General features: G+C 38.8%; 9 protein-coding genes and 2 long non-coding RNA genes across 12 annotated transcripts; 4 read left to right on the top strand and 7 right to left on the bottom strand.

Moving 5' to 3' along the window:
- Positions 1-30,351: 30,351 nt before the first annotated feature.
- LOC125237573 (facilitated trehalose transporter Tret1-like) lies at positions 30,352-73,644 on the bottom strand. Of its 2 annotated transcripts, XM_048144702.1 has the most exons (3): positions 73,532-73,644; positions 61,056-61,188; positions 30,352-31,796 (listed from the first exon to the last, which is right to left on the bottom strand). In XM_048144702.1, exons 1-3 carry the CDS (start codon positions 73,568-73,570, stop codon positions 30,532-30,534), a joined length of 1,437 nt encoding a protein of 478 aa, XP_048000659.1. In that variant the 5' UTR covers positions 73,571-73,644; the 3' UTR covers positions 30,352-30,531. The 2 variants fall into 2 exon arrangements, with proteins under 2 accessions (XP_048000659.1, XP_048000660.1); XM_048144703.1 differs by lacking the exon at positions 61,056-61,188 and having other exon boundaries at positions 73,532-73,635.
- On the top strand, positions 44,788-47,168 carry LOC125237572 (cytochrome P450 6B2-like). The gene is made up of 2 exons (XM_048144701.1): positions 44,788-46,171; positions 46,592-47,168. The coding sequence occupies exons 1-2, from the start codon at positions 44,803-44,805 to the stop codon at positions 46,810-46,812; spliced, it is 1,590 nt and encodes a 529-aa protein (XP_048000658.1). The 5' UTR covers positions 44,788-44,802; the 3' UTR covers positions 46,813-47,168.
- A 5,917-nt stretch (positions 73,645-79,561) lies between the features above and the next one.
- Positions 79,562-81,630, bottom strand: LOC125237513 (facilitated trehalose transporter Tret1-like). Its single transcript, XM_048144635.1, has 3 exons — positions 81,176-81,630; positions 80,628-81,093; positions 79,562-80,470 (listed from the first exon to the last, which is right to left on the bottom strand). Exons 1-3 carry the CDS (start codon positions 81,628-81,630, stop codon positions 80,117-80,119), a joined length of 1,275 nt encoding a protein of 424 aa, XP_048000592.1. The 3' UTR covers positions 79,562-80,116.
- LOC125237514 lies at positions 81,553-84,213 on the bottom strand. The gene is made up of 3 exons (XM_048144636.1): positions 83,693-84,213; positions 82,138-82,273; positions 81,553-81,685 (listed from the first exon to the last, which is right to left on the bottom strand). Exons 1-3 carry the CDS (start codon positions 83,726-83,728, stop codon positions 81,657-81,659), a joined length of 201 nt encoding a protein of 66 aa, XP_048000593.1. The 5' UTR covers positions 83,729-84,213; the 3' UTR covers positions 81,553-81,656.
- Positions 84,214-85,834: 1,621 nt separating this feature from the next.
- On the bottom strand, positions 85,835-110,676 carry LOC125237512 (facilitated trehalose transporter Tret1-like). Its single transcript, XM_048144634.1, has 3 exons — positions 110,531-110,676; positions 89,612-89,747; positions 85,835-87,340 (listed from the first exon to the last, which is right to left on the bottom strand). Exons 1-3 carry the CDS (start codon positions 110,567-110,569, stop codon positions 86,010-86,012), a joined length of 1,506 nt encoding a protein of 501 aa, XP_048000591.1. The 5' UTR covers positions 110,570-110,676; the 3' UTR covers positions 85,835-86,009.
- Positions 110,677-140,635: 29,959 nt separating this feature from the next.
- On the top strand, positions 140,636-165,387 carry LOC125237526 (facilitated trehalose transporter Tret1-like). Its single transcript, XM_048144649.1, has 3 exons — positions 140,636-140,835; positions 163,755-163,890; positions 164,301-165,387. The coding sequence occupies exons 1-3, from the start codon at positions 140,812-140,814 to the stop codon at positions 165,242-165,244; spliced, it is 1,104 nt and encodes a 367-aa protein (XP_048000606.1). The 5' UTR covers positions 140,636-140,811; the 3' UTR covers positions 165,245-165,387.
- On the bottom strand, positions 153,304-154,165 carry LOC125237528. Its single transcript, XR_007178340.1, has 3 exons — positions 154,143-154,165; positions 153,812-153,942; positions 153,304-153,369 (listed from the first exon to the last, which is right to left on the bottom strand). It is a non-coding gene; the product is annotated as an uncharacterized LOC125237528 (long non-coding RNA).
- A 9,376-nt stretch (positions 165,388-174,763) lies between the features above and the next one.
- LOC125237554 (collagen alpha-2(IV) chain-like) lies at positions 174,764-179,999 on the bottom strand. The gene is made up of 3 exons (XM_048144684.1): positions 179,771-179,999; positions 176,323-177,113; positions 174,764-175,241 (listed from the first exon to the last, which is right to left on the bottom strand). The coding sequence occupies exons 1-3, from the start codon at positions 179,841-179,843 to the stop codon at positions 175,011-175,013; spliced, it is 1,095 nt and encodes a 364-aa protein (XP_048000641.1). The 5' UTR covers positions 179,844-179,999; the 3' UTR covers positions 174,764-175,010.
- A 1,887-nt stretch (positions 180,000-181,886) lies between these two features.
- LOC125237311 (lysine-specific demethylase phf2-like) lies at positions 181,887-259,222 on the bottom strand. Its single transcript, XM_048144300.1, has 24 exons — positions 259,125-259,222; positions 251,317-251,402; positions 249,006-249,188; positions 248,059-248,171; positions 247,462-247,598; positions 246,376-246,571; positions 245,253-245,348; positions 244,289-244,434; positions 243,129-243,255; positions 242,337-242,456; positions 241,076-241,198; positions 239,118-239,319; positions 237,725-237,875; positions 236,083-236,306; positions 234,547-234,680; positions 195,856-195,957; positions 194,791-194,956; positions 193,826-193,937; positions 191,960-192,070; positions 191,519-191,625; positions 190,180-190,285; positions 187,316-187,481; positions 186,874-186,949; positions 181,887-186,462 (listed from the first exon to the last, which is right to left on the bottom strand). The coding sequence occupies exons 1-24, from the start codon at positions 259,163-259,165 to the stop codon at positions 186,383-186,385; spliced, it is 3,105 nt and encodes a 1,034-aa protein (XP_048000257.1). The 5' UTR covers positions 259,166-259,222; the 3' UTR covers positions 181,887-186,382.
- On the top strand, positions 203,196-205,859 carry LOC125237575. Its single transcript, XR_007178349.1, has 4 exons — positions 203,196-203,782; positions 204,465-204,905; positions 205,286-205,544; positions 205,686-205,859. It is a non-coding gene; the product is annotated as an uncharacterized LOC125237575 (long non-coding RNA).
- LOC125237574 lies at positions 206,218-208,179 on the top strand. Its single transcript, XM_048144704.1, has 3 exons — positions 206,218-206,406; positions 206,494-206,615; positions 207,721-208,179. Exons 1-3 carry the CDS (start codon positions 206,310-206,312, stop codon positions 208,006-208,008), a joined length of 507 nt encoding a protein of 168 aa, XP_048000661.1. The 5' UTR covers positions 206,218-206,309; the 3' UTR covers positions 208,009-208,179.
- Positions 259,223-260,603: the final 1,381 nt, after the last annotated feature.

Here is a 260,603-nt window from a genome sequence, read left to right as displayed (position 1 = left end):
TACCCGCGGCTTCGCCCGCGTAATAAAAGTATTCATTAAGATTTTCATTATCCTTAGGTTTCTCTGTAGGTATATTTATCTGCGATTATTTCGATTGCACATAATACTTTTGCTTGCAATGATTGTAGAAATATTACACATCGACCACAGCGTAGGTAATTCTATATACGCTGGGAAAACCTTTATAAACATCCCACATAGCCCGTATTTCGACACTATGATCGGTGGGTAAAAAGTACTTTTTTCTATTATCCCTTACAATTTTTTACATTTTGCTTATACTTATCGCAAACGTAATCTTCAAGCAAGCAAACAACGATCGTCTTAGAGCACATTGATTGTAAGAGACCGCCGACCGATTATCCGTATCCCTCTAACGATACCCATATTATCCGTATCCGTATCCGTATCCCTATCCCTATCGCTATCGCTATCGCTAACGCTAACGCTATCGCTATCGCTATCGCTATCGCTATCCCTATCGCTATCCCTATCCCTATCGCTATCCCTATCCCTATCGCTATCCCTATCCCTATCCCTATCCCTATCCCTATCCCTATCCTTATCCCTTATCAAGATGTTTAATGATATAACACTTTAAGTTCTCGCGCTTTGTACACATATTTAAAGTCACATACAGGTCGAACGCGATTAATTAACATTATTTTTACCTTTTTCCCAACGTTTAGGCCAGGTTGCACTGGCCGTGGTCGCGGAAGACTGACGTCCCAGCAAAATGTCACCAGAGATGTAAACAACACAAAACTACCCGATATTAATTTATATAAATGTTCGGGGTAGACAAATAAATATAATCTACCCGCTTTTAGTTAATGTTTATTTCCCACCATGTTTATTTTAAAGGTAAAAATAATGTTAATTAATCGCGTTCGACCTGTATGTGACTTTAAATATATGTTTAATGATTTCTTATCAAGTGCTAAAATATAAAGTTTCATGGTTTTATCTTTTAAAATTAAGAAATCCCATACAAACTTTCAACCTCGTTTTCAACCCCTTCATCCCTTTTTTTCGAAATAAAAAGTAGCCTATGTTCTGTCTCAGGGTCTAAAGATTGTCTGTTCCAAATTTCATCAAAATCGGCTGCGTGGTTTAAGCGGGAAAGCGTAACAGACAGACAGACAGACAGACAGACAGACAGACAGACAGACAGACAGACAGACAGAGTTACTTTCGCATTTATAATATTAGTATGGATTATAAAATTTTTATTGCGCGCATTTAGTGATAATTTTACATTTTTTTAATATCTGGGAGTTAATTTTATTATGATCTCACATTGGCTGAAAAAAATGTATAGTATAATTATTTATAACATTATGTGATAGGATTAGCGTGAGAATACCAATGGTGTGCCAATGGTATTTTGTTATGTCGCCTCTCGATCCATACTAATATTATAAATGGGAAAGTGTGTGTGTCTGTTTGTTTGTCCGTGTTTCACGGCCAAACGGAGCGACGAATTGACGTGATTTTTTAAGTGGATATAGTTGAAGGGATGGAGATTGCCATAGGCTACTTTTTGTCTCTTTATAACGCGAGCGAAGCCGCGGGCAAAAGCTAGTTCTATATATTTTATAACAGTTAATGTATATTATCACATCTCCTTCTGTTTTCATAATTTACTTAGTATCGATATATTTCCCAATTTTCCCATCTCTAAAAGCTTGGTCCGTCAAAGTGTTCTTACTTTTCTTCGTAGTAGTATCGATATATGCCCCATCTCTAGAGACTGTCCGTCTTGCGCAAGTGTACTTTCGCCACAGCTGAGCCGGCACCGTGTCAGGTATCACATATATGTCAAACCTAGACTGTCCGACCGTTACTTACCTCTTCAAATACTGCAGTCATCAGCAATAATATCGTATAAAAAAAAATTGAAAAAAATCTCCGACTTATGTAGTGGACCGATTTCCATCAAACATGGCTGAGAACAGTAAGAACACTACTGACTAACTCAGCTCACAAAGAAAAAAAAAACTAAATCGCGTTCACACTTAAAAATGTTTGTCATTGTTTTGTTCCCTTGAAATATTGTCTTATTTTAAATTGTGTACTTTTTTGCAACTTTTTATCCTATTTGTGACGTGTGTGTGCTTTCCGTGTTTTCACTCGCAATGGCCCCGACGGAAGATCAGCGTTGGCCCTCCCAGGCTAACACCATGCTGAGTCGGGACCATTTCGTGGCAATTATTATGTATGTACCTATATTTTTTTTTTGTGTTTTCACTTGTCACGAATAAATGATTTCTATTTCTATTTCTAAATCTAAACGGTTTATCCGTTCGGGAGCTACGGTGCCACAGACAGACACACACAGAGACAGACACGTCAAACTTATAACATCTGGAGCTGTAGAAATCGGAGAAGAGTTTTCTTTTAAAATTTTTTTTTTTTAATTAAATAGCTTCAGTCCATCATTGGGACTATTTCGCCAGTGTCAAGGTGATATGAGCTAATATTAATTAATGATTTTGGTACGGTAAGCTAGATTATAGCTAGATTTTACAAGAGCACGTGGACTACCGGCCGTTGACGACATGAAACTAAAAGAGTGCTAAACAAAGGGTTGAAAGCGTTGACATTGCAGTGAGAGCCCCTTAATTCTTCATCGGGAAGAAAGGGGGTGGTGAAATTCTTAACCCGTCACCACACAGGCAACAACATTACAACATTAGTTTACTGCATACCTAATAAGCTATCGATATTACACTTTAAACAACATTAATGAGCGAAAGAAAAAGAAATTATGACACGAGACCGCTAAGATGGCGCTCGAATCGGAAGTCCGAGTTTTCTTTTAAAATATTAGTTTTGGAGTCATGCCCTCATGACGTCTTTCCCTTTAGTATTCATTTTCATTCTCTCATTAAAAGAATGAATGACATAACCGAAATCTTCTAGGTAGCACCAGTTAGCAACAAAATGGGAAATACCTGTTGCCATAAAACAGGTGTTCAAAACCGGTTTGTAACTTAAACTTACGTATGCCCCATAAATTAACAATTGACATGACTTTGTTTGCAAAGCTCTAGTTATAAGAAGGTAAGTAAAGGTTTTTAAGAAAGTCGGACTTCAGCAATTCTTTTTTTTTTGCCACTTTTATGAAGTGTGATATTTTTGAAAAAAAAATGCTATTTCTACTCAGAATTACTAGCTTTTTCAATCCTAGTAGTCAAAAAAATGTTCCCATACGATTTTTTCTTATTTTGTTACCATTTCCGTACATGTTGTATGGGGTAACAAAAGAGGACAGTAACAAAATTGTATAGAAATTCTGGGACACTTTTTGTCTCCCAGTGAGATTGAAGGTCGTGATTCTGATTACAATTGACCTAAAATTACCTAAAACAATATTTTTTTTTTATTGGCAAAAAAAAAGAAATGCTCATTTAGAGTCACACATTGGTGGACGACATTCGAAAAACTGCGGGGCACTTCTGGATGAGATTAGCCCAGGACCGGGATGTGGCGTACACGAAGGGAGGCCTATGCTCAGCAGTGGGCGATTAATGGCTGAAATGATGATGATGATGACAGTCACACAAAGTTTTCATTTTAACACTTACACATAAGTACGTATACATATTTAACAGTGGTCGGCAGAGCAATGAAAACCGTCTCAATTTAAGTTTAACGGATTAATCGGACTTTTCAGTACAAAAAGTTGTTTTTAGAGGATACAGTGGATGGTTTCAAGCAAAATCAGTTCAAGAAATCATGTACCTATAATTTCTGAATTTAGTAAGCAAAATAAAATTATCCTATTAAGATCATTTCATTATGATATTTAATTATTTAGATTCCCGAAGGTTATCACTTTTGGTAAAATTTTAGAGTGAAAAGTTTTAGTCGCATCATCTTTCACTGGGTTATGTTGTCCTTATCGCACTGTTTCAATATCCTCCTTGCGTTATCCCGGCATTTGCCACAGCTCATGGGAGCCTGGGGTTCGCTTTGATAACTAATCCCAAGATTTGGCGTAGACACTATAGTTTTACGAAAGCGCCTGCCATCCTGGGTGGCTAGCCGAATGGCACAATCGCTCACGAAACGCTCACGAAACGAAGCGCTAGTAGATATCTATCTCTATCGCGCTTGCGTATTGGCGCGACAGAGCCAGCGGCGTATCGCTTTCGTTTGGCGTCGGAGAAATGCCATTCGGCTACGGGGCCTGACCTTCCAACCCGAAGGGTAACTAGCCCTTATTGGGATTAGCCCGGTTTCCTCACGCGACCGCGACTTTCACCGAAAAGCGACTGGAAAGTCAAATGACATTTCGCACATAAGTTCCGAAAAACTCATTGGTACGAGCCGGGGCTCCCCGCGACCTCCGGATTGAAAGTCGGATGCTAGACTGCTCGTACCGCTAGGCCACCAACGCTTAGCGTTATCGCACTATATACTATTATAAAATTTTACGTTTATATATACAATATCTGACAGCGTCAGCGTCAGGTCTGTCAGCGTGCCATGGAGCGTAGCGTAGTATACTCGGCGTGAAGTTGACCGATCGCATCAGAAACACTGTATTTACTACGCTCCAAAACACGGATAACTGACGTAGCTGAAACAGCCGCCAAGCTTAAGTGGGACTGGGCAGGGCATGTTTGTCGTATGCCGGATGACTTGTGGGCTAAAACAACAACCAATTGGGTCCCACCAAATCGAACCCGGGGTCGCGGCAAACCTCGACGTCGTTGGCGAGATAACCTTGACGCTTTTGATGAGAACTGGTGGGAAACGGGTCAGGACCGGGATACGTGGAAAGGGAAGAGGGAGGCCTTTGCCCAGCAGTGGGACACTCTAGGCTCATATAAATAAATATAAATAAATAATACACAATATATTGGTACATAATAGAAAACAAAACTCCGGAAGCTTCGGCCATGCTTCGTCCCGGTCTTAAATAATCCAGTAATCCTCGTTTTTTTAACCCCCGACGCAAAAACGACGGTATGTTATAAGTTTGACGTGTCTGTCTGTCTGTTTGTCTGTCTGTCTGTCTGTTTGTCTGTCTGTGTGTGTGTCTGTCTATGGCATCGTAGCTCCCGAACGGATGAACCGATTTCGATTTAGTTTCTTTTTGTTTGAAAGCTGAGTTAGTTGGGAGTGTTCTTAGCCATTTTTCATGAAAATCGGTCCACTATGTCGCGGTCGGGGTTTTTTTCAAAATTTTAATCTTCAACAATCTGATGTTTATCATTAATTCATTGCTAAACTTTTTTATCAACCACCTGGCAGGTGGAAAATATTTGTTGTTATTTTTCATCAAAAAATACTAAATATCCAATTAATTGATAAGATAAATGCAATCTTTGATATTTTTATTAGATAACGTAGAAAACTAAGTGACGTACGTATTAGGGACTATCTCATAAAGTGCCAAGCTAGCAGAATGACATTTCTGCGACACGCTAGACGCCGACAGAAATGCAGTCTAGCTCTGTCGCGCCAATACGCAGGAGCGATAGAGATAAATAACTACGAAAGATATAGATATTATCGTGAGCGTCTGTGCATTCTACGCATACTGACAATGAGGAGGCACACTGACATTTTATTCCGCCAGGCGGCGCCTCGCAACGCAAGTGTCTAGGCATGTCACTGTCATTCATATGTGTGTGAGAGAAAATACATATTATCTTCTTGCTCTCACGTATGGACTAATAGGGTGGCGCCATCTGTCATAACCTTTGAGTGTGCCTCCTCATTGTCGCCCGACAGCAAAGAGGATCGAGTATTATAGAGAGTTACTGTCGAAGTAAAATGTCTAATCACAGTGCATAGACTGCCATCTCTTGGCACAGGCTTGAAACTTTTGAACCTCAGTTTTGACAATTTAGCCCATATTCTTAGCTTGATATGTTTTAAAATGTCAAATATTAATATTAGCGCCATCTAGCTGAGCGTACCTACCCCAAAGGTGTAACGCCATGTAGGCCACCGTACCTTTTTCTCTAGGACTTTGAGGTACGTTATTTTCTTAGATTGTATCCGTCTATACAGAGTTACATATGTCTTTGGTAATGTTTAGGTACTGTCAGTTGCATAAGTGCACGGAGAAATTATTAATGAATTCATTGATAAATTCGCCATGTACTTTTCAGCTGATATTACATATGTTATAATTACAAAATAAAAAATCTAATGAAATAAAAAGACGGTTGAAAGTTTGCATAGTGACTTTTAAGGTCATATGTATATAAGGAACAACTTTTACTACGGGATCAATGTTGAAATCACAAAATAGTTATTTGTTATACAAGGGGGCAAAGTTGTATTTTAAAGCCGAGTATGGAATTGAAAAACGAGCAAGTGAAAGGATTCTATAGTTGAACCACGTGCGAAGCGAGTGGTTCGAGAATAGAATCCTGAACTTGCGAGTTTTTTAACACACGAGAAGTAAAATACATTTGCACCCGAGTGTAACACAAAACTTTTCCCCTCACTATAGCGAGGAAACTACAACGCAAAAAATGCGTTTATCACTGCTTCCAGTAGTTCCATAGGTGGTAAATCATCTTTATTACAAGATTCACCTACTTTTATCAATTTTAAAGCAGTTAGATCAATTTTAGGAGGAGGTAGGGCATAGCGAATGATATTCCGCTTTGTGTGGTAGGGCACAGCACAGCGGATATCATCTCGCTCGAATCTAGAGCAGAGCCCAACTGGGGTAGTACCTCCGCCTTACAGAAAACCGCAGCCAAATAGCACTAGACCCTACTCATAGTGTTGTGTTCCTGCCGGTGAGTAAGGCTGCCAGAGCTCAACGAGGGTGCGGTGTGCTGATGACGGGGAGACTTACGGAACTAACTTGTTCCGTCTATTGTCCTTTGAGGCGTCGGCAACCCGAACCCTCCTTAGAATTTGTACACTCCTTTTCTGCGTATTTAACACAGCAAAATGGAGTGTACAAGTTTCTAATGGGGTGGCAACGCGCATGTGACACTCTTTGAGTTGCAGGCGTCCATAGGTTACGGTGACTGCTTTCCATCAGGCGGGCCGTACGCTTGTTTGCCACCGGCGTAGTATAGAAAAAAAAAGTTAATTTGACTTTCTTCATGGTAAAATTACTTTACCCACTAGTGGATAAAATGCGTTTTTACCCGCTGGTATTAAAGGACAAAACACGTGTTTCCGGGCTAGTGAGGGGAAAAAAATCTTTCGCTGTTTCATAAATTTCGACTGTCATGATGCCGCTCATTTCTATGGAACAGCTATTTTATGTTCTAAATAAACTAAAAAAAAAAAAAAATTCGCGATTTCAGCATTGGTCCCAAAATGAAAGTTGTTCATTGTGACCTCAAAAGTCACTATGCAAAGTTATAACGGTCCTTTTCATTTCTTCCTGTATACAAAAAATTGCCGATTTTTTTTTCGATTTCGGTGTTGGTCCCATAGTTTAAGTTGCTCAGTAATCTCAGTATCACATATTCCTACAGGATGACTTATCCCAGATTTTCAGTGGCTGGTGTAACATTTAGAACATCACAAAATATATACGTAACATTACTTATAATATTAGATTGCAATTACATAAGAACCGCTTCAGGCACACTGCAACTCAAGTGCCAATTGTTTTAAATTTTTAAATATTTTTTCCCCTCACTAGCTCGGAAACACGTGTTTTGTCCTTTAATACCAGCGGGTAAAAACGCATTTGATCTACTAGTGGGTAAAGTAATTTGACCTTGAATAAAGTCAAATTAACAGCTTTAAAATTGATAAAAGTAGGTGAATCTAGTAATAAAGATGATTTACCACCTGTGGAACTACTGTAAGCAGTGATAAACGCATTTTTTGCGTTGTAGTTTCCTCGCTATAGTGAGGGGAAAAGTTTTGTGTTACACTCGGGTGCAAATGTATTTTACTTCTCGTGTGTTAAAAAACTCGCAAGTTCAGGATTCTATTCTCGAACCACGAGCGTAGCGAGTGGTTCAACTGTAGAATCCTTTCACTTGCTAGTTTTTCAATTCCACACTCGGCGTTAAAATACCAAAGTTGTATAACAAATAACTATTAGGCACTTTTTTTTATTTTATTTATTTGGTTCAACAACAACTGTTTACACTGGCTTATAAAAATATCTTATACTTTTAAACGATCAATTCTTGTATATTTATTTATTTATTTATTTATATACACCGACGATCTCGGAAACCGCTCTAACGATTTCGCTGAAATTTGTTATGTGGGGGTTTTCGGGGGTGAAAAGTCGATCTAACTTGTCCTTAGGTCCCGGAAAACGCGAATTTTCGAGTTTTCATGAGTTTTTCTTCGCGCGCCATCTCGTGTGGAGTAGTTGCATTATTAAGACAGAATTCTTTCGCTCGATGTAGGTACTATTTATTGCAAAAACTAGATGGCGACACAGGTCAAGGCCCCGTATACGAAGCAACAAACATTGAGTAACTTATGAATCGCGGGCGAGGTGTAATAATTTTTTCAAGTCATTTCATATTACTGAAAAAAATACTTACCACGAATAGAAAATTACACAAATTTTTTTAATGACATTTTTGTGGCGGAAGCGCGCCATCTCGTGTGGAGTAGTTGTATTGTTAAGACTGAGAATTCTTTCGATCGATGTAGGTACTACTTATTATCAAACTAGATGGCGACACAGGTCAAGGATACGAAACAACAAACATTGACTAACTTATGATTCGCGGATGACAAAACTTGCGTATTCAGTAAGTGCTTTAATTATTATTACGAATTTTAAGCTTCTTCCGTTATCTCAGTAGTATTTTTAAAATTAAATACTTCAAACAGAAGTGCATTCTAGAATTATCCGGAAATAATAGGCACATACCGCCATCTGTTAATTGTAATCCGTACTAGCAAGTACTGTTATTTTAGAACTATGAACAAGTAAAAACGAGCAATTCTTGTATATTCCTTTATTTATTTATATAGACGTTCGCGGAAACCGCTCTAACGATTTCGCTGAAATTTGTTATGTGGGGGTTTTTGGGGGTGAAAAATCGATCTAGCGAAGCCTTATCGCCATCTCGTGTGGAGTAGTTGTATTGTTAAGAGAGAATTCTCGGGTGGCGAAATTAACGACCATATGCGCTTAGCTCAGCGATGAGGTCGATCTAATAATGTTCACAGACAGATCGCATGTGTCAGGGTTTCGAATTTCGGCCAGAAATTAAGTTTTTTTTTTTTTTTTTACAACAGTTTTTTTTTATATAAGGACGTGATATAATAAAATAGAACCGAGCGAAGCTCGGTCACCCAGATATTAGGAAGTTATAAAAGCAAATGGTTTACAGACTAACAAATAAAAAATATGGACATCCTTATACACAGACTGACTGAGTCCCACAGTAAACTCAAGTAGGCTTGTGTTGTGGGTTCTTGGACAACAGATGGCGTGCATATCCCCAAACAAATTGCAATTGTTTGCAATCTTCTAAATATATATATAAAAGAAGAAACTGACTGACTGACTGACATATCAACGCAGAGCCAAAACGATAGTTCTAGAGATTCCAAATTTGGCAAGTAAGTTCCTTAAAAGGTGTAGAGGAGCACTTAGAAAGGATTTATCAAAATTCACCTCCTAAGGGGTGAAATGGGGGTAAAATAGATTACTACGCGGGCGAAGCCACGGGACAAGGCTATCTGACTTTATATGCCGTAACATACGTGCAAAAAATCTCGCACTTATAATAAACTTCTAATATTTAAGCAGGATGTTATTATAGTTAATAACTATTACGACTTCATAAAAACTTGACCTTCAATCAATCTAATTTAAGCGAGCAAGTTCAAGGAAGTGAAAATTACTTCTTATTTAATTTACTTTCATCACTGCACCTTGACTTTATTCATTTTAAACTTCAGGTTCAAGGCTTTACTGATCGGTCGAAGAGAGGAGAGGAAATATCAGAGTTCACTCTAAGACCAAATTAAATTATTTCATAGGAAATATTTTAATTTGTGTTTTTTAGTAGACACACTACTATTATTTAACTATAAACTGATATAAATGTCATATACAAAGAAAAAATGACCAAGGCCTCCAAGTGTCCGATGCTGGATTCGAACCAGCGTACTCCGTTATAGCCACGGATGCCTCAAACCCATGATCCGGTTATGACATTAATGAATGTGATCATCGCGAAAGCCATAAAATTTTATTACGCAGATGCAGGTGTGCATATTTTTAAACTCAAACCACTCGGCCAACCGGTCACGGCGGCAAGAGTCGAAATTTTCAAGTATATGACACAATTACCGAAGGCTTGGTCATTTTTTCTTTGTATATGACATTTATTTCAGTTTATAATATCAGAGTTATTCAGAGCACGGCGTAAATAGTGATGTAATAATTATGTTCTGAGTTAAGTGTGCAATTTTATTTTTTCTTCAAAAAAAATATAGGTCTTTCTTACATAAATTGACTCAGACAACGATATACATAATATACAAAATTTGTTACAAATACTTATTAGACATACATAAAGAACGTCCATGATTCAGGAACAAATACCTATCTATGCTCATCACACAAATAAATGCCCTTACCGGGATTCGAACCCAGGACCGCGGCTCAGCAGGCAGGGTCACAACAAAGCAAAACCGGTCGTTACTAAATACTTAAAACTATTTGTATAACTTAAATTTATTTGTATAACGTACAACAACATAGTAAAAACACTTACAAATAAAAAAATGACGTAAGTCCTCGCTGCTGTTAGGTACAAGGTGCCCAGAAGGCTGGCCTAAAATGTCAACGGAATGGTGGCCGCTAACAAATGTAAGAAGTGCCTGGCATCCGTTGGCTCGTTGGGTCGACAACATCCGAAAAACTGCGGGTCACAACTGGATGAGATTAGCCCAGGACCGGGAGAAGTGGCGTACTAGAAGAGAGGCCTATGCTCAGCAGTGGGCGATAAAGGGCTGATATGATGATGATGATGATGATGATTGCCCTGCTGGATAGCAATGCTGATCCGCTTGCTGAAAGCTTGTGGTTAACATTCATGAAGTATTTTTTTTGAAATAAAATTCTACAACATCTTGACAACATCTGAATTTCAACACTATTGAAATCGGCCAAGTGGGTGTTGGACCACGCATATTGCGGGGGGGGGGGTCCTTACATGAAGATTTATAACCCTTGCTTATATATATATGCCTCTAATGTAAAATTTTATTTGCAATTACGAGAGACTGAAACTTAACACATCGATTTGTGTCGATGACAAACCTATGACTAAGTATTTAGGATATCAGCACCTCCTTTAAAGGAATAGTGTATTTTTTAAGTAAACAATCCAATGCAACATGTGATAATTTACAGCAACTTCTGGTTATGGACATTTTCCTCATGTCGCGTTTTGGCACTGGTTCCACCGCGAGCTAGTAAGCTATGAGCTATCGGCTATGAAAACGAACAAAAGATAAGCACTCCCGTGCAAATAAAAGAGACACGGCAATATTAATATTTAATATCTCACCGCTGGGCGGGCTTTACACGGGGGTGATTATATTTTGTTCGTTTTTATATTCGTTTTTATAGCCGATATGCCCGATAGCTCATAGTTTACTATGTAGCTCGCGATGAGACCAATGCCTTAAAGAGAACTCAAGAGAAGTAAATGGACTGATAACTTATGGAATAATACAGAACCCAACAGATAATGAATTTTTTTAGCCAAGTCTCCAAAACGTTCCACTTGCAGCGCTGTTCAAGTCCCACAAAAACATAGGCTGTTGTAATGAAAATGAAATGCGCTCGCGCACCCGTCTCGACTTTGACCTAATTCCGGCTTTTATCGTTCTGTTTGTCTCCCAATATAAATCCAGACGGCAGACTGATTAAATACTAGACATAGACATGTCATGACATTGTCACAATGACGTCAGTCCTTCTGGTACACGTCATTTTATAGCAGCATTTTATACAGAGTGGGGCCTGTAACAAAAGCAAAAAATTAAACTGTAAGCTATTCTCCTTATACTGATCAACATTTGTTCAGCGACTTTTAAAAATAACTTGTATTTTGATTTTTATTACCGTTGAAAGTTTTTTCTAAGAGGTAATGTATTGCGAATTCTGTTAAGTCTAAAGTGTGACAGACAACGTCAATGACAACAATCATGGCATACATTGAAGCTAATATTTATTTTGTATGAAAAATAAAAAAATTAAAGACTTCATAATTTTTAAAAGTCACTGATCAAATGTTGGTCAGTTTAAGGAGTATAGCCTACAGTTTAATTTTTTGCTTTTGTTACAGGCCCCACCCTGTAGATTGTAATTGTCACGCCGATGAAGTTATACAGTGTATTTCAATGAACGTAATCTGACGTAATACAAAATAAGTGATTCCGGCTCTATTAACGACGAAGCATATACGTAATTAAATAGGTATTACTAATTTTCTAACAGAATAAATAAATCCAATTCTTGAAGTGCGGTCACTCATTGTGACGTCATGGCATAACGTCAGTTGTCAGTTGTAGCCTTTTGTTTTGATTATGGTATGCTAAATCGATGGTCCAAGATTTCAATCCCGGTAAGAGTAATATCTGTAAGGTGTCTCCTCTCCCTTCCCCCATTTTTCGTCCAAACTTTTAAAGGCCATTATAGTTATATGTACTTAAAACGTTGTACAAGACACGGTGTAGGAATAATTTGCAACTAATCAACGCGTGATTGTCGCTAGATGTCACTATAACTTGCCTATACAAATAACGCACATTTCCTGATGTATGGATTTACAACTCTTCCCTTACTTTTATTAACAAAAACACACAGAAAATACAACAAAAAACCACAGACATCATAAATACAATTTAAACTTAACCTAAAATTAAAACTAAATATAAAATACTTCCAACACGGGGCACAATACGGGGCAGAGGACGACCAAAGAAGAGATGGCGGGACGACCTCGAATTGCAGAGACTGGCAAACATCAAACCGTGAGGACTGGAGAAAGGAAATACCCAGCAGTGGGACACCATATAGGCTATAAAAAAAAAATACTTCCCCTAATTCATCTCCCCCTGGCATGGTCGCCAGGACACTCGCAGCGTTTCCTCTCTGCACCGCCAGACTCAGCCTCTGTGCCAAGAAAGCGCCCGCTCGTTGGTCCCCTGAGACGCCTACAAGCCTGACCGACACCTCCTTAACGAACTTCTTGGTGTCGCTCGACCACGGACCGAAAGTCTCCATTGCAAGCGCCGCAAACTCGTACTCATTTGACAGAAACGCGTATTTGCGGCGCTTGAACATTTGAGCCTGATCCGCGGCAGTCCCAGGCTTCCGAGCCGACCCTTCCACGTGGGACGGTGCCAACGTATCTACGCAAGTAGCGTCCCACGCCAAAGGGCGACACAGAGTATGGACTCTGGACCATGGGGTACAAGAGTACAACCATCAGGTCTCTTACCGTCAGCCGCGCAAAGACCCGACGGCTCCAACGTCGCGGGGAGCGAGGCAGTGCTCAGGGCTCGGCGGATCAAATCTACTCAGGGTGGCATGCCTATAGAGTCGGCCAGCACTCATCCTGCAGTGCAAGCTGTGCCGCCCCAGAATGTCTACAGGCTGGACGCAACGGCTGCAACTGTGAGCCTCGCAAATTCGCAGACCCAGGCGAAGGCAAACAGCAATTCGTAGGGCCGATGGATCCAGAGTGGACCCTAAATTCCGAGATGGGAGAACGTGCAGCCAGTATCCCGACTCTTTTTCCGACACCGCCAAGAGCCTGGCTCGTTCGAGTTGGTTTGGGCAGTTCTGTATGAGAGATTGGTGGTTCCTCTCAACATTGAAAACATTATTATTATTATTATTTATTTATTCATAATAAACAATTACACTTATGCTGTACAATTAATGCGCCAAACGGGAATAACCAGTTTGTTGGCGCTGCGCTCAGTTCTAACTTTAATCCTTACTGGTTGATAGGTAACTGTTTACATGTTGTGTCTTATGTGAATACTATTGTTAGTAGAGATAAAGCATGCAACTATGTTAGGACAATATTTTGAACTAAAGTGTTTATAGCTACTAATACCTATTAGTTACATATTTCGCTTAAAGTTATTAATTTATTAACTAACTGGTTGATAGGTAACTGTTTACATGTTGTGTCTTATGTGAATACTATTGTTAGTAGAGATAAAGCATGCAACTATGTTAGGACAATATTTTGAACTAAAGTGTTTATAGCTACTAATACCTATTAGTTACATATTTCGCTTAAGGTTATTAATTTATTAACGTTTAAGACTTTTAAGGTACATTTCCAACATTTGGTCTTTTAATTTCCTTTTAAAGGCTGCTTTGGTACTATTTTCGTCTACAGGTAAAGATCGTATACTATTATATATCCGAGGAATGATATAGTGTAATGTTCTTTCTCCATAATAATTACAACTCTGAGGTTCGAGGTATTGAGATCGGTTATCATCTCTCAACGGCCTATTGTTTATACGCTTAGGTATCTTATGGTCGTTGCATCCGTGTTGATCCACGGCCATAAGATACCTAAACTTCTCTTGTACTGGGAGGACCCGACACGCCCCATATAGCTGGTCATAGTCACCTTTACATTTACTCTTTTCTTTTTTACTTACAAGCATTTTCAAAAACCGCACCTGCAACGATTTAATTTTGCTAATATAGGTTGGAAAGGTCCTCCCGTATACGGTCAGACCATATGTTATTAAAGATTCTACTAATGCATGATACACAACAAATAACGTTTTTTTGCAGACTATGCTTTGAAGATGGTAGAATTTTCCTAACATTATTCTAAGTTTATTACATATATAGTCAATGTGATATTTCCAGCTGAAGTTGTCATCTACCGTTAGGCCAAGATATTTATATTCACGTACTGATTCTAATAAGGCACAAGTGCATATTATTTTATCATTATGGAGGCAGTTATAGGTATGACCAACAATTGATATTTGTGACCCTTTCTTTGGCATATACGGTGAGCAGACGTGCATCACTTTTGTTTTGCTTACGTTTAAGATAATGCCGTTGTCGTGTGACCACATTAGGATATTATCAAAATCAGTTTGGATTTTTCTCTCGACTTCCTCTAGGTCCCTATCTGCATATACCAAGCATGTATCGTCAGCGTACATAAATGTTTGGCAGTACTGTATAACGTTACTAAGGCTGTTGACATGCATGATGTATCCCACCGGGCCATATACTGACCCGGTAGGAACACCTGACGTCACGCGCGTCTGCTCACCGTATACCCCGTTTACAGCAGTCTGCAGCTAGAGATGGGCGGCGGGAAAATACCCGGGGTAGATATCGGGTATTTACCGGGTATTTACCCAATCTACCCGATATTTACCTTTTCTACCCTAATGGGTGGGTATAAATAAATATTGTAATAAAATGGGTCATAAATTGAATTTAATCGTGAAAAAATGTTTTCTTGGTATTGTATAATGTATTTATATTTTATTAATATAGTTCTATAAACATATATCGAAGTATTTGTATTGAATAAGGAATTTGTTAAATATCATTGACATGCTTGTGTGTTAGTTACCTCCTCCTCCTAAACGGCTGAACCGACGGGGATGAAATTTTGTGTGCTTATTATAGTTCCTCTCAAGTAACAATTTCTGGTCCTATAGTGGTCGAGGACACCAAATTAAATCACACTAAATGGTCCTATAAATAGTCTATATTGGTACTGTAGAGCCGATTTGGCGCAATTATGCAGCCATTTAGTGATATAATAGGCCTATGCAGTATCATCCGTGACGTTTAAGGTCTATAATGGTGATGTAATGATGATTTGTGCTAATTTGTTGACATAGAGGACACAGTAACGCTATTATAGTACCTATCAATTTTTGCTATAGTAGCATTTGAGATTCCGTTATACAGGTTATTTTGTTCTATAATAGCAGTTGCCGTCCCTTTTAATGCGAAATTTCTAAAATAATTTAATGTGTGTAATATTTAACAAAAACTGTTCTAAACGAGGAACTTAACGAAAAGTGGCGTGTGAACTTGTGAAGTTTAGTGTCAATTAACATAATTTGGATTTCATATACTTCCATCATTAGAACCATCATCATCATCATTACTGCAAAAAGGTATGCGATGGAAATTTTACCGTTAAAAGAATATTAGTTTAATGGAGTATTTTAAATACGCCCTCGATTTATACATGTTTTGAATAAAATAAATAAATATAATTCAATACAATAAAATTATTGGCACCATAGTTTCTACTATGGATCCAAGAAGTAAAACATACCTACGCTTTTATAGTTCGACTATATCACTTATCATACGCATTCACTGCCATAAGCCCGCCATCGTGGATTCAATTAGGGTTGCATGAGAATTTAACTATGATCCAGTTTAACTTATAAGTTCTTTATATAGAAAACAATACTTGTTTTCAATATTTTACTATAGAAAGATCTTTTAAACAGTATTAATAAATGTTGTTTCCTTTTTAGTATGACAAATCTAAACTACAATTGGTCGCTATGTGTATTTTTAAAGTTAATTTCTAGAAAAACACTGTACGGAACCAGATACCGCATCTTTGGCCTGATTTCATAATTACGATGTATAAACACCATAAAGCAGCCTTTTAAGGTCAAAATTGTCATTTAAAAGTAATCGTTTTCTACTCTTATATATCTGATTTGGTTTATAAAACATATAGTAAACTCAGCTATAACGCTATTGTATTTTAAAAGAGATACCGAAACCATTATTCAACAGGTGTGTGATATTTAAAGAGTCATTGTGGCGTATACGGCGATGAGATATAAAAGGCATTAGAAAACGACTATAACCTTTTCAAAGCTATATAAACGTATCCTGAAAACTTCATTATATAGCAAAATAGCTCTATAATGGTATTCATATCACTACTATACAGTGTTAAATACTATAGCAGTGTTTACAAAGCCACTATATCCAAAAATAGTGGTATAGTTAGGTTTTAAATCTGTTAAAACACAACTACTAAAAATACTATAAGCGGCTTGTTGGTAACCTTAATAGCGCAAATTGATAGCATAACAGTGATTCCTAACACTATTATACAATAATATTGTTCTTATTTGATCCTGTTATAGACCAGGCCTATAGCGGCTCTATAAAATGGTGATATAAAAGTTTACATCACTTCCTAATAACACCTTTTAGCTGTATAACACAACAACTATAGCGGCTTGTCGGGAACCTTAATAGCGCAAATTGATTGCATAACAGTGATTTCTATCACCATTATACACTAATATTGTTCTATAATAGTCATATTTGATCCTGTTATAGACCAGGCCTATAGCGGCTCTATAAAATGGTGATATAAACGTTTACATCACTTCCTAATAACACCTTTTAGCTGTATAACGCAACAACTATAGCGGCTTGTCGGGAACCTTAATAGCGCAAATTGATTGCATAGCAGTAATTCCTAACACTATTATACAATAATATAGACCTATAGTAGTCATATTTGATCCTGTTATAGACCAGGCCTATAGCGGCTCTATAAAATGGTAATATAAACGTTTACATCACTTCCTAATAACACCTTTTAGCGGTACAAGCTTATAGAGCTAAAAGGTGTTACTGGAGGCTTTTATACGACAGGCGGTCACGCCGAAAACCTTTATACGACATCTATAGTAGCTTTTAGCGTCGAAAACCAAAATTATAGCACTAAAATGTTACTTGCTGTTTGTTTGGTAAAGCCTACTATCTAGCCGAAGTCCAGTATCTAGCCGAAGTCACATAGAAGGCATTATTACAGTCCGAATTCAAAGAGCAAGTGTTAATTAAAATCACACATGGACGTGGCGCTTGTTTAGCTAAGTACAAACTAAAGTATAAGTATCCCATAAATAAAAATAAAAAAAAGTAACTGACCGGTCAAGTGACTTATTGCACCCTTTCAATACGGATGCACCTACCTGGCGTTTTGCAAAGCTGTGACCTCATTGGCTAATGAATTTGAATTTGTCTGTCCACCGTGTTTTAAGTTAAGTAAGTTATTTGAATACTTAGTGGGCCTAAAACATCTGGGGAATACAACTTTTTAATATACGCTGCATCCCATTTGAGGCAGACTACAAGTTGTGCTGGCTCAGCGGCGGAGTCCGCGGCAAAGTCTAAGCACACAAAGTACTCCGCGTTGGAAACCGCTTATGACTTTGTGCCGGTGGCAATTGAGACAGCGGGGCCTTGGGGTTCAGAGGCTCACTCCTTTTTCAGGGAATTAGGGCGTCGTTTGCGGGAGAGGGGCTGCGATCCTCGTTCTGGGTCGTATCTGGTCCAACAGGTCTCCATTGCAGTTCAGCGGGGAAATGCGGCGGGTATAATGGGGACGTTTGAGCCAGGTACGATCCAGGGAGGGTTATTTTAGATTTAGGTGTATGTTGTGTTCCTTTTTATATATATATATATGTTAATAACCTACTTGACATGACATAGATACTATATTTGACGAAGCCTGTGCTGTGGATTTTTGTTTGTACTTATTATTTACTGCTTATTTATAAAAAAAAAACTTTTTAATTGAATGTGGTAAATTACACATGATATATGGAATATTTGGAATCTCTGTTAATATTTTAATATTAGTTAGTCAAATATATATATTTATTTTACTAGAAAAATATATTTCAGTCATGTAAATTAAGAATAATCTTTAATTTCATAGATTATTTTTTATACCCGCTCATTTGGGTAGATACGGGTAAATACCGGGTAGATTGGGTAGATATGGGTATTTTCCCGGTATTTACCCGTCAGCGCCCATCTCTGTCTGCAGCGTTCTATCACTTAGATAATTTTAAAAAAAATGATTCACTGGCCCTCGGATTCCACATTCAGACATAGACATTAATAAGAGATTATGGTCTAAGGTGTCAAATGCCTTTTTAAAGTCAATAAATAGCATACCTACATACATTCGGTTATCTAGATATCCATTCACAGTATCTGTAAAACGGGTCAATGCCGTTTTCGTGCTTCGCCCGGGCCTAAATCCATGCTGTGCGTCTGAAATAATGTCATTTGCTTCTAAAAAAGTACTTATCTGTCTGACTATTATTTTCTCTACAATCTTATTGATTACGGACAAGATGGCTATAGGCCGGTAGTTTGTATAGTCAAGGTGGCTGCCTTGTTTATAAATTATGTTAACATCCCATGCTGATACTTTAACTTTTTTAACATTGGCTTTGACTTGTCACTCGCCACCTGCTCGACGGTATGGTCTGCTCCCCAAGCTGCCCTTCCCCTACTTATTCCTGTATGATATATAAAATTTACGTAAGCATCCTATGTCCTTTAACTTAAAAGGAACTACTTAAAAGCATAAAAAGTTTGTAAACAATCACGTAATGTTTACTAACAAAACTGCCGTAACTTTTTTTACAACGGTCACGCCAAATAATGCACGTAATAAAATTATCAATTCCTTCCTAGTTTTTTTTTTTACTCGTATCTATAAAAAGCTTTACTAAGTATCTAAACGAAGAATTACATTTAAACGAAGATTAGAACACAGTATAATAAAGAGTAGGGTAAACTCGCCTCATTCGGTGACACGCCTAATTCGGTGATGCAAGCTTTGTAGCACTATTCTGAAAGACGATTTTGGTTATTTCACCGAATGAGGCAAGTTTACCCTAGTATCGTACAGTATGGCCACTGCCGCTCCCCACTGAAAGTGCCGCCCACCCGATTACCTCACAGTTACAGCCTGTCAAAAACGCGACCAGTCGACCTGTCATATCTCACTCATACAAGCATAGTACGCGTTCACCTACACGAGCTTAGACTGTGTGCGTAGGAGCGCGTTTTTTAGACTTAATGTTAACTATTAAACGAATTTAATCAAATAACCATTTTTTTATAAAAGTAACATTTACGTCGGTGGTATAATCAACTATTTACTGTTGGCCCGCCCTCCACGATGTAAATCGGATTCTCAATAAACGTTTGTAACTGAATGTTAATGGACGTTATTTAAACACGTTGCAACCCTCAAACGTTATTGTGTTATTTGTTCATCTGCGAAAAAAAAACCAGGGTACTCGGTTTTTTTTCGTTTTTTTTTCATAATTCTGAAAAAAAACATTTGATTTTTTTTCTATTTACAACCCTAGCGCCACCCCATTAGAAACGTATATTCCCTTTTGCTGTGTTGAGTACACAGCAAAAAGGAGTGTACAAGTTATAAGGAGGGTTCGGGTTGCCGACGATTCAAAGGACAATAGACGGAACGAGTTAGTTCCGTTAGTCCTCCCGTCATCAGTACACCACACCCTCGTTGAGCTCTGGCAGCCTTACTCACCGGCAGGAACACAACACTATGAGTAGGGTCTAGTGCTATTTGGCTACGGTCTTCTGTAAGGCGGAGGTACTACCCGTTGGGCTCTTCTCTAGATTCGAGCGAGACGATATTCGCTGTGCTGTGCCCTACCACACAAAGCGGAATATCATTCGCTATGCCCTACCTCCTAATGCCATTGTCTAAGGTGTGACTGGAGGCTGAGCTCAGAGTATGCTATTTAGTCTTCAAATCACACTATAGTTAGGCTAAGATGGCAGCTTACAATTTGGGTAACTATATACTTATTTGCCACTGACACAAAGCGTCACGTACGAAAGAAAAGGCAACAACTTCCTTGTATTATTGGCTTCCTCCCGTTTACTTTGCGAGGTCAAAATTTTTTTTATATATCAGTGGGAAAGAAGCATACGACCTCTTTGATGGTAAGCAGTCACTCTAACCTACGGATGCAAACAACGCCGCACTTTTGTTAAGCTCTCTGACAATCTTCGTGGGAGTAGTTTTGCTAACGTCATTTTGCTTCAGTGTCTTACTGTGTCTGACGACTGTAACCCGGATTTTTTTTTATGAAATAGGCTGCAAACGAGCAGATGAGCCGCCTGATGGGAGCAGTCATCGCCGCCCAAATTGTTGTAAACAAAAATTATTACTCAGTAAATGTGTGACACTAAATGCTATACCTAGAACTGAAACTAAAACTGGATCTGGCAAATGTTGCAATCATGAGATAGGCTTTCAAGTATTCATTTTATGGTTACTAACTTTTGAATAGAAAGGTTTTAAATTAAGATTTTAACTGTAAAAAGAAACAAACCAAAAGGTAAAATCAAAAAACCGGCCAAGAGCGTGTCGGGCCACGCTCAGTGTAGGGTTCCGTAGTTTTCCGTGTTTTTCTCAAAAACTACTGAACCTATCAAGTTCAAAACAATTTTCCTAGAAAGTCTTTGTAAAGTTCTACTTTTGTGATTTTTTTCATATTTTTTAAACCTATGGTTCAAAAGTTAGAGGGGGGGGACGCACTTTTTTTTCCTTTAGGAGCGATTATTTCCGAAAATATAAATATTATCAAAAAACGATCTTAATAAACCCGTATTCATTTTTAAATACCTATCCAACAATATATCACACGTTGGGGTTGGAATGAAAAAAAATATCAGCCCCCACTTTACATGTAGGGGGGGTACCCTAATAAAACATTTTTTTCCATTTTTTATTTTTGCACTTTGTTGGCGTGATTTATATACATACTGGTACCAAATTTCAGCTTTCTAGTGCTAACGGTTACTGAGATTATCCGCGGACGGACGGACGGACGGACGGACGGACGGACGGACGGACGGACAGACAGACATGGCGAAACTATAAGGGTTCCTAGTTGACTACGGAACCCTAAAAACCAACACAATAGGTACCTGCTATCGCTGAAGTCCCCGAAGAACCACTCCGTTCCCGGCTCCGGATTCATTAGTGAAGTATGAACATTCTCCTCCCCTACAATAGAAATAGAATAATAAGAACCACGTTTATAAGCTAAAGAATTTCCCTACTCCTTCTAAGATTGAACTACGGTAAGACTTACCGAAAAATACTTCAGCAGACCAGCATTAAAATTATTAGGTCTCGGCACAACCACCGAAACGCCAACGCATATCAGCAACAGCTGTAGTGCCGGTAGTCTGAGGACCTATTGCTCCTGTCCTCGATGTTGGAACTATGCATTTCCAAAACACCAAATTAAAAATTTTCCTTATTATGCATCTATAAACTTCCTCGAGATGCATATGCCAATAAACATCATTATTATCTTATAAAATTAATTTCTGCACATATTTAGTAAGAAAGTGCCTTTTCTTCACGTCCAGAATTTTCCATCTCCATTCATTTGCTCTTTTTCTATCCAAATTAAAATTCCCCACCATAGAGGTAACTAGCCAAAAAGTCCTGAATAAACTAGATGAACAAAACCTTTATGCTGAAACTATAAAATAGACTGAAAGTATAGGAATGTAATTTTATTAATTTAACTAGAACATATTATTTATTTATTAGAAAAAATAAAATCATAATAGTACAAAAATACATACCACGTTAGTAACACTGATACTCACTAGGTGTCGCTACGTGACACAAGAACATAAGCAACATCAGGGGGGTCAATTATGCGTTGCCGACCTTTGAGAACACTAAATAGGTACCTGCTTCTTGAAGAACCCCATGTCATAGCGCAAGGGAAACACCTGAGAAGGTCATTCCACAAATTGCACGTTCTGGGCAAAAACGAGCGGGAGGCCCGTTTGTGCTTGGTTTGCCACGTGTCGAGAAAGTGAGGATGAACTTTGGCATTTTTAAGGACCCGATACCATGCCTCTCTGCGTCTATCGATACTCGTTGCAAACCTATTTTTCGCACTTGTATCTTAATCTGTATCTTACAAAGCCGTTAGCAAATATCAGTGTCAAACCGGTGGTAGGACTACTGTTTACTCGCGACGAGGTCAAGGGCCGGCACGCGCCAGTGACGTCACGTTGCGTCATAATTGTGTTCAATCTATTTGTTTATGTTTATTACAGAACATCAGTGATGTAATAAGCTAATTGTCTACGAGTAAGTAGTTCTTTGATTGGTCCATCTCGACTAGTTTAATCATAGCACGCCTAACGAAGACATTTAACTGTCCGTCGGCGGAAATAATTCGTGTATAGGCGAATTTTGGCATAGTTGTAGGGAATGGTGTTCTAATCCACATACTCAAAGTACTGATGGGTAGGGGAGGAGCTAACGGGTGGAGGGGGGTGTAAAGGTCCCTTTTTTTAGTTTTTCGCGAATAACTCTTAAACTGTGGCACATAGCAAAAAATGTTCCGAAACACAAGTAATCTACATAAAATTCTCTACAAAAAAGTCTTATACACTTTTTATCTGGGACCAATCGTTCATGAGATATGGAAGGGAAAAGATGGACAATAAAGGAATAAACTCATTTGTTTATGAACTATACGTTTATTCTTATAGAGACGCGGTAGCGTGTCAAGCCAGGTTCAAGTAACAAAAGTAGCAAGCAGCACCGTGTGTAATATTACACGAACCGTTTGGAGCCACATTTGACCCCCTTCTAACTCAAAAACTATTTCACATAAACGTGTTATAATGCAACGTAAAAAGAAACCAACGCGCGTAGTAAAAGTATGAGCTATAAGCGCTCCTCAATAAGCCCGGTACTAGCAGCCCGCCTTAGTGCGTTTTCACATTATCCGATCCGATATCGGATGTCGGAAGGATTTCAAGGACAAACATCCAAGACGGCGCCTTAAATGTACGGGATATCGGTCCTACTTCCGATATCGGATCGGATAATGTGAAAACGCACTTACCCCGCGCGCGCGCGCAGCCCTTTATAAGCCACCGCGCGGCCGGCGCTCGCTCATCCCAGTCGTCCTCAAAACGTCGACGTAAGACCGCCCCACAAGGATGGGGTGCGACCAGATACAACCCTCACAGCGCCCAGCGCGGAAGGGGCTACTCACACCCCAGCAGGGGTGTTGAACGACATTACAGCAGCGCTCGCTCAGTTTGTCTCGCGCAGCGATCCGATCACATTGTAGCTGACTTGACGAGCAAAGCATCACGACCGCCCGGTATTGCTTTGATGGGGTAAATTCATAAATAAAATTCCTAACTATCTTCCGTCTCTACTTCGATGGGAGCTCCGTTAGTGCATGCTCCCGAGCATACACCACAGACACTGGAGTAGGCAATTCCTGCTTTTCAGCAGCCGCATCGCACCCCACACCCAGTCTTGCATCGGCAAAATATAGTTTTGAGAATGGAGTCAGGTGCCACTGGGTCGTTGGTTGTCACTGGCTTTAATATGCCATCGCCTCTTCTAGTTCATCCCCATTCAGTAGGTGGTAAATAAATTGTACGTTAAATACAAAAATATTTGTACGCCTTTTTTTTCGGATTCAATAAGTAAAATTTTCCTAAAATAGAGGTAAGTTTAGCACGTGTATTCATTATTCAAGCAGGCGTACAAATATTTTAGTATTTAACGTACAATTTATTTACCACCTACTGAATGGGGATGAACTAGAAGAGGCGATGGCATATTAAAGCCAGTGACAACCAACGACCCAGTGGCACCTGACTCCATTCTCAAAACTATATTTTTCCGATGCAAGACTGGGTGTGGGGTGCGATGCGGCTGCCGAAAAGCAGGAATTGCCTGCTCCAGTGTCTGTGGTGTATGCTCGGGAGCATGCACTAACGGAGCTCCCATCGAAGTAGAGACGGAAGATAGTTAGGAATTTTATTTATGAATTTATCCCATCAAAGCAATACCGGGCGGTCGTGATGCTTTGCTCGTCAAGTCAGCTACAATGTGATCGGATCGCTGCGCGAGACAAACTGAGCGAGCGCTGCTGTAATGTCGTTCAACACCCCTGCTGGGGTGTGAGTAGCCCCTTCCGCGCTGGGCGCTGTGAGGGCTGTATCTGGTCGCGCCCCATCCTTGTGGGGCGGTCTTACGTCGACGTTTTGAGGACGACTGGGATGAGCGAGCGCCGGCCGCGCGGTGGCTTATAAAGGCTGCGCGCGCGCGCGGGGTAAGTGCGTTTTCACATTATCCGATCCCATATCGGAAGTAGGACCGATATCCCGTACATTTAAGGCGCCGTCTTGGATTTTTGTCTTTGAAATCCTTCCGACATCCGATATCGGATCGGATAATGTGAAAACGCACTAAGGCGGGCTGCTAGTACCGGGCTTATTGAGGAGCGCTTATAGCTCATACTTTTACTACGCGCGTTGGTTTCTTTTTACGTTGCATTATAACACGTTTATGTGAAATAGTTTTTGAGTTAGAAGGGGGTCAAATGTGGCTCCAAGCGGTTCGTGTAATATTACACACGGTGCTGCTTGCTACTTTTGTTACTTGAACCTGGCTTGACACGCTACCGCGTCTCTATAAGAATAAACGTATTGTTCTTAACCCATTAACGGCTGAATTTTTTTCATGTCGCCGATTTTGATAATTTTTAAATATATTACTATATTTCTCTCCAGGATCAGAGACCGAAAGTTAAAATTTAAATCGGACCAATAGTTTTGGAGAAAAATACTGATGCCATATGGCACCTCTAGCCTTGTACCGTGTCAACAATTACAAGTTGTTATTTTTTAAATATTTATGTAACTTGTAAGTTTTACGTACATTAAGGATAAAGGCCTAAATCGTACTGGCAACTACGTTATCTGGATTGTTTTTTACACTATTATAAGACCCATCTAGGAGGTACACCCTCAGCGCATGGTACCAGAAAATGACTGATTGTTTAGGTAGATTCCAGACATAGCCAACTGCTTTATATTGATCTCACTAATTTTGTTCTAAACCGTTTGTGAAACAGTCTGAATATATCTGTATATTATTAGTAACCACTAAGTGACCAAAATCTTCATCACAATGTAGCATTGACATCCTAATTGTTCTATAATGGCTAAAAACGAGGTATATGAAGCTCCGGTGTAAGGTTATACTATATGAAGCTTTTAATTAAATTGATACCGGTATTGAGATTTCTTAGCTGTAAAAAGCATCATCCTACCACGCCATCATCCTATCTTAATCTCAACCAGTGTTGTTAGAAATTAATTTATAACCAAGTGGGTTAAACCTTGATATACTGTATGGGAAAGAGGACCAACATAGATGTTATAACTCAAAACCTTACTTTTCTTGAAGCAATTTCACTAGATATGTTGAAATAGGACAATAATAGTCTAAAACTAATCAAAACGCTAAAACATAAGAGGAATTAAAACATAATACACGTAATATTATATCATTTGAAAAGACAACATACTCGGCTACTGATGCCGTACGGCATCGGCAAATTTTGCCGTGCTATACACGGAAAGTGAAATTAAAATTTAATAGTTTTTGAGTACCATCGGATCAATAATATATACCAAAATAGAATAAAATGCATTTAATTTATACTTTACTAGAAATAAAACCATTTTTGACCATTTTCCTCAGACCGAACATGAAGAATTTGCCCATTTTTAGATACTATATTTTTGGGTACTCGAAATTAGTAGATATAATCCAAATTGCTACAATATATGTGGTTATAGTGATAACTGGTACCCTTAGGTATCTAATTCATCAAAAATCTGTTTAGTTTTTCTATAATTGTAACCTTAGACAGCGAAATACTAAGCACAGGAAAAGCGATGCCGTATGGCACCGCTAGCCGTTAATGGGTTAAACAAATGAGTTTATTCCTTTATTGTCCATCTTTTCCCTTCCATATCTCTTGAACGATTGGTCCCAGATAAAAAGTGTATAAGACTTTTTTGTAGAGAATTTTATGAAGATTACTTGTGTTTCAGAACATTTTTTGCTATGTGCCACAGTTTAAGAGTTATTCGCGAAAAACTAAAAAAAGGGACCTTTACACCCCCCTCCACCCGTTAGCTCCTCCCCTACCCATCAGTACTTTGAGTATGTGGATAAGAACACCATTCCCTACAACTATGCCAAAATTCGCCTATACACGAATTATTTCCCGCGAGATAGGCTTCATTGAGTGTGCTATCATACGTCTTGTAGCTTTCGATTATACTTGTAGATGGCGTTGTGTCACTTTTGACATAGATTTATGGCTCGGAAGTGACACTTAATGCCAATCTACAAATAATCAATGGCAAAAAGGCTTTTTTTGTGACATCTGTGTAATGGCCCCTGTACACACATGGCCAACAGCTCCACCAACCCTTTGTGAAAGCCCTTGGCCAAGATTAGAGCCGCTGTTTACACATTGGCGAACCAATCACTTGGCATTGGCTCTTCATGAAAGATGGACGTGGAATGGAAAAATCTAGGAAATTCTAGATCATAGACATTGACAGAAAAATTTGATTAAAAAATAATAACCCCGTAGTAAAATTAAATTATTTGAAATATTAACAATTTTTTTAATATTATGATAAGAACATTTATCTTTTTTAGGAAATACATTAAACATTTGCAAGGTTATTTTATTTCCTAAAATCTACACTATTATTGACATAGATAAACTTATTATTTTCGTAAATATTTCACTACCGTCCTCTCTGACGGCTGACGACCAACTGAATGAAGCGCCAATGTGTAAACGCAGTTGGCCATTGGCGCCAAGATCCTTTGATGTGTGGACAAAAAACCGACACGAATCGGTTGGCCGGCAAGCGCTAGCGCCAACTGCCAACTTACGGCCAAGTAGCCCTCTACACACATGGCCAAGGGGGTTGGTGGAGCTGTTGGCCATGTGTGTACAGCGGCCTTAAGGCCTAAGTGCACGGTTATATTGGGCGTGCAGCGGAGCGGGGCGTCCGGCGTGCATGTCACACAATAAAAGAATAGAATAGAATAGAATAGAATAGAATAGAATAGAATAGAATAGAATAGAGTGTCCTGACTCGACGCTTCGTAGGTTGCATGCACGCTCGCCCGCCATTTTTGCACTGTAAAGGCTTCGAATTTCCTCTTCTCCGAACTTGTATTGTAATGTACATACATCGGGGTTTTCGGAGCGGGAATGATTTGAGATAGAGTAAAGATAAACAGATATGTTAGTCTAAGAAAATATCATATTATACCTAATGAATAATTACCTCTCTGCGAGTTGTATACAATCTGTGACAAAGTTTTATTTTAATTTCCGTAAAAGTCTTATAACTTTTAAGCAGAGATCGGACGGATTTGCGACATTCTTAGTGACTTACGTCATTTTAATGACTTTTAGTATGAGATGACGCACAAAAATCCGATCTCTGCTTATAAGATAACAATAAAAATAACTTTAATTAATTACCTGCTGTAAATTTAATAGTTGACACGATTTTCAGAATAAACTATGAAGCATTTTCTTATTTATAAATGAATAGACTTAACTGAAGAGGTTGATAATGAATGGCCATTATAAAATATGTACCTATATGTATAATTCATCTTTATTTGTTTTTCAATCAATTATTCATTCGGTAGAAACCTGCTAGAGTACGATCTGTTTTTAAGTAAATACCTACTCTTTGGCTAATGTCAAACGTTCCCGCTCCGAAAACCCCGATGCATGGACTAATGTACTACTGGCCCCCGAGTTTGAATTGTTTGAAAAGTTTGAATAGAATTTACAACACGCCTACAATTTCCGTACGAGCAATATCGTCTGATACTGATACTATTAGTATAGTGTGCGTAGCCAAATGCGTAAACGCTCACGATAATATCTCTTTCGTAGCTATCTATGTCTATCGCTCTTGCGTATTGGCGCGACAGAGCCAGACTACCTTTCGCGGCGTTTCGTTTTTGTTTCGCGTCGCAGAAAAGACATTCGCCGAAATGACAATCGTTGACGCTAGACACCAATCGAAACGCCATATAGAAGAATAGAATAGAAGAATGACTGTTTTCCATCTTTTTTAATCCGCAAAAACGATGAGTTTGACGTGTCTGTCTGTCTGTTTATCTCTCTGTGTGTGTGTGTGTGTGTGTGTATGTCTGTGGAATCGTAGCTCCCGAACGGATGAACCGATTTAGATTTATTTATTCTTTGTTTGAATGCTGAATTAGTCGGGAGTGTTCTTAGCCATGTTTCGTGAAAATCGGTCCACTATGTCACGGTCGGGGTTTTTTTCAAAATCTTAATTTTGTGGTTAGGTCATTTACTTTTTATCGTCCCCATTCTACCATCGGACTCTTAGACGCACGGCCGATCTCCATCCTTACTTGGTGGATATTCCACGAATCCGCACGAAGCGCTTTGCTTCTTCTTTTCTTATGCGCACTGCCAAGGAGTGGAATTCCTTGCCGGCGGCTATATTTCCGAGCTTATATAACCCGGCAACCTTCAAATCAAGAGTGAATAGGTATTTTCTGGGCGAGCTCACTCCATCGTAGGCCACGTCTTTGCCTTTGGCTAGTCTGTGGCCAAGAGTAAGCCCATTTATAATTAAAAAAAATATATATTATTTATTTTGGTATGTGCTGCCAAATACACGACACTAACTTTTTGAAGTTCATTCAAACTTATTAATTCAATTAACAGGTATGAAAAACTATTCATTTCGAATTTAACAGATCAAGACAGCTTCTTTTAAGCCCTAACGACGTATAGAATTTAACTGAAATAAAAGACACGGTGTATATCTATTATAGTTATTTACATTCCTTGATTACACCCGTATTCAACAATGATTCTTTTCGCGACGAAATCTAATTAGTATTCAGTATGACAATTATTATGAGAGCTAATAACTATGGCAGGTCCAACCTTGGCACACTTACCCCGATATTTGACGGGGCATTCCTGTCACGTCGGACAGATGGCTAAGGAAACTAATTTAAAAGCAAGTTTGATATAATATGATATGAATGATAACTTTTCTAGGAAATAAAACAAAGAGATCAAAAACTCTTTTTACTTCACTTATTAGGAATTGGAACTTTCCTCTCTTAGAAGACTTAGAACTTGCTATTCACCGAAGAGAAGTTTCGAAATTTGTGAATTTTCTCATGGAAATGTCTCGGACGTCTCGGTATTGTTTTTCGCACATTAATTGACAATATTTAGGGTTAATTTCTATAACATTGACTTGCTGAGTTGATAATAAACGCCAATGTGTAACTCAAACATCAACATAAGCGATCGTCAAGTGTTAAGAACATTGAGTAATAAATTGTAATCTTAAAGAGAATGTTCAGGTTTCCAGTTATTTATGGAAATTATGAGAATGTTCTACAAGTTATTCATTTCTATTTCAAACATAATTTTCCCTGATAAGTATGTGACTTGTGAAGCAGTATACGTCTGGCATTTGGTCTCTTTGGCGTAATTACTGAGATCCCTCTCTACATTCAGGATTATATTGTAACGCTCAGGTATCAATTACCTATACAATTTGCTTCATTCAGGATTCAATGTACGCCAGGAATAAATGAAATAAGTACCCAAAATCACTATTATATGTATTTGGCAGTGGAACTAGGTGTACATAGAAGTGTAGAAATATAAAACACCAATCATTGGCTTCCAATTCTTTACAAATCACATTCTAACAATAACTAATATTCACTCCTTAGTAGTGATACAGTGTTTGGAAATAAACAAAAACTTTCTTAATTTCAATATTCATTCCTTATTTAAAATCAGGTCAGCAGTCTGTGCCGACTGGTTTTTGCTAGTTCCTCGGAAACCCTCCTCAATATCCTGAAGAGTCCTATCCTTAGTCTCTGGAAGCATCCACCATGACACCAACAAACTATACCCAATCATCCCAGAATATAACCAGTATGTCCCATGAAGACCCAAACTATTGAAGAAAAACGGATTACACTTTAAAGTAACAAAAAGATTCGATGATAGAAAGAGTACGGATAATGTTCCTGCTAAACCTTTATATTCTAAAGGAAAAACTTCACCTGCTATTATATTTGGTAAAGGTACTGATCCTGTAGCTATAGAAAACATGTGTACATGGATAAGAGCTATACCTATTAGAGGATGATCATAAGGCAAAAGATCTTTAGACTTAAAATAAGTGTAAATACCTATAGTAAGAAATGATAGGAAATTAATACTAATAGTAGAGATAAGCATTGGTCTTCTGCGAAATCTGCGAATGACAAAAACTGCACAGAAGTTGGATAATATTCTTTGAATGTCCATTGAGATTATCATTAATGAAACATCTACTTCTCCTACGATCGTGTGGAATATTTCCTGAGTATATGCTGCCAAGATATTAGCGCCAGACCATTGCCCAATCATATACAAATGCATGACCAAAATCAATGGCTTATAAAACTCCTTTCTTCTAAATACTTTTATATAGTATTGAAGTCTACTTTCAGTCTTTTGCTTTTCATTATTATCTAATTGGTTCAACACGTGCGCTTTGATCATCTTATCCAATTCTCCCTCTTCATCATACCCTCTTAACCAATGAAATGTTTTTCTACATTGATCATATCTTCCTTTAGAAACTAAATAACTTGGAGATTCAGGAGAATGCATCACTATCATTAAATTAACAAACGTTATTACTGCGCATACGAGAGCTATCACTTCCCATGTATAATAAGAACCAAGAGCATGAGTGACTAGAGTTCCGCACGCAATAGCTAAAGATATAGTTGTCAAAAAAGCTCCACGGTTCTTAGGGCTGGTGTATTCGCCGATTAAAACAGAGCATAAGGAAGCGGAGAGTCCCATGGAAAAGCCCTGGAGGAACCGGGCGATGATCAGGGTTGCCACGCTGGTGGCGAAGAGGATGATGATCCAGCCGGTGATCATAAAGCTGACGCTGATGAGGTTGGCAGCCCTACGGCCTAGGCTGTTCATGATGAAGGGAAGAGTCAAAGCCCCGACGACCATGGCGATGCTAATGATGGATGCTGTGAAGTGAAAACATTTATTAAGAAATAAACGTAAAAATTTCATTAAAATTAAGCAGCAAGTACAGAGATAAAATATTCTTAGTTAATATACACTAGCTTAAGTTATAATTTAATTTTAATGTTAACCATAACGATGACAATTCTAGTATACTTATAACAGTTACTAATTAGAGGTAAGAACTAATCAATTCGTGTAAACCAATCTGTTAATTTCACTTATCATTGGATGATAATATCATAGATTGAATTACAACAAATTTATATTTCTGATGAAATAATGCTGGCAACAAAGTTCTCACTATATTGGCACAGATATGTATTTAGATATACATATACTAAATTATATTATTAGGCCTTTAAATCCAGACAGCATCAGTTACTTTGCAGATTAGGTACTGATTTTTCGTCTACAATAGCTCACATTGATGCTGGTTTTGATATACTAATTTCTTTATCAGACAATTTAAACAAAGGTATATCCTAGATTTTGTCTGAAAGTCAGTAGTTATTTGAACTGAATTGGTTTATTTTTGTTCATAGATAAGTATCTTAGTTGATGCGACAGAAAGATATAAAGGTAATCAGGGTTACTGAACAGTCTGTTGTATGTGCAGACACTTTAATCTAATGAGCAATCGAAAAGGTTAATCCCCTTATTATGCCCCACCTGGCGTTGACATAAATTCAAACTTTTGAAATGAAACGTCTAGAACGTGACTTATATTTTGGGGGGTTCTCTCAACTCAAATAGAATTGATCCTCCTAACAAATAGTCTGTCAAACTCAACAGTTTTGTCAAATAAATTGAGTTCATTAAAGGATACAAGCGTTACAAGAAATTTTGTTTAATATCTCCAGTTATAAATAACACGAACTACAGAAAAGAAGCTTATGGACATGTGATGCGGAAGGATGAAAGTCAGGATACGAGAAAGGTAAATTTGCGAATGAATGTGGAGGAAAGAAACGGGAGAAAAAAAATATGATGAAAGGTGGATGGATTGTGTGAGATATGATATGAAACGTCTGATTGAGAGATGTGAAAGAAAAAGACGTGCCAACCCCAACTACCTATTTGGGATAAAGGGCAAGCAAATGATGATACTGATACTCGATCCAAATCAGTAACCCCTACCAACAGATATATAGTTCGTGCTCAACAAACATAAGTACAATTTACACGAAGTCAAAATTAGGTGTACACAAATTTGGAAAGAATATTTAGATGAAATATGTCCCAGAAAAGGTATTTGGTATAAAACAATACAATGATCAGATCTCACTCCTCAGGATTCGTTCCGGACACATTCCAACCAACGAACAAATTCAAGGACACTCTTAAAATAGAACGATCAGATTTGTGATCTCACGGTCCCTCAATTTGAGACTTGATTCGTTCGCGTCCCCGCTTAATACACATTCTAAAACCAACTTGCATTACTTTACAACTTTAATGCGGGTGCCAATAATCGGAGTACCTACCTACATACACTTCGCTCATTATCACTGCTGCGGTGTTGAGTGTCGGTGTTGAGTCTCTGAATTCTTTGTCCCATCTTTGGTTCAGTGATGTCAAAAATAAGAAGAAAAATATTAATGCTCCAAGAAAAAGTAACCATATTAAAAGTTTACGATGAAAAATCACAATTTTTTCTCGTTTAATACGATTTCCCGTATAATACGCTTTTTTGGCTGGGTCCCCTCAGAATAGTTTTAAGCGGGTTCTACTGTACCTAATGGGTTTGACTAATTCACCAAATTGTCCACAATGTGTCTGTATAGAAGATGTCAAGGAATGCGTCGCCCGATGACGCCAGGGCGCTGTGCAAACTTTATTTAAAAGTGTAGTTATTATTATTTAGCATAAGTAGATTTAAACGGAGGTTACATAATCACTGGGAGATAAAACCCCTTTCAAAATTAAATAAAGACTTTAAAAAAATACTTTTCTATACAGCTTGTCTAGTGCAGTTGATTAAGTTTGGGCAACTGACTTTGGAAAACTAATAAATAAGTTATCGAATGGCATGTGGTTGTTGTTATTCATATAATCTCATCATGATTTCCAATCAATATTGGACCAGATTCCCATCAGCAGAAAAGTCAAGTCAACAATCCCAGACAGATAAGGTGTTAATGATGTATTTTATCGGTCAGCCCTCAAAGTTACTAGGTCATATTTTCAATTATTACACAACTGCGAAAAAAAAGTGTTTATTTTAAAAGTAATACGTTGTAGAAGCAAAAACCGGCCAAGAGCATGTCGGGCCACGCTCAGTGTAGGGTTCCGTGGTTTTCCGTATTTTTCTCAAAAACTACTGAACCTATCAAGTTCAAAACAATTTTCCTAGAAAGTATTTATAAAGTTCTACTTTTGTGATTTTTTTCATATTTTTTAAACATATGGCTCAAAAAGAGTTTTGAATGATTCACGGTTATTTTCATTAGACTTATATTGACCGGGATATAGACCGTGATTACCTTTTTGATTTTTGTCGAGCTCCCGATATTTCGACGCAGTTGCATGCATCATGATCACGGAAAACTTCAAATCAAAAAGGTAATCACGGTCTATATCCCGGTCAATATAAGTCTAATATGGCTCAAAAGTTAGAGGGGTGGGACGCACTTTTTTTTCCTTTAGGAACGATTATTTCCGAAAATATTAACATTATCAAAAAACAATCTTAGCAAACCCTTATTTATTTTTCAATACCTATCCAACAATATATCACTCGAAAAAAAATATCAGCTCCCACTTTACATGTAGGGGGGGTACCCTAATAAAACATTTTTTTTTTCATTTTTTTTTTTGCACTTTGTTGGCGTAATTGATATACATATTGGTACCAAATTTCAGCTTTCTAGTGCTTAACGGTTACTGAGATTATCCGCGGACGGACGGACGGACGGACGGACGGACGGACGGACGGACGGACAGACATGGCGAAACTATAAGGGTTCTAGTTGACTACGGAACCCAAAAAAAATGAATGAGTAACCACTAATAGGAGGAAATATATGAATGACTATAATTATTGTAAAAGAGAAGTAATAGGAGGGGAAAAAAGGAATATGAAAGGTGCTCATAAATGGTGCTGATTCGCACTCCTACTACTACTAAAGCTGCATATCAGTTGTAGCGGCTTGGAACAGTTTACCGGATAGTGTTGTTACTGCTCCCCACAGATCAATACAACAAGATGGCCCTTACAGGGCGACTCGCGGTCACCAAGCATACGACAAATCAGGTTTATAAAAGTTTGAACGCGTGCGACACCGATCAGTAGCGCCCAAGTATACGACCCGCTAACAGTGTCCGTGTCCGCTCGGGAAAAAATCTTAAATAATCAATTTTGGTTGCAAACAATGGTCTCTTACAGCATAAAGTGGTGTGGCAAGTCTTTTAACACTTCTACATGTAAAAAAGATGGAATAACATTCCACAGTTAAGTCAATATGGTTGTGCTGAGCGGCGCCGAGGCGCGTCCATCCCTCTTTACCGAGTTAACAATGTGATATGCTATCCCTTTCACGTAAACGACTAGGCATGGGGCCATGTTAGTTTAAAATGTCTGTTGCGGGAACTTCGTACTGCCGTTCGTACCATGTGCTACCATTTTATGAAATATAAAAGAAAGCAGATTTGTAATAGTGAATAATTATTTAGAATCTGTAGAGTCTGTAGTGGTATTTAGTTCATTGATTAGTTTAGAATATTTAGTTGGTTATTTAACTTAGTAAACGTAAGTAAAAATGCACAGTTTAGTTATTAGTTACTAGAATGATTTTTATTGAAATGCTATCACAATTATCATCCTCCTTGCGTTATCCCGGCATCGGCATTCGCCACGGCTCATGGGAGCCTGGGGTCCGCTTTGGAAACTACTACCAAGATTTGGCGTAGGCACTAGTTTTATGAAAGCGACTGCCATCTGACCTTCCAACCCGAATTAAATGAATGCCAGTCAATGATGAGATGACTTGTACTTGAAGCGCCGAACCCAAAATGAATGATGATTTAAAGCTGTCATCCTTCACTGGCAACGTCGTCTACAATATTTTGTTTTCTTAGACTATTTTTCATTTCTATCAACTATATTTATTTTTCCTTCTAGTATCTTTATGTTTACTCCGACTATATTTCTGTTTTCTTCGGCTATCTTTCAATTTTTGTCGTCTTTCCTTTCTGCGGTGCTTATTTCCGTGCATGCTCCTTGTTCCATTTTTTGAACTATACTTTTAGTTTCCGCAGTTACTTGCAGTGTCCTAACAGTTACAAAGCTTCTATTACTTAGGTACCTATTACAAATAGATATGGGTAAAGTAGGTAGGTGACCAAGACGGAAATACATTGAATAGATTAAAGATATATATGACCTATTATAAAATATTTCATAAACATTTTTATTATACTATGCCTCGCATAATTTACTACCTATTACAAATAAATATAGATAAACCTACCTAAGGTAACCAAGACAGCACCACAGTCACATAGACCAAAGATAATTATAATTTATAATCAGATAATTTATGGTATAGTTAGGATTACTAAAATAATTTATTACGGTCTAATTTATTACGGCTAGGTACTTGACCCTTTTTAGGGTTCCGTAGTCAACTAGGAACCCTTATAGTTTCGCCATGTCTGTCTGTCCGTCCGTCCGTCCGCGGATAATCTCAGTAACCGTAAGCACTAGAAAGCTGAAATTTGGTACCAATATGTATATCAATTACGCCAACAAAGTGCAAAAAAAAAATGAAAAAAAAAAATGTTTTATTAGGGTACCCCCCCTACATGTAAAGTGGGAGCTGATATTTTTTTTCATTCCAACCCCAACGTGTGATATATTGTTGGATAGGTATTTAAAAATGAATAAGGGTTTACTAAGATCGTTTTTTGATTATATTAATATTTTCGGAAATAATCGCTCCTAAAGGAAAAAAAAGTGCGTCCCCCCCATCTAACTTTTGAACCATGTGTTTAAAAAAAATGAAAAAAATCACAAAAGTAGAACTTTATAAAAACTTTCTAGGAAAATTGTTTTGAACTTGATAGGTTCAGTAGTTTTTGAGAAAAATACTGAAAACTACGGAACCCTACACTGAGCGTGGCCCACACGCTCTTGGCCGGGTTTTTTAAAATCTATTTTATATCATTTATTACTGTCCAATTAACCGAAAAAACATAGGTACTGTCATATTTTATTACGACTTGAAAACAAATTTAAAGTTTACTTTAACTTAATTAGGCAAAAACATCATTAGCCATGTTAATCTATAGATTGTCTGCGCATGACGTAAATCGAATTGAACTAAAATTTTTCTGACATTTAAGTTATGAGATTTAAGTATGAGAAGTTCATCGTGTCAGTGATTGGCTCGACATTAAGAGGGCTTTCGTGTTAAAAATAGTGAAATCGCAACCGAGCGCTCGATCATACTGTGTGTGGTATCAAATTAAAGGGCTTTGCGAGTAGTTTATAAATATATATCACATTATAGGAGTTTTTCTACTTGGTCTAACAAAATATGAGAAAATGTCCAAAAGTGGTAATAATTGTACCGGTGAAGGCTCGTTTTCAAAAAATTGGCAAAAATCAATAATAGCAATTTATAATCACTAAGGTATAACAGCAATTTAAGTAAACGTTGCAGATTAATTTAGTGCAAAACTTACTTCGATGTGATGTAGATTTTCAATGAAATTGTCACTTAATTTTAGGTAATTTCTGAAAAAATTGAATTCGCCTTAGGCTAGTTTACTCTTTTTCAAAAACTTAAAATAAAAATCTAGTCTGAAATGATTGTGGTACAGGATATACGAATTATAAATTTACCCGTTTTAATATTCAAAATTGTCCAAATTTTACAAATAAGATCGACTGATTCAGCTCTATACGTACGTTTTTCTAAACGTGCATTAGAGAAAAATTCATAATTAATTTAGTGAGTTAGTTTTCAAAAATCCAGTCTTATAAAAATCAAGATAATAAGATGCTCTAACTGGAACTTGAATTAAATAAATCTATTGGATAACGGAAAGTGTAGTATTTCACCGACTAAAACTATCAATTTTACATTCTTTTGACGTTTTTTTTGAAAGCAGCCTTAAGCTAAGTTAGGTTCTATGACGTCACTACACGTCTGACAACGTTTTCGGTGGCCAAAGTTAAAAAAATGTTACACACATTTTTAATCGAAAATACGTAGCCACCATACACTTTTAATACCCAAAATGTATAAAAAATGGTTTCTTATGTCAAATACTACAGGAAACAATCATTTCTTGTGCGAAATTCGAATCATAACTGATAATTATTAGTTTTTCCGGATTTGAAAGTATCATATGACCGTGCAGACCGTAAACCTATGCAAATTATACACGGTTCAGCCGTGTAAATAATGTTTCTTCTTCTCAGCCGTTTCCTCATGGCTGAGGATCGTGACCAGCCCACCTTAGCTGTATTCCACCCCTGGAGCGTCGGCCTTCGACTTTGCCGAGCTTTTTTAGGGTTCCGTAGTCAACTAGGAACCCTTATAGTTTCGCCATGTCTGTCTGTCCGTCCGTCCGTCCGTCCGTCCGTCCGTCCGTCCGTCCGTCCGCGGATAATCTCAGTAACCGTTAGCACAAGAAAGCTGAAATTTGGTACTAATATGTATATCAATCACGCCGACAAAGTGCAAAAATAAAAAGTGGAAAAAAATGTTTTATTAGGGTACCCCCCCTACATGTAAAGTGGGGCCTGAATTTTTTTTTCATTCCTACCCTAACGTGTGATATATTGTTGGATAGGTATTTAAAAATGAATAAGGGTTTGGTAAGATCGTTTTTTGATAATATTTATATTTTCGGAAATAATCGCTCATAAAGGAAAAAAAAGTGCGTCCCTCCCCTCTAACTTTTGAACCATACGTTTAAAAAATATGAAAAAAATCACAAAAGTAGAACTTTATAAAGACTTTCTAGGAAAATTATTTTGAACTTGATAGGTTCAGTAGTTTTTGAGAAAAATACGGAAAACTACGGAATCCTACACTGAGCGTGGCCCGACACGCTCTTGGCCGGTTTTTTATACTACGTCGTTGGAAAATAAGTATACGGGCCACCTGATGGAAAGCGGTCACCGTAACCTATGGACGCCTGCAACTCACGTGCGCGTTTCCGACCCATTAGAAACTTGTACACTCCTTTTTTGAAGAACCCCATAGTGACATTCATCGGGAATAACTCGGCAGGGAGCTCACAGCCGGAGCGTCCGCGGGAGGAAATTCCTCTGAAACCTATATTTTTTGCTTCTCATACAAATACATGCTCTTACCGGGATTCGATCCCAGGATCAACAGCAAAACAGACAGGATCCGCCAGTCCTGACCGGTCGTCATGTATATGACTTATCAGTCAAACACCTTATAGCATCTTTGGTCAGGTCACACACCTGCGTCTATAGATTATTCGATTAGTTACTTGCGTGTCTGTCTGATCACAAAGTATCCTTACCTTTAGAGATATTTTGATCTACATTATTATTTTTGACATTGAAAAGGTTTTTATTCATAAAAAGCTGTTTACCTTTTGTTATCATTGTTACTGTTAGGTTTTTGAGTTCGGATTTTTTCGTATGAGTTGCAACATCTTTTTTTGTCTGAGAACATAGGTTATTTTTGCTAAAAATAATTATGATTATGGAATTTATGGCAAGTAGAGATTTTTTTTTAAATCGGTCTGGAAAATAGATAGATAAATATGTAGAAAGGCTCGACTCGACTAGTTAAGTGAGGATGCCTTTTTAGATGTTCTTGAAGAGCTGGAAGAATAAAGTGAAAATAATCATTTAATATACACGGTGTTTCCGGTATCACTCAAAACCTCAGACACCTCAACTGATTTTTATTTTTTAAACTCATCTAGAGTATTCATCTTTTAATCTGATCGTTACTTTTTTTTTTAATTGAATTTTTAATTTTCTGTACAGCTCTACTTGACTTTTAGCTCTACACTCAATAAAATAATTGCTAACTACCATCATAAACCATAAGACTATTTATTTGTGTACGTTACTGCAACGACATAAGGTTTACCGATAGACAGCTAAGATGTCACTGTAAAACACTTTAAAGCTTGTCACAGTAAACTTCAAATTGGACAGGTAATCGCAGTAAGCAAATAAACTCAATATTCAAAATGACAAGGTTGTAATTAGGTACGAGTTCAATTTGTTATGACTTATGATAAACATTAAGATTGAACTGACAAACAACGTCAAACTAGTAGCGGAAAAAATAATCGTCCAAGTAACCGGCCAGTATTAATACCCCTAAATACTGAAAAAAGGTAAACAACCTCTAGCAATGCGATATACACAATGTTGTATTACGAGTACAATAGAATGGGCACGTAAAAAATAACTAATAATACTAATTTAAATAAAAATATTACCCCCATCAAGATATAGCTCAATCGATTCTACTCTCGATTCTGAACAAAGTGTTTTCAGGTTTTTAGTGTTAAGTGAAACATGTATAACTGCAACAAACATATACCTACATATATATATATATATATATAAGATGTATTTGGCAATAGAACCTCAAACTTACCATATTTAGGTGTAATATTGTATTTTGTTTCTAATTTTAAGTCAAGACATACATACATACATACATATAATCACGCCTGTATCCCATAAAGGGGTAGGCAGAGCACATGAACAACTAAGTTTCAATGCCACTCTTGGCAAAAAGGTGTTGAAAGAAATCCAAATTGTGACATTGCAGTGACAGGTTGCCAGCCTCTCGCCTACGCCACAATTTAACCCATATCCCACAGTCGACTTCTACGACACCCACTTAGTCAAGACCAAAAATAAATACACGCTAAGTTTTAAATAACCTGGACATCCTGGTTCAGTAAAATATAAATTAAAGGAAGTGACGTATTTCATAATCAAATCGCGACGAGCCATCTGCTTAGACGCTTTTCTAATTAATAAATTATTAGTTTAAAAAACACTATAAAACACGCTTTTATAAATGCACGTAAAAGCCAAAAATAAATTATGGATCGTTCAAGTTGTCTCTATTTGTGAGCTGAAGTTTAAAAACTATGTGCTTTTAATTATAATATTTGATTGTAAAAGCGTGGGGCGCTGGAACAGGGAAGACTTTTTGTATAACTTGCTGATAAATCAAATTATGCTATGTTACGCGAAGGAGGTTACACAGATTGACGCGCTAACTGGAGTTGCAGCATGACTAGTAGGTTCTACCTACATTAAACAGTCAAATCAATTAATAGTCAGTGTTCAAAGTAGGTACCAGTTTGTCGAACTCAGACAAAATATGCGCTAGTAGCGAGGAGAGTCGACAGTCACCGACACCTAGAACGCCGCTTTTTTCCGGTAATCAAAGTACAAAAGGGGAAAGTGTCTACAGTGACAGGATGCAGAGTTCTTGTTCGTGGACGAGATATCTTTGGTTCTCTTTGGTAGCCCTTAGGCGGCATATGTAAACGTTATGTTCTTAAACAACTTCATTCGCCAGGAAGTTCGGATTAGTATTTGTTTACAAGAAAGTCTTTCCTGTTCCAGCGCCCCACGCTTTTACAATCAAATATTATAATTAAAAGCACATAGTTTTTAAACTTCAGCTAACAAATAGAGACAACTTGAACGATCCATAATTTATTTTTGGCTTTTACGTGCATTTATAAAAGCGTGTTTTATAGTGTTTTTTAAACTATTAATTTATTTTATACTTTTTAGTCATTAATAATGAAATACTTTTAACATTTATACATAAATTTATTTCAAGTAGGCGGATTCTACATGCCATTTGTGGCTTAACGTGTACTTATTGCTAATTGCTACTTAATAATAACTAGCGGCTACCTTCTCATTACGGTATTATCATAAAAATGTTTATACCTAGTAAGTCTTTGACGACCGGTCTGGCGCAGTCGGTAGTGACCCTGCCTGCTACGCCGCGGTCCCGGGTTCGAATCCCGGTAAGGGCATTTATTAGTGTGATGAGCACAGATATTTGTTCCTGAGTCATGGATGTTTTCTATGTATATAAGTATTTATATATTATATATATCGTTGTCTGAGTACCCACAACACAAGCCTTCTTGAGCTTACCGTGGGCCTCAGTCAATCTGTGTAAGAATGTCCTATAATATTTATTTATTTATTTATTTATTTATTTAGTTATCCGTAAAAGATAGACAATATAGACATGTGCCATCGCGGACTTTTTGAAGACATTAGAGAGACATACTTTCGCCATACATTGTTTTGAAGCTCTCAGCTAGTGGGATTTTGTTTGACTCGATTAGAAAATATTGTCACATTTCAACTAATTCAAACAAAATTAAAGTCTTTCTTTTTTGCCGAGCCCCCCTTTATTTGCTCTTAAGGGTCACAGGAAAACCATTACCCAACTTATTTTAAATACAACGTTGATCTTTCTTTTATGCGGGGGGCTTCGCCCCCCGAGCCCCCATTTGTTTGCTCTTAAAGGTCACAAGAAAACGCTAACCCAACTTATTTTAAATACTACGTTAATCTTTCTTTTATGCGGGGGGGCTTTGCCTCCCGAGGCCCCCTTTGTTTACTCTTAAAGGTCACAAGAAAACGCTAACCCAACTTATTTTAAATACTACGTTGATCTTTCTTTTATGCGGGGGAGCTTCGCCCCCCGTGCCCCCCCCCCCCCTTTCGTTACTCTTAAGGGTCACAAGAAAACCCTAACCCAACTTATTTTAAATACTACGTTGATCTTTCTTTTATGAGGGGGCTTCGCCCCCGAGCCCCCCTTTATTTGCTCTTAAAGGTCACAAGAAAACCTAACCCAACTTATTTTAAATACTACGTTGATCTTATCTTAAATACTTTTGTTTGCTCTTAAAGGTCACAAGAAAACGCTAACCCAACTTATTTTAAATACAACGTTGAACTTTCTTTTATGCGGGGGCTTCACCCCTCGAGCCCCCCTTTGTTTGCTCTTAAAGGTCACAAGAAAACGCTAACCCAACTTATTTTAAATACTACGTTAATCTTTCTTTTATGCGGGGGGCTTCGCCCCCCGAGCCCCCCTTTGTTGGCTCTTAAAGGTCACAAGAAAACGCTACCCAACTTATCTTAAATACTACGTTGATTTTTCTTTCATGCGGGGGGCTTCGCCCCCCGAGCCCCCCTTTGTTTGCTCTGAAAGGTCACAAGAAAACCTAAACCAACTTATTTTAAATACAACGTTGATCTTTCTTTCATGCGGGGGCTTGCCCCCGAGCCCCCTTTGTTTGCTCTTAAACGTCACAAGAAAACGCTAACCCAACTTATTTTAAATACAACGTTGATCTTTATTTTATGTGGGAGGGCTTCGCCCCCGAGCCCCCTTTGTTTGCTCTGAAAGGTCACAAGAAAACGCTAACCAAACTTATTTTAAAAATATCTTCGTTAATCTTTCTTTACTCTTAAGGGGAAAACCCTAAACCGCGAGCCACCCCTTTGTTTGCTCTTAAAGGTCACAAGAAAACGCTAACCCAACTTATCTTAAATACAACGTTGATCTTTCTTTCATGCGGGGGGCTTCGGCCCCCGAGCCCCCCTTTGTTTGCTCTTAAAGGTCACAAAAAACGCTAACCCAACTTATTCTAAATACTACGTTGATCTTTCTTTCATGCGGGGGCTTCGCCCCGAGCCCCCTTTGTTTGCTCTGAAAGGTCACAAGAAAACGCTAACCCAACTTATTTTAAATACTACGTTAATCTTTCTTTTATGCGGGGGCTTGCCCCCGAGCCCCCCTTTTCGTTACTCTTAAGGATCACAAGAAAACCTTAACCCAACTTATTTTAAAAACAACGTTGATCTTTCTTTTATGCGGGGGGCTTCGCCCCCCCCCCTTTGTTTGCTCTGAAAGGTCACAAGAAAACGCTTACATAACTTATTTTAAATACTACGTTGATCTTTCTTTCATGCTTCCCCCCTCGAGCCCCTCCCCCCCTTTTTTCTGTTCTTATCTTCCGACACCATCATCAGGCCTTGAAACCTAATCGTAGTCATAGTTCATTACAAGACATTTCTAAGAAGCCCAAAAACAGCTATGATACGATGTTCCATCATGTAGTTCCAGTTCATATCTTCCGGCTCCATCATCAGACCTTGAAACCTAATCGTAGTCAAAGTTCATTACAAGACTTTACTAAGAAGCCCAAAAACAGCTATGATACGATGTTCCATCATGTAGTTCCAGTTCATATCTTCCGGCTCCATCATCAGACCTTGAAACCTAATTGTAGTCAAAGTTCATTACAAGACTTTCCTAAGAAACCCAAAAACAGCTATGATACGATGTTCCATCATGTAGTTCCAGTTCATATCTTCCGGCTCCATCATCAGACCTTGAAACCTAATCGTAGTCAAAGTTCATTACAAGACTTTTCTAAGAAACCCAAAAACAGCTATGATACGATGTTCCATCATGTAGTTCCAGTTCATATCTTTCGGCTTCATCATCAGACCTTGAAACCTAATTGTAGTCAAAGTTCATTACAAGATTTTTCTAAGAAACCCAAAAACAGCTATGATACGATGTTCCATCATGTAGTTCCAGTTCATATCTTCCGACTCCATCATCAGATCAGCTCAACAGTACCATATTATTGTATTGTCATCGGAACTACATATAGCTGCCAATTTTCATTACGCTACGACTCCTGGAAGATGGTTAAATTAGCTTCTTTAGATTCCATTACATACATAGTTACATACACGACGACCTAATAAAAGCGTGTTAAAAATCCACGATAACCATCTATTATTTATCTAGATTAAATTCACTTTTCTGTATAAATATATTGGGTTTGTACAGGATAGTCTAAATGTGTTGGAATACTTATCAATATTTAGATCGATATCAGTGATTAATGGACTATCCAATATTTATATAAAAGACTAGCCGCTGTTTTAATTTTCATTTATTACTATAAGCTGGAATCATAATGATTTTCTTAATTCTTGGTGCTATCATTACTTTCGTGTACTGGTACAGTACGAGAACCTTCTCCTACTGGAGAAACAGGGGAGTGAAACATGACCCTCCAGTACCAGGACTCGGCAACAATGCGGACCAAGTGTTCGCCAGGAAAAGCATGTCCCAAGTCATCGAAGATGTGTACTGGAGGTACCCCAACGAGAAAGTCGTCGGTTTCTACAGACTGATCCGTCCCGAGCTGGTGATCAGGGATCCTGATGTAATAAAAAGTGTTTTTACGTCCGATTTCCAATATTTCTACGCCAGATCGCACCTTGGATGCGAAAGCGGAGACCAGGTCGAGCCTTTGAGGAGAAACATGTTGGTTGCAGAGGGTGACCTGTGGAAGTTGTTGAGGCAGGGTTGTTCTCCAGCGTTCACAATAGCAAAGCTGAAGGCTATGTTTCCTCTGATCGTGGAGCGAGCTGAAAGGCTGCAGGAGCGGACCCTGGGGCTCGTGGAGTCCGGCGCCGCCATCGACGCGAGAGACCTCATGGATCGCTTCACCATGGACTTCATCGGCGCCTGCGGCCTGGGAATCGACGCCACCGCCCTCAACGATGACAACTCCCCGTTCCGAAAACTTGGAGAACAAATATTTCACATCGGAGCTAGAGAAACCATCATATACATGATAAAAGAACTATTCCCCGGAAAATTCCCGTTCCTTAAATATTTCGGTCAGTGTGAAAAGTATCTACTTCACCTGGTGCGAGAGATTCAGAAAATGAGAAATAATACGCCGTCAGGGAGAAATGATTTTGTAGATATGTTGCTTGAGATGAAAAGGAAGGGGAAAATCGAGGTCGAGTCTATGGAGAGACAGAAACCAGATGGCACACCAGAGCGAGTATCAATGGAATTAGACGATATGCTGATGGCTGCTAATGTGTTCATGTTCTTCGGAGCTGGTTATGAAACCTCTGCTAACTCCACCAGCTTTACTCTGCACGCTCTGGCATATAACCCAGATATACAGAAGAAAGTCCAGCAAGAAATTGACATGGTGCTGGCTAAGAATGAGAACAAACTTAGTTGGGACGCTATAAAAGAGATGCAGTATTTGGAGTGGACTTTCAAGGAGGGTTTGCGTATGCAGCCGCCTGTGGGACATATTGGGAGGACGTGTAAAAAGAAATACACCTTCGAGGAGTTAGGTTTGACCATTGATGAAGGAGTGAGGGTGAGGATATCAGTGCAGGCGTTGCACAACGACCCGTTGTACTGGGACAAACCTGAGGAATTCAGACCAGAAAGGTTCAGCCCGGACGAGTTTAATGAAACAAGAACAAAATACATATATTTGCCTTTTGGCACTGGACCGCGAATCTGTGCTGGTAAGTTAAAAAATATTTTATTACCTATTTTCTCAACTTATTATTTTGGTGTTATACCTAATTTACTTATTTATTTTTGAAGTGTCTTTTTTAATTTTCACATTCGGCGCAGTATTTTCTTGAGTCAATCTTATGATACATATCCTAATTTAATTTATTTCAACTTAAAAATTATTAGCACCTTACGTAAAAAACGAATGATCGCTTAATATTTTAAATATTTATTCGCTAAACTATTAAAAGATAGCATGAACCGGTGTTGAATGCATTATTAATGAAAAATCAAGTACCAAACCCTAGAAAAAAATAATTCGGTTTCAACCACAGGCTTCGTCAGTTTTATCACTTTTTCCTTCGTCAGTTTGGTCCAGAAAATAAAACTTCCTAAACAAGACTCTAACAAAGTTCTTTTTTTTTTAGGCGAACGTCTCGGCATTATGCAGTCCCTGGCTGGCTTGGCAGCCATCTTGTCCAGGTTCACCGTAGAACCAGCTCCTAACTCCACTAGGAAACCTAGAATAGATCCGAAATCCAACCTCACGCAAGGAGTGGTTGGTGGTCTACCGCTCATCTTCAAGGAGAGAAAGAACTTCCAGACTGTGCCGTTGTTGATCGAAGAGTTTCCCGCGCGATCATTATAGTCGATAGATGGCGCTGTACTTATATACTATGTTCTGCGCTTGAATTTTGCCGTTGGCAATGTGTGGAAAGAAGGGAGTGAGTTTTCAGTGTGTGCTATTGTTAATTTGACATGGCTGTGAGATGTATGAGTTAGAGAAAAGTATGGTCCGTTCTAAAAGTCCGTTCTAGTGTGCATGTTTATTAATTTTATAAGGATTGAAGCAGGTATACTGAGATTAACTCACTCGTAGTTAGCGTAAAACCTCATAAAGTTGTACTATATTAATTTTGACAAAAATCAGGGAAAATGTATGGATCTTCTATTTTATTTATAAGTTGTTGAATTAAGAGTATATTAAAATATTTTATGACTAAACCAGTGTTTACATTTTAGAAGTTGTTTTTTTTGGAAATTTTATTGAAATTTTACCCAACTTTTAAGTCTTCAGAATTCAAATTAAACTTCGAAAATCATGTTTTCAGTTTTTAAAAATGTGGATTTGTTTTAACAAAAATATTTAGCGTAGCTCGACGCTCAGTTTCAGAATAACTTGTATAGATAACCTAACCACAAAATTAAAATTTTGAGAAAAACCTCGACGGCGACATATGGACCAATTTTATAAAACATGGCTAAGAACACTCCCGACTAACTCAGCTTTCAAACAAAAAAAACTAAATCGAAATCGGTTCAGAACTTCAGACAGACAGACAAACAGACAGACAGACAGACACGTCAAACTTATAACACCCCGTCGTTTTTGCGTCGGGGTTTAAATATAGAAACTGGTAAACAGATATTTTACACATATACATACATCACGCCTGTATTACCAAAATAAGTAGACAGAGCTCATGAAACTGCTCAGGTTTCAATGCCACTTTGCAATAAATCCTCCTTTTCTCCCGTTGATGTCGTATCCGCCTTTTTAACCCCCGACGCATTACGTCTGTCTGTCTGTTCGTCTGTCTGTCTTTCTGTCTGTCTATCTGTCTGTGTGTGTGTCCGTCTGTGGCATCGTAGCTCCCGAACGGATGAATCAATTTCGATTTCGTTTTTTTTTTGTTTGAAAGCTGAGTTAGTCGGGACTTCGGGAGTGTTCTCAGCCATGTTTCATAAAAAATCGATCCAATATGTCGCGGTCGGGGGCTTCTTCAAAATTTTAATTTTTCTAGATGTTTTTAGATATGTTTTCTAGATTTAGCCGTAGCTATAATTGCCACACCTTCAAATAATGATTGTTTTGAAGAAGATAGTGGTAATTAGATGCGATTGCCGACATGTCGTCAGCTGATAGTATACAAAAAAAATATATTTACTTACGTTGTTTATGCATTACGATGCATTTAGGTACTCTGTTCAATACGAAACAAACTTTGCCATATTTCTTGATAAATAAATAAATAAATATTATAGGACATATATTACCCATTAGTATTGATGTATACAAAAAATTATATAGGGGAAGATTGCGATCATTGGACCACTTAACTTCACTGCTCTATAAGAGTTTATGTCTAAAAATAAAACTAGTTTGATAAGTTTTAATTATTGTCATATATTTAAGTATGAATTACTTTATTCACAATAAAAAAAAGTATAATAAATTTATAGAAAAATCGTGAAAAGGTTTTCATAGGCTGTCGCCTTCATTGGACACAAAGTTGCCATCAACAGACTTAGGAAATGAAGAGCAATGGTCCAATCAAGGAAACTTATAGCAGTCGACAAAATATACAATTTTAATGAAATATTTTCCATTCAAGTTTACACTTGAAAATATACAATACTATTTTCATATTAAAAATAAAATAAAAATAAAAAAGCCATTTATTCATCTTTTTTTTTTTTTACATGTCTTGTGTTCTTGTCTGTTCTTCTTCTGATGAACCCCTCATTGGGTGAAGGCCTTCTCCATCTCTTTCCAGGTGTCCCTAGGGCTAGCGTCATCCACTGTTTCCCTGCTGCCTGGGTTACATCGTCAGCCCATCGTCTGTTTGGGCGATCTTCGTTTTTCATATTATTATGTAAGTACTAGCGCACGGGTCGGGTGAATTATTAAAAATTGTAAAAAAAGAATTGTCATGAGTGGACCGGTCCGATGATAGAACCCACAGGTGGTTCATTTGATAGCAGGTAGCTAGAGGTATCATATCACAAATAAAAATATTATATTGAATAAACAAATCACTATATAGAGAAAACAAATCACTGGAAACTGTTGTTTTACATTTGCTCAATAATAAATGTTTAAGCATTATATTAAGCATACGTTTTTCTGACGATATTGCTGCAATGGCACACACATCTGAGCAGTAAGAAGAATTACTGAATGAAATGAATACAGTGTTTCATGAGTTTGAACTGAAAATAAACATTAAAAAAACTAAAGTAGGTACTTGTAGCTTCAAAACATATTAAAAAACTTGAAAGACAAAGACCAATTATATTAAATGATAGTATTATAGAACAGGTAAAAACATTTTCTCAAACATGGTATGAAATATTGATGTTATGTGCCTTATAATTGGCAGCGAAGTATGACGTTGCAGGTGCGGCTAGGACGATTGATAGATAATGGAATTTCATACAAACATTGCAGGCCAAGGCCGGCAAAGTCTTCTTTTTTAATTTCCAAACACAGATAATTGTGACATAACATCCAGGTATTTAGCCAATTAAAAAAAAACTATAAGGGGCTTTATAGACGTGCCGACTGCAACTGGTACGGGCCCTAGACAATATTTGATTTTGGGTGCGTTTTGATACAAAAAAAAATTTTTTTCGTTCTTTTTTTTAATTTTTTGGTTTTTTTATAGGCGTATACTGGGCATATATTAAAGGGGAACAAAAATTCAATTATTTTTGCGCTACGACGCACCGTTTAGGAGATACAGCCATCCAAAGTTATTATTTTCAGTAGACTTTATTTATTTCATACCATGTTTGAGAAAAGCACTATACATACCTCGGCGGGAAATGGTATTGCCCGCCTCAGACCTATCCTCATATCTATATGTCTTCGGCCGGCAATCCCATTTGTCCCGGCCTCTGTAGTAATGTCTATTAAATACATATTTGGGAAGCATAGTCACTAGTGACTCCAGATGTACACAAGACATTATAGCTAGAATAGCAATGGCGAAAAAAAGCCTTTAACGGAAAGAAGTGCCTATTTTTTTTTTTTTTTTTTATGCTACGTCGGTGGCAAACAAGTATACGGTCCGCCTGATGTAAAGCGGTCACCATAACCTATGGACGCCTGCAACTCAAACAGTGTCACATGCGCGTTGCCACCCCATTAGAAACTTGTACACTCCCTTTTGCTGGCTTTTATTTAAAGCCAAAATATCTAACAATATCCGCAAAAGGCTTATAAAAGTGTACATCTGGAGCATAGCACTATACGAGTATACGGTAGCGAAACGTGGTCAATGACACAGCGTGATAGGATGAGGCTGGAGGCTTTTGAGATGTGGTGCTGGCGTCGAATGGCAAGGATCAGTTGGACTCAAATGAAAACTAACGAAGAGGTTTTAAATATAATAAAAGAAAAAAGAAGTTTGCTGAGAACTATAGATAACAGAAGAGGGAAAATGCTTGGGCACCTGATACGACACGACGAATTCATTAAAAACATACTAGAAGGAAGAATTGAGGCAAGAAGGCAAAGGGGGAGACCAAGGTGAGCGTATATGACCCAAATAAAGGAAAAAATCAACGTTGTGTCGTATCAGGAAGTCAAAAGGAAGGCAGAAGATTATGCGTCAACAGCAACACACACATTCAATTGCAACGTAGAAACTAAATATGATCCACTTCCCGGTTTCCGATTGAGCTGAAATTTTGCACACATGTAAATCACGTGACAATGCAATATTATGGTATCACAGAGCTGATCTGCTGATGGAGCAAAAAGGATGTCATAGGAACTCTGTCATGAAACGTCGTATCCCCATCAAGTGAGAAGTTTTCAGAAACGTCTCGGAGATCAATATAGATGACAGTTGAAAGATAAATACAGTCGGTGATAAAAGCTTGTGCCATAAATTAAATTTTTGCAAAAAACTTATTATTATATCTACACAACGGATTCTGATACAGTGTTTTCAAACAATAGAGTGATCCAAGATGAAGTTTATAAGTAGATATATAGACATGGGAAACCGGGGAGGGTAGCTACCTACCAATTGGATTAGATCCCATGCAATTGATCATCCACATATTACGTCACACCAAATTTCAGGTTTTTGGACCCCCCCCCCCCCCCTATGTCACGCTTTTTTGTATCCCTTTAACAGGGCTTGTCACATTTAGTATGACCCCCCCCTCCCCCTTACACTGTGACGTAATATATGGATGACGCCAAAAACACGTGAGTTGATATGTTAGAAACGACATAAACAAAGATTAAATAATAATCTAATATATAAGGCATAAGAATATAATCTGTAAGGAATTAGGAGCCTGATAATAAATTAACAAGATTTATTGATCCACGTGCCGGAGACGATATCAAGGAGAATGAACCCTGAAGTTTTTTTTTTTTATGAGGAACAGGTAAACCATTTGACCACAATCTCACCTGATGGAAAGTGCCGATGCAGTCTAGGATGAAGCATGTTTACCCAAAAAATGTCTATTCACTCTTGATTTAAAAAGATCCAAATTATAGTGGGTTGGAAATAGACATGCAGGAAGTGAGTTCCACTCCTTAGCCGTTCGCATGATAAAGCTAGATGCAAATCGTTTAGTGCGAATCATTGGCAAGGAAACGACGTAAGGGTGAAATGCAAGTCCGCGCCTAGTCCCGCGTTGACAGAAAGGAGACGGGGGGATTAGATTATGTAAGTCCATCGCACACTCCCCAAAATGTATCCTGTAGAAAACCGATAAGCATGCCACCTTCCTACGATGTACAAGGCTCTGCAGTCTAGAATCAGTTAGTCTCGTATCACCAATAAGCTTCCTAGCATGTTTGTCAATGGAATCTAAAGCGGCCAGCTAATATTTGGCGGACCCATCCCAAAGGTGACTGCAGTACTCCATACAAGATCGGACTTGAGCTATGTAAAGCTGGAGAAGCTGTCCCGGTGAGAAGAACCGCTTGACCCTGGAAAGGATGCCCAATCGACTGGCTGCAGATTTAGCAAGAGATTCTATATACGCCCCAAAGCCCAGGTTAGGCGAGATACTCATGCCAAGTAGCTGAAGGTGGTTAGATATCGGCACAGACACATCCCGGAAAGTCAGAGTCAGGTCAAAAGGACTCCGTTTTGCAGAGAACAGACACGCCTGCGATTTGGTAGCGTTGAATTTGACCAGGTTAGCATCACCCCAATCAGACACCGCGCTGAGTGATGAATTCATACGATCTACCAAAGCTCGTCGACAGGACTGGACCGCTTCTTTATTAGCCCGCGCGCTGGAGAGATATCTGTCCGCTACAGTGCTATCATCGGCATATCCAAAAATACCTGGGACCAACATGTCGTTAATGTGTAGCAGAAATAAGGTAGCGGACAGAACCGAGCCCTGAGGAACGCCAGCATTAAAGATGAGTAGCATGAATCAGAAGGTCACCTGTCGAACGACCCCCGCGGAAGCCATACTGAGAGTCGCTGAGTAGGTCGTTATCTTCTAGGTACTGTAGGAGTCGCTTGTTCAGTACGCGCTCCATAATCTTGTAAAGTATGGAGGTGACTGAGATGGGTCGGTAATTGGCTGGGTCTGACTGAGCGATTACCTTTTTTGGGTATAGGTTGCACGTTTGCAAGCTTCCAGCACGTAGGTACTACACCAGTTTTAAGTGACAGGCGGTACAGGCGTGTTAAAATTGGAGACAACTCGGCTGCACAGTTTCGCAAGACAATACCAGGGATTCCGTCAGGGCCACTGGCTTTATTCACGTCCAGAGTTCGCAGTATTTTGAGAACTTCCTTTTGATGGATATGAACATCACACGTGAATGTATCCGTTTGGGGAAGCACGGGTGGAAGTTTACCGGCAGGGTCTAGTCGTGAATTCTCGGCAAAAAGAGAAGCAAACAGGTTAGCCTTCTCTTCAGACGTAATTTGTGCCAGCGATCCGTCAGATTTGACAAGGGGGGGCAGTGAAGGGCGGCAAAAGTTTCCCTCGACCGCCTTCGCCAGGGACCAAAACGCCTTACTTCCCGGAGGATACGAAGCTAGTTTGGCACCAATACGACGAACATGGTCAAACCTGGCCTTGCGAAGTTGCTTCTTATAGGATTTGGCGGCTTTATTGAAGTCCTTTTTCAGGTCATGAGTGTTCGGTGCCTTACGCTTACGAGCGTTAGCCCATTTTCTGTAAGCAAACTGTTTGGATTTCTCAGCGCGATCACAGTCAGCATTGTACCATGGGCGAGCTTTGTAGCCGGTGGGAACGACAGAGAAGGGAATAAAATACTCCATACCCTGGTGAATAACTTCGGCTATTTCGGAAGCGCAGGACGAACAGTCGTCCGAAGAAAAGCAGGTGGCGCGCCAAGGATACGACGCAAAGAAGTGCCGCATCTCATCCCAATCCGCCATCTTGTATTTCCACACTCGTCTTTCACCGCAAGGGCCCTGATCGTGTGGGGAATAAACGGATACAGCCTTGACCAGACAGTGGTCGGAAGTCCCTAGTGGAACATCAACCACTACAGAGTATTGGTCTGGGTTGGTTGTTAGCAGCAGATCCAAACAATTGGCAATGTGAGACTCAACGTCAGGCACTCTAGTGGCACAGCTAACCAGCTGTGAGAGATCAAACAAGATTGAAAATTTATGTGCCTCTCGCTCAGCGTGGTCAGTCGTTTGGTACGGGAATAGCCACTCTTGGTGGTGCGCGTTAAAATCCCCAACGACCACCAACTCCGCCATAGGGTACCTCTGGCGAGCTTCGTCGGCCGCATCAGTCAGGTAGTTGAACAGCCTTGTTGTCTCAGAGTCTCCGCTATGCGATCGGTATATACATGCGTAGACGATCTGGGCTACGCCGGTATCCACCCAAACCCACAAGACAGAAAAGTTGGATTCCTCAAGATATTTAAGACGCTTAAGGCAGACATCATCGCGAGCAAACACGCACACTCCAGCGCGGGACAGAAATCTGTGCTCCAGAGTGTACCCAAGGTAGTACGTGTTGACTGGACATCTGATTTGCGTTTCGGTGAGAAACAGCAGATGCGGTTTGTCAGTCTCTAGGTGGTGGTGGACTGCGTCGATATTAGAGTGCAGGCCTCGAATATTAGAGAGGTGCACTTTGAATGGGAGGGAGTGCAACCGCTGTTGAAATCTACTTTTCCTTGTTTTGTTACTTGTTATGCATGTTTTGGCAGTTTGAAAGGGAAGAAGAGCGAATAGACTAGGAAATACAAGTTGCGCGAGGTAACTCAGCCATCAAAACAAAAACACAAAATCAAGAGTGCCACACGTAAGTTTCCAGGTCGGAGACTGCGGGGACGCCCGAACCCCCCAGAAATGGCCACCTGGCCCTCCCATCCGGTCGCCAACCGGCAAGGTGGAGCCGTTTCAGGATTTTTCGCTAGTTGGCGTGGCAGCATTTCACGGGTGGCTCTCCCATTACTTGGGCCCCCTACTACTAATATTTATAATATTATTAATAAAATGTCTATGTCTATGTCTATGTCTACCTGCGGTCGGCCAGCGGTGCACCGTGCTTCGGATCCCGCTAGCCTCCAGAACTGGACGCTCGGCGCGGCACACATGACCAGTATTAAAACTGTATAAAGGCCAGAAGCTACTGCTCAGACGCAAAACCTCAGAGGCAATCCACAGACTTCATGACGGAACACGGTTACCCATTATGGCGCCATGGCTTAGTCTGAGGGGTGGTAACCAGCCACGGCGTAATGCCTACCACCCGTAAGATTTGTCACTCGATTAGCACCACCCGGGGGTCACTTGTAGGGATTAGTAATTATAGGGTAAGCTCCTACGGAAGTGAGTGACACAACCCCCGAAAGTGGGGGTAGCAACTAGCAACAAAGACCTGAATCTATTACAAAGGCCGTAGTAGGTTCAATCTGATGATCTATATGAATCTGAGCATACCACAAGGCTCTGCCCTTGGAAATACCCTGTTTCTAATGTTCGTAAACGACCTTCCTACCTCTGTTACCAAAGGCATGACGGTACTGTTTGCTGAGATTGCTAACGCATGTAGCCAACTCCACGAATGGTTCTCGGCAAACGGACTCATTTTAAATGTGAAAAAATCAAACGTGCTGTTGTTTTCAGCCAGTAGTCAGGACCCGTAGCCGAATGGCATTTCTGCGACGTGAAACGAAATCGAAACGCCGCAGAAAGGTAGTCTTAGTCTGGCTCTTTTTTTTAGTATGAATAGGTAGACGTGTTTTCAAGAGCCATTACGAATCGTCTCGCACGCAAGCTTGATGACTTCCAGCCTCCCGAACAAGCCGGTTTCCGAAGAGGCTTTAGTACCGTAGACCACATCCATACGCTTCGTCAGGTCATACAGAAGACCAAAGAATATAACCTGCCCCTCTGTTTAGCATTAGTGGACTACGAGAAAGCCTTCGATTCGATCGAAACCTGGGCTGTACTACAGTCTCTCCAACGGTGCCAAGTAGACTACCGCTATATCGAAGTGCTGAAGTGCTTGTACGAGAGCGCCACTATGTCAGTCCGACTCCAAGACCAGAACTCGAAGCCCATTCCGTTGCAGCAGGGAGTCAGGCAAGGAGATGTCATATCTCCTAAGCTGTTTACTGCTGCACTGGAGGATGTCTTTAAGACTCTGGATTGGAGAAGGCTAGGTGTCAACATAAACGGCCAGTACCTCACTCACCTTCGATTGGCGGACGATATAGTAGTCTTGGCTGAGACCATGGAGGACTTGAGTACGATGCTCGATGACCTCAATAGAGCCTCCATGCGAGTTGGTCTTAGGATAAAGATGGATAAGACGAAAATCATGTCCAATGCCCATGTAGCACCAGTTCCCGCTACAATTGGAGGCTTTACACTCGAAGTTGTAGACGATTATATATACCTAGGACAAGTTATCCAATTAGGTAGGTCCAATTTCGAGAAAGAGGTTAATCATTTTTATATATATAAATGTAAGCGATAACTCCATTATAACCGCGATTCCAGTAGTAACAAATATTAGCGACCACTACGGTGTCCGTATCGCGATTGAGCGCAAGTGCATGTCTCCGTCCCCCGCGCGCACGCGCCGCGCCCGAACCTACACCGCCGCCTCTAGACTCGCCTTCGCCCAAGCCGTAGCCAGCGTAGATTGGAACGAATTGTATAACAACAAAACCACCATTGATGACTTCGCATTCGCAATAATCAACATTATAGTGAATAAAATAGAAATCTGCTTTCCATTTAAAACTAAATCAGTATTTTCTAAAAGCACAACATGGATTACGGATGAAATTTACAATATGAAACGTTTGCTGTTTGACTTAATTCAACTTAAGGACAAGTTTCCCGGCGAAACAGATATCGTGCAAAAAATTACCGACCTTAACAGTAAGTATGACAAACTCACGCGTAACATTAAATCAGACTACTACGCGAACAAAATAAATAATAACGAAAATAAAATTAAAGCCATGTGGAATATAGTCAACATAGAGACAAATAAAATCAAAACCTCTGCGGTTGACTACACTGATATCATCAAAAAATCAGATGGCACGCAATACTCAAGCAAATTAAATCTATTGAATGCCATGAACGAGCAATTCGTATCCGCCGCAACGCAGTGCGGCGCCCCGCCTGCTCAGCCTGCGCACGCCCTCGGCCATCTATTGCGCGCGTGCGCCGCTGCCGATCGCTCACTAAGCTTCAAACACTTCTCACCAGTAGAAGTATACAAAATTATAATAAAGCATATTGCTAATAAACCCACCCAAGATCTGTACGGAATTTCGGTCGAACTCTTGCGACACTCGGCTACTTCTCTTGCACAACCCCTGTCTATGCTGTTCAATGAATGCCTGAGAATTGGTAAGTATCCGAGATCCTTTAAGGAAGTAAAAGTTAGCCCACTGTACAAAGGGAAGGGGAAGCAAGACGATCCAAGTTCATATCGTCCCATATGCATCATTCCAGCGGTGGCAAAGGTTTTCGAGAATGGACTGACTAGCCGTCTAGCCCAGTTCCTTCTGGATAACAATTGCCTATCAGAGCGCCAGTACGCATACAGACCGGGACGATCAACCACAATGATGGCTCGCGAGGTGGTGCGTCGCGTGCTTGAAGCGCGGGAGGGCAAACTTGAGGTCGCAGTACTCTTCTGCGACCTCTCGAAAGCCTTCGACGTGGTTGACCATGGACTACTTACTTCGAAGCTCCATCACTATGGCATTCGAGGACCTGCGCTTTCCCTCATGTTAGACTTCATGGATAAAAGGATGCAGTACGTGTCGGGGCTAAGGGGCACATTAAATTCACAGGGGCTGTCGGCCGCCATCGGCGTCCCACAAGGATCGTCCCTGTCAAATGTGGCGTTCTCCGTCCTAATGAACGACCTGCCTACAGCAATTAGTGGGGCTGAGGTCTATATGTACGCGGACGACGTTGCGGCTATTGTAACCGGTCCGACCATCGATCAACTAGAACACAATCTGAATGTAGTGGCCGGACAGATGTTGAACTGGTTTGAAAAAACGGCCTCATTTTAAACCTAACCAAAACGCATTTCATCCAATTTGATTTGTCTGGCCGCAAGCGCCGTCCGCTTCATGTACGACTCTCTGGCGGTACCATAGAGCAGGTTAAAAGCACCTCCTTTCTGGGTTTCCATATAGATCAGGGCCTAACATGGGAGAGCCATACTGAATCCTTGTGTGGCAAATTGGGAAGAGCTTGTTACGCCCTAAGCAGACTGACGCCAGTCCTCCTCTTCAGGCAGTCCGCAGCTGTTACTTCGCCAGCATACAGTCCATCATTCAGTACGGGCTTGAGTTGTGGGGACGTGCGGCCGATTGGCAACGTGTATTTCGCCTCCAAAAACGAGCTGTAAGAGCAATCTCTCGAGTTCCATGGCGCGAGTCTGCAAAGCCTCTTTTCACAAAGCTGGGGATGATTACGTTGCCGGGTCTCTTGATACTGCAAACTGCCGTATACACGCGAGAGAATCTAGATAAATACCCCAAGAGGGGAGATAAAAGCGACCGCATCACGCGATACGGACACAAACTAGCGGCGGTGCCCCGTAGCCTAGCAAAGACGGCTAAAACTATACACGTTATGGGTCCCGCTGTGTATAACAACTTACCATCGGTAATAACAGATGCACCTACTATGACAATTTTCAAAAACAAACTCAAAACTTGGCTTGTTGAGCAGTCGTTCTACAGCCTTGATGAATTCCTGACTAGTAAATATTAATTATATATAAGCCAATTGTAATAACAATTACTTGTATAGTAGATACGTAAGATGACATGTAATTATATATTATCAATAAATTATGAGTATGAGTATGAGTATATTAAAGGAAAAAATGGAAAAATTTACGCTTCCGGCGGGACTTGAACCCGCACCATTTTTGCAATCCGTGCAATGCTCTTACCAATTGAGCTACGGAAGCCACGCCGGACTTCGCAAATCTTTCCATGCCTTTCCTTTTGTACACACGTCTTGGGGTGACGTCTAGCGCCATCTACCGACAGACTATTACATCTTGTGTAATTTTTCCATTTTTTCCTTTAATATAAAAATGTTAGAATCGTTAGCAGACGTTTCTGCTTAATAAAAATTAAGAGGTTAATCGTCGAATCCGACTCGGTTGGGCAGCGTTCGGGAAGCTACGATACGTCTTTTCGTCCGGTGGAGCCTATTTACTCTACTTACTTTAAAGAGACTTGCTTTAAAGAGACCTGGATTGTACTCATGCGGAAACACAGACTCAGGCAGGGAGGGCATTCCACTCCTTGGCGGTTCGCAAATACGCAAGAGCGATAGAGATAGATAGCCACGAAAGAGATATTATCGTGAGCGTTTTGTGAGCGTTTGCACATTCGGCTACTCACACAGGTTAACATTCCCCAGTCGCGATTTCCGATACCGCGCTGTGACTCGTGCAAGTTCCTTGATAAGATAAGACAAGATACATTTATTGATAAAAATTAACATTTTTTACACGTCAGAATATTGGTTTTGCTATTGATGCCGGGCTAAAGTGGAAAGAGCAGGTAGACAACTTGTGTCAAAGACTGGGCAGTGGGCAGTGCTGTATTCGCATTGCGCAAACTTAAGCCAGTAGTTTCCAGTGATGCATTGCTCCAGATATATTACGCCTATTTTTTTCACTTATGTCCTACGGTATCATTCTGTGGGGCAACTCGACACATTCCGACAGAGTGGTTAAACTGCAAAAGCGAGCCATACGCGTATTAGCAGGTGTAAAATCAACCTTTTCAAGGATTATAACATTATGACGCATTACTCTCTATATGTGTATGAAGTCATAATGTTCACACGCCGCAATATAGACAGTTTTCAAACGGTCAAATAATCCTTGTAGAATGAATTTTGATTATGTTTTACAATCTGACGATCTTTTTGTGAATTTATGTAGAGTAAAGTTAAGTAAAGTTTGCCAAGACATTGTTCCTTTACTATACGGAGCTAATCTAGTCGCGCTCAAAAAAAAAGATGGCGGAATACGACCAATTGCTGTCGGAAACACATTTAGACGCCTTACATCCAAAATTTGCTGCCGCGAATTTCATTCCCGTCTCACAAGTAAATTTAAACCTACCCAGCTGGGCTTTGGGCTTAAAGGAGGTTGTGAAGCGGCAGTTCATGCGACCCGCACATTTATAGAGAGCCAAAATTTTGAAATTCTTGTCAAGGTTGACGTAAGGAACGCATTTAATTCCATAGACCGAGGTATCCTACTGTCCCAAATTGAAAAAGATTTACCAGAGATTCATGGCTACCTTTGGCAATGTTACGGGACCACCTCAAAGCTCATGTATAAAAACAGTGAAATACTTTCTTGTGTGGGATGCCAGCAAGGTGACCCACTAGGGCCCGTAATATTCAGCCTGGCCATCCGCCCCATCATCACTCAGCTCACATCGGACCTAAATTTTTGGTATTTAGACGACGGGACAATAGGTGGTAGTAAGTCTTCTGTATTGGCCGACTTAAAAACTATAATCGACCGTTTCTCAGAAATCGGCCTTTCAATCAACTTCAGCAAATGTGAAATTTTTATTTCAGAAACAATTCCAACCAATACCCGCTCCTCTATAATCAATGACATTAACCAGCTTACACCAAATATCACCTTATTATCCCGCGAAACACTAACACTCTTAGGCGCTCCCATTTTGGTTGAATCTATCCCGCAATCTGTAAATTCCAAAATAGAACAGTTCTTTAAGTGCTCCGACATATTTTTCGAAATCAACCCACACATGGCCCTCTACATTTTGCGATTATGCCTTTTTTCGCCAAAATTTTTGTATATCCTCCGATGCGCCCCAATTTGGAAATTCCCAGTACTTACTGCAAATATCGACCAAATCCTGAAAGACTCCGTTGGTAAAATCCTAAACACAACTTTCACATCTTCCAGTTGGTCTCAAGCTACCCTTCCAATCAAATACGGCGGACTTGGTATCCGGTTGACAGACAGCTTAGCGCTCCCGGCCTTTTTGTCTGCGTGACATCTTAATTTGTTAAATACCATGTTATTTTCAAGGATAAATAAATAAATCTATCTATCTGATGTCACCCTTACGTTGTCGACCTGCCTTTCATTCGCACGAAGAGGTTTGCCTCTTCTTTCCTAATGCTAAGGAATGGAACATGCTCCCCTCATCTGTATTCCCGGACGAATACAATCTGGGTGTATTCAAGTCAAGAGTGAATAGGCTATTACTGAACCAATGAGCTACAACCTCGGCCTTGTCGTCACTTTCCTTCAGGTGCGACTAAGGTCAATCACTGGCCAGTTTATAATAAAAAAAAATCTATCCCTCGACTTTTTTGGTTTCTCAAAAACCAAATACTATTTCAATCCACTAGACTAGACCACCACTGATCATCACTTTTAAGTAAAGTTCAGTCTGATAACATTAAATGTGATTGAGTTTAGTAAAACGTTCCACTTTATCGATCGCTATTAAAGCCGCTTTTCAGGTTATTCATACAAAGATACAAGCAAATCCCGTCTTTATAGCAATCGACTAAGTGCGACGTTTTACTAAATACACTCACAAATAAACTTACAACTTACCAATCCATGAGCCTGAGGCAGTATCAAGAGGAATGAAGCCTGAGGTTCTAAGTTGAGGTAACAGCACAGATGTAAAGCCGACGACGAGGCCGTGGGACATAAGGTTCAATGATACGCCTGACGTCACGAAACACTGAAAAACACAATATGAACCAACAAAGTGTTACGCCGTGTCTTGCGTGGGCGACGGTCGCGCGACCGGCGCGCGACCGTCGCCGTCGCGTCTCATACTTCTATATCGATAAGGTTTGATTTCGTATGCGTCGCATCGCCGTCGCGCGACTGCGCGACCGTCGCCCACGCAAGCCACGGCGTTAGTGTTTTGAACTAATAGCTTGTAATTGGGCCATTTTTTTTCAAAGTTTTTAAGCGATTAATACACAGAATCGCGAGCTCTTTCGATCTTGATAGGAGAAAAAAATGTCCCAAGATTTCCATACATTTTTTCGAACCTTCCATTCCGTTATCGCCATACAAAATGTATGAAAAAATGGTAACGGAATGAGAACACAACTTGGGACACTTTATTTTCTCTAATAAGAATTGAAAGAGCTCGCGATTCTGAGTGGAAACCACATAAACATTTCCAAATCCAAAAAAAGAGGGGTAATGTAATGTAATGTTAGTTTCTTTTTATCCGTAAGCAATTTTCTTGTAAATATGTTTGAATTTCACCGGGGACGACAGGGAATAGTTTATTTGGATAATGTTATGTTTTTATTCTTATTCGTTATTAGGTATTGTTCTGTATTGTAAATAAATAAATAAATTATATAAATTTTCTAAACTAATTAAGGCATCTATTCATATTTAGTGAATATGTTAACATAATCGAAGGCATTTGGGAAGTATTAATTAATTATTATTAATCAAGTTTTGTCTTGATGTTACAAGTTATGATTTTTTGAAAATTTGAAATTTGTTTTTTGGCTCTCCTGAAAAGTAGGTCTTTGTCCCTTACGACATTTGAAATTTCCAGTGCCGATAGGTATGTGTTAATATTGACAAATATTAATATTACTGCCATCTATCGGAGAATGAACCAAAAGTGTCGGTATCTGCAAAGACATATGTAGCTCCGTATAGACGGAAAAAGTCTAAGAAAAAAACGTACCTCAAAACCATAATGAAAAAGGTACGGTGGCCAAGATGGCGTTACACCTTTGGGGAACGCTCGGCTAGATGGCGCTAATAAAAATATTTGACATTTTAACATAAATCAAGCTAAGAATATGGGCCACATTTTCAAAACTGAGGTTCAATTGTTTTCAGCTTGTGTCGAGAGATGGCAATCTATATCTATGCACTGTGATTAGCTGATTACACAATATTTTACTTTGACAGTAATTCTCTATAATACTCAATCCTCTTTGGTATCTGAATGATACAGCGGTTAATCCATACTATCCATCCATCCATTCCATACTATTCCATACTATTCCATACTATTCCATACTATTCCATACTATTCCATACTAATACTTACTTACTTAATATTATAAATGCGAAAGTAACTCTGTCTGTCTGTCTGTCTGTTACGCTTTCCCGCTTAAACCACGCAACCGATTTTGATGAAATTTGGAACAGACAATCTTTAGACCCTGAGACAGAACATAGGCTACTTTTTATTTCGAAAAAAAGGGATGAAGGGGTTGAAAAAGAGGTTGAAAGTTTGTATGGGATTTCTTAATTTTAAATTATAAAACCATGAAACTTTATATTTTAGCACTTGATAAGAAATCATTAAACATATATTTAAAGTCACATACAGGTCGAACGCGATTAATTAACATTATTTTTACCTTTAAAATAAACATGGTGGGAAATAAACATTAACTAAAAGCGGGTAGATTATATTTATTTGTCTACCCCGAACATTTATATAAATTAATATCGGGTAGTTTTGTGTTGTTTACATCTCCGGTGACATTTTGCTGGGACGTCAGTCTTCCGCGACCACGGCCAGTGCAACCTGGCCGAAACGTTGGGAAAAAAGGTAAAAATAATGTTAATTAATCGCGTTCGACCTGTATGTGACTTTAAATATGTGTACAAAGCGCGAGAACTTAAAGTGTTATATCATTAAACATCTTGATAAGGGATAAGGATAGGGATAGGGCTAGGGATAGGGATAGCGATAGGGATAGCGATAGGGATAGCGATAGAGATAGCGATAGGGATAGCGATAGGGATAGCGATAGCGATAGCGTTAGCGATAGCGATAGCGTTAGCGATAGGGATACGGATACGGATACGGATAATATGGGTATCGTTAGAGGGATACGGATAATCGGTCGGCGGTCTCTTACAATCAATGTGCTCTAAGACGATCGTTGTTTGCTTGCTTGAAGATTACGTTTGCGATAAGTATAAGCAAAATGTAAAAAATTGTAAGGGATAATAGAAAAAAGTACTTTTTACCCACCGATCATAGTGTCGAAATACGGGCTATGTGGGATGTTTATAAAGGTTTCCCCAGCGTATATAGAATTACCTACGCTGTGGTCGATGTGTAATATTTCTACAATCATTGCAAGCAAAAGTATTATGTGCAATCGAAATAATCGCAGATAAATATACCTACAGAGAAACCTAAGGATCCAAATGAAAATATTAATGAATACTTTTATTACGCGGGCGAAGCCGCGGGTAAAAGCTAGTTCTCTATAATACTCAATCCTCTTTGGTATCTGAATGATACAGCGGTTAATCCATACTATCCATCCATCCATCCATACTATCCATCCATCCATACTAATATTATAAATGCGAAAGTAACTCTGTCTGTCTGTCTGTCTGTCTGTCTGTTACGCTTTCCCGCTTAAACCACGCAGCCGATTTTGATGAAATTTGGAACAGACAATCTTTAGACCCTGAGACAAAACATAGGCTACTTTTTATTTCGAAAAAAAGGGATGAAGGGGTTGAAAAAGAGGTTGAAAGTTTGTATGGGATTTCTTAATTTTAAAAGATAAAACCATGAAACTTTATATTTTAGCACTTGATAAGAAATCATTAAACATATATTTAAAGTCACATACAGGTCGAACGCGATTAATTAACATTATTTTTACCTTTAAAATAAACATGGTGGGAAATAAACATTAACTAAAAGCGGGTAGATTATATTTATTTGTCTACCCCGAACATTTATATAAATTAATATCGGGTAGTTTTGTGTTGTTTACATCTCCGGTGACATTTTGCTGGGACGTCAGTCTTCCGCGACCACGGCCAGTGCAACCTGGCCGAAACGTTGGGAAAAAAGGTAAAAATAATGTTAATTAATCGCGTTCGACCTGTATGTGACTTTAAATATGTGTACAAAGCGCGAGAACTTAAAGTGTTATATCATTAAACATCTTGATAAGGGATAGGGATAGGGATAGCGATAGGGATAGCGATAGGGATAGCGATAGCGATAGCGATAGCGATAGCGATAGCGATAGCGATAGCGATAGCGATAGGGATAGGGATACGGATACGGATAATATGGGTATCGTTAGAGGGATACGGATAATCGGTCGGCGGTCTCTTACAATCAATGTGCTCTAAGACGATCGTTGTTTGCTTGCTTGAAGATTGATTACGTTTGCGATAAGTATAAGCAAAATGTAAAAAATTGTAAGGGAGAATAGAAAAAAGTACTTTTTACCCACCGATCATAGTGTCGAAATACGGGCTATGTGGGATGTTTATAAAGGTTTCCCCAGCGTATATAGAATTACCTACGCTGTGGTCGATGTGTAATATTTAAGAGCGCTATGACAAAAAAGGCGATATATTGTAAAATGCACAATATTTATCGACAAAATTGTACACTTTACTCATACTAAAAGACAGTGAAAGTACTTGTTTCAGTTAGAACATCTTATTAACTGTCGGTTAAATAAAAAACATATGAAAAAAAAAGCTTTTTCAATTAGTAATGATTGTTTTTCTGATGCTCGTTTAGGAAAAACCGCGTGAAGCACAGAATTCGGAGCTCTTATTATGTACAATTTGATAAGATCACTCTCATAAATGAGGTAAATTTAAGTTCCAAATATCTTGTACTTAAGGCCCATTAAACAATATTTATCATTTAATCCTTTGAAATTGAGAAATTGAAAGTAAAACGAACTCAATTTTGTCTTGAAAATACATCGAAACAAGTGATCATTTCTCCGAAAATCTACATGTTATCGAAGTTATTTTAGTATATAAATAATCTGCACAATGTGCTTAAACTGCTGTTATCCATTTGTCGTTATAATATTTTATCATGATTTTTTGCCAATTTTTTGAAAACTAGCCTTCCTGTCGCTATTTTACCGGCGACGGACGCCTGCGATTTCAGTGCCGCGCCGGAGCTCGAGCAGGTAAGACGTATGTCGCTTTGGTCTCCGAGTTTTCATCGCAAACGTCGAGAATATTTATTGTTGTGTGGGTCGGACGCCTTGTTTCTACACGGGCTATCCTCGCATTGTGTGTGTGTAAACAGCGACCAACGAATTTGATCCTAGATCCGTAAATATTTGCTTTTGTAATACTTTGTTATGTTTGAATGTTAAAGTATTACAACGTTGTGATGATAAAAATGTGAAAATTACAATACGGTCAAGATGATAAGACACATCAAGATGGTACTCGGGATCTGATGATGGAGCCAGAAGGTGGTCACCAGTACCAGTGAACCATGTAAGTAAACGACTTCGTGTTTAGGCTCGTTGGGTTCGTCTCAACAAGACCTTTGACAAGAGGTGGTACTCAGGGTCTGATGATGGAGCCAGATGGTGGTCACCAGTACCAATGAACCATATAACTAAACCCAGAGATGGGGAAATCGTAATCGATTCCGGATTACACGATTACTTGATTTTACTTTGTAATCTGACACTACTGGGTGTCAGATTACTTGTAATGTAATCAAGTGAAACGGTAAATTACCATTACATGTAAAGGAATCACTAATCATCTATACAATCATTACTATTACCAATAACTCGGAATCATAGTCGATTCAAAATAACTGAAATTATTGACTTGATTACTTTCAGATTACGAATATGTAGTACCTCAGATTGCCGACTGTCACTTTGACACAAAAGTCATCATGGGTGTCGTAAAATAGGTTTTAGGGGGTGCTGATTCCAAAATTAATGACCAATGTGGAATCTGACATTGCTGACTGTCACTTTGACACAAAAGTCGTCATGGGTGTCGTAAAATAGGTTTTAGGGGGTGCTGATTCCAAAATTAATGACCAATGTTCAATCTGACATTGCTGACTGTCACTCTGACACAAAAGTCGTCATGGGTGTCGTAAAATAGGTTTTAGGGGTGCTGATTACAAAATGAATGACCAATTTGGAATCTGACAGTGCTGACTGTCACTTTGACACAAAAGTCGTCATGGGTGTCGTAAAATAGGTTTTAGGGGGTGCTGATTCCAAAATTAATGACCAATGTGGAATCTGACATTGCTGACTGTCACTTTGACACAAAAGTCGTCATGGGTGTCGTAAAATAGGTTTTAGGAGGTGCTGATTCCAAAATTAATGACCAATGTTCAATCTGACATTGCTGACTGTCACTCTGACACAAAAGTCGTCATGGGTGTCGTAAAATAGGTTTTAGGGGGTGCTGATTCCAAAATTAATGACCAATTTGGAATCTGACATTGCTGACTGTCACTTTGACACAAAAGTCGTCATGGGTGTCGTAAAATAGGTTTTAGGGGTGCTGATTCCAAAATTAATGACCAATGTGGAATCTGACATTGCTGACTGTCACTTTGACACAAAAGTCGTCATGGGTGTCGTAAAATAGGTTTTAGGGGTGCTGATTCCAAAATTAATGACCAATGTTCAATCTGACATTGCTGACTGTCACTCTGACACAAAAGTCGTCATGGGTGTCGTAAAATAGGTTTTAGGGGGTGCTGATTCCAAAATTAATGACCAATGTTCAATCTGACATTTCTGACTGTCACTTTGACACAAAAGTCGTCATGGGTGTCGTAAAATAGGTTTTAGGGGGTGCTGATTCCAAAATTAGTGACCAATTTGGAATCTGACATTGCTGACTGTCACTTTGACACAAAAGTCGTCATGGGTGTCGTCAAATAGGTATCCGGAGGTGTTTGAAAACTAATGACCAATTTGGAATCTGACACTGTTGACTGTCACTTTGACACAAAAGTGATCATGGGTGTCTTCAAATAGGTTTTCATGGGTACTGATCTCAATATTAATGATCAATTTGGAATCTGACATTGCTGACTGTCACTTTGACATAAAAGTCGTTATGGGTGTCGTCAAATAGGTTTCCAGGGGTACTGTGCAATGTCAGGTTCCAAATCGGTCATAACTTTTTAAATCATTTCATTAATTTTGGAATCAGTACCCCCTAAAAACTATTTGACTACACCCATGATTCCTTTTGTGTCAAAATGACAATTAGCACTGTGAGATTCCAAAATAGTCGTTAATTTTGGAATCAGCACCCCCGGAAACCTTTTTGACGACACCCATGACGACTTTTGTGTCAAAGTGACAGTCAGCAATGTCAAGATTCCAAATCGGTCATTAATTTTCAAATCAGCACCTCCGGAAACCTATTTGACGACACCCATGATGACTTTTGTGTCAAAGTGACAGTCAGCAATGTTAGATTCCACATTAGTCATTATTTTTGGAATCAGCACCCCTAAAACCTATTTTACGACACCCATGATGACTTTTGTGTCAAAGTGGCAGTCAGCAATGTTAGATTCCACATTGGTCATTATTTTTGGAATCAGCACCCCCTAAAACCAATTTTACGACACCCATGACGACTTTTGTGTCAAAGTGACAGTCAGCAATGTCAGATTCCACATTGTTCATTAATTTTGGAATCAGCACCCCCGCAAACCTATTTGACGACACCCATGACGACTTTTGTGTCAAAGTGACAGTCAGCAATGTCAGATTCCACATTGGTCATTAATTTTGGAATCAGCACCCCTAAAACCAATTTTACGACACCCATGACGACTTTTGTGTCAAAGTGACAGTCAGCAATGTCAGATTCCACATTGTTCATTAATTTTGGAATCAGCACCCCCGCAAACCTATTTGACGACACCCATGACGACTTTTGTGTCAAAGTGACAGTCAGCAATGTCAGATTCCACATTGGTCATTAATTTTGGAATCAGCACCCCCTAAAACCTATTTTACGACACCCATGATGACTTTTGTGTCAAAGTGACAGTCAGCAATGTCAGATTCCAAATCGGTCATTAATTTTTAAATCAGCACACCCGAAAACCTATACTCGTGGTATATGCACTTGAAATGTGAAAGTGAAAATGCTAGAATGACATGTAAACCACGAAGTTGTATAGTCATATTGTTCATTGGTATTGGTGACCACCATCTGGCTCCATCATCAGACCCTGAGCACCACCTTGAAGTAATTAGAATTGTATTTGTCTTATTTTATCATCATATTAATATATACTTTACTCTAATACTTATCATATAACAAAAGCAAATATTTGGGATGGGATCTACTTTTATAATTATTACTTTAATTTTTTAAATAAATTTTAACATAATTGATATTATTTCGCGCTATATTCTCGTATTTTCGTACAAAATAATGTTTATTAGAAACCAAAAGTTTATATCGAGATAGTAGATTGTGGTTGTTATCAAAATTCCATAGAAAGGATCAAGATTGTTTTGTCCATTATTGTAGTGCGAGCGAGTGATAAGACGTGCTAGAAAGGGTCGGCATATTGGGCTCGCGCGGCGGGTAAAATACCTAATTTCGCCGACGCCGACGCCGAAATGTTATAACGCTCTTAACCTACCGACCATAGCGTCGAGATACTGGCTATGTGGGTTGTATGAAGTTTCCCCAGTATAAATATTTATATAGGTAAAATACATACATATTCGTACCTACTACCTACGCTGTGGTCGCTGTGTAACAATTCTACAATCATTGCAAGAATTTCTTTTAAAACAATAGTAATATGTGTAAGGTACAGTCAGCCAAAAAAGTGGTTTACCACTTTTTGATCAATAGAGTCGAAAAGTGGGAAACCACTTTCATGGCTGACCGTACAGCAAATAGATCAGTTACAATGGCCCCCCCAGTCGAGAATTGCCCCGCTTTACCTTAATCGAAATAATCGCGGACAGATGTACCTACAAAGAAACCTACGGATCCAAATGAAAATCTTATTTTTTGTAAACGTTTCAATAAGAATACTTTTATTACGCGGGCGAAGCCGCGGGTAAAAGCTAGTTAAATAATAAATAAATAAATAAATAAATATTAAAGGACATTCTTACACAGATTGAATGAGACCCACGGTAAGCTCAAGAAGGCTTGTGTTGTGGGTACTCAGACAACGATATATATAATATGTAAATCTTATATACATAGAAAACATCCATGACTCAGGAACAAATATCTGTGCTTATCACACAAATAAATGCCCTTACCGGGATTCGAACCCGGGACCGCGGCGCAGCAGGCAGGGTCACTACCGACTGCGCCAGACCGGTCGTCAAAATTCATGTTTTAACGAACCTCCTTTGTCATAGCTAAATCTAGGCGCCATAACCACAAATTCTTTTTTCTAACCCTGCAAAAACGACGGACGTGTCTGTGGTCTGTCGTGTCACGTGTGTGTCGTCTGTAGGTGGTTTCAATTTTGTATTTTTGTTTTTTTTTTATGTTTGTTCCAAGATATCTCCGTCGTTCTTTACTAGACCGATTTAAAAAAAAAATTTTTTTGATCGAGTGTATATGCATACAGATTTGTCCCATTTTTATCAGAAGCCAGTTATGATGATGGTATCATGGAGAAATCGAGGGAACTCCTCAATTCTGAAAGGCATACATATATAGTGATTTTGTGTTTTTATAATAACAGCTTACATTTACGTTCAGGACATTGACATTTGGTGCAGTGGAACTTCTGATGATGATCAGAACGGAACTCTTCGAATCTAAACGACACACTATAGTGACTTTCGTATTTTTATAAGAACAGCATGCATTTAAGTTCAGAACAGTGACATTTATTTGTCAGGGGATTTGTTCTCTTTGTTATGCTTACATATTGAGTTTTCAGGTCAAATTTTGTCAAGCTCGATTTCTTATAATCGGATATCGGATTCATGAGAAATTGAGGAAACTCCTCAAACCTTAACGGTATACGTAGGTATATTAATTTGTGTTTCCATCAAATAATCACAGATTTACATTAAAAGCAGTTTAAAAAAATACCTACACATTTCTACATAATCCAACATTCGCAAGTACCTTTCACCAGAACCCCAATTAGGGGCGGTGTTTTTTTTTCTTCTTGAAAATTATATAAAACGTACGTAACAAACTCTCAATAAAAGAATAAATATTTAATAACGTCAAAGTGTCTTAACAAAGTGGTCCTTCGAACCGCTCGGTCGTTTTTGAAACAAAATAGTAAACAACGTTCGCACTTTATATTGTTACTTAACGTCGCGAGTTTTTTTTTAAGGTTCACCGATGTCTGGCTAATAATACTTAGTTAAATGAATAAAATAAATAGCATAGGACATTCTTAAACAGATCTACTACTGATTAAGTTCCACGGAAAAGTTCAATAAGTCTTGTAATGTTGGAACTTGAAGAAAAATATTTAAATACAGTATATATACCTAGAAAGTACCCAAGACTTGAATATATGTGAGTATTAATTCGTTTTAATCCATACCCATAGATAGGTAACCCTATCGCCGGACGCCGCGCACGTGCGGCTCGTTTCTTTGTAAGAATTTTGTAGGTATTTAAAAAGGCGGCATTTCGTGAACATCAAAGCAGTGGGCCTTCTGTACTTGTACTATTATATATTCTGTGCGCTTAGTTACTTTAGTCGTAGACAGCAGCTACTAATATCCACTCATATCTGCATCACGATCATAAAATATAGATATTTTCGGAATAAAAGTACAAACTTATGCTACTCGATATTTGTGCATAAGATAATGCTATTCGAAGTCCTACCGTCGTAATTAAAGCCGCATGTGATATAAACGTAAAAATAAAACCCTTTGAGAGTCGGTCAACGGTATTTAGTACAAAAATTGTACTTATTAAATTCACCTGGATCTAAAAACTAGTTTCCAATGACATCTAGCGATAAGTAGGGGAATCAAGACGTAATAAGTTACCATTGATTAACTCATTTAATGGTTTTATTACGATTCCTGCAAGCGTTTGACCTAAGCTATATTAGTTATATTATACAAAAAATAGCTTATAAAATTAGTACATTACGATACTAGTGCGAAAAAAGGAAGTTCGAAACGAGTGGCGATAAATTAAAACACGACCGAAGGGAGTGTTTTAAATCGACACGAGTTACGAATTTCCTTTTCGCACGTGTATCGTACGACGTTTTTCAGTACAGATGAGCCTCTGAAGTTTCGTCCAGGCATATAATGAACCACTTCTCGCACTAGTGCGTAAAAAAAACAACATCTGTACTGACAATACCTTTCCTATGAAACATAATATGGCATGAATATACACTCTTATTCCGTTGAACAGCAGATAATTTAGAGTATGGCGATTTTTTTGAACTGTAAATTGACTAAAACTCTTTAAAATAATTTATCGTTAGCGTTAATAGCAAAAACAAAGAGCATTATACTTAATGTTTTAAATAAAATATGGTGCTCTTTGTCATATCGCATGTATTAACTACTTAAGTGATCTACTTTATTTTTTTAATATCTCGGTCAATGCAAGTTATCTGAGGTTGATCCCATAAAACGAATTAATACTACAGTTAAGAGCTTTCAAACAAAATATCTCTAATCTTTATATAAATATATAGTCATGGGACACCTCCCATACAAAAGTGCCCATTCTTCCTTTAGACTTATTTTATTAAATTATTCGAGCAGTTTAATTGTCCATGGTAATTAACCAACATTATAATACAAATTAAAATAATAAATATTTACATTTTGCAAATTCTTACGCCATTACGTTTTAATGTCATATAGTTTTATTTATTTTTCATTTTGACGTCTCTGACAGTTTGCCATTTGAAAAGATGACAAACAAAAGGGAAAACAGTCACTAAATTCTAAATTGTAACAATTTGTGCAAGTTTAGTGAACAGTACTGTGACCAATTGTACCTGTTACCAATCGTCCCCATTTGGGTAGCCTCGACTAAACGACGACTATACCGCGACGGGTTCCCTCTATTTGGCATAACTTTAATTGTCCGAAACGATTTTCGCATAACAGACTTCGCATAATCGATTTTCGCCGAATGTTAATTTGGCAGAAAACTTATTTGTCATAATCGAAAATAATACGAATAACACATTGTCCGAAAATAAGTTCGCATAATTCTATTTACGCCGATTGTTTTTATGAATAAAATTAATTCGCATAATTGTATTTGGCATATTTCTTAAAATCAGAATATCCACCCATACTAAATGCTGTTAAGAGAGTCTGTTTGGTTAGGTTAGAACTGCGACCTCAACAAATAAAACATTTTGTCAAGAATTTCGGTTAGGTTAGGTTAGAACTGCAACATTAATATAGTAGTATTACCTATGATAAAAATTCTGCGTAGTAAATTTCCACTAAACCATGTTATGCAGAAATAATTTATGCATAAAAACCATTCGGCGAATAACCTTTATGCATGAAATATATTCGGACAAACAAAAATATGCCTAGACAAATTATGCGTAACTATACTATGCCATAACAGATTATGCGAAAGGTGAATTATGCCAATATAGATTATGCCAAAAAGAATTCTCGATTGTAAAATTATGCCAAAACAAGGGGAACCTACTGCGACTACGAATTGAGACGCAAAATATCCCGATTTGCGTGACCGAAAATGGTTACCAATATGGGGTATTTCTAAGACAAAAGAAAGGGTCATACTGTTTCAAATCAATTCAAATGTAATAAAAAAGTATTCATCTTTCTCTTAGAAGAGAAGGATTGACACTTTAGGTATTGCAAGGAAATTAATACATAATTCAATAAAGTAACTATAGCCCTATAGCCTGTCAACCAAATTTTGGCAGTAGCAATGTACATCAAACTAAAGTATGGTATCCCTATGAATCGAACAAAAACCAGCAATGTACGTCGAACAGCCACAGAATTTTTTTTAAGGGGCTCGTTGGGCCTGCAGCATTGGAATGCCTCCCTAATGAAAAAAAGCGTATGAAACGCGTATATTCATTCTTTACTTCCTTACGAATTAGATAATGTATTAAAAAGGGACGGATATATGCTAGTTATTTCTCTTTTTCGTAGGGTGGAGGTTTCCACAGATACAAATGACACGCGAATTTCCACCGATTTTCAAAACTAGTGTTGCTAGCCCGCGATTTTTAAATTTGCCGCCTTTTTTTAGTGACAAGATTTGGTTGACGGTCTGTAAAATGAAACATCGATACACACCTGCTTGGTAAAATGGGTTATCCATTTCGAAAAACACATTATCACTAAACTAAGATCGTAATCACTAAGAACTCTATAAAATGTGTTTCAATTTGACACTAACGTTGTCTTCAGTAACTGCATGATGTAACTGACACAGACGTGAGTGAAAAGGACAATTTAGATAAGGCTACTCTCACAAATGCTGGGATTACACGGGCTTAGTAGCTAATGCTTAGTGCGTGTGACTAACACTTGTCACATACGTGTAAACACATTGTACAAGTGTTTAGTATTAGTGCAACTACGATTGCAAGTGAATATCAGTCGGTTCTATTTACTAAGCGACAAGTATCTATCGCCCCGGCAAAAAATACTAATACTTGCCGCTTTACATTAGTGTAAACATTACTGATAAGTGAAGTTCAACTACTCCAGTGATTAGTTTACTTCGTTACCATGGCAATATCTTGTAACTAATACTATTTTGAACCCCCGACACAAAAACGACGGGGTGTTATAAGTTTGACGTGTCTGTATGTCTGTCTGTCCGTATGTCTGTCAATCTGTCTGTCTGTTTGTCTGTCTGTGTGTGTGTCTGTCTGTGGCATCGTAGCTCCCGAACGGATGAACCGATTTAGATTTTTTTTATTTTGTCTGAAAGCTGTATTAGTCGGGAGTGTTCTTAGCCATGTTTCATGAAAATCGGTCTACTATGTCGCGGTAGGAGGTTTTTTCAAAATTTAAATTTTGTGGTTATCTAAATACCCATGTGTAAACGGCTACTTGCCACTTGTCACTTTGCTGAGAAGCCCCTAATCGCTAATACTTATGATAAATACTAAGCCCGTGTAAATCTAGCTTTAGACTAAGCCGACAGTCTAGAGCGAGATAGTAGGGCATTCAATTGACGATAACCTCTTTCTTACAAATATATTTTTAAATTATAAATGGGCTTACTCCTAGCCACGGACTAGTGAAAGGCAAAGACGTGGCATACGATGGAGTGAGCTCGCCCAGCCTGCGTATTATGATTCCAATTGTATCACTTATCCACGTGGATAAAGCATCCGTCACGCTTTGGCAAGTATGTCAGTGTGAGAGTGACAGTTGTCTTATCCACGTGGACAAGTGATAAAATTGTAAGCATGATACGCCGGCTGAAGATGTCATTCACCCTTGATTTTTAGATTGCATTAGACCTTCATTAGGTTCATTAGATAAATATTATCGTATATGTGACTGATCTATCTTATCTCTTATTGCGTGCAATTTTATCATAAATTGCGTTGATAAGATAGAAGATGTGATAAATGATAAAATACGTTTAATGATTGCGTGTCCATACAACGCAATCACGAGTAATTTAAGAGAGTTATATTAAAAGGCGCAAATCAATCTACAAAAAAATGTGGTAAAATATGGTCAGCCAGCCCAGCAGAAATGACCCTGTAGTCTTACCGCATAGTTTTACCAGTTGAACCATTGGGAATGTTCTTACCAATAGACTTACTGATTGTAAGACTTTGCTTTTTTGCACGAAACCAGACGCGACAACTGTTTCGACGGAGTCCCGCTGCGGGGGGCTCTTATTTCTAGATCGTTTGCCCTTCGGGCATCTATAGGTATCTAACAAACCTAACCTACCTATTGCCTAGCCCTTACTATCAGTAAGTCTATTGGGAACAAAAATTCCCAGTCGAGCGCGGGGGGGGGGGGGGGTATGGGGGTTATTATAGCTATGTATGTTTATGTTTATCACGCCGCCCTGTTCGTCATTCTATATACAGTGAAACCTGGTTAAGTGGGACCTGGATAAGTGAGAAACCTCTTTAGTTGGGACCCAAGCTGCGGTCCCGACACTTTCGCACCGATTTACCTCTATTAGTGAGATAAAACAGACCTCTATAACTGAGATCAGCCTCTTCGATTTCATAGTCACATTTCCCTCTATTAGTGAGATAGAGTGTGTATTTTACCATTTTTACCTCTGTTACTGAGACTATATTTCAAATGTATATTAACTTACTTAATTGTTTCTTAAGAATTTTATAGGAATTTACCTCTGTACCTGAGATACAGTCAATCTATGACCTCTGTAACTTGGACTTTATTGAAAATCTATTTCCATATTTTTAATAATGCTTAGCCTATCTTTAAATTACGTGATTGATCCTCGTATTCTAGTGAGTTTGAGGGTTTTCTTGGTTATTTTAAGTAATTAAAGCTAAAATCTCGATAAGTAACATAAAAATAAAAAATAAAAATATTTTCATAATATACCTACCTATAAAATTTCTAAGACACCATGACGTCTTATACGAATAAGTCTTAAATTTGATTTAAATGCAAGGTCTATTTAAGTACATTTTCTTTTAAGTAGTATGCAACAAATAATAACTACTACATATATGCATAACACCTTATTTATTTATTTTTTTTTTTTCCTTTTATCACCTCTATAACTGGCATATCCCCTATTCTGGCCTCTATTAGTGATACCCTCTGTAAATGAGCCAAAAATTTTATTATGCCTGTCTAACTGAGACCCTGAATAAGTGGAATACCTCTTTAAGTGAGATAAATTTTGTTGTCCCTTGAAGTCTCACTTATCCAGGTTTCACTGTAGCTGGATTTGGATAGAAAGCAGGCAGATCTTCGTCGATGAAAGCTGCAGTAGAATGCTCTTGCTCTCCAGAGCCTCCAGGCCAAGACCCAGGAGAATGGAAGCAAAAACATTCCTCGGGGAGTTGGGGCCTTGCCTGCAGGAGGGGCCTCGACCCCCGCTCCGGGTCGTTTCTGGCCGGCGCAGAGGTTGATTGTCAGTAAGGCTTGATTTAGACGGCGTGCGAACTCGCATGCGATTTTAGTTACATTGCGGGCTGTGGAGGTTAAATGCATTCAGCACAGCCATCAAATACCGCAATGTAGTAAAACTCGTATGCGAGTTCTCGTACCGTCTAAATGGGCCCTAAGCGTGTATACCTTTCTGTCAGGAGCGATGCGGGGCTAGAGATGGGCGGCGGGAAAATACCCGGGGTAGATATCGGGTATTTACCGGGTATTTACCCAATCTACCCGATATTTACCTTTTCTACCCTAATGGGTGGGTATAAATAAATATTGTAATAAAATGGGTCATAAATTGAATTTAATCGTGAAAAAATGTTTTCTTGGTATTGTATAATATATTTATATTTTATTAATATAGTTCTATAAACATATATCGAAGTATTTGTATTGAATAAGGAATTTGTTAAATATCATTGACATGCTTGTGTGTTTGTTACCTCCTCCTCCTACCCTTGGTACTGTAGAGCCGATTTGGCGCAATTATGCAGCCATTTAGTGATATAATAGGCCTATAGCAGTATCATCCGTGACGTTTAAGGTCTATAATGGTGATGTAATGATGACTATTGTGCTAATTTGTTGACATAGAGGACACAGTAACGCTATTATAGTATCAATGTATGCTATAGTAGCATTTGAGATTCCGTTATACAGGTTATTTTGTTGTATAATAGCAGTTGCCGTCCCTTTTAATGCGAAATTTCTAAAATAATTAATGTGTGTACATACATACATACATACAATCACGCCTGTATCCCATAAAGGGGTAGGCAGAGCACATGAAACTACTTAAGTTTCAGGGCCACTCTTGGCAAATAAGGGGTTAAAAGAAAACCAAACTGTGGCATTGCAGTGACAGGTTGCCAGCCTCTCGCCTACGCCACAATTTAACCCATATCCCATAGTCGCCTTCTACGACACCCACGGGAAGAAAGGGGGTGGTGAAATTCTTAACCCGTCACCACACAGGAGGAATGTGTGTAATATTTAACAAAAACTGTTCTAAACGAGGAACTTAACGAAAAGTGGCGTGTGAACTTGTGAAGTTTAGTGTCAATTAACATAATTTGGATTTCGTATACTTCCATCATTACTGCAAAAAGGTATGCGATGGAAATTTTACCGTTAAAAGAATATTAGTTTAATGGAGTATTTAAATGCGCCCTCGATTTATACCATGTTTTGAATAAAATAAATAAATATAATTTAATACAATAAAATTATTGGCACCATAGTTTCTACTATGGATCCAAGAAGTAAAACATACGCTTTTATAGTTCGACTATATCACTTATCATACGCATTCACTGCCATAAGCCCGCCATCGTGGATTCAATTAGGGTTGCATGAGAATTTAACTATGATCCAGTTTAACTTATAAGTTCTTTATATAGAAAACAATACTTGTTTTCAATGTATAGAAAACTATAGAAAGATCTTTTAAACAGTATTAATAAATGTGGTTTTCTTTTTAGTATGACAAATCTAAACTACAATTGGTCGCTATGTGTATTTTTAAAGTTAATTTCTAGAAAAACACTGTACGGAACGAGATACCGCATCTTTGGCCTGATTTCATAATTACGATGTATAAACACCATAAAGCAGCCTTTTAAGGTCAAAATTGTCATTTAAAAGTAATCGTTTTCTACTCTTATATATCTGATTTGGTTTATAAAACATATAGTAAACTCAGCTATAACGCTATTGTGTTTTAAAAGAGATACCGAAATCATTATTCAACAGGTCTGTGATATTTAAAGAGTCATTGTGGCGTATACGGCGATGAGATATAAAAGGCATTAGAAAACGACTATAACCTTTTCAAAGCTATATAAACGTATCCTGAAAACTTCATTATAAAAATAGCTCTATAATGGTATTCATATCACTACTATACAGTGTTAAATACTATAGCAGTGTTTTCCAAAGCCACTATATCCCAAAATAGTGGTATAGTTAGGTTTTAAATCTGTTAAAACACAACTACTAAAAATACTATAAGCGGCTTGTTGGTAACCTTAATAGCGCAAATTGATTGCATAACAGTGATTTCTAACACCATTATACAGTAATATTGTTCTGTAATAGTCATATTTGATCCTGTTATAGACCAGGCCTATAGCGGCTCTATAAAATGGTGATATAAACGTTTACATCACTTCCTAATAACACCTTTTAGCTGTATAACGCAACAACTATAGCGGCTTGTCGGGAACCTTAGTAGCGCAAATTGATTGCATAGCAGTGATTCCTAACACTATTATACAATAATATAGACCTATAGTAGTCATATTTGATCATAGACCAGGCCTATAGCGGCTCTATAAAATGGTGATATAAACGTTTACATCACTTCCTAATAACACCTTTTAGCGGTACAAGCTTATAGAGCTAAAAGGTGTGACTGGTGGCTTTTATACGACAGGCGGTCACGCCGAAAACCTTTATACGACATCTATAGTAGCTTTTAGCGTCGAAAACCAAAATTATAGCACTAAAATGTTACTTGCTGTTTGTTTGGTAAAGCCTACTATCTAGCCGAAGTCCAGTATCTAGCCGAAGTCACATAGAAGGCATTATTACAGTCCGAATTCAAAGCAAGTGTTAATTAAAATCACACATGGACGTGGCGCTTGTTTAACTAAGTACAAACTAAGTTATAAGTATCCCATAAATAAAAATAAAAAAAAGTAACTGACCGGTCAACTGATTTATTGCACCCTTTCAATACGGATGCAACTACCTGGCGTTTTGCAAAGCTGTGACCTCATTGGCTAATGAATTTGAATTTGTCTGTCCACCGTGTTTAAGTTAAGTAAGTTATTTGAATACTTAGTGGGCCTAAAACATCTGGGGAATACAACTTTTTAATTGAATGTGGTAAATTACACATGATATATGGAATATTTGGAATCTCTGTTAACATTTTAATATTAGTTAGTCAAATATATATATTTATTTTAGTAGAAAAATATATTTCAGTCATGTAAATTAAGAATAATCTTTAATTTCATAGATTATTTTTTATACCCGCTCATTTGGGTAGATACGGGTAAATACCGGGTAGATTGGGTAGATATGGGTATTTTCCCGGTATTTACCCGTCAGCGCCCATCTCTATGCGGGGCGGACTATTTGACTAGGAAGTATGATTATTTGTAAATAAATAAAAAATAATAATACAACATTAAAAATTTTCCATTTTTTTTTGTTACAGTTTATAACATTATAAATACTTATCACAACCTGTTTTATCACAATTACTACCTACTCATTCAGCTTGTTCACTAATAAAGTAAATACAATGGTAAAATACGATGCTGATGAAAACGTAGATAATATTTCGATAATTTAATTTGACCCCCAGTCGAAAAGGTGCACACCTTAGATTCTTAAAAGCTAAATTGTTAATATTTATTAAAAGGTGAATCAATAAACACTCGGAGCGATCTGCTCAATTACTCATGCCCACCGCGCCTACTTATTTTACAGCACAATTTCTACTAACGAAGCTTTGCCTGTCTTCAAACACAAGCTAAATCTAACACTTTAAGTTCTCGCGCTTTGTACACATATTTAAAGTCACATACAGGTCGAACGCGATTAATTAACATTATTTTTACCTTTTTTCCCAACGTTTCGGCCAGGTTGCACTGGCCGTGGTCGCGGCCAGCGCAACCTGGCGGCGTGGTGGTGGGGGGTAAAAATAATGTTAATTAATCGCGTTCGACCTGTATGTCACTTTAGAAGCTAAATCATTGGAGCACTGCACCGCCGATCCGTATTGTGTTTCAAAGACGTCAGCGATAACGTAGACATTAACTCCTCAGGTGACAACGGACGTCCCATAAACTCTTCCTCAATATCCTGAAGAGTCCTATCCTTAGTCTCCGGTAACACCATCCAACACACAACTAGGCAGTACGCAACGACCCCAGCATAAATGCAGTACGCACCTGGTAAACCTATCGTGGCAAAAAGATATGGCAATGTTTTCACTGTCAAAAAAAGATTTATAGACACGAAAAGTACGCTGATCCCACCAGCTAAACTTCTGTATTCTAAAGGAAATAGCTCTCCAGCTATTATGAGAGGTAACGGAACAGGCCCCGTAGCCGAATGGCATTTCTCCGACGCCAAACGAAAGCGATACGCCGCTGGCTCTGTCGCGCCAATACGCAAGCGCGATAGAGATAGATATCTACTAGCGCTTCGTTTCGTGAGCGTTTCGTGAGCGATTGTGCCATTCGGCTAGCCACCCTGTTCCTGTAGCTATTGAAAACATATGAATATGACATAGTATAATACCTATCAGTGGATGGTCAAACGGTAGATAACCATTTATTTTGGCGTAAGTATAACCAGCTATTGTAAGGTAAGCAGAAATGTTGATCAATGTTGTGGTTAGCAACATAGTCCGTCTCCTAATCTTCTTAATTACGTATACAGCGCTAGAGTTTGATATGATCCTCTGCGTTCCAAGACTGATGATGATCAGACCAAATATAGCATTAGGTCCAACGACATTTTCTAAAATCTTTGTTGTATAAGCTGACATGACATTTGCTCCACCCCATTGTCCTAACGTATAAAGATGCATCATTATAAATATTGGTTTATAAAACTGTCTCTTTCGCACAGTCTCATTCAGATACACTAAACCGCTCTTCACTTTCCATGTAAAAGAATCTTTCGCTTCACCATCTTCTTTAGATTCCCTGATTACATTTACATTTACAATTACATTCCCTACATCTATTTCGAATATAACATGAAGTCAGTACAGCATCGCCCCAAAATCCTGGTGAGAGACTTGTGTCTATCATTGAATGTAATTCTTCCTCTTCATCATCACCTCTTAGCCATCTAAAGACTCGTTTACATTCGTCGTATCGTCCTTGATCTGCTAGCCAGCTTGGGGATTCTGGACAATTAATAACTATTAGCAAATTTATAAAAGATATGAAGGCGCATAAAAGCGCTGCTGTTTGCCAACCGAAGTAAGATCCTACAGTGTGGACAGTTAGGACTCCGATAGCAATGGCTAGAGAGAGGGTCATAAGGAAAGCGCCTCTGTTCTTAGGGCTGGTGTATTCTCCTATAAGCACTGGTCCTAGCGTGGCGATCATTCCCATGGAGACTCCTTGGAGGAACCTGGCGAGGAGTAGCCCAGTCACGCTGGTGGCCAGGAGGATACTGAACCAGCCGACTAGCATGGGCAGGATGCTGATGAGATTAGCAAGTTTTCGGCCACTTTTGGCCATGATTGTAGGAACGATGAAGTTTCCGGTTACAAGCGCGAAACCGAGGCAATTGACGCTGTAAATCAAAACATTGAATTGAAAAATAAATGTTGTTGAACTTGATGTGTCGAATTAAATATATGCAATTTGAAAATTATGATATTTTTTGGTCCATTGGCGAGTTGTACAACGAAAAGCAAAATTGACTGTTAACTTTTAAAATAAATTTTTATTCGACGCAATTTAAACTTTTAGGCCTTTGCTATTAAGCTACTGTAAAGAAACCTACTGCAATTGATCAAAAGCAGTGAAAAGAAGTGGTTTCTACGAACTCCTGAGAACTACGCAGTTCAGAGAACAGATACAGTTAATATTACGTGTGGTAGCTGGTCAAGAATTTCACCACCCTTTTTCCTCCCGTGGGTGTCGTAGAAGTCGACTGTCGAATAATTTCAATTGTAGGCGATGGAATAGCAATCTGTCAATGCAGGACTGCAGGTTAATGCATATCATGTATGTAATATCTACCTATCCAAGAACCACTGACGTCATCCACAAATATCGGCGAGTCTAGTCTTTGAAGCTGCGGCAGCAGTACAGCTGTGAAGCCAACTGTCAGTCCATGACCAGCCATGTTTAGGCATACTCCTGACGTCACGAAGCACTGAAAACCATCAAAAAATTAATAGCATTTTCACCAGCAGGCCTATGATGCTACCATAACATAACATAACATACAATCACGCCTGTATCCCATGAAGGGGTAGGCAGAGCATATAAAACTACTCAAGTTTCAATGCCACTCCTGGCAAATAAGGGGTTGATAGAAAACAAAACTGTGACATTGCAGTGACAGGTTGCCAGCCTCTCGCCTACGCCACAATTTACCCCATATCCCACAGTCGCCTTCTACGACACCCACGGGAAGAAAGGGGGTGGTGAAATTCTTAACCCGTCACCACACCTACCAATGCTACCAATTTCATCATTTATCCATAAGACAAAGCATACGTCACGTTTTGGGTACGTAACCGAATGGCACAAACGCTCACGAAACGAAACGGTCGTAGATATCTATCTCTATTGCTCTTGCGTATTGGCGTGACAGAGCCAGACTATCTTTCGCGGCGTTTCGTTTTCGTTTCGCGTCGCAAAAATGCCATTCGGCTACAGCACCTGGCAAGTATGGCAGTGTGAGAATGAGAGATGTCTTATCCACATTGATAAGTGACAGAATTGCAAGCATAATAATGCCATGCTGACCTTATAAAAGATGTTTTTCTCATCACGGAACAATGGTGTTCCAGAGCTTTGGAAGGCGTGCGCATAGCCGAAGCCAAAAGACTTAGTAATGCGTACACACTCTTTAATGATATCTTTAACGCTTTAATGATATATACCTTATACTTTTATACACTTACACTTACACTTTTTTATATACTTTTGACGACCGGTCTGGAGCAGTCGGTAGTGAACCTGCCTGCTACGCCGCGGTCCCGGGTTCGAATCCCGGTAAGGGCATTTATTTGTGTGATGAGCACAGATATTTGTTCCTGAGTCATGGATGTTTTCTATGTATATAAGTATTTATGTATTATATATATCGTTGTCTGAGTACCCACAACACAAGCCTTCTTGAGCTTACCGTGGGCCTCAGTCAATCTGTGTAAGAATGTCCTATAATATTTCTTTATTTATTTATTTACCTAAAGGGTATACAGAGCTAATGCTACCCTTGACCAACCGCCAGGGTTTAATGACTAAAAAGGTAGATAAAGATCTTTCATTATTAAATCGATGACAAATTTTGAGTCATCCAAAGGCAAATAATTTTTGTGATTCATGGTTGTCTTGGATTTTGGACGATGATATTGATAAACAAATATTTGATAGCGTCTGAATGCTCAAGATTCCACTTCATAATGTCTATTTCACTAGTCATCGTGAGGAAACAATTCATAATTTGCGCCAAATAAACTAAGAATAAAAAAGTTTCCGAGTTGCAAGGAGAAAAGTTTTGAAAATATTAGGGTTGGGTAAAAGCCTAGGTTACCCATTTCTTTGAGCCTTTGGGTGTACTTACTTGTCTTTGAAACGGTGAAAACCAAACTTTTGTCATTGTTTTTTATATGATAACATTGGAGCATTCAGTACACCAAACGTCATCACACATATCTCTAACAAAACTTAGAAAACTAGCACTCCTCAATAAACTTTAAACTTTGATCCATGTTTTTTTAAGTAACAACCGTTGGACTTGAAATCCTTTAGTGGACTACTATTAAATTGATTAGATATTTCTTGGTATACGGACATTTTTAGTGCCTTTTATGATATTTTACAACCCTCAATTGTGTTAAGGTAAGATAAACAGTGAAACATCAATAAAAGGATTCCTTGACACGAAAATATGGAGAAATGAATGCATTTCTTTTGTTTTCTTTATATCTTTACTACATATATACATACGTAACTGGATTAAGGTTTACTTACCTTCATATAATTAACTACTTACTTTAATCCAAGCAGCGTATTTTCTTCTTTTGTATCATGTCCAGATGTCGACGTCTAACTGTAGTACTGACCGTATAGTACAAGATTTAAAAAAACGATCTTTATCACTTAGGCCGAAAGTTCACTATCATATTATGTTTATCAACATTACTGTGACATTATTAAATTATTAGATTGAATTGATTGCATGAGATAACCCTGTTTGAATGTTATTGTTTTGATATTTGACTGTGATATTTTAATTAAGTAGTGTAACTATATTATTAATATATTTGTATGCCAATAGGCACGACATAGTGATACTGAAAACAATTATTGAACATCTTGTAACTTACCTATGTTGAACAAATAAATCTTTGAATCTTTGAATCTTTCTTTGAATCTTTGAAAAATAAATAGAACAAAATTAAAAATAAAATTAAACAATTGATTTGGGCGATGACGTCACAGCGTGGCTCCGTTGCGTCGTTTGCCCCGGTGTGGGATTTGGCAGGTTGCCCCGGAACCGCCGAAAAACCACACCTTTCGGCCAGAAGTCTGCGCTCGCGATGGTGTCCTGCAGCGGCCGCGGCACGCGCACAACGAACGAGCTGAAGTGCACGTAGTGACGCGACTGCAGCTGTTGCACCCTCAGCGTGTAGCCAGTCTTCCGACGAACGTAGTCCACCACCTCGTCAGCCATGGCGGAGTAATGCAGGCGAGACACGTAGAGCGCCCTACTCGGTGTGGCAATCCGTAGACCAGAATTCACCGGTTCCGCAGAGCCACACATAGTCTTGCGAGCCGCTCTGCGCCTTGCTCTTCTTTTCCACCAATATGAATCCCTCTTCATCCACATTGGTGCGGGAAGTATTTTCCTTGGCAGGTGCCCGTACTTCACATCCCTTTGTAGTTGGTGCATTGACCCGGCTAGTTGCAGTAGACTGGCCGGCGGTGACGTCAGCGTATGCACGCTGACACCGTGATTTCGACGAAATAGGAGTCGTCCCGCGCGCGCGGAGGGAGCGCGCGCGGGGCGGCGGCACGTGCAGCACTTTTTTACAGCGTCAGCATTCCGTTACACGAGTGTTTAGGTCCATGATCGCCAATCTGAAACAGCTGACCGAGCTGGAGCATAAGCAACATGCATGCACTCGGTAATGTCGCGAGATAACTGGGCTAAAGAACATTTTAAACAAGCTGCGAACGTGCGTTATCCACGTAGCGGAACGATGATATGAACTCCGATCCGGTCTTTGACTCCTTCAGAACTAATGTCCTCGGTGAGGTACATAGGTGCCGGCAAGGGACTCGCACAACACTCTCTTCGCTTCACAGATGTCGTCCACGGAAAACTTGACGCACGCGAAGACATCCGGAAAGTTGTTAACATCGCAACTTCAGCTTGTGAGGAAAACATTTAAGATCTAATGTAGTTAATTGTAAAGATTATAACGAATAAACCATCAAAGATGTCCAGCGACGAAAGATCTAATGTAGTTAATTGTAAAGATTACACGAATAAAAGATGTCCAGCTATATAAGTAATAATAAAGATATATCTAATCTTTACTTCACTTAAGAATACAAGTATGTACAGTTCGGAATAAATTCCGACAAAACAACTTGTCTAACAATTTATTTTCTACACTAACAAATCTACTGAGTGTTCTGATAAATAAATAGGTACCTATGTCAGAATATGAATTAATGATGAGCATTAAACACAATATTCTCTATCAAGTGCTTTATTCCAAAACCACTTTCATAAACTTTCATTCATAACTAATAACATTATTTTCAAACCAACTCAACAATGAACTACCATATATGAGTCCCAGACTTTCTATTACCACAAAAATAAATTACTTACAACTATCACAATAAATACTTAAGCAAAACTAAAATTATATCACAGGTTGGCTACACCGACGGTCAGTTTTGTACATCATCAGGGAATGCAAAGACTGAACCGATTTAACTTCCTCAGGAGACAGTGGTCTGCCTCGGAACTCATCCTCTATATCCTGAAGAGTCCTATCCTTTGTTTCTGGGAGCAAGAACCAAGCCACCACCAAACAGTACGTCACTATACACGCGTACATAACATAAGCTCCATGAATGCCGATGGTCAAGAAGAGAAGAGGCGCAGTCTTGATCGAGAGAAACAAATTTGCTGACAAAAACAAAACACTGATGCCTCCGGCCAAACTCCTAAACTCAAGAGGGAATAATTCTCCAGCGATTATAAAAGGAAGTGGCACTGTTCCTGTAGCTATAGAAAAGATATGGATGTTAATCAAGACAATGCCAATCATAGGGTGGTCGAAAGGCAGCATTCCATGTTGCTTTCCATAAGAATATGCCGCGATCGACAGAAACGCACACACGTTTATCGCAACAGTGACTAATAACATTGTCCTTCTCTTTACTTTCCTTATCACAAAAACAGCACACGTGTTTGAAATGATTCTCTGCACGCCCATTGTGATCACTAGTAAGGGAATATTCGATCCATAACCTACAACGCCCTCAAAAATATCCACAGTGTAAGCCGCCATGATATTAGCGCCTGACCACATCCCCATAGTATAAATGTGCATCATTATGAAAATAGGTTTATAGAACTCTCTTTTTCTAATCGTTATTCTGAAATGCACTACAGCCCTTCTTATTTTTTGGAAGAAGGTTTCTGATGTGCTTACTTCTGCTTTAGATTCTCTAATAATTATGCTACTATCTATCATTCTTTGTAGTTCATCTTCTTCGCCATCTCCTCTGAGCCATCTGAATATTTTTCTGCTTTCATCATATCTCCCTTGATCTGCTAGCCAGCTGGGTGTCTCAGGAGAATAAATAACTATAAGTAAGTCTAAGAATCCTATGGAAGCGCATACTAAAGCGGTTGTTTGCCAGCTAATGAAGGATCCCATAGCATGAACTATTAGGACTCCAGTAGCGATAGTAACAGAGATTGATGCCAAGAAAGGCCCTCTGTTTTTGGGGCTGGTGTATTCGCCGATGATGACAGGTCCGAGAGAGGAGCTCATGCCCATAGAGAGGCCCTGGAGGACCCTCGCAGCGAGGAGGGTGGGGAGGTTGGTGGCGAAGATGATGCAGAACCAGCCAGCGAGCATTGGGGCTATGGAGATGATGTTGGCAGCTCTTCGGCCGTAGTTGGCCATGACGGTCGGGACGATAAAGTTGCCGGCGACAAGCGCGAATCCCAATATTGAAGCTGGAATAAAGATAACCGAGAATCAGATGACATGCCCCAGCAACCATAGAGGAATAAGTAAGGGAAGATTAGAGTTGTAACTCCATATACATCAGTAAATGCCAGTTATTTGTAGGCATAGTTATAGTGACATCTAGCGACAATTACGCGTCAATCACGCGTCAACTAGCGTAATTACTGCTACTCAATATTTTTTTCTCACTTAATGGTCTCACCGGAAGACCAGCGCTGGAAGTCGCCAGCAATATGCTGAGGTGAGGCCATTTCGTGGCACTTTATTTCTATTCTATGTCAGTGTAAAATTGTTTATTATCTGTGTGCTTTCGAATAAAAAATATTCTATTCTATTCAATAGATGTCGTGACGAACGAAGAGTCAAATCCTCACCAATTTGTAGCTAATATTACAATAGTATTAATCAGTATTCTATTTTCAATTCCTTCTGCTTGTAATATAAGCTGTAAACTATTCTAATATTATTTTTTTGGCAGACGAGATACTGTTGTCACCTAGTATAGAGTAGTGGTACTGAGAATTCACGCTATTTGACGCGTGATTGTCGCTAGATGTCTCTATAACTATGCCTATACAAATAACTCGCATTTCCTGATGTATTGAGTTACAACTCTTCCCTTACTTATTCCTCTATGCCAGCAACTACATTTAAGGGCCACTTGCACCAACGAAAATGGAGGGTTAACCCACCATTTTATATGAAATTTGACAGATGACAGCCCACTAACCCTGAGTTAAGTGGTTGGTGCAAGTGGGCCTAAGAATGCTAATAGTAACTTTTTAAGAGGTCGTGAAACCCATGACGTCCGTTTCATAACTTAGCCCGAAAACGGGCAAAAAAGCACAATAAGGATCGCGCTCATGTGGAGACTAATTCTAGTTTTATTTGTGACAGATGTAGTAGGTTATGCCGATCACGAATCGGGTTATATAGCCACAAGCGGCGCTGTCGCTAGATCAGAGACGCTGCTTAAATCCTCTGTAAAGATGTACAAGGCCTGATGATGATGAGTAACTTTTGAAGATGATAATCTTATCAGGATATCGGGTAATATCCATTTAAAATTGTTAGTACTTATAGGTATATTGCTTTATTACGTAAATTGATTTCACATTTCTTATTGTCACGGCATTCAGGAATTAATCGAGGGAAACAAAAAGAAAATTAAAAGTAGGTGACTGCTTCTTTACTAGTTACTATACGAGGCCTTCTTTGGGTAAAGTCACACTCCGAAATTTTGAGCCGTTTCAGATTCTTGTACTGGTATAGCATTGAACATAAACATAAACAACGTATTTTGGGAGGACTTGGCTTAACATAATTATCAGCTGTTAGAGTTTTGAATGATTTACAGTTATTTTCATTAGACTTATATTGACCGGGATATAGACCGTGATTACCTTTTTGATTTTTGTCGAGCTCCCGATATTTCGACGCAGTTGCATGCATCATGATTACCGAAAACAACTGCGGATGCAACTGCGTCGAAATTTTGGGAGCTCGACAAAAATCAAAAAGGTAATCACGGTCTATATCCCGGTCAATATACGTCTAATTATCAGCTGTTGACAAAAGCTCATCATAAAGCATCAATAGAAACAGAGTAGAAATGCCACTATTTTTTTTATCATAGCAACACTTAACTGGCCCCGTCGCCGAATGGCAGTTCTGCGACGCGAAACGCCACCGAAACGCCGCAGAAATGTCTGGCTCTGTCGCGCCAATACGCAAGAGCGACAGAGGTAGATAGCTACGAAAGAGATATTATCCTGAGCGTTTTGTGAGCGTTTGTGCATTCGGCTACGCACACTGTTCTCATTGAAAAGTGTCAATATCTGTCAAAATAGTTGCCACTTGCAAAACGGTCTATATAGACGGTGGCGCCCCCCCTATTATCTTCTATCCTTTTTTGCCAGGCTGTAGTTACAAGCCACTCCACAGCTCTCCACTATTTGTACCCAACGTGTGCTCGGTTTCTTTGATCATCTGAGCAGGACCGCACCAGATAGTCTAGTGAAGCTCACAATTCACGGGACGCATGACAAGGAAGCGAAGAAGTGTAAGCATGGGCACACGTTGGGCAGACAGAATAACGTCTGTGACAAAGACCACTTTGCAGGCCAGCATGTACCGAGCTCAGGATCGAGTGGCGTGGAGACAACTGGTGAAGAGTATCCACATTCGTCACGTCCCTCAGCCATGAGGATACGACAAAGAAGAAGAAGTTACAAGAATAACATTTGAAAGTCGCTCACCTATCCAAGATCCTGATGAAGCGTCAATGGGAATGATGGAGTCTGGTCTCCTCAGCTGTGGGAGCAAGATGGCTGCGAAGCCCACCGTCATGCCCTGGCTTGCCATATTCAAGCATGCTCCAAGGGTCACGAAGCACTGAAATCAAAGGGATTACTATTACAAAGGGTTTCATAGAAAAAGAAGGACGTGTAGTAAGAAGCGCTGGTAGCCTAGCAAGAAGCGCTGGTAGCCTAGCGGTAAGTACCTGCGACTTACCGATGGTCGCGGGTTCGAACCTTGGCTCGCACCAATGAGTTTTTCGGAATTTGATATTTGCCAGTCGCTTTTCAGTGAAGGATAACATCGTACAAGACGAACCGGACTATTTGCACTGATATAAGCGCGGGCGCTCGCCGTGCCCGATCAGTAGCGACCAAGTAACAGACCCGAAAGTAGACGCGTGTTTTTCGAAGTTTTGAGGGTATTTTGATGTATTAAAGATGTCCACCTGTAGTGTGAAATGGTTCGACGAAGTTGCAAATTTAAAAACAGACGTCATTACATTCCACATAAAAGTCGTATTTATAATTTATTCAGAGCCGGCATAGGTCAACTTACATTGGCCAATTACGCGTCAGTAGAGGGACAGTCCCTTTCATCGGGCGCGACTGCCCGTCGTCCTTGAAACGGCCAATCACAGCGCGCTTAACACATTCCCCGCCCGCTCCTCGCACCCCTGGCACTGGTGACTCGTATCGCGATTAAAATATACAAGAATGCTACTCTATAGGAGGTTCTCTGTGATAACATCGTAAGGAAACCGGACTAATTCCAATAAGGTCTAGTTTACCCTTCGGGTTGGAGGGTCAGATGGAAGTCGCTTTCGTAAAAACTAGTGACTACGCCATATATTGGGATTAGTTGTCAAAGCTGACCCCAGGCTCCCATAAGCCGTGGCGAATGCCGGGATAACGCAAAGAGGATGATGAGGATGATGAGAAGGAAGTGTAGTGGTGTGGTGACGGGTTAAGAACTTCATCACTGACGATGACGACCGGACCGGTATAGTCGGTAGTGACCCTGCCTGCTACGCCGCGGTCGCGGGTTCGAATCCCGGTAAGGGTATTTATTTGTGTGATGAGCACAGAGTTCCTGAGTCATGGATATTTTCTATGTATAAGTATTTGTATATTATACATCGTGAATTTTTTTTTCGTTAAATTCGAGACGCGGTTAGGTTCATGATCAGGAACCACCCTGTAGGTATATCGCTTTTTATTAAATTCGAAAAAAAAAATTTTTTCGTTTCCATACATAATAACTGGATTAGTTAGTGTGAGAGGACCTTAATTATAACATTAAAGTCATTGTCAAGTGTTTGACGGCACATGTCAAAACAAATAACATTAGGAAATGGTAAGGGATGCCACAAGTCTTCAGTATTTTTTTTTTAATAATTCGATTACCGTAAGAGTTAAGACGCCAGTTTCTTATAGAAATTCATTGCATTTGAACTAAAGAATCTTCCCTTAAAGTTAACGGAATTCAATAAAAACACGGTGTATATGTCGTTGTCCGAGTAGGTACCCACAACACAAGCCTTCTTGAGCTTACCGTACATATACAGAATCAAGCGCGGATCCAGCTTTATGCCCAGGGGGGGGGGTCACGTGGTAAAGACCCGGGGCCCCTGGGGGGTCACGTGGTCTATTTGTATGGCCAACTTAGGCTCCAGGGGGGTCATGACCCCTATGACCCCCCCCTGGATCCGCGCATGTACAGAATACAAGCAACGATAGCGTAATAGCGTGATATAAAAACGCACAAGTTTTTGATCCTTATTCTTCAATATTTATGTTCATTCAATAATTTTTTGGAAAATTAATTAATTCAAATAATAATTGTAAAATAATCAAAGCTACTTCCACCCAAGCAGGGCCCCCTGTCTTGCCTACAACAAGTAGCAAGATTACATTGTGGCCACGTAACTTTTTGGAGTATTGCTTTTAAAATTTTAACAATTTGTTCGCCTCGGGTCTAATCTTATAAGCTAAATAGAACTCAATTTGTATTTTTCGATTGCGTATAAACTAGCATTACTTACAAATGATGAGCAAGCACGCATACTAAAAAGGACTTTTCTAACTAAACAAGTCACAATAAAATAAGGTATTAATACTATGATGATAATAATACCCTGTAAATAAACCTATTGATTGAAATTGAAATTATTAATAGAGATGTAGATATTACTTTCAATTAAAAGAAATGAAATTCGTTTTGTACGACATCCGGTTATCTTATCTTATCTTAAATCTGCGGGGGCCCTTACGGATACACTTCGACCCATCGGGATCTTTTGTGCAATTACCCCCTACGATCCTAAGATCCTTCAGCTATTCAGGAGCTTCTCGACCATCTCCACGTATCGGATGATGAGGCTCATGGGTAGCTCTTTGAAGTCCTTTGGTGCCAGGTAGCCTGCTCCAAAGTTCTTCATTCTTTGTCTGGCGAGGGCGTGACATTCACACATTAGATGTCTGACTGTCTCTTCCTCTTCGCCACACATGCGACAATCAGTGTTGTCGGCGTGTCCCATCTTGGCCAGAATTCCTTTGACTCCGTAATGGCCTGTGAACACCCCCGTTATAATTTGGAGTTGTCTTTTGCCTAGCTTCCCTAGCTTTTTGCTCCATCCAGAATCTACCTTCTGCATAAAGAGCTTTGAGTGCTTCAGACTCACCAGGGCATCCCACTATTTTTGGTGATTGGCCTTTGTTTGGTCTTTCATAGCCGTTTTAATGGTTCCTTGTGAAAGGCCCACAAAAGGTTCCGGACCTATGAAGTTGCCTTCAGATCCGGCCTTGGCAAGTTCATCAGCATTTTCGTTGCCAATGAAGCCTTCGTGCCCCGGTATCCATACCAGTTGCACCTTGTTTAGCCTTCCAAGCTTGTTAAGAGCTTGGATGCCGTTTAATACCAGTCTAGAGTCAACTCTGGGCGATGTGAAGGCTTTGAGTGCCGCTTGACTGTCGCTGAGTATATAGATATTCTTACCTTGGGTTTGTCTAACTATACTCTCATGTACACAGGCAATTATTGCATATGTCTCGGTTTGGAAGACCGTGGCATAATTGCCCATGCTGATACTATCACTGTAGTCATTTGCATAAATGCCTGCTCCCGTACCAGATGCCATCTTGGACCCATCTGTATACCAAATGATGGTGTTGTCATCAGGGGTGGGTGCCTCTAGACCCTCATTCCATTCGGCTCTGGTGTGGACTTTGGTTTTGAAGTTTTTGTGGAAGATGAATTTGGGTTGCATTTTGTCGCAGCCCATACTCATCAGCCTTCCCATAGAATTGTTGTATTCCATGCTTGTGTGTTTAGTCTTCGGCATGCTATCGCTCCAGAGGCCTGTTAAAGCCAGCCGGTGTAGCGATTTCAGTGCCTCAGACTGTATCACTAGATGTAGCGGCGGGAGATCCAATAGTACCTCCAATGCTGCTGTTGGCGTCGTTCTGAACGCACCCGTTATAGCCATGCATGCTGTCCACGACATCCGGTTAGTACGACGTAATATCAGCGGTCCCTTGAGCGTCGTTGTAACCGGAGTCTACCGTATATTTCAAACTATATTTTTTAAAAGAAAGGTAAAATGGAGATCTTGGTTTTCTTACATCAATTGCTTGTATTACTAGGGGCTCTGGGAGCTGTAGACCTTCGTGACATGCCTAGAAAACGCAACTGACGAATCACATTCAAACCACACAAGCCTTGTTTAGCAATTTCCGCATTTACCAAATTTCCAAAAACTGGATAAAAATGATCTTCATCGTGCAAGTAATACCTGCTACGCCATCATCAACGTCAGAATTCTTAAAGGTAATGGTAATTATTGCGTAGTACGGCCATTTACTAAAAATCTTCAAAACCGGTTAATAACCGGTTAACCGGTTTTGAAGGAAAAGTCTCGGTTATTAACCGGTTTTTTAAGTTAACCGGTTTTTGCATACCCTAGGACAGACAGACAGACGGACAGACAGACAGACAGACAGCCGTCGTTTTTGTGTCGGGGGTTAAAAAGCGTATCCGTATAATCGCAATTCGCACTTACAGAAACTGAAAAATACTTATCTGTTTTATTTCAATAAATATTAATTTGCCACCTAGTAAATATGTCTAAATATCTTAGTAACTTCAAGGTCAAGAGACACAAGTATTACATAAGTCAAGTTTATCGCTGTAACCAAATTTATCGACATTGACGTTTTATCGATATCTTTACAATCACATCATTCATATTAAATGTCTCAAATTTAAATCAAAATATAGGCGATTGTCGATTAGATTTTCTACTGTATACATTTTTATCTACAAGATCATTGGCGTAGCTTTTGCGTCTTAAAAATCTCGTACGCTATAGGCACTGAACTCAAACCCTTTTATGACAATTACTGCATTTAACAAAATTAATAAAAAACTGCGGAGCTATCATGCTAGCATTGCTGGCCCCCTTGTGGATGCTTCGCCTTTCATCCCACATTTTAGTTTTGTTATCAATGTTTGTTTTGTAAGCGTATCGACGCTAGCCCGCGAAGTGGGCTGTCTATTTTCGCTCTTAAGGGTCATAAGAAATAAATAACCCAACTTATTATGAATACTACGCTTTTTTCGCCCCGAAATTCCCCATTTTGGTTTTGTTTTGTAAGCGTGTCGACAATAGTCCGCGACGTGGGCTGCCTATTTGTGGTCTTAAGGGTCGCAAGAAAATCCTAACCTAACTTATTTGAAATAGGTACGTTGGTCTACCTTTTTGGCGGGGGGCTCGGTGGGGGAAGCCCCCATCAACTTTAGTTTTGTAAGCGTGTCAACGCTAGCCCGGGAAGCAGGCTGCCTATTTTCGCTCTTAAGGGTCACAAAAAAGACCCTGACCTAATTTAGTTTAGACACTTCATTGGTCATACTATTTTGCGGGGGCTTTCGCCCCGAGCCCCCCCCCCCTTACTTATAGTCTTAAGGGTCGCAAGAAAATCCTAAGCTAACTTATTTAAAATAGGTACTGAGTTAGTTTATCTTTGGCGGGGGGCTTCGCCCCCCGAGCCCCCCTCGTTTTTGCTCTTAAGTGTCACAAAAAAACCCTAACCCAACTTATTTCAAATACTACTCTGATGTTTCTTTTTACGGGGGGCTTCGCCCCCGAGCCCCCTGTATTTGCTTTTAAGGGTCACAGGAAAACCCTAACCCGACATATTTTAAATACTACGTTGATCTTTCTTTTATGCGGGGGGCTTCGCCCCCCGAATCCCCCTCGTTTTTGCTCTTAAGGGTCACAAAAAAACCCTAGCCCAACTTATTTCAAATACTACTTTGATCTTTCTTTATTACGGGGGGCTTCGCCCCCCGAGCCCCCCTTTCTTTGCTGCTAAGGGTCACAAGAATACCCTAACCCAACTTATTTTAAATACTACGTTTATCTTTATTTCTTGCGGGGGGCTTGGCCCCCCGAGCCCCCCTGTATTTGCTCTTAGGGGTCACAGGAAAACCCTAACTCGACATATTTTAAATACTACGTTGATCTTTTTTCTATGCGGGGGGCTTCGCCCCCCGAACCCCCCTCGTTTTTGCTCTTAATGGTCACAAAAAAACCCTAACCCAACTTATTTCAAATATTACTTTTATCTTTCTTTTAACGGGGGGCTTTGCCCCCCGAGCCCCCCTTTATTTGCTGTTAAGGGACACAAAAAAACCCCAACCTAACTTATTTTAAACACTACGTAGATCTTTCTTTTTTTCGGGGGGCTTCGCCTTAAGAAACCCAAAAATAGGTATGATACGATGTTCCATAACGTAGTTCCAGTTCATATCTTCCGGCTTCCGGCTATCATCAGACCTTGAAACCTATTACGTCGTCAAAGTTCGTATCGTAGGTGTTTTTGGGTTTCTTAGAAAAGTCTTGTAATAAACTTCATCATGTAGTTCCAGTTCATATATTCCGGCTCCATCATCAGACCTTGAAGCCTAATCGTGGTCAAAGTTCATTACAAGACTTTTCTAAGAAACCCAAAAACAGCTATGATACGATGTTCCATCAAGTAGTTCCAGTTCATACATATCTTCCTGTTCCATCATCAGACCTTGAAACCTAATCGTAGTCAAAGTTCATTACAAGACTTTTCTAAGAAACCCAAAAACAGCTATGATACTATGTTCCATCATGTAGTTCCAGTTCATATCTTCCGGCTCCATCATCAGATCAGTTCAACTGTACCATATTATTGTGTTGTCATCAGAACTACATACATCTGTCAATTTTCATTACGCTACGACTCCTGAAAGATGGTTAAATTAGCTGCCTTAGATTCCTTTACATAGTACATACACGACGACCTAATAAAAGCATGTTAAAAACGCTAGCTTAGCGTGTGTGAAAAATGTTTGTTTGCACCAACGACGTTTGATAAATGTAAAATAACTAAATCTTATAGACATCCCGCATTTTAGGCATTCGTACTGAGAAAGGATGGGCAATTTCTGATATCCTCGCAATATTTTAATGCGAATTGAGACTCATGATTCTTTGTGAACAGTAATAAGCATTTATTTCAGTAGTAACAATAACGCCATCTAGGATTTGAGGATTGATACATATCAGGTCATAATAAGTTGTATTAAGTAAAGACTATCAAAATGTCAAAACTGAGGTTCTAAATGTTTTAGTCGACTGTCGAGAGATGGCAGTCAATGACTTGACTGAAAGAATTTTATTGTATTTTCTAGAGCTCAAATAAATCAATTTATTTACTCAAAAATATATTTCTTTAATACATTTGGTTTATTCCCTTACTTTTTGAAGACGTTTACTCATGTCAAAAATGATTCAACTCAAATAGTATGAAATTCAGGCGAACACATGAAAAAACATACATTAACCTAACCGGAACTTAAAGGGGATCCGTCTTTTTCCTCTAGCTTAAAGATATGATATTAAAATTCAAAAACAAAAATACAAAAATCAAAACCATACAAAATGATATGGCGCCCAGGAAATTGGAACTCGGAATCTCGTGACTGCAAAGCAAAAGATTTACTACTGCGCCATAGGCCATAGCGAATCATACGTAGGCTGGCGAAATTATAATACTTATTCTAAAGAATAAATTTACATATTTATATACCGTCTAAAGTCGTGTTCCAAAAGGTCTGAATTTTTGAAAAAGGACTCTATTTACATGTATATAAAAGACAAAACTTTTTTGATATCAATTAGGCTATTAGTTAAGGCGCGAGGCAGCATGACTTTGTCATTTTGAGCAATTTCCAAAATCTGGGACGACAAAAAAATTTTATTGGCTCATAGAATCTGGTCACAAAATTTCACGCGAATCAGTTCAAAATTGCGACCTGTAGAGCGAGACATCCGGACATACAAAAGCAAATTTTTCGAGATAAAACGTAGACCTTGCTATCGCTGCGGTCAATTAAGGGCCAGTTGCATCAACCACATTTGACAGACACATCATCGTCACTCAGCAGACTTCTATGGAACTTCTCATTGGTGCAACCGGTCCTAAGAGTTTTGTTTGCTATAAAAAATGACTGAAATAAACAGTTAAATTTTTTTTTTTTTTTAACACGCTTTTATTAGGTCGTCGTGTATGTAACTATGTATGTAATGGAATCTAAGGAAGCTAATTTAACCATCTTCCAGGAGTCGTAGCGTAATGAAAATTGGCAGCTATATGTAGTTCCGATGACAATACAATAATATGGTACTGTTGAGCTGATCTGATGATGGAGTCGGAAGATATGAACTGGAACTACATGATGGAACATCGTATCATAGCCGTTTTTGGGTTTCTTAGAAAAGTCTTGTAATGAACTTTGACTACAATTAGGTTTCAAGGTCTGATGATGAAGCCGAAAGATATGAACTGGAACTACATGATGGAACATCGTATCATAGCTGTTTTTGGGTTTCTTAGAAAAGTCTTGTAATGAACTTTGACTACGATTAGGTTTCAAGGTCTGATGATGGAGCCGGAAGATATGAACTGGAACTACATGATGGAACATCGTATCATAGCTGTTTTTGGGCTTCTTAGGAAAGTCTTGTAATGAACTTTGACTACAATTAGGTTTCAAGGTCTGATGATGGAGCCGGAAGATATGAACTGGAACTACATGATGGAACATCGTATCATAGCTGTTTTTGGGCTTCTTAGAAAAGTCTTGTAATGAACTTTGACTACGATTAGGTTTCAAGGTCTTATGATGGAGCCGGAAGATATGAACTGGAACTACATGATGGAACATCGTATCATAGCTGTGTTTGGGCTTCTTAGAAAAGTCTTGTAATGAACTTTGACTACGATTAGGTTTCAAGGTCTGATGATGGAGCCGGAAGATATGAACTGGAACTACATGATGGAACATCGTATCATAGATGTTTTTGGGCTTCTTAGAAAAGTTTTGTAATGAACTATGACTACGATTAGGTTTCAAGGCCTGATGATGGTGCCGGAAGATAAGAACAGAAAAAAGAAAAAGGGGGGCTCGAGGGGGAAGCATGAAAGAAAGATCAACGTAGTATTTAAAATAAGTTGGGTTAGCGTTTTCTTGTGACCTTTAAGAGCAAACAAAAGGGGGCTCGGGGGCGAAGCCCCGCATAAAAGAAAGATAAACGTTGTATTTAAAATAAGTTGGGTTAGGGTTTTCTTGTTACCCTTACGAGTAACAAAAAGGGGGGCTCGGGGGGCGAAGCCCCCCGCATAAAAGAATGATTAACGTAGTATTTAAAATAAGTTGGGTTAGCGTTTTCTTGTGACCTTTCAGAGCAAACAAAGGGGGGCTCGGGGGGCGAAGCCCCCCGCATGAAAGAAAGATCAACGTAGTATTTAGAATAAGTTGGGTTAGCGTTTTCTTGTGACCTTTAAGAGCAAACAAAGGGGGCTCGGGGGCGAAGCCCCCGCATAAAAGAAAGATAAACGTTGTATTTAAAATAAGTTGGGTTAGGGTTTTCTTGTTACCCTTAAGAGCAACGAAAAGGGGGCTCGGGGGCGAAGCCCCCGCATAAAAGAAAGATTAACGTAGTATTTAAAATAAGTTGGGTTAGCGTTTTCTTGCGACCTTTCAGAGCAAAGGGGGGCTCGGGGGCGAAGCCCCCCGCTTAAAAGAAAGATAAACGTTGTTTTTAAAATAAGTTAGGTTAGGGTTTTCTTGATACCCTTAAGAGTAACGAAAAGGGGGCTCGGGGGCGAAGCCCCCGCATAAAAGAAAGATTAACGTAGTATTTAAAATAAGTTGGGTTAGCGTTTTCTTGTGACCTTTCAGAGCAAACAAAGGGGGGCTCGGGGGGCGAAGCCCCCCGCATAAAAGAAAGATCAACGTTGTATTTAAAATAAGTTGGGTTAAGGTTTTCTTGTGATCCTTAAGAGTAAAGAAAAGGGGGGCTCGGGGGCGAAGCCCCCGCATGAAAGAAAGGTCAACGTAGTATTTAGAATAAGTTGGGTTAGCGTTTTCTTGTGACCTTTAAGAGCAAACAAAAGTATTTAAGATAAGTTGGGTTAGCGTTTTCTTGTGACTTTAAGAGCAAACAAGGGGGGCTCGGGGGCGAAGCCCCCGCATAAAAGAAAGATAAACGTTGTATTTAAAATAAGTTGGGTTAGGGTTTTCTTGTTACCCTTAAGAGTAACGAAAAGGGGGCTCGGGGGCGAAGCCCCCCGCATAAAAGAAAGATTAACGTAGTATTTAAAATAAGTTGGGTTAGCGTTTTCTTGTGACCTTTAAGAGCAAACAAAGGGGGGCTCGGGGGGCGAAGCCCCCCGCATAAAAGAAAGATCAACGTTGTATTTAAAATAAGTTGGGTTAGCGTTTTCTTGTGACCTTTAAGAGCAAACAAAGGGGGCTCGGGGGCGAAGCCCCCCGCACGAAAGAAAGATCAACTTTGTATTTAAAATAAGTTGATTTAGGGTTTTCTTGTGACCTTTCAGAGTAAACAAAGGGGGGCTCGGGGGCGAAGCCCCCGCATGAAAGAAAGATCAACGTTGTATTTAAAATAAGTTGGGTTAAGGTTTTCTTGTGATCCTTAAGAGTAAAGAAAAGGGGGCTCGGGGGCGAAGCCCCCGCATGAAAGAAAGATCAACGTAGTATTTAAAATAAGTTGGGTTAGCGTTTTCTTGTGACCTTTCAGAGCAAACAAAGGGGGCTCGGGGGCGAAGCCCCCGCATAAAAGAAAGATCAACGTTGTATTTAAAATAAGTTGGGTTAAGGTTTTCTTGTGATCCTTAAGAGTAAAGAAAAGGGGGCTCGGGGGCGAAGCCCCCGCATGAAAGAAAGATCAACGCAGTATTTAGAATAAGTTGGGTTAGCGTTTTCTTGTGACCTTAAGAGCAAACAAAGGGGGAGCAAGCCCCCCGCACGAAAAAAGATCAACTTTGTATTTAAAATAAGTTGGGTTAGGTTTTCTTGTGACCTTTAAGAGCAAACAAAGGGGGGCTCGGGGGCGAAGCCCCCGCATAAAAGAAAGATCAACGTTGTATTTAAAATAAGTTGGGTTAGGGTTTTCTTGTGACCCTTAAGAGTAACGAAAAGGGGGCTCGGGGGCGAAGCCCCCGCATAAAAGAAAGATCAACGTAGTATTTAAAATAAGTTGGGTTAGCGTTTTCTTGTGACCTTTAAGAGCAAACAAAGGGGGGCTCGGGGGGCGAAGCCCCCCGCATAAAAGAAAGATCAACGTTGTATTTAAAATAAGTTGGGTTAGCGTTTTCTTGTGACCTTTAAGAGCAAACAAAGGGGGGCTCGGGGGGCAAAGCCCCCCGCACGAAAGAAAGATCAACTTTGTATTTAAAATAAGTTGATTTAGGGTTTTCTTGTGACCTTTCAGAGCAAACAAAGGGGGCTCGGGGGCGAAGCCCCCGCATAAAAGAAAGATCAACGCAGTATTTAGAATAAGTTGGGTTAGCGTTTTCTTGTGACCTTTAAGAGCAAACAAAGGGGGCTCGGGGGCGAAGCCCCCGCATGAAAGAAAGATTAACGTAGTATTTAAGATAAGTTGGGTTAGCGTTTTCTTGTGACCTTTAAGAGCAAACAAAGGGGGCTCGGGGGCGAAGCACGAAAGAAAGATCAACTTTGTATTTAAAATAAGTTGATTTAGGGTTTTCTTGTGACCTTTCAGAGTAAACAAAGGGGGGCTCGGGGGCGAAGCCCCCGCATAAAAGAAAGATCAACGTTGTATTTAAAATAAGTTGGGTTAGGTTTTCTTGTGACCCTTAAGAGTAACGAAAAGGGGGCTCGGGGGCGAAGCCCCCGCATGAAAGAAAGATCAACGTAGTATTTAAAATAAGTTGGGTTAGCGTTTTCTTGTGACCTTTCAGAGCAAACAAAGGGGGGCTCGGGGGGCGAAGCCCCCCGCATAAAAGAAAGATCAACGTTGTATTTAAAATAAGTTGGGTTAAGGTTTTCTTGTGATCCTTAAGAGTAAAGAAAAGGGGGGCTCGGGGGGCGAAGCCCCCGCATGAAAGAAAGATCAGAGGTATTTAGAATAAGTTGGGTTAGCGTTTTCTTGTGACCTTTAAGAGCAAACAAAAGTATTTAAGATAAGTTGGGTTAGCGTTTTCTTGTGACCTTTAAGAGCAAACAAAGGGGGGCTCGGGGGGCGAAGCCCCCCGCATAAAAGAAAGATAAACGTTGTATTTAAAATAAGTTGGGTTAGGGTTTTCTTGTTACCCTTAAGAGTAACGAAAAGGGGGCTCGGGGGCGAAGCCCCCGCATAAAAGAAAGATTAACGTAGTATTTAAAATAAGTTGGGTTAGCGTTTTCTTGTGACCTTTAAGAGCAAACAAAGGGGGGCTCGGGGGGCGAAGCCCCCCGCATAAAAGAAAGATCAACGTTGTATTTAAAATAAGTTGGGTTAGCGTTTTCTTGTGACCTTTAAGAGCAAACAAAGGGGGGCTCGGGGGGCGAAGCCCCCGCATGAAAGAAAGATCAACTTTGTATTTAAAATAAGTTGATTTAGGGTTTTCTTGTGACCTTTCAGAGCAAAGAAAAGGGGGGCTCGGGGGCGAAGCCCCCGCATGAAAGAAAGATCAACGCAGTATTTAAATAAGTTGGGTTAGCGTTTTCTTGTGACCTTTAAGAGCAAACAAAGGGGGGCTCGGGGGGCGAAGCCCCCCGCATGAAAGAAAGATTAACGTAGTATTTAAGATAAGTTGGGTTAGCGTTTTCTTGTGACCTTTAAGAGCAAACAAAGGGGGGCTCGGGGGGCGAAGCCCCCGCATAAAAGAAAGATAAACGTTGTATTTAAAATAAGTTGGTTTAGGGTTTTCTTGTGATCCTTAAGAGTAACGAAAAGGGGGGCTCGGGGGGCGAAGCCCCCCGCATAAAAGAAAGATCAACGTAGTATTTAAAATAAGTTGGGTTAGCGTCTTCTTGTGACCTTTAAGAGCAAACAAAGGGGGGCTCGTGGGGCGAAGCCCCCCGCATGAAAGAAAGATCAACGTTGTATTTAAAATAAGTTGGGTAATGGTTTTCCTGTGACCCTTAAGAGCAAATAAAGGGGGGCTCGGCAAAAAAGAAATACTTAAATTTTGTTTGAATTAGTTGAAATGTGACAATATTTTCTAATCGAGTCAAACAAAATCCCACTAGCTGAGAGCTTCAAAACAATGTATGGCGAAAGTATGTCCCTCTAATGTCTTCAAAAAGTCCGCGATGGCACATGTCTATATTGTCTATCTTTTACGGATAACTTACTAGGTATAAACATTTTTATGATAATACCGTAATAAGAAGGTAGCCGCTAGTTATTATTAAGTAGCAATTAGCAATAAGTACACGTTAAGCCACAAATGGCATGTAGAATCCGCCTACTTGAAATAAATTTATGTATAAATGTTAAAAGTATTTCATTATTAATGACTAAAAAGTATAAAATAAATTAATAGTTTAAAAAACACTATAAAACACGCTTTTATAAATGCACGTAAAAGCCAAAAATAAATTATGGATCGTTCAAGTTGTCTCTATTTGTTAGCTGAAGTTTAAAAACTATGTGCTTTTAATTATAATATTTGATTGTAAAAGCGTGGGGCGCTGGAACAGGAAAGACTTTCTTGTAAACAAATACTAATCCGAACTTCCTGGCGAATGAAGTTGCATAAGAACATAACGTTTACATATGCCGCCTAAGGGTTACCAAAGAGAACCAAAGATATCTCGTCCACGAACAAGAACTCTGCATCCTGTCACTGTAGACACTTTCCCCTTTTGTACTTTGATTACCGGAAAAAAGCGGCGTTCTAAGTGTCGGTGACTGTCGACTCTCCTCGCTACTAGCGCATATTTTGTCTGAGTTCGACAAACTGGTACCTACTTTGAACACTGACTTTTAATTGATTTGACTGTTTAATGTAGAACCTACTAGTCATCCTGCAACTCCAGTTAGCGCGTCAATCTGTGTAACCTCCTTCCCGTAACATAGCATAATTTGATTTATCAGCAAGTTATACAAAAAGTCTTTCCTGTTCCAGCGCCCCACGCTTTTACAATCAAATATTATAATTAAAAGCACATAGTTTTTAAACTTCAGCTAACAAATAGAGACAACTTGAACGATCCATAATTTATTTTTAGCTTTTACGTGCATTTATAAAAGCGTGTTTTATAGTGTTTTTTAAAAACTATTAATTTCGAACTCAGCGACGACGTAGCGCCAACGATGTCCGCGGCTTCGCTCGCGTTAGAAAGAGACAAAAAGTAGCCTATGTCACTCGGCATCCCTTCAACTATCTCCACTTAAAAAAATCACGACAATTCGTCGCTCCGTTTTGCCGTAAAGGACGGACAAACAAACAGACACACACAAGTTTCCCATTTAGAATATTAGCACAGTATAAAGAATACTCAGTAGTTAATCTCCGGCAGGTCGATGCGTGTGTCTCTACTGCGCAAGGTCACGCAGGGTTGAACAAAATTACTATAAAGTTAATCAATCAACTTCGTACAAAGTAAGTTGTTATCTAATAGGTACTCTTAGGTAACTGTAAGTATTAGTATAACAATACCACACCAGTCAATATTGAATACACAAAAAAATATTGTTCATAGTATATTAGTCTCATACGCGCAATACTAGATTGTGTAACAAGGGAGCAAAATTAGATATTTACGGGGAGGGCTTTTTACATTACATCACGGATGTGGTAATTTATATGTTATAATTAGATATTATTTAAAACAAAAACGCACTTTCTACCACGTACCATTCAAGTAGGTACGTGTTTTTTTCTTAAATACTGACGAAATAGTATTTTCATAAAATGACTGAATAGATGGTTCCACAATATTTAAGTTGGTCCCAAACTTTCGATATCTACCTAAATAAAAAACAAGTATTTGGTTGCAATGTAATTAATGTCGTTACAGGTAAATCCTTATTGATTTTAATGCGCCATTATAGCTTTAAATCTCACTTTTACCTAACACTACAAATATATAAGTATAACAACCACTTACTTTTCTGGAAGTCTAGGAATTGTGAATAATGTTATATCCGGATTTTTAGAACTGTTCTCCATACATCCATAAACACTACAGTAACGAAATGTCCTCGGCACTGACGTCATTTTCACACACACGTCAACACAGCGCGCAAACGCGGCCCCGACTGTCCAACCCAATTCATCCCTTTCGCATGTTTTCGCTGCATGCGAGGGTAGTTTTTCGACACACCGCGCGGCGTGAAGTTTGTAAGAAGAGTTATTACTGCTTTATACTGTGATATTAGTATGGATGGATAGTATGGTGTAGGCACTTTGGCTAGGCCGTCGTTCTAAAATGTACGAATAATATCAGGGTCAGTAATTGTTCGGTTTATGTATCGAGAAAAAAAATCGTATTTAATTCTCGCTCCACAACTTTTCTCTTATTCCATTATGCCAACAATACTTTTATTAAACTACCAAGTTGCCACTGAGAATATAGTTACATAAAATGGTGTATGTGCTACATGCTTTAAACGTTTTTTTTCTGCTCATTTTATTATTGCCTGATTAAAAACATGATAAGTACAATATTCTCTTATACAAAATTAAAATTTATTTTTCTCTCCTTCATTTTTTTTTATTCTGCTTCATGTAAATTACGAAAATTGCCTATTATGTAAAAGTACGTATTTCAGCATAAATACTGTTCGTGTTAAATACATACCTACACCGCATAGTTGAAGCATAGTTGTTAATGAGGTTCAGAAAAGGGGACGGACTGAAAATCAGCGTTGCGCCGTCAATTTGTAATAAAATGGCTGCGCAGCATAACATGCTGAGCCCGTTCCTTTTGACATGCATGCTAATTGTTTATTTTATTTTTTATTATTTTTGTGTAAATGTTAAATTTTTATTTGTGTGGCAATAAATGTTTTCTTATTCTTATTCAAAAAATATATACATACCAAGGACGATACATACCGGGACTGACAAAGCCCATACAAAAAAGTGTACCCCTGAAATGTATGGGCCTTTTACGGATATAACTAGATGGCGCTGTTTCGCAGCCCGGAAGTGGCAAAAATCATACATTTTCTAAATATTTCTGCGTGTTTTTATTTTATAAGAATAAATGACATATATCATGGTATCACGTCAGTACATATTTTGAAAAAGGTTATAAAAGAAAGTTATAAAAAAAAAGATTATAAAATAAATAAATATAGGGGGACACCTTACACAGATCAACCTAGCCCCAAACTAAGCAAAGCTTGTACTATGGGTGCTAGGCGACGATATACATACTTATATAGATAAATAATATTCATTTATTTATAAACAACATAAAAATAATATAATAAACACTTAAATTAAAACTTACATTAAAACTTATAAATAAAATATTTGGCCCAGGTCTTGCTCGTTGGGTAAGGTGCCCAGAAGGCTGGCCGCATTGCCCCGCTGGATAGAAATGCTGATCCGCTGAGCAAGGTATTGACCAGCCCTCTGGTCACCAGAAGCGTCTATAAGGCGCTTAGATAGCTCCTTGTAGAGGCAACGCGCACTTGGCCCCCACGGCCCCATGGTTTCGACCCCAAACGCCGCAAATATGTAACTACTGCCGAGGGTGACATACTTGCGACGCTTGAGGTCTTCAGCCAATGGTGCAGCCGCCCCAGCACCAACTTTGGTGCCTGGAACATGGGACGGCGCCAGGGTATCTACACAAGTAGCATCCCAGACAAGCGGCCGACCCATACTCCAAGGCACCAGCGTCATTCCGTCAGGCCTCTTGCCGTCAACCCTGGCCAGTCCATTGGGTTCGAGGACGGCCGGCACTTTTGCACTAACAAGGGCCCTCCGGATGACATCGTTGAGGCTGGCGTGGCGAGGAATTCTCCCAGCACTTCGGTTGCATGAAAGGCCGTGGTGGCCAAGATTATCCACCATAACTACACATTAGATAAATACACATACCTACACAGAAAACATCCACGACTGAGGAACATGGGTTACATTTGTTACACATACTTACTATGTCATATTGTCACGTGCTTCCACAATTTGATATCAGTTACAATTAATTGTCATATATTCATGACATCACCACGGGTTTAATCGATAACCTATTCTTACTTCTAAAGCAACAAAGGTCAAAATGGGAGTCAAAGTCTGACGCTCGCCTCGCCTCTAAGTAATTATTATTTTTTATATAGGATTTACAGTCTCCATACTAAGAATCGTACGTCATTTTTTTAGCGCCACCTATTAAGTACTATCATAACTACACTGATAATGCCTAATTTTTTTTTTTAATGATTGACGTGATATTATGATATTAAAATAAAGAAGCATGTCATTTGTTCTTATAAAAAATAACACGCAAAAATATTTCGGAAAAATATGATTTTGGCCACTTTCTGCGAACAGCGGCATCTAGTTTTAAGCCTAAAAGGCCCATACATTTCAGGGGTACGCTTTGCTGTATGGGATTTGTCAGTCCCTTATTATATGATCCTTGGTAATATGTTGTAATGCCACTTCAAATTATATTTAACTATGTGGATCATCAAGAAACTTGCTATTTTTACACTGATTTCAGTGCATTTGCTCATGTTTGGATTTATCATACCTATTTAAAAAAATAAAGGTCAAAGTAGGTAAATTTTGAAATTTAAAAATACTCTACACACAGTACACACACTTCGAGACATTTGTAAATTAGTATTTTTTTTTTTTTAATTTACAAATCTTATCTTGTTTTTTAATCAGTTTTTTTTTGTTTTAACTTTCCTTATACGTACCTAAACTGATTTTCTATAAAATTTAGCTTACCACAATTATTAAACATAATATGTGTTAAATACCACCTGTTACCTATTATTATTTTTATTTATTTTAAGTTTATTTTTAACTATTATACTTAGTTAATATCTTTAAGCCTGCGCACTGACGTGCGCTTGGATAATTTAGTTTTTGTATGGTTATTTTTGATTATTTGGTTATTAAATTTAATAAAAGAAGTAACTGACTGACTGACTGACATATCAACGCACAGCCGAAACCGCTGGTCCTAGTCCAGAGATTTCAAATTTGGCACGTAGGTGTAGAGGAGTACTAAGAAAGGATTTTTCAAAATTCACCTTGTGGCTCGTAAGGAGGTGAAATGGGGATCCGAAGTTTGTATGGTTAAACAAGATTAGATTAGTACGCGGGCGATGCCGTGGGAAAAAGCTAATATTGTATATTTTATCTTTTTACTGACGTTTCGGCCAAGCTGCACTGGCCGTGGTCACGGAAACCTTGAAACGATCTGTAAGTGGCGCTAAACAAATTACAAACAAATACAGTTTGACATTTTTACGGTAATTAGCAGTTCTCAAAAATTTGAAAAAACATCAAGGAAAAACTTAAATTTGTTTTTATTTTTCCTATTTTTTTACCAACATTTTTTTGATTAATTAAGATTTTAGTAAGTTTTGTTTCGTCATTAAGATTCTCTAGTATCTATATTTTCTTAATAACAATTATCCTGTACCTCTCTTACGAAAGTCGACTTATATTATACTAAATGTTAGTAACAAAATAGGATCACTTAAAATTTGCTCACGTGGATGTACAGTCAAATATAAAAATATGGGTGTACACATCTTACTCAAAAATAGGTATGTCCCATAGCACCTATGTAATAAGAGCGTAGTACCATATTTATGAGTCGATTTTTTCGATACTTATTTTTGCACTTGACTGTACAAACTTTTTGAGAACTGCTGCTGTAATTTTTATTTTTATTTTTATGTAATACTGTAATACTTTACACTGATCACTCACCAAGATAGTGTTACATTCAATAGTCATGTGCCTATGCTATCATCACGGCCATGGACGATTTATAAAGGATTGACAATCTTCGTACTAAGAATCGTACCTGGGCGTTTTCCAAATTATTAGTTAAATCTTTATTTACATGAACATATTTACATAATTATATAACAAACTAAGACTAAACTTAAAAGCTAGCTAATGTCTAAAATAGGCCCTTGAGGCATTGTACCAAGGATACTGGCGACATTTCCTCGCTGTATCGCAATGCTGATACGTTGAGCGAGGAAGTCGCCAGCTCTTCGGTCACCAGTTACCTCAACCAGACGCTTTGCGATTTCTGTGAACAGCTTGTTCGCGCTGGGGCCCCATGGACCTAGAGTTTCTACACCAAAGGGTACAAAAAGGTATTCTTTGCCAAGACTTTTGTATTTATTACGTTTCAAAATTTCGGCACTTTCTGCCGCTGCGCCCGCTTTTATCTTGGTCCGTTTACGTGTTTAGGCTCATTCTTCTTAGAATCACGAGCTGGTTCGATCACGATGATAAAAAAATGTGTCTTAATTCGTTTTTCCTTTTACGTCACGATTTTAGTATGAACTTACTACGATCGTGACGTATTGGAAACTCGAATTTTGTATGGAAAATTTGGGACACATTTTTTTATCGTCGGGATCGAATCAGCTCGTGATTCTGAGAAGAATGAGCCCAAACACGTTAAGATCTGGTGAAATTCGATATTCGGGATTTAATTTGGAAAACGCTCACCTCCATTTTGTTAGCGCGACCTATTAAATACCATCATAAGGGTATGATGAGCGCTACAAATTTATGTTTTTAAAAATGTGAACTGAAGTGAGATCATGACATTAAAATAAAGAAATATGTCGTTTGTTCTTAAAATAAAAAGTGTGCAAGCAGAATTGTATTGGTAATATTATAGTTATTTGTTATACAAGGGGGCAAAGTTGTATTTTAACGCCGAGTGTGGAATTGAAAAACGAGCAAGTGAAAGGATTCTAAAGTTGAACCACGAGCGAAGCGAGTGGTTCGAGAATAGAATCCTGAACTTGCGAGTTTTTTTACACACGAGAAGTAAAATACATTTGCACCCGAGTGTAACACAAAACTTTTCCCCTCACTACAGCGAGGAAACTACAACGCTAAAAATGCGTTTAATACTGCTTCCAGTAGTTCCACAGGTGGTAAATCATCTTTATTACTAGATTCACCTACTTTTATCAATTTTAAAGCAGTTAATTTGACTTTATTCAAGGTCAAATTACTTTACCCACTAGTGGATAAAATGCGTTTTTACCCGCTGGTTATAAAGGACAAAACACGTGTTTCCGAGCTGGTGAGGGGAAAAATAAATTACATGTCAATATTTCAAATACAATCCTAAGTAATTATAAATAGGCCACTACACTACATGTCTGACAGCGTTTTCGATGGCTAAAGTAAAAAAAAATATTACACACATTTTTAATCGAAAATACGTAGCCACCATACACTTTTAATGCCCAAAATTTATTTCTTTGGTTTCTTATGTCAAATACTACAGGAAACAATCATTTCTTGTGCTAAATTCGATAAGAGTCTAGTAGCCTATTATTCCGATACGAACGCCTTTCTAGCTAAATGATAAATTAAAAACACTTAAAAATATTATTGAAAATATGTTTTTTTTCCACTTCCAGGCTACGAAACAGCGGATTTCAGGGGTACACTTTTTTGTATGTCTGTCAGTCCCGGCGTATATCGTTCTTGATCACGACAACCGTTTTAATTGATTTAATAATCCTTGGATGCCTCTTCAGAAATATTCTAGCTGGGTGTGGCTTGTCATACGAGCAAACAATTTAACATGCATATATAAACTCACGCCTGTATTCCCAAATGGGGTAGGCAGAGCATATGAAACTCTAAGTTTCAGCGCCACTCTTGGCGGTTAAGGGGTTGAAAGAAAAAAAAGCGTGATGTTGCAGCGATAGGTTGCTACCCCATCGCCCACACCACAATTGAACCCTTATCCTGCAGTCGATTTCTACGACACCCACGGAGGAAAGAGGGTGGTGAATCTCTTAACCCCTAACCACACAGGAGAAATAAATGAAATTATAGATATATAACTGTGTATTCAGTAGACATTTTAATTTATTTTTCATTTATTTTGTTTTCATTTTTCTACTAATTTAATTTAATTTTACATTTCATATTAGTTTAATTTGTGTTACCTATGTGTTGTATTTTAATATGGGCTCAAGGTCTGAAATAAATGATATACATAGGTATATATATTTTTTTTATAGATGAATGTGATGATGATCAATTACATATTTACAATATTTATACAAGTCCCTATATATCTATCTCAACGATTGTACAGTGAGCTGAAAAAGTGCATGACGAATTTATCAATCAATTCATTTATCAAAAAAAAAAAAACGAAATTATTTATTTGTTCAAAAACGTACCATTATTACATTGGCTGGTATTACAAAATAACTTGACTGAATAAAGAAAATATTTGTAGACTATGTTTTTATTTACAACCAAAAATACATTAACATTTAACACATAGTAAGACGCCAAAATATAATTTTAATCAGTAAAAGCCCAAAGTCAAACCTGCTTCTTAAACGGCGTTATAAATCCCGATTTCTCCATCTCTGCCAAACCACACACTTCTCAAATCAAACACAAACGACTACATTATATCTTAAATTTATCAATATCTCAAATAGATAAAGACGAGTTCACGTGAGTGGCTAACGATGAAGAACTATAACTGGACTTATGCCAATACAAAAATATGTAGCTAGCTTCTGTAGTGTTCATTTGCGCCACAGAGTAGGTGCGTATGCGTAGACAACGCATGAAGCGTTTTAAAGAGCGCGTACCTAGTCATCGAATTATGCACCTGACATTAATGTTGGGAACAAATTATTATTTTTATTAAATATTTTTTTGATTTTTTTTAAGTAGTAACACTACTTTACAAAAGGTCAAAGGCGCCTAGCCTTCAGAGATAACATACACCAGAGATTTAGACGGGTACCTCGGCGGTCGGGGTGGTGTCAGCCGCGATAGCTGGAGATCTGGGATCGATTCCCGGCTTCGCCACCAGTGGGCTTGATCGCATTTTCTCTAGTTTATGGTATTTATTTCAGTTTACCTGACATTAGTATGATTTTACTGGACAACCGCCGTGGGACATGACACGTTGCATTGACATTGACTTGACACGTTGCTGGGCCGAAGCCTAGTTATTTGTGCAACGAGAGAGCAAAGTTGATATTTGATTTTGAGTCCCGAGGAAGCGAAAGGTCCATAATAGAATCACAAACGTAGCGAGTTGTTATAATTTAGAATCTTGAGCGTAGTGGGGATTTCAAGGTACGACGATTAAACAATACTTTGCAACCGAGTTAAACACAAAATGTTTCACTTCAACACGAATAAAATACGTACTGTAAAACATCAAACTAATTCAAATCCATCATTTTATTAAATATGTATAATTCAAAATCTTCATTATAGTTAAAGGTAAATTCTACCAGCCAGCTTACTCTTAAGATATGAAGTTAAAATTCGTATGAAATTACTTTGCACTCTTGTGGATAAAATGCAATTTTGCTATCCGTTTTGGAAGAATCAAAAGAGTTGGTGCGGTGAAAAATATGTGGTGACTTTGAGTTGCCTTGAATGCTCCATCTAGTAGTTAAAGTTGTCTATGATTTGCACATACAAACAAAATAAAACGAACATACATAAAGCATAGAGTATAATTTAAACTAGTACATTTTGAAGAGCGCAATAAGTTTGACATTGAATTTTCGTAATAGAAATAAACGGAGTAAGACTCACTTTTATGTAAATGGTGGAAGAAACGTGTTTACGTAATTTTACGTAATTTGCGTACGGTTTATATAATTTACATAAATAGTAAATTAAAGCAAAGACATATGTAACTGAAAAAACCGGACCCCTTCAATTCAAGAGACTAAGAATAAAAACAAAACACTCAATAAATTACCTCAAAGCCCTCGACCGCGGAGAAAAAGGAAATACACATAACGGCGGCAAACTATCTCGACGGAGATGGCGTTAGCGTTACACCTCTTGGGGAACACTCGGCTAGATGGCGCTAATATTAATATTTGACATTTTAAATTAAATATCAAGCTAAGATATATGGGCCAAATTGTCAAAACTGAGGTTCAAAAGTTGTAAGCCTGTGTCAAGAGATGACAGTCTATGCACTGTGATTACACATTTTACTTCGACAGTAACTCTATATAATACTCGATCCTCTTTGATTTCACGGACCGTAAAAACGCATTGTCAAACAACTCATAAGATTATAAAATCATAAACGCCTATCGAAAAACTTACATTGCTTAGGCAAATCTTTTATATTGCTTTAATAAATATTTCAGGCTTACCAATACTTATGATAAACCAAGGATTATCCACACTAACATTATAAATGGGAAAGTGTGTGTGTATGTTTGTTTGTCCGTCTTTCACGGCAAAACGGAGCGACGGATAGAGATGATTTTTTAAGTGGAGATAGTTGAAGGGACGGAGAGTGACATAGGCTACTTTTTTTCTCTTTGTAACGCGAGCGAAGCCGCGGGCAAAAGCTAGTTTTTTATATAGGATTTACAATCTTCATACTAAGATTCGTACTATTATTTAGCGCCACCTATGAAATACTATCTACACTGATGATGCCTACAATTTTTTTTTTTTTCAAAATATGTATTGACGTGATACCATGATGTTAAAATAAAGAAATATGTCATTTGTTCTTATAATAAATTAAAAACACGCTTTTTGCGTATTTGGGAAAAATATGATTTTTGACATTTCCAGACACGTTGAACGTACGAACTACCGAAACGTTGGGAAAAAGGTAAGGCAATGTTAATTAATCACGTTCGACATGTGTGTGACTTTAAATATAGGTATGTACAAAGCGCGAGACTTATTTTTTTTCTGTTTGGCTACACGCGCCGTAATACAAGGATGCTGATACGCAATAGATAGATAGATAGCAGAGATACAGAAAAAAGATACAGCGGAGACAAAGCAAATGATTATAAATAGAGGCAGACAACAGGCGGTCTTATCGCTCTAAAGAGCTATCTCTACCAGACAACCTACCAGACGCAATAATGTGTTATCCCACATGAATATCCCACATTTAGAATTTAACTGTATTTAGCTTTTAAACCTACACTAAGTTAGTAGTTAACTACATAGGTACCTGCACAAAGAATCTCACAAAGTGTATTTTTTTTAGTTGTCGAAGTCGTGACATTTAATTTCTCCTGCAAAAACTTTTTTTTTATGTATAACTTCTTTTTCCATTTTCTCTTTTTATGTTCGCGTGTGCGGTGACACGAATGTGTGTACATCTTTTAATTTTGTTCTATCACTACCTGTGAGTTCCTGTAATTGGCTCTTTGTTTCTTATATTTGTTGTATTATCTGTGTAAACAGCTGTTGGTACTCCTTAAATAAATAATAAATAAATAATAAATGAATTTTGCAATAAAATGTCAACTTTAATCGTCAAATTTTTAAGTTGACATCTTATTGCGAAATTCATGTGGGATAACACATTATTGCGTATCAGCATCTTATCGATACTCTTTTTTAACCCCCGACGCAAAAACGAAGGGGTGTTATAAGTTTGACGTGTCTATCTGTGTGTATGTCTGTCTGTCTGTCTGTCTGTGTGTGTGTCTGTCTGTGGCATCGTAGCTCTCGAACGGATGAACCGATTTTGATTTAGTTTTTTTTTGTCTGAAAGCTGAGTTAGTCGGGAATGTTCTTAGCCATGTTTCATGAAAATCGGTTCACTAGGTCGCGGTCGGGGGTTTTTTCAAAATTTTAATTTTGTGGTTATTATCCTTTTGACATAACTATCGTCAGGGTCAATTGATCAACATGGAGTAGGTATTTATCGGAGATCGCACTGCAACATAGTTAACAAGGCAAAAAAATTGCAACACACTAAACTTGCGATCTGAATAGTTTCCATGTTGTTTTCCGCTTGCGATCGTACGACGGCTATTTATCAACTTTATCCTGGGTGCCTAGCCAACGTCACAAGTGCTAAGCTTCGTAAGTGTAACGGCCCGGCCACGACATTGGTCTAAGCGCGACAGCGGTGAGCGGGAGCAGTACGTGCGAATGAAAAGTCCCATCGCTGTGTCTCGCTTCAATATATTGCCGCCGCTCACCGCTGTCGCGCTTAGACCAATGTCGTGGCCGGGCCGTAAGGCCTGAGTGTACGCTCCGAGCGGACGAGCGTGCATACAATCTATAAATAAATAAATAAAATCATCATCATTATCATCAGCACAGACCTTTATCGCCCACAGCAGAGCATAGGCCTCTCTTCTAGTACGCCACTTTTCCCTGGTCTCATGATGGTCTGATGGTCACAGGTCTGATGATGGAGCCGGAAGATATGAACAGGGTGGCTAGCCGAATGGCACAATCGCTCACGAAACGCTCACGAAACGAAGCGCTAGTAGATATCTATCTCTATCGCGCTTGCGTATTGGCGCGACAGAGCCAGCGGCGTATCGCTTTCGTTTGGCGTCGGAGAAATGCCATTCGGCTACGGGGCCTGGGCTAGTCTCATCCAGCTGTGACCCGCTATTTGCTAGCCTTTACCAGTTGGTGTGCTAAAATATTTTTTTTTTACTGTCTTCGACTGTCACTTCGGCTAGGTCGGCGCAGATACTCGCGCCGTTTGCAAATATGACAATCTAGGATTTATCGTGATCGTTAAATCCATAGACAAACAGTTATAGCTCACCAAACAAAATTCAGTGAAAATAATAATGTTTATGCAACCATTGTTTTAAAGAAAAGGACGAGTAGCGTAGTAACAATTTTATGCAAAGCCGAAATAGTATTTTATGCAACCGGCGTTTATAGGAAGTAAAAAAACCGGCCAAGAGCGTGTCGGGCCACGCTCAGTGTAGGGTTCCGTAGTTTTTCGTATTTTTCTCAAAAACTACTTAACCTATCAAGTTCAAAACAATTTTCCTAGAAAGGTTTTATAAAGATCTACTATTGTGATTTTTTTCATATTTTTTAAACATATGGTTCAAAAGTTAGAGGGGGGGGGGGGACGCACTTTTTTTTTCCTTTAAGAGCGATTATTTCCGAAAATATTAATATTATCAAAAAATGATTTTAGTAAACCCTTATTCATTTTTAAATACCTATCCAACAATATATCACACGTTGGGGTTGAAATGAAAAAAAATATCAGCCCCCACTTTACATGTAGGGGGTACCCTAATAAAACATTTTTTTCCATTTTTTATTTTTGCACTTTGTTGGCGTGATTGATATACATATTGGTACCAAATTTCAGCTTTCTAGTGCTTAGGGTTACTGAGATTATCCGCGGACGGACGGACGGACGGACGGACGGACGGACGGACGGACGGACGGACGGACGGACGGACGGACAGACAGACATGGCGAAACTATAAGGGTTCCTAGTTGACTACGGAACCCTAAAAAGACGAGTGGCGTGGGTAATAAAGACGCCACGAGTATTTTTTGACTCATAAACACCGTTAATATTGTTGCATAAGTACAATAGTTTTTCTACGACCATGCACATAGGTTTTCGGGAATAACTTTCGTGAAATTCACACTGTTTCCTGTATTTTGACGCAATACCGCCAGGGCACACCTCGGACACTGGCGATTAAATATATGAAAGAGTCGCGTAGCACACATTCTTCGTGTAGGTGACTTGTATGAGTGAGATATGACAGGTCGACTGTTCGCGTTTTTGACAGGCGATAACTGTCAGGCCAGTGCACTTTCAGCGGGGAGCGGGAGTGGCCATACTGTACGATAGTACTCTTTATTATACTGTGGCCAGGGCCCGAGCCAGCTGCCCAAAGCCATCCCCCGCCAGCTTCCCGCGCACGCGCGCAGTATCGTTATAATAATGCGTTGCCATGGTTACAGAGCAAACCAATGGGTTTTAATTTTCTTCGTTACTGCGCGCATGCGGCAGAGGCTGGCTTTGGGGAATAGAATAGAATAGCTTTACGGGTTTTAATGGAGATCAGTGTCACATGCACGAATTATTATATTCAAAAAAACTGAACTTAACTCAAAGGACAATAGACGGAACGCGTAAGTCCTCCCATCTTGCGTTTATTATTTAACCCGACGTTTGGCTGGGTCTTCATATAAGACGAGCTTTAGGTTTTAAAGATCTATGCACGAATTATTATATTAAAACTGAACTTAACCGCGTAACTCTTGCGTTTATTATTTAACCCGACGTTTAGGGCATTAAGACGATACGGTAGGGGTCAATTCTCCATACAAACGCTCTCGACTATTTCCTCTCTGGTTTTTGAAGATAGAGCAATGATTTGTTCAACACAGATTGTTATTATTTTTATCTGTGTCGGACCGTTTTGATTTTTTTGATATTCTGCTTTTTAAAGATTCTAGAGCCAATCAAAAAATTCCAAAAACGGCCTTTTTCATTGTGGCGCAAAAAAAGGTGTGATACTCAAGATTGGTAACAATTAACCAAAAAAGCTAAACGGTCCGACATAGATTATTTCATTGTTACTCAGATTATCAAATTTCGTTTCGATTGAGTTTTGAAGGAGGAAAGAGTCGAGAGCGGAACCTCGATTTTAAAGATTATTTTGAAATATCTTTTGACTGAGTTGTTCTTAATGGACAATTTTTTTTTTCGATAAATCTAGTTAATAACACTTGTATATTTAACTAAAATTCCCAAGTTGAAAGGGGGGCTCCTTTCCATTTTAGCATTTTCGCTACCGTAACCTCTTAAGTCGTGTTAGTTTAAATCAATATATCTATGCACGACCCTGTAAATGACGAATAACAGTTCGGAAGTAGAAAAAAACTGCTTATTGTATACTTGAATAAAGAATATTTTGACTTGAAAGACGCCACGGGTATTTTTTTACTATTCTTTGTCAACATATTTTTTGGGCAGCCCTGTAAGTAATTTTGTTTATAGATACTTTGGCAGTAAATTAGTAAGTATGACTTATTTTACTTATTTTAAAACCTGTTTAAAACCTCGTTTTCCTGTTTTGCATTAAATGTTAACAAGTTTAAGTAAAAAAACCGGCCAAATTGCTATCAAATCCCGCACAATAGAGGGTTCTGTAGATTCATACATACATACAACAAAATAGAAAACTATTCATACATACAGAGACGTTTTAGTCCCTAAGGGTGTCCAACTTTTATCAAGTTATCCTTTCCAGTACACATACATATACATATATGTGACTAACTTATAGCCCTTATAGGTACTGTTTTACTGTTTACACATACTATGTTTAATAGTACATATGTTATGGACCAAGTGATTAATAAGGGCATTATGAATAATGCCCGGGCATTATGAATAATGCCTAGCTGTATTGGGCAAAGTGATTAATCATTGTCTAGACGCCATTTTTTATCACATTTCCCGGTCATTATGATAATGCTACGTGATCGTTGGGCAAATTGATAATAAGTTTAACAAGTTTGCATGAACGCCATTTTTATCACATTGCCCGGGCATTATGGTACTGCTACGTAATCGTTGGACAATTTGATAATAAGTTTAACAGGTTTTTCTGAACGCCATTTTTTATCACATTGCCCGGGCATTATGATACTGCTACGTGATTGTTGGGCAATTTGATAATAAGTTTAACTAGTTTGCATGAACGCCATTTTTATCACATTACCCGAACATTATGGTACTGCTACGTGATTGTTGGGCAATTTGATAATAAGTTTAATAAGTATACTGGGTGTTTCCTAACTAAAGATCGTTATCAGCGTGCTGTATTGGTGGCAAAGTATGGTTGGCAAAAAACAAATACACAAGTATTTAAAACATGATATATTCATAACAAATTATGAAATATATACATATTTATAATTACTTTTCCAAATTACATTGAATAAATAACTAAAATTTGTTCAACAGATTTGGCTGTCAGTTGTTCACGTCGATTAGAAAAAATCATTTTAAATAACTAAAAAACCTTTCTACGTTGACAGAAGTTACAGGAAGGTTGTTATAAAATCTGGGTATTGTGTCAAACAAATCCATACTGTGAATGAAGATACTGGGATTATTCGTGCACTTTATTACACTCCTTCGTGCTCGTCTTACTTCGTGCACTACTTTTGACTTCAACTACTTGAATAACAATTCTAGATAGTCGTATCTATTAGAGGGCATTTGAATATTTGGATTAAAATAATATAAACTTCGTGTAACATATTCTTATGACATAATTAATATCATTTGACGTATATTGTTTTAAAAATATATACTTGGTCGGAAAAGGCTTTGTACCGTAGAGGTGTAATCCTAAGAAGGTAAATATTTATTTTGTAGTTAAGAACAAAGTGAATATTTACATGTACGTATTTGTTTTTTTTTTGCCAACCGTACCATGTGCCACGAAAAGTGCACCTTGATAACGATCTTTATTCCTAACAAATAATGAAATGTAAATTGCGCTTTCTTGAATAAGCATACTTTTTAACCGCCGCCCTTAAATCTCAAGGAAGGTGGTCCTCAACTTGTTTGTTTTTTTTTTATGTTTGTTCCACGATATCTCCGCCGTTACTGGACCGATTTAGACATTTTTTTTTTGATTGAATGTATATGCATACAGATTGGTCTCATTTTTATTAGAACCCAGTTCTGATGATGGATCCTGGAGAAATCGAGGGAACTCCTCAAATCTGAAAGGCATACATATAGTGATTTTTATGTTTTTAATGGAACAGCATGCATTTACATACGCATTCTGCAGAGCTAGTTCATCATCTAAGTTTATTAACAATTGCTTTTTGACACCTAAAGTGCTATTTATCCCTCTCTTAGCGAAAAAGGGACACTTGGTCATACCTACTAAACAAACTAGGCGTTTCACTATCTTTGCCATGCGTGAAAGGACACTTTTATGATAGCGCTTACCAGTAGCTCTGCCTTATGGCTCTCGCCCTCCCCCGACATCATATATGTCTCACTAAGGCTCGAAGCGAGCTCTGATCTGCGGCCTATGTCGGACTTGTCGTTTAACTCTAAATCATTGATTAATAAGTCCTATCTTAGCCATCCTTAACATCGAGAGGTCCTACGGCATTGCAGGCGGCTCGCGACGGTGTCCTTTGTAGTTTGATATGAAACTGCATACAGTCTGTTGAACAGATCGGCACGAAAGTCTGCTGAAGCTGCGCCAATCCATCTATTAGCCTTGCTACATGTTTTATTATTACTCTGCCCAACAGAGGACGGGCATTATGTATAATTCCCAGGCGAAATTGAGCTATTCGGTATGTTATTATCACTTTGCCCAACAGAGGATCGGCATTATGTATAATGCCCGGGCAAAATTCAGCTATTCGGTGTGTCTTTTGCATATCTCTGGATTGTGGACATGCGTGGACCTTTGGGAGGCATGTGTGGGGCCAAAGCCAACAGCACAGAGGCCTTTTAAGACATTTTAATCTAAAGGCAAGGGATACACGTGGCGGATACCACCCCGAGCGCACAATATGATATGATACAACCGTAGATGGTCCCCGCCAGGTGTAAAGACTATAATTGCAGTATTTGCAGTACAGCACTTTTGTGCTACAATGGGAGCTAAAGTCATGGGTTATTGTTTTATAAGTTGGATGAACTGGATAGAAGGCTATGGGAGGAAACTATCGGGCACCTGACAATAAGTCTCAAAATTGTAAAAGACAGGCGGTGACTTGCCAACTCATTAAGTGGGCCCTGCAAAACTGCCGCACACACGGTGCGACAACAGTGCAACACTTAAAGAGTGGCTGAAAGGTTGTCGAGAGGTGAGACTGCGGTAGCCAGATTCCGGTGATCCGTTCAGCAGGCCGCCGACGTTATGACACTTTCCCATTTATAATATTAGTATGGATTGTCATACTGTGTAATTTTCTTTGTGTAAATAAAATAAAAAAAAAATTCTATTCTTGGGCAAAATTCAGTTATTTGGTGTGTTATTATTACTTTGCCCAACAGAGGATGGGCACTATGTATAATGCCCGGGCAAAATTCAGCTATTCGATATGTTATTATCACTTTGCCCAACAGAGGATGGGCATTATGTATAATGCCTGGGCAAAATTCAGCTATTCGAATGGGCATTATGTATAATGCCCGGGCAATTTAATTATTTTAATAGTTATTATCAAACTGCCCACTCACAATGGGCATTATTCATAATGCCCGGGCATTATGTATAGTGCCCGATTTATCACTTGGTCCATAACACATATAATAACAATGTATCAGTACATTACGTTTACGATACAAGTGCTTAAAAAAGGAAGTTCGAAACGAGTGGCGATAAATTAAAACGCAACCGAAGGACTTCCTTAATTCCTTCCTTTAATTTTAAATTGACACGAATTACGAATTTCCTTTTCGCACGAGTATCGTACGACGTTTTTCAATACAGATGCCCATCCGAAGTTTCGACCTGACATATACTGAATCACTTCTCGCACACACTCGTTTCGAACTTCCTTTTTTACGCACTTGTATCGTAATGTAGGTACTATTTCGCACGTCTAGGTATCGTATACGAAAAAAAAATGGTGTTTTTTACGCACTAGTGCGAGAAGTGGTTCATTATCATTGGTGTCAGGTCGAACTGAAAACTGGTCATCTGTACTGAAAAACGTAATGTACTGTTCCAGCGCCCTCTGAGCAAAGTTAAGCAAAATATCCTCCATTTTTCCACGATAATTTATTCACTTTGCAACATAGTAGACTGTAATGCTTTATCAATTTCATCATAAAAAATTACCGACCTCTTACATTGTATCGTAACCTACTTTTTTTAAATCAATTGATGAGGAATCGTATTAAGCAATTAACACCTTTTGAGCACTAATTGCATCCATTAAGAGGGTTTCCAGAGAAATCAATACAGATGGTGCGTTTTTTACGCACTAGTGCGAGAAGTGGTTCATTATATCTGAGGTCAATCTGTACTGAAAAACGTTGTACGATACACGTGCGAAAAGGAAATTCGCAACTCGTGTCTTGTCGATTTAAAACACTCCCTTCGGTCGTGTCATTTATCGCCACTCGTTTCGAACTTCCTTTTTTACGCACTTGTATCGTAATGTACTATTTTTCTAAGCGGTTTGGTTAGATATACCTATCCCCACAGAAAACCAGCGTCCCGTTTTTACCCCTTAACTGATAAACATTAAAAAAACGCTCAAATTACTTTTCTTCTATCATTATTTATTACATTTTCAATGAATTTTAAATTTCTTAACTCAAGAAATGTTATCTCCATACAAACTTTCATCTCCTTTTTAACTCCCTTAAGGTTGAAATTTTTCAAATTAATGAATTTGAAAAATTTCAACCTTAAGAAATGTCTTATATTTTGCACAAATTTGAACTTTCTAGCATTTGTGGTTTCGGCTCTGCGTTGATGAATCAGTCAGTCAGAACACTTGTATCTATTTATATATTATGTATAGATTGTACATACATTCAAACATACAGAAACTCACGCCTCTATTTCCAAACGGGACACATAAAACTGATCTAGTTTTCAGTGCCACTCTTGGCAATTATGGAGTAAAAAAAAATAGTTATTTGTTATACAAGGGGGCAAAGTTGTATTTTAACGCCGAGTGTGGAATTGAAAAACGAGCAAGTGAAAGGATTCTATAGTTGAACCACGAGCGAAGCGAGTGGTTTGAGAATAGAATTCTGAACTTGCGAGTTTTTTAACACACGAGAAGTAAAATACATTTGCACCCGAGTGTAACACAAAACTTTTCCCCTCACTGTAGCGAGGAAACTACAACGCAAAAAATGCGTTTATCACTGCTTCCAGTAGTTCCACCGGTGGTAAATCATCTTTATTACTAGATTCACCTACCTTTATTAACTTTAAAGCAGTTAATTTGACTTTATTCAAGGTCAAATTACTTTACCCACTAGTGGATAGAATGTGTTTTTACCCGCTGGTATTAAAGGACAAAACACGTGTTTCCGAGCTAGTGAGGGGAAAACGAAATTGTGATAGGTTGCCCATTCACCCCATCCCGCAGTCGACTTTGACACCCAGGGAAGAAAAGTGGGTGGTGAAAATCTTAACCCGTGAACCCACACGGATGCATGTATCCGAGTCGAAATCTGAGCGAGACGAAAATCCCAGTTTATCCCAGTCATTACAGGGTTTAATAAAAAGACCGTTCAAACTTTTTTATGGGACCAATGCAGAATCGTGAAAAAAAAATGGTCTGTTCCATAGAAATGAGCGGCATCGTGACAGTCGAAATGTATGAAACTTTTTATTGAGATTTCAGCATTGGTCCAATAATAAAAGTTGTTCATTATGACCCCAAAAGTCACTATGCAAAGTTTAAACAATCCTTTTTATTTCACCGTGTATTTATAAATCTAAGGTCTGTTTGAATCACTTACAAAAATAAAATTTTGTAAAAATCCCCGACCGCGACATAGTAGACCGATTTTCATGAAACATGGCTAAGAACACTCCCGACTAAATCAACTTTTAGACAAAAAAACTAAATCTAAATCGATTAATCGGTCGGATGCCATGCCACAGACACACACAGACAGACAGACAAACACGTCGTTTTTGCGTCGGGGTTAAAAATCGCAGCTAATTACCCCGCTACCCGCGGCCCGCTCTATAACAGCTCCACGTATTTTAATAAGTTTAACCAGTAAAAATGGCTAAATCCACGTTGGAAGCACTTGAAAAAGTTATGACTAAGTTTGTGTCACCATTAGAAATAAAAATTAATAATATTCTATCGGTGGTTAATAAGCTAGAAGCAAAAATAGCAACGTTAGAATCCCACATCAAGTCGCGAGCAGAACCCGAACAAGACGCCGGACGCAAGATCGCAACAACGGATTCTCAACCTAATGCACAGACCTCAGCACGGATGCAGGTAAAAAATACCGCAGCAAATATCCTTAAGTCAACTCTATCGAAACCAACGAAGAGGGTATCTCTGCCCGCGGCGCCGGCTCCAACGACGAAAGCAAGCGCTGCGCCTGCGCACTCGGCAAAGCTACCTCCCCCCGCCGCCCCCGCCAGCAGCGATACCGCCGCGCCGGTACCCCGCGAACCCGCCGCCGATGTAAATATTCCCACTCTTACAGCTGTTATTGAAAACACCTGCAGCTTGCAGAATGACCCGCCTGCGGCAACACACCACTATACACCTGGAGAAGCCGAGGTATCCACTGATGGCACTGACACATTCAGTATGGAGCCATGGAAGATAGCTAGTAATAAATAAATTTATAGTTTAAAAAACACTAGTAAAACACGCTTTTATAAATGCACGTAAAAGCCAAAAATAAATTATGGATCGTTCAAGTTGTGATATTTCTGGGATGAAGACTGAAGAGTAACCTATGTGCTTTTAATTAAAATATTTGATTGTAAAAGCGTGGGGCGCTTCAGTCGTGCTGCAAGTCCAGTTAGCGCGCCAATCTGTCTAAACTGCTTCTCGTAACATAGCTTAACTTGATTTCTTAGCAAGTTATACAAAAACTTTTTTCTGTTACAGCGCCCCACGCTTTTACAATCAAATATTATAATTAAAAGCACATAGTTTACTCTTCATCCCAGAAATATCACAACTTGAACGATCCATAATTTATTTTTGGCTTTTACGTGCATTTATAAAAGCGTGTTTTACTAGTGTTTTTTAAACTATAAATTTATTTTATACTTTTTAGTCGTTAATAATGAAATATCTTTAAAATTTAAACCTAAATTTATTTCAAGTAGGCAAATTTCGAAAGCCATTTGTGGCTTAACACGTATTGCTACTTAATAATAATTAATACCACCTGATGTATAGGTACCAAGTTTATCGCAATAAAGTCATTCATTGATTCATTGAATTTTTGTTTTTATTTTAATTCATATTTTATTGAGCCCACATTCTCTTATTTGCTCTGAAGGGTCACAAGAAAACCCTAACCCAACTTATTTTGAATACTACGTTGATCATTCATTTTTGCGGGGGGCTTCGCCCCCGAGACCCCCATTATTTGCTCTTAAAGGTCACAAGAAAACCCGAACCCAACTTATTTTAAGGGTGATTCTCCGAGACCCTAATTTTCAATGTCCGGAGGCTTATTTCACTGAAAACTTTAGTTTAAAATCCTGTTTTTTTTTCAGAGATACTTTATATCTCTAGTCGACTGGGACATCGATTAACTTTAGTATAAGGTCATTGTAATTTTTTATATTAAAAAAATATATCCGTTATTCTTACTACTCTGTCGTGTCCGTTCTCCATTTTTCTCTAAACATGTGATGATAACTTCAATTCAGTCAACTTATTGAATATTTTGATTGAGTACATGGATACATTATTAGTTACTATATTACTAAAATTTAACAAGTATTTTTTTTTATCTATAATTTTGTATTTAAAATTTAGGAAATAAGAGATGTCCGCGACAAAATTCTTATTTCTCTGGTGCGGGTTTTATTCGCCTGTATCGTAAACGTATTGGAGATTGTAGACAAACATCCCCCCGCGGGGAATAATCAGTCGCACTCGGAACGTGGTACGAGGTGGAAGTGTCGGCTGTTGCACGTGGCTCCGGAATTACGAAGGTAAATACCTTATTCCTCTGTCCGTGGTTCAGGTATCATTCTTAATACTCTGTTCGATTTTTTTGGGATTTGTGTAACTTTTAAAAATGTACTTTTTTGCTTAATTAATTGCTTTACGTACTATCTATTCATATTATTAACGACAGCCGCGTTGTATATACACATTATGGATCATTGGTTTTTTTTCGATAATTTCTTATTCCCCTGTCCCTTATTCCTATGGATTTTGGACAATGGAATAAGAATTTTCTAAATTTTTCTTGTTTTTCTTAACTGACTTTCAAAAAGAAGAGTAGTTATCAAAGTGATTTCCTATATTTTAAAGTACCTTAATAAAAAAAAACGGAACTTTAAATCGTAGGTATGTCTGTTCGTGTTTCTGTTACATTAAAATTTAAATATTTAATTTAAAGTAAAAACAAATGAAAAATTATTAGAATTCCTATATTTTGTTATTTAACAATATTTTAGTTAAAACAGTTCGATTTGAAATCGTACAAGAAATTAATAGGTACTTTGTTTATTTTGAAGAGTCATAACTATGTAAGTTTATTTAATTTTAATAAGGTTCAGATTAATACGAACCGGTAACGTTCCTATATCCTTTAAATGACTAAAACTGATTATGATAACGTTATGATTCATATTATAATCTAATAATCACTCATTGTAAGTACAGTGAGTAAATTTAATAACAATAAGTTTTTCTCAAACATGCAATGAAATATTGTCTTTACGTTCCTTAAAATGGGCTGGGAAGTATCGCTTTTTGGGCGCAACAACTCGAGAGGACTGTAAAGGGATTTCATATTATTTTTTAGGCCTAGGCCTGCAAAGTAACTTTTTTTATAAAATATTGTCCTTTAGAGCATTTTTTCTTTATTTCATTGTATGTTTGAGAAAAGCACTATAAATGCCTCGGCGTGAAAACGGATTCCCGGCCTCGTATCCCTATCCGGCCTCGCTCGCACGCTCGCTCGGCCGTATATACCCACTTGGCCGGAAATCCTCATTTTCCCGGCCTCTGATGTAATGTACTATTAAATTTAGATCTTTTTAGCACCTAGTGCATTTACAGTCTGAATGTTATTAATAAAAATAAATATAAAAATATTCTAGAATACTTTTCTGATAGTTTTGTGAACAAAAGTACAATATATAATTTATAAATATACGGTTTTTTAACATTTTTGTTAACCTATCCTGACTTATCTTATTCCTCTGGGCCTAAATTTCTTATTCCTCTGGACCAAAAAGTTAAAATGAATTTATTTTATGAATGAGTTCACAAAAATATGGGCCAAAACCATAGTTATGTCTAAAAATAAATCTTTTTTTACAAGAGTATGTCCTTATTGGTCAAATTTCAAAAATAAAAAAGGACAGAGGAATAAGACAAAAATCGCTGTCTCGTAGAATGACCCCCGAGCCCCCCTTATTCGTGCTCTTCGGGGTCACAAGAAAACCCAAACCCAACTTATTTTAAATACTACGTCGATCTTTTTTTATGCGGGGGGTTGCAAGAAAACCCGAAACCAACTTATTTTAAATACTACGTTGTTCCTTTTTTTTGCGGGGAGGCTTCGCCCCCCGAGCCCCTTTATTTGCTCTGAAGGGTCACAAGAAAACCCGTACACAACTTATTTTAAATACTACGTTGATCTTTCTTTTTTGTGGGGGGCTTCGCCCCCCCGAACCCCCCTTTATTTGCTCTGAAGGGTCACAAGAAAACCCTGACCCAACTTATTTTAAATACTACGTTGATCTTTCGTTTTTGCGGGGGGCTTTGCCCCTCGAGCCCCCCCTATTTCTTACTCTTCAGGGTCACAAGAAAACCCGAACCCAACTTACTTTAAATACTACGTTGATCTTACCTTTTTGCGGAGGGCTTCGCCCCCTGAGCCCCCCTTAATTTGCTCTGAAGGGTCACAAGAAAACCCTAACCCATTTTATTTTGAATACCACGCTGATCATTCTTTTTTGAGGGGGCTTCGCCCCCCGAGCCCCCCATTATTTGCTCTGAAAGGACACAAGAAAACCCGAACTCAACTTATTCTAAATACTACGTCGATCTTTCTTTTATGCGGGGGGCATCGCCCCCCGAGCCCCCCTTATTCGTGCTCTTCGGGGTCACAAGAAAACCCGAACCCAACTTATTTTAAATACTACGTTGATGCTACTTTTTTGCGGGGGCTTCGCCCCCAAGCTCCCCTTTATTTGCTCTGAAGGGTCACAAGAAAACCCGAACCCAACTTATTTTAAATACTACGTCTATCTTTTTTTTATGCGGGGGGCTTCGCCCCCGAAACCTCCTTATTCGTGCTCTTCGGGGTTACATGAAAACCCGAAACCAACTTATTTTAAATATTACGTTGTTCCTTCTTTTTTGCGGGGGGCTTCGCCCCCCGAGCCCCCCTTTAGTTTGCTCTGGACGGTCACAAGAAAACCGGAACACGACTTATTTTAAATACTACGTTGATCTTTCTTTTTTGCGGGGGGCTTCACCCCCGAGCCCCCCTTTTCGTTACTCTTAAGGGTCACAAGAAAACCCTAAACCAACTTATTTTAAATACAACGTTGATCTTTCTTTCATGCGGGGGGCTTCGCCCCCCGAGCCCCCCTTTGTTTGCTCTTAAAGGTCACAAGAAAACGCTAACCCAACTTATTTTAAATACAACGTTGATCTTCCTTTTATGCGGGGGGCTTTGCCCCCCGAGCCCCCCTTTGTTTGCTCTTAAAGGTCACAAGAAAACGCTAACCGAACTTATTTTAAATACTACGTTAATCTTTCTTTTATGCGGGGGGCCCTTTGTTTGCTCTTAAAGGTCACAAGAAAACGCTAACCCAACTTATTTGAAATACTACGTTAATCTTTCTTTTATGCGGGGGCTTCGCCCCCCGGGCCCCCCTTTGTTTGCTCTTAAAGGTCACAAGAAAACGCTAACCCAACTTATTTTAAATACTACGTTAATCTTTCTTTTATGCGGGGGACTTCGCCCCCCGAGCCCCCCTTTTCTTTACTCTTAAGGATCACAAGAAAACCTTAACCCAACTTATTTTAAATACAACGTTGATCTTTCTTTTATGCGGGGGGCTTCGCACCCGAGCCCCCTTTGTTTGCTCTGAAAGGTCACAAGAAAACGCTAACCCAACTTGTTTTAAATACTACGTTAATCTTTCTTTTATGCGGGGGCTTCGCCCCCGAGCCCCCTTTCTTTGCTTTGAAAGGTCACAAGAAAACGCTAACCCAACTTATTTTAAATACTACGTTGATCTTTCTTTTATGCTCGCCCCCCGAGCCCCCCTTTCTTTGCTTTGAAAGGTCACAAGAAAACGCTAACCCAACTTATTTTAAATACTACGTTGATCTTTCTTTTATGCGGGGGGCTTCGCCCCCGAGCCCCCCTTTCTTTGCTTTGAAAGGTCACAAGAAAACGCTAACCCAACTTATTTTAAATACTACGTTGATCTTTCTTTTATGCGGGGGGCTTCGCCCCCCGAGCCCCCCTTTTCGTTACTCTTAAGGGTCACAAGAAAACCCTAAACCAACTTATTTTAAATACAACGTTGATCTTTCTTTCATGCGGGGGGCTTCGCCCCCGAGCCCCCCTTTGTTTGCTCTTAAAGGTTACAAGAAAACGCTAACCCAACTTATTTTAAATACAACGTTGAACTTTCTTTTATGCGGGGGGCTTCGCCCCCCGAGCCCCCCTTTGTTTGCGCTTAAAGGTCACAAGAAAACGCTAACCCAACTTATCTTAAATACTACGTTGATCTTTCTTTCAGGCTTCCCCCTCGAGCCCCCCCCCCTTTTTCTGTTCTTATCTTCCGGCACCATCATCAGGCCTTGAAACCTAATTGTAGTCATAGTTCATTACAAGACTTTTCTAAGAAGCCCACAAACAGCTATGATACGATGTTCCATCATGTAGTTCCAGTTCATATCTTCCGGCTCCATCATCAGACCTTGAAACCTAATCGTAGTCAAAGTTCATTACAAGACTTTTCTAAGAAACCCAAAAACAGCTATGATACGATGTTCCGTCATGTAGTTCCAGTTCATATCTTTCGGCTTCATCATCAGACCTTGAAACCTAATTGTAGTCAAAGTTCATTACAAGACTTTTCTAAGAAACCCAAAAACGGCTATGATACGATGTTCCATCATGTAGTTCCAGTTCATATCTTCCGACTCCATCATCAGATCAGCTCAACAGTACCATATTATTGTATTGTCATCGGAACTACATATAGCTGCCAATTTTCATTACGCTACGACTCCTGGAAGATGGTTAAATTAGCTTCCTTAGATTCCATTACATACATAGTTACATACACGACGACCTAATAAAAGCGTGTTAAAAACGCAACAAACGCCCGGTAAAGAGAACTGCAGTCACGGGTACGGGGCCTATAGATAACGAACTCGAGACCACAGAGCGAAGTAAAAAAATTCACACTTGCTTCTTTAAAACAAATACTACTCCTGAGGCAGTCACGTCGTACATGCTTAAGAAAAAAACCGGCCAAGAGCGTGTCGGGCCACGCTCAGTGTAGGGTTCCGTAGTTTTCCGTATTTTTCTCAAAAACTACTGAACCTATCAAGTTCAAAACAATTTTCCTAGAAAGTCTATATAAATATACTTTTGTGATTTTTTTCATATTTTTTAAACTTATGGTTCAAAAGTTAGAGGGGGGGGGACGCACTTTTTTTTCCTTTAGGAGCGATTATTTCCGAAAATATTAATATTATCAAAAAACAATCTTAGTAAACCCTTATTCATTTTTAAATACCTATCCACCAATATATCACACGTTGGGGTTAGAATGAAAAAAAATATCAGCCCCCAGTTTACATGTAGGGGGGGTACCCTAATAAAACATTTTTTTCTATTTTTTATTTTTGCACTTTGTTGGCGTGATTAATATACATATTGGTACCAAATTTCAGCTTTCTAGTGCTACCGGTTACTGAGATTATCCGCGGACGGACGGACGGACGGACGGACGGACGGACGGACGGACGGACGGACGGACGGACGGACGGACGGACAGACAGACATGGCGAAACTATAAGGGTTCCTAGTTGACTACGGAACCCTAAAAATTATGCAAACTACCACGTAGAAAAACTGAAATTGAAGCATAACCACTACGCATCTTTCGCCGTGTGTTCCCGTCAGCTGTTTTGACTATTTTATGACAGCTGAGAACTGGCCGGCCGGCGTGGAAGTTAGCGAGTGGTTTCGGGCGAGCGCCGGGCGCGAGCGCGACCCGTAGCCCCCGCGCCGCCGCCGCCCCGAGACACACGAACACCAAGGACGGCTACACCGACGCTAACCGTTTGTCATCAGAATATCATGAGCCTCGGCAATAAAACAAAGAAGCTCGAAGTTTTATTAACAAACGAGTTAAAATGTGACGTACTAGTTATTACCGAGCATTGGCTCCGTGATTATGAGATCACGTCTGTTAGCTTAAATAATTATAATTTAGTGTCACACTATTGTAGGCCAACTATTGAACACGGAGGCAGTTGTATATTCGTTAAACAGGGTATTCGAGCTGTCCATGTAGCAGAGTACTCCGATATGTCGCAGCAGCAATTGTTTGAAGTGAGTGCTATTAGTCTAGTAGATGAAAATTTATTAATAATCGGGATCTATCACTCAAACAAAACCAGTCACTCAGTCTTCCTCAAGTTATTCGAAGATTTATTGACCAAGATAAACGATAATGGTCACTTCGCGCTTGTAGTCGGCGACATAAACATAGATCTGTTAAACGACTCAAATTACAAAAAATCGTTAATAGACATTATAGACGCAAATAATTTTATTCAACAGGTTAATTTCCCCACTCGCATTACCCCTTTTAGATCACGCGTACCATAACATCTGCCGCGACCGTGTGTCCGTGCACAGAGCGATAACGTTCCTCAGTGACCACTGTGCACAGGTAACCGGTATAAAAAAGACGGTGTCATGCGAGCCCGAGATACTGCCTCGACGCTCTTATACACTTGCTAATAAGATCCACTTTGGACAACATCTTGAATCTATAGATTGGCAGGAAATGATGAAGAGATGTGATAATGATGGAAATGAATTGGCCAAAGTAATATTGCATTCACTGATAAACTTTAATATTTGCTTTCCAATGAAGAAGAGTAAGTTTAATATGAGAGTTAACTCGTGGGTCGATACCGACATTTTAACCACTAAGTGCCTACTTTTTGACGTAATGGACCTAAAAAATAAATTTCCGGACTCAGTTAAGTTATCATGTTTTGCGGAAAACTTATTAATTACTTATAGCGAGAAACTTAAATCTAAACGCACGGAGTATTATGACTAGGGTATGCAAACCGGTTAACCGGTTAACCGAAAAACCGGTTAACCGAGACTTTTTGGCCTCGGTTAAAAACCGGTTTTTATAGTCTCTAACCGGTTAATAACCGAAACTATATTTTTTCCCCGAAATGATCAAATTAGGCATAAAAAAGGGCCAAAAGTACGTAATTCTTTAATTTTTTGCAATAATAAAGATTTGTTTATTACTTTTCCTTGACAACATGAAACACCTGCACTAAATTTCTTAAAGAAGTCATGATTTTATAATCTAACTAACCGTGAAGATTAAAAATTTGTTCAAATTCACTCGAATATACATTTTATACAGTAGAGTCCGGTTAGTATTACGACTCCGCATATACCTAACGTCGAATCGCTTACAACGACGTAAGCGTAGGTATTTGTTTGGTTTTAATGTGACTTCGGTTTTAACGACCAGGCTTTTTTACGACGTAATCTTACCCAAAATCCGTTTCCGACAACGTTTGTACTAGTAAATTAAGGAAACAAAGTTATTTCCGCCCCAAACACGGTCCTCTGTTTTACCTACAACAAGTAGCAAGATGAGATTGAGGCCATGTAACTTTTTGGAGCATTGGTTTTAATAATTTTATCAATTTTTCGCCTCGGGTCTCATCTTATAGGTATAAGCTAAATAGAACCCACTTTTTATTTTCAGATTGTGTATAAACGAGCTATACTTACATACATACATGTATATTTTTTGTAGGTATAAAAATTCAATTGTCATTAGACTTATATTGACCGTGACTACCTGATTACCTTTTTGGTAGCACGGAAAACTCCGTGATCATGATGCATGCAACTGCGTCGAAATATCAGGAGCTCGATAAAAATCAATCACGGTCTATATTCCGGTCAATATAAGTCTAATAAAAATAACCGTGAATCATTCAAAACTCTTTTCGATTGTCATATTAATTAGGTAAATCGAGGTTCGAGGAATGAGACTATTTATTATTACGAATTACGATAGTGATTTGCCGGTGATGCGCACGCACGCATACTAAGTAAAATGACTTATTCTAGCCAAACAAGTCACAATAAAATAAAGTATCATAATACCCTGTAAATAAGCCTATTTTCATTGATTTTTTTTAGTAATAGTGATGTAGGTATTAATTTAAATAAAAAATAAATAAATTGGTTTTGTACGACGTTATATCAGCGGTCCCTTCGTTATAACCGGACTCTACTGTATATTTAAAATTATATTTTTAAAATAAAGTAAAAAGGGAGATCTTGGTTTTCTTACGTCAATTGTTTGTATACTAGTGGCTCTGGGAGCTGTGGACCTTCACGGCATGCTTACTTAGAAAACACAAAACTGAAAAATATTTAGTTCTTAAAGTGATTATCACGACAGTTTTGAGCGCCATATACGCTATAGGCACTCAACTCACATTCAAGCCATTTATGGCAATTTCCGCCTTTTTCAAAATTTTCAAAAAGTGGATTAAAATGATCTTTATCGTGCAAGTAATACCTGCTACGATCATCAACATCAGAATTTTTGAAGGTAATAGTAAAATTATTGCTTAGTAAGGTCATTTACTAAAAATACGCAAAACCGGTTAATAACCGGTTAACCGGTTTTGAAGGAAAAGTTTCGGTTATTAACCGGTTTTTAAAGTTAACCGGTTTTTGCATACCCTAATTATGACAATCTAATTTTAACAACAATGATAACAAAAGTAAGTCGATGTGGAACGTGATAAACAGGGAGCTCGCTAGAAAACCTAGCGAACCTTTAGACTTCACCGAATTGATAAAGGTGTGTAACGGTGTCCCGGTGACGAGCAAGCTGGAGGTGGCGGACGCGCTGAACGCGGAGTTCGTGGGCGCGGCGGCGGCGTGCGGCGCGCCGCGCGCTCGGCGCCCGCGCACCGCCGCTGGACCGCTCGATACGATTTCAACCGTTTACCCCTGGTGAAGTAGCGAAAATAATGCAGGTTGAAATAGCGCCAAAAAATAGCCAGGATATATACGAACTGTCACCGAGCATTCTTAAGTTTGTTAGTCCGATTATTAGCCATTCGTTATCGCATCTGTTTAACATTTGCATTAAAAATGGCACTTACCCGGAACCTCTTAAAAAGGTGAAGATAGCGCCCTTGTATAAAGGGAAGGGACAAAAAAGTGCTGGTAAGTCGTACCGTCCAATCTCTTTAGTACCAGCTTTGAGTAAAGTAATGGAAGTCGGTCTCAACCAGCGCTTATTGTCCTTCTGGCTATCTCAAAACGTGATATCGGATCGGCAGTACGCGTACCAAAGAGGTCGCAACTCGACGGACCTGGTGCGCGAGGTAATCTGGGCCGTGATGAGGGCGCGTGAGGCCGGGCGGCTGGCGGCCGTGCTGTGCTGCGACCTGTCGCGCGCCTTCGATACTGCTGACCACAATCTCATCGAGGCCAAGCTGGATCACTATGGCTTCCGTGGACCCGCGCTCAAGGTCCTAGTGTCCTTTATGAGGAACAGAACCCAGACAGTGGTGGGGGATCGAGGGAGAGTACGGTCTGCAGAGCAACGTAGCATAATGGGGGTCCCACAGGGCTCCTGTCTGTCGAATACACTGTTCACAGTACTTCTTAACGACTTGCCGGGTGCCCTTGAAGGTACCGAAGTGTTTATGTACGCTGACGATGTGACCGTAGTGACCACAGCCCCGAACGAACAACTACTGGAAGTTGCCCTGAATGACACCGTACATAAATTGTATATTTGGTTTGCGCAAAACGGTTTATCGTTGAATACAGAAAAGACCTGCTTTCTACGAGTAAGCCTAAATGGCCACCCTAGCTCTGACCTCAAGATCCACGAAGGGAACACCAACATTCAGCAAGTCATGACGACCAAACTACTCGGCTTTGTACTGGACAGCTCATTCTGTTGGCGGGACCACATCGATGGCTTATGTGCGCGACTAGGTCAAGCATGCTACTATGCTTCGACGGCCAGCAGATACGTGGTCAGATCATGTTATTTCGCCACCGTGCATTCGATACTTTCATACGGCACTGAGCTATAGGGTCGTGCGGCGGATTTCGACCGTGCCTTTCGAATGCAGAAGCGTGCTGTGCGAGGCATTGTTGGTATTCGCAGTGACGAATCAGCTCGCGACCACTTCAAAGACCTTCGTATCAGGGACCGGACAACCCCTTCCGCGCTACAAGCCTTTCATTGGGAATCCCTAACGTAAGGACGACCCAATCGAGAGACTCTCCCTTTCGAACTGCAAGCCCATTCATTTGACTAGCCCTTACAAAAAACTTAGCAAAACAATAAAGCTAGCCCTGTGCATTGGCTTACCGCTATCCGATACGGCTTGCAAGCCTTTAATAAGGGTTACCCTTATTTTAAGCGCTATTTATAAGGCTTTCCCTTTTGTTAAAGCGTAGTCGAGCCTTGCGTGAAAGAGACAGGATTATGAATCTAAGCTAGTGTAAGAACAGGAAGGAAAATGCGCTGTTGCCACTCCGCACTATGTGCCCCATTTTTAATTTTGCAACGAAACATGTTTTCGTTGGATAAAAGTAGAACACGGCTAGAATTTTTTTTAATGAACTGGGAGACAAGGGACTGATGACTGGTAAATGATCAAATTCGCCCATAGATCAGTATGTATGTTCGTACATATGAATGTATGTAGGTATGTATGAATGTATGTAGGTATGTATGTATGAATATAATTATGTAAATATGTACTCGTATGTATGCATGTAAATGTATAACACTGTATAGTGTTGGCCGAAAATAAATACAATTAACCATTAACATTACACATTGAAAACGTTAATTGCCAACATAAAAACAAGCCGTTTTCGTCATCCAACTCGCCTTGATGAGTTATTTGGATGAGCAGTTCCTAAGATAGAGCTGATGCTGAACCCTGGCTTTTCCCAGGGGAACGCGGGTTTGGTTTAACATAGGCAAGCGCTGTTTTCGTCATCGGACTTGTTTTGATGAGTACTTGAGTGAGCAGTAACCAAGGTAGAGCTGATGCTGAACCCTGGCTATTCCTAGGGGAACTCGGGTTACGTGCAACATAGGCAAACGCTGTTTTCGTCATCGGACTTGTATTGATGAGTACTTGAGTGAACAGTAACCAAGGTAGAGCTGATGCTGAACCCTGGCTTTTCCCAGGGGAACGCGGGTTTGGAGTAATATAGGCAAGCGCTGTTTTCGTCATCGGACTTGTCTTGATGAGTACTTGTGTGAGTAGTAACCAAGGTAGAGCTGATGCTGAACCCTGGCTATTCCTAAGGGAACTCGGGTTTCGTGCAACATAGGCAGACGCTGTTTTCGTCATCGGACTTGTATTGATGAGTACTTGAGTGAGCAGTAACCAAGGTAGAGCTGATGCTGAACCCTGGCTTCTCCCAGGGGAACGCAGGTTTGGAGTAACATAGGCAAGCGCTGTTTTCTTCATCGGACTTGTCTTGGTGAGTGCTTGTGTGAGCAGTAACCAAGGTAGAGCTGATGCTGAACCCTGGCTATTCCTAGGGAAACGCGGGTTTGGAGTAACATAGGCAAACGCTGTTTTCGTCATCGGACTTGTCTTGATGAGTACTTGAGTGAGTAGTAACCAAGGTAGAGCTGATGCTGAACCCTGGCTGTTCCTAGGGGAACTCCGGTTTCGTGCAACATACGCAAACGCTGTTTTCGTCATCGGACTTGTCTTGATGAGTACTTGAGTGAGCAGTAACCAAGGTAGAGCTGATGCTGAACCCTGGCTATTCCTAAGGGAACTCGGGTTTCGTGCAACATAGGCAAACGCTGTTTTCGTCATCGGACTTGTCTTGATGAGTACTTGAGTGAGCAGTAACCAAGGTAGAGCTGATGCTGAACCCTGGCTTTTCCCAGGGGAACGCGGGTTTGGTGTAACATAGGCAAGCGCTGTTTTCGTCATCGGACTTGTTTTGATGAGTACTTGAGTGAGCAGTAACCAAGGTAGAGCTGATGCTGAACCCTGGCTATTCCTACGGAACTCGGGTTTCGTGCAACATAGGCAAACGCTGTTTTCGTCATCGGATTTGTCTTTATGAGTACTTGAGTGAGCAGTAACCAAGGTAGAGCTGATGCTGAACTCTGGCTATTCCTAGGGGAACTCGGGTTTCGTGCATCATAGGTAAACGCTGTTTTTGTCATCGGACTTGTCTTGATGAGTACTGGTAAAGCTGATATTGAACTCTGGCTGTACCTAGGGGAACTTAGGTTTGGTGCAACATAGACAAACCCGGTTTTCGTTATAGGCCCTGCCTTAATGAGGACTTGGGTGCGCAGTACCCAAGCCAGCGCTGTAGCTGAGACCTGGTGGTACCTAGGGGAACTCAGGTTCGGTGCAATATAAATAAACGCTGTTTTCTGTTCATAGTATGTTTCGTGTGAAATATCTTAGACTAGTCTTTATGACTGGTACTTGGTTGAGTTGAGTAGTACCATAGAATCTGTCAAACTATTTCTGTTGATTGTTGTGAATTCTATGAAGATCATTTGAAACAGAAATACTTTTATGGTGGCAATCAAGCATACAGCCCGTCTGATAGTAAGTAGTTACCGCAGTCTACGGACGCCTGGAACTCCAGTATTCTCTTTATTCCCTGTGTTACTATTAGTGAAATCGACTGTACTTAATTTTGATATTCAAATGGATATACATACGTATTTTTTTAGACATAAATAAAGTGTTTCATGTATGGCAAATTAATAAATTTGTTCTAACTACTTGATGTTAATATTCACTTCTGGTAGGATTTTTGTTCAGTTAATATTATGTTTTATGCCTAACTTGACATTGCATGAAATATTTCTATATTATAATGCACCGAAACCAGAGTTGCCCTAGATACCGCCAGGGCTCAGCTACAGCGCTCTCTTGGCTATTGCGCACCCAAGTCCTCGTCAAGACAAATCCGATGACGCAAACCGTGTTTGCCTATGTTACACCAAACCCGAGTTCCCCTAGGTACAGCCAGGTTTCAGCATCAGCTCTATCTTGGGTACAGCTCACCCAAATACTCATTAAGACAAATCCAATGACGAAAACAGCGTTTGCCTGTGTTACACTAAACCCGAGTTCCCCTAGGTGCAAACAGAGTTCAGCATCAGCTACACTTCGGGTACTGCTCACTCGAGTACTCATCAAGACAAGTCCGATGACGAAAACAGCGTTTGCCTGTGTTACACTAAGCCCGAGTTCCCCTAGGTGCAGCCAGGGTTCAGCATCAGCTGGACTTTGGGTATTGCTCACTCGAGTACTCATCAAGACAAGTCCGATGACGAAAACAGCGTTTGCCAGTGTTACACTAAACCCGAGTTCCCCTAGGTGCAGCCAGGGTTCAGCATCAACTGGACTTCGGGTACTGCTCACTCGAGTACTCATCAAGACAAGTCCGATGACGAAAACAGCGTTTGCCTGTGTTACACTAAACCCGAGTTCCCATAGGTGCAGCCAGGGTTCTGCATCAGCTGGACTTTGGGTACTGCTCACTCGAGTACTCATCAAGACAAGTCCGATGACGAAAACAGCGTTTGCCTGTGTTACACTAAACCCGAGTTCCCCTAGATGCAGCCAGGGTTCAGCATTAGCTGGACTTCGGGTACTGCTCACTCGAGTACTCATTAAGACAAGTCCAATGACGAAAACAGCGTTTGCCTGTGTTACACTAAACCCGAGTTCCCCTAGATGCAGCCAGGGTTCAGCATCAGCTGGACTTCGGGTACTGCTCACTCGAGTACTCATCAAGACAAGTCCGATGACGAAAACAGCGTTTGCCTGTGTTACACTAAACCCGAGTTCCCCTAGATGCAGCCAGGGTTCAGCATCAACTGGACTTCGGGTACTGCTCACTCGAGTACTCATCAAGACAAGTCCGATGACGAAAACAGCGTTTGCCTGTGTTTCACTAAACCCGAGTTCCCCTAGTTGCAGCCAAGGTTCAGCATCAGCTGGACTTCGGGTACTGCTCACTCGAGTACTCATCAAGACAAGTCCGATGACGAAAACAGCGTTTGCCTGTGTTACACTAAACCCGAGTTCCCCTAGGTGCAGCCAGGGTTCCGCATCAGCTGGACTTCGGGTACTGCTCACTCGAGTACTCATTAAGACAAGTCCGATGACGAAACTAGCGTTTGCCTGTGTTACACTAAACCCGCGTTCCCCTAGGTACAGCCAGGGTTCAGCATCGGCTGGACTTCGGGTACTGCTCACTCGAGTACTCATTAAGACAAGTCCGATGACGAAAACAGCGTTTGCCTGTGTTACACTAAACCCGAGTTCCCCTAGATGCAGCCTGGGTTCAGCATCAGCTGGACTTCGGGTACTGCTCACTCGAGTACTCATCAAGACGAGTCCGATGACGAAAACAGCGTTTGCCTGTGTTTTACTAAACCCGAGTTCCCCTAGTTGCAGCCAAGGTTCAGCATCAGCTGGACTTCGGGTACTGCTCACTCGAGTACTCATCAAGACAAGTCCGATGACGAAACCAGCGTTTGCCTGTGTTACACTAAACCCGAGTTCCCCTAGGTTCAGCCAGGGTTCAGCATCAGCTGGACTTCGGGTACTGCTCACTCGAGTAACTCATCAAGACAAGTCCGATGACGAAAACAGCGTTTGCCTGTATTACACTAAACCCGAGTTCCCCTAGGTGCAGCCAGGGTTCAGCATCAGCTAGACTTAGGGTACTCATCAAGACAAGTCCGATAAAAAAAACCGGCCAAGAGCGTTTCGGGCCACGCTCAGTGTAGGGTTCCGAAGTTTTCCATATTTTTCTCAAAAACTACTGAACCTATCGAGTTCAAAACAATTTTCCTAGAAAGTCTTTACAAAGTTCTACTTTTGTGATTTTTTTCATATTTTTAAACTTATGGTTCAAAAGTTAGAGGGGGGGACGCACTTTTTTTTTCCTTTAGGAGCGATTGTTTCCGAAAATATTAATATTATCAAAAAACAATCTTTGTAAACCCTTATTTATTTTTAAATACCTATCCAACAATATATCACTCGTTGGGGTTGGAATAAAAAAAATTATCAGCCCCCACTTTACATGTAGGGGGGTACCCTAATAAAACATTTTTTTTCCATTTTTTATTTTTGCATTTTGTTGGCGTGATTGATATACTTGCAATATCTGGGCGACCGAGCTTCGCTCGGTTCTATTTTAATATCTTTAGATAAACAATAAATGCAAAAACAAAAAAAAAAGACAAAAAACAAAAATTTAATTTCTGGCCGGGATTCGAAACCCTGACACCTACGATTATGATCTATCTGCGTACATTAGACCGACCTCGTACGACTGAGCTAAGCGGAATCGATGCGCGCGCGGCGAAATTAACGACCATATTTTACGTTTACTACCGCGAAAGAAAAACTCATGAAAACTCTAAAATTCACGTTTTCCGGGATCTAAGGCTACGCTAGATCGATTTTTCACCCCCGAAAACCCCCACATAACAAATTTCGGCGAAATCGTTAGAGCGGTTTCCGAGATCGTCGGTATATATAAATAAATAAATAAAAAATATACAAGAATTGCTCGTTTAAAAGTATAAGATATTGGGACCAAATTTCAGCTTTCTAGTGCTAACGGTTACTGAGATTATCCGCGGACGGACGGACGGACGGACGGACGGACAGACAGACATGGCAAAACTATAAGGGTTCCTAGTTGACTACGGAACCCTAAAAAGCAGCGTTTGCCTATGTTACACTTGAGCAAAGCAGGAGCCTATCATAACTATAAGTATTTGGTATTGAAAATTGAACCTTATTTTATCTACAGCCGTTTCCATCAAACAGAAACGCGCAAATATCACACACAGTGCCGCCGTAGGTAACGATCGTATGTTATTTCGTTCGGAGTAATGTGTGCTTTATGAGCGAGGTACAGGATTTAAACTCGCACGATATGATCTATAAGGGAAAGCAAATAAAACCCAATATAAGGCTCACCCTTATGGCGTTAGGCTGAGCCGATGATAAGGGTTTTGAAAGGGTATTGGGCCGGTCCCTGCTTCGTATTTTAACACTACCAGGCCTGGTTATCCTTCAAATTGCTACCTTTACCTACAATCATATTAATGAATTTAAACGTAAAGGCATAGTGGCCTCTCATAACTTACGAAGCAATGCACATAAAGACCGTCTAGTGCCACCGTTTCATAAACTCTCAAAGTCGGAACACTCTGTATAATACGTCTCCGGCCCTGCGATATACAACCGCCTCCCAGGAAACATAAGGCATGCATCGTCTCCCCGAACCTTTAAAAATAGACTTGAATCGTGGCTGATCTCTAAAACCTTTTATACTTATAACGAAATTATGAAATTATGCAACTGCCAGCTTCTGACCTTGTAATACTACAAACATTAACTAATTTCGATTACAAAGTACTTATTGAAAATTGTATTTAAAAAAAAAACATTACTATTGTACTGTTTGTGATACCTAGAATAATTTATATTGTATTGATTTATAATGTAATTGACGTGTACCTGTATGTTAACAATAAACTTTATTTATCTTATCTTATCTTATCTTATCTTAATATGACAAATAAAGACACGACTTCATCAAAGGTCATTACAGGAAGGCCCTTAAGTAAATAATACTATCTGAATCGTCTCAGTGTGTCCGCGTGCACCAACAAGCAAGGTTTAATTAAATCTTTAAGACAATAGTTATTATCTATATTATCTCACCATGTTTGTCCTACCATAAACTATAATGGCGCAATACGAGTGAGATAGGCATTCGGCCGTGGGACGGCGAGTGAGTTTTGGAAATTGGATGTTTTAAATTAGGAATGGTATCTCCTGCCGTGAAGCAGGTAAGTTTTTTTTTTTTTTTTAATTTATAAGTTACAAAAAATGTGATAGGGATAAATCATATTTAATAAAAATGAGAAAAAATGTATTATTAGTTTAACTATAGGTACAAGTTAAAAAATATAGTCTTCGTGTACAATTTTTTATAGTTAATTTATTTTAATTTATTATTTTTTATTTTGGAGTTTTATTGAGTAACGAAAGGTTCCAAATTCAAAAACGTAGTATATTACGATACAAGTGCGTAAAAACGGAAGTTCGAAACGAGCGGCGATAAATTAAAACACGACCGAAGGGAATGTTTTAAATCGAGTTACAAATTTTCCTTTCGCACGTGTATCGTACGACGTTCTTCAGTACAGATGGCCCTCGGAATAAGTTGCGACCTGACATATAATGAACCACTTCTCGCACTAGTGCGTAAAAAAAACACCATCTGTACTGAAAAACTTCATTTGTAGTAGTTTATAAAGTTTATAACAATATACTTAAAAATAACTATTATAAAAATTACATTATAATTACGTACTTATAGTTGTCTTTAATCGTAACACTAAACACTACTAGATATCAGTTGAGAATAAATATTACCTTCCGTCCTTAAATGGACTTTTTCTTCCCCGCTAGGAGAGATCAAAGTGGTACTTTTCTTCCCTGCTAGGAGGGATCAAAGTGGCATTTTTCTGTTCAAGGACATTTATTTGCCGGTATAAAATATATTTTTTTGATAAACTTGTTGATTTGTTGAGTTATTATCTCATCATCCCCCTAGCGTTTTCCCGGCCTATGCCTCGGCTCAGGGAGAGCCTAGGGGTCCGCTTTGCTGTTATTATCTAATAGTATTAAATAAATCTGTTTCATCTCTATGTTCCTTCATTTTTCTCTTAGGTGGTGTGAAAAGCAGTATGTGTCACACGGTAGCAATAGTTATTTGTTATACAAGGGAGCAAAGTTGTATTTAAACCGAGTGTGGAATCGCAACACGAACTAGCGAATGGATTCTAGGGTTGAACTACGAGCGAGCGAATGGATTCTATGGTTGAACCACGAGCGAAGCGAGTGGTTCGAAAATAGAATCATGAGCGAAGCGAGTAATTCAAAAATAGAATCCTGAGCGTAGAGAGTTATCACGCTGTGCCTTTACTGGTAAATAAACTTAAAGCTCCGGCTGTACAAAATTAAGGACACAAGTGATAATAATAGAAAAAAATACTGAAATTGAAAATAATTAAAATGGTGTCTAAATAAGCTTGCTAGGGGAAGTATATGTGGAGATAAATAATTTAAGATTGTTTATATTTTATAACATTTATTTATATAGAAAATATTGTTGCCAAAGTGCGTTGTTAACTTGGTTCTTAATTTAATTTCTGCGTTAACTGTGTGAAAACTGACTTGTGATTCTCTTGTTCGACACCAATGACATGTACAGAGCTCAGTGGAAAGCTAGGTCGCTTAAAAGGGTTCAAAGTAAACTTTCACACAAGTTATCTGAATTTATAACTAGAAATTATACTAATAAATACCTAGGTACCAGTTCTCAAAAATAATTGCTTGCTCTAAATTGTTGACTCTATGAATTTAACTAAATTGCAGCCGGCTCAGATGCCCTAACCATTAGAAGGATAAATCGGACCGACCTCTAAAATGGTGAACCTTCGGGAAAGCTGTGGAACGTGTCACAGGCCCTCCCGGGCATGTTGGCAGCTCATGCGGTGACTTGTCCACCCGGAACGCGTGCCACGTGGACACCGAGGCAAATGCGGCAGAGGCAGGCCATCCTCCAGCGAACAGGACCCAAAACGTCCGCCGGTCACAAGGATTTCAAAGAAGGACTTCCATAGTAGTATAAGATTTGAATATTCAATATTTCAAATCAAATTATAATAATCATAATTAATGATCATATATCTTAATTTAAATCCCGGCTCCGCTGAAGGTCAAAGATATTTCCTAGCGGAGCGCTCCCAATCCCACAGCAGAAGACAGATCATCTTCAATTTTGAGGATTATTGCAGTCCTCCTGCTTCCACCGTTTTGACCACCATGAGGTTGGTCTTATGGAGAAAGTGCGTGCGCACCCGAAAGGGTCAAAAAAGGAAATGGACCACCCATGATCATTAACCTATTTGCATATGGAGCAATCAAGGACATAGGGTGACAAACCCAGGAAGACATAATATATCGAATTAATATATTATATTTATTTGAGATTCCATCAGAGTCATGAAAGATTTACTATGATGTACACAGCAAGATTGTCACTCCAGACAGGCCTCTTATTTAGAGTATTTATATTACAGCATTTTGTTATGTATTTAAGATAATTTTCTGCATTATTTCTATATAATTATATTAATTTAATTTATCAAAATGTACTGGAGTAACAATTAATAAATTTATAGTTTAAAAAAACTAGAAAAACACGCTTTTATAAACGCACGTAAAAGCCAAAAATAAATTATGGATCGTTCAAGTTGTCTCTATTTCTGAGATGAAGAGTAAACTATGTGCTTTTAATTATATTATTTGATTGTAAAAGCGTGGGGCGCTGCAGTCGTGCTGTAAGTCCAGTTAGCGCGCCAATCTGTGTAAACTGCTTCTCGTAACCACAACATAGCTTAACTTGATTTCTCAGCAAGTTATACAAAAAGTTTTTCCTGTTACAGCGCCCCACGCTTTTACAATCAAATATTATAATTAAAAGCACATAGTTTACTCTTCATCTCAGAAATAGAGACAACTTGAACGATCCATAATTTATTTTTGGCTTTTACGTGCGTTTATAAAAGCGTGTTTTTCTAGTTTTTTTAAACTATAAATTTATTTTATACTTTTTAGTCGTTAATAATGAAATATCTTTAAAATTTAAACACAAATTTATTTCAAGTAGGCGAATTTCGCAAGCCATTTGTGGCTTAACACGTATTGCTACTTAATAACAATTAATACCAACTGATGTATAGGTACTAAGTTTATCGCAATAAAGTCGTTCATTGATTCATTGAATTCTTACTTTTATTTCAATTTATATTTTATTCAGCCCACATTCTCTCCATCTCCGCCAGTGTGTCTGTATTGCATAGTGTTTTACCTGTCAGCTTAGAACAATCTAGGTCTTCTATCTGAAGAGCACTAAGTGATTTTACTCTACTCAGGGCCACATGCGCCTGTCCATCAACCGCAAAAGTACGGGACCCTAAGTACACCACTGCGTAGTGCCTTGCATCTTGTGCACGGTAGATGCCCAACTTGAAATCACTAGGAGCCAGTGCCGGCCTGTGCAATTGATTAGGGTTGTGTGGGTTGGTTGAGCGAATTTGAGTTTCGGCAGGTTTGGGAAGAAATTCTAGCATGTAGGGAAAAAACCGCGAGCGTAGCGAGCGCGAAATTTTTTTATAGTGGTGCGCTAATTTGACGATGAATACAATAGAGAACTTAAGGATTTCATCTTACAGAGTGGGAAAGAGACAAAGGGTTGAATTTTCTCAGTCACACATCTATCTTTTATGCGGGGTAAATAAAGGGGTTTATTTGCTCTTAAGGGTCAAAAGAAAACCCTAACCCAAATTTAAATACTACTACGTTGATCTTTCTTTTATGCGCGGGGCTTTGCCCCCGAGCCCCCTTTATTTGCTCTTCAGGGTCACAAGAAAACCATAACCCAACTTATTTTAAATATTACGATGATCTTTCTTTTATGCGGGGGGCTTTGCCCCCCGAGCCCCTCTTACTTTTGCTCTGGGTCACAAGAAAACCCTAACCCAACATATTTTAAATACTACGTTGATCTTTCTTTCATGCGGGGGCTTCGCCCCCGAGCCCCCTTACTTTTGCTGTGGGTCACAAGAAAACCCTAACCCAACTTATTATAAATATTACGTTGATCTCTCTTTTATGCGGGGGCTTCGCCCCCGAGCCCCCTTACTTTTGCTCTGGGTCACAAGAAAACCCTAACCCAACTTATTTTAAATACTACGTTGATCTTTCTTTCATGCGGGGGCTTCGCCCCCCGAGCCCCCCTTTGCTTGCTCTTAAAGGTCACAAGAAAACCCTAACCCAACTTATTTTAAATACTACGTTGATCTTTCTTTTATGCGGGGGGCTTCACCCCTCGAGCCCCCCTTTGTTTGCTCTTAAAGGTTACAAAAAAACGCTAACCCAACTTATTTTAAATACTACGTTAATCTTTCTTTTATGCGGGGGCTTCGCCCCCCGAGCCCCCCTTCTCGTTACTCTTAAGGGTAAGAAAACCCTAACCCAACTTATTTTAAATACAACGTTTATCTTTCTGTTATGCGGGGGGCTTCGCCCCCCGAGCCCCCCTTTGTTTGCTCTTAAAGGTCACAAGAAAACGCTAACCCAACTTATCTTAAATACTACGTTGATCTTTCTTTCATGCGGGGGGCTTTGCCCCCGAGCCCCCCTTTGTTTGCTCTTAAAGGTCACAAGAAAACGCTAACCCAACTTATTTTAAATACTACGTTGATCTTTATTTTATGCGGGAGGGCTTCGCCCCCCGAGCCCCCCTTTTCGTTACTCTTAAGGGTCACAAGAAAACCCTAACCCAACATATTTTAAATACTACGTTGATCTTTCTTTTATGCGGGGGCTTCGCCCCGAGCCCCCTTTTCTTTACTCTTAAGGGTCACAAGAAAACCCTAAACCGCGAGCCACCCCTTTGTTTGCTCTTAAAGGTCACAAGAAAACGCTAACCCAACTTATTTTAAATACAACGTTGATTTTTCTTTTATGCGGGGGCTTCGCCCCCCGAGCCCCCCTTTGTTTGCTCTTAAAGGTCACAAGAAAACGCTAACCCAACTTATTTTAAATACAACGTTGATCTTTCTTTTATGCGGGGGGCTTCGCCCCCGAGCCCCCTTTGTTTGCTCTTAAAGGTCACAAGAAAACGCTAACCCAACTTATTTTAAATACTACGTTGATCTTTCTTTCATGCTTCCCCGCTCGAGGCTTTGCCCCCCCCTTTTTCTGTTCTTATCTTCCGGCACCATCATCAGGCCTTGAAACCTAATCGTAGTCATAGTTCATTACAAGACTTTTCTAAGAAGCCCAAAAACAGCTATGATACGATGTTCCATCATGTAGTTCCAGTTCATATCTTCCGGCTCCATCATCAGACCTTGAAACCTAATCGTAGTCAAAGTTCATTACAAGACTTTTCTAAGAAGCCCAAAAACAGCTATGATACGATGTTCCATCATGTAGTTCCAGCTCATATCTTCCGGCTCCATAATCAGACCTTGAAACCTAATTGTAGTCAAAGTTCATTACAAGACTTTCCTAAGAAGCCCAAAAACAGCTATGATACGATGTTCCATCATGTAGTTCCAGTTCATATCTTCCGGCTCCATCATCAGACCTTGAAACCTAATCGTAGTCAAAGTTCATTACAAGACTTTCCTAAGAAGCCCAAAAACAGCTATGATACGATGTTCCATCATGTAGTTCCAGTTCATATCTTCCGGCTCCATCATCAGACCTTGAAACCTAATCGTAGTCAAAGTTCATTACAAGACTTTTCTAAGAAACCCAAAAACAGCTATGATACGATGTTCCATCATGTAGTTCCAGTTCATATCTTCCGACTCCATCATCAGATCAGCTCAACAGTACCATATTATTGTATTGTCATCGGAACTACATATAGCTGCCAATTTTCATTACGCTACGACTCCTGGAAGATGGTTAAATTAGCTTCCTTAGATTCCATTACATACATAGTTACATACACGACGACCTAATAAAAGCGTGTTAAAAATCTCATACAACGCGTTATTTTTGGCTATCTGGCAGCCCGTGCACAGATTATGCAGAAAAGTGCATACATGTGTGGATGCAAGTATTTTTGCACCACATTAGGATTGCAATTAACTTTTGAAACAAAATAAAATTAATGAAATTTCGATTTTAGATTTATAAAAACATATTAATTACAACCAAGAAAATGTACTACGTTACAGAGTGTTGCAATACACACGAGTTAAAATAACTTTGCATCCCGTATGTAACACATAACTTTTCACCTCACTAAAGCGAGGAAACACGCAATAAAAACAACTGGAACATAATTGCACAGAAATAAGTCAATTTGCGTTTATTACAATTTCCACGAAGCACCCACCAACACCACAAAAGTTTCAAATTAAGAATCAAGAAGAAAAATCTATTTGGGTGCGTTCGGTTTCACGCGTTTTGAGATTGCAATGTTACTTAAGGTGCGTTCTGAATAAGTACAATGGAAGAGTCAAAAATACAATTTCTTGTACGATTTCAAGTGTCTTATGGTGAAATCATGTTATAAGATTGTTTGAATTTTATGTTTTTAGTCGGATACAATTCGATATGAAATTATTTTTGCGTTCGCATCACATGATTTGTTAAGACAATTTAAGCACAGGGAGAAAATTGTCCTGTCTGGGACATGCCTTTACAAGAAATTATATTTAAAAAAGTAACTAATGACACGTTCGAATTTCAAATATTCTTTGCACTCTTGTGGATAAAATGCGATTTTGCTATCTGTTTTTAAAGAATAAAAAAGTCCTTTCCGAGCTAGTGAGGTGAAAAATTATTTTCACCTTGGGCGTTAACACTTGAATCCCTCATTACGCTCAGGATTCCATTTTAGAATCCCTCGCTACGCTCCGGATTCTATTATATAATCCTCCGCTACCTTTAGGATTCAATGTACGCCCTCGCCGTAAATTTATCATTTTGCTCCCCTGAGACACAATCTATTATTTGGGTTGTATTTATCGAAATAAATATTGTTGCCGGTTTTACAGGTGGTTAAAGGTTTTCACGATTGTTGTATGGGAGCCCCCTTAAAAACATATTTTATTTTGTTTTTAGTATTTGTTGTTAACCGACTTCAAAAAAGGAGGAGGTTCTCAATTCGACTGAATGTTTTTTATTTTTTTTTATTTTTTTTGTATGTATGTTACTCGATATCTCCGAGAATCGTGGACCGATTTTCAAAATTTTTTTTTTTGATCGAACGGGTATAACCCCGAGATGGTCCCATTGGCACCAAGTCAGGGTCTGATGATGGGATCTTGGAGAAATCGAGGGAACTCTTCAAATGTTATAGGCACATGTAATGTTTTTAGTGTATTTTTAAAAGGTACACCAGTATTTACGCCTGACGGTAGTAATTTTATGTGGCTGAGCTGATGATGGAAGGTCAACTCCTCAATGGTTAGGAGTTAAAGGATAATTCTTTCACTACTGTACATATGTTCGGACTGATACATATAATATCACTAGGAACCACTAAAAATCAACAAATAAATTAACTTTTTAACAAAAAATAAAACCGCCTTCAAAAATAAGCGCGTTACAAAACACGGAGAAACTAAAAAGCAAAAAATAATAAACCTTTGAATTCAGATTTCTTATCGTATTGCAATAATCTATACATCCAAATTATAAACAAATCAATTATTTTTGGAGTCGGTACCAGCCTGTGTATGGTTGGGTGGGGCAAACAGACAATAGCAAGGCGAAGAACAGGTCTGGTACCGACTACAAAAATAATTGATTTGTTTATAATTTGGATGTATAGATTATTGCAATACGATAAGAAATCTGAATTCAAAGGTTTATTATTTTTTGCTTTTTAGTTTCTCAGTGTTTTGTAACGCGCTTATTTTTGAAGGCGGTTTTATTTTTTGTTAAAAAGTTAATTTTTATCATCATCATTGGCCTCAAAGTCTATAACAGACTATACAAGCAGAGTCAAGAGGGGCGACAGCGTTTTCCATGGCTATGTAAGCCAATACGGGAGCGACAAACACGACCACAACTCGGGCAGGTGAAGTGTGCACTTGGCGAACACGTATCGCGCTGATGACGCTTGGCGCGCTTACTTGCGAGTGTCGCAAACCAAGCATTGTCGTGGATTTTACGTCCGTCGAACACCAGTTTGCGCCATTTGTCCCTGTCCTCGGCAAGCTCTTCCCATGTGTGGGCCGGGATGTTGAAGGCGTGCATGTCACGTTTGTTGTTATAGCGGCAACAGAAATACATAATCTGTGAAAATAGCAACTCTCTAAAATAAATTTTATAGTTTAAAAAAACTAGAAAAACACGCTTTTATAAACGCACGTAAAAGCCAAAAATAAATTATGGATCGTTCAAGTTGTCTCTATTTCTGAGATGAAGAGTAAACTATGTGCTTTTAATTATATTATTTGATTGTAAAAGCGTGGGGCGCTGCAGTCGTGCTGTAAGTCCAGTTAGCGCGCCAATCTGTGTAAACTGCTTCTCGTAACCACAACATAGCTTAACTTGATTTCTCAGCAAGTTATACAAAAAGTTTTTCCTGTTACAGCGCCCCACGCTTTTACAATCAAATATTATAATTAAAAGCACATAGTTTACTCTTCATCTCAGAAATAGAGACAACTTGAACGATCCATAATTTATTTTTGGCTTTTACGTGCGTTTATAAAAGCGTGTTTTTCTAGTTTTTTTAAACTATAAATTTATTTTATACTTTTTAGTCGTTAATAATGAAATATCTTTAAAATTTAAACACAAATTTATTTCAAGTAGGCGAATTTCGCAAGCCATTTGTGGCTTAACACGTATTGCTACTTAATAACAATTAATACCAACTGATGTATAGGTACTAAGTTTATCGCAATAAAGTCGTTCATTGATTCATTGAATTCTTACTTTTATTTCAATTTATATTTTATTCAGCCCACATTCTCTCCATCTCCGCCAGTGTGTCTGTATTGCATAGTGTTTTACCTGTCAGCTTAGAACAATCTAGGTCTTCTATCTGAAGAGCACTAAGTGATTTTACTCTACTCAGGGCCACATGCGCCTGTCCATCAACCGCAAAAGTACGGGACCCTAAGTACACCACTGCGTAGTGCCTTGCATCTTGTGCACGGTAGATGCCCAACTTGAAATCACTAGGAGCCAGTGCCGGCCTGTGCAATTGATTAGGGTTGTGTGGGTTGGTTGAGCGAATTTGAGTTTCGGCAGGTTTGGGAAGAAATTCTAGCATGTAGGGAAAAAACCGCGAGCGTAGCGAGCGCGAAATTTTTTTATAGTGGTGCGCTAATTTGACGATGAATACAATAGAGAACTTAAGGATTTCATCTTACAGAGTGGGAAAGAGACAAAGGGTTGAATTTTCTCAGTCACACATCTATCTTTTATGCGGGGTAAATAAAGGGGTTTATTTGCTCTTAAGGGTCAAAAGAAAACCCTAACCCAAATTTAAATACTACTACGTTGATCTTTCTTTTATGCGCGGGGCTTTGCCCCCGAGCCCCCTTTATTTGCTCTTCAGGGTCACAAGAAAACCATAACCCAACTTATTTTAAATATTACGATGATCTTTCTTTTATGCGGGGGGCTTTGCCCCGAGCCCCTCTTACTTTTGCTCTGGGTCACAAGAAAACCCTAACCCAACATATTTTAAATACTACGTTGATCTTTCTTTCATGCGGGGGGCTTCGCCCCCCGAGCCCCCCTTACTTTTGCTGTGGGTCACAAGAAAACCCTAACCCAACTTATTATAAATATTACGTTGATCTCTCTTTTATGCGGGGGGCTTCGCCCCCGAGCCCCCTTACTTTTGCTCTGGGTCACAAGAAAACCCTAACCCAACTTATTTTAAATACTACGTTGATCTTTCTTTCATGCGGGGGCTTCGCCCCCCGAGCCCCCCTTTGCTTGCTCTTAAAGGTCACAAGAAAACCCTAACCCAACTTATTTTAAATACTACGTTGATCTTTCTTTTATGCGGGGGGCTTCACCCCTCGAGCCCCCCTTTGTTTGCTCTTAAAGGTTACAAAAAAACGCTAACCCAACTTATTTTAAATACTACGTTAATCTTTCTTTTATGCGGGGGGGCTTCGCCCCCCGAGCCCCCCTTCTCGTTACTCTTAAGGGTAAGAAAACCCTAACCCAACTTATTTTAAATACAACGTTTATCTTTCTGTTATGCGGGGGCTTCGCCCCCGAGCCCCCTTTGTTTGCTCTTAAAGGTCACAAGAAAACGCTAACCCAACTTATCTTAAATACTACGTTGATCTTTCTTTCATGCGGGGGGCTTTGCCCCCGAGCCCCCCTTTGTTTGCTCTTAAAGGTCACAAGAAAACGCTAACCCAACTTATTTTAAATACTACGTTGATCTTTATTTTATGCGGGAGGGCTTCGCCCCCCGAGCCCCCCTTTTCGTTACTCTTAAGGGTCACAAGAAAACCCTAACCCAACTTATTTTAAATACTACGTTGATCTTTCTTTTATGCGGGGGGCTTCGCCCCCGAGCCCCCCTTTTCTTTACTCTTAAGGGTCACAAGAAAACCCTAAACCGCGAGCCACCCCTTTGTTTGCTCTTAAAGGTCACAAGAAAACGCTAACCCAACTTATTTTAAATACAACGTTGATTTTTCTTTTATGCGGGGGGCTTCGCCCCCCGAGCCCCCCTTTGTTTGCTCTTAAAGGTCACAAGAAAACGCTAACCCAACTTATTTTAAATACAACGTTGATCTTTCTTTTATGCGGGGGCTTCGCCCCCGAGCCCCCTTTGTTTGCTCTTAAAGGTCACAAGAAAACGCTAACCCAACTTATTTTAAATACAACGTTGATCTTTTATTTTAAATATGATCTTTCTTTTATGGGGGCTTCGCCCCCGAGCCCCCTTTGTTTGCTCTTAAAGGTCACAAGAAAACGCTAACCCAACTTATTTTAAATACTACGTTGATCTTTCTTTTATGCTTCCCCGCTCGAGCCCCCCCCCCTTTTTCTGTTCTTATCTTCCGGCACCATCATCAGGCCTTGAAACCTAATCGTAGTCATAGTTCATTACAAGACTTTTCTAAGAAGCCCAAAAACAGCTATGATACGATGTTCCATCATGTAGTTCCAGTTCATATCTTCCGGCTCCATCATCAGACCTTGAAACCTAATCGTAGTCAAAGTTCATTACAAGACTTTTCTAAGAAGCCCAAAAACAGCTATGATACGATGTTCCATCATGTAGTTCCAGCTCATATCTTCCGGCTCCATAATCAGACCTTGAAACCTAATTGTAGTCAAAGTTCATTACAAGACTTTCCTAAGAAGCCCAAAAACAGCTATGATACGATGTTCCATCATGTAGTTCCAGTTCATATCTTCCGGCTCCATCATCAGACCTTGAAACCTAATCGTAGTCAAAGTTCATTACAAGACTTTCCTAAGAAGCCCAAAAACAGCTATGATACGATGTTCCATCATGTAGTTCCAGTTCATATCTTCCGGCTCCATCATCAGACCTTGAAACCTAATCGTAGTCAAAGTTCATTACAAGACTTTTCTAAGAAACCCAAAAACAGCTATGATACGATGTTCCATCATGTAGTTCCAGTTCATATCTTCCGACTCCATCATCAGATCAGCTCAACAGTACCATATTATTGTATTGTCATCGGAACTACATATAGCTGCCAATTTTCATTACGCTACGACTCCTGGAAGATGGTTAAATTAGCTTCCTTAGATTCCATTACATACATAGTTACATACACGACGACCTAATAAAAGCGTGTTAAAAAAGCGCGGGAACGTCGGATGTGCTGGCGGCTTTTTTGAATATTGTTAAATTTAAAGGCACTTTACAAGCTGATTCTACAGTCATTTTTGTAAATAAATCTGTAAATATAGTTGATAGTGTAAATAAAAATATATAAAGTGTAAATAAATATGGGGAAAAACTCGAAAAAGCGAAAAAAGAAAAATGAAGAAAATGGTGACTTGGACCTGGTTTCGGGAGATGAAAGTACTGACTTTTAGTTCGGTGAAATCGTTAGAAATGGAGAAAGATAAGTACGCTATATTCAAAGTACCCAATTATGCCAGAACGTATCCTGAAGACGGTGGTAATTTCGAATACATTGTTTTCTTGGAAAGCTCTGTCTCGGACCAACCCATAGGGAACCGAGGGTTATCTATCAAAAAGTCGAAAATTGTAATGTCGATTATTAGTAGCCCGAAAACGCTTCCCAATTTATTAATTGATTTTATTGATTGTTTGCCCGAAAGTACTTTTCCCCTATTATTATTTTCCCGATTCTTATTTCGCTGTAATTTTGTTTCGCTTATGATTCGAATCAACACTTATTAAAATTCCTAAGCATCATTTGACAACTACTTTTTGTCGCGTAAAGTTTTTATTCAGAAATATTATTTAACCGCTAAATCAAAAGTTCGAAATTCTAATTAACACGAAATTCTAATATCAACAGCAATTTTGTATGGCTTAGTTTTATAATTCGAAAATTAAGCCGCTTTATCAAAAGTTCAATAAATCATTTTTGACCCTCACAGTTCTTAACCTATGAGTTTGCCATAGTTTGTGGCAAAGGTTTGTTTCTATAGGGTCGCAGTTCTAACCTAATACCCATTACAAATGTTTGTTTCTGTGAAATAGTTCTAACCTAATGAAATTGCCATTGAGTTGTCATCAATTGGATTGCCAAAGAAATTAGTTCAGTGGATCGTCAATTTCTTATCTGAAAGAAAGGTTTTTGTTAAGTATAGCGGTAATCTTTATGGCCCTAGACTAGCCTCTGTAGGCGTATGTCAAGGAGGCATTTTATCTCCGTTAATTTTTATATTGTACATACGACGTTTGAATTTAATTTTGGGACCAGAAGTTAAAAATTTACAGTTTGCAGATGATTTGGTTGTTTACACTAGCGGTAAAAATGTAGTCAACTTAGTGCACATTATTAATAATGCCTTAAAAAAATTATCCCAATATTTTTCATATCTAAATCTGAGTGTCAATCCTCTCAAGTCAAAACTCCTTGTTTTTGGGAAAAATCGTGCATCATCACTTCCTAGTGTACTTTATAATAACATTGTCATTCCGGCTTCTCTTGAAACAAAGTTTTTAGGTGTTATTTTTACTCATAATTTATCCTGGAAAAAATATATTGATCATATACTTACTAAATCCAACAAAGCTCTCAATGTCTTAAGATCTTTAACTGCTACGTATTGGGGTGCAGATCCCAAAATATTGCTTCTTTTATACAAATCAATGATTCGTAGTCACTTCGAATACGGTTTCTTATGTTTCGCTGAAAATAATAAACATGTAGATGCTTTAGATAAATTGCAAAACAAATGTATGCGTTTGATAACAGGTGCATTTAAGAGTACGCCAATAAATGCTTTACAAGTCGAGTGCAATCTTCCTCCTATTATTATTAGATTAAACTATTTAAAAGAAAAATTCATTTTAAAATTGTACTCTCAAAATAGTCAACTTTTGTCAAACCTTTTAACTTCTTCTGTGTCACTTCTTTGTATATTCTTCAAAATTTGCCCGAACTAATTAACTTATTTGACAGTTCTAATATCAACAAGTCTACTCAAGTGTTACCATGCTATGAAGGCAGTTTTTACAGTAAATTTCCTAAAATTGACATTACTATTGACAATGAATTGTCATCTAAAGAAGAAGTTTACAGTAAATTATCAACATGGAATGATCATCACATGATATACACTGATGGATCTAAAATTGAATCGAATGTTTCTTTTGCCTTATTCGATAGCACTTCGGGTAGCGGTCTGGGTTATAAGCTTGATAAAAACTGTAGTATATATTCAGCTGAAGCTATTGCCATTCTTGCAGCACTAAGGCATATTCAATGTAAAAATCAAGGTAATAAAAAATGGCTTATTATAAGTGATTGTATGAGTGTACTTCAAAGTCTACAAAGTCATAAACTCAATGCTAAAACTAATTATTTGATTTTTGTTATTAAAGCGTTATTGGCTGATCTCTTTCAAGAAGATTTTATTATTAGATTCTTGTGGGTTCCGTCTCATATTGGTGTAACAGGAAATGAACGCGCAGACTTTCTGGCCAAATCAATTAATATTTCAAATGCTACAAATTCTTATTATAATGTTCAATTGCCCTTCACAGATTTAATTCCAGTTTTGAAAAGTAGAATGACTAGACAATGGATGACTCATTGGAATCACGCTGTTCAAGTAGATAATAAGGGTTTGTGGTATGCGACATTTAATGTAAAAATTAATAGTCAACCTTGGTTTTGCAAGAGTCATATTTATGTAAATAGAAAATTCTACTCCATTATTATGCGTCTCCGTTTTGGTCATTGTCGATTGAACTATCATTTGTATCGTCTCAATATTGTAAATAGCCCTAAATGTTCGTACTGTAATTTAAATGAAGAAACCATATCTCATATTATTTTTGACTGCCCATCCTTTGGCATTCAGCGCCTTGTGCTATTGGATGAACTCACAAGTATTTTTGAGCGTTCTGAATGCATCCCGCGTAACATTACAGACTTTATTGTAAATAAATGTACATATTTGCCATTGTATAAATATATAGTTAGCACTGTAGGGGAAATATAGGATAATAAATTTGTAAATTAGTTGTGATGACCTGGTACGAGTTTACTTTTGACTACTCACAGGTTAACTTCTGTGAGTCTTATTTTTATGTATGATCTGGATAATCTATTTTCTACTAGATTTGGAGAAATACCAAGATATGGTAACACTGATTTTGACAAGCAATTTAATATAATATTGAAGACTATTCCTGGACTTGAAAAACTATAAATCGGACTATTGGAGATAAAAATACTGAAGACATTTTAACTGGACTTGACTTATGTTATACAAAAATTAATACCAACTGATGTATAGGTACTAAGTTTATCGCAATAAAGTCGTTCATTGATTCATTGAATTCTTACTTTTATTTCAATTTATATTTTATTCAGCCCACATTCTCTCCATCTCCGCCAGTGTGTCTGTATTGCATAGTGTTTTACCTGTCAGCTTAGAACAATCTAGGTCTTCTATCTGAAGAGCACTAAGTGATTTTACTCTACTCAGGGCCACATGCGCCTGTCTAACCGCAAAAGTAAGGGACCCTAAGTACACTTTGACGATGAATGCAATAGAGAACTTAAGGATTTCATCTTACAGAGTGGGAAAGAGACAAAGGGTTGAATTTTCTCAGTCACACATCTGTCTTTTATGCGGGCTCCCTTTATTTGCTCTTAAGGGTCAAAAGAAAACCCTAACCCAAATTTAAATACTACTACGTTGATCTTTCTTTTATGCGCGGGGCTTTGCCCCCGAGCCCCCTTTATTTGCTCTTCAGGGTCACAAGAAAACCATAACCCAACTTATTTTAAATATTACGATGATCTTTCTTTTATGCTGGGGGCTTTGCCCCCCGAGCCCCCCTTACTTTTGCTCTGGGTCACAAGAAAACCCTAACCCAACATATTTTAAATACTACGTTGATCTTTCTTTCATGCGGGGGCTTCGCCCCCCGAGCCCCCCTTACTTTTGCTGTGGGTCACAAGAAAACCCTAACCCAACTAATTTTAAATACTACGTTGATCTTTCTTTTATGCGGGGGGGCTTCGCCCCTCGAGCCCCCCTTTTCGTTACTCTTTAGGGTCACAAGAAAACCCTAACCCAACTTATTTTAAATACTACGTAGATCTTTCTCTTATGCGGGGGGCTTCGCCCCCCGAGCCCCCCTTTGTTTGCTCTTAAAGGTCACAAGAAAACGCTAACCCAACTTATTTTAAATACAACGTTGATCTTTCTTTTATGCGGGGGCTTCGCCCCCCGAGCCCCCCTTTTCGTTACTCTTAAGGGTCACAAGAAAACCCTAACCCAACTTATTTTAAATACAACGTTGATCTTTCTTTTATGCGGGGGGCTTCGCCCCCCGAGCCCCCCTTTGTTTGCTCTTAAAGGTCACAAGAAAACGCTAACCCAACTTATTCTAAATACTACGTTGATCTTTATTTCATGCGGGGGCTTCGCCCCCGAGCCCCTTTTCTTTACTCTTAAGGATCACAAGAAAACCTTAACCCAACTTATTTTAAATACAACGTTGATCTTTCTTTTATGCGGGGGCTTCGCCCCCGAGCCCCTTTGTTTGCTCTGAAAGGTCACAAGAAAACGCTAACCCAACTTATTTTAAATACTACGTTGATCTTTCTTTCATGCTTCACCCCTCGAGCCCCCCCCCTTTTCTGTTCTTATCTTCCGGCACCATCATCAGGCCTTGAAACCTAATCGTAGTCATAGTTCATTACAAGACTTTTCTAAGAAGCCCAAAAACAGCTATGATACGATGTTCCATCATGTAGTTCCAGTTCATATCTTCCGGCTCCATCATCAGACCTTGAAACCTAATCGTAGTCAAAGTTCATTACAAGACTTTTCTAAGAAGCCCAAAAACAGCTATGATACGATGTTCCATCATGTAGTTCTAGCTCATATCTTCCGGCTCCATCATCAGACCTTGAAACCTAATTGTAGTCAAAGTTCATTACAAGACTTTCCTAAGAAGCCCAAAAACAGCTATGATACGATGTTCCATCATGTAGTTCCAGTTCATATCTTCCGGCTCCATCATCAGACCTTGAAACCTAAACGTAGTCAAAGTTCATTACAAGACTTTTCTAAGAAACCCAAAAACAGCTATGATACGATGTTCCATCATGTAGTTCCAGTTCATATCTTCCGACTCCATCATCACATCAGCTCAACAGTACCATATTATTGTATTGTCATCGGAACTACATATAGCTGCCAATTTTCATTACGCTACGACTCCTGGAAGATGGTTAAATTAGCTTCCTTAGATTCCATTACATACATAGTTACATACACGACGACCTAATAAAAGCGTGTTAAAAAGGAAGACGTTGTAACCAAAAATAAATTAATAGTTTAAAAAACACTATAAAACACGCTTTTATAAATGCACGTAAAAGCCAAAAATAAATTATGGATCGTTCAAGTTGTCTCTATTTGTTAGCTGAAGTTTAAAAACTATGTGCTTTTAATTATAATATTTGATTGTAAAAGCGTGGGGCGCTGGAACAGGAAAGACTTTTTGTATAACTTGCAGATAAATCAAATTATGCTATGTTACGGGAAGGAGGTTACACAGATTGACGCGCTAACTGGAGTTGCAGCATGACTAGTAGGTTCTACATTAAACAGTCAAATCAATTAAAAGTCAGTGTTCAAAGTAGGTACCAGTTTGTCGAACTCAGACAAAATATGCGCTAGTAGCGAGGAGAGTCGACAGTCACCGACACTTAGAACGCCGCTTTTTTCCGGTAATCAAAGTACAAAAGGGGAAAGTGTCTACAGTGACAGGATGCAGAGTTCTTGTTCGTGGACGAGATATCTTTGGTTCTCTTTGGTAACCCTTAGGCGGCATATGTAAACGTTATGTTCTTATGCAACTTTATTCGCCAGGAAGTTCGGATTAGTATTTGTTTACAAGAAAGTCTTTCCTGTTCCAGCGCCCCACGCTTTTACAATCAAATATTATAATTAAAAGCACATAGTTTTTAAACTTCAGCTAACAAATAGAGACAACTTGAACGATCCATAATTTATTTTTGGCTTTTACGTGCATTTATAAAAGCGTGTTTTATAGTGTTTTTTAAACTATTAATTTATTTTATACTTTTTAGTCATTAATAATGAAATACTTTTAACATTTATACATAAATTTATTTCAAGTAGTCGGATTCTACATGCCATTTGTGGCTTAACGTGTACTTATTGCTAATTGCTACTTAATAATAACTAGCGGCTAACTTCTTATTACGGTATTATCATAAAAATGTTTATACCTAGTAAGTTATCCGTAAAAGATAGACAATATACTTTTTGAAGACATTAGAGAGACATACTTTCGCCATACATTGTTTTGAAGCTCTCAGCTAGTGGGATTTTGTTTGACTCGATTAGAAAATATTGTCACATTTCAACTAATTCAAACAAAATTTAAGTATTTATTTTTTGCCGAGCCCCCCTTTATTTGCTCTTAAGGGTCACAGGAAAACCATTACCCAACTTATTTTAAATACAACGTTGATTTTTCTTTCATGCGGGGGGCTTCGCCCCCCGAGCCCCCCTTTGTTTGCTCTTAAAGGTCACAAGAAAACGCTAACCCAACTTATTTTAAATACTACGTTGATCTTTCTTTTATGCGGGGGGCTTCGCCCCCGAGCCCCTTTTCGTTACTCTTAAGGATCACAAGAAAACCCTAAACCAACTTATTTTAAATACAACGTTTATCTTTCTTTTATGCGGGGGGCTTCGCCCCCCGAGCCCCCCTTTGTTTGCTCTTAAAGGTCACAAGAAAACGCTAACCCAACTTATTTTAAATACAACGTTGATCTTTCTTTTATGCGGGGGCTTCGCCCCCCGAGCCCCCCTTTTCGTTACTCTTAAGGGTAACAAGAAAACCCTAACCCAACTTATTTTAAATACAACGTTTATCTTTCTTTTATGCGGGGGGCTTCGCCCCCCGAGCCCCCCTTTGTTTGCTCTTAAAGGTCACAAGGAAACGCTAACCCAACTTATTTTAAATACTACGTTAATCTTTCTTTTATGCGGGGGGCTTCGACCCCCGAGCCCCCCTTTTCGTTACTCTTAAGGGTACAAGAAAACCCTAACCCAACTTATTTTAAATACAACGTTTATCTTTCTTTTATGCGGGGGCTTCGCCCCCCGAGCCCCCCTTTGTTTGCTCTTAAAGGTCACAAGGAAACGCTAACCCAACTTATCTTAAATACTTTTGTTTACTCTTAAAGGTCACAAGAAAACGCTAACCCAACTTATTCTAAATACTACGTTGATCTTTCTTTCATGCGGGGGCTTCGCCCCCCGAGCCCCCCTTTTCTTTACTCTTAAGGATCACAAGAAAACCTTAACCCAACTTATTATAAATACTACGTTGATCTTTCTTTCATGCGGGGGGCTTCGCCCCCCGAGCCCCCCTTTGTTTGCTCTTAAAGGTCACAAGAAAACGCTAACCCAACTTATTCTAAATACTACGTTGATCTTTCTTTCATGCGGGGGCTTCGCCCCCCGAGCCCCCCTTTGTTTGCTCTGAAAGGTCACAAGAAAACCCTAAATCAACTTATTTTAAATACAAAGTTGATCTTTCTTTCATGCGGGGGGCTTCGCCCCCCGAGCCCCCCTTTGTTTGCTCTTAAAGGTCACAAGAAAACGCTAACCCAACTTATTTTAAATACAACGTTGATCTTTCTTTTATGCGGGGGCTTCGCCCCCGAGCCCCCCCCCTTTGTTTGCTCTTAAAGGTCACAAGAAAACGCTAACCCAACTTATTTTAAATACTACGTTAATCTTTCTTTTATGCGGGGGCTTCGCCCCGAGCCCCCTTTTCGTTACTCTTAAGGGTAACAAGAAAACCCTAACCCAACTTATTTTAAATACAACGTTTATCTTTCTTTTATGCGGGGGCTTCGCCCCCGAGCCCCCTTTGTTTGCTCTTAAAGGTCACAAGGAAACGCTAACCCAACTTATCTTAAATACTTTTGTTTGCTCTTAAAGGTCACAAGAAAACGCTAACCCAACTTATTCTAAATACTACGTTGATCTTTCTTTCATGCGGGGGCTTCGCCCCCGAGCCCCCCTTTTCTTTACTCTTAAGGATCACAAGAAAACCTTAACCCAACTTATTTTAAATACAACGTTGATCTTTCTTTTGTGCGGGGAGCTTCGCCCCCCGAGCCCCCCTTTGTTTGCTCTGAAAGGTCACAAGAAAACGCTAACCCAACTTATTTTAAATACTACGTTAATCTTTCTTTTATGCGGGGGGCTTCGCCCCCCGAGCCCCCCTTTTCGTTACTCTTAAGGGTAACAAGAAAACCCTAACCCAACTTATTTTAAATACAACGTTTATCTTTCTTTTATCAGGGGGGCTTCGCCCCCCGAGCCCCCCTTTGTTTGCTCTTAAAGGTCACAAGAAAACGCTAACCCAACTTATCTTAAATACTACGTTGATCTTTCTTTCATGCGGGGGGCTTCGCCCCCGAGCCCCCCTTTGTTTGCTCTTAAAGGTCACAAGAAAACGCTAACGCAACTTATTCTAAATACTACGTTGATCTTTCTTTCATGCGGGGGCTTCGCCCCCGAGCCCCCCTTTGTTTGCTCTGAAAGGTCACAAGAAAACCCTAAATCAACTTATTTTAAATACAAAGTTGATCTTTCTTTCATGCGGGGGGCTTCGCCCCCCGAGCCCCTCTTTGTTTGCTCTTGAAGGTCACAAGAAAACGCTAACCCAACTTATTTTAAATACAACGTTGATCTTTCTTTTATGCGGGGGGCTTCGCCCCCCGAGCCCCCCTTTGTTTGCTCTTAAAGGTCACAAGAAAACGCTAACCCAACTTATCTGAAATACTATGTTGATCTTTCTTTCATGCTTGGGGCTTCGCCCCCCGAGCCCCCCTTTTTTTGATCTTAAAGGTCACAAGAAAACGCTAACCCAACTTATTCTAAATACTACGTTGATCTTTCTTTCATGCGGGGGCTTCGCCCCCCGAGCCCCCTTTTCTTTACTCTTAAGGATCACAAGAAAACCTTAACCCAACTTATTTTAAATACAACGTTGATCTTTCTTTTATGCGGGGGGCCATGATCAGGCCTTGAAACCTAATCGTAGTCATAGTTCATTACAAGACTTTTCTAAGAAGCCCAAAAACAGCTATGATACGATGTTCCATCATGTAGTTCCAGTTCATATCTTCCGGCTCCATCATCAGACCTTGAAACCTAATTGTAGACAAAGTTCATTACAAGACTTTCCTAAGAAGCCCAAAAACAGCTATGATACGATGTTCCATCATGTAGTTCCAGTTCATATCTTCCGGGTCCATCATCAGACCTTGAAACCTAATCGTAGTCAAAGTTCATTACAAGACTTTTCTAAGAAACCCAAAAACAGCTATGATACGATGTTCCATCATGTAGTTCCAGTTCATATCTTTCGGCTTCATCATCAGACCTTGAAACCTAATTGTAGTCAAAGTTCATTACAAGACTTTTCTAAGAAACCCAAAAACGGCTATGATACGATGTTCCATCATGTAGTTCCAGTTCATATCTTCCGACTCCATCATCAGATCAGCTCAACAGTACCATATTATTGTATTGTCATCGGAACTACATATAGCTGCCAATTTTCATTACGCTACGACTCCTGGAAGATGGTTAAATTAGCTTCCTTAGATTCCATTACATACATAGTTACATACACGACGACCTAATAAAAGCGTGTTAACAACTTATGACATGAAATTACTGAAGACGAGGCAGCATGGCCTATGGTCTTAGCCTGTCCGAATGGATGAATAAAAAAAAAAAAACTTATTTGAAAACTCGTATCGAACGGTTCACGAATTTGATTCTTACGGCTTACATAACAAATTCGGTTTTCAAAAAACAGATATATTTTGATTTTAGGTTTAAGTTAGCGTTATTTGCACCTATCTGAATAAAGTTGGAATGTCATTTGCCATTTTTTTCGACTTTTTTGTTCGGGACTGTGCGTCTATAGGTATATATTTAGTCTAAGTCTTATAAAATTAATTTCTGTACATATTTAGTCAGAAAACGCCTTTTCTTCACGTCCAGAATTTTTCCCCATTCATTTGTTCTTTCTCTACAAATTTTCCCCACCATAGAAGTAACTAGCCAAAAAGTCCTGAATAAACTAGATGAACAAAACCTTTATGCTGAAACTATAAAAATAGACTGAAAGTATAGAATGAAAAGAATATAATTTTATTAATTTAACTAGAACATATTATTTATTTATTAGAAAAAATAAAATCATAATAGTACAAAAATACATACCACGTTAGTAACACAGATACTCACTAGGTGTCGCTACGTGACAGCATTTGTTTTGATGTTTAATTAGGGTTGTAATTTTTTTATAAGTATGTGATCGTAAGAATGTAGCTTGTATTTTATGATTATTATTTTTATGTAGGTATTTAATCTGATTTATATAATTTTTAGTAGCACTCAATTTTATTTCATGCTATCAAATACAATTTGTTTTTTATTTGTAGGTAGGGTGCATTGGGGTAATTTTAAAGGTCGTCTAATTTCGAAAGTCACAAAAAATCACCATTATTTCCATCATATCAAGATCCCCTTTCGAAATTACCCGAGCATTTCTGTGCTCCGAAATTACCCCAATGCACCCTACACAGTATTAGTATTTACTTAACCATAAGAAACTAATATGTTATTGCGTCTTTAGGTTTAATATAAGGTACTTGAGTAAATACGCACTTAACTCGATTAAATAATCTCTTTTGCATATACTTAAATAATAAATAATAATGCACCCGGAATTGCAATAAACATCGGAATGTGGTTTTAATTGAGACGTTGTTGCAATATTAAAATGAACAGATACATAATAACATATTTAAATTAACAGATACATATAATCATTTGTTCAATAGAATACTTCCTACGCAGACAGTCGAATCCTGTGTAAACTCTGGTGTCCTGGATATACATGAACAATTGCACATATAGCGGCCATCTCCATACTTCGTACCTACTAGTACGAATATAACGCCAATAGCTTATATGTATGACGCTTAAAAACATCGTAACTTTACTGTGATAACAACTTGAAGTAAGATACAGCGGGGCAAATCTCGACTGGGGGACAAAAGTAACTGGTCCATTTTTCCATGTTTTACAATGTTTTCATTATTAAATAGAGTGTCAGCCGGTTATATATGGTAGGCGTGTTCAGTGGATACGTGTAGAACTCAACATCATAGGTAATAATGAAAAAAATGGATTAGTTACAATTGCTCCCCAGTTGAGATTTGCCCCGCTGTACCTTAACAAGTTTTCTTCACTTTTAAATACCATTTTAAAGATATCCCGAATAAGAATAAGAAATTTATTACTTTAACTAGAACTAGAAAACTAGAATACTTATAACTTTAAGGTCACGAAGGTCTCCAACTCACAGACACTAGTGCTAAAACAAGTACCATTCCTGTTCCAGTCTTGGGCGGTATCAGGTGTGCTCTTGAACATGCTGGGACAAGGCATGGTCCTCAGCTTCCCGGCCGTTCTGCTGCCGGGGCTGAAGGCTGACGACTCCACCATTAGGACTGACTTGGACACTATGTCTTGGCTTGGTATGTATACCTTCTTTACTCCGATCTTCTTAAGTTCTCATTTATTTGTTTGTACGTCCTTCACGGCAAAACGGAGCGACGATTTGTCGTGATTTCTTAAGAGATAGTTGAGGGGATGGAGAGTGACATAGGCTACTTTCTGCTTTTTCTAACGCGAGCGAAGCCACGCGAAAAAGCTAGTATAATATAAAATTGGTTTAGGTAAGGGGGCATGCGGCGTGAATGTCAAATAATGGAAGCTCATACAAGTGTCCTGAGTCGACGCTGCATAGATAGTATGCACGCTCGCCCGCTCCGCCTCACGCCCCACCAAACGCTCCACATCGAGCTTCCACATATAATAAACGTTACAAAACTGCGACACATACCCACAACCTTCCCAGAATTTAACATCAGTTTTGTTATTCCAGCTTCTGTCGTCGGTCTGGCGAGTTTCCCCGGTTTTCTGATCTCTGCAATCTTCATGGAGCTGTGGGGCCGGAAGCTCTCACAAATCCTGGCCATCGTACCAGGAACGCTGGGCTGGCTGCTCATCTACTTCGCCAAGGATGTCACCACTCTCATGGCTGGCAGGATCCTTTGCGGCATCACCGCCGGCGCCAGCGTCACTTTAGGAGCCGTCATCATCGGGGAGTACACCAGCCCACAGCTCCGGGGCATGTTCCTGAACCTCAAGACTGCTTCCGTCTGCGTGGGAAATACTCTCGTTCACCTTTTAGGCCATTTATATACTTGGAGAACTGTTGCCATTTTCGGACTTGTACCCCATATTATTGCTTTCGGAATTATCTGCACCTGGCCAGAAAGCCCGACGTGGTTGGCCGCAAGATTTAAGTTTGATGAGAGTGAGAAGGCCTGGTTGTGGCTGCGAGGTAATGACCGTTTCTCAAGAAACGAGTACGACAGTTTGGCTAGACCTCAAAAGCAGAGACTTTCTGAAATACGAGAGAAATCCAGCGTCCAAAGGCACGTGGTGTTATTTTTGCAAAAGTTCACTCGAAAAGACTTTCTGAAACCCCTACTCATAATACTCTTTGCTGGTATTTTGCTCGAGGCGTGTGGGAGGCACATTTTCCCAGCCTACGCACTACAGATCATCGAAGAGATTACAGAAGATAAGTCAAAAACATTCCATTACACGTTAATCATAGATCTGATAACGACATTCAGTTCCATGTTCTCGTCTGCGCTGGTCCGTATGCTGAAGAGACGTATCTTACTCTTCGTTACTGGAGGAGCATCTTTAGTTGTGTTAATGGTTATTTGTGGCTACCTTTATCTGACAGACATAGACGTGATATCTAAGGACCGCCATTGGCTGCCAGTGTCGATGTTTATGCTGTACTTTTGCTAGCAAACTTGGGATGTACTCCTATACCTCTAGCATTGCTCGGTGAGGTGTTCCCGGTAGCGCATAGAGGAGCAGGTTCCGCGATGTCAGGATTAACGCTGGCTATTTGTCTCATGGTCGCTTTGAAGATCACCCCCGCAATGCTAGTCAGTTTAAAAGTGTACGGGACTTTTGCTGTGTTCGGCGTAGCCATGGGATCCGCTCTAGTCGTTTATTACTTTATCCTTCCAGAGACGAAGGATAGAACTCTGCAAGAGATTGAAGACTTTTTCAACCACGGACGGTTCCTCAGTGATAAGAAAGTTCGGGGGAGTTGTGAAGAAAATGTTACCATGCTTAAGAATTAAGTGACCATAATTCTGCCCTCATAAGGCAATTAGCGGTATCCCAAATAAAAATTTAATGCTAACATGTACCTTAAGTTTTCTAACTGACAGTTCCATTTTCAAATGTTTTTGATTATGAGATACCGCTAATTGCTTTACCGGGAAACAATTTAGTACATTTGGGACAACTTCTATAGCATATGTTTGTAATAGTTATTTGTTACACAACGCCGAGTGTGGGGGCAAAATTGTATTTTAACGCCGAGTGTGTGATTGAAAAACGATTATCACTGCTTCCAGGAATTCCACAGGTGGTAAATCATCTTCATTACTAAATACGTCCACATTTATCAGTTTTAAAGCAGAAAATTTGACTATATTCAAGGTCAAATTACTTTATCCACTAGTGGATAAAATCCGTTTTTACCCCCCTCTGGTATTAAAGGACAAAACACGTGTTTCCGAGCTAATGAGGGGAAAAATATAGTATCTGTTAGCCCTTGCCCAATTACCTGGATTACCCAAGACTATTTCAAGTTAATGTCTATTTTTATCCACACAAACTTTATTTTAAATAAAGTATAGGGTGAAATAAACAGGGCCGTTAAAACTTTTGGGGTCATAATGAACAACTTTTATTTTGGAACCAATGCTGAAATCGGAAAAAAACTTGACTGTTTCATACATTTCGACTGTCATGATGCCGCTCAATCCTATGGGACAGCCAAATTTTTTTTCGCGATTTCCGCATTGGTCCCATAATAAAATTTGTTCATTATGACCTCAAAGTCACTATGCAAAATTTGAACGGTCCTTTTTATTTCACCGTGTATGTGAGAACACGAAACAACACAACGATGGACTTTTCAATTTCCCTATTTTGCTAAGGTGTACCTACCTCCTTGTAAATGGGTCATTTTTTTCAAAGTTGTCCACCCCACTTTTTTTCTAACATGGGTCTTTTTTACGCGATTAATACTCAGAATCGCGAGGTCTTTCGATCCTGATAAGAGAAAAAAAATGTCCCAAGATTTCCATACATTTTTTCGAACCTTCCATTCCGTTACCGCCATACAAAATGTATGAAAAAACCGGCCAAGAGCGTGTCGGGCCACGCTCAGTGTAGGGTTCCGTAGTTTTCCGTATTTTTCTCAAAAACGACTGAACCTATCAAGTTCAAAACAATTTTCCTAGAAAGTCTTTATAAAGTTCTACTTTTGTGATTTTTTTCATATTTTTTAAACAATATATGGTTCAAAAGTTAGAGGGGGGGACGCACTTTTTTTTCCTTTAGGAGCGATTATTTCCGAAAATATTAATATTATCAAAAAACGATCTTAGTAAACCCTTATTGATTTTTAAATATCTATCCAACAATATATCACACGTTGGGGTTGGAATGAAAAAAAATATCAGCCCCACTTTACATGTAGGGGGGGTACCCTAATAAAACATTTTTTTTCCATTTTTTATTTTGCACTTTGTTTGCGTGATTGATATACATATTGGTACCAAATTTCAGCTTTCTAGTGCTAACGGTTACTGAGATTATCCGACGGACGGACGGACGGACGGACGGACAGACAGACATGGCGAAACTATAAGGGTTCCTAGTTGACTACGGAACCCTAAAAATGGTAACGGAATGGGAAAAAAACCTTGGGACACTTTTTTCTCCTATTAGAATGGAAAGAGCTCACGATTCTGAGTGGAAACCACATAAAAATTTCCAAATCCAAAAAAAAAGTGGGGTGGACAACTTTCAAAAAAATGTCCCAAATAAAGTTTATTTTCAATGCTTCCCTTAAATTGTTGTTTTCTATTGATAGTAAAATAAGCAAATACATCAATTACATCATGCACATTTTGAATTTCTCCATGCCTTCCCTCAATTCCTAAACGCCTTAAAGTGCGTTTTCACATTATCCGATCCGGTATCGGATGTTGGACCGATATCCCATATATTAACGCCGCCATCTTTGATTTTTTCCTTTGAAATCCTTCCGACATCCAAAATCCGATCGGATAATGTTAAAACGCACTTAGAGTAGCGTATTAACGACATCTCTACCTGTAAGAATGCTATGACGAAAGGTGCTCAAATTTTTTAGTCTATCTATTCACGGTAATAGTACATTACATCAGAGGCCGGGAAAATGAGGATTTCCGGCCAAGTGGGTATATACGGCCGAGCGAGCGTGCGAGCGACCGGATGATACGAGGCCGGGAATCCGTTTTCACGCCGAGGCATGTATAGTGCTTTTCTCAAACATACAATGAAATAAAAAAAAATGCTCTAAAGGACAATATTTAATAAAAAAAAGTTACTTTGCAGGCCTAGGCCTGAAAAATAATATGAAATCCCTTTACAGTCCTCTCGAGTTGTTGCGCCCAAAAAGCGATACTTCCCAGCCCATTTTAAGGAACGTAAAGACAATATTTCATTGCATGTTTGAGAAAAAGATTTTTTTAAGTGGAGTTGAAGGGGTGGAGAGTGATACAGGCTACTTTTTGTCTCTTTCTAACCCCCCGCGCTTCCCTAAAATCTAAATGAAGTTTGTATGGAGAATTCGCAATTTTCTAATTTAACGCGAGCGAAGCCACGGGCAAAAGCTAGTAAGTAATAACAGTTTTAAGATAATTATTGAGGAAATAATTTGCCGATACATTTAGTATAACATAATCAGGGTGCGTAGCCGAATGGCACAAACGCTCACGAAACGAAACGCTAGTAGATATCTATCCCTATCGCTCTTGCATATTGGCGCGACAGAGCCGGACTACGTTTCGTTTTCGTTTGGCGTCGGAGAAATGCCATTCGGCTACGGGGCCTGATCTCTATGAAGATATACCGCTTTCGATTAGACATCGTACTTTTTTCCTTTTACATTATTTAAATCAACGTTAAGTACAAGGTTTTGAATAATTAGTTTTTAACACGCTTTTATTAGGTCGTCGTGTATGTAACTATGTATGTAATGGAATCTAAGGAAGCTAATTTAACCATCTTCCAGGAGTCGTAGCGTAATGAAAATTGGCAGCTATATGTAGTTCCGATGACAATACAATAATATGGTACTGTTGAGCTGATCTGATGATGGAGTCGGAAGATATGAACTGGAACTACATGATGGAACATCGTATCATAGCTGTTTTTGGGTTTCTTAGAAAAGTCTTGTAATGAACTTTGACTACGATTAGGTTTCAAGGTCTGATGATGGAGCCGGAAGATATGAACTGGAACTACATGATGGAACATCGTATCATAGCTGTTTTTGGGCTTCTTAGGAAAGTCTTGTAATGAACTTTGACTACGATTAGGTTTCAAGGTCTGATGATGGAGCCGGAAGATATGAACTGGAACTACATGATGGAACATCGTATCATAGCTGTTTTCGGGCTTCTTAGAAAAGTCTTGTAATGAACTATGACTACGATTAGGTTTCAAGGCCTGATGATGGTGCCGGAAGATAAGAACAGTTTCAAGGCCTGAAAAGATAAGAACAGAAAAAGGGGGGGGGGGGGGAGCATGAAAGAAAGATCAACGTAGTATTTAAAATAAGTTGGGTTAGCGTTTTCTTGTGACCTTTCAGAGCAAACAAAGGGGGCTCGGGGGCGAAGCCCCGCATAAAAGAAAGATCAACGTTGTATTTAAAATAAGTTGGGTTAAGGTTTTCTTGTGATCCTTAAGAGTAAAGAAAAGGGGGGCTCGGGGGGCGATGCCCCCCGCATGAAAGAAAGATCAACGTAGTATTTAGAATAAGTTGGGTTAGCGTTTTCTTGTGACCTTTAAGAGCAAACAAAGGGGGCTCGGGGGGCGAAGCCCCCCGCATAAAAGAAAGACCAACGTTGTATTTGAAATAAGTTGGGTTAGGGTTTTCTTATGACCATTAAGAGTAACGAAAAGGGGGGCTCGGGGGGCGAAGCCCCCCGCATAAAAGAAAGATCAACGTTGTATTTAAAATAAGTTGGGTTAGCGTTTTCTTGTGACCTTTAAGAGCAAACAAAGGGGGCTCGGGGGCGAAGCCCCCCCGCATAAAAGAAAGATCAACGTAGTATTTAAAATAAGTTGGGTTAGCGTTTTCTTGTGACCTTTAAGAGCAAACAAAGGGGGGCTCGGGGGGCAGGGGGCATGAAAGAAAGATCAACGTAGTATTTAAGATAAGTTGGGTTAGCGTTTTCTTGTGACCTTTAAGAGCAAACAAAGGGGGCTCGGGGGGCGAAGCCCCCGCATAAAAGAAAGATAAACGTTGTATTTAAAATAAGTTGGGTTAGGGTTTTCTTGTTACCCTTAAGAGTAACGAGAAGGGGGCTCGGGGGCGAAGCCCCCCGCATAAATGAAAGATTAACGTAGTATTTAAAATAAGTTGGGTTAGCGTTTTCTTGTGACCTTTAAGAGCAAACAAAGGGGGGCTCGGGGGGCGAAGCCCCCGCATAAAAGAAAGATCAACGTTGTATTTAAAATAAGTTGGGTTAGCGTTTTCTTGTGACCTTTAAGAGCAAACAAAGGGGGCTCGGGGGCGAAGCCCCCGCATAAAAGAAAGATCAACGTAGTATTTAAAATAAGTTGGGTTAGGGTTTTCTTGTGACCCTTAAGAGTAACGAAAAGGGGGCTCGGGGGCGAAGCCCCCGCAAAAGAAAGATTAACGTAGTATTTAAAATAAGTTGGGTTAGCGTTTTCTTGTGACCTTTAAGAGTAACGAGAAAGGGGGGCTCGGGGGCGAAGCCCCCGCATAAAATGAAAGATAAACGTAGTATTTAAAATAAGTTGGGTTAGGTTTTCTTGTGACCCTTAAGAGTAACGAGAGGGGGGCTCGGGGGCGAAGCCCCCGCATAAAAGAAAGATCAACGTAGTATTTAAAATAAGTTGGGTTAGCGTTTTCTTGTGACCTTTAAGAGCAAACAAAAGGGGGCTCGGGGGCGAAGCCCCCGCATAAAAGAAAGATCAACGTTGTATTTAAAATAAGTTGGGTTAGCGTTTTCTTGTGACCTTTAAGAGTAAAAAAAAGGGGGCTCGGGGGCGAAGCCCCCGCATAAAAGAAAGATCAACGTTGTATTTAAAATAAGTTGGGTTAGGGTTTTCTTGTGACCCTTAAGAGTAACGAAAAGGGGGCTCGGGGGCGAAGCCCCCGCATAAAAGAAAGATCAACGTAGTATTTAAAATAAGTTGGGTTAGGTTTTCTTGTGACCCTAAAGAGTAACGAAAAGGGGGCTCGGGGGCGAAGCCCCCGCATAAAAGAAAATCAACGTAGTATTTAAAATAAGTTGGGTTAGCGTTTTCTTGTGACCTTTAAGAGCAAACAAAGGGGCTCGGGGCGAAGCCCCCCGCATGAAATAAAGATCAACGTAGTATTTAAAATAAGTTGGGTTAGGGTTTTCTTGTGACCCAGAGCAAAAGTAAGGGGGGCTCGGGGGGCGAAGCCCCCCACATAAAAGAGAGATCAACGTAATATTTATAATAAGTTGGGTTAGGGTTTTCTTGTGACCCACAGCAAAAAAAGGGGGCTCGGGGGGCGAAGCCCCCCGCATGAAAGAAAGATCAACGTAGTATTTAAAATATGTTGGGTTAGGGTTTTCTTGTGACCCAGAGCAAAAGTAAGGGGGCTCGGGGGGCAAAGCCCCCCGCATAAAAGAAAGATCATCGTAATATTTAAAATAAGTTGGGTTATGGTTTTCTTGTGACCCTGAAGAGCAAATAAAGGGGGCTCGGGGGCAAAGCCCCGCGCATAAAAGAAAGATCAACGTAGTAGTATTTAAATTTGGGTTAGGGTTTTCTTTTGACCCTTAAGAGCAAATAAAGGGGGCCCGCATAAAAGACAGATGTGTGACTGAGTAAATTCAACCCTTTGTCTCTTTCCCACTCTGTAAGATGAAATCCTTAAGTTCTCTATTGCATTCATCGTCAAATTAGCGCACCACTATAAAAAAATTTCGCGCTCGCTACGCTCGCGATTTTTTCCCTACATGCTAAAATTTCTTCCCAAACCTGCCGAAACTCAAATTCGCTCAACCAACCCACACAACCCTAATCAATTGCACAGGCCGGCACTGGCTCCTAGTGATTTCAAGTTGGGCATCTACCGTGCACAAGATGCAAGGCACTACGCAATAGCCTACGCAGTGGTGTACTTACGGTCCCGTACTTTTGCGGTTGGACAGGCGCATGTGGCCCTGAGTAGAGTAAAATCACTTAGTGCTCTTCAGATAGAAGACCTAGATTGTTCTAAGCTGACAGGTAAAACACTATGCAACACAGACACACTGGCGGAGATGGAGAGAATGTGGGCTGAATAAAATATAAATTGAAATAAAAGTAAGAATTCAATGAATCAATGAACGACTTTATTGCGATAAACTTAGTACCTATACATCAGTTGGTATTAATTGTTATTAAATAGCAATACGTGTTAAGCCACAAATGGCTTGCGAAATTCGCCTACTTGAAATAAATTTGTGTTTAAATTTTAAAGATATTTCATTATTAACGACTAAAAAGTATAAAATAAATTTATAGTTTAAAAAACTAGAAAAACACGCTTTTATAAACGCACGTAAAAGCCAAAAATAAATTATGGATCGTTCAAGTTGTCTCTATTTCTGAGATGAAGAGTAAACTATGTGCTTTTAATTATAATATTTGATTGTAAAAGCGTGGGGCGCTGTAACAGGAAAAACTTTTTGTATAACTTGCTGAGAAATCAAGTTAAGCTATGTTGTGGTTACGAGAAGCAGTTTACACAGATTGGCGCGCTAACTGGACTTACAGCACGACTGCAGCGCCCCACGCTTTTACAATCAAATATTATAATTAAAAGCACATAGTTTACTCTTCATCTCAGAAATAGAGACAACTTGAACGATCCATAATTTATTTTTGGCTTTTACGTGCGTTTATAAAAGCGTGTTTTTCTAGTTTTTTTAAACTATAAATTTATTTGAGAATCTGACTAGGAAACAAATCAAATTAGTTACTTTGTCAAATACTAGCTTTTGCCCGCGGGTTCGCTCGCGTTAAACTCGAAAATTGCGGAATTCTCCATACAAACTTTCACCACTGATTTTAAAGAAGTGGGGTGTTAGAAAGAGTAAAAAATGACGTCAATTCGTCGCTCCGTTTTGCCGTGAAAGACGGTTTGTTATTTCGTCAGTAATCGACTTGCAACACTTCGGCTTATTGTCTACCACTTGAGGTCACCCAAGTGTATTTTCTTAATTGTGATAAAATTACTTCAATTACCAGCAATAGGCGGATAGTTGTATGAGGAAATTCCAGCCACGGGACAATTTGACTATAAAACACCTTATAAAACGGAGTCTCATGCCGTGTCTATTTGTTTGTATGTTCGTGATAATTTCAAAAAGCACTGAACGGATTTTCATTCGGTTTTCACCTGTGAATAGAGGGTTCTTGAGGAAGGTTTAGGTATACATATAACTCGGCTAAATAGTCATACGATGTCAACTCCGCAGAGGCGTCACTTTTGTTTATATTCTGCCTATTTAATTAAATACGTATGGGAACGTGCAAGTTAAATGCAATATTAATTTGTATTAAAATTGTCTGTTTATTTTTTGTTTATGCAAAAAAATAGACAATTTTAAATAACGATTCAAAAAACCCTCTCATTCTGAGGCTTATATCCCCTGAGGTATGTACAGTTGTACCATCAGATATATCGAGGCGACCAGGGTGCTCAAACATCTGAGCTGGCCTCTATTGTCATGGCGTTAGAGGGCATGTTGAGATATTTTTGAGCACTGTGGCCGCGGTCCTGGGTTCGAATCCTGGTAAGGGCATTTATTTATGTGATGAACACAGATATTTGTTCCTGAGTCATGGATGTTTTCTATGCAATAAGTATTAAGTAGTAAATCATAATTATGTATCGTCTAAGTACCCAAAACACAAGCCTTCTTGATCGAGCTCACAGTGGGACTCAGTCAATCTGTGTATGGACGTCCTATACTATTGTTTATTAATGGCGACTGTAGGTACATAAATTAACTGGTTCAAGGGATCATGGAAAGCTTTCATAAAAAAAACAGCCATATAGTTATGTACAGATATGATTTTTATTTAATCACCCTTAAATAATATAAGTTTTGTTATCTTTTGCCGCTTTGAAAAATAATTTATTGTCTGATCAGTTTTAGCCTCGTGTTTCATCCATTTCTGCCCCTGTCTTTAAGGCCCAGACGTAAGGCCCAGACGTGCAAAACCTATAATGAAAAAAGTAAATGAAATTACTTAGAAAATAAATAATAAATCATATTTTACCTTTTTTCATCCATTAACTTAAGTAAGTTCTTTATATGACTACGCGCCATGCTGCGGAATTGTCATATATTTTTGGTCAGGCTTTATATTATATTCCGCACATCGCCTTTTACTATCCAAGTATCCACACAATGCACACAACGTCACATCTCTCAATTTTTAGTCTTTGACAAGAGACGCAAAATGGCGTCCACTAAACAATTTGCTCAAATTAAAATTTAAAATGATTATACAATGACTTACCTATAGAAAGTTACTCCTTTTCACTTCGACGTATTGCTTGAATTGTTAGTGCAATATCGCATCACACATGAGGGCATATTTAAATTATTTAACCAGTTTTTATCCTGTTTCGTTTTAAAACATATTACGACCGCCGCGCTTCAGTACTCGTAAGCGACTGAGTGACGTGCGGCCGGCCGGCCGCAGTTGAACGGAACACGGCAGTGATGGGCGATGTCTTCTCTATACGTAGTAGTAATAGCTCAATGTAGAGTAAAAACTGATAATTACTTATACTATAATAGTAAACTTCACGATCATATCAGCTCGTAGTAGGCGACAAATTAGCCACGGCGCGACACGCTAAACCGACGAGAGTAGGCCGCCGCCATCACCGCCACGACTACGCTACCACAGAATATATAAATAGTACAAGCGCTGCCTGCGCTAGAACGCCGAATTCAGTACCCGAACCCGACTAATGGGTACGTAACTAAATGCACAAACGCTCACTATAATATCTGTTTCGTAGCTATCTATCTCTATCGGTCTTGCGTAGTGGCAGGACAGAGCTAGAATGCATTTCTGTCAGCGTCTGGCGTCGACGATTGGGCACAGCGTGTCCTCCTGTGAGTGAGTGATGCTGGCAGGGTCGCCATGTAAGGTGAGGGGTTCGGAGTAGAATAGAAACGAGTGTTTAGCTTATATTATGATTTATTACTGCTCTCTTATATGAGTAATTAATTGGTCCCTATATATAACCTATCAGCTACGTACATAACTATATATAGGTATATACCGTACCTAGTCTGTCAAGCAGTTTCTGTTACGATGTTTTTTTTAAATGTAGGCATGAATTGTCCCATAGATAATATTTTCATGCCTTTTCTAGTGTCAAACTTGTTTGATACCTACACCTATTGGAACCACGATTAAGTTTTTCTTAAGACTTGCTACAGACGGCGCACCTCGACACTTGAGATCGCACGTCCTTCCGCGGCTTTATCCCGGGCGCTAACTCATCGTCAAGAGCGGCTAGCCAATGGCTTACTTTTACTTTCCTAAAGCTGACGAAACCTGTTGCTCCATTATATTCTACCACCGGGAGTCTGTGGAAATTCAAGAGACAGGAGCCTGGGCTGGCCAGGGCGTCGGCGCTGGCATCCTCACCGTCCTGCAAGAAAAACTAGTCAAAGCTTGGGAAAATTCTCACCAGAATTTAAGGAACAGGCGTCATGGGGACTCGTGTTCTCGCGCTCTAGTCCATACATCAAGCACGACTTCAAGTACGGACTCGCGGGCGAGAACAATTATGGTAGACCACCTAAGCTGGACATGTCTGACGTATGCACCCTGAACGGTGGACCAGATTAATCAAAGATGGATTATCATATCGACTAAAGATGGATGTGTGGCGTGACAAGAATGGATAAGATAAAGAATGAGTATACAAGTTACTCGTACCGTACGTATAAGTTTGAAAAATGCACCGATAGCAGAAAAAGTAAGAGCGAGCGTAATAGCATGTAATGCGAAGGGATGAAAATCATTTGACGAGAAAGGTATAACGAATGATTGTTTAAGAAAGTAATGGGAGTTGAAAACCGAGGAAAAGGTGGATGGACTAAATGAGAACTTATATGAAACATTAAAATTTTGAAAAAACCCCCGACCGCGACATAGTGGACCGATTTTCATGAAACATGGCTAAGAACACTCCCGACTAACTCAGCTTTCAAACAAAAAAAACTAAATCGAAATCGGTTCACCCGTTCGGGAGCTACGGTGCCACAGACAGACACACACACACACAGACAAACAGACAGACAGACAGACAGACAGACAGACAGACAGACAGACACGTCAAACTTATAACACCCCGTCGTTTTTGCGTCGGGGGTTAAAAAGCAAGTAAATGATGAGATGACAGGTGAAAGAGGTATGGACGAGAAAGACATGCTACGCAGACCCCAAACGACTTAGATAAAGGCACAGAATATATAATAGTACAAGTACAGAAGGCTCACTCCTTTGATGTTCACAAAATGCCGCCATTCTAAATTCTTACCTACGTTAACAAACGGACCGCACGCAAGCAGCCGACTTTGAATTTTATTGCGCCGCGCGAAGGTCGTCACCACTCAATGGGCCGCGAACTCGCGGCCGCCGACATGTACTTGTAGCGCGGCGATAGAATCGCGGAGTGAGCCGCCCCTGATAAAGGCAAGCGAATGAGGATGATGAGAGATACTTACATCAGTTACAGCGGCAAAACTGTAGCCAGTCCACAGTTCATCCCAGCCTGTCGGACATCTCGGTACAATAGCACTTTGGCTATGCACTGCCATCACGTTATATGGCACTTCGCAGACAACACATCTCGAAATGTATTTCTTAAGCTCTTCTCCTGAGACACTGGGCGGCATTAAATTTGCGTTTTTTAACCAATAGTTGTCGTATATTGGCCTACAGTCGCTGTCCGAACATGTGTGGAACGGCATCGGGTTGAATTTCCTCAAACAGGATCCAGCATTACCCAAGTTTTTGGAAAACAGCGAATAACCCTCCCAGAGCTTCACATGCCCAGCATTACACGAAGGAACATCTTGAGTCTGACTGTGTTTCACTAGCAGTACTCCAGAGCTGATATGTCTTTCTGTAATTCCAGCTTGTGATGCTGATTCTCCTTTTTGGCCTTTCTGTCCAGTAAAACCAGGTTCTCCCATTGCTCCTATGGGTCCCATCTCACCACGTTCACCCTTCGGTCCGGGCATTCCAGGATAACCATCAAGTCCTGGTAGACCAGGTTTACCTGGGGGTCCCATGGGCCCATCGTCACCACGTTCACCTTTTAGTCCAGGGTAACCTTGAAGCCCCGGGACACCAGGAACTCCTGGGAGTCCCATGTCGCCTTTTTGACCTGGCATACCAATTATTCCAGATACTCCAGGATAACCAGGTAGTCCCGTGAATCCCATTTCCCCGCGTTTTTTGCCTGCTGTTTGATCCTTTAATACTTTATCACCTTCACCGTCTTTAGTCACATCTGAAAAAGAAATAGGTATGTGTGTTTGAACACGAGCGAAGCGCCTGACAAGATTTTTATTTCAACATATTGCAAAATTTTAACACATTGCAACACATTGCAAAATTTTAGTGACTAATTCTATGCGGAAAACAGATAGTTGGGAACGAGTGGCATTAAATTTTAAATCGACACGAGTTTTTTTTTGTGAAAACCATGTGGATACAATTAAATCTATGGGAAGTGATATCCATACTATATTAATATTATAAATGGGAAAGTGTGTGTGTCCGTTTATTTGTCCGTCTTTCACGGCAAAACGGAGCGACGAATTGTCGTGATTTTTTAAGTGGAGATACTTGAATGTGAGATAAGCTCTGCCGTGTCACGCCTATCTCCCGTAACTCGAAAAACATAGTTTTGAGTAAAATCAGTTTAAAGTTTTTTTTTGGTAATTCGATCTGCATTCAATACTGGTGTGGAAAAATAAAGAAAAAACTACACAGTTACATTGTAGTAAGTGTAATGCTGTTGCTGATGTAGATGCACAAAAAAAACATATTTTTTGGATATATTTAAAATTATAGGCTATATAGTAGTTAGGCACGACAGGCTCCCCATACAAAGTCTATTTTGCGACGTACTGTAACTCAAGTTACAGTAGTTAGGCACGACACGTTAACTAAAAATATTTTTCTCAGTTGGCTTAGATACTAGTTCATTGTTGTAATAATGTTATAATTCAATCAATAAATAATTATACATCGTGTTTTTTTCGTTTTCCGTTAAATTCGACACACAGGTCCATTAATAAGAAACACGCAGTATATCGTTTTTTGTTAAATTCGAAAAATAAATTCATACATAATAAATTATATAATTAGTGTTAAGTGTCTGACATCACAGGTCAAAACAAATAACATTAGAAAGTGGTAAAAGTTGAACTACCCGTATTCAGTAATTTAATTATTTTTTTTGGTGAATAAGAGTTAACACAGCAGTTTCTTAAAAAAATTGTATTTGACGGATTTGAGCTAAACAACCTTCACTTAAAGTTGACGGAATTCAATAAAAGCACGTTGTATATAGTATTTGAATGTGTGATCAGTTAACTATATAGGTACGTAATCTAGATCACATGTAGCCTTAATATGATATTAAATTTATATTTATTACGTTCTTATAAATTACGGCATAAACTAAACAAAGGATTGTCCTACTGTCCTAAATTATAGATAAACAATGCACCTGTTTGTTTGTCAGCAGGTTGACCCAAATCTTTTGTTATCTATCCGTCCTATTGTTTAGCGAAATATGGGTTAGTGACCTCCTTACTACTACTGGCCTAGTAACCCACATTAAATAATACAATGGGATGGACAGATAACAAAGAAAGGGGCAATGACTCGTGAGCGGTTGAGTTTTTGTCCTGTTCCAGTTTTTGTTTGCATTTTCTCTTACTTAGATAACAATACGTCATTTTTTGCCTATTTTCTTAAATAACTTGAAAATTACCTTACTATAAATTTAAAAAAAAATATTTTTGAAATACTTATAGAAACCTCTTTCATTTGATATGTAACACAATATAGTTCTAGAATTTTTGATTTTTAATTGCCTATTTAACCCCCCAAAAGTGGCCCCTATAATTAAATTTTCTTAATTTAAATTACATGTCCGTCTTTGGGTCACAGGTTTACATATGCGTGCCAAATTTCAAGTTAATCAGTTCAGTAGTTTCGGAGAAAATGGCTGTGACAGACGGACAGACAGACGCACGAGTGATCCTATAAGGGTTCCGTTTTTCCTTTTTGTGGTACGGAACCCTAAAAACATGCTTGAAAAATAAACTGTAGTAGGTTTTTCAAAGTTGTCCACCCCACTTCTTTTGGATTTGGAAATGTTTATGTATTTTCCACTCATCGGGGACATTTTTTTTCTCCTATCAGGATCGAAAGAGCTCTTTCTGAGAGAGATTCTGCGTATGAATCGCGTAAAAAATACCCATGTTACAAAAAAAGTGGGGAGGACAACTTTGAAACAAAATGGTCCAGGTGGTAGGGGTAGGTGGTGGTGGTAGGTGTAGGTAGGTAGATAGATAGATATGTTAGATAAGTAGGTGTGTAGGTAGGTAGGTTATACTCATGTCTGCCAAAAAGATATACATTTATAAAAAGATGTGGAATATTTACTGTATTGTACGGTAGCTAGAGATAAGAATATCATATCGATAATATACTTGTCAATATTTAATTTTGTCAATCACTCTATTTTGCCACAAAAACTTCTATGTCTGCCTATAATATAAGATAAAGTCTGTCGTGCCTAAGTACTGTAACTGAGTTCGAAATTGCTCGATGCGTAAAAGGCGTGTCGTGGCTATCTACTGTAACTGTAGTTACGGGAGATAGCCACAACTCACTATGGCAAAAACTGAGTTACAGTAGTTTAGTGACAAGCTCGTACGGGGAATTGGTAAGAGATTTATGATTTTTTTTTCACTTGGTAGGTGAAGACTTTCAAAAAAACACGAATTAAACTTGTTACGCGTATATCATGTAACTCAAGTTACAGTACATAGGTATGACACGGCAGAGCTACTTTTTGTCTCTTTCTAACGCGAGCGAAACCGCATGCAAAAGCTAGTAAGATATAAACAAAGGTTATGATATACTTACTTCCCGCTCTGCATAACGACACAAAAGCACTCAAGAGAATCAATTTAATAAGTAAATTATTTGTTAAAGACATTTTAGTAACTTAAACCTAAATCCGTTCACATATGAGTATTTTTAAATTATACCTAGTGTTTTTATAAAAATGAATTCTTTTGTTTTTTTTTTATGAAAGATAATTAAAGTTGAACACAACAACCCTATGCTTAAGTCGCTGGAAAAATAAGTCTTTATCAGAGTGAGAGGTTATCGTTTGACATTATCTCTCTGACCTGCATTGACACTTATTTTATCCACTACATTGACACTTAATGCTTCTAGAGTATGTATTTTTATATCTAACTTAATAATGTAATATCTGGGCGACCGAGCTTCGCTCGGTTCTATTTTATTAAATCACGTCTTTAGTTTTAAAAAAAAAACTCTTATAAGGTGCACTAGGGTATTTCCGAATGATTTTTGCACTAGTTGATAAGGTGTATGTGTTTCCATGAATCAGTCAGTATAGCAAAGTTTTTAGACGGAAATAGTGAATACAAATACAAAATACAAAATACAAAATCATTTATTCAGCAAATAGGCCACGGGGGCACTTTTACATGTCACACTTACTAGATGGAATAGCCTAACAATGGATTACAGAATTTTTCATAAATAATGTAAGATTTTTAAAATACAAGCATTTCAAATCTAGTTTGTTTTTTCGTTGCAAAGGTGCAATTCCGAATTGGTTCGGGTAAATTCGAATACACTTGAAAACGAGTTTTATGTGTATGTTGCATAAGAAACATATTACTTTTTTCATTGAAATTACCCTCCCGACTCTTTTTACACGATTTGGCGTATTGGAGTACTTATACATGTAAAAATAGAAATAGAAATATTTTTATTCATGGCAAAATAATACATAGAAGACACACATAAATACAGATCAACAACAGAGAATTGTGTTTGACAAGCTTTTATTTCGGATCGGACCCGATCAGGAATCTGTGCTTACTCAAACTTTAATGACACGTTTATATCCATCATCAATAGTTTCCAAGGGGTCGCCTTATGATAATGTACCTACTTAATAAAAATCCACATATTAAAGGCTTAGCCTTTAACCTTTAAAAAAACGCAAGAAGACCTCCTATTAGGCCTTTATCAATCCATGTTGATGACACACGTGCTTCGTTGAAATTCACCGAACGGACCTGAAGGCAAATGTACATATTTTAGAATCGTTATATCCGAATAACAAAAGAACTTAATTTTGTTTGTTTGAGAACCACTGGCTATTACTTTGAGAAAACAAGGTCGGGTAATTCCGGTACACTTTGTGTCACGGAATTCCCCACTTCGGGTAAATCTGAAAATGTAATAAAATTCAAGCTAGAATAGTTTAGGCCGATTTAAAATGGCTAAAAAACGAAAATCTCTCAAACACAAAGGCAGTCAATTCATTTACTCACCAAAGTACAGAGTTAGCGATGGTCGTCTAATTCCAAATGACAAAAAAGCGGGAATTTTTCACTCGCTCACTAATCTGATGCGCCACAAGCGTAGTTTCGCCGCTAGCGTCTCGAGCCAACTTACGCTGGGAGGGAGATACATGAACGTCATAGGGTGCCTTGCCAGAGCAAATTATGTAGCCGCGTTTAGTAGATATTAGTAATTTTCGGAATATTCCGAATTTCGGAATTAGCCGAGTAAACCTTAAATACAAAAAAAAACATAATTTCTGGCCGGGATTCGAAACCCTGACACCTGCGATCTGTCTGCGAACATTAGACCGACCTCGTACGACTGAGCTACGCGGAGCCGACGCGCGGTCGGCGAAATTAACGACCATATTTTACGTTTACTAACGCGAAAGAAAAACGCATGAAAATCGAAGATTATATACAATACTTCTCTCTTAAAATAAAGGACTACGCCTAACTAAAAATAAGGTTAGACCGTTACGGCTCAGCCACGACATTGGTCTAAGCGCGACAGCGGTGAGCAGCGGCCATACATTGGAGCGAGACACAGCGATGGGACTTTTCATTCGCACGTATGGCCGCCGCTCACCGCTGTCGCGCTTAGACCAATGTCGTGGCTGGGCCGTTAAAGTGTAATACAAAAACTTCAATAAGTATTTATTGACTTTATTAAGATCTACATTTTTTATAAATTTTATCTTTTTTTTTTAATTTATTCGTTATTTAGCCTATGTACATACAGTGAGTCCAAGGTGGGATTGATGTGAAACATATTTTGAATGAATAATGATTTAATGAACTATATAATTGGAAAAGAGATATTTTAATAAGTAAATAAGATTGGTAAAGACCCTTATTCATAAACGTGCTCTAAAGTTATCAAGCCGATAAAGTTCCTTTGTCCCTTTCCGGCGTATTGGTGTGATAGAAAGGGACAAACGAACTTTATCGGCTTGATAACTTTAGTGTATGTTTATGAATAAGGCAATTGTCAATATAAACGTCGTCCATATTTTTTCTCCTTGGGTAACTTGCCAAAGTCACAGTCGCTTACGCTAATATCCTTAGCTGGCTCTGTCGCGCCAAAACGGAATAGCGATAGAGCTACGATAACGATATGAGGAGCGTAAACGATTGTGATCGTGGCTAGGTGCCCTGGATATTTAAATTATAATTATATAAAATATGAACTAACCTGGCAGGCAATCACTGTTGCATGATAAACGATATAAAATCAGGCCGTCCTTTTCGCACTATTTGTCAGTGAGATAGGGACGCATCGATGCGAGTTTATTTTATTTTAATCATAGTTATGCATTAGACATTTTAGTTATTACAAGCAGTGGAAAAAAACGGAAAGGCAGAGTATAACTATGATTACAAAATATCTGAATAATGTAAAATATTCTCCATAAAGGGCTTCCAGGAGTAAAATCAGGACCACGTTTGTATGGAGAATCGATCGTCACCGTTCCTCTAAAGACTGTAAAAATGTGAAGTACTTAGCTTATAATGGACAAATAAAAAAATTATTTTTGTCCTCCAATTATGTAATACATTAGAAATGATTTAGAATTGATGCATGTGGATTTTAAAGGCGAAAATGACGTAGATGTCAAAACCTTAAACATACAATTCTTAACCTGACAGATTTGATTCAACATGGAGTACTACAGTCCGTATAAATTAATTTTATTCTGCTTTTAGACTCTACATTGACAATATTGTAAAATTTCAATACCTTGTAAGACATAGGGCGCAAAAACATCTAATACAATTGTAATGACATTAACGTATAAGACACGCTTTAAAAAAATATATCCTTTATGTTTGTCACTTTATGTACGAAGTTATGCGCAAATCTGTCAGATTAAAATAACAATTTATAAATTTAGACTTAACACATTTATAAGTAGAAAAGCGAATTACTAAACGAATCAGATCTAATTATAATAAAACAAATATAATTTTCCTAAAATTCGTATAAAATGTCCATGTTTATTTATGTCAAATTAATATTTTTAAGTCAGTAATTTATTTCTATTTTTTATAAAAATCTGGTTTAACTATAGACCATAATGTAAAAATGAATATTTTGTATGATTGATGTACCTATAGAGTGACAGGTAATTAAAGAATAAGATATAATTATATTAGTTTATAATCAACATAATTTTATAATTATACCACAGCGAAATATACCTACAAAAAGGCCTCAAGCTAGGGGCACCCGTCAACTGTCAATTTACAGTTAAATCTACACGAGCAAAACGATCTGAACACGCTTTTATATCCATAAGATTAGTCGTGTTCTGATATTTTTGCACGCGTAACTGTGTGGATGTAACTGAACATGACTGTGGGTAAAAATCGTCGCACGCGTCAAAATCAAAATAAAGACGCTCATACGTCACTAGATAACTTTTGCTATTCTACAAATGAAACAAAAAAGGTGGTCTGTTACATACATATTTTGAAACTGTTTTTCCATTTACTTCATTTTTGAATACACAAAAAAAAACAGATTTTTAACCTTCACAAAGTGGACTAGAGGATAAAGGGCCTTCTAAATAGGCCATATTTGGTCACTGCAATATGCAGCCGACATCTATTAGTGGCCCTCTCTTACTTACATGTTAGAGAAAGACACTACACATTGAGGCGAATCTATAGCCCGCTTAGCTCCTTCACAAAAACTTTCATTTCATACAAAGTTTGATTCTACTTTTTTAATAAGTAGATTTAACAGGAAAATTAGTATTACCCAAAGAGTCTATGGAAATACAAGTTCTAAAAAATGCTTCATATACTTTTTTTGTTCAAAACTTTTCTAGTGACCTTACTATTTTTTTGTTAACCCACTCACCCTCGTTAGGTCTCGGGGTGCCCGTATGGCGGTTCAAAAATTGCAAATAGAACATAAGTCCACACATTAATACTATGAAACAACCAATAACAGAAACGCTCATAATTAAGTATTAAAGTCAAAAATATCCTTAAAGTAAGAAAATTGATAGGCCGATTTCTATTTTTTTTTTGTTAAATTTTGATAAAATTTGGCGAATGGACAGGAAGTCACTTATTCTGTACACGATAAGCTTTACATCAAAGTAGGCCCTAAAATATCTTTCACTGAGTTATGAAACAAGTGCTAGTAACAGGAAATTAGAAACTAGGGACGATAAATTAAGAGTTTCCTCCTAAAGAGTTACGACCCGCGTCCTAGACAGAATCTACGCAAGCCCCAATTCAATTTTAAATTGAAATTGGCAAATTTTGATACCTGGCAGGCAATCATGGTTGCGTAATTAACGATAAAACGTCAGGCCGTCCCTAACGCATTAACAAATAAAGCGAAAAGGACGGCCTGACGTTTTATCGTTAATCACGCGAACGTGATTGCCATGCTGCAAGGGAAGCATGGTCGCGCGATAGACGATAAAATATCAGGCCGTCCCTATCGCACTCACAAATAGTGCGATAGGGACGGCCTGCTATTTTATCACTTATCGCGCGAACATGATTGCCTGCCTGGTCGTCAGTCAGGACATTAAATCGATATAAGTTGCGAATTACCTATATTCGCAAATGTATTGTACAGCGTTTTACCGTTTGTACGTGTCTGTGAAAAACACAAAACGGCATTATAAATTGTTGGCATAGTTATGTATATAGCGCCGTATGTAGATATTTTTTATTTGACTGAAAATTACGTACCTTCGAAATTATTTTACTCACTCAGCCAAATTTTACCCAAATATAACAAAATAAATTCTATAACCAAATAAAAATCGGCCCGTACAGTGTGGTATCACATAGACAGACAGAAACCCACACACCCACAACATATATTGGTCCGTGCTACATACTTTATATAAAATATACACCTAATAGTCCGTCTGGTATATTGCACAAATATATTTTAATCCGAGACTATCGCAAACTTTATATAGTCTTTCTAATCGAAAATATTGTAAAATAGAAAAATATGTCCTGCATACATGACACCAAAGAAATCATTACGTATAGAACAAAAAACCTTCACAATTTATACATTTCAAATATTTTTATTATGCATTTTTGCAATCCCCGGCCAGTCTTATTAATTCCATTAAAAGTAAAAAAAAATTACGTACTCGTACGTATAAAGCGTATGTAACGTATAATTCCATTCAGACTAACAAAATAAACAAATAAAAAGAGGTCAACCGGGGTATTTCCGTTTAACTGTGGGCACAAAAAGCTGGTAGCGATTTTGAAAGCCCTGCCGGTGCAAACGTTAGGTACTTTTAATGTCAAGAAATTATGACGTTTACCGTCGGTACTAACACAATCGTTACCAACATAGCCTGGTCAGACTTTAGACTCAGACCCTTTTAGATTCATAAACGTACTCTAAAGTTATCAAGCCGATAAAGTTCGTTTATCCCTTTCCGACGTATTTGTGTGATAGAAAAGGACAAACGAACTTTATCGGCCTGATAACTTTAGTATACGTTTATGAAGAAGGGGGAATAACATACATAAATAAATTCGTCTGTATTCTCAAAAGGGCCACATTAAACTGCTCAAGTTTCATTGACGTTCTTATCAATTAACAGGTTAAAAAAAACAAGTTGTAATATTTTAGACATTAAAATGTACGAAAATATTGGAAAGTAAAACCGGTACAGGTCAATTCACAAGAGCTGGCGCGAATGGAACGAACGAGTGAATGAAAATATGCATGTGTGTGACAGATTAATCGATAAAATGGTAGGTCTTGACAGTTACTATTGTATATCGATACGGGTGTCACCACAGATATAGGAAGGAAGAGATCGGACATGATGGGCGATTTGTATTGAATACGCCCGTCGCAAGTTCTTGAGACCACACACTTGTAGATGGACGCACATATCGCGCAATACACGCGCATCATTTCCATGTCTGTGTACATGCGAACGACCAGCGAGTTGTGTCATCACGCACGCACACAACTACAACTGCTATACGTCCGGTTTGTCCGCTCTACAGTATTACACTGAGGGGGCATACTCAGTGCTCAATACAAAGTTTAGTTCATTCCATCCATGGCAGCTTTCGTGAAATGACCTGTATATATTTGTGCATCATACCGGTCGCCGACATCGTGGCTAGAGCTACTCTAATATATCATTTTGTGTATCTTGAGGATCTTGCCTAGGCGCTGCTTGGCTGTCTTCATACCCTTTTTCAGTCTTGAATCTATAAAAAAATATATTACTGTAAGTATAAGGCATATCATAGGGGCGTAATTTATTTTTGGGAAATTTCAAATAATCGATTTTTTTTTTGTGAACAATCAAGAGAGTCTTTACAGATTTAATATGAAACGTCTTGCCTTCGTATGTTCCCGGAAAATCAACGTGTAACGCTATTTCAGTCAATCTCAGTACAAGGAGTATTGACCGAACTAGCACGACAAATACGAACGTTTCCGAGAAAATGCGAGGGAAAGCTATTATGTACTACATCTGTAGTATTTCTGCTGTCCTAGCTGAAATGTTAATTTTCCTAAAGGTTTTAAATAGAAAAACGTCAACTAGAATGTTCCAATACCGTTCCAGTTCCTTTTATTTAATGTAATATTTGTAAAAAAATAGATATACTACTTACTCTTGTTATTTGGCGTATTGTGTACCGGCGGCGGGGGCCGCCTACTTTTTGTGGCGAGCACCGCTCGTTTCGCGTTCTGAAACAAACATCAATGTTGAGAAATGGAGAATATAAATTTTAGGTATGTACATTTAAACTCGTATACAGTATTGTGCGTTGATTTCATAACTTAAAGATCCTGGGTATGCGCGCATTTGGCCGCATTCCGGCACTATTAGCTAATAGTATTAGCATGTGAATGATGAGACGACGGACGTTAGACGCATAAGAGGGACATGCTACGCCGACTGCAAATGAACAAAGATAGTATTCTGTACCTACATTGCTGCTGCGGGGAGGGCTGGTGCGCGCACACATTCTGCCGCATTCCTACACTAGTGTTAGCATGGAGATATTAAGAGAAGCATGGTAATGTGAGGACGTCGCGGATGGTATTCTGTACCTGGTCTCTCCGCTGGGCAGGCGCGGACGGGTGCGGGTGCGGGTGCTGGTGCGCGGCGGCGTGGAGGGCGGCGCGCACGCACTCGCGCCGCACGCCCGCGCGCGCCGGCCCGCGCAGCCGCGGCACCAGCCGCCCCAGCCGCGCGCGCGGCGACCACGACTCGTCCCTGACAACACAACCAAGTGTAATGGCCGCTGTACACATGTGGCCAACGGTTCCACCAACCCTCGGTGGAACCCCTTGGCCAAGATAAGAGTCGCTGTTTACACATTCGCGAACCAATCACTTGGCATTGGCTCTTCATGAAAGATGGACGTGGAATGGAAAAGGCTAGGTAATGCTAGATCATTTACGTTGTCAGCAAAATTTGATTAAAAAATAATAACCCCGTAATAAAATTAAATTATTTGAAATATTATCAGTTTTTTAATATTATGATAAGTACATTTATCTTTTTTTGGCAATACATTAAACATTAGCAAGGTTATTTTATTTCCTAAAATCAACACTATTATTGGCATAGATAAACTTATCATTTTCGTAAATATTTCACTACTGTCCTCTCTGACGGTTGCCGACAAACTGAATGAGGCGCCAACGTGTGAACGCAGTTGGCCATTGGCGCCAAGATCCTTTGATGTGTGGACAAAAAACCGACACCAGTCGATTGGCCGGCCAGCGCTAGCGCCAACTACCAACATACGGCCAAGTAGCCCGCTAAACGCTTGGCCAAGGGGTTCCACCAAGGGTTGGACCAACCGTTGGCCTCATGTGTACAGCGGCCATAAGGTTACATACTGTGTAAGTGTAGTTCCTGAGTACATGCTCATATTGGGCGTGCGAAATGCATATCAAACGATTAAAGGCCTCAATGGACGCTCGGCGGCAGAGCGAGCAGTCAGGCAGACTCCCTCGCGTGCACTTTATGCAATATCGACTCAGGACACTTATATGAGCTTCAATTGATTGACATGCACTCAGGCCTTACACTTTAAATTCTAGCATTTTGTACACATATTTAATAATACATTATGAAACAAGTGCAGAAAAAGGGAAGTTCAAAACGAATAACAATAAATCAACCGTCTGCCTCCTTTCTCTTCGCACGTATGTATTGTACAACAGTACATATCGTGACTACTTTAAAAAAAAAACGTGTATCTTCGTCTGTCAATGAAAAGAAAATTGTAGTAAGTATGTATGGAATGCATATAGACTTACTGCGTTTTAACTTTGAGGAACGGCGTGAGATACGAGATTTTTTAAAAGTAGTGACGATATGGCCCTTTGAATTTTCGACATGGCAAAAAATAAAACTGTACACATTATAGGCACTGGTCGCACCGCGAGCTAGTAAACTATGAGCTATCGGCTATAAAAACGAACAAAAGATAATCACTCCCGTGTAAAAAAGACAATAAAAGGTGAGCGTCAGGACCCCTGGACCACTACAGATATTTGATGTTTAGTACATACTAAAATTTAGTACCTATTTGATACTATTTGGTACCTGAGTACATATATTTGGTACCTCCACTGATATCGAAAAATCGAGCGAATAAAGTGGCCAGACATTCTGACGTCAGGATGTCTGGACCATTTTTGGTTTACATAGTTCTAGACAACACTACTAATTGATATCTTAGTCAATATTTACTACCTATTTGGTACCTGTCAATATATTTTTTCAAATTTTTTTGGCGTACCAGAAAAAAGTTATGACGGAATTTAAAGTTGTGAGCCCGGCCGTGCCGTTGAAGTATGTAGCGCCAGTCAAAAGAATAGAGGCAAATCCGCCTGCCCTCCTGCGCGTCAACTTAAATAGGAATTTATTTTTAGGCACTCGCACATCATCTCTACTGACTAGTGACATTAATATAGTCGAAATATAAAAGTAATTAGTGTAATTACACTAGTTTTCAACTTTAAATTCCATCATAACTTTTTTCTGGTACGCCAAAAAAATTTGAAAAAAATATATTGACAGGTACCAAATAGGTAGTAAATATTGACTAAGATATCAATTAGTAGTGTTGTCTAGAACTATGTAAACCAAAAATGGTCCAGACATCCTGACGTCAGAATGTCTGGCCACTTTATTCGCTCGATTTTTCGATATCAGTGGAGGTACCAAATATATGTACTCAGGTACCAAATAGTATCAAATAGGTACTAAATTTTAGTATGTACTAAACATCAAATATCTGTAGTGGTCCAGGGGTCCTGACGCTCACAATAAAAGAGACACGGCGATATTTATACTTACTAGCCCAGCGGTGAGCTATCAATATCGCCGTGTCTCTTTTATTTGCACGGGAGTGCTTATTTTTTGTTCGTTTTTACAGCCGATAGCTTACTAGCTCGCGGTGGGACCAGTACCAGTGCCTTAGTCATCAAAGCCAGTATTTTCATTTCGCACAATAGCTAAAGCAATATAGTTAGAAGTTTAGAGCCCCTAACTGATCAAATAACCTAACCACAAAATTAAAATTTTGAAAAATCCCGACCGCGTCATAGTAGACCGATTTTCATGAAACATGGCTAAGAACACTCCCGACTTACTCAGCTTTCAGACAAAAAAAACTAAATCCAAATCGGTTCATCCGTTCGGGAGCTACGATGCCACAGACCCCGTCGTTTTTGCGTCGGGGGTTAAAAAACCGGAATAAGACCAAAGACCGAAAGTTGACAATTTCCGGCCATAAAAGAAATAGTTATTTGTTATACAAGGGGGCAAAGTTGTATTTTAACGCCGAGTGTGGAATTGAAAAACGAGCAAGTGAAAGGATTCTATAGTTGAACCACGAGCGAAGCGAGTGGTTCGAGAATAGAATCCTGAACTTGCGAGGGGAAAATGTACTTACTTATCACCCTTAGACCTAGAATCCACCCTGTTTCTGGAGTTCCGCCGCCGCCGCGATGACGTCCAGTCTTCATCTTCGTCCGAACTCATCTCCAAGGATGGATACACTGTAAAAATATGCAGGGTTTTACTATATTGTCGTCTCCACACGCTTGGCAAACAGCGAACATAAAACAGACACGAATATTTGGATACAGCATGAAATTAAAATAGCGAAATTGATAATATTGTTAGATATTTTCAGTTATTTTTCCGGTTGTATAGTTAAATTTACATACATACATACAATCACGCCTGTTTCCCTTATAGGGGTAGGCAGAGCACATGCAACTGCTAAAGTTACAGTGCCACTCTTGGCAAATAAGGGGTTGAAAAAAAACGAAACTGTGACATTGCAGTGACAGGTTGCCAGCCTCTCGCCTACGCCACAATTTACCCCATATCCCACAGTCGCCTTCTACCCACGGGAAGAAAGGGGGTGGTGAAATTCTTAACCCGTCACCACACGGCGGAATTTTAGTTAAATTTAATTTCATTATTTTTTTTAATAAATATAATAATGATCACATTTCCCTAAACACTTCGCTCAATGCACTTCTTGGACGACATCTTTATCAAGAGCGACTTGTGCAGTCGACTACAAAGAGATGTATCCTCTTTTTCACCTTATTGCACTGTAATAAGGTGAAAAAATGGATACATATCTTTGTAGTCGACTGTACACACAGAGCAGACGTACAAATTCACTTTCCATTAGAAAATGGTTCTTTTACACATAGAGCATAGACCCTTTCGGCATAGAACGTCAAATATGTATTTTCCCGGCACATGACATTCGAAAAGATGGATGGACTGTTAGAAGTGATATTATGACATAAAAGCAAGTATATGATATGACGGGCGATATAGAGGTATGGAAGAGAAAAGCTAACCATACACGCACAGATTTCTCCGCCGGGCAAGCCTTGGATCTGATCCGCGACTTCGGCGACGGGCATCAGTTTGTGAGCGCAACTGAGGTGCGATCCGGCGGGCACATCCGCGCTACACACACACGCGCGGGCAGCCGACGGGTCTGCCCGGCCCATACCAAACTATATACTACTTGAGTAGCAAATATAACCTAATATGTAACCCATTCTCCACATGCTTGAATAAATCATTTCATTTCATTTACCCGATACGTAGGTTTCTTCGTAATGGTAGGCGGGCAAATCCATGTCTATTACTCGCCACACACGGACGGATGTGCCCGCCGAGCACATCTGCCGGGCAGATCTGACGTGCAGATCCATACGTGTGTATGGCTAATAAGGGCAAGCAATTGAATGACTACTTACCATATTCTTCGTCTCGATGCACCTCTTTGATGACATCTTCCTCTTCCAGGGGGTCTTCGACTCGCGGCGCTGGTTTACGCACTCTCTTGTTGCCGCGCGAGCTAGCGCTGATAACAATATTTCATGTGAACATTAAACAATAGTTACACCTTGACTTATATTGACCGGGATATAGACCGTGATTACATTTTTGATTTTTGTCGAGCTCCCGATATTTCGACGCAGTTGCATGCATCATGATCACGGAAAACTGAAGAAGGCGGGTGGATGTCAAAGTAGCGCAGACAGCGCGCGATCTACCCTCCTTCAAAAATCAAAAAGGTAATCACGGTCTACATCCCGGTCAGTATTCAAAAAGTTGAATGCATAATTTTGGGGATCCTGATTTGTAAGTAATTTGATATTGGCTATTAGGACAACTAAGCAATGAGAAAATGATACCTTTCCGTGGGTGCCTCAGGTTCGTCGCTAGCCAGCCCGAACGTCCGAGGCGGCGCCTCGTACCGCTCGCTTATGCTGAGCATGCCCGCCACTGCTACTGCCGCGTCTTCCCTGAAATACGACCATTTTATACAACACTGAAACAGTCTAGCGCCAGTAACAAGGGCCAAATGATGGGCTGTATAAATTTATAACTGCATTCCAAAAGACATTCAAAATTTAGAAAATGATAATTGTTTTTATAAAGAATTGAAGAAATGGTTAATCAAAAATGCATTCTATGATGTAAAAGAATTTTGTGACATTTAAACATTTATGTAATGTATTCAATTATTATTCTAATTATTTTTAATATTGTATTATGATCTCTTAATTTAATTCAAAACTTAAAGTTTAATTATTATTCTAAATTTTAATATATGAACTGTAACTGTTGACGTGTAATGTATCTGTGCATTTACGAAATAAATGAATATGAATATAGAGGTCACGCGATTGCCATCTTACGATTGATAATTTACGTCAAAGTGGTGCCCTCTATAGTTGACGTACGTTTATTGTAGAGACCAACGAAATAAAATAACAATGAAAAATATCTAATTAGTAAATATATATTTGGAAAAGGGTAAAAAACATGTACCTACATATAAAGATGCGTTGCAACGTTCAGGCCTATAAGCATGCCCTATCGCACTTACATATAGTTCGTCGGCCTGATGTTTTATCATTTATCGCGCGACCATGCTTGCCTGCCAGGATTAAATAACGAGAACTACTCATTGTATTTATACCAAGGGTTATAACTTCTTCATAATGTAGGTAAAAAGCATTTTCATTTATTTACAAAATCTGCGACAGACAATTTTTTTTTTTTATACCACGTCGGTGGCAAACAGGTATACGGCCCGCCTGATGGAAAGCGTCACGGGGTGTCACGTGCGCGTTGCCGACCCATTAGAAACTTGTACACTCCTTTTTAGGGTTCTGTAGTCAACTAGGAACCCTTATAGTTTCGCCATGTCTGTCTGTCCGTCCGTCCGTCCGTCCGTCCGTCCGTCCGTCCGTCCGTCCGCGGATAATCTCAGTAACCGTAAGCACTAGAAAGCTGAAATTTGGTATCAATATGTATATCAATCACGCCAACAAAGTGCAAAAATAAAAAATGGAAAAAAATGTTTTATTAGGGTACCCCCCTACATGTAAAGTGGGGGCTGATATTTTTTTTCATTCCAAACCCAACGTGTGATATATTGTTGGATAGGTATTTTAAAATGAATAAGGGTTTATTAAGATCGTTTTTTGATAATATTAATATTTTCGGAAATAATCGCTCCTAAAGGAAAAAAGAGTGCGTCCCCCCCTCTAACTTTTTGAACCATATGTTTAAAAAATATGAAAAAAATCACAAAAGTAGAACTTTATAAAGACTTTCTAGGAAAATTGTTTTGAACTTGATAGGTTCAGTAGTTTTTGAGAAAAATACGAAAAACTACGGAACCCTACACTGAGCGTGGCCCGACACGCTCTTGACCGGTTTTTTTTGAAGAACCCCATACTGTAGTTCATCGGGAATACCTCGACAGGGAGCTCATTCCACAGCCGGAGCGCAACAATGCTATTATTTCAAAAATGACACATGTGCTTAATCGTTTTCTCATGACGGTTTAATAATATTTTCTCCACTTCTAAATATATTCTGCATATCTCTGCACCGGTTATGCTGGCTAAATGTATTTAGGTGTATATTGGAAGATACTGCGCGCGTCACTTGACGTCAAAGGTTAGCCAGTTGTCTTTTACGCGGTCAAAGCTGCGGCCAAAAGGTGAAACAGTTGTCTGTTATAACTTTAAACAGTTTGTACTTACGTGGTAGGATCTGGAGGGTCTTCCTCCGCTAAGACGGAGGCCTGTATGAGGGATTCGATACCGTTCGCGGGCCGAGGAGGCGCCACGGCCGGTGCTCGATATGAGTTTGACTCTGTAAACAATAGATATTTGTTATACAAGGGGGCAAAGTTGTATTTTAACACACGAGAAGTAAAATACATTTGCACCCGAGTGTAACACAAAACTTTTCCCCTCACTACAGCGAGGAAACTACAACGCAAAAAATGCGTTTATCCCTGCTTCCAGAAGTTCCACAGGTGGTAAATCATCTTTATTACTAGATTCACCTACTTTTATCAACTTTAAAGCAGTTAATTTGAGTTTATTCAAGGTCAAATAACTTATCCACTAGTGGATAAAATACGTTTTTAACAGCTGGTATTAAAGGACAAAACACGTGTTTCCGAGCTAGTGAGGGGAAAATATTATTGTGAATGTTTTCAGTATTATGCTAGAAAAAATTGTGTAACTGCTACGAAATTATTAAATACAAATTATTATTATTTGTATGTCTGTCACAAATTCTCGGGACCATGGGGTCCCGGACATTTGGAAGGCGTGCGTGGGGCCGAAGCCAACAGCACAGAGACCCTTTAAGACAGTTTAATCTAAAAGGTAATGTGACACCAACCGACGATTATCCCTGTATGCACTATAAATAGTAATGCACCCAAGAACAATCCCCGGTTAGTGTAAAGCTATTGGAATTAAAAGAAACAAAATAAACTGGGCTATTGGGTTGAAATGTTAATGTACTGGTAACTGGTTTATGGAGAGGTCTATGCCACCTACCTTGATCATGTGTTATAAAAACACGAAAAAAGAGGCAGAGACTCGCCAGCTCACTATATAATATGGGTCCCCGAAAACGGCCGCTCGCACGCAAAATTTATGGGTAATTAGACAACGATATAGGTAAATAATTATATTCATACAGTACTCACGTTGGTTGTACGGTTTGGGGCGATGTTTTCGACGCCGGGGTGTGGGCGTCTCGTCGATGTACAAGTCGCCGTCTTCATAATCGTACGTGTGCGACACGCGGCGCCGGACGGGGCGCTCCGACCGCCGCACGGGCGTTGGTGGGGCAGGTTTTTGTTCTTCTATCACCTAATAAAACATATCAGTTTTTACAAGACGTACACATAAAAATATTGTACCTATATGTCCTCAATACACATATTGTTCCGACTGTGGAATGAGCTATGTCGAGGTATTCCCGATGAACTAAAGTTTGGACTTCTTCAAAAAAGGAGCGTACATTTGAAAAGTTCCTAATGGGTCGGCAGCGTGCATGTGACACCCCTTGAGTTGCAGGCGTCCTTATGTTAAGGTAGTCACCTTAACCTATGCTGGTGACACAAGCATACGGTCCGCCCGATGGAAAGCGGCCACCAAAACTCATGGACGCCTGCAACTCAAGGAGTATCACATGCGCGTTGCCATCCCATTAGAAACTTGTACCTTCCCGTTTGCTGTGTTAAGTACACAGCAAGAAGGAGTGCACAAGGTCTAAGGAGGGTTCGGGTTGACGACGACTCAAAGGACAATAGACCGAACAAATTAGTTCAGTAAGTCCTTCCGTCGCCAGCACACCGCATCCTCGTTGAGAAATGTTATTTTTTTATTCATTTGAAACTGTCATTTTTCCCGCGTCCAAGATGTTGGCTTTAGGCAAAGAGATTTTTAATATTCAGCCAGACTTATATTGACCGGGATATAGACCGTGATTACCTTTTTGATTTTTGTCGAGCTCCCGATATTTCGACGCAGTTGCATGCATCATGATCACGGAAAACTGACGAAGGCGGGTGGATGTTAAAGTTGCATAGACAGCGCGCGATCTACCCTCCTTCGCGCGCGTCGGCTGCGTTCACTATATCCCGGTCAATATAAGTCTAATGAAAATAACCGTGAATCATTCAAAACTCTTAAACAAAGTTTTGTTTATTCCAATCGTGTCAGTTTTCGTGAAATTACCAGTTAAAAATAAACACAGGGTTACTTACATAGTTATTAGCAGGGTACTGTTGTGCTATGGCAGCATCGTACGACGGTAGCGCGTGGTACCCGTTCATATCAGGCACCATTGGCGCGTAGCTCGCCGCTTGCTACAAATTTATATTTTGTTAACACATTTATTTAGCACAATTTCGTTTTCTGACAATCCTTTCTAAGGGACCATCAACACTCATGAGACGCATGTCTTGCGGCGAGCAACAGCCCGCCTTCTGGGGCGCGTCTTACGTCCTTCCTATACAAAATGTACTGAGGAGACGTTTTTTGAATTACATTCGGGCGGCGTGGCGGAGACGTCCGTTGCGCGCCGCAAGACATTTATTTAATAGAACACATATTATACATGACATTACAGTGACAAACTAATGCGCCATGCAGATAATAATAATGACATAATTTAAATTACAAATACAACAACATTCAATACAATAAAAATAGGATCAGATAAATATGAAAAATTACAATTTAAAGAATTATAGTATGATTAACATACCAAAATACAATTCAATTCAATAAAATACAATTCACAATTTTTTTTTTAAATAATTAAAATATTTTTTAAATAGAATACAATTCCATTCAATAATGTGATTACAGTACAATTTAAATAAATTAACGTTTGATAAATAAATTACATTTCTACAGTGGAGCACCTATTATCCATCCCTTCACAAAATCGCAGGCATTCCTTGCACACAGCTGCCCATCCCCACGCAAACACGTCAGACATGCGTTTCATGAGTGTGGATGGTCCCTAAGAGTGGTGGTGAAACAGACAGTTTTATGTAATGGGGACTTTTGAGCCAGGTACGGTCCAGGGAGGAATATTTTAGTTATAATAACGTTTACGACCTACTTAATTGTATTGGTGACCCTTTTGACATAAATTACATAATATAACATACTTTGACGAAGCCTGCGCTGTGGATAGACGTCAAATGTGGTCTACGTATTTAAATATGTAATATAATTAGTTACTTCATAAAATTTAAGAAGATATTGTGATAAATGGGACTATCATGCTGCAATTCAAGTGATAAAATGTTATCTCAAGTGTCCATGCATTGTAAGAAGCCAAAAATCGACGACAAAAAATAAGTCAACTGTCAACGAAGTAACGTCCGAAATTTAAAAAATACACCGTTTTACAAGTGTTTCTGCGAAGATATTTACAGATGAGTATTGTTTTCATAATCTTTACATACAGTTTTCATATAATCTTTCAAATTGCTAGTAGTCATTAGGTATTTGGTTATGTTTGTACATGTTTTGATGACAACTTGTTTAGTGTTTTAACTTACCGTGTTTCTTAGTTCATTGTTAAATCTCTTCAAAAACAATAAGACTACACACAGTGGAAACCAGTTAAACTTTCAATAAAGTGAATTATAAACCTACTACATACACTAGGAATTAAGATTAGTAAATTTTGATTTCCTCATTAAAGTCATATTGTTATTATTGAATAGTGTATCAAGTGCAAGTATTAAGTTAATAATTACAAATTCTCACTGCCTATACATATATTTTATTGGCTATATTGTCTTAAATTACAAATATGTCTTCAGAACAACCTACCAAGATGACTACAAGGAGGGACGTCCTGATTGCCAAAATGCAACAATTACAGAAGGAGCTCAAAACAGCCAACGAGCTGAACAAAAAGCTCCTTCAAGAACAAGAAGAGAGTGAACAGGAGATTGAGCGTGTTGTAAGAACAAACACAACACTAAAAAATCAACTCGCCAACCAAGACGTTGAGTATGAAGACTTGCAAGGGCAGCGATGAACTGCAGGCCATTGTCAACCAGTTCCAGCAATGCCAGGATATACACGAGCTGGCGTTACAACGCGTCCGGGACTTGCAACAGCAACTGGAGGAGTCGGAATCAAAACATATTTGCAAGTATTGCTCCGGCAACCCCGTGCCCGCTGACAATAATATGAGTATTTTTGCTGAATTAAATAGTTTTGATGTAGATTTAGTTCTTGATAGTACAGTGTCCTCTCCAATAATAGAAACTTTAGATATTAAAAATTCTGTGCAATTTGAGGACCACAGTGATGTTAGAGTTACATTGAAAGGTAACAATAAAATTAAAAAATACTTGAAATTGAACAGATTCATTAAGAAATCAAAGCTTTTGCTGAAACGTCATACTTCACTGTTTAAGACAGTGCAATCTAAATGTAAAAGTGTTTCCCTCAGCGAGGAACTTTTAAACTGTCAATATCAACTAGACAGGACAACTGAGGAGCTGAATCTCCGCTCCGATGAATTAAAAAAATTAGAATTAAAGTTGATAGACTTAACTAATAGGGATGAATTGTCAAGTAAAGCTTTACAGGAGTACATAGCCTTTATGAATAATGTTCTAGAACCGGGCAGCGGCTACAACCTGAGCTTCGAGTCACCACGGCCACCGACGCGCCCCGCCGCGCCGAGTTCGCCCGCGCTGCGTGCCGTCCTAGCCGCGCCGGGATCGCCCGCGCTGCGAGCGCTGTTCGCGTCGCGCCCGAGCCCCGCGCTCGAGCCCAGCCGAGACCTTCACCCCGTCTCGAGCTTCGGGGATCCTGCGCCAGTACCGGCTCAACCGCCATCGTCACCGCCGGGCGTCGTCGAGCGGGTTCCATCGCGACCGTCCATCGCCGGGCCGGCTCCATCGCCGCCGGCCCTCGTCTCGCCGGCCTCGTCGCCGCCCAGCCTAGCTACGCTGGCTCTGGCGCTGCTGACCTATGTCTCGCCCGCTCCGGCGCCGCCACCCCTCCCCTCGCCGCCCCCGCCCCGCCTCGCGCCGCCATCCTCCCCGCCGCCCCCGGCCGCCGCCGCGGCGTGCTCCCCGCCGCCGCCGCGCGCCGCCCGCGCCCGCGCCGTGCTGTACAGCGACGAGGCGGGCGCCGGGCTGGGCGCGCTGCTGGCGGAGCGCCTCCACCGGCGCGTCATCAACCACTGTCACCCGGGGGCCACCGTCGCGAGTTTGGTCGAGTGCATCTCTGCAGGCGAGTTTGACCGCGATTCGACGCTTATAGTTTTTGTAGGGAACAGTTTAGACTGTACTAAACGCGATATTTTAAATTTGTCCGCTACTCTGTCGGCGCTCGATCGGGGAGAGGTAGGGAAAATAATTATGTGTGCGCTCCCATACAGAAGGTCGAGAAAGGTGAATAAGAGAGTTTACCATTATAATTCTTTGTTGTACAATCTCTCAGTATATAGTAGTACGATTTCGTATTTTGATACGAATAAATTTATATATGATTTTGTAATGCCCTGTAACAGAACCTACCTACCGAAAAGATGTCTAGTGGATTGTGCTAACCTGTTAGCATATAATATTGAGGACTCCGTCGTATCTAGGGCGGCGTCTAGTAGTTTTACTTCGCGTAGCTCTTTATGTCTCGGTAGCGTGGGTTCCGAGACGGAGTCGCCTGGTGATTTGTATTTAAACTAACCGCTACGACAACGTCTGCACCGGCCGGCTCTGCTCGTATTGATGCTAGTATGCTTAGTGAAACCGAGTTATTAAATTTAGTTCACCAGAATATTCAAGGCTTTGCCACCAAGGAACTCGAAATAGATTTGTTTTTACAGTCCTCGAATATTGACATTCTCTGTATAACCGAGCACTGGCTTAAAGGGCATGAATTTATGTTTAATTACAATAATCATAGTATAGTTAGTTATTTCTTCAGAAGATCCTGCATTCGCGGCGGGTCATTGATAATGGTTAAACATAGTATAAAAAGTAAAGAACGTAGAGACATTGTTGACTTGTCTGTAGAACGCGTTATAGAACTTTCTTGTGTCGAGTTGGAACGATTTATCGTTGTATGCGTGTACAGGCCCCCATCGGCGGACTATAATGTATTTGAATCGGTTATAGATGAAGTCCTTAGTCGTGTTTTTAGAAGTCAGAAAACTATAGTTGTATGTGGCGATTTTAATATTAATTTGCTAGAAAATTCGCCTTTGTGTGGAAGGTTACTAAATACCTTTAAATCTTTTAATTTAGTAAATTTATTTTGTGAACCAACTAGAATCACGGCAACCAGTGCAACATGTATAGACAACATCTTCAGTAACGATATTGCGATTAGTAAATCTGTAATAAACACCTTGAGTTCTGACCACTGTGGACTAAAAGCCTCTTTTGGCGGGAAGATAGAGGATATTCCACAAGACACTGTGTGCAGACTGATTTCCGAAAGGCGCTTACAGTCATTCAATCGTAATATTACACAGAAAAAAATGGTTTTTTGAAACAAGAACCAGATGTGTTTCACCTAATATTTCTTGATCTCAAATATATATATCTTGAAATAAAATAATCTCACTAACGTTTCAAAAATTTAAAATTCTTCATATTCAAGACCGAAAATCTTGGATGAAAGCAAATATTATTTGAGTCAAAATTTATATCTCAAATCAAAACTAATTTATTTCTCACCTTAAGAATGATTAAGCAGATTTGATTTAAGAATTAATTCTTGTGCCAATATAGAGTCAAACTTAGCTCAAGATTACATTCAAATCTCAAATGAACAACTGAAAAGTATTCAAGCAAGTAATATGTTACTTGATAGGAGATATTATTTAGTTCACCCAAGAATTATTGAAATATTCAGCCAAGAATGTAGACATTCTAAAAGCAAGTAATATATTTCTTGGTAAAAGATTTTACTAGTTTCATTCAAGATCTAGTTATATTTACGATCAAGAATTTACAAAATCTTAAAGCAAGTAATATATTTCTTGGTAAAAGATGTTACTAGTTTCATTCAAGATCTAGTTAAATTTACAATCAAGAATTTAAAAAATCTTAAAGCAAGTAATATATTTCTCGGTAAAAGATATTACTAGTTTCATTCAAGATTCTGTTAAATTAACAATCAAGAATTAAGACAATCTAAAAGCAAGTAATATATTTCTTGGTAAAAGATATTACTAGTTTCATTCAAGATCCAGTTAAATTTACAATCAAGAATTAAAAAAATCTTAAAGCAAGTAATATATTTCTCGGTAAAAGATATTACTAGTTTCATTCAAGATTCGGTTAAATTAACAATCGAGAATTAAGACAGTCTAAAAGCAAGTAATATATTTCTCGGTAGAAGATATTACTAGTTTCATTCAAGATTCAGTTAAATTAATAACCAAGAATTAAGACAATCTAAAAGAAAGTAATATATTTCTCGGTATTAAAAGATATTACTAATTTCATTCAAGATTCAATTAAATTAACAAACAAGAATTTAGACATTCTAAAAGCAAGTAATATATTTATCGGTAGAAGATATTACTAGTTTTATTCAAGATTCACTTAAATTAACAATCAAGAATTAAGACAATCTCAAAACAAATAATATACTTCTCGGTAAAAGATATTACTAGTTTTATTCAAGATTCAGTTAAATTAACAATCAAGAATTTAGACATTTTAAAAGGAAATAATTAATTTCTCGGTGGAAGATATTACTAGTTCAATCAAGATTCGGCTAAATTAACAATCAAGAATCAGAAATCCTAAAAGCAAGTACCTAATATATTTCTCAGTAGAAGATATTACTAGTTTCACTCAAGATTCAGTTAAATTAACAATGAAGAATGTAATAATATATAATATGACTAAGGACTACAAATACTACTATAGACAACAACACCCACACTACAATATTACTATATAATAGACTATAAATTTGTATGATAAGAAGCAAGCAAAGCATTTGTCACGGGTTTTAGTAATGTTTGCTGGAAAAACAATTAGTAGGTACTGAAAAGTATCGAAGTAGCAGGAATTCCCGGTACGACGCAGGTACCGGAAATTTTAGTCTGGTACTGAAGATTGTACCGGCACCGCAATCTATATACCTAAATATTGGCTTATATGCGTTGTACAAACCATAGCGAGGATTAAATACTTCGTCTGTTTGCATGTAATTGTATTGTATACCTATATATACTTACCTATGTTACGGAAAAAATCGTTTTTGTCTCAAGACAGTCGAAATATTTGAATCTTAAATCAAGACCTTCGAAAGCAAAAGCATTATTGCTCCAAGATATTATTTCTTGCTAGTTCTTGCAACAAAATTTACAAATCTTGTCTCAAGAAGTTGCATTTTTTGCTATGAGCAGTGTTGCTGTATTCATTTTTTACCCGATAATCTTGGAGAATGGTTTAGCGAACAATCTTCACACAATCTACCACGCTTTTGATATGTTTTTGAAATAATTGTAAAAGGCATAAAAAAATAAACCGTTTCATAAAACAACAAAGGCATAGAGCTACTTAGGGTGTTGCTACTTAGTTTTGCATAGGTACTTATACATTTCGAAAATTCCTTTAGTGTTTATCAAAATAATGAAATACGCATTATTTTGAAGTTTGATTAAAATCATGCACCAGTTACTTTTAGAAGTTTTTTTTATTATTGTTTAATAGGAGGCAAACGACATGTAAATAAAAAAAAATGTTTATTTCTTAGTATGTATAGACAGTCAAGCAAAAAGTGAGAATAAAAAATGGCGGCAAATTTGAAAACTGTATGGGCGCGGGTTTTTTACTCTCACGATTTGCTTGATCGTCTATAATTTATTGTATTTTTCGCATAATTTAAAACATACAGTTTTAAAAATAACCATACAACGAACAACTGACATTTAGATATAAAAAAGTTAAGCCTTAACGCGTGGCATTTTAAGTGTAGGTATGTACCTACCAAGAAAGACACGTTACAAACCATACAAGTGCAATCACATAGATTACATACTGATTATCTATCATGAAGTTACGTATGTTTACTCATAAAACGTACTATTTCTAAATTAAACGTTTTTGGAATTTGCTTACAGGTAAAAAAATGTCGTTTTTTTATAGAAATGTCGATCATTTGTCGTACCTGCACTTTATTACTTAAGAAGAAAAATATTTTTTTCAATGATCTTTGCCTTCCTTAAAAATAGGCCCCCTCCAGAAGTAACTGGTGCATGATTTTATACTTTTGACAAGTAGGAAAATAAAGCCCAATAGGTTAGAAGGCGGGATCGCCCAAGATTTTCTTGAAATAAGGTACCTATTTTATGGTTGCATATAAAACAAAAACAGATTTTATTATATTTTGCCTCAAATACGCATTATTTTGAAAAATACTACATGACAACTTTTATTTCTTACATAATTTGCCGTCGGGTAGCATTTTTAAAAATAGTTTATCCAAAAAACACCGAATGTTCCCCGTTTCGATCCACTGTGCGACGTATCGCGCCATGCAATAGCATTAAGACGGAAAGAGACTAAACTTCGGGCCTCTTTCCCATGTGACAGCTTGGCAAAAAAGAGTAGAAATTGAACTATTTTTTTTTATCATGGCTACACTTACTGTTTTCATAGAAAAGAGACGTCAAAGTGATTCAATAGTTGCCATATGCAAGACGTTTTACATAGACAGTGGCGCCCCTATTATTTTCTACTCTTTTTTGCCAGACTGTATATAGACGGTCAAGCAAATCGTGAGAACAAAATTCAAATTTTCTATGGGACGACAATGTATGAGCACATTATTCAAATTTGCCGCCATTTTTTACTCTCATGCTTTGCTTAACCATCTATAGTTACATTATCTAGGTTGGACTTGTGATTACTGATGTATTTATTGGGTAAAAAAAAACTGGTACTGGCAACATTCTTAAGTTGTCATCCAACAAACCAAGCTAACGGTCGAATGTGATCTGCTCGTGTACTGTTTTTCTTTTCGCACGTTTTTTTGCGTCGTTGTCATTGCTGTGAAAGTGTTATGGTGGTAAAATTAACTTGGTGATCGCAATCGCAAGTATACCTACTAAAATAATGGAAGAAGACACAGAAAACAAATTGGTATCCTGGGATGTGCCGTCAGTAGTCGTCGAGAACTTCAAAAGTAAGTTGTGTATTTTCTAGAATATCGCTGGCAGATCAAAAGGTATGGCAGATAAAATAGTTTCTCTTACCTTTAAAGCGTAAAGTAAGCATTTTTGTTTTACCAAGATACATGTTAAATGTTAGGTTAAACAAAATTACCTAAGTACATCATTTACATTTTTACTCATTTGCTAGATATATTTGTATGTTACTAAACTATTAAGAACTTAAGTATTATCTTATCAAAACGAGACAATGGGCATTTTGACACGTGGATGTAAATAAAACAAGTTATATTAATACTCGAAGTCCCATTTTGTTCAAATAATGTGTGAAAATCGTGAAATTTTAAATCGAAATAACGAAAGCTTCTTAATCATTTATTTTGCAACTGCCATACATCTCCGGGGTCGATCAAGATGTTCATTTGTCTTCTGAAGTTTTTAAATTTCAAATATATTTTGTCACCATGTCGCAGTGGAAAACTTTGATTCAGTCTGTCTCCGACCGCAAGACTTAATGATATTGTGGTTTTGTGCTATTTTTAGTTATTACAGATATTTATTCGTTTTTGATCCACCTATTTCGTTCATTTCCCATTTCAATATACATAGGAGAGTTCCGCGATAGCTATCAAATATGCTTCAATATAAGATATTCATCATTGATATATCATTGATTTAAGTTATTTTTTTTTACAGAAAATGATATAAGCAAGGAACAGTTCAAATATTTGGTTTTAAATGATACTTGAAAGAGCTTTGCAAACACATTGGGCACCGAATTAAACTAAAAAGTAAACTACAAGATTACTTAGACTCAGTTACTGATACTGAAACTGCATATTTCTTCAATGAAGATTTAATGGTTATTAAAGCGAAAACAAACTGTATAGAAGTGATGCAAGTTGATCAAGATCAGTCAGTTATTCTGACAGACATTACTTTGGATTTGGATTCCTACTTAAGTGTACCAAGTAGGCTTTCACTGCCATAATTTGAATTGAAGAGTATCCGCCAATGTACTCCACAAGTAAATAGTGTTCTAAATTATTATCAAAAATACAAACAATTGAACTCGCAAAAAAGAAACATCATTGTTGATGTTTTGGTGAAATATCACTACACATTTATTGTTAACAAGTAAGTACTTAGCTAATGGATTATAGGAGACCAGACAGCAGTAGTTTCAGGCTTGGTACGGTAACCTGCAATAATGTCTTACACAACGAAGGCCTCAAAAATATCTTACACACTCTTACAATGTCTCATAAGGTATTAGTGGCAGATATTTTTGCAGCCTTTATTGCGTAAGATATTATTACAGGTTACAGGTGACTGTACTTGCATGTCAATCCAGATGGATTGACGACTAGTGCGAGTTAGATATTCTTTCACAAGGGAGCAAAATTATGCATTTACGTCAAGGGTAGTTGTGATGGTTTTCTGTCTGGTTTCTATAATAAAATTAGTATAATATACTTAAATATGAATGAAGATTATTCAAAATATTTTTTCCTCAGCAACATCAAACCAGAAGAATTCAATTTGCTAGCTGCAAAAATTGTTTCACTTTTCCCAACTGAAAGTATATATACCTACTATATGAAAGCTGTGCCAACATGCAAATCTGCTTCAAGAAAATATGTGCCCGCTAAAGGCAAATTAGTGGACAAGGTTCGAAATCTCCTGTACATATCAGGAGAAAAGTGCAGGGGCTTAAACCCACTTGCTCTAATAGGGATTCGGATACAGATGTAGAGTCTGTGGAAAATAATCAAGGTAAAATCCATACTTATATTTGTACCTACTAATAATATAAATGCAAAAGTAACTCTGTCTGTCTGTTGTCTTTTTTCCTTTTGATTTTCACAAAGTAGGTATACCGAAGTTTCGATAAATTTTTTATTTGTTTTATTTCAGGGACTGCTTCAAATGACGACGCTATTTGGCTGAAATATAACAATGAGCTATGGGACCAAGTTTGTGAAAGGTGGAATAACACCTTTGAATTAAGACACAAACAAAAATTTGAAACTGTACATGATTTTCTTGAAACCTGGGCCATTTGAAAAGACAGCAAAGTAGATACTCTGGTAAGACATTCCTCAAAATAACTAGCTACCTCAATTCTATTTATATATGTATACAATTTATATTACAGATAAATTCCATACATATATAAATAGAATTGATTTTAGCATAAGATTTTTATTACTGGCCATGTTATACTAAAATGAATTCTGTGACCTATGAACAAAGCTTATTTCATAGGTCACAGAATTCATTACACCAAAAATGATTTTGGTGTAACGTGGCCAGTTACTACACTAAATACATTAAAAATAAACGCCATATTTCCTTTAGAACACTTCTCTTAATCAAAGCGTCTTATATTTATTTTAGTAGCTATACTTGCGATCGCAATCACCAATTTATTTTTCACAGTAATGACAACGACGCCAAAAAACGAGCGAAAAGAAAAAGAGCACACAAGCAGATCACATTCAGCCATTAGCATTTAGTTTGTTGGATGACAACTTGAAAATGTTCAAATTCAAATGGGATTCAAGTTCAACCCAGGACCTTGTACTTCATAGGCAGAGTCACTACCCACGAAGAAAGATACAGAGGCCGTTAAAACGTAATTAATTACAATGCATTCATAATTGATCATTTTATGAAAATATGTGTGAGTCTAATGTCTCATATCATTTTTTTTTAATTTCAGACAAAATAATTCCGGTGCGGATTTACCTGCTATATTTTTTAATACCACCCAAAGGCCGAAAATCTAGGAAAGTCAAGTTCTCAACCACTGAATCAATCCAGGGCTTATTAGTTCAGATAGATGTAAGTATTCTATGCATCCAATCCAAATTTAAGGGTTTTATTCTATTTATTTTATTATTAATATACATTTATATTATTAACTATAAAAGTTGTGTAACTGTTCAGTTAATGTTTTACTATTTTACTCTTCGAGTCAAGCGAGTTCAATATATTTCATTTTGGTAAATATGTTCCCAGAACATAATAAAGTAGTATTCCATTTAATTTTTCCCACTCATTTTTTATGAAAATCATTACTAGTGAGTGTGCATGGGACAGCGTCCCACTTTGTCGATTGCTATAAAGCCGCTTGTCAGTTTATTCATATAAAGATACAAGTAAATCTTGCCTTAATGGTAACCGACAAAGTGGGACGTTTTACTAAACACACTCTACGTGTGTAAACTGTAAGGCATGCAAAGTTGCCATAGAGCCACCATAATGAAGTCATATTTTACTTACCATGCTTTGGTATTTGTTACTTCTTTATTTAATTACAATAATTAAGGGAAAAATTAAAAACTTTTCACCACACCAACTGGTAAAGGCTTACTTTGCTATTCAAAAACAGATAGCAAAATTGCATTTTATCCACTAGAGTGCCAAATAATTTCAAACAAAATTTAACTTGATATCTTTAATTTTAGCTTCCTGGTGGAAATTACCTAAATATATATGACTATTTTGAATCATAATTATTGAATAAATTGATAGTTTTGATTTAGTTTGATGTTTTATAGTCAGTGTTTTCTTCGTGTTGGTGTGGTGAACATTTTTGTGTTTCACTCGGCGGCAAAGTTTGTTTAACCTTCGTCCCTTGAAACCCTCGCAACGCACAAGATTCCACTTTTCGAACCACTCGCTACCCTCCGAGTGGTTCAATATTGGAATCTTTCGGTTGCTCAGGTTTCAATATTGGCACGTGCGGTTAAACAACAACTTTGCCCCCTTGTAAAACAACTAACTATTGTGTACCTTAAAATTCCATTTTCTATATGACTAAGTCTCTGCTGTACATATTTTAATGAAGAAAAAAGAACTTCTATTTTTGTAGTGGAGCCTCTGCTGAGCAGTGGGATATTCCTGGGAACTATGGCATTACTTTTAAATTATGTTTTTAATGCAGGACGCCGGAGATATCGACAGCGTAATCGCAGCCCAGAAAGCTAAGGCTGCAGCCCGGAAGGATACCGTGCAACCCTTCGTGCTCATACAAAGACCGCTACAAAACTTCGCCCAGATATACATCGTTATTCATGATATCAAATACCACGTGCATTCAGCTGCAAAGGCGTTCGACTTATTGTTTAAGATTTACCACGTTTTCCACGCCAAGTATCCCCAAGTGTGTGAGCACCTCCACGTAATTATTCAAAAAAAGTGTATCAAATCCATACGGCGTATGATACAGTAGGTACCACCGTATATAGTTGACGTTTTAAACTTAGATGTGTAAAATTTGGTCTTTGTATTTTTATTAATAGTATAGGATCCGTACTAAGCTCGATCTTCACCAACGTGTTAACCAGATGAAAATAAGTTTCTGAACATGTCTCCTCAATAAAAATGAATGGTCAAGATTATTTTTTAAAAATCTTTGAATTTTTTTTTAAATAATCTTGACCATTTTTATTGAGGTTACCATAGTAAGACATGTTCAGAAACTTATTTTACTTAATAAAATATTATTTTCACCTGGTTAACACGTCGGTGAAGATTGAGCTTAGTACGGATCTTAAACTATAAAGTTCTTGAAATGTAAAAATATACTAAGCTACAGAAATTTTATCTATGACATTTGGTCTTATGTACCTACCTAAGTATTTGCACCATCTATTTACAATTGACGTGATTTGTTCTAAGTTTGACTTGTAGAGAATCTTGGTACTTTTAAAAAGTACATTTTACATTTGGAACTTATTCATAAAATAAAAACTACCATTATTTTTATGTGTAAGTGAGTATCTTCAATTACAAATAGAGTAAGAGATTATGTTTTCTTTAAATCATTTACTATTAGCAAACATTGTAGACGTACTCCAACAATTACGTAATTCCAAGTCAGAATATTCCTTTTTATCTACTAGGTGATTCAATTCTTTTGCAGCGTCCTTTCTTAGTGACGGGTTGTATAATTGATTTTATTAAAAACATATTTAATAATATCATTATTATTTTGATCTACATATCAATTGGTGTTCAAAATATTGCAATTAGTGAAAATAAAATAAAAATAATTCAAGATTGTAAACGTTTAAAATAAAATAATGAACCATGACATGTAGCTCATACATTTATGTACCTATATGCTTATAAGTCAAAATGTTTTCCGTTCTAAATTCAATTTTAATACTGTATAGTGATACTGATAGGTTCTGAATTTGTAATTACTTTCTTTAACTGGTGCATAAAATAAATGAGAAACTTACATTTCACTTTCATTCCATTATTTCCGAATAGGTATAAATGTGTTTCAAAACTAATTTGGCTTGTATAAATTAGACTGGAATACTGTCAAAACACATTCATACTTAAAACGGCACAAGTCTTTTTGTAAAAAGTTAAAGCTTGAGTTGATTAGCACTTCTGTGGGTTAAGATAATTCTTCTTGTAACATGTTCATTCTAATTGTAAAATAGAACGTATTCTAATTACATACTTACATTAAGCTTTTCTTTTAAGTTTGTATTTCTGGTTCTTGTTGTAAAGGGACACGCACTCCATCAAAATTTAAAGCTCTTCTTTAAAAGTGGAAATTTGTGTATTTATCCTAGTTACAAAATATACCATTTTATTATTGTTTTATTAAGGTAGGTAATTTAATCACGTCATAATTGTCGCAAAGTCTATAGTGATGAAATGACCATATTATAAAGGTAGGCAAACAAAACTAAAGATCTTAAATAGGTAAAAAAATACATCATAAGTATTTCATTTGAGACATTAAAATGATAAGAATAAAACAAAAATAAAATGGTAAATTTTGTAAACGCGCCAAATACACAAACGTCGGTATGAAAAGTGTTGTAGCTCATGTTGTGCCGTTCTCGAGAATGTTCTCCGTTTTGTATAGGAAACGTTCTCGCTCAAAGCCCATAGTAAACGGAGAACATTCTCGAGAACGGCACACCTTATAGTCGTGATTAAGAAGAGATTTACCTAATTTGAATGGAATACGTTCCATTTTACGACAAGAATGACACTTTTTATAAGAAGAATTAAACACTCTTAAAAGAAGAGCTTCACTTCATTTGATTGGAATACGTTCCATTTTACGACAAGAATGACACTTTTTATAAGAAGAATTAAACACTCTTAAAAGAAGAGCTTTACTTCATTTGATTGGAATACGTTCCATTTTACGAGAAGAATGACACTTTTTATAAGAAGAATTAAACACTCTTAAAAGAAGAGCTTCACTTCATTTGATTGGAATACGTTCCATTTTACGACAAGAATGACACTTTTTATAAGAAGAATTAAACACTCTTAAAAGAAGAGCTTTACTTCATTTGATTCGAATACGTTCCATTTTACAACAAGAAAGGAACTATTTTGCAAGAACAATTAATGCTTTTGAGTAAATTATCTCGGTTACTTAGAACAAGATATTTTCGTTCTTGGGTCAAACAATTTAGCTTTTAAAAAAAGAGCCTTACATCATTTGACCGGAATATGGGCCATTTGACAACAAGAACAAAACGCTCTTGAGTAAATTAATCAGCTATTTAGATCAAGATATTTTCGTTCTTGGGTCAAACAATTTAGCTTTTAAAAAAAGAGCCTTACATCATTTGAAGAGAATGATGTACGGCTCTTTTTTTAAAATCTAAATTGTTTGACCCAAGAACGAAAATATCTTGTTTTAAATATTTTCGTTCTTGGGTTAAACAATTTAGCTTTTGAAAAAAGAGCCTTACATCATTTGAAGAGAATATGTGCTATTTTACAATAAGAACTAACGCTTTTGAGCCAATTTTTAATACTATTATAAACAAAATACATTCAATCTTCGTTAAAGAGCCTTTCAATGTTAAAATAAGAAAAGGAATAATTATGTCAAAATGCTTTCTCTCTTGAAACAACAGTTATTAGCTTTTAGTGGAAGAGATATTTAAAACGTTGATACAAAAAAGTAGTTCTTGGTCTAAGAACTATAATGCGAAACATTTTATATCTCAATCTAAGTAATTCTCCATTTTCCTTATATCGAAATCCCAAAAGATCTTGACTCAAATAATATTACTTGCTTCAAGTAATTTTTTTTTTCTGTGATAGGAACAACTTACCTTTTCTTTCATGTAACCGAGAGAACCCTGACTGTCTGAGTTCTGAGTTGTTTAACTGTATAAAAAAGGAATTTGATGCCTGCTTCATCCCCAAGAAGATGCAGGGCAAGGTCAAGGTTAAATTTAGCGACTGGGCTACGCCGGATATTCACGATAAGAGACGCCGGCTCTATGATTTGTATGATCTGCGAACAACTGATAAAAGGCCGGAATTTATAGAGTACGTAAAGAATTTCTCGAAATCTTTTAAAAGGATGTGTGTCGCCGCTAAAGCTGATTATTTATCCAAAAAGATCTTAAATTCCAGCGATAAAGTTAAAACTACATGGCAAGTGATCAGCAGTGAAACAGGAAAGCGTAAAATAAAAGAACGGCACTACAACCTACGAGTTGCTGATACTTTAGTAAGTTCCGACCGTGAAGTGGCAGATCACTTCGAGCGATTTTTCTCGAATATACCGGCAGAGACAACAAAGTCTCTTAACTCATCGCCAGGGACCGCAACTTTGGTGCCGATGACAGACGTATGACGTCAAGCTAAATACAGAGTGTTGTTATCTAGATTATATACACTTAATCAAATAACAACTTATTAGCCTCTTTAGTTTATTGATATTCAAACTTGAGTTAAGAGTTTTTCCACGTACTGGCCACGTATAAAAACATAACTGTCTTTGTCATGTTAAAACCGAGATTGTGGGAAATGACAACCAATTTCTGTTAAACTATTTTTCATTGGTAAAATATAACCGAAATATTATTGTTTCGCTATGGAACCGTATTTGCAGAAATTTCCTTTTCTGATTTTACAAAATGAAAAAATGTACTGCTCCTGCTGTGACCAATATTTAAGAGGAAAAGCAAGTAATATAGAGAAACATTTGAAAACAAAAAAGCATATAGAACGAGAAGGAGGAAAAATAAAACAACTTTTTGTTAATATGTTGTGTAAGTACACGAAGAATAATATTTTTTGTTACAATTACATTACTGTAAAAAAAGCCAATAAAAATAATATTTGCATCGTTTTTTAATGTTAACATTATTTTTTTATGCAAATACCAAGCAGTTCTCAATATCTCATTATTAAGAATTGAGGTATTGCAATGTTATTAAAAGAACATCCTATATCGGACTAAACGTCATAATGACGTCACCGGCACCAAAGTTGCGGTCCCTGCTCATCGCCAATTGTCGCTGAAGAAATGCTGCAAGCTAATGTAGAAGAATGTTCAGAAATATTCACATTTTCTTATGTTACTCCGACCATAGTTATTAAAACGTTCAGATCTTTAAATTTAAAGAAAACTGAAGATCTATGGGGTTTGTCAGTTAAAGTATTACACTCAATAGTAGAATCAATTGCACCCTATTTAGCTGAGATTTTCAACAGATGTATTGAAACTGGCATTTTTCCTGATATTATGAAACACAGCAAAATTATCCCGCTGTTTAAATCAGGAACGAAATCAGACCCGACCAACTTTAGACCTATTTCAATATTACCAGCGCTAAGTAAGGTCTTTGAGAAGCTTATTCTTAATCAACTGTTGTCTCACTTTAACAGAAATAAATTGCTTGACAATAATCAATTTGGTTTTACCAGAGGTCGTTCAACTACTGATGCCGGTGTGGTACTTCTAAAACACATCTTTGACGCCTGGGAAAGAGCTCAAGATGCTGTTGGAATTTTCTGTGATCTATCAAAGGCCTTTGATTGCGTTGATCACGAGAATTTAAAGAGAAAATTGAGCCACTATGGGGTTAAAGCTGCTGCCCTTGACCTTGTTTCATCGTACCTTTCCGACAGAACTCAGCGAGTTGTTATCAATGGGACTCAATCAGCAGGTTCACCGGTAGCACTTGGAGTGCCTCAAGGTTCAATTCTCGGTCCCTTCCTGTTCTTAGTATACATTAATGATCTACCGAAACTAGTGCAAGATAAACATGATATAGTGTTATTTGCTGACGACACTTCTCTTATATTCAAAGTTGACAGAAAGGAAAGCAGCTTCGATAACATCAACGATGCACTGTCTAGCATAACAGACTGGTTTACGGCGAATAACTTACTTCTAAACGCCAAGAAAACCAAGTGCATCAGATTTGCGCTTCCGAACGTTAAGCAGGTAAATAACAGTAAGATCCAAATGAAAGGTGAAACGCTGGAATTTGAAGATCGAACGGTTTTCCTTGGAGTTACTTTGGATTCAAAACTGCAATGGCATGCACATATAGCCACTTTAGCTGGCAAACTTAGTTCTGCAGCTTACGCAGTAAGGCGAATCAGACAACTAACAAACGTAGAGACGGCCAGGCTGGTATACTTTAGCTACTTCCACAGTGTTATGTCATATGGGATCCTGTTATGGGGAAAAGCTGCAGACATTCAGGCTATTTTTGTGCTGCAAAAACGAGCAGTCCGCTCAATCTACGGATTGGGCGGTCGAGCATCTTTAAGAGAAAAATTCAAAGAGGTGAACATTCTTACCGTTGCCTCTCAATACATATACGAAAATATTATGTATGTTCGGAAAAATATCCACGAATTCAAGCTTAACAGTGACATCCATAACTATAACACAAGGAACAAACATAAACTTGCTGTGACCGCCCACCGTCTCCGTAAGGTTGGTACGTCTTTCGTCGGGAACTGTACACGTTTTTATAACAAAGTACCAACCGATATAGTGGATTTGCCATTTGACAAATTTAAGGCACGCATTAAGCGTTTGTTGTTATGTAAGGCGTACTACACTGTGAAGGATTTTATAGATGATAGGGATGCCTTTAAGGTGGTTGCTTGTCAATAGATGAATGAAGTCGTATATATTTTTTCATTTTCTCTGCATTGTGTAATTAAGCATACTAGTGTTCAATTGACGTATGAGAACATATTCTCGTCTGATTATATTGTTTTTATTTAAGTTTAGTTGTGGACACTTGGAGACCTTATACATCTCCAAGATTATGTGTTTAATGTTTAATGTTTATCTTACTTTAATTTTATTGTATAAATCTATATTTCCTTCCTTTGTAACATACGAGCACAGAATATAGTGTCTTACAGCTATGTTATATTATTTGAATATTTAATTTAGCCTGGCAGCTTGAACATGTCATGCACACTTAAAAGTCTTTGCTTCGGTGGCGTCGTTGATCGGGTCGCCACCTTCCCGAATAAAGGTTGAGGGAGGCGATGGCTGAGATACGCGTCATACTCGTGAACGGGTGCCGTCTGTGAAGACCGGTCTGTTTAAGCTTACTGGGGCTGTTATAACTTAGTAACTTTAATTCTAATTTTTATTAAATTAGGACACTTTGTTCGGTTGTCGTTTGTTTCCTTTCTTTTAGTGAATATTTTAAATATATGATTTTGACTCATGGAGACCATATACATCTCTAAGGAGAATTAGATTAAGTAGATATACATTTTATTTTTAGTTGTGACATTTAGAGTCATTTGCACCTCTAAAGTAATTTTAGACTTTTTTTTTTGTATTTGTACTTTTTATATTAAAATTTAGTGTAGTTCTTGGTTGTAATTCGACATTTAGAGACCTTCTACATCTCTAATTAATTGTATAGAGTTAACTTTAGTTAGAACTTAGAATTAGTATATAATAGTATCAATTGTAATTTCAACTCAATTTTAAATATTTTTTTAAATACCTATGTACATGTGACGTGTAAAAGTGCCCCTGTGGCCTATTTGCTGAATAAATTATTTTGATTTTGATTTTGATTTTGATTTTGATGCATTTTGTAAAGTGATGTGTAACATGTTTTTTATTTTTAATGATAATAAATGTTCTAATGTTTTATGTTATATGTACAGATGTAGTGCGAAAAGGGTTTCCTTCGTATTTTTCCGGAAACTTTCGTAAAGGCAATCAATAGAATTTGCGAACAATATAAACAAAGCTTGTATTTAAAATGACTTTATAAATGAATTAATTGAATACTGTATTGTACCATTGTATTTATTGAATACTGGCTAATTCTTGATTCTTAACTATTAAAATAATAACATAGTGCTAGAATAGTACATTACGATACAATTGCGTAAAAAAGGAAGTTCGAAACGAGTGGCGATAAATTAAAACACGACCGAATGGAGTGTTTTAAATCGACACGAGTTATGAATTTCCTTTTCGCACGTGTATCGTACGACGTTTTTCAGTACAGATAGCCCTCCGAAGTTTCGACCTGGCATATAATGAACCACTTCTCGCACTAGTGCGTAAAAGAAACACCATCTGTACTGAAATAGTTACTGAACTGATTAATTAAAGGGGTGCTTGGTCCCTTTCTCACATATACATAAGTCAACATGACAGATAGGGACAGCGATTTTTTGGCTAATTCAGGTTTTTTAAAGCGTTAATGAAAAGCGCCATTAGTAATTCATAAGATATTATTATCTATTAACACTAGAATAAGTCTTTTAATATAATTTAAGGTACTAACTTTGAAAATGAGTGCTTCATTTCGCCGTTAAACGTAAGTTTGGCGAAAAAACTAGAAACTGTATAACTGTAATCTTTGTTTTCAATAAATTAAAAAAAAAAAAAAAAAAAGGTAAAACAAAAAAAAAAAAAAAAAAAAATGGATATTTCACTGACCGGTTTGTTCGCTGAAAGAGGTCCCTTAAAGGGATAAGCTCGCCTTTGTACATAACCATTATAATTATTCACTGTACTTGTAATTTGTTCTGTGCAATTTTAAGACCCCTTACTCCTTAGAGCGCTCATCAATTTCACGAAACGGCCATCGATAGATGGCGTTGGCGCTCGGTACGCGAGCACCGGCAACTCAACGCGCGTTTCAACGCAGACACGAATAATCTTGATAGTTTTGAATTAAATTGCTAATAACATAATTTTCAATTTTATATGGGGACTCTTTATTTAATTTCATATTCATGGTATGGTAGTAGTAAATAAGGTATATGAATGTAGTAAAAGTATAGTATTAGTCTACATGTACATATATAAATTCAGGTTTCCTAATTGATTGATTCAACAACCAACACCGCTGAGCCGAAACTACGAAAGCTAGAAAGTCGAAATTTGTATAGATTGCATTAACAAAATTTCGAAGAGATAAGAATCGATTATGAAAATTTACACCCCTAGTAGAGGGAAAAAGGGGTGAAAGTTTGTAGCGGGATCAATTTGTTTTTTTTTTTATTAGGAAAATTTTAGTTAGGAACTTGAAATTAGAGAATAGTTTAATAGTGATTTCTGTTTTTAGGGTTCCGTAGTCAACTAGGAACTCTTATAGTTTCGCCATGTCTGTCTGTCCATCCGTCCGTCCGTCCGTCCGTCCGTCCGTCCGTCCGCGGATAATCTCAGTAACCGTAAGCACTAGAAAGCTGAAATTTAGTAACAATATGTATATCAATCACGTCAACAAAGTGCAAAAATGAAAAATGGAAAAAAATGTTTTATTAGTGTAAAGTGGGGGCTGATTTTTTTTTTCATTCCAACCCCAACGTGTGATATATTTTTGGATAGGTATTTAAAAATGAATAAGGGTTTACTAAGATCGTTTTTTGATAATATTAATATTTTCGGAAATTATCACAGTTAGACTGACTTTCATATTTTTATAAGAACAGCATGCACTTACGTCCAGAACAGTGACATTTGGTGCATTGGAACTGCTCATGATGTGTCACTTTTTAACCGTCGCCTCAAATCTGAGAGATTTGAGGCGAGGTTCTCAATTCGTCTGTATGTTTATTTATTTTTTTCATTTTTTTATGTTTGTTCCTCGATATCTCCGTTGTTACTGGACCGATTTAAAAAAAAATATTGAATGTATATGAATACAGATTGGTCCCATTTTTCTCAGAACCCAGTTCTGATGATGGGATCCTGGAGTAATCGAGGGAACTCCTCGAATCTGAAAGGCATACGTATGGTGATTTTTGTGTTTTTAAAGGAACAGCATGCATTTAGGTACGGAACAGTGACATTTGGTGCAGTGGAACTGCTGATGATGGCCAGAACGGAACTTCTCAAATCTGAACGGCACGCTTATAGTGACTTTGGTATTTTTATAAGAACAGCATGCACTTTCGTCCAGAACAGTGACATTTGGTGCAGTGGAACTGCTGATGATGGTCAGATCAGAACCGATCTTCTCAAATCTGAACGGAACACTTATAGTGACTTTGGTATTCTTATAAGAACATCATGCACTTACGTCCAGTCCAGAACAGTGATATTTGGTGCAGTGGAACTGCTGATGATGGTCAGAACACTCAGAACCAAACTCTTCAAATCTGAACGGCACGCTTATAGTGACTTTGGTATTTTTATAAGAACAGCATGCACTTACGTCCGGAACAGTGACATTTGGTGCAGTGGAACTGCTGATGATGGTCAGAACCGAACTCCTCAAATCTGAACGGCACACTCATAGTGACTTTGGTATTTTTGTAAGAAAAGCATGAATTTAAGTTCAGAACAGTGACATTTATTTAGTTATGTTTGTTAAGCATAATTATTGAGTTTTCAAGTCAAAGTTTGTCAAGCTTCGATTTCTTATAATCGGATTCATGAGGAATTGAGAAACTCTCAAACCTTAGCGTTATACGTATATTGATTTGTGTTGCCATCAAATAATTAAAGCATTAAAAGCAGTTTTAAAAAATACCTACACATTTCTACATAATCCAACATTCGCAAGTAGCTTTCACCACAACCCGAAAGGCGGCGGTTTTTTTTTTCTTAAAAAATATTAAACGTTTTTTTATGGGATAGGAGGCAAACGAGCAGATAGGCTGCCTGATGGTAAGCGATCACTGCCGCCCATGGACACCAGAAGCACCAGAAGTGTTGGAGGTGCGTTGCCGGCCTTTAAGATGGATGTACGCTCTTTTCTTGAAGGTTTGATGGTCGCATTGGTCCGGAAATACCGCTGGCGACAATTCATTCCACAGTTTAACTGTGCATGACGTGACCAAATTTGCAAAACGTTGCGTCTTAGAAACATTTTAAAGGGTGAAAATCAAAATATGTACACCGTGTCCAATAAGTTTGAATACAGCACAAATAGCCAATAAAACAAAATGAACAAATAGTTACTACATTATTATTATATTATATGAATGGCACTCTTATTTACTACATTCACAACAAATGTTTTGGAATAACTCCAGCATTAACTTGTTTACCAGCCTCAAACGCTTCTCAAACGGATCACACGCGGCACGCACCGTTTTATTCACATTTCATCCCAAATACTCTCAATAGAGAACGGCGCAGAACGGCGTTACAACGATAACTATGAGTATGAGTGTTTAGTTGTTTAAAATCTGATGACTATTTAATTTTATATTTAATATAATTTTATATAATTATATAACTCAATAACTTCGTCGTTGCGAACGGACGTGCTATAATTGTTTCTCGCAAATTAAATCGTGTGCAAAAATATTGCCCCAGATCGCGATCGCGAATGCATCAAGTGCGTTTCTGTGTCACGCGTGTTTGTGCAGACTTATTGACTATGTTAGTTTAAATAGTAACTAAATAACTTATTGAAATGGATAGTAACGGCCAGAGCCCCTTTGGCAGGAGTTCAAAAATACAGCGTAGTCCTCCATCTACCCCTGTGCCGCCGCCCGCTGTTGAAGAGAATGCGCAAGCGCCCAGCGACCAAGAGCAAGTACTATCGACGCATGATATACAGCACTGGATAAAGTACATCGAGAAGTCCCTCAAGGAGATATGCGCCATTGCTAAGGAAGGAAAATTAAACTCGGACCAAAAAAGTCGTGTACACGATATCTGCCGCGGAGTTTCTTCAGGAACATCTCAAATGGCAGTCCTGTATCAGTCTCTGAAACAGACGGCTCGCCTGCAGCGCAACACTATTGACTCCCTTAAAGACAACCAGACAGTATTGTGCAGTATCCAGGCCCTACAGGAATCGATAGAGAAGTCCTCGAAAACCTGCTCTCCTTCCCCGAACTCGCCCTCCTTCGCCGATATGGTCAGATGTACCTCCAAAAACCTGGTCCAACCCGCTAATTTGAGCTCAGTAGCAATTTACCCTACTGACAAGTTGAAATCAAGTGAGGAGACAAAAAACCTTGTCCAAAAACTTATTAAACCTGAGCAGATGAAGCTTCACGTCAGAGCTTTACGCAAGGTTAAAAATGGCGGCGTAATAATTAGCACGGAATCCAAGGCTGATATAGAGAAGCTCAAGGAACAGTTTCAAAAAACACCTGCAGACCTGACCATCGATGAGCCCCGTAAACGCAGGCCCCGGATAGTCATCGTCGGCGTACCAACTGCACTGCCAGAACAAGAAGTTTTCAGTTGCATTTTCGAGCAAAATTTAGCCGATAAATTGACGGATACCACCAGAGATAAGTTCCTAGCCTCTATTAAACTTAGCCATAAATCGGGGAAAAAAGATGCTGAGACCGTCAACTACGTCATCGAAGTTCCAAGCTTGATACGCAAAGCCCTAGTATCCCAAAGTCGAGTTTTCGTCAACTGGTCTTCCTGCCCTGTGAGAGATTTCACCATTGTCACCAGATGCTTCAAATGCCAGCAGTTTGGACACGCCGCGAAATCCTGTAAGCAGGCAGACAACACGTGCGGGTATTGCGGCGACTTGGGGCACTCGGACAACGAGTGCTCAAAAAAAGCGGAGCCCCCCCGATGTGCGACCTGCAGATTTTTCAAGAAGCCCCACAATCACAAAACAGGTGACCTTGAATGTCCTGCCAAGAAACAGGCTGAGCAGAGATACATAAATTCTATAGATTATGAAGGCGCCTGCTGAGCGCCACTCCTAAGATCGCTTCTTGACTTTACACACAAGGTATACATACTAGGTTATATTTATATTTTATTTATTCTTTAGCTTCATTTATAACTTTAATTACTCAGATCAATGAATACAACTATAATTAGCGATTTAGATACATTTTCAATATCAACTTCTAATTATTGTAATGTTGAATGCTGCAAACAAAGTCTATCCGGCTATACTAAACCACTAACAATACTAACTCAAAATATTCGTAGTATCTTTAAAAATATAGATAATTTGTCTGTTTTACTACAACGACTTAACCACCAATGCGACATAATTGTGCTGACTGAGTGCTGGCTAACTAAAAACGGCGGCAACCTGCCTGCCCTTGACGGATATGTAGCCTTCAGCAGTAAAATTAATCACAACCAAAATGACGGGGTAGTTGTTTACGCTAAAAAACTCTCGATGTCGTGATTGAAGAGACGAATTTACAAGACTGTAACAACCTACTTATAAAAATTGGCTCAGATATGACCATAATAGCTATATATAGATCACCTTCATTTAAAAAAATAGACGGGTTTCTAAACTCCCTAAGCCCCCTACTTCACACATTAGAATCTTCTAAAAATGTTGTCCTGATAGGTGATATAAATATAAACATTCTTCCAGAATGCAGAGACCCAGCAACCCAAGAATACTTGAATTTCTGCTCCTACCATGGCTTACTCCCGGCTCATACCCTTCCCACGCATCAGAGCGGGTCTTGCTTAGACCATGTCATGCTTAAATCCCAGATACCATCTTTGACATTAGTTACTAATTCTTCACTCACTGATCATAACGCCGTACTACTAACCTTTAACCTCAAGGCTGTGAGATCGCAACACAAGCATTTATTTTCTAGAACAAACTTCAATAAACTCGAGAAAGATTTAAATAATATTGACTACGACCCAGTTTATAATTGTGCTGACGCTGATGTTGCTATGTCATACCTAATACAAAACATACAAAATGCCATCTCTCGTAACACAAAGTACACTCGGCCAAACAAAAAAATGCACAATATTAAACCATGGATTACTCCGGGGCTCATACGCTGCATGCGGAATAGAGACAGACTACATTTGAAAGCTAAATCAAACCCGGACAATTCTATATTACAGATCACTTACAAAAGGTACCGAAATTTTTGCAACGATCTCCTCAAAAAAATTAAAACAAATTTCGAAAAAAGTGAACTTGAAAAGGTTGGCAAGGATACCAAAAAAGTCTGGAACCGAATAAAGAACTTAGCATTTACTCCAAAAAATAATGACTCCTCTGCCTTATTAACTACACAAAGCTCTCCACTTTTATCTGCAAATTATGCTAATGATTATTTCGTTAATGTAGGCAAAAATTTAGCTGACAAAATATATGGACAGTCGGACAGCCCTAGCTCACATTATTTTCCTGCGACCACTAACCATAGCTCTAAGTCTTTTGTACTGCTTCCAACCGATGACTCAGAAGTAATTAGAATTATATCTGATCTAAGAGATAATTGTGCAGTTGGATGGGATAACATCTCGAACAAAATATTGAAACAATTTAAACATATCTTAGCTCCTCCTTTAACACATATTTTAAACAAATGCCTATCTGATGGAATTTTTCCTAAGTGTCTAAAAAAAGCTATTGTAATTCCAATATATAAGTCCGGTAACAAAGATAGTATCACAAACTATAGGCCTATATCCCTACTTCCTGCTATATCTAAAATCTTGGAAAAAATTATTAACAACAGGCTTGTACAGTACTTAGAAAAAAACTCATTTCTGTCAGATACACAATTCGGTTTCCGTTCTAAACTATCAACCTCCGACGCCGTTCATCATTTGACTCAAAACATTGCGCTAGAACTTGACAGGGGTAACCATACGATTGGTATTTTCCTCGACCTCGCCAAAGCTTTCGATTCCGTCTCTGTTACCTTACTGCTACGCAAGCTACAAAGCTTAGGAATAAGGGGAAAACAACTTGACCTTTTTGCAAACTACCTCAGTGACAGATTTCAGTGTGTGAAGGTGGGCGACGTCATCAGTTCTGACCTAAAAAATGAAGCTTTTGGGGTCCCACAAGGAAGTATCCTTGGCCCGACCTTATTTTTGATTTACATTAATGACCTTTGCAATCTTCCGCTCGATTGTGGTAAAATAATATCCTATGCTGATGACACCGCCTTAATTTTCTCAGCACAGACGGAGAGAGAGGCATACTTGCGGGCGCAACTAGGATTTAACATTGTAAATAATTGGCTACAATATCATCTACTAACACTTAACGCAGATAAAACCAATTATGTTAGATTTTTCTGTGTGGTGACGGGTTAAGAATTTCACCACCCCCTTTCTTCCCGTGGGTGTCGTAGAAGGCGACTATGGGATATGGGTTAAATTGTGGCGTAGGCGAGAGGCTGGCAACCTGTCACTGCAATGTCACAGTTTCGTTTTCTTTCAACCCCTTATTTGCCAAGAGTGGCACTGAAGCTTTAGTAGTTTCATGTGTTCTGCCTACCCCTTTATGGGATACAGGCGTGATTGTATGTTGTATGTATGTATGTTTTCATGAAAAATAACCAATATATATCTGACCATCCTATCTACGCTCATCGCAATACCTGCCTTGCTAGCAATAGCTGTAACTGTCCCTTCATCACTCCCGCAACTAAAATTAAATACCTGGGTGTTATAGTTAATGACACGTTATCGTTTCGACCACATATTGAAGCGTTAAGTAATAAACTTCGTAAGCTGATATACGTGTTTAAAAGACTCCGTAATGTCTTGGACCTTAAATTAATAATGCAAGTATACTTTGCTCTTTGCCAGTCGTTATTAACATATTGCATTACATCATGGGGAGGAGCAGCCAAAACCCTGCTTTTAATTGTAGAAAGAGCACAAAGAGCTATCTTGAAAGTCTCAACATTCCGACCGTTCCTATACCCTACTAACCTATTATATAAGTCCTGTAAAGTATTATCTGTAAGACAGCTATTCGTGTTAAGCACTGTTCTAAAACAACATAAAGCACTTCCTTACAACTCAGACATTACTAACAAGAGACGGAAAGATTTGGTTTGCAACCGGCTGACTGACCAAAAGCATGCCTTTTCACAGCGGTTCTACATATGTCTGGGACCGCGGCTGTACAATAAGTTAAACGCAGATTATCACATATATCATCTATGCTACGCAGAATGTAAAAAAGTTACAAAGAAAGCTCTAGAACTAATGTCTTATGAAGACACGGAAAACTTATTAACAGTTCTAAAATAACTAGAAATAACCTAGACAGAGCTACTTAATGTTTACAAATAAATACACCTACCTATGTATCCTTACGCTGATGCGATAAAGTACAACTGTTGACTCATTAAAATGCTAATAAGCAATAAGTGTTACATATGGCTTACCATCTTTTTTGCTGTACTTTTAGAATTATGATAGTTTTAAGTAGGTAACCTACTCTATTTATAAATCTGTAATGTAACATTTATTTTTTAGTTGAATACCTATGCAATGCACATGATATTATCAAATAATTTCCCTGTTTTAGTTTGTAAGTTATTTTTTCTGCCTGAGATACAGGATCTCCCTAGTTCAGGCACGGACATGGTGAAGCCTATTTTTGTGTTAATATAGTTTATGGCCTGTTTATAACTGTTATTTTTGGTACATGAATAAATGATTTTTATTTTTATTTTATTTAATAATCTTTTTGAAATGATCTAGGTTTATGATTTTATAAAAATTTAGTCTTCAAAGCATGTATGACCATACAAAGTAGTCTAATACGCCTAAACCTGGAGGCCTGGGTGGCCACTCATGTTTCGGATAAAAAACTGCCAAATTAGTCTGAAACTACGCTAGAATACCATTTGCCGAATGTGCTGGAGGTGCGTCTTGTTGGGACACATGATACTCATTCCCAAGCATCCTTTTTAACTTTAAGGCATTTTTTTCTCCAAAACCTTGGTTTTAAAGAAAAAAACGTTGATTTTAACGCTTTTATCTGTAAGTACTGAAGGTAGTTTACCTCGCTTACATACTGCATCCCACACCTGGGCCGATGGTGAGCTCTGGAACCTAGGCACATTTTTCTAGTTGCCCGGAACGTTATCTATCCTCGGTACCCATAATAGTTTATTTTGGACACGTGGCGTCTGTTTTATCACATACAGATTCTGCTTATAAAAAATAACTCGTCACCTGCGTGCCGTGCCGTGCAAGTATTTTGTTGGCACTTTACCTCTTTGTTTTTCTTAGACACTTCGGAAATTTCATGAACTTTGTGCTTGTATTTTATTAAAAGGAATATACTCTTCATAGTAGAGCGGCGAGAGGGTCTCGGGAAAAGTTGATGTGACTGGAGAGTATACTGCTGACAAGTGGTATCGTTGTGATCGGTAGACTTTACTGAGTACGAAATAATGACTTGTCACTTTCTCAGACTGTGGGGGGGTTAACTATGACGTCACAAAGATCGCGGTCCCGGGTTTAAATTTTTTGCCAATTTGTCTAGAACCCCTTATCCAATTTTGAAAAATGAGGTGTCGATTGAAAGCGTATAACATGCTGATTAAGATTTATTATATGTGAAAAGTATAGTTTTGTTAGTTATTTTTTAATTAACAATAATGCAAGAAATACGTTTTTTTACTCTCTTTTTTGATTTTTGTGACTCAAAAAGGCAATGAAAACGGCCACTTAGCTAAAATATAATAATAATAATAATAATAAAAAAAAAAAAAAAACCGCTGACACTGACGGACGTGTCTTTGGATAAATTTTCACAATTTTATTTATTTTTATAGTATTTTTATCGCCGTTCTTGGTTTTTGTGGTTCAGTTTATGTGTATTTCTTACGGTACATTAAAATCATGTACAATGAAGAACATCCAACGAATTACTATACTATCTAAATACACGGATATCAGCATGAACTGTCAAACGGCGATAAGTGCATTGTGAAATTTGTGAAAATGTTAACGAGGTCACGCACCAAAGCGGCACAAAGAAACGCACGCCCACCATCCCCGCCCGCCTCGTCCAGCTCCCCGTCCGCATCGTCGTCGGGCGACGAGTTCGCCACGGCGCCCGACACCGACGGGTCCAGCGACGAGAGCGGGCCGCCGCCGCCGCCGCCGCCACGACCACCTGCGCGACGAGGGCGGCCACCGCTGCCGGCACGCTTGGGGCCTGCGGGACATCCTGCCCCGCCCACGGCTCCCGCTGCCGGTGGTGTAGTGCGTCGCATGACATGGACTCGAGAAATAAACGAGAATGTCATGCGCGCCTATTACGGGGCCACAGAGGGGGGAACCCGGCTATCCGCGTACCGTTCGAGAATGCTGCCTCTGTTTCAGGCACTCGAGCCATCCACCACCGTATCGGAGCAGCGGCTATCGGATCAGGTGCGCGTCATTCAGCGGTCAAAGCGGTTGGATGACGCCACACTTGATCGGCTCCGCCAGGAGGCTCTCGCTACTCGCGCGGACCCTGCCTCGGGGCGGGATTTGCCCGCCATGTCGCCGGACCCGGTGCCCGAACCCGACCTGGCACCGGAGGCGCCGCGGGTTGATTCCGGTAACGACGGCGGGGACTTCGCGAGTCAGAGCGAGAGTGAGCCTGCCAATGAGCAACTGAGGAGGTCTTTGGAAGAGGCGATTACGCAGTATCGCTCCACAAGCAATCCTAGGCCACGATTACCACGTCTGCCCATGAATAGACGCAATCTAGCGCTAATAGGAGCCTTAAATGCTTTACTAGATCCATATATGCGGACTAGTAAAGATCTAGATGATACACACTCGATCATGTACTGCGGGGCCATCGCGGCGTGCCGTGTTGCTCGAGTCAAGTTTCCGGACGCTGACCGTGCAACTAGGACCGCCGAAGGTGTCCCTGCATGGCAAGTACGGATCGAGCGTCGTATCAACTCGTTTAGGACTCTCATTGCAAAGCTGATCTGCTTCAGAGGGGTAATAATCGCCCCCGAGTAATGCGCTTTGTGAACCAGGCGTTCGCGGGGACGGACATCAGGCCCCGCGACTATTTGGCCAATGTCACAGAGCGCATCGACTTCCTGAAGCAGAAAGTCTATGCATGGGCAAGCCGTATTCGCCGCTACAGAAAGCGTGTGGACCGATTCCAGCAGAATCGTCTTTTTCAAAGCGACCAAAGGAAAGTATACCGAAGGTGGGAGGAAACCGACCCTCGTGTGTCTGACGTGCGGCTGCCGGATGCTACTGCCATGTCTGATTTCTGGCGTAGCATCTGGTCGGTGCCCGTCGAACACACGGAGGGTGAGTGGATGAACGTTGTCGAACGCGAGTGCGAGAGCATCGAGCCTATGGGGGCTATCACCATCAGCCCCGACGACGTAAGTTGTGCTACCCGTACGGCCCAGAACTGGAAAAGTCCTGGACCGGACGGATTGCACAACTTCTGGCTAAAATGGTTTCGATGCTCGCACTCGCATTTGGCAACGCAATTTCAACAAGCCCTCGATCTTGGTTCTCTCCCACCTTCCCTAACAACTGGTGTTACTTTCCTGCTCTATAAGTCCGGTAGTACCACGGAAGCAAAAAACTACAGACCCATCACGTGCTTGCCTACACTTTACAAGCTCCTTACATCCATTTTGAGAGCAAAAATTAACGCGCATATTGTCGCTAACAACATTCTGGCTCCCGCTCAAAATGGATGTAGGGTTGGGTCCCGTGGTACTAAAGAGCTCCTCCTCATAGACATGACCATCTGCCAACAAGTTCGGCGGAACAAGGGGGCCATTTCGGCCGCTTGGATTGACTATAAGAAGGCCTATGATTCGGTGCCTCATTCATGGCTGAGAAGGGTATTGGAGCTGTATAAACTTGATGCAGCTTTAATATCCTTCCTGGCTGCATGTATGAGGCAGTGGATCACAGTCCTTCGTCAACCAGGAGGCAGGGATGGCCCCCTGGCCCGCAGGACTTCATAAGGATTGAGCGAGGAATATTCCAGGGTGACAGTTTGAGTCCATTATGGTTCTGCCTAGCTCTGAATCCCCTCAGCACGCTGCTGAAGGATTCTGGGCTAGGTTGCCGGCTTCGGAGAGAGGGTGAAGTCATCTCTCACCTTCTGTACATGGACGATCTCAAACTGTTTGCACCGAACACCCAAGACCTGATGGTGCTATTGAAAACCACAGAAGTTTTCAGTACCGCCATCAGAATGGAGTTTGGTGTCGATAAGTGTGCGGTCATGCATGTGCAGCGGGGGAGGTTGTAAATTCAGAAAATTTACAACTTTCTGAGACGATGTCGTTCAGATCTATCTCTGAATCAGAAACCTATAAGTACCTTGGTATGTCACAGTCGTTGGGTATTGAGGATGTTGGCATTAGACGGTCGGTGAAGGAGCGCTTTTTCAGTCGGCTGACAAAAGTCCTTAACAGTCTTTTGTCAGGAGGCAACAAAGTGCGCGCCTTTAACGCCTGGGTAATGCCTCTACTCATATACTCCTTTGGCATACTACGGTGGACCCAGACTGAGCTGGACGCCCTGGATCGGAGGGTCCGCTCACTGCTTACCACACACCGTATGTTACACCCGCGCTCGTCTGTTATGAGATTGTACATCCCACGGAAGTGCGGAGGTCGAGGCTTCCTAAACGCCAAAGATCTCCACAACCGTGAGGTGTACAATCTCAGGAATTACTTCCTTAACAACGAGTGCGGGATGCATCGTGATGTGGTGGCAGTGGACGGAAACCTCACGCCGCTCTCCTTGGCGAAACAGAACTGGCGCAAACCTGTGGTACTAAGTACTGCGGACCGCAAGGCGGTATGGGAGAGCAAGCAGCTACACGGGCGGTTCTACAAGGCCCTCACGGGACCCGATGTAGATCTGCTCGCATCGGTGAACTGGTTACGATTCGGGGACCTCTTCGGAGAAACCGAGGGTTTTGCCTGTGCAATTGCGGACGAAGTTATGATGACGAACAACTACCGGAAATATATCCTGAAGGACGGTACGGTCGACATTTGTCGGGCATGCCGCCGTCCCGGAGAGTCACTCAGGCATATTATTTCCGGTTGTTCTCATCTTGCTAACGGCGAGTACTTGCACAGACATAATCTCGTAGCCAGGATTATTCACCAGCAACTTGCTCTTCAATACGGCCTTGTGGACCGCGAAGTACCGTACTACAAGTACTTACCTGCGCCAGTTCTCGAAAATGGTCGTGCCACGCTCTATTGGGATCGATCTATTATCACTGACAGGACTATTGTAGCCAATAAACCTGACATTGTGATAATAGATCGACTGCAACGCCGGGCAGTGCTCGTTGACATCACCATCCCCCATGATGAGAATCTCGTGAAAGCCGAGAAGGACAAGTCCAGTAAGTACCTAGACTTGGCTCACGAGATAACCGCCATGTGGGATGTTGAATCAACGATCATTGTTCCGATAGTCGTTTCAGCGAACGGTCTCATAGCGAAGAGTCTCGACCAACATCTTAAGAGACTCTCGCTAGGTGGCTGGATCAAGGGCCAGATGCAGAAGGCGGTGATCTTGGACACAGCACGGATAGTTCGACGGTTCCTCTCTCTGCAGCCCTAACCACCGGCAGCTTGGGCCCTGCCCCGCTGCTGGCGGCACCCTAGGTTAGGTTTTTTATAATGTGTTTATATGTGTTTTATATTGTTTTGTATGTGTTTTTGTATTTTACTTTTATATTCATATTATAAACAGCCTAGCCTAAGAAAGAAAATAAATAAAGAGTATAATAATAATAATAATATATACTTTATTGTACACCACTTATTGACAATGAGATTCAGTACAAAAACAAAACGTATTAAGAAGCAGGTAACAACAGGCGGTCTTATCGCTAAAAAGCGATCTCTACCAGACAACCTTAGGGTAGCAGGAAACAGATTGCAAAGAACAATGAACGGGTAGTGCCACAGAATATATAATAGTACAAGTACAGAAGGCCCACTGATTTGATGTTTACGAAATGCCGCCTTTTTAAATGCCTACAAAATTATTACAAAGAAACCAGCCGCACGTGCGCAGCATCGGATGATAGGGTTGCCTATATTAAAACCAATTAATTACTCAGATAAAATTTTATACTTGGGTAAGTCTTGGGTACTTTCTAGGTATATATACAGTACTTTGGTTTAAGTTCCAACATCACAAGCCTTATTGAACTGTAGATCTGTGTAAGAATGTCCTATGGTACATATTTTATTCATGCTGTCTATTTAACTTAGCATTATTAGCCATTCCACACGCGGACATCGCATATAAACCTTAAAAAAAAATCGCGACGTAAAATAAAAATAGAAAGTGCGAACGTGCGTTCCGTGAGAACGCGCGCCACCCCTGATTAGGCCGCGAACTCGCGGTCGCCGGCATGTACTTGTAGCACGGCAATAGAATCGCGGAGTGAGCCGCCCCTGGTAGTGCCAACATAAAAATTACGTAGGTATTCGAACTATTTCAACACATCAAAAAGTAAGAGAAAAAAAAAAATATGCAAAAGACTATTTTGACCAAAATAATATTATAAACGCATACACACATATACAATACATATATACAATATATATATATATACATATATAATACACATGTACAAAGGCAAGTCAAGGTAGCGAGAGGTAATGAGATTTTAAAATATTTTTAAACAAGGGAAGAGATTTCGCGCATCTTACATACAACGGCAAAGCATTCCACAAACGGACAGCCCGAAAAGTAAAAGAGTTTATGTAGAATTTAGAAGTAGAAGATGGAGGGACAAGGAGAAGTTTTTCAGCACATCTCGTAGAAGACAGATAGCTAAATCGGTTTTTAAGATAAGAAGGTGTAGTGGGATTGAAGAGAATATTATAAAGAAGGATAAGAATATGAGAGTTGCGTCGTTGTCGAATGGGCAGCCATTTGAGCTGAGTTCGAAATACAGATACATGGTCGTATTTACGCAGGCCGAATACAAACCTTATACAAGCATTTTGTAGACGCTCGAGTTTATTGAGCTGATCTTCCGTAATGTCCAGATAACAAACATCAGCGTAATCTAAAATTGGAAGAAGAAGGGCTTGTGCGAGCGCAATTCTGGTGGCAATCGGTAAAAAATTACGAAGTCTACGAAGTGACCCCAGAGAAGCAAATAGTCTCCTACTGACTTCGCTGATCTGCGGAACCCACGAAAGTGTGCTATCAATAAGGACACCAAGATTTTTTACTTGAACCGAAAATGGAACTTGAACGCCGTCAAACACTATGGCTGGCAAGTTATCAAAGTCAATCCGAGCAGTGAGCTGAGGACTACCTAAAATTATGACCTGCGTTTTAGACGGATTGACTTTCAGACCATAGCGACCACTCCAACTGGAGATGCATTCCAAGTCCCGATTCGTGGAGCTAATAGCTTGTAACTCTAGCTTGTAGCTCTAATATATGTTATATAAATCATTTAACTACATTATTAAGCTATCTGTTGCTTTTTGAATTTCTACGATCGGATAATAAATGAGCAAACTACAACCACATACCTGTAGGCGGGGAGTACCGCTTGACACGCGTTCCCATACATTCGGCGTCTACCAAATTACACCTCGCGCAAAATTCGTTTCAAGCAGATATACCTCTAATCTTATTCATCGTAACCTATCAATATTGATATCATTTGAAAGCACAATTAAAGTACTTTAAAAAACAATGTCAATCATTTTTTTAAAATCAATAATCGGCCAGTCTGTGGTGGTTACAAAGGAAAAAAGTGGGTATGCAATTTGACTGGTTTCCTAGGTTTGATACCCTAGACGAGTTTAAAGGGGAGGTAAAGGTGACATATGGGTTTTTCTCTGGCCTAAAAGCTACACAGAGGGTCAGGGGAGAAAAAACTAGGGTTTAAGTTTAGTTTTAAGTTATTTTTTCCTTTATTTGTTGATTTTATTGTGTTAAATTTTTTGTAATTTTATCAAGGATACACGTTGGTTTCTTTTGCTAAAAGTTGCCTTTTTTATGAGAAATGTTATGAATTTTATGGCTTTTTCCGATAGAGACTAAAATTAACTTTCAAATAAGGCCACATAGTCATACTTTTACTTATATAATATTAAGGGTATGACTATGTATCAGTAGGCCACATAGTCATACTTTTACTTATATAATATTAAGGGTATGACTATGTATCAGTATGATTATGTGGCCTTATTTGAAAGTTAATTTTAGTCTCTATCGGAAAATGCCATGAAATTCATAACATTTCTCATAAAAAAGGGAATTTTCAGCAAAAGAAACCAATGTGTATCCTTGATAAAATTACAAAAAAATTAAACACAATAAAATGAACAAATAAAAGAAAAAATAACTTAAAACTAAACTTAAACCCTAGTTTTTTTTCTCCCTGACCCTCTGTATAGCTTTTTAGGCCAGAGAACAACCCATATGTCACCTTTACCTCCCCTTTTAAACTCGTCTAGGGTATCAAACCTAGGAAACCAGTCAAATTGCATACCCACTTTTTTCCTTTGTAACCACCGCAGACTGGCGATTATTGATTTTATGAAAATGATTGACATTGTTTCTTAAAGTACTTTAATTGTACTTTCAAATGATACCAATATTGATAGGTTACGATGAATAAGATTAGAGGTATATCTGCTTGAAACGAATTTTGCGCGAGGTGTAATTTGGTAGACGCCGAATGTATGGGAACGCGTGTCAAGCGGTACTCCCCGCCTACAGGTATGTGGTTGTAGTTTGCTTATTTATTATCCGATCGTAGAAATTTAAAAAGCAACAGATAGCTTAATAATGTAGTTAAATGATTTATATAACATATTTTTTAGCTAAGTGGCCGTTTTCATTGCCTTTTTGAGTCACAAAAATCAAAAAAGAGAGTAAAAAAAAAGTATTTTTTGCATTATTATTAATTAAAAAACAACTAACAAAACTATACTCTTCACATATAATAAATCTTAATCAGCATGTTATACGCTTTCAATCGACACCTCATTTTTCAAAATTGGATAAGGGGTTCTAGACAAATTGGCAAAAAATTGAAACCCGGGACTGCGATCTTTGTGACGTCATAGTTAACCCCCCCACAGTCTGAGAAAGTGACAAGTCATTATTTCGTACTCAGTAAAGTCTACCGATCACAACGATACCACTTGTCAGCAGTATACTCTCCAGTCACATCAACTTCAAAACTAGACGACTTTTTTCAATTCCGCCGCCTTACTATCAGTTTAAATAAGAATTTGATGGCATGTGATCCCTATATCTTTAGAACTGAGGTAAAATGTGAGTATTCGGACTTATTGGACACGGTGTACATGTTCGTTCTAAAAGTAGCTGATCAAGCATCGTCGGTTTGGAAAGCCTGCGGTAAAATTTTTGCTCATTACTATACATATTCGATTTAAAGGATTTTGAGATTTAGGAAATAAAACAACGCTTCATTAGATTTAATTTAATAGCATTATGTAATTATAATCTCAATGTAAGTGCAAGCAGTCTTATTTACAATAAACTTAAAAGCGGAAACAAATATATGCAGAAAGAAAAAAAGAAGCTGTCAATACTGAATCCCCTAGGGTGGCTATGTATGAATAGCACAGAAAAGTATTAAAATAAAATAAAAACCGGCCAAAAGCGTGTCGGGCCACGCTCAGTGTAGGGTTCCGTAGTTTTCCGTATTTTTCTCAAAAACTAACCTATAAAGTTCAAAACAAATTTTCAAAGAAAGTCTTTGTAAAGTTCTACTTTTGTGATTTTTTTCATATTTTTAAACATATGGTTCAAAAGTTATAGCGATTATTTCCGAAAATATGAAAATTATCAAAAATCGATCTTAGTAAAACCTAATTCATTTTTAAATACCTATCTAACAATATATCACACGTTGGGGTTGAAATGAAAAAAAATATCTGCCCCCTCTTTACATGTAGGGGTACCCTAATAAAACATTTATTATTATTAACGACCTTCCACATATTTATAATGAGCCCAAACATGATGGGGTTATTTATTTATTTATTTATATTCGATGGTGCTCGTCAGCCCAAATCTAATGAGCCCGAACATGATGGGATTATGATGAGGAGAATAGCAGTTCTGTTGGCCACCTCCTGACTCCATCATGAGACCCTGGACCTAATCTAGTTCGATGGTGCTCGTCAGCCCAAATCTAATGAGCCCAAACATGATGGGGTTATGATGAGGAGAATAGCAGTTCTGTTGACCACCTCCTGACTCCATCATGAGACCTTGGACCTCATCTAGTTCGATGGTGCTCGTCAGCCCAAATCTAATGAGCCCAAACATGATGGGGTTATGATGAGGAGAATAGCAGTTCTGTTGACCACCTCCTGACTCCATCATGAGACCTTGGACCTCATCTAGATCGATGGTGCTCATCAGCCCAAATCTAATGAGCCCAAACATGGTGGAGTTATGATAAGTAGAATAGCAGTTCTGTTGAACATCTCCTGCCTGACTCCATCATCATGAGAACCAGAACCTCATCCTGGTCCCAAAATATAATAATAATTCAAACTCTCAACAAACTTCACGTATAACTTAAAATCCAAAATCATATGAAAAGCATGTCGAATGCTAAAATTGCATAAGGTGTAAAAAGGATCAAGATTTGTTTAGTCGCAGTTTACGGCACTTCTCGGAACTATCGAGCTGCTTACGAAAGCTAGGTGCGCCGGACGATCAAACGCAGGTCCGTTGTCTTCGAGCGCTCGGCGCAGACTGAGCGGGCTCGCGTTAGCACAGTGTCTTTTATTCGAATTTTAGGTGTTTTAAAAACATATCTATCGACAGAAAGGTATGTCTTATATGTATGATTTTTTTCTTATAGGTCAATAAGAAGTTCTAGTTTAGGATAATATTATTTAAGAGTTACAAAAAATGCAGGAATCGCAGGAAAAATACATAATGTAAACCTCTTTTTATCGAAAAAATGGGGAGGATACGGAAGGTTATTTATCCACCATTTCAAGTAAATCTTAAAATGTCAAAGTATTAGCTAACTCGTACAGGATATAACAAATAGGATTGTGATCATTTATTACCCCAAATAACATTTTTAACAGCACAATCACGATTCTAAACGAGCTATCCCACTATGAAAATTGAAAACGTCTTCCGAAAAAACTGATTTTTCGGAAGTATAAAAAGACATATTTTAAAGTAGTACCAATTGACTTTCTAGCTTAAGATATGTACTTTTAGGAACATTATCATTTTTTTAATAATCATTTATAGTTTCTTTATAATTTTGAATGAAAAAGGTTCTATTTTGCAAAAAACGCTCGTCTTTAGGAATAAGGCCTCTTAAAGTGTTTACTACTACTACTACATTGCCCGCGATTTCTATGGACGGCGATTTTGTCATGCTAGTTCAGTCAATGTCAGTACATCTTGTACTGAGACTGACTGAAATAGCATGACACGTTCGTACGTTTCCGTAACAATACGAAGGCAAATCTTTTCGCACATCTGTATGTACATTTATTTGCATTGCGGGTAGTGATCCTGCCTGTGAAGCTGATAGTCCTGATTTTAAATCCCGGTAAACTTATTTCTGTTGACAGATTAGTTCCTGAGTCATGGATCCCTCTGTGGACTCCCAAGTCTTTAGTATTTATATCATTTATATCGTTGTCTGAGTTACCAAATTTCAAAAACGTTACGATCAACTTGTTTTCCATATCTGTAGCAAATGGACTGGCAGTATGTATAGTATATGTGTTAAAACTGATATTAAGATACACAATACACATGTAAGTTTTGTTATTTACATACCTGCACAGTTTGCATTGGAGCTTCGAGCCTTGAATAAGCCGCTGTAGGGTACCCATATTCAGGCTGGTACGACCCTGGTTTAGCCGCCTCTGAGTATTGGTAGTCTTGCTGGATGTCCTCTGCTGAATACATGCCTGTGGGCAATCATTTACTTTAAAAATGAGTTTATCAGTAAAACACTATATTACGGTCATTATTAAGCCCCATTTAGATGGTACGAGTTTCTCGCCCGTCTTGGTCGAGAAACTCGTATGACATTATCGTATGCGATAATCGCCTGGCGAGTATCGTACGAAAACGTTTACATTAGTGCGAGAAATAAGAACTCGCATACGAGTATCGTATGCGAGACTCGCCAGGCGATTATCGCCAGGCGAAATAGTTTAGACGGAGAGTAGAATTTTCGGGAGATATTTCCATAACATTTCTCGACTCGTCTAAACCGGTTCTCGTATGACATTTTTTCTCGAACGTGCGATTATCGTACGAATCGGAGCGAACCGATTTTCATACGAGTTTTGCCTGTCAACTTGCGTGCCTAGTTGCTAATTAATTAATTATAAACTTATATGATATTATATGCTTTTTTATAATATTGGGTATAATTTACCTTGGATTTATTTGAATTTAAGATGAATAGTACCCAATAATATTAAAAATACTATAAATGATTTATGAAGGTCTCAATAATATACAATAGGGAAAATAATGATTTCGACTGTAGCGTTACCTAGCTAATAAAATCTTGGTTGCGACACTTGCGATTAGGTTTAGGATATTATTAAACATAGAATATAAATAACATTTTTTTTTTTAATTATAGTAGGCATTTTGCCCCATAGATATATGGGGTAAAATGTGAGTAGGTAAACATTAACTGTATAATATTAATAAGCCAAATTTATTTTTGGTTTTAGCAGTTACTGAGAGGTAGCTATAAATATAAAAACACCATGTTTTACATGATTTCTACTGAATTCATTTCGACTGAGTAGCGTATAAACTCGTATACGATTCTCGCATATGTGTTTTGTTTACACGGAGACATACAAATATCAAAGGCAAGGCGATTATCGCCCCCTTTCGTGCGATATCGTACGCATAGTTTACATGATACGATATTTTTTCTCGTACTTCGATAATCGTACGTTCGAGGCGAGAAACTCGTACCATCTAAATGGGGCTTTAGTTACTGAGAATGCAATTCAAAACTTATGCCGCATTCCTAGTTGGTTTACACAATACCACGCTAGATGGCGCTGTTACGTCCGGCGAAAATCCTACATCGCGCTATCGTTTGTTCAACGTAGATTTATAAACGCAAAGGCGTTTGACGCCTCAGCACCTATTCGTCAGCCATGGGATTTCGTATCAATATTTGAAACATCTCAATCTCATTTCTCGAAAAAATTAAAGGAAGGGGCCACATTATAATCGGTTTACCGAATAACTCTGTAGATGGCGCTGTTACACGCGACGAAAATCCTACATCGCGCTAACGTTTCTTCAACGTAAAATTTTCCATCGATTCCTTACCGGGTCCATAATTGATGTCCTGCTCAACCCTCATATTAGCCTGCAGGTTTTCATTAGTGAACAATATCTGTTCCTCTTGGTACCCCAGGTCCTTCTTCGAGATGGTCCACTGGTGTATAGGCTTGAGCGCCGGTCTGTCTGTTCTGACGAGGTGGGACTTGAGTATGGAGTGCTCGGGAAGGTTGTAGGGGGGAGGCGGTTGCTCTTCTCGTGGTGGGGAGTTGCTGTAGAAATTGAAAATCATTAAATTATTTTAGAAAAACCGGGCAAGAGCATGTAGGACCACGCTCAGTGTAGGGTTCCGTAGTTGTCCGTATTTTTTTTTTCAAAGCCTGTTTAACCTGCCAAATTCAAAATTTTCCTAGAAAGTGTTTAAATCTACTTCTTCTCCTTCTCTTCTTCTTCTTATCTTCTTCTTCTTCGTCTTTGATATTTTTCTTATTTTTTTAACTTATTGTTCAAAAGTTAAAGGAGACACATTTTTTTTATTTTGGAGCGTGTATTTCCGAAAATATTAACAATATCATTCTTTTTGCGTAAACCCCTATTCAATTTAAATACCTATCCAACAATACATCACACGTTAGCGTTGAAATGAAAAAAGAAAATCACTCCCCACTTTACACTAATTAACTAATTTTTTATTTCACCACTTTGTCGGCGTGATTGTTAGACATACTGGTACCAAATTTCAGCTTTCTCGTGCTAACGGTCACTGAGATTATCCACAGACGAACGGACGGACAGACATGGCGAATCTGTAAGGGTTCCTAGTTGACTACGGAACCCTAAAAATGTGTCTTTTTCAAACCTTTACTCTTGGCTTTCATAAATTTGAATGAATCGAGGGTAGGTCTTCTATGACCGTTTTCGCACGAAATATATGGAGATGGAGAGTGACATAAGCCATTTCTGTCTCTTTCTAACCCCTCACTTCTAAAACGGGGAGAAGTTTTTATGGAACATTCCGCGATTTTAGAATGGCACGTATTTAACCGGGCGACTAAATAACCATAGAAATGGGTATCAAAAATAATAGTTTGGCGACTAAAATGGGGCCTCAAAATATTTCAATATGAGGTAGCATTTTAATGTCATTACGGCTACGGTTTATTCAGACGCGAGTACCAACTATTTATTTGGCAACTGAATAATTATATTGGAAACAATTTAAGAGATACAGTTTAATAGGAAAACGGCTGTCTATTAATATAAAATATACATACATACAACATACATACAATCACGCCTGTATCCCATAAAGGGGTAGGCAGAGCACATGAAACTACTAAAGCTTCAGTGCCACTCTTGGCAAGTAAGGGGTTGAAAGAAAACGAAACTGTGACATTGCACAAAATATAAAATTAATTGCCAATTTTTATTTTAGTCGCCAAAGTATTGTTTAATGTTCCTCGGCATTATTTTTGTCGCTTGAAACTTGCTGCCGTTTTTTCAATAATAATGATGCTAAATATTTGAGGCTCATATATTTTTTTTGTCGCCACAATATTAAAACACAGCCAAATTATATTATTGTATGCCCGACATAACTTCCTGTTTAATATTTTAGTTGCCCGGTTAATTATATGCCTTTTAGAATGAACGGGTGCGAAGCCGCGGGCTATGGGAATAAAACGCATACCTGATCTTCATCATCTTCTTATCCTGTCTATCATAAGCCGGATCGTGGTACACAGGCTCTTCGTAATGTTGGAAGGTATATTTCTCGGGCAGGGGTTCTTTGGTTTCCACCATGTATTTCGTTTCTGGGAGACCGTTGGCGTATTTTATACCTGCGAAACAAAATTAATAAAAAAAAACTTATTTTCAAGTAAATGTGAAAGAAATTAAATGACAGATTTTAACCGATTTTCATGACTGTTTCAAGTTTTGACTTTAATCGTTTTATTATTGTGAATGGGCTTACTCTTGACCACAGACTAGCTAAAGGCCTACGAAGGAGTGAGCTCGCCCAGAACATGCCTGTTCACCCTTGATTTGAAGGTTGCCGGGTTATATGAGCTCACAAATATAGCCGCCGGCAAGGAATTCCACTCCTTGGCAGTGCGCATAAGAAAAGAAGAAGCAAAGCGCTTCGTGCGAATTTGCGGAATATCTACCAAGAAAGGATGGAAACCGGCCGGCCGTGCGTTTGTGATCGACAATGAAATTTCGAGATGTTTTTGTTTCATATGGATTGAATATGGCATCAACATCAATACAATAATGTTCAACATGTCTTATTACATGAGTCTATACATCTAAACTTTATAAAAAAGATGTCGTTTGTATACTTTTGGGCAAATTTCGCCTGAAATATTATCTCAACCAACCACGACCACAAACAAATAGGAACTTTGCTTGCAACTCTAATCTGTCCAAAAATCGACCCAGAAAACACGAGTAGAGATTTCTAGTTTTAGCACCATAAAGAAATAAAGTGTAGATAGAGGCAGGTAGTCTAGCTACAATGCAAGAGCGTGTGACTTACAATTCGGAGGTAGCGAGTTCGAACCCCGGCTCGCACCAGTGAGTTTTTCGGAACTTATGAGCGAAATGTCATTTGATATTTGCCAGTCACTGTTCGGTGAAGGAAAACATCATGAGGAAACCGGACTAATCCCAAAAAGGCCTAATTGTCCTTCGGTCAGATGGCAGTTCTTTTCGTGAAACTACGCCAAATTTTGGGATTCATTGTCAAAGCCTGGGGTCCAGCTCCCATGAACCATGGCAAAAAGGATCGAGTATTATAGAGAGTTACTGTCGAAGTAAAATGTGTAATCACAGTGCATAGACTGCCATCTCTCGACACAGGCTTAAACTTTCACACAACATATTCTTAGCTTGATATGTGTCAAAATGTCAAATATGAATAATAGCGCCATCTAGCTGAGCGTACCCCAAAGGTGTAATGCCATCTAGGCCACCGTACCTTTTTCTGTATGATACTGAGGTACGTTTTTTTTCTTAGATTTTATCAGTCTATACGTAGTTACATATGTCTATGACATAAAATATTTGTTAATTCTGCTTACCTTGCGGATACCTATTATCATAGACCACCTCCTTATTCTCGATATAGAACTTGTCGGCGTATATCTTCTCCTCGACAAACTCGTCAGGTTGCGCCATATGCATAATAGGCTTGGGCAGGGTCAGTTTCAGCGATTTCTTTGGAGCTGGCGGCTTTTTCGCTATGGCCTTGTTGGGGGATATGTGGCTCTTTATTTTGAAGTCCTGGAAAATAGTTTTCGTTATTATAATACAAGAGAAAAAGAGAAAAACTTTACATGTGTAAACTATGTACGGAATATCCCTCGATCCTTTATTGTAAGGAAAAATGTGATAAAACCTATTCCTTTATTCCTTGTAGATAACTATGTTTAATAATTATTTTATCACGCAGAACCATGTTGTGTTGGATGGCGTCTTCGTAGCTCAAATGGAAGAACACTTGGCTAACGATTTAGGGCTTATGAGTGGTAGTCAGTAAAATAGAGATTTTAAATTTTAAGCTTTAAGTACTTCAAGTTTTGCATTGTAAGTACTCCAAAGTACCTATTGTCCCGGATTTGTAAGAACCTCTTTTTGACACATGACATCGTCCACAAAACGTAAACTCGCGCAACCTAATGAAATCTTAAATAAAATCCTGTAATAATATTTTAAAAAATCAAGTACTTAAAAACAATATTTCGCTTACTTGAAACATAATCTAACACAATGTTACATTTTTGCGGATCTTCGTTAGTGAGTATTTTACGATATTAATTTATCACACAGCATTTACTTATCATGTCATTTATCGTTAATTTTTATTTTTAAACTAGTGCTGTAGCAGAGTCTATCATTTCGATTCAAATGACATTTCCATCAGTTGATAGAAATCGAATATTTTATTATAATATACGATACTTTAAAGAAGTAAAAATTACAATAAAATTAAATAAGATGAAAACAACGAACAAACCAGACGCTAGATGTGGGGGGCCCTAAGCTAAAAGTTTAGCCTCATTACGAACATAGACAAAAAATTACCAGTCATAACCATTTGAAAACATAATTATTGAAGTTGTAGGGCGAAGGTGTATCGTCCCATAGAAAATTTGAATTTCGCGGCTTATTTCAGTCGGTAGTCGGTAGTGACCCTGCCTGCTAAGCCGCGGTCCTGGCAGGCAATCATGGTCGTGCGATAAACGATAAAACATCGGGCCGTCCCTTTCGCACTTACTAATAGTACGATAGGGACGGCCTGAAGTTTTATCATTTATCGCGCGACCATACTTGCCTGCCTGGGTTCGAATCCCGGTAAGGGCATTTATTTGTGTGATGAGCACAAATATTTGTTCCTCAGTCATGGATGTTTTCTATGTATATAAGTATGTATTTATCTATATAAGCATGTATATCGTCGCTTAGCACCCATAGTACAAGCTTTGCTTAGTTTGGGGCTAAGTTGTGTGTGTAAGGTGTCCCCAATATTTATTATTATATTATTATTTATTAATAGTCCTTACATTGGTCGTGTATATCCACGTCAAGCGAAGGCTTACTCCATTATTAATAAACATTCACTAATGTTATCAAGCCGATAAAGTTAGTTTGTCCCTTTCCGACGTATTGGTGTGATAGAAAGGGATAAACGAACTTTATCGGCTTGATAACTTTAGTGAACGTTTATGAATAAGGGGGTTAGAATCTACATAGTCTGTTAATTTTTTTTTGATGAATACTTTTGCATGTTAAATTGTATCTTGTTATTTAATGCATGTTAAGTTAATTACAACATGTAATGTTTTGTCAAAAAGTGGCCCGCCGAGTTTCTTGCCGGTCCCATAGTGGATACCCTCCTCCCAACTGAGGGGGGACTGAAATCTTCTCGAGGCTGAGGCGTAGGGTTAGAGCCGGCGTAGCTTTATTTGACGTTCATATGCGCATTGTAATATGCCTACTTTAAAAATAAATATTTCATTTTCATATTGATAGTCGTTACCTTGTCTTTATTAGCTGCGCTGGCAGATCTCTTCTCAAGAGTCCGCAGTTCTTTGCACAGCTCTCGAACTAGTTGTCCGGAATTGAGGCACTTGGGTACGTTATCCCGCTTTGCAGAGTCGGTCTGAAAGTACATTTATTTAGTTGTTTTATTTGTTGCATAAATTAATGAATAAAACAAATAAAAACATAATAAAACTACTTAAAACTAAATACCTAACCTACTTATAAATAAAAAATTTGGCCTAAATCGCCGTCAATGGGCAAGGTACCCAGAAGGCTGGCAGCATTTCCACGCTGTATAGCGATACTTATACGTTGCGCGAAATACTGGCCAGCCCTCTGGTCGCCTGAGGTCTCTATCAGGCGAGACGACAAATCCTTATAAAAATGACGGGCACTGGGCCCCCATGGCCCCAAAGTCTCAACGCCAAACGCCGCAAATATGTAGCTGGTTCCTAGGGTGGCATACGGCGCCAGTGTATCAACGCAAGTAGCGTCCCAAACTAGCGGCCGACCCATGCTCCAAGGCACCAGTGTCATACCGTCAGGCCTCTTGCCGTCGTCCCTAGCCAGGCCGGTGGGCTCCAGGACTGCTGGCACTTTCGCGCTGACAAGGGCCCGACGGATAACATCATTGATACTGGCGTGGCGCGGGATCCTTCCAGCGCTTCGGGCGCATGAGAGGCCATGGTGACCCAGTGTGTCCACCATGGTACCGCATTGACAGCGATGAGGCTGGTTTGTTGTGGGTGTATTCAAACTATAAATGGAGGATTTAATGCCGTAGTCAATCATAGAGCCAAAAATCTTAATCCAACTCGTTTTTGGACGTGTAAATAAAAGATACATAAAATAATTCTGTTAATAATCACAGTTTACTTAGCAAAAGTGAAAATGAACAATAATTCAAATAAATACATAAGAAAATGATAAAGAATGGCTACTAATTGCAAATCCGACACAAAAAATATGTGAAAAAAAAACTATTTACATTGAGAAAAGGATATAAAACACTGTCTCCCTACCGATTTACGAGCGAGGGGATATTAGAATGTTATTCCAGCAGCTGCCTTTTATGAAGTGTGATATTTTTGGTCGCGTATCTAAAAAAACTACGATGTTTTTTTTATTTTGTTACCCCACAGAAATCTAACAAAAAGTATGGAAACATGTCTCCCTACCGATTTACGAGCGAACATCCGTGACTTGTATTTGGGGTATGTTAGGGATTTGTATAATTATAGTTATTTTTTACTTACGCTCTTAAGCGCATGCCACTCCTTAAGCGCAGTGGCGAGTATTCTGACTCCACGTAGTAACAATGGAGGCAAGGGCGCCGGCGTTCGCGCTCCCACTTCATGCAGGGTAAAATCTTCGTCCTGATACACAAAATATATTTAGATACATATGTATGTATATTGACGCCTGTAGTCCCAGAAGGGGTAGGCAGAGCACATGAAACTGCTCAAGTTTTATTACCACGAACTTATGGCATTGACTGCAATAAAATAATAAAAATGAATATAAGTTTAAAACAGACTTCGAAGGAAGAAATTTCTAAATAGACATGTTTTCGAAGGAAGAAATTTACTTGTATCTTTATAAATAGCGACTTTGCATGTTAAATCTGTTTGCGCTTATTGCCGGTTGTCAATAAGGCACTATTTCCATAAAGCTTCAATTTCAATTCAATCTTATCGATAACCGACGCGACCATGTGGTATCATTTAGTTGAAAACGTCAGAATTTTGGCTTCACTTTCACGATTATTACACATAATTATTTTTAAAATCGGGACTTAATCGCGTATGACTACATACTAAACTGACCTCCAACGTTTCAGGGACGGCGTAGTCCCCGTGGTCTCGGAGAAGACTGGCTTGAAATGACATCAACACCTTCTGACAGCCGCGCGAGTTTTTCGAACGACCCGCACTTGGTTTTTATTATCAACTTGAACTGTTTGCGCACTAGGGATGTCACTCTGTCTGTCGTCAGTGTTGTGTGTCGATAATAGTTTATCTAATACAGCTAGTAAAAATAGTAAATACCTGTGTCTCCTCATTGTGTCTCCGTAACATAGTTAGAAGATGCGCGCCAGCGTACCAATGCATGGGTTCGAATAATGGGTACCGGAACATTATCGGTGTCTCCACTCGCCTCTCTATCTCGTATATCCTGAACAAATATTGGGACTGTTAATATAGAGTACAATGTAAGGAGTAAGTAGAGTCACACCTCGGACACTGGCGATCAAATAAATGAAAGAGGCGCGTTCCTAGCACACAGTCTGAACTCGTGCAGGTGAACGCGTACTATGCTTGTATGAGTGAGATATGACAGGTCGACTCTTCGCGTTTTTGACAGGCGGTAACTGTGAGGTAGCCGAGAGGGGGTGGGCGGCACTTTCAGCGGGGAGCGGGAGTGGCCTTACTGTACGATAGTACTCTTTATAAACTGTGGTAGAGTCAAATAGCCTGGTCCACACAGAGCGAGGCACGTCACGAGGCAATAGGCTACTTGCCTCCTAGTCAAATCAGCTTCTTTTTAAGAACTGTCAAAACGAATTTGAACGACTTGCTATAATGGAATTTATATGAAATCGAATTGAGTGACGTCACGGTCAACTGAGTTACTTTATATATTTCTACCTGACTTATTAAATAGAAATTGGATTTAAAAATAACTTCTGTCCATGTTCTTCGTATAATTATCTGATGCTTTATTTCGTGCATGGTATCAAATATTTTATATTAACTACAGTCAAGTTCCCTATTTCCTTGCAAGGATAACGAGCGCGCACGACCACGCTGCCTCGCTAGAACGGACGTTTGCCGCGCGAGGCAATTTCTTCGCATTCGCAAGGCTGCACGATCAGTGTGGACCCGGCAGTTAAACCAAACTCTGCAGCGATTTTCATATATCGATAGACAGCCGTAAAACTGTTATATTATAGAGTTCAGAATTCAATGAAAATTAGACGCGCCCTTTTTGCTACCAATATCACAGCAGAGTTAGGTTGGCTAGGAGTGTTTATAATTTTTGTGCTGTTGCAATTATATATATCGCGTAATGTGGCATTATATTTTTGTTGACTTCCATCTAAAAATTGACGCGACTACCTAGACGTTTTAACTGAGTTCGGGCACGCTAAGTAGATGCGTTTGCTTGATCTACTATACACCTAGTTTATGAGATCTGTGACACTTACTGCAGCTGCATCTCGATGCTGTAAGAGTGAAGCATGTTGCCGCCGAACACTAGCGAGTCCTGCGGGGTCAGAACTGCGTGGATCCAGCCGCTAGGGATGCAGAGAGTCTGCCCGGCGCATAGCTCCGCTGTGCCGTACCATTCCACCTAAAATATAGTGTACAATTAACATAAAAATAGCCTAGTTGAGAATACATGTGGCTTTTCAGTAGGGTCTTTATATGGTACCAGTCTGGCGCAGTCGGTAGTAACCCTGCCTGCTGCGCCGCGGTCCCGGGTTCGAATCCCGGTAAGGGCATTAATTTGTGTGATGAGCACAGATATTTGTTCCTGTTTCATTCTATGTATATAAGCATTTATATATTATATATATCGTTGCCTGAGTACCCACAACACAAGCCTTCTTGAGCTTACCGTGAGCCTCAGTCAATCGGTGTAAGAATGTCCTATATTTATTTATTTATTATTTACCAATATCAAAACAAGCAATGCTGTAAATGACTTACACAGCTAACGGCTAAGCTAGTTTATTTAGCCATCTGGCATAATTTACGGGCTAATCATAGGTAATATTACAATTTCTACTCTGACCCCAAAAGAAATTGCGAAAAAAAGCTTTCTTATACAAAATGTTTAGGACAGACACACAAAATATTTTTTCTCAAAAAAAAATGTTGTCTTTTTCCTTAAAATGGGCTAGGAAGTATCGCTTTTTGGGCGCAACAACGAGAGGACTGTAAATGATTTCATATTATTTTTTAGGACAAAGTAACTTTTTTTTATAAAATACTTTAGAGCAAATATGTTTGAGAAAAGCACTATTTTCATTCCCGGCCTCGATTTGGCCGGAAATCCTCAGGTTGTAATGTACTATTTCACGATTTCAAGGTTGGCTCGCTCCGCGTACATATTTCAAGTAACTAAATGACCCGTATAATTAGCAAACAATATTGTAAAAAACTTACCATATCACCAAAGAATCTTTCGTTCTGATTGTTAGAGGCACTCCATTGCTGATAGAGCGCCAGGTTTGTGGATGTGGGAGGTATTAGGTAGAATATCTGCAAAAGAAAATTATATTTTAAATATTTATTGTAGTTTCACGAGAGCAAGGATGAATCGTCATATGTAGGATACAATTGGTATTTTTTTACCAGTATATCTTATCCGTGTGGTGACGGGTTAAGAATATCACCACCCCCTTTCTTCCCGTGGGTGTCGTAGAAGTCGACTGTGGGATATGGGTTAAATTGTGGCGTAGGCGAGAGGCTGGCAACCTGTCGGTCAATGTCACAATTTGGATTTCTTTCAACCCCTTTTTGCCAAGAGTGGCACTGAAACTTAGTAGTTCATGTACTCTGCTTACCCCTTTATGGGATACAGGCGTGATGTGTATGTATGTATGTATGTATATCTTATCAAAATAAAATGACAGAACAAGGGTTCTCTTGTGAGCCATACTTTCAGGACTTACTCAAGAGATATCTATTAGAATATATGTGATTGTGTTTAGTAAAACGTCCCACTTTGTCGGTTACCATTAGGACGAGATTTACTAGTTTGTATCTTTATATGAATAAACTGACAAAGCGGCTAAAGCCGCAAACGTCCCACTTCCGATTTTGTCGATTGCTATTTATAGCAATCGACAAAGTGGGACATTTTCCCGTGCGCACTCACATATTCTGAACAGTAGATGGAAGGCGTATTTTAGGCTCCATAGTCCAACTTAGAACAATTCATAACTGACATTCGAGATTCAAAATCTCGAACCAATTCACTTCATTCCGTGCGCCATTTTGTATTTTAAACAATACAAAATGGCGGAAAGCGTCCCATTTTAGACTCTGTCGCATAAAGGGGTATAAAGCTTACCTTTCTCCCGTGCATGACGTGGTACCACACGGCGGTGCCGCCGAAGTCGATGTGGAAGTCGGTACAAGAGTCTACTGCGGCCATGAAGCAATACTATTACAATTCTCGTTCGAAATTCAGAATCTCGAACACATCTGCTAGCGCGGCGTGCGCCATTTTGTTTTGTAAATACAAAATGGCGGAAAGCGAATGTCGTATGGGTATATAGGTTACCTTTAAGCCGTGCATGACGTGGTACCAGACGGCGGTGCCGCCGAAGTCGACGTGGAAGTCGGTGTAGGAGCCGGCGGCGGACATGAGGCAGTACTTCTGCACGGCGGGCCGCGGCGGCGCCTCGCCCGCCGGCCACGCGCGCGCCGCCCAGTCCAGCCGCCGCACCGTGCCCGGCGGCTCCACGAGCAAAGCCATGCTGACCAAATATTCAATGTTCAGAGCTCATCCTTTCATGAGGGATCATACGCTCAACAAGCTACGATAGCGATAAGCTATAAAGATACGCTCACCCATCTAACACGCTCGTGTTTAATTAGATGGGTGGATCAACTTTTCCTTGCCCGTTATTGCCACGGTTACGGTCCCCTGAGTCACGCTGGTTTTATGCAAATTTATGCTATTTAAACTATGCAAACGTGCATTTTTCTGGTCCCCCTTTCCCTTTCCTTAATTTGCCACCTACAAACATGGACTTCAAGCATGCTTGCATAATTTTGCATAAAACCGGCGTGACTCAGGGGACCGTAACCATGGCAATAACAGGCAAGAAAAAGTTGATTAAGCCAGATACTAATACGAAAGTTTTCCTAAAGTTCGACATGTATCAGCGTAAAAGAAATGTACAGCGTACGCGTTGAACGGTCCTTCTTATGACATAAATCTAAAGAACGCCACTGTTTTATGCGATCGACGGATTGTAGAGAAAATAGTTTAATAGTGTTGTAACAGACGAATACTTAAAATGGACAATTTTGTCCAATACGTGCAATCTTCTGACAGACTGAAAATTGTGTCTTAATTACTTGCGGTTCTAAAATTGCCTCAATGCATATTTTCAGGGGATATTTACATATTTCCGATCTGTACCTCAAAAAATAATCTGATCACATATCTCAAATCAATATAACATGCTGATACTACCTATAAATTCTATAGATCTTAACTAAAATGCACGTATGTTAATTTTTAAATGGCTAAATCTATGTTTTTTTGTTTTTCAGTTGAGACAAAAATAGCATTCACGTTTATGAGAATCTCAGAATAATTAAGTCACCTAAAAGGAAACATAGCAAAATGATCACTTACTTGGTATCACTAAATTCTAGACTGAGTACGTTAAGTACCCTCTCCCCCCTCAAGTCTGGGGGGGTTTCGAAATACTCCACAAAGTCGCCCAGAGGCATCCTCAGAGTTGTCTGCCGTCGGACATCTATCACTTCAACCTGTAAGAAAACGATTATAAACAGAGTGTATTTTGATAACGAGTCAATTAAGCCAAAGTGCTGCTACGAGAAAACGATCTTAGGAGACCTTCCTTTGATTTCCGATTAATTAAGATTGTATTGGATTATTTTTGAATAAACATACAGGATGAGAGAGAAAGTCACTTTTGAAACACTTTTATTAGATGGGTGAATCAACTTTTTCTTGTATGTTATTGCCATGGTTACGGTCTCTTGAGTCACACTGGTTTTATGCAAAATTATGTCTAATCTGACAGTGAGTTAATTTTTGTTAACAACTTTCGCTAATTGGGGGTCCCAAATTCTGAAAATGCCCATACATGGTTTGTTTACATTGTTCGCAAATTCTGTTGAAGGCGACTTTATACTTGCAAATTCTTGATTCAATCGATTCAATTCCTCTCCAGTACCAATAGTTTTCTAGACGAAGATTAGTTACCTCATGGTTCTTTCCACAGAACCGCAGAACAGACCGGGCGCTGAAGGTGGCTGGGTTTGGAGTCTCCATCTCCAGACCTTCGGATGTGGTGAACAGGATCGGCCGGGTGAAACCTGTGGACAAAAGTAGACTTCAGTCTGCGATTCTTTGAGAGAATGTTTTCAGCAGAGCAGCCTCGCCAGGCACTTGACTGCATCGCACGCAAATCATCTGTGCTCGTGCGCGTAGCGACTCGCCCGAGCCAATTTGCTTGGCATGGTGACTTTACAACTAGTCTAAACAATTAAATTGAATCTTACAGCAAACTTTAGCCTTGTCTTATCCAACATTATCATACCCAACATTATCATAGCCTGTGTGGTGACGGGTTAAGAATTTCACCACCCCCTTTCTTCCCGTGGGTGTCGTAGAAGGCGACTGTGGGATATGGGTTAAATTGTGGCGTAGGCGAGAGGCTGGCAACCTGTCACTGCAATGTCACAGTTTCGTTTTCTTTCAACCCCTTATTTCCCATGAGTGGCACTGAAGCTTTAGTAGTTTCATGTGTTCTGCCTACCCCTTTATGGGATACAGGCGTGATTGTATGTATGTATCATACCAAAGTTAAACAAAGTAGACTTCAGCTCAATCTCAAATGAAGCATTTTTTTCATACTCCTAATTACATATTTGTGAAGATTCTCGATAATCCCAACTTTCTTAACATTGTTGTCAAACTTTTTTCATTGCGGGCCAAAATTTGAATGAATTTTAGAGGAAGGCCGTCAGATTTACACCAAAAAATGCATTTACTACTGTGGTGGCCACATCACACACACACTAATATACTTGAATGACTAGTGGAGGGCCTATCGCAGGTCGGATGTGGTCCGAGGGCTGTACTTTGTGGAGAATCACCTAGTCTTGCTTCCGTTCAACATGGTCGCTAGGTTTCGTTCATATTCTTACCATTGTCCCTCACGAACTCCTCGGTGAACTGGCGGGGCTGCATTCGCGCGAGCGCCGGCGGGGCAGGCCGCAGCGGCCGAGCGGCCAGCGCGCGCACCCACGCCGGGGACCCAGTTTGCGAGGGCCGGGTCTCCGCACCTAGCTCGTACCGATCTGCCCGGTGATTGTTTGTTGGGATTTTCACTGAAAATTAAGAATTTATTAGGTAAGTTGCAAGCTTTCTTTCAACAGTCATCTCCGAGACGTTTTTAAAAACCCTTTACTCAACCGTACCCTGTGGATACGACATTTCATAACAGAGTTCCTATGACCACCTTTCTGCTCCATCATCAGGTGCCATAGCCAAATGGCATTTCTGCGACGCGAAACGAAAACGAAACGCCGCGAAAGGTAGTCTGGCTCTGTCGCGCCAATACGCACGAGCGATAGAGATAGATATCTACAAGCGTTTCGTTTTCGGCTACGTACCCAGATCAGCTCCATGATAATATAATATTCGTGATTTAGATATGTGTGCAAAATTTCAGTTCAATCAGAAAGTGAGTCAAATTTATCTTCTATGTTTTGACCCAAACTAACATACTAACAAGGCAAGTTAAATAAAAGCTTGTAATATACATCATCATCCTCTTTGCGTTACCCTGGCATTTGCCATGGCTCATGGCATTGGCAAATGACAACTAATCTCAAGATTTTGCAAAGGCACTTTAGTTTTACGAAAGCGGCTGCCATCTGATCTCCTCGAAGGGTAACTAGGCCTTATTGGAATTGGTCCGGTTTCCTCACGATGTTTTCCTTCACCGAAAAGCGACTGGCAAATATCAAATGTCATTTGACACATAAGTTCCAATAAACTCATTGGTTAGCCAGGATTCGAAGATACAAATAATGATTGAGCTGGAACGAGGCCAAGGCGATGAAGGTGGCTTAAGATAGAAAGGTGTGGAAGGATCTTGTGGAGACCGGAGGCCCTGTGCACCTATGGGGTGCCTTAGGACATCAACAACAACAACAAAATCAATTTAAATCATACATCTGACGAGTTAACTACTAACAAAAATAGAAAACGGTAGGTAACAAAATTTAACATGGAACATTATGCACTCAAGAATAAACTATTCATTCTAATTTATTCAGTTTTCTTCAAAGAACATAATGTACATTGTTGACAAGTAAAAGGAAATAAAGGTTAAACATATGCAGTAGAGTTACTATTTTAAAATTTTGGAAAGTATTATATTGGTTTGAAATAAAAATAACTGTAGTTTTATATTCTCTAGGCCTAAGAGACATAGTAAAATCCAAACTCATCATCATCATCCTCCTTGCGTTATCCCGGCATTTGCCACGGCTCATGTGAGCCTGGGGTCCACTTTGACACTAATCCCAAGATTTGACGTAGGCACTAGTTTTACGAAAGCAACTGCCATCTGACCTTCCGAAGGGTAACTAGGCGTTATTGGAATTAGTCTGGTTTCCTCACGATGTTTTCTTTCACCGAAAAGCGACTGACAAATATCAAATGACATTTCACACATAAGTTTCGAAAAACTCATTGGTATGTACGAGCCAGGGTTCGAACCCGCGACCTCCGAATCGTAAGTCGCACGCCCTTACCGCTAGGCCACCAAAGCTTTTTTTCTAAGTAAAATCCAAACTACTTGACTGTTAAAGTCGATAAACAGTAGGGCAAGGGCGACAGGCCAATATCAGTAATTTTGAAGATACATACAAATAGATTAGGTACCTTGATTCTACTATCTAAATCTAATTCTGTGTACTGAACTGTATTAAAATATAAGCGCTGACAGCCTAGCGGTAAGTACGTACGACTTTCGTTCCGGAGATCGCGGGTTCAAACCCCGGCTCGCACCAATGAGTTTTCGGAATTTATGTGCGAAATGTCATTTGATATTTGCCAGTCACTTTTGGTAAAGGAAAACATCGTGAGGAAACTGGACTATTTCCAATAAGGTCTAGTTTACCCTTCGGGTTGGAAGGTCAGATGGCAGTCGCTTCCGTAAAAACTAGTGCCTACGCCAAATCTTGGGATTCGTTGTCAAAGAGGACCCCAGGCTCCCATGAGCCGTGGCAAATGCCGGGATAACGCAACGAGGATGATGACATAACATTATATATAACTATACTACATTATTTTTTTATACTACATAAATAAATGTAAAGGCCAAGGCGGTGGCTCAAGATAGAAAGGCGTGGAAGGATCTTGTGGAGGCCCTATGCACCTATGGGGTGTCCTAGGACGATCAACAACAACATAAATAAATGTATAGATGTAATAAGCTGTACTTACACACTGACGGTCCATAGGTTTGTGCACATTTTGGACAGTGGTACTTGTCTATATCATCTGACTGGTATATCTTAACGTCCACACAGCTGAAACATTAAATAATATACTTACTAAGAGATAACTCGATGAAGATCCGAATATACCGGGTGCCCGGTAATTAATGGACAACCACCAAGAGGGCACCTTATACTGGCCCCAAAAATCGACTTTAAGGTTTAGTAAAAGTCGCCTTGTTTTTGAGATTTTCACACTTTTTAAAATTTTAATACTACCTAAAATTTTAAAAAGTGTGAAAATCTCGAAAACCAGGCGACTTTTACTAAACCTTAATGTCGATTTTCTGGACCTGTATAAGGTGCCCTCTTGGTGGTCCATTAATAGGCTAGTTTCCTACTAGTCAAATCAGCTTCTTTTTATGAACTGTCAAAACGATTTGCTAATAGCAACGTTTTACCTTACAATAAAACGCATATTAAGCGAAATACCTTATTTGAAGCCTATTTAATATATTGAGAGACAGCGATACTGCTTGTAGATGCGTAGCGGTTCACAGCAGGTACCTACAGCTGAACACCTGTAAACAACTTGCAACTCCAGTTTTACGATTCAGGTTTCCCCTTCCCCCAGGCGACCCGTGCCGTCGGGACGGCAACGATGTTTCATCATTGGTTCTCAAAATATTAATTTAACCGAAGTTGCAATATACCACTTACCAAACGGTTGCATCATTTATGAATTCAAATGTGAAATAAAGACGTATCTTCGAAACTGAATAGTCTAAAAATGTTGTTTACTAGCAGCGAACAACAAATACCCTCAAATGGAAAAATAAATGTGCCTTGGTTTATTGCAACTGAGTGTTGTAGCCACAGGCGTAGTTAAAAATATAGGCTTCAAATAAGGTATTTCGCTTAATATGCGTTTTATTGTAAGGTAAAACGCTGCTATTAAGCTTCTGTACCGTTATTTGAAGCCTATTTAATATATTGAGACGTGTCTGTATTCGCCTGGTGGTCAAGAAACGCCAATGTGATTAATTGAATCGCCAATGGAAATAACAACTTCAAGTGCACTTCACACATCAGATACCTTGTGTACCTATATGGAGGAATGTGAATTGCAGCTGACAGCAGCTGCAGTGACTGAATTGATAAGTGCACAGTGACCTATTTTTCTATTGTAACTTATTATTCGTCGGTAAGGAAAGTTTGAAACATTTTTTTTTTTAATTTTATGTAGATACCTATTATGTATATACCCATAATGATATTAAAATAAACTATAAAAACCTGTTACTTTTTTATTTCATCCCCCTAACAAGGTCAGGTCATGACTTATGTTTACGTTTATTTCATTATAATATTCAATTTAATACACTTAGTATGTTTTTAATGTTTTGACCCCGACTCTGCAATTGCCAGTAAGTAGGGTTATTGCAGTATCATTTCTTTTAGGGTATAAGCGAAAAACTTAAGTTTTGGATTGTGTGTCAAATTCCTCGCAACTCGCTTATCTCTTTTCAGTATCATAGAATAATCGACATGACATAGGTACATTATATTGATATATTGATTTGCATGACATGATATTATTACATATGATATTATATAAAACAGTTAAGGAACTGATCCATTCATTAATGTCTTATCCAAATAGTCACTATTTATTTCCGGCAATTACAGCATTACATAATAGACAGTGAATATTATAATTACTGCCTTATGGCTATGACATGTCAAAATTTGGTAGCGAAGAAAAATTTCGCTCAATCGGCTACAACTTTAAAAGTGTATAACACTAATGTGCGCAGCTATTGAAAACCTTAATACCCATGGTATGACTAATGTTCCGACAATCATGGTTCTTTCGTGATGTACTTAATTCGTTTTATGAAATCTTATTTTAGTAATTTTCCCGAGCCATCTAGTATGCCGGAAATATTCTTGGCCTCTTGGGTATAACCCATACTGAACCCATGTGTAACGTGGTTCCAATTTTATTAACGGAAATAATAATCTGGGCACGTTTGGTAAGTGCTAAAAAAAATAATCTAATCATTCTAAAAAGTCTTATTATCATATATTGAGGATAAGCACACTTGTGAATTTTTCATCATTGAAAACTCCTAAGCATAAGATACTCTTTTGGTAAACGAATCTATCATCCAGGACGGAAGTGTAAGTATATCAAGTAACAAGACTATTGAGGCTTTGTATAAGTATAACTTAGTCATTCGTTATACATTATGAGTATACGTATTAAGGTCATTGAATCCATGTATGAATACAGTCCTAAACAAAGTACCTCCTGTGCAATTGGTAGTAGTGGTACTACAACAGTTCAACTTTTAATTGCCTTGGTTAACAGGCTACAACTTAACCTTAGACTTTTTGTCTGGAGAGTTCTCTCCCAGTTCCCTAATATTTTTTGTTAGTTATTTACCCAATATGTATGTACTTTCTGTTAAGCCAAGGATTGGCATAGGCTAACAACGCCTAGGCGGCTAGACGCACATGTGCGAAGCGTTTTATTTGTAATTTGTACACATGTTAAGCCAATGCTGATGATAGAATTTTCTTCGTATATAAATGCCTTTTTGTTTTGGGTAACCAGCTTATGAAAGCGCAAGATGTTACAATCAAATATTTTTCTCCTTAAGGATACGTATGTATGCGGGTAAGACCCGTGATTTTCGTTGGAAGCATAAAGATATATAATCATTCCATTATATGGCATGACGTAGCCTTCTGGTTTTGTAATGAAGAATATGATATTGAGGTTAAGGTACCTAGATCTGTAGTTCCGAGATCTGAGGTCCAAACAAAATTTTGAGACACTCATCAAACCCCATGGGTCATGGGCTTATTCGGCATAGCTTTAAAATTGTTTTGACGGTCCATCTTTATATGAGTATTAAAATCATTTTGAAACTACATCAAGTACTTATCTTGCAAAATATTGTTACCAAAAACAATGATTAGGTATGAGAAATAGTTTTCCGAATACCCCATGAATGTGATATATTTATTAACCATAGAGGTTACTTTATTTAAAAAACAGATTAAAAGCTGTAATATGACAGCGTTTTAAGTTTGTAGTTGGGTTTATTAACCCGTACATTTCATCACTTCTTACGTAGGTGTCCTTTTCCCCTCTTTTATTTTTAAAAACGTGTTATGGCGGTAATCTTAACCTAAAACTCATAATTTAAATACGTATTGTTTCATTCGGACTAAATAATGAGTAGACGAGTCACCCCGTGCTACTTTATGAGGATGTGAACACATTTTAATGTAATGGTTCTTTGTAACATTGGTTCAGGTCGTTCCTGGAGCCTCAAAATACGTAATAACATATCACAACTGCATTCTTACATAGCGAAAAACCATGCAAAAATGTTTGCTATTTCATCCACATAGCCAATTCCTTAAAATGTGTTCAGCCCACGTGGGCTTAACTGAACAAATTAATGACCTAAAACAGTCCAAAGCAATCTGATCTTTAGATTATTGGCCTCATGTGGCGCCAGAGCGGCCAGCGGGCTAGATAACTATTTGATTAAAATAATATAATAAATAACCCATTTAAGATGTTTGGGAAACGGTTAATATCCTGAACCAAAGAATACTGCGACCTTGATATGCATCAACACTATCAACAGGTTTACTTAAATGATTAAATGACCTCAAATCCCACTTTAAAACCTAAATAAGTAGGCTGATAAAACCGTGGTTAATTTTGAATATTATCGTGTCAACTCACTCCGCGTCAGCGTGAGCTAGGTGTTTCAAACGTCGTTAACGACAAAGATAAAATATGTAGTAGATAACTATATAGTGGAAAAAGTTTCCACAAAAAAAGAAACCACGTTTATCAAGTCGCCAGCAATAACTGTGATAATCTTTTTAGTCTTCACCAGACTCATCATCATCCTCCTTGCGTTATCCCGGCATTGGCCCCGGCCAGTGAAGGCCTGGGGTCCGCTTTGACAAGTCTTCTCGAGACTATTTAATGATTACTGGGAAGTGATTCCGCAGTAGAAATATATAACCCCTGTCAAAATGACTTTGTAATTAACAAAGTAAGCACTTGGTACTAAGCTTAGGAGGCGTTATCATATTGTGTTGTTTCCTCCATCACACGTAAGTTTCAAAACGCCTTGCGTAGGCCAACAAAAACCGCTTTAGAACCATGCTAATTGTATTATACCTATTATACCACATCTGCTTGATCTGCTTGTGACGCAGGATATGTAAACACGCGCCTTGCGAAGGCGACAGGTTTTCAGCAGGCTAAATAAAATATTTAATCGCCTTGCGCAGGCAGAAAATTGAGTCACGAAAATTGCAAGCCTTGCGCAGACTACAAAATTTTCAGCTGTCTTAACAATCATATTATTCACACACCTTGCGCAGGCGGGAAATATGAAAATGGGAAGATGCACGTCTTGCGTAGACGGCTGGTTTTTATCTAGATAAATAGTAATACTCATAAGCCTTAATAAGCGGGAAATTTACTATCGGTACCAAAATAAATAGACATTGGGGAATCTATTTTGCCAAAAACTGAGGAAGGCTTGTACTATGGTAGCAAGGCGACATATTACTCTTATTATAGACATATGTATACTTAAATACATAATAACACAACCGTAACTCGGGAAAAAATGGACGTAGTAAAAGGAAAAAGATCCAATTCATATAAACATAATTATTTGAATATAATCTCAACGTAAAAAGGGAAAAGCCATTCAAATAAAAGGCTATTTTCAGAGGATGGCTCTCTTTCGTTCAACTACGTCCCGCTATTTGTGTGCATCACACAAACATATTCCCATACTGGGATTCGAACCCAGAACCATAGGCTCTGCAGACAGGGTCACTGCCTACTGTGTTAGACCAGTGCTTTTACACCGTCTTAACACTTGATATTTTTTCCACTAATGCCTGCTTCCACAGAATAATAATTATTATACTAGTCTTTAATATCCTTAAGCGGACTATACACAAAATAAAAACATACTGGTTGTAAATTTCTTCACACCTTGCGCAGGTAAGAAGTTTTTAGTAAGCAAGTGCAATGATGCACCCTTTTACTCTGCTTACGCAGCAGCCAAGTAATCAAATTAATCAAATACGCTCGCCTTGCGTTATTAAACGCTATTATTATAGTTAAGGATTAAAGAGTGACTCTCTCGTATGCGGATTTCTCAATTATCTTTAACCGGAACTTATATTTGGTAATTAATACAACTCTCCACATACCTGAGTTTCACTTTGTAATCCTTTACTTCCACTGGCAAGCGGCTTAGATTTGATTAAGGCATAAGAACATTACCAAACTACATTTTTCAGAGGTATCCCTGACGATACCGTACTGTGCATTTAAAATTGCCCATATTTATTGACGGAACATTTTTTGGATTACACAAACATGTTCCCCAAAGACGCTAATGATATAGGTTTGTTAGTTACCTTTCTTTAGAGCGGAAAGTCGATTTTAAGGCACACAGGGATCGGATATAAAAGCCAACATGATACTTAGAATCAATAAATATTTATTGACGCCCTTGCCAAGTCCGGCAGCTATAGGCTTTAACTTTCGACTTTTGATCTATTTCTGAATTCCGTTACAGAATATCGATCTATTTAAAGAGATTGTAAAGGAATTTTATCCCGCAGCACAGTACCTACCACAATGGGCACGCACGGAAATTATCAGGTCACAGCACAGGCTCATCTTCGGCCGCAAGGCAAAACAAACACTAATCGCGTCAATTACGACTTTAATTAGGACTGTTTTAGTCTCAAAGAGGACAAGGAGATCATTTTTAAATTTTTACTTTCTTGACCTGTTCCGTGCTTAAGACGAATCGATTCACTGAAAAAAATAACTGAAAAAGAAATAAAAAATCGCTTACTTACGCGACACGCTGCGCTCAAAGTGAATCGATCAGGTGCTCAGCTTCTAAAACATTTAAATTTATAATAGTAAACGAACGGTAAAACCGTTTTCTAAAACGATATTTTTGATTAAACTTACAAAAAATTCCAAGAATTAAAGAATTCTAAGAATTTTTTGTAGTGAACCGAACGTTCCGACAAACAGAACGCCAATGATGAAACATCGTTGCCGTCCCGACGGCACGGGTCGCCTGGGGGAAGGGGAAACCTGAATCGTAAAACTGGAGTTGCAAGTTGTTTACAGGTGTTCAGCTGTAGGTACCTGCTGTGAACCGCTACGCATCTACAAGCAGTATCGCTGTCTCTCAATATATTAAATAGGCTTCAAATAACGGTACAGAAGCTTAATATGGAATTACTATGAAATACTGAGGAGTGACGTCACGATCAACTCATTTACTTTATATCTTTCTCTTCGACTTATTAAATAGAAATTATGTTTAAAAATAACTACTGTCCATATTTTTCTTCTAATTATGTGATGCTTTATTTCGTGCACTGAATAAAATATTTTATTTTAAGTATAGGAAACTAGCCTATTACCGGGAACCCTGTATACATCCAGCATGACTTAAAATTTGAATTAGTGCATATAAATTGCAACTCGAGCTGATTGGTCAGTTTAAAATCAAACTTCATGTTGGCCATCACATTAACCTGTCAAAGACTGATTTAGACCACCATTATTATATTGATTTTGTTAAGATCAAAATACAATTCCAAATAAAAAGTGTGTGAAATAAATCTGTGTCAAATAACAATTTGACCACACAGGACGGAATCAATGCTTTTTTGAAGCTGGTGCTAGATTCTAATGGGTACAATAACTATACAGTAAGTTCCACAGTAGGAAGGTTTATTTTAAGATTGAGTAGTTCAACTTAAAACATGTTATAGTACTCATTTAACAAAAAAACTCAACACTAAATTGTATATGTGAAAGGACATAAACTTAGACAGATTTTAGTCACTTAGTTAGGCATTGTGGTTACTTAATAAGATGTAGTGTCTCTAAAAAGTAAAGTTAATCAATGATTCAACAACTATAAAAACTGCCTCCACATTAGACCAAGGTCATCATTAGTTTCCAAGTTTTTACCACAAATGTGTAAATCACACTTAATTCAATGGTTGTGCAATATGTTGAGATGTCTAGTTGTTTTAGAGTTGAATTAAGTAACAAATTAAAATTAGAATTACAATCAGTATAGTTTTAATGTATACTGATACTGACTTGATTTCTTGAAAGACTATCTTGCTAAAGAACAAATTTAAGTTAGGTAATTTTGCAGCTACTAACTCAAAATAATGATGTTGATGTAGGTATAGTATATTTCCTTACGAAGAGCTCGCATTTTAATTTCAATGTTCTCCAGAAGACAATAATATGATGTTCATCACAATATTTATCTGTTTCAACAGGTGATTACACCTAACTCACCAGGCAGATTCAACTTTAAAAAACTGTTAAAGCGACTATAGAGGACTACAATAGCCCTGGCTAGCACAGCTCCTAACGTAGCACAATAATAAACCTTAATTTGAACACAAAGAATATGATGCGGGTTCCTGAGCTTGCACTGAAACGCAGGACCCATGACGACGGACCATGTAAACAAATGTTATGCACTACGTTCTGGACTAAAACAACTCAAAACATTAAGCTTAGTGCAGTATAACGTTCTTCTAAGACCAACGGACCTACAGAAGCCGAAATAAACATGAAAAATTCACTAAAACATCACAAGTGTGATGGCCGAACTGTGGTGCACTGTCAAACTATACACAATTTTTTTAACACACATGCACATTTTCACTAGGATATTTATATATTTTTCACATTACCTTCCGTGAAACCACTCACGACAGCAGTCACATTCTATCATAAATTGTCCAATATTATATGGTTGACCACACAAACAATAGGTTTCCTTCGATGACGCCATCTTTTTTTTTTTTTTTTTAATTTATTGGGAGCATTGGCAACTTGGCCATCAGCTCAAACATACAATATTTAATAAAACAGAAGAAACAATTAAGTACAGGTATAACAATTACTATGTTAAACATAAAAGTAAATAATTGCACATATTTAAATGATAAACTTATGACTATTTAGTAACTACACAATACAATGTTTTATCAATAAGAAGTAGTTTTGATCAATTAAAAATTATTTACAGAGCGCCAATAGTGTGCATAACAAATTCACAAATTACAGGGTACAATTGTGGATATTTTAAAAGAGCCTGTACAGAGTTTGGTAGAACTTGAAAACCCGTATCCATGCACATGGCAACAAATAACAACCTCTGCAAATTAAATGAAGAACAGTTAAAGAAAATGTGGTCAAGATTACAAAAATTAAAATTACAATATGGACAAGCAGCGGAATCACTTAATTTTAATCGGAAAAGATGTGCTGGAAAACGAGCATGACCAATTCGCAATCTACATATAGTTGTAATAAATCTCCTTTCTATATATTTTCTTTGATATTCAAACCACGACTTGGTGCTGGGAGCCTGGACTATTTCGGCTAGCCATTTGCCTTTAACTTCTTTGGATTTAGACCACGAGTTATTCCAACGTCTAATCATAAGTTCTCTAACAAAAGGAACTAAATCGGTATAAGGTACTTTTAAATTACAAACTTGAATATTTTCAGAAGATTTGGCTAGCGTGTCTACAAGCTCGTTACCAAAAATTCCTGAATGTCCAGGAACCCAGCAAAATTCAACAATTATATTTCTATCTATTAAAGAACTTAAACAGCTTCTTAACTTATAAATTAAATAGTTAACAGTTGCACTTAGACATTTATTTTTAAGAGCTTGTAAAGCGCTCATGGAATCAGATAGAATTAAAAATTTGGTTTTATTTAAATAATTATCGTTAATATGCTCTAAAGCGTAAATTATGCCTAATACTTCAGCCGAAAATACAGAAAAGTAACTACTACATTCAAACACTTTTCCTAAGTTCAAAAAAGAATCATAAAACGCAAAACTGGTCCTATCTTTAGTCTTTGATCCATCTGTATATAGTTTAATAAAATCAGTCTTCATATCAAGAAACTCCAAGAAGTCATATTTTGATTCAAATTTGATGAGTTCAACAACCACGTCTCGCATGCTATCATAGTATTCATGTTCAAAACAGGGAAGCAAATGCGACCAATACACTATATCTTGGAATTCAAAATTTAAATACGTTATAACTTCACTTATGGAAGAAGAATTAGTAAGCGGTGCTAAATTATAATTTGGTATGTTGACATATGTCAAGTATCTATAAGCTACTTCATTATCACGACTAACTAAC

The sequence above is a fragment of the Leguminivora glycinivorella genome, chromosome 21 (genome assembly GCF_023078275.1).
Source record: "Leguminivora glycinivorella isolate SPB_JAAS2020 chromosome 21, LegGlyc_1.1, whole genome shotgun sequence".
Lineage (NCBI taxonomy): Eukaryota > Metazoa > Arthropoda > Insecta > Lepidoptera > Tortricidae > Leguminivora > Leguminivora glycinivorella.
The sequence above is the reverse complement of the archived record's forward strand: the minus strand, read 5'-3'. Positions and strand labels throughout refer to the sequence as shown.

Excerpts from the sequence above, each read along its gene's own strand:
- LOC125237513 (XM_048144635.1), bottom strand. The coding sequence starts at position 81,630 with ATGGCCAAAAGTGGCCGAAAACTTGCTAATCTCATCAGCATCCTGCCC. Across the intron at positions 81,094-81,175 it reads TCAATGATAGACACAAGTCT|TGTAATCAGGGAATCTAAAG; the intron begins CTCACCAGGATT and ends TGTAAATGTAAA. Across the intron at positions 80,471-80,627 it reads TTTCAATAGCTACAGGAACA|GTTCCGTTACCTCTCATAAT; the intron begins GGGTGGCTAGCC and ends GCTACGGGGCCT.
- LOC125237574 (XM_048144704.1), top strand. The coding sequence starts at position 206,310 with ATGTTCAAATTCAAATGGGATTCAAGTTCAACCCAGGACCTTGTACTT. Across the intron at positions 206,407-206,493 it reads GATACAGAGGCCGTTAAAAC|ACAAAATAATTCCGGTGCGG; the intron begins GTAATTAATTAC and ends TTTTAATTTCAG. Across the intron at positions 206,616-207,720 it reads GCTTATTAGTTCAGATAGAT|GACGCCGGAGATATCGACAG; the intron begins GTAAGTATTCTA and ends TTTTTAATGCAG.
- LOC125237572 (XM_048144701.1), top strand. The coding sequence starts at position 44,803 with ATGATTTTCTTAATTCTTGGTGCTATCATTACTTTCGTGTACTGGTAC. Across the intron at positions 46,172-46,591 it reads TGGACCGCGAATCTGTGCTG|GCGAACGTCTCGGCATTATG; the intron begins GTAAGTTAAAAA and ends TTTTTTTTTTAG.
- LOC125237554 (XM_048144684.1), bottom strand. The coding sequence starts at position 179,843 with ATGTCTTTAACAAATAATTTACTTATTAAATTGATTCTCTTGAGTGCT. Across the intron at positions 177,114-179,770 it reads GTCGTTATGCAGAGCGGGAA|ATGTGACTAAAGACGGTGAA; the intron begins GTAAGTATATCA and ends TTTCTTTTTCAG. Across the intron at positions 175,242-176,322 it reads GTTTTGCCGCTGTAACTGAT|GACGGTGAGGATGCCAGCGC; the intron begins GTAAGTATCTCT and ends TTTTTCTTGCAG.
- LOC125237573 (XM_048144702.1), bottom strand. The coding sequence starts at position 73,570 with ATGTGTTTTTCGAAATGGATAACCCATTTTACCAAGCAG. Across the intron at positions 61,189-73,531 it reads TAACCCATTTTACCAAGCAG|TGTTTCGTGACGTCAGGCGT; the intron begins GTGTGTATCGAT and ends TGTGTTTTTCAG. Across the intron at positions 31,797-61,055 it reads TGCCTCAGGCTCATGGATTG|CATCCATCATTAGCATCGCC; the intron begins GTAAGTTGTAAG and ends TTCACTTCACAG.
- LOC125237512 (XM_048144634.1), bottom strand. The coding sequence starts at position 110,569 with ATGGAGAAATCGGGATTTATAACGCCGTTTAAGAAGCAG. Across the intron at positions 89,748-110,530 it reads TAACGCCGTTTAAGAAGCAG|TGCTTCGTGACCCTTGGAGC; the intron begins GTTTGACTTTGG and ends CTTTGATTTCAG. Across the intron at positions 87,341-89,611 it reads TTCATCAGGATCTTGGATAG|CTTCAATATTGGGATTCGCG; the intron begins GTGAGCGACTTT and ends TCTTTATTCCAG.
- LOC125237311 (XM_048144300.1), bottom strand. The coding sequence starts at position 259,165 with ATGATAGAATGTGACTGCTGTCGTGAGTGGTTTCACGGAAG. Across the intron at positions 239,320-241,075 it reads GCGCAGCTAATAAAGACAAG|GACTTCAAAATAAAGAGCCA; the intron begins GTAACGACTATC and ends ACTATTTTCCAG. Across the intron at positions 237,876-239,117 it reads TGATAATAGGTATCCGCAAG|GTATAAAATACGCCAACGGT; the intron begins GTAAGCAGAATT and ends TTTGTTTCGCAG.
- LOC125237526 (XM_048144649.1), top strand. The coding sequence starts at position 140,812 with ATGGTATCTCCTGCCGTGAAGCAG. Across the intron at positions 140,836-163,754 it reads TATCTCCTGCCGTGAAGCAG|TCTTGGGCGGTATCAGGTGT; the intron begins GTAAGTTTTTTT and ends TTCCTGTTCCAG. Across the intron at positions 163,891-164,300 it reads GGACACTATGTCTTGGCTTG|CTTCTGTCGTCGGTCTGGCG; the intron begins GTATGTATACCT and ends TTGTTATTCCAG.
- LOC125237514 (XM_048144636.1), bottom strand. The coding sequence starts at position 83,728 with ATGACAAAAGTTTGGTTTTCACCGTTTCAAAGACAA. Across the intron at positions 82,274-83,692 it reads TTTCACCGTTTCAAAGACAA|TGCTTCGTGACGTCAGGAGT; the intron begins GTAAGTACACCC and ends GATGGTTTTCAG. Across the intron at positions 81,686-82,137 it reads CGTCAGTGGTTCTTGGATAG|CGTCAATTGCCTCGGTTTCG; the intron begins GTAGATATTACA and ends TTTGATTTACAG.